At 47.4% G+C, this 211,386-nt stretch overlaps 5 protein-coding genes and 1 long non-coding RNA gene across 7 annotated transcripts; 3 read left to right on the top strand and 3 right to left on the bottom strand.

The window, feature by feature from the left end:
* Nucleotides 1–31,011: 31,011 nt before the first annotated feature.
* LOC144731254 (uncharacterized) lies at nucleotides 31,012–42,585 on the top strand. Its single transcript, XR_013587930.1, has 5 exons — nucleotides 31,012–31,185; nucleotides 34,725–34,821; nucleotides 37,205–37,284; nucleotides 40,070–40,267; nucleotides 41,717–42,585. It is a non-coding gene; the product is annotated as an uncharacterized LOC144731254 (long non-coding RNA).
* A 4,251-nt stretch (nucleotides 42,586–46,836) lies between these two features.
* On the bottom strand, nucleotides 46,837–81,441 carry LOC144731253 (sushi, von Willebrand factor type A, EGF and pentraxin domain-containing protein 1-like). Of its 2 annotated transcripts, none has more exons than XM_078612280.1 (29): nucleotides 81,320–81,441; nucleotides 79,960–80,078; nucleotides 79,816–79,878; nucleotides 78,051–78,137; nucleotides 75,574–75,759; nucleotides 74,806–74,982; nucleotides 73,285–73,464; nucleotides 71,369–71,587; nucleotides 70,615–70,708; nucleotides 70,338–70,420; nucleotides 69,661–69,754; nucleotides 68,982–69,058; nucleotides 67,641–67,734; nucleotides 64,882–64,961; nucleotides 64,083–64,179; nucleotides 63,650–63,726; nucleotides 62,891–63,064; nucleotides 62,095–62,265; nucleotides 60,812–61,024; nucleotides 59,656–59,752; nucleotides 58,645–58,724; nucleotides 57,777–57,956; nucleotides 56,826–56,996; nucleotides 56,468–56,680; nucleotides 55,698–55,868; nucleotides 54,904–55,116; nucleotides 53,391–53,487; nucleotides 51,402–51,523; nucleotides 46,837–49,966 (listed from the first exon to the last, which is right to left on the bottom strand). In XM_078612280.1, exons 2-29 carry the CDS (start codon nucleotides 80,069–80,071, stop codon nucleotides 49,920–49,922), a joined length of 3,669 nt encoding a protein of 1,222 aa, XP_078468406.1. In that variant the 5' UTR covers nucleotides 80,072–80,078; nucleotides 81,320–81,441; the 3' UTR covers nucleotides 46,837–49,919. The 2 variants fall into 2 exon arrangements, with proteins under 2 accessions (XP_078468406.1, XP_078468407.1); XM_078612281.1 differs by having other exon boundaries at nucleotides 78,051–78,110.
* A 3,714-nt stretch (nucleotides 81,442–85,155) lies between these two features.
* LOC144731252 (uncharacterized) lies at nucleotides 85,156–90,714 on the bottom strand. The gene is made up of 4 exons (XM_078612279.1): nucleotides 90,575–90,714; nucleotides 88,827–89,026; nucleotides 86,287–87,525; nucleotides 85,156–85,927 (listed from the first exon to the last, which is right to left on the bottom strand). Exons 2-4 carry the CDS (start codon nucleotides 89,019–89,021, stop codon nucleotides 85,883–85,885), a joined length of 1,479 nt encoding a protein of 492 aa, XP_078468405.1. The 5' UTR covers nucleotides 89,022–89,026; nucleotides 90,575–90,714; the 3' UTR covers nucleotides 85,156–85,882.
* Nucleotides 90,715–94,057: 3,343 nt separating this feature from the next.
* Nucleotides 94,058–111,121, top strand: LOC144731251 (thymus-specific serine protease-like). Its single transcript, XM_078612278.1, has 12 exons — nucleotides 94,058–94,299; nucleotides 98,770–98,960; nucleotides 99,124–99,223; nucleotides 100,029–100,158; nucleotides 100,747–100,870; nucleotides 101,175–101,252; nucleotides 102,894–102,941; nucleotides 103,163–103,432; nucleotides 104,575–104,716; nucleotides 106,714–106,896; nucleotides 108,405–108,550; nucleotides 109,849–111,121. The coding sequence occupies exons 1-12, from the start codon at nucleotides 94,215–94,217 to the stop codon at nucleotides 109,882–109,884; spliced, it is 1,533 nt and encodes a 510-aa protein (XP_078468404.1). The 5' UTR covers nucleotides 94,058–94,214; the 3' UTR covers nucleotides 109,885–111,121.
* A 4,530-nt stretch (nucleotides 111,122–115,651) lies between these two features.
* LOC144731250 (guanine nucleotide-binding protein G(i) subunit alpha-2-like) lies at nucleotides 115,652–161,507 on the top strand. Its single transcript, XM_078612277.1, has 10 exons — nucleotides 115,652–116,127; nucleotides 116,973–117,139; nucleotides 132,039–132,081; nucleotides 135,722–135,863; nucleotides 136,492–136,649; nucleotides 137,980–138,108; nucleotides 142,627–142,756; nucleotides 143,980–144,133; nucleotides 147,291–147,519; nucleotides 153,101–161,507. Exons 2-9 carry the CDS (start codon nucleotides 117,022–117,024, stop codon nucleotides 147,479–147,481), a joined length of 1,065 nt encoding a protein of 354 aa, XP_078468403.1. The 5' UTR covers nucleotides 115,652–116,127; nucleotides 116,973–117,021; the 3' UTR covers nucleotides 147,482–147,519; nucleotides 153,101–161,507.
* Nucleotides 161,508–172,881: 11,374 nt separating this feature from the next.
* Nucleotides 172,882–191,624, bottom strand: LOC144731249 (protein lev-9-like). Its single transcript, XM_078612276.1, has 10 exons — nucleotides 191,496–191,624; nucleotides 190,953–191,061; nucleotides 190,262–190,364; nucleotides 189,795–189,871; nucleotides 184,471–184,674; nucleotides 181,383–181,476; nucleotides 179,220–179,296; nucleotides 176,473–176,679; nucleotides 174,539–174,751; nucleotides 172,882–173,417 (listed from the first exon to the last, which is right to left on the bottom strand). Exons 2-10 carry the CDS (start codon nucleotides 191,053–191,055, stop codon nucleotides 173,413–173,415), a joined length of 1,083 nt encoding a protein of 360 aa, XP_078468402.1. The 5' UTR covers nucleotides 191,056–191,061; nucleotides 191,496–191,624; the 3' UTR covers nucleotides 172,882–173,412.
* Between the last annotated feature and the right edge of the window lie 19,762 nt (nucleotides 191,625–211,386).

Raw genomic sequence — 211,386 nt, 5'->3', positions numbered from 1 at the left:
ATAACGGATGCGGACGTCGGTGTGACCACCCGTGTGTGTGAGTGCAAACACCCCTGTGTTTCTCGTCCGCCTTTTCTCCCGTAATAACCCCTACATCACCCCCCCCCCCCTGTACAGCTCGCAGCCGTCCCGGCTGCAACAATCCCTCAACCCCCAAGAATAAAAATTAACCCCAGTCAACACGCGTGTGCCTCGTAACCGTAACAATAACAAGAACAAGTGTAACAACAACAACAACCGACGGTCCCCTATACGTACCCACTTCCCCAAAATGCAACATATATACAGAACGTGGTTCCCCATCCCCATGCACACAACAGGAAAAAAACAGGTGAGTGAGCCCACCAGCAGCGGAACGCGCGCAGAAAGCACTTTACAATAACCGGCGCGTCCTGGCGCGTGTCCGTGCAGCGGGCCCGTCACAAAGGCCCGACCCGGTAGGGTCGGCGGCAGGTGGTGAATGTACAGGTGCGCGGCGCACCGGCATCCTGGACGAGCCAGCGTCGACCTCCTCGGAGGAGGCTGGCGGCAGAGGGGGCATCAGTCCTCGGGCCCCTGAAGATGGAACAGTTAGCAGTGGATCAGAGGCAGACGGCGACCCCGCCCTCCCGGAGTCAGTGGACCCCCCACATCTTCGGCCATAGTCATGAGAGGAAGCATGTGGAGCAAAGAACGGCTTCAACCGTGAAGGGTGGACAAACCACCGACGTTTCCCCCATTTAATGCGAACACATTGCGGCCGCATAACCTGCACAATTTCCACGGGGCCCCTCCACGGTCTCAACAACTTAGACGAGGTGGCCAATGGCACCTGGGGGCAGTGCAGCCACGCTCTGTCACCCGGGTGCCATTCGTGCGTGTGTGACCGGCGCGATCGCAACTTTTCATTTTGCTTCTGGCGCGAGGCAGAGTTTTGCATGGCCGCCTCCTGTGCCTCAGCCAACCGGAGGACGTTAAACTTAACATGGTCCGCCAACTTAGATTTAGCGTGTGGCGCGGTACACGTCAGCTGAGTCGCGACAGGCGGGTCAACTTCGCGGCTATACATTAAAAAAAACGGCGAGAATCCGGTCGCCGCATGAGGAGCCATTCTGTATGCTGCTAGGACTCCAGGGATCTGAAGGTCCCAGTCGGTTTGGGACTCAGATACCTGGTGGGATAGCATGGATGTAAGAGTCCTATGCAGGCGTTCTACCATCCCATCCGTTTGTGGGTGGTAAGGCGAAGTACGAATTTTCTTCGTACCCAGAAGCTCACACACCTCATGTAAAAGGGCACTAGTGAAATTCTTCCCCTGATCGGTTAACAACCGTTCCGGAGCGCCCTTGTCAAGGACATAGCCGTGAACAAAAGCCTCCGCAATGGCCGCTGCTGACTGGTTGGCGAGGGGCCAAGCCATAGGCCATCGCGTGAAATACTCGACGCCAACCAGCAGGTACTTATTACCCCTCGGCGTGGAGGGAAACGGCCCCAAAATATCGAGGGCGACAAGCTCATTAACCCGGGTGACCGAAATAGACTGGAGCAGTGGGCAGGCTCCCCTCGCCGGCGGTTTGCGTTGAGCACACTGGGTACAAGATTGCAAGAGATCGTCCACATCCCTTGCCATGCCCGGCCAAAAGAAATTAAGCTGGAGCATGGCAAGGGTTTTGAGGGTGCCCAGGTGCAGGAGCCGCTCGTGAGCGGCCCATACAGCCCTACCCCTCAACGCGGAAGGCACCACCAGCCTGTGGCGGCGGATCGTACCGTCCCAATGCATGAGGAGGCCCTGGCACAACCCCCATGAGTCAACGCCCGACTTTCCCTGAGCGGATCCTTCCGCGCAACGCCGTAGCGCCAGGAGGGAAGCATCCTCCATTTGGAGGCGCCCCCACTCCGCACATGACAAGCCCAATAGGGAATCCTTCCCTCCCACCGCAATAGGGTCAACGTCCGAAGGGGCCTCAACGGCGGCCGCTAGGACCGGATTGTGGCCGTCGTTTGCCAATTTGCAATGCCCCGAGCCCAAGAAACAGGTGCAATCAGAAGCGACCGGCAGGCGTGACAGGGCATCGGCATTGGTGTGGCGAATCCCCTCACGGTAAGTTGTTTCGAAATCGAAATCCTGAATGATCTCCAGCCATCGGGACAACTGCCCCGATGGCTGGTGAATACGCAGGGCATACTGCAACGCCGCATGATCTGTACGGACGGTGAAACGCCGGCCGTACAGATATGGCCGGTACTGTTGGATAAAGAAAACAATAGCCAACAGTTCGCGGCGGGTGACGCAGTATCGCTGCTCGGCCGGAGACAATACTCTACTACCATAAGCCACAACGCGCTCCACGCCACCCACAATTTGTGACAGCACGCCTCCAATCCCGGTGTTGCTCGCGTCCGTGTCGAGCACGAAGGGTATAGAAAAATCGGGGTAGCTTAACGGCGGGGCCCCCATCAGGGCGTCCCGAAGAGAGTTAAAAGCGGCCTCCTCCTCCGGTCCCCAATGAAATTTGACCCCTTTGGCCGTTAAGGCATGTAATGGCTTAGCGATGGAAGCGAACTCCACGACAAACCGGCGGTAATATGAAGCAAATCCGATGAAGCTTCTAACCTCCCCCACTGAGGTGGGAGTTGGCCAGGAGCTGACACAACGCGTTTTGGCGGGATCGGTTGAGATGCCTGACCGGCCGACGATGTGACCCAAATATTTTACAGATTCGCGCAGCAAATGGCACTTTTGTGGCTTGAATTTCAAATTAGCTGCGCGCATTTTGAGAAAGACGGCCCGAAGCCTATCAAGATGTTCCTCGAACGTCTTACTGAATACGATAACGTCGTCCAGGTAAATCAAACACACCTCCCATTGCAAGCCAGCGAGAACCAATTCCATCAGGCGCTGGAACGTCGCGGGAGCGGAGTGGAGCCCCATGGGTAACCAATTGAATTGGAAGAGGCCGTGCGGCGTTCTGAAAGCTGTTTTGGGCTTAGATTCGTCGTCCAAGGGAAGTTGCCAAAATCCTGAGAGTAAATCCAAAGTGGAGAAGAATCGCGATCCGGCGAGGGCATCCAGCGATTCGTCCATTCGAGGAAGCGGGTAAGCATCGGCCACCGAAATCTTATTTAACCGCCGGAAATCAACGCAGAACCTTAGGGACCCGTCGTGCTTTTTAACCAACACTATGGGTGCACCCCAAGGGCTGGTCGAGGGAGAAATGATGTCAGAAGTCAACATGTCATCTACAGCCGATTTGACATGATCCTTTTCGGCGGGACTTAACCAAAAAGGATTTTGTCGGATAGGAGCGTTGTCACCGGTGTCAATATGGTGGCGCAGCAAATTGGTACATCCAATATCGTATTTATGTTTACTAAAGACGTCAGAAAATTCCCGCAAAAGGGTGCGCAATTTAGCACGTTGTGAGTCGGACAGGTCAGGTGACTCAGCACACAGCGCCTCGAGCCAACCCTTGTCAATGTCTGAGGGCAGCCGCGACTGAGAATCGGTGGCCACCTGGCCAATGATCGGCATCTCCGCAGGTACCGGAACTGCATGTGCGAACACGGTTCCCTGCGAAACCACCGCCGTCCGTGTTCCGACATTTAGGACCGCGATAAACGGGTCCGCATCCCCTTTAACAATAGTCTGGGCCGTCACCAAATCTGGCCCATTATCCCCGGCCCTAGACGGGCCCAGCATAATGCCCTGGTCTGAGACCCCTTTAGCGAATGGTCGACGCAACCGCAGGGGCACCAGCATCTGTGCCCCCGGGGGTACGCGCACCGTTCGAGCAACAAGCGCCTGTACCGTTGCACAGGCAGTATGCAAGGCAGGGGTGGAAGGCAGGAACGTTATACGTCGGCCCGATGGAAGCTCGATGCATCGCTGGTCAATCAAAATTTTGATGTGCAATTTGGCCAAAAAGTCTGTCCCCAACAGGCACGGAATTGCCAGCGAGGAGGAGACGAACACCGGGCCAGATAGTTTAATGTCCCCGATAGAAATTTGCGCTCGAATTTGGCCGATAATACCTAACGAGCCCCCGTTCGCAGCGTAAAATGGTATGTCGACAGGGAGCAACGGGCGACTCTGAACGGGCAGGATATTATAAATCAAATCCGAAATGATAGTCGCCGAAGCTCCCGTATCGATCAGTACCCGTACCTCCACCCCGTCAATATGCCCCGTGACAACGGACGACCCCGCCGACGCAGCTACAACCCGGTGAGCCAACTCGGACCATTGGCCCGGTTGGAGCGCCCTCCCCGACAAGCCGCGACCCAACGCACCAGCACCCAAACCCCGAGACTCGTGTGTCGGACCATGTGAGAGGGAAGTGGGTGTGCGTGCAGGCCGAACATGTGGGGTGCCACGACTTGCCCGAGGATGTTGCGAAGGCTTGTGAAGAGGACCGTCCGCAGCCCCAGGTCTCGCTCCGCGCTGTCGAGGAGCCCGGCATCCCGACGCCACGTGGCCCCGGAGGCCACAATTGTAGCACGCGACGAGCGCTCCCGAAGACTTGGGCTGCTCTCGGTGGCTCGGTACGTCCCGAGCCGGTCGCTCGCCAGATCGCCATCCCGCAGAACGGTCGGCAGCGAAGGCCCCCTCAGATTCGGAAGTGGTCACCGCCACGGTGTGTCTCGCAGCTGCCTTGTTAGCCTTCCTCCGCTGGGAAATGAGATTGGCATGAATGTGCCTTGCAGCCTGCAATGACGACATGTCCGCATCATCCTGTGCTAGGATGACGAAGTCCAAGTCATCGGCCAGCAGCAAAATTTTCTCGGCCACCATCGCATCGATCCCCTCTTCGTCCATACGCGGGAAGGCCTCCTTCGCCAATGACAGCAGGGCCGTGCGATACGCAAGTGGTGACTCCTTGTCGCCCTTCTGTCGCTCGTAGAAGAGCTTGCGACAATCGGAAGGCGGCCCATAAACCGTGGCCAGCAGCTGCAGCGCCGACTGAAGCGTGGAGCGTGCCGACTTGGGTGCAGCGGTGAGGGTGCCCAGGGCGTCGCCATCCAGCATCGCCGGGAGAGCACACAGCGCCTCGTTGTCTGTCCACCCAGCCATTTCTTGGTGGGCGAGGAACCGGCGCTGGAACCCACCCCAATCGCCGCCGCTTGCTACGAACACCTGCAGGGCCGGCAGGCATTGTTGAAATGTCGGCTCCGTCCCCGATCCTCTCGCAGCACTCGTACCGTGTCCATGGACAGTATGAGCAATGGCGGCCCCTACTGGAGGTCGCGCCGTCAGTGACACGCTGGTTTCAGCTTGGTCGGTGCAGGCGTCCGCTGGTGGTGACGTGGCAACCCCTGATAGGCAGCCACTGCGAACGCCCCCGCCGATGACGTGGCGCCCGCTGGTTGGGCCCCGCCACCCGCGTGACGAGCTGGGGCCCCTCCCTCGGCCCCTACTGTCCCCGTGGCGGGAATTTCAAGCCTCCTGCCCATCGCAAAGGCGGGAGTTTCTGGCGGGCGTTGTGCATCTTCCTGCCGCATCGCTCCTCCCGGCCCCAGGCGAGTTATCTGCTCCAGCATGGCGGCCGCTGCATATAGGAGCTCCGCCAGCCGCGAGTGGGCTAACGCCAACTCGTCAGCCGACGTCCCGAGCCTCTCCGACGATCCCGCAGGTGTTGGAGCCGGCAGCGGTTGTGCAGGCACGTCGGCGGCGACGTCTTGCACCACCTCTCCCTCGTCGTCATCCTCTCCTGGGTGTTGGGCACGAGCCGTCCGTCTCGTATCCATGCTTGGACCACTTCTGACGCCAGATGTAGTAAGTTCGAGGAGACGAGGTCGGAGTTCAGGCACACTCTGTTTATTAACTCAGTGACAGGCACAATCGTTGAAGGGGTAACGGCCCCTTCACCCGTACTATGGGAAACTCACCCTAGTACTAAGCCCTCTGTCCTGTTCCCCAGTCCTCCTCTAGTGGGCTACGGGAGGCTGACTGATCTGGCCCTGGCAAGCACAGATCTCGGCACCAGCTAAGCCGGCCTTGCCCTGACAAGGGCAGAGGTCCGGGAGCTCGTGGTCCGCGCTGCTGGCTTACCCAGCTCGGCCCTGACAAGGGCAGCGAGACAGGGGAGTCCCAGGGCCTAATCTCCGAGTCTTCGATCTTCACTGGTCAGCTTCGTGTCGAACTGGCCTCGAGCTCTCTGGCTCCCCGCCTTTTATAGGGATCCCCTCAGAGGGGCAGGGGCGTGGGGGATAACGGATGCGGACGTCGGTGTGACCACCCGTGTGTGTGAGTGCAGACACCCCTGTGTTTCTCGTCCGCCGTTTCTCCCGTAATAACCCCTACACATGTATCGATAGTTAAATTTTAATGTACAATTTTATTGAAGATCTGTGTTCTGGCGTGATCTGGGACTCTTTTTGCTGTTGTTTCACTGCCTTTTCCAAGCTTGGGAATTGGAGTACTTATGCAATTTGAATGTTCTACTTTTTTTTATTTAAGGGATGCCATCGGTGGTGTGTTATTTTCCTCGCCTGGTATGCAGGAGGTTGGGGGTTTGAATCTGACAGTGTGACATCTGTATATTTGGAGTTTACATGTTCTCCTCGTGATCGCATGGATTGTGTTGCTGGGTCCTCCGGTTTCCCTCTACATTCATAAACATGCGTTTAGATTATTTAGCCAGATGTTTGGAAAAACAAATCATCAGAGTCAGATTTGGCACGGTACATAAAATACAGACATTAATATCTGGATGTTGACTGTTATGTTAGACGACTATCTGTGTTGTATTGCATTATATTTCTAAGTTTACTAGGTTTGTTTTCTCTTTCATTTGTACCTAATGATGATTGCGAGAGACCGCTTGGTAGGGAAACAATCGCCTTTTCATACTTCTACCCGTCACATGTTTTCGTGTTACCTTTAACACAACTATTATCGCCATCTAGGCAAAATGGACAGCGTTAATGTGATCAGTTAAAGCTAAACGGCAAGAAAAATGCCCTTTTAAGGGCCAGAAAGCAATACTAATTTGGCATTTAGTTCCTGAACATTTCCAATGGGCAACATGTCCCCTTCGGAACTGGATTGGCTTGGTGAGGCTGCTGTGGGAATCCAGGTTAATTCCAGTTTGCCAGTTTGGTAACCGGACTGACTCGCTTCATAGCGATCACGGATAGAGGCATAAGAGACATGAAGAGATAGTCAGAGAGAAAGAACACTCAAGGAATGGCCATATAAAAGAGACACGTAGACAAAAGCACGGAGAATTTTTTTAAAATTCTATTGTGTGGTCATGTAGGCATTAAATGCCATCAATTTTATGACGTGTAGACAAAGTTTGCAAACTGTTGAAAGCCATAATCTTTCTGCTTTATTTACAGAGGTCAATTGTGGACGGCCAGAAATTACCAATGGTATATGCAGTGGTCAACACCCTTCTCATTTTGCTCATGATAAAAGCGTCTCATGCCAATGCAATACTGGGTGAGTTGTTTTCTTATTATAACATTCACTGCAATGTATGTCCATGAAGCTCAGATGGTGGAAAAATGCTTACTTTACATACGCCTTCATGCCATCCATCCAGACCATCTTATGGATTTAAACTTTTATTGCAACGTGGTTATGAGACCTGCGGAGTTAATCCATTGATATTTCAAGATTAATAATTATCATTCTGTGAGGCTGGTGAGCAGAATGGCAATAAGCACACAAATTGAAGCTGCACATCAAGTCAAAGTCTTTCCCTGCTGTCTGCATCAACATGCAATGGATTGGCGCGGTTTCAGTGATGGTATATGTTCGTAAATCTCATATTGGAGGACTGCCTCTCCTTAAGGGTGCCACGGTGGCGAGATGTTATCTTTTTCGCCATGTTTGCATGAGGTCGCGGGTTTGATCTGGACCCTGATGCCTGTATATATGGACTTTGCATTTTCTCCCCATAATGGTATGGATTTTTCTCCGGGTTGTCCAGTTTTTCCCTTCACATTTAGAAACATGTGTTTAAATTATTTGGCTGCTATAAATTTCCACATAATACGCCACTTCGTTGAGTTCATTTGTCGCTAGGTGGCTTTTGAAAAACAGGAAGAAAATAGTTTAGTTTAAGTCTTTCCGTGAAGTGGTATTCAATTAATCGACCCCAAAAGAAAATTGTGCCAGGTTAACCCTCAAAGTAAGATTTGAACTCGCAACCGTTTTATTGTTATTATGCTTATGTCCAGTCTAAAAGCACTGCCCATGCGTGTGTATTCTGTGAATTACGCCATCCGCAATCCGAAGGCATCTCTCCCTTCCCTGTGATGCAACTAGAAAAACTTAAAACTGATTTCATTGCTTCATCTCCACAGTGGTCATTCTCTCACATGTGTTCTCTCCATGGGCTGCCACTAACGTGTTACCATCATCCATTATAGCCCACGTCCACTTTTATTAACAGTCAATATGATGACAAGATTATATCACTGCCAGTCCCTAATACATAATTCCCCATTCAGGATCCAGCTCTGTGTTTAAATATTTCAACAAATCTTGTTTTAACAATGTTTTAACGTTCCTTTTGTTAATGCTGTGAAATTATACACTATATGTAAGTTATTACATTGTTTTTCTGACTTTTTTTCTTACAAAGGTATGAATTAACGACCTCCAATAATGCTATTCGTTGCCAAGAAAACGGGCGTTGGACTCCTTTTCATTGCAAAGGTAAATAGTTGCAGCTATGTAGAATAAAGTCGCGTAATCGCCTCACAGACTGAGTTTGTATAGAGGTGATGGTGAATTTCCAACAATTGCCCAGTTGTGTTTGTTGGGACTTAATCAAGTTTAGCATTTTCTGTGAAATAGACTTGTTGGACACTAAAATAATTGGCAAATATAAACCACAACGCTTCAGTCCGAGCCCAAATCTCGATTAGGAAATGTCACTGGCAAGTATTCATGCACCTGAAAATTTACCAGGTGAGAACACTGAGACAGCAGATATCTCTTACAAGGGTGACTTCAACAAATAACAAAACGAAAGGAAGAGATGCAAACAATGGGGGGTTTGTGAATTCCAGGACCGGCTGAGAATGAAGAACATCGAGTCATGAGGAAATCTCAGCCATTCTCACAGAGCACATCAAATTCCGATCTCACCAAAAATTCTCCGACCTCCATTTTTTTTTACAATGTTTGATTGAGGTACGCACACAAGTCCGGTACAACGTGTTGGGGGTTTCTGGGAAGGGGGGACAGAAAAACCGCGAGGGGAAGGAGAGACTTTGCCTTATGTTGCTGATCAACATCATGGATCCTTTTGAACGCAAATCTACTCCAAAATTGATTAATTTGCTGAATGACCCCTCCTATCCATGAAACATTCATGGATAATGGTAAGTTGTTCCGCAGTGCAGGATGGGAAAAACGACGGATAGTTACGATTCAAAAGAAAAATAGGGCCTCGGATAAGGGGAGTTTCTGCCGACCCTATGGCTGCCGATAGAGGTCACGGATGACAGGGTCACCGATAAGCGGAGTTACGTAGTACGATTGGCAAATGTTGTAATGTATGTTTAAGTATGTTTGTTTTGCAGCCGTAAAATGCGACACTCCCGAAGAAGTGGAAAACGGAAGAGTTTCCTTTCCATCTGAATTGGATTATGATTCGATTGTGACATACCACTGCAACCAAGGGTTCTCTCTCATCGGGAACACAATTAGACGATGCAATGAGAAGGGGGTCTGGAGCGACAGTGCTCCCGCTTGTAAAGGTGAGCTGTGAAGGGGCAGCCAAATGCTTAAGTTTAGTTTCATCAACACATTTGGTTTCCGAGTCTTTCCACAGGCTGGTATTGTCTGCCAGTAGGGGTCGATGATGTTAGGTGATTTTACCCATCTACATTTGCCCCTGTTCATCCATAAAATCCTCAATGGCAAATCTGTGCTATACTTCACTAATTCATTTAACGCGTTGTCAAACCCAATAAACTTTTGCCTTTGTATCACAACCTTGTTTCCCCCTTAACATCGTAAATATTCCTTCAAAACATTCTGAAGCAAATTAGTGCTGGACACAGCTGCATTTGCAAATGTAATTTGTATTTTTGATCCTGACCCATGTGTAGTAAGTTCGAGGAGACGAGGTCGGAGTTGAGGCACACTCTGTTTATTAACTCAGTGACAGGCACAATCGTTGAAGGGGTAACGGCCCCTTCACCCGTACTATGGGAAACTCACCCTAGTACTAAGCCCTCTGTCCTGTTCCCCAGTCCTCCTCTAGTGGGCTACGGGAGGCTGACTGATCTGGCCCTGGCAAGCACAGATCTCGGCACCAGCTAAGCCGGCCTTGCCCTGACAAGGGCAGAGGTCCGGGAGCTCGTGGTCCGCGCTGCTGGCTTACCCAGCTCGGCCCTGACAAGGGCAGCGAGACAGGGGAGTCCCAGGGCCTAATCTCCGAGTCTTCGATCTTCACTGGTCAGCTTCGTGTCGAACTGGCCTCGAGCTCTCTGGCTCCCCGCCTTTTATAGGGATCCCCTCAGAGGGGCGGGGGCGTGGGGGATAACGGATGCGGACGTCGGTGTGACCACCCGTGTGTGTGAGTGCAAACACCCCTGTGTTTCTCGTCCGCCTTTTCTCCCGTAATAACCCCTACATCACCCCCCCCCCCCTGTACAGCTCGCAGCCGTCCCGGCTGCAACAATCCCTCAACCCCCAAGAATAAAAATTAACCCCAGTCAACACGCGTGTGCCTCGTAACCGTAACAATAACAAGAACAAGTGTAACAACAACAACAACCGACGGTCCCCTATACGTACCCACTTCCCCAAAATGCAACATATATACAGAACGTGGTTCCCCATCCCCATGCACACAACAGGAAAAAAACAGGTGAGTGAGCCCACCAGCAGCGGAACGCGCGCAGAAAGCACTTTACAATAACCGGCGCGTCCTGGCGCGTGTCCGTGCAGCGGGCCCGTCACAAAGGCCCGACCCGGTAGGGTCGGCGGCAGGTGGTGAATGTACAGGTGCGCGGCGCACCGGCATCCTGGACGAGCCAGCGTCGACCTCCTCGGAGGAGGCTGGCGGCAGAGGGGGCATCAGTCCTCGGGCCCCTGAAGATGGAACAGTTAGCAGTGGATCAGAGGCAGACGGCGACCCCGCCCTCCCGGAGTCAGTGGACCCCCCACATCTTCGGCCATAGTCATGAGAGGAAGCATGTGGAGCAAAGAACGGCTTCAACCGTGAAGGGTGGACAAACCACCGACGTTTCCCCCATTTAATGCGAACACATTGCGGCCGCATAACCTGCACAATTTCCACGGGGCCCCTCCACGGTCTCAACAACTTAGACGAGGTGGCCAATGGCACCTGGGGGCAGTGCAGCCACGCTCTGTCACCCGGGTGCCATTCGTGCGTGTGTGACCGGCGCGATCGCAACTTTTCATTTTGCTTCTGGCGCGAGGCAGAGTTTTGCATGGCCGCCTCCTGTGCCTCAGCCAACCGGAGGACGTTAAACTTAACATGGTCCGCCAACTTAGATTTAGCGTGTGGCGCGGTACACGTCAGCTGAGTCGCGACAGGCGGGTCAACTTCGCGGCTATACATTAAAAAAAACGGCGAGAATCCGGTCGCCGCATGAGGAGCCATTCTGTATGCTGCTAGGACTCCAGGGATCTGAAGGTCCCAGTCGGTTTGGGACTCAGATACCTGGTGGGATAGCATGGATGTAAGAGTCCTATGCAGGCGTTCTACCATCCCATCCGTTTGTGGGTGGTAAGGCGAAGTACGAATTTTCTTCGTACCCAGAAGCTCACACACCTCATGTAAAAGGGCACTAGTGAAATTCTTCCCCTGATCGGTTAACAACCGTTCCGGAGCGCCCTTGTCAAGGACATAGCCGTGAACAAAAGCCTCCGCAATGGCCGCTGCTGACTGGTTGGCGAGGGGCCAAGCCATAGGCCATCGCGTGAAATACTCGACGCCAACCAGCAGGTACTTATTACCCCTCGGCGTGGAGGGAAACGGCCCCAAAATATCGAGGGCGACAAGCTCATTAACCCGGGTGACCGAAATAGACTGGAGCAGTGGGCAGGCTCCCCTCGCCGGCGGTTTGCGTTGAGCACACTGGGTACAAGATTGCAAGAGATCGTCCACATCCCTTGCCATGCCCGGCCAAAAGAAATTAAGCTGGAGCATGGCAAGGGTTTTGAGGGTGCCCAGGTGCAGGAGCCGCTCGTGAGCGGCCCATACAGCCCTACCCCTCAACGCGGAAGGCACCACCAGCCTGTGGCGGCGGATCGTATCGTCCCAATGCATGAGGAGGCCCTGGCACAACCCCCATGAGTCAACGCCCGACTTTCCCTGAGCGGATCCTTCCGCGCAACGCCGTAGCGCCAGGAGGGAAGCATCCTCCATTTGGAGGCGCCCCCACTCCGCACATGACAAGCCCAATAGGGAATCCTTCCCTCCCACCGCAATAGGGTCAACGTCCGAAGGGGCCTCAACGGCGGCCGCTAGGACCGGATTGTGGCCGTCGTTTGCCAATTTGCAATGCCCCGAGCCCAAGAAACAGGTGCAATCAGAAGCGACCGGCAGGCGTGACAGGGCATCGGCATTGGTGTGGCGAATCCCCTCACGGTAAGTTGTTTCGAAATCGAAATCCTGAATGATCTCCAGCCATCGGGACAACTGCCCCGATGGCTGGTGAATACGCAGGGCATACTGCAACGCCGCATGATCTGTACGGACGGTGAAACGCCGGCCGTACAGATATGGCCGGTACTGTTGGATAAAGAAAACAATAGCCAACAGTTCGCGGCGGGTGACGCAGTATCGCTGCTCGGCCGGAGACAATACTCTACTACCATAAGCCACAACGCGCTCCACGCCACCCACAATTTGTGACAGCACGCCTCCAATCCCGGTGTTGCTCGCGTCCGTGTCGAGCACGAAGGGTATAGAAAAATCGGGGTAGCTTAACGGCGGGGCCCCCATCAGGGCGTCCCGAAGAGAGTTAAAAGCGGCCTCCTCCTCCGGTCCCCAATGAAATTTGACCCCTTTGGCCGTTAAGGCATGTAATGGCTTAGCGATGGAAGCGAACTCCACGACAAACCGGCGGTAATATGAAGCAAATCCGATGAAGCTTCTAACCTCCCCCACTGAGGTGGGAGTTGGCCAGGAGCTGACACAACGCGTTTTGGCGGGATCGGTTGAGATGCCTGACCGGCCGACGATGTGACCCAAATATTTTACAGATTCGCGCAGCAAATGGCACTTTTGTGGCTTGAATTTCAAATTAGCTGCGCGCATTTTGAGAAAGACGGCCCGAAGCCTATCAAGATGTTCCTCGAACGTCTTACTGAATACGATAACGTCGTCCAGGTAAATCAAACACACCTCCCATTGCAAGCCAGCGAGAACCAATTCCATCAGGCGCTGGAACGTCGCGGGAGCGGAGTGGAGCCCCATGGGTAACCAATTGAATTGGAAGAGGCCGTGCGGCGTTCTGAAAGCTGTTTTGGGCTTAGATTCGTCGTCCAAGGGAAGTTGCCAAAATCCTGAGAGTAAATCCAAAGTGGAGAAGAATCGCGATCCGGCGAGGGCATCCAGCGATTCGTCCATTCGAGGAAGCGGGTAAGCATCGGCCACCGAAATCTTATTTAACCGCCGGAAATCAACGCAGAACCTTAGGGACCCGTCGTGCTTTTTAACCAACACTATGGGTGCACCCCAAGGGCTGGTCGAGGGAGAAATGATGTCAGAAGTCAACATGTCATCTACAGCCGATTTGACATGATCCTTTTCGGCGGGACTTAACCAAAAAGGATTTTGTCGGATAGGAGCGTTGTCACCGGTGTCAATATGGTGGCGCAGCAAATTGGTACATCCAATATCGTATTTATGTTTACTAAAGACGTCAGAAAATTCCCGCAAAAGGGTGCGCAATTTAGCACGTTGTGAGTCGGACAGGTCAGGTGACTCAGCACACAGCGCCTCGAGCCAACCCTTGTCAATGTCTGAGGGCAGCCGCGACTGAGAATCGGTGGCCACCTGGCCAATGATCGGCATCTCCGCAGGTACCGGAACTGCATGTGCGAACACGGTTCCCTGCGAAACCACCGCCGTCCGTGTTCCGACATTTAGGACCGCGATAAACGGGTCCGCATCCCCTTTAACAATAGTCTGGGCCGTCACCAAATCTGGCCCATTATCCCCGGCCCTAGACGGGCCCAGCATAATGCCCTGGTCTGAGACCCCTTTAGCGAATGGTCGACGCAACCGCAGGGGCACCAGCATCTGTGCCCCCGGGGGTACGCGCACCGTTCGAGCAACAAGCGCCTGTACCGTTGCACAGGCAGTATGCAAGGCAGGGGTGGAAGGCAGGAACGTTATACGTCGGCCCGATGGAAGCTCGATGCATCGCTGGTCAATCAAAATTTTGATGTGCAATTTGGCCAAAAAGTCTGTCCCCAACAGGCACGGAATTGCCAGCGAGGAGGAGACGAACACCGGGCCAGATAGTTTAATGTCCCCGATAGAAATTTGCGCTCGAATTTGGCCGATAATACCTAACGAGCCCCCGTTCGCAGCGTAAAATGGTATGTCGACAGGGAGCAACGGGCGACTCTGAACGGGCAGGATATTATAAATCAAATCCGAAATGATAGTCGCCGAAGCTCCCGTATCGATCAGTACCCGTACCTCCACCCCGTCAATATGCCCCGTGACAACGGACGACCCCGCCGACGCAGCTACAACCCGGTGAGCCAACTCGGACCATTGGCCCGGTTGGAGCGCCCTCCCCGACAAGCCGCGACCCAACGCACCAGCACCCAAACCCCGAGACTCGTGTGTCGGACCATGTGAGAGGGAAGTGGGTGTGCGTGCAGGCCGAACATGTGGGGTGCCACGACTTGCCCGAGGATGTTGCGAAGGCTTGTGAAGAGGACCGTCCGCAGCCCCAGGTCTCGCTCCGCGCTGTCGAGGAGCCCGGCATCCCGACGCCACGTGGCCCCGGAGGCCACAATTGTAGCACGCGACGAGCGCTCCCGAAGACTTGGGCTGCTCTCGGTGGCTCGGTACGTCCCGAGCCGGTCGCTCGCCAGATCGCCATCCCGCAGAACGGTCGGCAGCGAAGGCCCCCTCAGATTCGGAAGTGGTCACCGCCACGGTGTGTCTCGCAGCTGCCTTGTTAGCCTTCCTCCGCTGGGAAATGAGATTGGCATGAATGTGCCTTGCAGCCCGCAATGACGACATGTCCGCATCATCCTGTGCTAGGATGACGAAGTCCAAGTCATCGGCCAGCAGCAAAATTTTCTCGGCCACCATCGCATCGATCCCCTCTTCGTCCATACGCGGGAAGGCCTCCTTCGCCAATGACAGCAGGGCCGTGCGATACGCAAGTGGTGACTCCTTGTCGCCCTTCTGTCGCTCGTAGAAGAGCTTGCGACAATCGGAAGGCGGCCCATAAACCGTGGCCAGCAGCTGCAGCGCCGACTGAAGCGTGGAGCGTGCCGACTTGGGTGCAGCGGTGAGGGTGCCCAGGGCGTCGCCATCCAGCATCGCCGGGAGAGCACACAGCGCCTCGTTGTCTGTCCACCCAGCCATTTCTTGGTGGGCGAGGAACCGGCGCTGGAACCCACCCCAATCGCCGCCGCTTGCTACGAACACCTGCAGGGCCGGCAGGCATTGTTGAAATGTCGGCTCCGTCCCCGATCCTCTCGCAGCACTCGTACCGTGTCCATGGACAGTATGAGGAATGGCGGCCCCTACTGGAGGTCGCGCCGTCAGTGACACGCTGGTTTCAGCTTGGTCGGTGCAGGCGTCCGCTGGTGGTGACGTGGCAACCCCTGATAGGCAGCCACTGCGAACGCCCCCGCCGATGACGTGGCGCCCGCTGGTTGGGCCCCGCCACCCGCGCGACGAGCTGGGGCCCCTCCCTCGGCCCCTACTGTCCCCGTGGCGGGAATTTCAAGCCTCCTGCCCATCGCAAAGGCGGGAGTTTCTGGCGGGCGTTGTGCATCTTCCTGCCGCATCGCTCCTCCCGGCCCCAGGCGAGTTATCTGCTCCAGCATGGCGGCCGCTGCATATAGGAGCTCCGCCAGCCGCGAGTGGGCTAACGCCAACTCGTCAGCCGACGTCCCGAGCCTCTCCGACGATCCCGCAGGTGTTGGAGCCGGCAGCGGTTGTGCAGGCACTTCGGCGGCGACGTCTTGCACCACCTCTCCCTCGTCGTCATCCTCTCCTGGGTGTTGGGCACGAGCCGTCCGTCTCGTATCCATGCTTGGACCACTTCTGACGCCAGATGTAGTAAGTTCGAGGAGACGAGGTCGGAGTTGAGGCACACTCTGTTTATTAACTCAGTGACAGGCACAATCGTTGAAGGGGTAACGGCTCCTTCACCCGTACTATGGGAAACTCACCCTAGTACTAAGCCCTCTGTCCTGTTCCCCAGTCCTCTTCTAGTGGGCTACGGGAGGCTGACTGATCTGGCCCTGGCAAGCACAGATCTCGGCACCAGCTAAGCCGGCCTTGCCCTGACAAGGGCAGAGGTCCGGGAGCTCGTGGTCCGCGCTGCTGGCTTACCCAGCTCGGCCCTGACAAGGGCAGCGAGACAGGGGAGTCCCAGGGCCTAATCTCCGAGTCTTCGATCTTCACTGGTCAGCTTCGTGTCGAACTGGCCTCGAGCTCTCTGGCTCCCCGCCTTTTATAGGGATCCCCTCAGAGGGGCGGGGGCGTGGGGGATAACGGATGCGGACGTCGGTGTGACCACCCGTGTGTGTGAGTGCAGACACCCCTGTGTTTCTCGTCCGCCGTTTCTCCCGTAATAACCCCTACACATGTATCGATAGTTACATTTTAATGTACAATTTTATTGAAGATCTGTGTTCTGGCGTGATCTGGGACTCTTTTTGCTGTTGTTTCACTGACTTTTCCAAGCTTGGGAATTGGAGTACTTATGCAATTTGAATGTTCTACTTTTTTTATTTAAGGGATGCCATCGGTGGTGTGTTATTTTCCTCGCCTGGTATGCAGGAGGTTGGGGGTTTGAATCTGACAGTGTGACATCTGTATATTTGGAGTTTACATGTTCTCCTCGTGATCGCATGGATTGTGTTGCTGGGTCCTCCGGTTTCCCTCTACATTCATAAACATGCGTTTAGATTATTTAGCCAGATGTTTGGAAAAACAAATCATCAGAGTCAGATTTGGCACGGTACATAAAATACAGACATTAATATCTGGATGTTGACTGTTATGTTAGACGACTATCTGTGTTGTATTGCATTATATTTCTAAGTTTACTAGGTTTGTTTTCTCTTTCATTTGTACCTAATGATGATTGCTTGTGTTGCAATCGAAATGTTGTATGCTATTATTTAATTTATTGTTTTCTCTTTCTACGTGACTTCACCGAAAGAACTAAAGAGTACAAAAGATGTATTACAGAAGCTATCAACAGAAGGTATGTACCGGATTAATCGCACATGTGCCAAATTCTATGTTGGGCAAACAGGATGAATGATCAGCATTAGACTAAAAGAACACTAAATACATATTAAATATTCTCAGCAGTAGCAGAACACGCGTGCCAACAAGGACACTCAATTTATTTTGATAATATTGAAGTTCCGTGCAAAACTAGTTACTACTGGCCAAGACTAATTAGATAATCTATCGAAATTGAAAGAAATAAAAAATAACTTTTAACCGTTCAGACAGCTATCGACTTCGTGCTGTGTGGAAGCGAATGATCAAATAATACATTGTTTAAATGCACGCCTATACAGCCGAGAGAGAATCAAACATACATTATGCGCATTACCTCCGATTATCATGATAGGCTACGTACGGTGCAAAAGAAGTTCAACGTACATACATACATGTTGCATAGCTCATAAAACATACAATGTTTAACTGGAAGTGATTGAAATTCCCTCTATTCCTTTTTACCTCTCCTTTTCTTCTTACGTTTTCCTTTATGTGCAAGACTGCTTACTTTCTTTTCCGCAAAATATCTCGCATTTTCAACACTCTCCCATACGTGCTGCAGAAACAATAATTAATGCATTTGTAACTTCCAAGCTAAGACTACTGCAATTCTCTGTTATTTGGTGTTACTTTGGTCTCTAATCCAACGTGGTCCGATATATTCAATAAGCAGCTGCAAGAGTACTGATGTTCGTGTAGTGACTGACTTGGAGACTTAAGTTCTTGGAGACAGTTATTTAAATTAACACCGAGCACACTTTGCACAATCTTGATTTTAAGCTTTCGTGACTGCAGGAATCCATACTCTTTGGTTCTTTCGGTAAAGTCACATAGGTATAAAAAAAATAATCACGACGTTTCAGGCGTAACACAAGCGTCCGTCATCAAGTGGGAAAGCATGATCTGCTGCTGAGGCAGACTGTTTTAAAAGGTTTGAAATGGGTGTAGCCCAAGGGTCATAAAGAAGTGGGTGGGGCTAGTGATGTTAATGTAAGAAATTAGCATGTAAATGTAAGAACGAAGAGTGGTGAAATCCAAAGGCATCACTTTACCATACATAGCAGGGGTTACCAAATATATTTCAAAAATCTTAAACAAACACAAGATCCAGGTTCGTTTCAACACAGTACACAAAATCCGTTATTTAATTCCATCTGTAAAGGATGTGATTCCTGACATGCAATAACCTGGTGTCTACAAACTGAGTTGTGGTTGCGGAAGCAGTTACATTGGGGAAACTAAACGACATGTCTCGGACCGCGTTCGTGAACACAAGGCAGATCTGAAACACGGTAGGACCATCTTCTTGGTTCTTTCGGTAAAGTAACGTAGAATGGAAATTATAAAATAATAAACATAAAACATAATAAAATAATTCTCACGACGTTTCGGCCACAACGCAAGCAGCCGTCCTCAGGTGAAGAACAGGTCTGTCAGGAAGACAGCGTCTGAATGAACACCACCAGGCTTGGCAGCGTATATTTAAGCTGGGTTGGAAGGGGAAGAGCGCCTTGACAAAATAATTTGCATATCAAGAGGAATTTAGCATATTTATGGGAAATGCAGGTATAGGACCAATACCTCTGCCGTTGCTGATCATTGTTTTAACGCTGTGGGCTCACACTAAATTTATTTTTCTAAGACGGAGGTAATCTGCAAACATACTGGCTACGTTCATAGATTTTGTTCATGAAGCCATCCAGATATATAAACTCGGACACAACTTCAACCGAGAAGATGGGTACAAACTGAGCAATCATTGGAAGGACGTTATAAACCAAGTAAAGTCTTAACTGACTGTGATGTTTTCATCCTACCTGCTTATGTTAGCTGTTATTTCAGACTCTCTGTGTGTCTCTCTCTCCATACCTCTCTCTTAGATCTCTCATTCTCACATGTCCTTTGGATTGCACTCTCATGCTGACATGTCCTTTGGATTGCACTCTCATGCTGACATGTCCTTTGGATTGCACTCTCATGCCTTTGGATTGCACCACTCTTCAATCTTACATTAACATGCTAATCTCTCTCATTAACATAGCCACTTCCGTGTCCACGTCAAGCAGGCCCCTCTCCGTTCTTACACACATGCTAATTTTTCACATTAACATCACTAGCCCCACCCACTTTTTTATGACCCTTGGGCTACACCCATTTCAAACCTTTTAAAACAGTCTGCCTCAGCAGAAGATCATGCTTTCCCACCTGATCATGGACACCTGTGTTGCGCCTGAAACGTCGTGATTTATTTTATTTTATACCTACATGACTTTATCGAAAGAACCAAAGAGTACACTTTGTACACGTCATACAATACACACCTTACACTGTTACACACTCTCTGTCTCTCACTTATAGGCAACTCGACACTGGTTGCTTGCCTACACACAATGCTAGCCGTCTGACACTGACGGCACTGAGCTAAGGCAGCCAACCATATCTCGCAGCGACGAAGGCACGAAACGACAGCGATGATAGTGATGATCTTCAGCAGCAATGGCGGGATCCCACTACAAACGACAGTCCCAGTCCCCTCCCGCAGAGACAGCTTTCTTTCGAGCCCAGTCTCAAACGATGATAGACCAGAGGTCTATCGCCTTTTGGTGTCCTCTGATCTAACACCGTTTGAGACTAGGCTCAAAAGCATGATGTCTCTGGTGTGGACCAATCAGTTTCAAAGACAATGCATATATATATTATGAGAGTATGTTTTTGTTTAACAAAAAACATACTCTCATAAGCAGAAATGGGAAAACCTATTCTCATATTTTGGTACTGGCAAAGGAGGTCCCATGTTATACCATATCCCTCCTTCTAAATGGATGGAATTCACAGGCCCCGATTGGCTTATTCCCATTTTCATGCTCATATTCATTTACTTATGCCCATATTCATATGTTATAAAGTTCGACCGCATCTGAGGACCCGTGTTACAGTTCTATAGCTTTGGAGCTGTACTGGCAAATGCCCAATCGCCCCAGGAAATGAGACTTAACATCGGAGTACTTATGTAGTGGGTTTTACAGAGGCACACACTTGACTTTGGAGGCAAAACTTTATTACAACACCCCAACAGGGTTTCTAAATAAACGTACACAGTTACTAGACGCCAACAGGGGAACTACATAAACGGGTCATGTCAGCAACACACTGCCTGATCCACGTTGCCAACCGAAGACCGAAGAGATGCAGCACCGAGGGCTTCCGTTCCAACAGACAGCCGCTATTGCTCTCGGGATCTCCCTTTTATGCTCCCGAGAGTGGCCTCGCTCTGCCTTTGGCCACGCCCCATTATGGATCTCACTAGAAGGTTCTAGACCGAGCATCACGTGTCCCTCAAGCCACCCATTGGGCCCCCTCGCAACCCTGTCCTGGTCACGTGCCCTCTCGGGTTCACCCAGACTATCACATCCTTACTTGCCCTCTCTCTGACTGTCACCAAAACCATGTCCCCTAGGGCCCGCTTTCATGCCATACCTACTCTGGTGTCCGAGAGGCTCAAGACGCACCGTTCCATTCTTGTGAGAGTAGCTGGCGCTAAACGCCATAGTGATTCCATTTACGTCACTACACTTAGAAGGTGATCCGATGATCTCAGGGACCTCGTTGGAGTGTAAACACGGCTCAGTTCCTGCAAACCCATTGTGAGAGCCTTGTAGGTCAGCAGCGGGTCTTATAATCCACTCGATACTTGACTGGTAGCCAGTGCAAAGACAAGAGAGCAGGTGTGTGATGTGCTCGCGAAACCATGTGTGTCTAAAGACTTGCAGCTGCATTCTGAATGAGCTGGAGTCTACCCAACACCTTATCCAGAATCCAGAACAGTAATGTGTTGCAGTAATCAAGTTGGGAGAACACAAAAGCATAAATCATTCGGTGACGGGAATCAACTCAGCCGGGAAATATTTCTAAGTTGGAAAGGTTCTAACCACCAAAGATGCATGTGATTACACAAGGTGTACAATATGCATACACATGCACACAGTGGGTACGGATCAAGGATAATAATTATTACCGTTGCCTGATCACCGATCCTGCGATGCAGAAATCCTATTTTCACATGAACCTTAATTATACCCAGCACATATATCACTGTTTTAGCTGGCATGTTAAACATAACTGTTGTATGTGTCTGTCTGTGTATTTTTCAGAAAAAAAGTGCAAAAAGATAGCACTTTCAGAAAATCTGAAAATAGACGCTAACGTTGGCAGTCGAGTACATTTTTATTGTGATGAAGGGTAAGATTATATTACTGTTAGATCCATTGTCAAAAGGCATTCGTTGTTTTCATTTAAACTTACAAAGCAATGTTCATTTTCAGTGCCATTTTATATTCAAAGCATGAGTTGTATCAGCCTGCTGTTTGATGTGTATACGTTTTATATATGCACCTTAAATCATATTCACTAACATTTATAAGTGTGAACTACATATAAATTAAGTAATTAATGGAAAAGAGGAATTTACCTCGGATTAATATGATCCACACAAGCGTCACCTTTCAAAGGACAATATCACGTTCAATGTATGGAACATTGTTCTGGCAACTCCTGCAGCCAAACTGACGTCAAATGTATCGGTTCTCCATTCTTTGGATCACGCCAGGGAGGCCAAGAGGGGAGCCCTGTTGCCTGGGTAACACAGGGCCTCCATACACCTTTCACAGGCATTTTGTGTCCTGGAGAGGAAATTCCAGGTTCACTGTGCAGCGAAAATGAAGACCTCAGCATTACTTCTGGGATGTTGGAACGTCAGGACTATGATGACTGGAGTAACCGACAACCTATATCAATCTACATTATTAGACCTCCTTTGCCAGTACTAAAATATAATAAGTTTCCTCAGGGCACTAACCACTCCCTCGTGTGCTGTAGAGTCAAGCTACAGGCAAAAACATACATAGTCAAATATGAAAGAACCCTCCATTATGATAGCAGCTCACCCAACAAAAGCTGCAGCCTTCCTCTGTGCCCGAGAGGAATAACTTTTCCACATACCCCAATCTCACAATGCCCAGCAGAAAGGGGACAACCTATGGGACACCATCCACAGCACGGCCTTGACAGCTTTGAGTAAAAAGCTGACAAAGTCAAACGACTGGTTCGAAGCCAATTCAATGGAACTGAGATGAATCCTGGACGAAAAGTGCATTGCCCTCACCAATTACAAATGTACCCCAAATGTCAAGCCCCTGCATGCTCTCAGAACGGCGAGGAAAAAACTCCAGCAAGTCTCAAGATGCTGCACCAACGACTATTAGCTGCAGCTCTGCAAAGATATCCAAACATCAGCTGACACATGCCACATCAGAGGCATGTACGGCGGAATCAAAAAGGCACTCGGACCATCACGTCACACAACGGCTCTGCTAAAATCAACCACGGAGAAACTATTTCTGACAACTCAGAGCAACTGGACCACTGGGTAGAGCACTCTGAGCTATATGCCAGCAACAATGCTGTGTCTGATGCAGCACTTAGCCATCTTGAGCATCAACCCACAATGGAGGAGCTCAACAAAGAACCGACAACTGAGGAGCTCAGCAAGACAATCAACAGCCTAGCCAGTGAAAAAGCACCAGGCAGTAATGGGATCACATCTGAAGTCCTCAAGTGTGGGAAGTGTGCTCTTCTTCACCAACTACATGATCTCCTTTGTCTGTGCTGGAGGGATGGTACTGTCCCACAGGACATGAGAGATGCCAGTATTGTCACCCTGTACAAAAACAAGGGAGACAGGAGTGACTAACAACTACAGTGGCATATCCCTACTCAGCATCACTGGTAAGCTCTTTGCAAAAGTTTCACTGAATGGACTCCAGGTTCTTACAGAGAAGTTTTACCCAGTCACAGGCAGGGTTGAGAGCGGGAAGGTCAACCATGGACATTGTCTTCTCTCCGAGGCAAGTCCAGGAGAAGTGCAGAGAGCAGAGAAAACCACTCTACATGGCCTTCATTGACCTCACAAAACCTTTCGACCTTGTGAGCAGGAGTGGACTATTTAAGATGGTCGAACAGGTTGCCCCCCAACACTCATCAGCATTCTTCAGTCCTTCCTCAACAACATGCAATACACCATCCAGTTACTGCAGACCCTTTCAAAATCTATGGTGGAGTCTTGCAAGGGTGTGTACTGGCGCCCACCATGTTCGATATATTATTTTCCCTCCTCCTCTGGCAAGCCTTTGGGACATTCACTGAGGGAGTCTACGTACATAGAAGAACAGACGGGAAACCATTCAACCTTGCTCGGTTAAACGCAATAACAAAGGTGCAACCACTCCTCACTTGGAACATGGTGTTTTCAGATAATGCTGTAGTAGCGGCACACTCCCAGGAGCGCCTACAGACCCTCATGGACCAGTTTACCCAAGCATGCCAGGATTTAAGTCTGACCATCAGACTGAAGAAAACCAAAACAATGGGAGAGGGCACTAAATAAGACCTCTCCATCACCATCAACAACTACACAGTGGCAGCTGTCAGCACTTTCAATTACCTTGGGTCCACCATCACCAACAACCTGTCACTCGATGCCGAACTCAGCAGCCGCATTAGAAAAGCAGCCTCCACCTTTGGAAAATTGACATCTAGGGTATGGAATAACCAAGAACTCACAGTCCACACAACAAGGTACAGGTGTACAAAGCCTGTGTCACAAGCATACTCCTGTATGGCAGCAAAAACCTGGACACCATACTCACACCAAGAACGGAGGCTAAACAACTACCACCTACACTGCCTGAGGCGAATACGAGGCATCACCTGGAAGGATAAGATAATGCATTCAGCAATGCTGGAGAGAGCACAGATAGCCAGTATATACTCTTTCCTGAAGCAGTGACGTCTACGCTAGCTGGGCCACGTCCGTCAGATGGATGATGGACGAATCCCGAAGGAAATCCTCTACCCAGAATTGTCCTCCGGAAAGAGATCAACTGGCCACCCACAGCTTTGCAACAAAAATGTCTGCAAGAAAGACCTCAAGTTCTTCGCCATTTAACACTGACACCTGGGAAGATGCTGCTCAAGACCGTCTTCACTGCGACCTAAGACTAACATATATAAACGTGCTGAAGTGTAGATTTCTAAATAATGTGCTGTAGTTCACATTACGATCAACTATGTTCCAGCAACTGCTGGATGAAGACCTCCTCAAGCCGCCACCATCCCTTGTGATCCCGCGATTGTAATAAACCGCCTAGCACTGGCACACGAGCTAATTTCATGACTCCATCTCCTTGGTCGTTTTTCTCTTGTACATGTTCCATTCCTTGACTCTTTTAATGGTTTGAATCGTATCTGGAACTTATGTACGTTCTCCGATCCATATGCTCCTCTTTTTCTCCATAATTTAAAGCTTATGTCTTCATGCTTCTTGTGCAATTTATACTTTTTGAAAAAATAACATTTCCATAACAATGTTTCTGAAGTATATGTTATAGAAGGTAAACACTGATTAAAAACAGTTTTTTTAGACATTAATATGCTGCTTTATATGACCAAAGTCAGCTTTGTGAAAGCACTCCAAGCTGCTCTAACCACTTATTTTCTGCATCTCTTTAATTCTGGACCAACGTGTTGTGAAAGGGAACTTCACTGACTGTTTTATGCGTGTGTTTTTCAGCTATACGCTATTTGGCAGTAATGAAATTGAGTGCTTGCCCACGATAGAATGGTCCATTGAAAAAGCACCCATCTGTAAACGTAAGTATTTAACAGTGTTAAACAGTTAAACCTCTCTGAGCCCGGCTCTTTTTGCAGGAGAGCTTTTCCATTACGTATGGAATCTTCTTTCGTATGGATTATTAGCAGATAAAATATGTAATTTTAGATTTGTTGTCCACTCAATTGTTTGTTCAACAGCAGAGTGGTAAATGCTTTGGGATTTGTGGCCACACTCGCAGGCTGCCAAATCTTTGATGCACCATTTGTGCACACTGCTAATAATACATACATTTTACTCAAGTTAATTTAAGGGCATAAAATTGGCACCTAATTTAATAACTATGTTTACAATATAATTATGCATCAAAACCTCTACAGTACAGTTTCATCTGAGTCACCATCACCATGAAGCAGATGATGAAAGCTGAACACTAACATAGGTGGAAAATTGTAAAGATTTAATGATGGACTTACATTATTTATGTGTCAACTAAGTGTCTAAAAATGTGTAAATATCAGTACACTAACATAGCACATGGTTGACCAAGATGTTCAAGGGCATGAGGGTTCTCTGGATTAATTACATTCTAATTATTCTTTGGGTCTTTACCGAAAGTCCAAAAAAAGATGAATTCCTGCAGTCACGAAAGCTTTAAGTCTACATTCTAATTATAATGTTAATTTCTTCTTTCCCATGGAGATAAGTAGGGTTGACAAGGTAAGTAGGCCCAGGTGTACATGCAAGCTCGGCCGCGTTCTGGTGGTGTACTCTGTTCATTTAAATATTTTATCAGAGATTTCTTGCATCATGATATGTCACATAATGCATTTGACATGATTCAAATAAGCCCGCAATGCCATATTTTAGGGTAAAAAGTTTGCCGGTATACTTTAGTCAACAAAAAATATTCTACCCATAACGCTAATTATTTACAAATCCTCTTACTTCAGAAAATAAGAGGATGTGTGGTTTCTCTGACCTCTGTGATCATTTCTATTGTCCATGTTGTGTTATTTTTTCTCTTAACAGCGGTGGTGTGCGACCAACTTGATATTCAAAATGGAAGTTTAAACGTTTCTCTGCCAGTTCAATTCAACACTTTTATCGGATATAGTTGCAATGAAAATTATGTATTGGTGGGAAACCAAACGATAGAATGCTTACGTACAGGCAAATTGAGTAGCGAAAAACCCTACTGCAAAAGTACGTATTTAAGTAACCATGTTCATGCATTCTAGACCCTCCCACACTTTGCCTTCTAAGAGTTTCCTTTACAGCACTGTTAGTTAAAAAATAAATCATGAAAATCATTATCGAGATATGCAGGCTAATGTTCTCCCAAATAAATATTTATTCATAACAAAGTTCTACTCGCCAGTCAGCACCATTTTTTATGATCCTGGCAGATGCTGGGCCAAGTCAATGCTGACAGACATTTAAACTTGTAATTGTATAATGATTAGCCCACTGCTCTATTGATAGTAAACTCTTCCATTATTTACAATGATGAATGTCATGAATTAAAGGAATTTATTTTTTGCATAACAGCGTGGGACAGCTGCTAACTCTTAAATTATGCATGTGTTTATAAACAGTGGCGGCTACGTGTGTAGTGGGTTCCACAGAGGCGCACACTCGAACTTGGAGGCAACACGTGTATTTCTTAATGCAATGGAGTAACCGTATTATCACTCGACGGATAACGATCTAGGGTGGTAACCACCACGAGTAACTACATAACCACACGACGGGAAAACTATACAATCGGACCAGGTCAGCTAACACGCTGCCTGGTCCACGATGTCGTGCGTGAAGCCCGAAGACCGAGAACCGAAGACCGAGTAGACGTAGCATGGCGGGTTGATTCCAGAAGACAGCCGTGATTGCTCTCGAGCTATCCCTCTTATGCTACCGAGCGTGGGCCTGCTCCGCCTCCGGCCACGATCTTTCCAGAAGGATCTGGAGCCAGCATCACGTGTCCCTCAAGCTCCCTTTTGGGCCCCCTTGCTACCCCGTGCCGGTCACTTGTCCTCTCGGGTTCACGCAGACGTCACATCCTCACCCGACCTCTCTCCCACTGTCACCGGAACTATGCCCCCTCGGGACCCTTCCGTTCCGTACTCATTTCGGTGCTAGAGAGATGCTCCGCACATACAGTACCGCTCTTCTCTCAGTACTGGCGCTACACCACAGTGACTTTATACATTCCACTACATCACCCCCCCCCCCTTTGTAAAACACAGCCGTCCAGGCTGATAGCTCCCATAAGAAAAAAACAGGAGTGTGCCAGAAAAGAATAAAAGCTTTGCAACAGTTAAAACAGACAACAGCGCAATAAATAAATTATACACATGATGTACAATTCCCTAGACGAGAGAGGGCAAGGGAAGGGAGGAAAAGAAGAAAAGATTTAAAAAAATGTGAGCAATGTACAATGGCTGGTTTTACCCTCCCACTAACAGCACAATCCTACTCCCATGTGTGTGTCAGCATACGCGAGCACAAGAAGAGCCAGGATCAGCCAATGACCTATCTGACTTGCGCGTGTGACCACCAGCAGGTGGCGTAGAAAGAATAGCATGCTGTAGGAGAGTAACTTAAATCGGGCAGTCTTTAAATGAGTTATTGTTGCGGGGCCCCTAGGCAAGGTGGGCCTGAGCTCCCTGGAGGACCCGGGGAGAACTTGAAGATGGCCTAATGGGCGTGGCGCCTCCCGAGGATTCACAATGGTGGGCAGAGAACGGGTGGGCGATGGATGCCTTGCACCCTGAAATCTGTCTGGCGTCAGCATAACCGGAAACGTCGAGGATGTCAGGCACTTCGATCTTGCGGGCAGAATGACAGAACTCCCCTACGGCACGACCTCAGCGGATGCACGCTCCAGCTCATTGGACACACCCAATACCTGGCCCTTGGGTGTCAAAGCCCCCTTAGCCTTTCATTTGCCGACTGCCGCGAGGTCGAATTATGCCTGGAAGCCTTCCGTGCTTCTCACACCCGCTGGAGGGTAAGGCGCATGGGGCTAGGCATGTCAACCTTTTTCCTTGTAGGCTCCGGGTTCCCTCCCATGCATTAAAAAGAACGTCGAGAACCTGGTGGAAGCGTGAGGGGCCATCCTTAGGCTGCAAGAACCCCCAGTCAGACTGGGCTTCGTTGACCTGCTGACTCAATATAGAAGTCAGGGTCCTGTGCAGCTATTCCACCATTCCATCCGTCTGGGGGTGATAGGGCGACATATGCACTTTTCTTGTACCCAACAGGTCACACACTTCCTTCAACAATTTAGATCAAAATGTTTTGCCTTGGTCAGTAAGGAGGCGTTCCGGAACCCCCTTATCCAACACATAGCCATGGAGGGATGCCTCAGTAATAGCTGCAGCCGACTGCTTTGGAAGCGGCCAAGCCATGGGCCAGAGAGAAAAATATTCGACACCCACCAATAAATATTTATTACCTCGCGTGGTCGGAAATGTTATGAGGACGATGAGCGCAACAAGTTCATTTATCTGGGATACACCAATTGATTGCAACAGCGGATAGCACATTCTCGGCAGAGCTTTTTGGCGAGCGCATTGCACACACCCCTTCGGTATGTTGTACATATCACCCGACATTCCAGGCCAGAAGAAATCGAGTCTGAGGATTGCAAGTGTTTTCTGCACTCCCAGGTGCATTAGTCATTTGTGCACAGCCCAAATGACTCTAATCGTGACCTGCATGGGCATGATGGCCCTCTTTTTGCCCAGGTTTATGCCCAACTGAGCCTCCATGGGGGGGGGGTCTCTTTCCCTCCCATACATGAGGTAAAACTGGGAGAATCCTGTTGAGGCGTAAGGGGCAATCTTATATGCGGCCAGGACACCGGGAATGTGTAAGTCCCTGTCCGACTGCCCCTCATTAACCTGTTGGCACAACATAGACATAAGGGCTCCACCATTCCATCCGTCTGGGGATGGTAGGGCTATGTCCGGATTTATTTTGTTCCCAGGGAATTGCACACCTCCCTTAACAATTTTTAAGAAAAAATTCGCCCCTGGTCCGTAATAAGTTGTTCCGGAGCCCCCTTGTCCAGAACATACCAGTGCAAAAATGCATCCGGAATGGATGCGGCTGACTGGTCTAGCAGAGGCCACACCACCGGCCACCGGGACAGGTATTCCACCCGTGACAAGGAGGAATTTGTTACCCCTCTGAGTGGTGGGAAATGGCCTGAATGTCCAGAGCGACTACCTCTTTGATACGAGACACCATCATGGATTGTAACAGCGGATGGACCTGCCTCGGCAAGGTGCATTCATTTCTCGTGGACCACCCGTGTGAGTTTTCCCTTCAGAGCAGTTGGCACTGATCCGCCACACCCCCTTCCTGGAACCTACAGCGGGTTCCTGGTGGGCCCCTTCTGTGCCCTTTTCGCTAGATCCTGCTCTCGTGTATATCCTGTCCTGCTGACGTCAGGACTGCCGTATGCCACGGATTCCCTTTTCCACCAGCGCTATGCCACAATGGCCAGAGGCTCTCTCCTCATTACACAACAACGTTGTTTGGCCGATGACAGGAGCCAGCTGCCATATGCTATCACCACCGCCCTGCCCGACTGCACCTGGGATTGGATGGTTCCAATCCCTACTATGCTCGCATCTGTATCCAGTGTGAAGGGCAATGGAAAATCTGGATATGCCAATGGTGGCACCTCTGTAAGGAGTGTCCGCAGATATTTAAAATCCCTGTTCTCTTCTGTACCCCACTGGAATTTCTGCCCCTTAGCTGTAAGTGCGTGTAGGGGTTTCGCAATGGCTGCAAAATCCTGTACGAATCTGCAGTAATATGAAACAAAACCTATAAATCTTCTAACATCGGGCACGGATACAGTTGTGGGCCATTCTTTAACACACTGCATCTTTTCTGGATCAATATCTTCCCCCGTTGCACTAACTATGTGCCCGAAATATCTGAGTGAGGGCCGTGCGAGGTGGCATTTAGAAGGCTTGAGTTTTAAATGTGCTTCCTTAATGTGTCAGAAAACCGTCCTCCGGACACAATTACGTCGTCCAAATATATCAGGCAAATGTCCTACTGTAGACCTGTCAGTACCAGCTCCATGAGCCGTTGGAATGTGGCTGGGGCCATTTATAATCCCATTGGAAGACAGTTAAAATGAAATAACCCCTGCGGTGTCCTAAAGGCAGTTTTGTCTTTAGAATCCCCATCCAGCGGTAGCTGCCAAATCTCGATGATAGGTCCAAAGTAGAAAAGTATTTGGCTCCCGCTAAGGCATCCAAGGAATGTCAATCTGCGGTAGCGGATAAGCATCCACCATTGTGATCTCATTTAGTTGACAGAAGTCGACGTAAAACCACAATGAATCGTCTAGCTCATTCACTAGGACGATAGGGTCTTCCCATGAGCTCGTGGATGGCAAGATAATATCGGCTTTTAACATCTCATCGATCGCGTTTTGTACGTGAGCTTTCTCGACCGGCCCCATGCAATATGAATTTTGGAGGATAGGCGGTGCGTTTCCTGTCTCTATGTGATGTGACGTTAATTGTGCCACCTAAATCGTACGGTCCCTTTATAAAAATGTCCTCAAAGTCTTGTAACAATGCCCAATACCAATTGTGGGCAGAGGAGCAATGCTCACAACAATGAGCGGAGTGCTGGGAGGCTAAAATGCAGCAAGTTGGCACTTCACATTGCCTCAAAGTGCAATTTGCCTGGCACAGGCGCCGTGGTGGCATCACCGGCATTTATTGGCGAATGGCGGCTGTTGTTGTTGATGGCTGGTGAGGGAATGTCAAGCAAAAGGTGGTGTATAAGTTGGAAAGTGTGTCGTGATTGTTTTTAACATATTTCATTGTGAAATCCAAGCGGTTAGCTCTTTGACTAGACACTGCTCTTTAAATGTATTCTGTCTCCATTTCACAGCAATTACATGTGATTCACCCGCTGAAGGTCCACATCTTATAAGCAGTTTCCCATCTAGGCTGGAATTTGGCAGTGAGATTACATACACTTGTGAAAATGAAATGACACTAAATGGGCCCTCAACGCGAATCTGTCAAGCCAATGGAACCTGGTCAGGCAAGGACCCAGTGTGTGGTAAGGATGAGTTGTGAACTTTCACTTTTCCTTGCAGTCAAAATGCAAACAAAAAACAATTATCTGATAATTTATGCATTATCCTTAAAACTCATTGGTCCACACCAGAGACATATTTCATTAAAGCCTAGTCTCATATGGTGTTCGACAAGATGACGCCAAAAAGGTTAATGTAAACATGATTCCTTGCAAAAGGTGTCAGTTTTGTTACCAGAAAAAAGGGGGAAACCCCTATTAGTAATATTTTGGTACTGGCAAAGGATGCCTCATGATGTAGATGCTTACCCCGAGCTCTCATTACTCTGATAGTGCATTGTCTTTGAACTTTGCGCCTTTTTGGCGTCATCTGGTCGAGCACCATATGAGACTAGGCTCTAAGGAAAGCTGTCTCTGGTGTGGACCAATACGTTTCAAGAACAATGCATAAATGATCAGACTATTGTTTTCATTCATAATCAACGATTTTTGGGTTTAGATCGCGTTATTTATAAATGTGTCGTAACCCTCCACCACCCGACACGGCCAATCAGTAAAAAAAGTGTCACAAATGCTAACCAAATTAACAAATTTTCTAGACTTTACAATAAACAAATCCCTATTAAAAACGAACAATTTAAAAACAAAACCGTAATGAACTTGACTAACACTAATTTAACCACTGACATGATTTCTGTCCTTTCTAAAGGCCTTAACTTTGCCGTTACCCCACGCACAATTCCAGTGGATGAGATAATTGCTGAGGTAGAATCAGCAGTAAGACTCCTTCCACATAATGAGGCAGAGATGACTAGACACGAGGTTGCCAAAATAATTGAGAATAGTAAAATACCGAAAGTAAATATTAGCTCGAACGAGGCAAAAGCCTTAAGAGAGCTTCGTTTAAATAAAGATATTCAAATCCTAGCAGCTGATAAGGGCCGCACTACTGTAGTGATGTCACGAGCCGATTATGATAATAAAATTAAAGATTTATTAGAGGAAAGTACCTACATTAAAATTAAACGAGATCCAACAAATACTCTGGAACGTAAGACTACTGCAATCATTGCAAATTCATTAATCCCAAAAAATGAGCAATTCCTAATTAAGCCAAGGGCTTCAAAACCACCTAGACTGTATGGGCTACCAAAGATCCATAAAATCGGCATCCCTTTACGACCCATAGTCAGTACAATTGGCTCTGCCACATATAAATTAGCAAAATATGTAACTAAACAAATACAGCCCTACATCGGTAGGACATCATCATTCATAAGAAATTCAGAACATCTTGTGAATATGATCAAAGATATTAAACTTAACCCTAATGATATTTTGGTGAGTTTTGATGTGATTTCGCTATTCACTAAGGTTCCAGTGAGCGAGTCGCTTAAATTACTTGATACACTGGTAAAGAATACAGATTTACCAAAAGATATTCCGAAACTCGCTGACCATTGTTTAAATAACACTTACTTCTTATGGAGAGGTGAATTCTTTAAACAAAGGGAGGGAGCAGCAATGGGCTCTCCTTTATCTCCTGCTATAGCAAATTTGTACATGGAAAACTTTGAAACCAGAGCACTTGCCTCGAGCACATTAAAACCATCCTTTTGGTTTAGATATGTGGATGACACTTTGGTTGTCAGGCCACATGGTAAAGATACACTTAACGATTTTCTAAATCATCTCAATGCACAAAACCCGGCCATTCAGTTCACCATGGAAATGGAGGTGAATAACACACTCCCGTTCCTGGATATTTTACTTGGGCATGGCCTAAATGGTAAAATAACACACAGCGTTTACAGAAAGCAAACGCACACTGATGCCTATCTGAATGCGAAATCGCATCATCACACAGCTCAGAAATCCTCTCTAATCAAGACGCTCATACATCGGGCTAAAACAGTGTCAGATGATGAAAGTCTAGTGAGAGAGATTAAACATGTTAAAGAAGCACTAAGACAGAATGGCTACAATAATGCTCAAATTAACAGAGCACTAAATGCCAAATCACGATCGCAAAGCAACACTGCTGAAAGCGATCAGATTATTAAAACAATAAAAATACCATTTATCTCAGGAGTAACTGACAAATTAGCCCGTGTTTTGCAAAAGCAAAACATTACAGTAAGATTTGGTACAGTACACAAAATTCAACAACTAGTAACGTGCACTAAAGACGAATTGCCTAAATTATCAACAGAAGGTGTATATCGGATTAATTGTGTATGTGGCAGATGCTATATTGGACAGACAGGGCGTAACGTTAGTGTAAGACTAAAAGAACACCAGAGAAATATTAAACTATCGCAAACACAACTGTCGGCAGTGGCAGAACATGCTTGCCAACAGGGACACTCAATTGATTTTGACAACGTTGAAGTGTTGTGTAAAACTAGTTACTACTGGCAAAGACTAATTAGAGAATCCATTGAGATTGAGAGAAACAGAAATAACTTTAATCGCTCAGACAGCTACAGGCTTAGTGCGGCCTGGAAGCGTATTATTAAATAAGATGCATTACAATTCCTTATAAGGGAGACAAGCACTAACTGATTATTAATGTAGCATAATCACAATAGAACACATTCCAAATGATTACTAATCTACAACTCGCATCGTAACAATAGCCTTATTACTAATCAAGTATATAATTACAATAACCCCCCCCTCAAATCTTTGCACCTGATGAGTTAATGAGTTAATGATGACGTCACCCTGCTGCTGCTCTATATAAGAACGGGAGACACAGCAGAGCCTCACCATTCTGGCGAATTGCCCGATGATGCTGGATGCAATTACCAGCGAAACGTCGTACTCAAATTGTAAATGTTGTGGTTCCACGCTTCAACACACCGGTGGGCTAAAGCAGTGAACTATTTGTCTTTTGTCAACGTGACACTTTTTTTACTGATTGGCCGTGTCGGGTGGTGGAGGGTTACGACACATTTATAAATAACGCGATCTAAACCCAAAAATCGTTGATTATGAACAATATTGGTCGCGAAAGCCTACGTGTTAAACTATTGTTTTCATTGTTTGCATTTTGTCTGCAAGTATTGTGGTTAATGTAAACATGATTTCTTGCAAAAGGTGTCAGTTTTGTTGCCAGAAATAAGGGGAAACCCCTATTAGTAAATAGAGTTACATTTTTATCATGCAGTAGCCTTGCATGGATTTCGTTGTTAAGTACGACTCACGAGAACTTGGTTGGGTAAAAACGCACGTTATAAAATATTAAGAGTTGTGAAAACCTTGCCTTAAAATACCACAATAAATATTGGTGACAACTACGAATTGACAATTATTTAGAACAATGTAGGTTAACAATTTTGTCAAAATGACATTAATAAGAAAACATGTTTTTTTACAGTGCACAGTTTTAAACAAACTAAGTCACAACTTTTTTAAATGTTAATCAATTGTAATTGCAAGACTCATTCACAATACATTTACATGTATTGAATTGGATATTATATATGAGGATATTACATGACATAAATGGCTATTTTATGAGACTGTCATGTACCATTGTATTCTGCTATCCTCTGCAGTCTTTAATTGCCCACCTCCACCTGAACCATGGCAAGGATACTGGATTGGGAATGACTATTCCTTGGGGAGCTCCATCACATTAAAATGCAACAAAGGGTAATGTATATTATAATTTATAGTTTTGTACATTTGGTATTTGGGCCGTTGTTCGTGCAAAGATACCACAAAGTCACTATGTCACAGACACAGTTTTCAATAGTTTCACTTTAAGGGCCATGTTGCTCTATAGAATCCCAGTTTAGAAGTTAGTGGCTAATTTTTTTAATTTGGCAAATATAGACCATGAAGCCGGCACACAATGGCTACTTGTTTCATTTAATGTCAGGGAATGTTTAATGCACACTGAAGCAGATGGTGTGTGCTTTTGGTTCACACACCCGCAGTAATAACCAGGGCGACCTACTGGAATTGAACCACAAACCTCTGAAACAAATAGCAAACGTGCTACCACTCGGCCATGTGATCTCCTGAAACGATCGATTGCCATCTTGGTGCTTGGCACAATACACATTTGCAAGGGATTGTTTGACATTACAATAATTAGGTTTGCTATATGTCACGTAAATTACTTGTTCAAAAGGCATACCTTGTACATCATGAGGTCGGAGTACGCACCCAGAACCCTGCCACATGTGACCTCCCAATCGACTAACTGTGGCGAACCCTGTAAAGTTTACTGGATGGACAGAGGGATTTAATAAATTGCCCCATCATTTCAACTGATGCACCATGTGTGCTTAGACCAAGCTTTAAAAGAAATGTCACTTTAAATGGGGAAAACATGTTGGTGAAGGAATCAAACTGATGGCCCCTTATCAACGTGCATCAATGCGATGTATCGATTCACCAGAGGTCACATTTTATGGCCCTTACTCTTAAGTAAGAGAGTCCTGTTGAAGTGGTCTATGATACCAGCTCACTCTGAATGTGCCACATCTCATCAGATGTCAGAAGCTAAGCAGGTTGAGTTGGAATAGTGCTGAAAATACAGTGCCTCATAAAATAGTGATTTAGTGTCATGTCTTTAAAATCTGGCCTAAATATGTAGAATATCCGTTATTGGGGATTCCTGTTGCCGCATTACTTGTTCATTTTACAACCTCTCATCCATCACAGTGGCTGGCAGGTTACTGCCTTGATGTTTGGTAGGTGCTTTGTGAAGGTTAACAATTTACTCTTGGTCTTCGCCAGTTTATTGGTCCACTGCTGTTCTTGCACTACACTCTCCATCTTGGTGCCCTCATCTGGACGTAAGGCTTCTAGTATTATGCTGCTGATATTTTTCTTTAGTTCAGTGTCTCTGACATCTCGGTCTCCCTGCGACTGTTGTCTTGTCACCAACTAAAGCTCAACATGGATTGCCATAAAGTGATTGTATTTCTCACCTCCTCCACATCCACGCCTTGTGTTTTTACCTGTCACTCTTCCAACGGCATTGTTAAATCTCTTCCTTGGATCCTTTACCCTGATGTCTTCCTCAACTCTAACCTCTTATTTGCTCCTCGCATACACCACACTGTCATATCACTTCTACCCATTCTCCAGAACAATAACATGTAGCATTGTGTTACAAGCTTCACCGCTGTTGCACTCACATACGCCCTTATCAGCTCATGCATTGAATACTGCAGTCACCTGTCCAGCCTGCCACTATCCAACCTTTTGCTGCTTCAATCCATCTAGCACTCCGCATCCAGGATTGTTCCCCAATTCCCCCACTATTCGCTCAGATGCGCTTCCGTGGCCATCTGGTTAAGGAAGCCACTGGATCTATGCACTTTAAATATGGATTGAAAAACATTTTTTTACAACAGTTTTTTGCGTTTTAGTTTGTTCTTCCCCCCGCACCTCTGTGTTGCACTGTTGGCTAAGTACGATGCGAAAGAAGTTCAACATAAATACATGCATTCCATTCCTGTCAACCCATACGGTCTATCCGTATTATTGTACAGGGAAATTTAGTTTTCAGGTACATACAATTACTAATAGTAATTGTCTATTTGTTTGCGTTTCTCTCTTGTGATGGGACTTTGTAGGATGAACGTTGAGATTTATAAGGGCACGGGTGACCAATAAGGTCTGAATTGGTCTGTAATAAGGTAGGCACTGATAAGGAGTTGACAGGTATGGCATTCTTATCATCGCTACTCGACCCGTGGAAATCCCTACCCCCACCCTCTGCCTCTCCACCGCCCAGCATTTGAATCCCTCCGTGAAATTCAGGTCTTCCACCCCGCGTGGTCTTCCTTGCACCTCCTTAATTCATTTTGTTCCCACCGCCCCTAACCCTGCATTGTCTTCTCTCCGCACCAGACTTTCTCCTTCGCATTTGTATGTATGTACGTTGAACTTGTTTCCCACCGTACGCAGCCAAATGTGATAATCGTGTAATCTCTAAGGCAGTTGAACGTCCTGCATCCTGTCCTCTTGTGTATGTAAAGTATGATGCTGATGGCGAATCTTCTGCTTTTTCACCCAGTTACATGGTGGCAGGTTCTGATCAACAGACCTGTCAGGAAGATCAAACGTGGTACCCTTCACAGTCCCCTACATGTCAGCGTAAGTTACCACCCTTGTATCATGTAAAGATGAGTTTTACAAGGAGTTTAAGTGAAAATGGTTTACACTCTTGCCAAATGTCGATGTAGTCATAGGGCTTATATCATTATCTAAATATTTTGAGTTAAGATCCCAGTGTGGCTCTGACTTCCTGGATCTCGTCCGGCTGTCACTTGACGTAGTCTCCGTCCTCCCTGGCTCCTCCCCCCCTCTTACCCTATATACTCGCTTGTCACAAATAGCTCTCTCTACTCACTACAGTAATTTTGCTGTGGCAGTTCCACCTGATGACGGAAGCTTGTGTTGCCTCCGAAACGTCGTGATTTAATTTAGTTGTTTTTATTTTTGTTTTATTACATTTTTTACCTACGTGACTTTACCGAAAGAACCAAAGAATACCAATGATTAATGTTGCAGCTCACTGGGAAGCTGAAGAACAATTTTCATTAGATAGGACGTTTTGCTTGAGACATGTTAAGCATCCTCGGCACGCGATGGAGGCATCCAGGGAGTCAGAGTTGCACCATATACAGTGGAATCTCGGTATACGTCGTTAATTCGTTCCAGAAGGTAGGACTTATACCGAAAATTACGTATACCAAACGAATTTTTCCCATAAGAAATAAAGGGAAAGGAAATAATGCGTTCCAGTGGAAAATAAATGATATTTTATATGGCATATTGTACATTAATGGGGTTGTATAAAATAATTTAGACACTAATTACTAAAATGCATACAGAAGCCACGTGACCGCGCTGTTGCCAGCTGCGCTGGTCACGTGGCGTGCCTCAACCCCGCACGTTGTGCGCGCCGAGACCCGGGGCTCCACCCTCCATGGGGGCAGCCCCCGACGTCCCCCGCCCCTCTCCCCCAAGTCCCCCGCCCCTCTCCACCACGCCACCCCGCCCCTCTCCCACACGTCCCCCGCCCCTCTCCCCCCACGCCACCCAGCCCCTCTCGCTTTGTTTCAGTCGTGAACGGGGTATATGCGGGTTCTGTACGCGGTGACTCATCCAGACCCATACAAGTTCTAGCAAACGCGTCGGATCCCAAGACAGTTTTTCTCTCGACAAAACACGACGTATACCAAATTGGACGTATTCCAAAGCGGTCGTACACCGAGGTTCCACTGTATTTGCATGCCTAACCCACCCAACATGCGATTATGAATACTGATATCGGCTGCAAAAGTATAAATGTTTTTGAATATAGAAATTATTCTTAAATGGTGCCCCGAGTGCCACGAGAGCCATTTTGGAATTGACCCTGTGAGACCTAAAAGTCTATTGTAGGGCAAGGAGTCGTAGTGCTAATCACGTTATTTATAATGTGAATCACTACTCTCCAATATAATATGGGGTATGGTGTAGTTGCTCCAGACAAGCCAGACCCTATGTCACATTGTTATGGCATTACCCATTCACAGGTTGATCGTACAATATAAATAAATAAAAAAGTAAGTCTACTTTATAAGTATTGATGAACTATATTCTACATATTTAAAAGAGTCGATAAAGGTGCTTCAACTAAACGTTAGGCACATTGTGGGGTCCTATTTGCAGTGTATATGTGTAGGGGTGTTAGAGAGAGAGCCGTTATGCATGGCAGCTTATGGGAAACAAACACAGTGGGCGGGGCTACGTGTGTGCACGGGGGGGGGGGGTGCTCTCAACGACGTCCGCACCAGGCAGCCCGGGGCCCCACCCCTCAGCAGGGGTAGAGTATAAAGGGGGATGTGTCAGAGGGCTCGGGGCAGAATGTTTAAGTAAACTCTTGAAGACCGAAGACTGCCTAGCTAGAGCCCTGGACTCCCCTGGGACGCCGCCCTTGTCAGGGCCGCGCAGGACCGAGCCAGCGGCGTGGTCCCGTGAACCAGAGCCAGGACTCTGGGACTCCGGGTACCGTAGCCCGACTGACCAGTGTCGGGCCAGACAGCCTCCCCTAGCCCAGTAATTGGAGGATTAGGAGGCAGGCTAGGGGTAGCTAGCCGTGTGTTCCCAGCTATCCGGGTGAGGGGGCCGATACCCCCTCCAGTACTGTATGTCCCCAGTGACTGTTGTGAAATAAATACGTGTGCCTCTACTCCGGTGTGCACGCGTCCTCAACGGTACTACATATGTACTAATCATGACTTACGTGTATATACAGTGTACATATAATCATATAGATTTTGACAGACTTGGGAATTGTCCTGTCAACGAGCACTTGTGAAGGCGGCACGGCGCATGAGGGGGTGGGTGGCCAACAAACGCTACGCCTATTTATTGAAGACCTATTGTTCTGGTGAAAGTATCCACAGATACTCTTAACCATTGCAGGCCACCCAATCATATTTATCCAAGATACTAGACTTCTGGAGATCTGAATGGCTCAAATCTTGATCTTGTCCACGTTAAACCTGAGTGGCATGATAATTGCTCCCCCAAGTGATATCTCCAGATGTGTGCAATTTCACACGTAAGATACGTGTGTTGGGTATTGCGATGCATACAAATGCTAAAATTGGTGCATTCAGTGGAGATGTCTGCATGTGTGTGGGAATGATTTTGAAGCTGTGGGAATCGGTGGTGATGGGGGCCCATCGTGTCATGTAGCCAAGGAAGACAGTGAAGGCTGTTCATGGGGCACAGTATATATGTGTTGCTCACCTTTCAAGGAATTGTGCGGGCAACTGCTCCATGGGTGTCCGTGTCTTACAGAGCAAAATGTCACTAACATTCCTGTTAATTAATAAATTGTTTATCTTCCAATTTGATTTTTTTACAAATTTGCTTTCCTCAACAGGTACTTGTGATCAACCAATAGATCCCTTTGGACGTCTTTCAGACCAGCACAAAAGCAAAAATGTTTTCACACAGGGAGATATTGTGAGGGTCACATGCTCAAATCGACAGCCATATGAAGGCTACAATCTACAATGCTACGATGGACAATGGGCCCCACCCGGCTCCCTCGGGGCTTTTAGATGGAACACATGTGGTGGTAAATCATATACATTCAATTTCACACACTTTACGTTTGGGAGAGACAATTTAATTTGACTACACTGGCACTTCAAATATTTATTACGTGTGGCGCCTTACATGCAAAAATTAGTGAATGAGGTATACGCATTTTTCAGAAGCCATTGTAAAAACAAATTCGCAAGAAAATGAAAGTGAGGGCTACAAGGCATGTGCCATAATCCAGTTAACATGGTCACAGTATTATTCACCGAATGTTTTTTCATATAATGATGAACTCTCTGTGGAAAATTTGCCGCTTTCCACGCTAAGCAATTCATGAAGGGACCATTCCACAATTGAACCTTAGGGTGGGAAACAGGGGTCCCGAATAAACGGAAGTCCAAATCGTAATAAATACAAAAAAAATTTGGCGACTCCGTCCCACCACGCACATTAACGCCGCGACCCACCTGGCGCAGATAATTCTGTTGTCGTGTCGTCCAAGCACAGCAACGAGGACGAATGCGCAGAAGAAAAAAAACATTGATTCGCGCATCATGTAGAGCTCGTCGAGTGGAATAGATTGCCGTATCGTTCGCCTTCAACAGACATAAAATTACGTCGCAACGCAGTTTATGCGAGAGCCGGGGGCTTATGAGACCCCGGGGGCTTATGGGACCCCGGGGGCTTACGGGACCCCGGGGCTTACGGGACCCCGGGGGCTTACGGGACCCCGGGGGCTTACGGGACCCCGGGGGCTTACGGGACCCCGGGGGCTTACGGAACCCCGGGGGCTTATGGTAATGTTTAGAAAATTGGGCTGGAAACCTATTACCTGAGTTTGACTTCAGGCTATAACAAATATCAGTGGCTCTTAACCATTTCTAACACTATCTGGAAATGTAGAGCTTCGAATCTAGTTTAAAGTTCAGCAAGTGTAATGCTTGTGGCACATTGTAGCTCTTGTCCATGGACGCATCACGTGAACTAATAACAATTGAAAATAAAAATCCTCACGCCCAATACTGCAAGTTCGTTTTTGATACATTTTTGCTTAATTAGAATCGGAGTATAAATTGTACAATAACGCCAATTGTGTATGTGCATTTTACATTGTATATATACGTAGTTGTGCTTGATTTCCTGCTCAAATGAGTGTGGGGGTAGTGGAAGTTCCACATTACTATTGTGGGGCCCAGTTTCTCCAACGGACAACCACTGCTGCTATTCCACAAGTTGGTTACCTCAATTATCACCCAAAGAGGGATGATGGATGAGTGAAACGTTTCCCATTTCGCATGTGCAGTATTCTAGTATTCTAAGTGCGTAACATTAATGCCGAGTGAGCTGTCATTGCTAGAGACAAATGCTGTTTATTTGTGCAAAAGCAGCCGCTGGATTTTTCTCGTGCTTGGTATCTCCACGTGGCTGGGCATGAGTACTGAAAAAACAGCGAATTGACTAACGTGTGTTCTGCTCTCTGCAGGGTTCTGTTTGAGGCCTCCGTCACAAGTCAAAGCAACGCTATCGCCGAGATTCACCTATAAAAACATGTATAATGTGGACGATTACTTGTACTTTGATTGTGACAGTTCCCATTCCAGAAGACGTGGGTATTATCTTTACTGCAGACAGGACCATACGAAGCAAACTAATTGGGTGAATGACTGCGGTAGGGAACCATGTTGCTCATGATAGAAAATATCACGACAATTGGCTTCACCGATTTCCTAATGATAATGCACACGGCTATATTTCAGTTGGCCAGATTGACTTATTCTCATTACTTACATTCTATTATAACTGCAACATGTCGACCATAATATACAAATTTGATATAATTAAACAAGCGTTAACTTACAATGAACAATAGCCTCATTAATCACATAAATTCCTGATTTAAAAATAAATGATGTCATTTTAACTAATTGATTTTAGCTGTTGATTTATAGTACAATGATTTTATTGTCGTTCAACATCCGTTGACTGTAGTGTAATGGTTTTATTTTTCTAGTGTGCTATCTTGGATTACAATTTAATCAATAAAAAAGCTAAATTAATTTTGTGTCTACAGTGCAAAAGCAATGTCATGAAATTATGACACGTTGGGAATGTATTGCCTGCAAAAGAGAAGTGATATTTAAAAAAACGGCTTAAAATTATTTCCGCATTGAACAGTTGTAAAATTTGATGTGATTTTAATGGCACACGTTAAGAAATGAAATGCAGATCCAACTATACAGCTTTGATCGTGAAATTAATTCAATGTTAAACACCCATTATTGAAGGGCAGATCAAAAAAAATTAAACATAACATTGTTATATTAAATGGAGCTCAGAAGTCATAAACTAGAACACCGTGGGATCTCGAATTTTTCCTGACTGATGCGTTTTTTGTAAGCGCATGCACGCACTAATATAGTGACATAGATTCACTGCATATTTGATATCTGATACGAATGCAACATTTGACAAAAATAATGCTCAAAATACAGGTCAATGGACAGATACATTTTCATCATCATGATCATCAAGAATTGTTTATCCATTGCTAGCTGAAGGCTTCCAAATGTCATAATTCCGCCATGGTTCTGCGCTGTAACAGCCAAACTCCTGCACGTAGAACTGATGACAGGGCCCAGCGGAAGGGTATTCGCCACTTCTGCTAGAGGTTTGGGGTTGGAATCTTGCAAGCCCCTCTGGTTAATACTGCGGGTGGATGAATCATAAATACGTGCTCTCTGCTTCAAAGATCTGATATTGTTTAAAATGACTAAGCCATGTTCTGCCTGTATCATGATGAAAAGTTGCCAAATTTGCCAAATAGTAATCTTCGCCTACCTCTACTGGTTGACTGTCTACTTGCAGTCATATTGTGGTGCACAGACAGCTGTCACTGGGGAGGTGCCCTTCGAATATTTGAGATAAGACGTGATGCGAGGTACTCTTGAGTTGCCGAGGCATTTAAGCACCGTAAATATATAGCATTTTAACAGATTGTTAGCACCTTAGTTTAACACGCAGAAAATGTATATTAAAGCCGATATGGCACACGACAACATGCACAATAACAACTCTTGCACAAATATATGTTCCAAAGTCAAGCTCACAATATTTTAAAAGCAGTAAAGAAATAGCCTGACTGTATTTACTTAGACATAGACCGGATGACGTCACGGCAACGACGTTGAATGGGGGTTGCCATCAGAATATTTAGACTGGAGGAATCCGATGAGCTATGAAGCTCTTTTTCACAGATAGGAAAGGTAAACAAATCACTTAAAATATATACAAATACAACTAAACTGTGAGGTTTTTTTCTTACCAGGTAAAGCCCACTGAGATATTCACTTATTTTTTAGAAGCGACCTGGCCACAAATGGTAGCTCAACAAAGTGGCTCATCGTGTGGAAATTTCTAACAGCAAAATAATCTAAATCCTGGCCACGCATCGGGCCTTGAGCACACTTTACTAGCCGGCCGGGCCACATTACACGTGGTTGGTTCACTCGTTGGGGCTCGACATTCACCACGACGACCTCTTCCCTCTCGTCCACCTCATCACACCGCGCCTGCCACCCGCGTTTCCGTCGTTTTGACAAGACATGCTGGCCGACTGAGGCTGCTCCGGATTCACTCATCGGCGGGAATTACGCGCATCACACCCCCGACGTGCGCTTACGATGCCCACACGCACTCCCACACAGCGCTAGCCTCAGCACTACTACTCTCGCTTCACACAGACAACGGCGTGCTAACCACTGTACCAACAACAACCTCCATTCGCCACTAAGCGATGAGGTCTCCACGGCGCTTGTGCCAGGCTATGTGTACGTTGAGGCCACGTGAAGTGTCGAACGCCCGCTGGCAGGAGGCCACGGGGCAGTCCCAGCAGGTGCCACGGGTCGACTAACTGAGATGACTGGGCCGATGCACCATCTGTACCCCCTACTGTGCCAACTTGATATGTTTTAGCCGCCCGGCGCTCCGCTCGTTGTTGTGAACGTCGCTCGTCTGCCCTCCGTTGTTGTTGGAGGGCGACTGCTTCCAACTGCCCAGTAGCAGCGTCCTTCACGAGCCTCCTCCACAGAGGCTGATCTTGACACCGCTGGTACCAGTCATCGGCAAGTCCACTCAGCTTTACGCCCTCCTGTACCACATCACTCCACCTCTTCTCTAGCCTGTGCCGCGCCCATTTAGCCCCCTCGATCCGGCCGAACAAAAGCGGTTTAAGCATGCGGTGGCTGGGCATGCGGGCTACATGGCCCAGCCAACGCAGCCTTGCCTGCCGGAGGAGCTCACCTATGGGGCATTGTCCAGATCTTTCAAGGATTGTGAGCTCACACTCCAGGGTGGTTAAACCTACCACTGTTACCACCACTCCCCTTCACACACCCACGGACAAGCCGCCGGTTGCGCTCGCGGCCCTACAGCATCGAGACCCAAACACTTCTTCAAGACCATGGACAACCACAACCGTAGACCACAGTCTTGCTCAATACCTTTAGGCAGCAATAAATCCTTGCAAGTAAGCAGCCTAAGTCGGGTACGACCCGAGAGTGCAGAGCGAGAAAATTCTCGAACGCTGCCTAACCCCCCACCCATTTTCTTGGGTTTTTTCGGTAAAGTCACGTATGTAAAAAAATTCAATTAAAATTAATAATTTTTATTTTAAAATGTTTCCCCACCCATTGTCTGTGTTTTCCCGCACTTTATCACTCTGACCCGGTTAATCGTTTAGTGCCAAAATCCAATAATACCATGAAACCAAATTCGGGGGCGCTGCGATGTAAACTGCCCTGTTGGATCGAGCCAAACGCCTAGCGTCGGAAACAACTGTCGGATATTCTATGGGTCTTTCGGTAAAGTCACGTAGATAGTGATATTTTTTTCTATCTACGTGACTTTGCCGAAAGACCCAAAGAATATGAATTTCTGCGGTCACGAAAGCTTTAAGTCAAGATTTAACCATCGGATAGTTCCTCAAAGGAATCCTCGGGAGTAAATACCCGACTGTTAGACCTCGGAGATCCCAATCAGCACAATAACTACTACGACGCGTCTGTTGAGTGGATTCAGTCATGGGGGGAGGTGGGAGGCTGAGGTGGGGAGTGGGTGGAGGTGGGGGCCAGGGTGCTGTTGCAGGGGGTGGGGGTGGATGCGGGGAGCGGTGGTGTAGCGGTTAGCGCGCCGCGCGATGAACCTGGCCACCAGGGTTCGATTTCCGCTCATGGCCAACACCAGTGACGATTGTCTGAACCGGTCTTGGGCCTCCCCTAAGTCGACTTAATCTTAAATGAGTACCTGGTGCGGTGTGTAGTAAACATCCCCAATGGGAAGACAAAGGTGGTTGGGCGTGGTGCTGGCCACCAACCCCTTCGTGTGCTATGCCGGCCTTCATAGGTGTTCGCTAACAACACTTACCACAACAGTCTGTTAAGGCTACACGGGGGTGTCACATGGCACAAATAAGTGGTGGCACGGGAGAATACAATAGAGAGTGGGGTCCACCTGTAACAGGGAGAAGGGGTGATTGAAAATTAGAAATACCTGCAGCAAACAAGGTGTCAATCGCCTGCAATTAGTGTGGCCGACTTCCATTAAACAGGGATCTCCCCCCTCCCCCACCCTGCTCTATGGAAAGAGCGTTCTGTCATAGGCGCTGTCCATAAATGACGTCACGCACCTAGGGGGGGGGGTCAGACATTTGTGACGATGTGTGACGGGGGGGTGGGAGTCAAAATTCGTCCAAAATCGCGTGACGTCATTTATGGACGGCCTCATAGCGCTACAAGGCTGAGGTTAGCTCCTAAAGGACGCTACCCAGACGATGTCAGGTGTGCACCCGCTCAGCCAATTAACGCAATTTACGGTAATTTCATGTGGGCCTAAGACGTTTCCCTTCGTGTAATACAGCAATGTGAGGGCGCGTGTTCGATCCCAGCACCCGACGCCTGCTGTATATTTGGAGATTGTATGTCCTCCCCATGGTCGCGTGGATTTTTCCCTCGGTCCTCCAGTTTTTTCCATCCACATTTAGAAGCAAATGGGTTTAGAATATTTGGCTGCTATAAATTTCCACGCGGTAATCCACTTCGTTGAGCTATCATTTGTGGTCAGGTCACTTCTGAAAAAAGAGCTACATAGCTCCGTGGGCCTAACCTGGTAAAATAAAATAAAAAGTTAATTTTTAATATGAAAAGGCAGTGGTTTCCTCAGGTGTGATACCTGGAGCCATCCTCTATGTAATATGGTTCATTTCGTGGGGTATCTGAATTTATCTCGGAGATCAGTAGACATTTCCTCCACCAATTGTATTTCTATAATGTGTTTTAGTTCCATTTTGCTCTCTTTACGGATATTATATCAGTTTGAGGTCATTTTTTCATGATTTTACAGAGTTCTGTGTTATTTTACTTTTCGAACTTTTAGCCTTGTCACGTTCCATTATAACAATAATCACCTGTGCACCATCTACATACCCTTTAATTCACACATGTCGTGTTATGCCCACATTGAGAAGCTGGTTATTTTTTTCATACATTTCATATCAACTTCATTGATGACACAAACTAAAATGTAAATGACAATGCAAAAGCAGTTGAATATTTTCCAGACTTTAAATTTTATTGCCAAACCTTTATTCTTGGGAGATTAGGACTGCTAAATGAAATGTACTGTAATTCAGTAGCTTGTACTAACAGAAAAATTATACAAAAAAATTTAAATTGGTGTAATTTGTATAATACATTATACTTGTGCTCATCTTACATTCAAACTATTGTGAATAAAAAATGTGACGGGTGTGACAGTTTTGACAATGCAGTAACTTTGAGGCAGGCTTGGTCGTTCTTCAAGCGATGCACGTATTTTCAGCTCATCCGTAGTGCTAATAATCAGGAACATAAAATAAGATCAACAAGGGTGTAGGTTTGTCTGCGCTGTGGAATTTAATAATTTGTGCGTATTGCTACAGAAAAACAATGCATTAAGCTGGACCCAAAGAGTGACCAACGGAGACGAAAGAAAAAGGTTGCACATAGAAGACCTCTGATGCAGGTGGTGATGAGACAGAAACTGGCACTATTTGGTCACATGGAGAATGGACAACAGGAAAATTTAAAGTGTTCAGGGGAAAAATGGAAGGAACAGAAAAGAGAGGAAGACCTACCAGAGAATGTCTTGATGACATAAGAGATTGGTGCGAGAAAGATGTGCACGACTTGAGCATATTGGCACAAGACAGAGGAAAGTTAAAACAGACAAATTACGGAATGTGCAGTGGACACCTCCGGGCTATCTGCCCATGGATTGTGATGATGATGATTTTTATACGTGAGGTTTTGTTCTGCCTACCGGCAGGTGTTTTGCTCCACGGCAGGAGTGGGGGTGTGTGTATACAGGAATTTCCTGTTTTGAGGTTGAGTTTGGTCACGTGACCAGGAGGTTACGATTTGACAGTCTTTCAGCCACGAGGCTGGAGTCCGCCATTACACAGAGTTCAAGATGGTGGCACAAATCACATCCCAGTGAAGACAGCTGTAACTGTACATTGTGGGACTTTAATAATCATTGTCTGCAAGTTCGTTTATGTTCTTATAATATCGGGAATGCCGTTATAATGCTGTAAATGCCTTTATAATGCTGTTAAATTGTTATGATAAATACGAGGCCTAGTTAACAATGAAGCCTGAAACTTGCCTTATTGTGAATGTTACTTGTAATTGAATAAGTCGAGTCAAACCTGTACTCAAGTAACTATATTGAGATCTTGAGAGCAAGGATGACGAAATGTCTCATCCACAGCTCTGTTATATGTAGTGTTGTACATTTGGGGTGCAGTGTGATGATTGTACGATGTGCCTTTATTTAACACAGCTTGTTCTCTTGTATAGCTATGCAGTGCTAATGTAGGTGCCTGGTCCATCCAGGATCTATTGTTGAGAAACATGTTATCTAGGGTAATGTAATGATGCTGTAATGTTCATTCATTGTATTGATATTTCCAAGTATTGAAAGATGCTGTATTTGTGCTGTGGTTTCCCAGCAGTTTCACCTCGTTCAATTTACTAAATTACGTTTGGAGTCGGATGTTCACCCTGGCTCTGAAAGTTTATTGGATGCGAGGTTAACTACTTGGATAGCGGTGCAATGCAGCGCACAGCGAGGCCAAGACAGGTTTTCTTCGGAATTCTAGTTTCATCATCGTGTGAAGCATTCTCAGGTTGCATGTTTTACAGGCTTATAAGCTTCAATACAAGTGGAATTTGCCAGCCAAGACTTCAGTTTCAGCCCAACTTATTTAATCTGTGAGCTGCTCCTAACTGCATCAATGCAAATTCACGTCTGAGGCTGGAATTTCTAACTTGTGTTGAGCTTAAGAGTTTATTAAACGCATTTTTGGCCACAAAATACTCTCAAACATTTTATACGCAAATAAATTCACATGTATATTTTTTCCATTTGCCAAAGTAGAAAAAGAAAAGAAAATAGGGTGGCATGGTGGCGCAGTGGTAGTGCGTGTGCCTCACAACAATCAAATCATGGGTTTGATTCTTGACTTGGGTGTCTTTTCTACATTAACAGTGTATGTTTTGCGGGGGTTTTGTCACGTTTTTCTGGTTTCCTCCCAAAGCTAAAAACACACAATGTAACTGGTATTGGCCAAACATCCCAATGCTATAACAAATAATTGAAAATTGCTCAATCAGGATTACACACAGCAACAGGCGGCTGCAACTGAGAAGAAACACTTTACAGGACCCCCATGCAAAAGTCTTGATGTGGTGAGACTTTTATAGGTAAAAAAGGGTAATAATAAAAATAATATCATTTGAAATGAATTTCCACAACACCGTTATAGGTTTCACGTTGATCATGGTAGATTAATGCTGACATTTTACTGATGAGCCATCCAGACCGCAGTTTAAAAAAAATGATTGCATTGGCAATGGTGTATAAGCACAAACGAAAGAAAATCAATACCATTGTTATTAACACTGCCTGATAACATACATACATATATTAATCAAGATACACATTAGCATTACAGCCCAGGCGATGGTCCCTCTTCAAAAGAGCAACCATGTCCATTGCGTTTATGTTAGCTTATGACCATACAGTACATTATATATTCGACCATCACATATCCGCCCTGACCAATTGACCCGCCTGCACCCAGTGCAGTGTTGGTGTTGTGGTGGTGTAACTATCATTTTCTAAAGATGTTCACACATCTGCCCATGCCACACATGCACATGATGATATACATCAATTCCCAAAAAGTCGCATTTTAAATATTGTACTGAATATGGTTTTAAGTTAAGATAGGTGAATATCGCAATGACAACAAAAAGTGGTTGAGAAACAGTGTTGAGGAATTGTCCTGAAAATGCTAATGGTATTGCATCACTCATTTTACGATTAAACGCAAATTATATTTTTTCTTCGTTTTTTTATTCAGACCAAAGGAAATGAACAAACGTTTAGAGCAAGATTATCATGCAAGAGTCTTAAACACTTAGTGGAGCTTTCCTAAATTAACAAGTAAAGATGCTTTCAGAAAAGAGCTTGCAGTGTCAGCCACACCAGGAGATGCTGTTGTTTGAGCCACACCAGACACTGTCTGGGTAGCACCTCTTGCAACTGCGCCCACCTCCTCCTCGTTCCAGGAGCCAAGGAAACATCGCTTATGTGAGATGCTGCTGCTCCAACTGAAGACCTTTGGAGGGGTCCCCTATGGGCAGTGGTGTTTGGAGAGGGTAGAGGGAGTGGTGTGTTGAGAGTGGGATGTTAAAAGAGTGGCGCGTTCACAAATCATTGTGGTGGACAATAGGATCCATGAAGATAATCCCCATACCACCATGGATAAGAGTCAGGCCACTTAATTATCATTGTCACTATTACAAGAATGAATACCACTATAAAATACATTTTAGGACTAAGAAAAAATATATAACATCCCCCATGAACATAAAATATTAAATTTTCAAGTCTATCAGCCTATGAACTTTCCAGAGCAATGTTTTCCAGCAGCATTTGTTTAAGTGGGTACACTGTGGGCTGGTTTAAACTGTTTTGAGTCCCAACAGCTTTGTCAGGCCTGTTAAAACAAATGCTTCTTGGTTTGCCAGATGTTACAAGCAAGAAGGAGAAGAACCCCAGTATAATACATCGGGGTTCACGACCATTACGATCATGAGTTTCTTATGGGTTAGTGTAGGTATAGTGTAAATGTTTAACCATCCCCCTCCACCATCCGACAGCCAACAAAATCAAGTTGTCACATCAGCAAATGAGGCATTTGATTTGTTTTTTTGATTAAAAAAATTGTGGAATGCTGCAAAAAAAAGATTTTTAAAAATCAATTTTATACGACGGACATCCAGCAGCATCTGGTGTGAACACAAGCTCTGTTCTCGCATGAAAGACCTTCCTGATCCGAGTCCATAAGTAGGAAGTACACGTATTGCTTGCATTTGCTGAAAAAAACAATCAGTTGGCCTCTTTGCCCATGAGGTGTTGGGTGGTGGAGGGAGATAGTTGCATTTGATATTAATCCTACACGATGATGTAACCTGAAAATAACTATGAATCACTTTGTAAGTTTGTGTATTTGTCTTTGATACCACTACGATTATCTGTGTCCATCTCTCCTTCCACACAGTACAACTTTGCGCTCTCATTGAGCAAGCCGGAGTAAGCTTGCTCCTTTTATGATCCCAGAATATATTACAGAACAAGAAGGAGATGAAGAGCAGTACTGTCATTACATCAGCGCCCACATTCAATTATGTCTTTCATGAATGCAGCTGAAGGGAGTCAGATGGCCAGGCCTGGCTACTATCGCCATACCAATTGCCTATCCCTAAAGAGCCCTATTCTTAGCTACGGCTCGGCGCAGGTTTGGCTCTGGCCTAAGTGAGCCAGCTCAGAGCGGTGCTTAACCTGAGTCACCTCTGAGCATGGTCCCAGCTATGCTCAAATTATTTTATGAACCGAGCCTGAGCCAAGCTATGGCTGAGCAGCTCATGCATCTTTGCAAAGCAGCAGAGCGGTTCATGCCTGAACTGAGCCGTGTGAGAAAGCAAATCCAGAGCCGAGCCATGGCTAAGAATACGGCCCTAAGGCTGAGTCTTGGAAACAGTGGTGGGCGATGAAGCCGTGCTTGCCTGTGGTGGGCCCTGCATTGTGGTTCCCGGCCTGGTCCTCACGTTGACACACGGGGAGGGTGAACGACCACGTCCCGTCCGCCATGCACTCCCTGGTCGTGTGTCGCTCCGAGATGATGTACCTTGCAGGAGGGTTCGCGGGAAAGCAGAGCAAATCAAAGAAAAGCCAGTCGAGTGATTGTGGTCATCCAACCAATCTATGAACAATTAACTTCTGTAGCCTGCGCACCTTCAACAGAGGAATAGCACAACTGCATGAACACTCTCCTGAAGCCCTCTCTCGTAGCTCGAAGCATACCTCTACGTTGGCATTAGCTCCTGAAGGTATTTGCCAGAGGCAAGAAGAGAATAGTGTTACAAATGTGAATGTACAGCCCTGCAATTACTTCAAGCCACTGCTGGCGGAAGGAACTCCACTACAGAAAGCTACAGATATACCATCGAGAAGGGATTCCCTCGAGAGGGTATATTGCAGGGGCGGTTTCTTCATTAGGGCGATTGGGCGACGCACCACCAATGTCATTCAACCACAGAGTCACGCTAGCCGTCACTGTGCCTCTGGATATAGTCCAATCAGCGTCATGCTACGTTCTGTGGAGTACCGCCTCTTTTTGGGCAATTTCCCTCCAGCTGAGAATCGCCCCGAGTGGCCCCATAGACTTACATTCAAAGATGTTTTTTTTCGAACGGGGGCGCTGCAATGCATTCTCTATGGCTTCCGGGAGGGCTCGCCCTAACGTGCTTACGTCATCATACGTGCTTACGTCATCATACGTAAGCACGTTTCATCCAACAATATAATTTGTCGCCACCTAGTGGAATCTTTAATAAAAGAAACTTGAGTGGTTTGTTTTAATAGTGAGTATAGAAACAAACAAGATGTATTGTAAGAGTCACTTTATTTTTCATTAATATTAAAGAAGTGAAGTTGCCTTTACATGCTTAAGCTGTTAATTTATCCATTGCATGGGTGGACCTTATCCTTATCAATCATCCAGACATTTGCCCCCCCTGAGAGATTTTGCAGGAGCCGCCACTGGTATATTGGCCTACTTTTCTAGCCTGGCCAGACATCTCTGAAGACGTGGCAGCACCCACATTTACCATCCCCCGTCCCATCAATTGTGGACAGGCCAAACATTTTTGGAACTATACCAGTTCTTAAAAACAATGGGACAAATTACTTTTGTGTTTTAGATGAACTTGATGTATGTATTTACGTTGAACTTATTTCGCACCATATGTAGCCAACCGTGCTAATCGGAGTTGTGGGGGAAGGACAACAAACTAAACACAAAAAAACTGTTCTAAAAAAAAAAATTTCAATTTAGATTTAAAAGTGCATAGCTCCAGTGGCATCCTCATATCAGAAGGAAGAGAGTTCCAGACGGCCACAGAAGCACATCTGAAAGCGCACGATGCGATCTTTATTCGATGGCTTGCCAAACGCCGCTGTGAGGATGACCATAGTTTGCGTGATGGTTTATGCTCCTTGCCGAAATCAGCAAGGTATCGTGGTTCATTGTGGCAAGCACTTTGTGTGTAATGTGCACGGCCTTATAATGTATTCGTTCAGCAACTGGAAGCCAATGCAGCTCTGTGAAGACCAGACATGGCGATGTACAAGACATCCAACACCTTGGGGCTCTGTTTCAGTGTTCATTTTCTCGGCTCGACTCTCACACTCGCTGCCGAACACTTCTTTTTCCTTTTTTTTCCCTCTGTTATTCCCTGAGTCTCAAATGTATTTCTGTCATACACCTCTATTGTTTCCTTGATCACAACAAGGGGTGCCACCCACTATCACACGTGGTTAGGTCGTTCGGTCATCGTGTAACCTGGTTCTCTGTTTTCCATTGTTTTGCTGTGTTGAAGATACGAATACAATTAAATGACAAAAAAAGGGATAAATAGGTCTTTATTGAGTGCTACACAACGTTGAACGGTACCCTAGAGCAGATGTATTCATCTTGAAGCCACAAAACTCACCCTTTATTGCAGGAGTACTTTACTTTGCTTCCAAACGTGAAGTTGGACTCCGTGAAATAGCCGTTTTCTATTTCGCCGGGGTGTCTGCACTGCTTTGCTGAAAAATATCGACGATAATCGATCATCAGTCAATACACAACAGAGTTATTATACAGGGTTCTTTAAAAAAATGTTAACACTTATATGGAAAAAGAACGGATAATACATAGTAACGTGATAACAAATATATGTTCATAGCTTAAAAAAAATCAAAGAGTTTCCACTTGTTCGCCATCATTGTCAACACATGCCTGGAATTTTCTCCAGGTGGTCTCCAGAGCCCCGAGGCACATTTCTTGTGGTATTGTTGCAAATGTTCCTAAGTGTTAACATTTTTTAAAGCACCCTTTACAATAACTGGACTAATTGTATGTGCTTCTCAATAATTAAATTGACTCAAACATTCTGTAATCTACAGTAGGCACATGCCTTTCCTGGACCTGGTAACAGGACATGACCCTGGAACTGCAATGATCCACCAATCCCTTGCCTTCAAGGCGCTGCATCACATAAATCTGTGACGACCCCCCAGCTCAAAGCATTTCTCAAGCCACTAAAGACACCGTTGCAGAAACTGAAGGTGTGACTTTTCAGTCGTCGCCCAAATTTTGTTGAATATGAAAATATTACTCCCAAATTACTCAACTGGGGGGGGAGGAGGCAGAAGAAAACAAATCCACGTTGCAATCATCACCCATAACTATAAGACTCATTCCACCAGTATAAATACACATGTAAAGACAGTACAGGGGACTAGCAGTCACAGGGGGTAATGACAGGGGAATTAGCAAAGGATGAGACTAGGGGCCACAGAGGGTAATAACAAGTTAAGGGACAGACAAGGGAACGATCTGGGGTCTACGAGAAGGATCGAGAATAGGGGCTGTGGCCAAGCGACAGAAGGGGACAGGTGCGGATCAAGGATCGAGAGCCAGCGAGAGTGTTCGAGAGTATGGGCCTGGACAAGGGTCAAGTGATGGCCACGCTGGGGATAAAAGGGGTCGAGAGGAGAGGCTCAGGGCTGCTACTGAAGTCGGGGTCTTTGCTGTCAAATGAACGTGTCTTAATATAAATAATCATCAAAAGGCAGTGTCTCCTGGAGTCGATACACGTAGTCCGATTGCGATTTGCAGGCCGGCACTGCATTGACCTCGTCAGAGCTTCTAATGAAAAAAAATCATCACCTGGCATGAACCATCACAAAAAATAAAGCAAAATATATTCTTGAACAGGATGTACGTTCGTGCAAAAAACAATTATCAACACGAGAGTTTGCCAGTCAAGAAAGATGAAGACCACAGGTTTGGAATCGGGAAGCACTCCTTTCCTTGTAGGCACTTTGTATCTCACAGGGCAGCTCATAGCAGAGTCCCCCTTTGGTAAACTGCAGAAGCGCCTTGGGCTAAGTACCCTATGAATGCAAATCATAAATCCTCAAACGATGGCGAGGTGGTGGGGGGGGCTTGTGTCTCACGCGTGCAGGTGAGGCGGTGGTTGGTCCAGGAGGCCGAGTCCTGGCTCCCGACGCACGAGATGGTGTACGACGAGTCGGAGGATACGGTGTGGCCGGGAGAGCAGCGGTAGCGCAGCACCGTGCCCACCCTGTAGCGCAGCACCGAAAGGAGTCCCGGAGGCAGCTCGGCGTTGGGCACTTGAGGGGGAGTCCCGCACTCGCCACTGGGAGGCGCTGCACACAGACACGTGGGAATCGGCGAGTGTGAGCTCGGGTAAGGGGGCCGTCCATAAATTACGTCACGCGATTTTGGACGATTTTTGACCCCCCCCCCCGCACTCGTCACACGGCGGCACTAAAAGTCAGACCCCCTCTCAAATGACGTCACAAAGCTCTGCTCCCCCACCAAAAAAAAATGCTTCAAATCGCTTTAAACTATTGTCATTGTAGTGCGTATCTAATGTGCCGCTCTGATGTTGTCGGAGAAAACATTTATTAAGTCTATTTAATTAAGTAGAGCGTGTTGTCTATATTTATTTAAAGTTGCGCGTTTTGATGTGACGTCACATTTATCAAACCCCACCCCCCTCGTCACACATCGTCACAAATGTCTGACCCCCCCCTCCCCTAGGTGCTTGACGTCATTTATGGACGGCCCCTAATTGGTGAGTGTGAGCCCGTGGAATTGGTGAGTGTGAGCCCGTGGAATTGGTGAGTGTGAGCCCATGGAATTGGTGTGTGATAACTCATTGAATTGGTGAGTGTGAGCTCGTGGGATGAGTGCGAGCCCATGGAATTGGTGAGTTTGAGCTCACCTCTGCATTTTGGCTCCGTCCCGTTCCAAGTCCCCGCGTCTGTGCACATGCGCACGTTGGGCCCCTCCAGTACGAGCCCCTCGTGACAAACGTAGATGACGCGGTTCGGGTTCTCCCGGTCCGCCACCCACTCTCCGTGCTGCAGCTCAGGCGGTGCCTCGCACTTTATGCCTGTGAGTTGTTTGTGTATTCACAAACCCCTCAGTACCGACACTCGCCTTCACATGAATCGTTAACATTCCTACGAGATGTGCTTTTCGTTTTAAATCCGTGCTGTTTGACACGTGGTACAATCCGAGCACACATCGCGAAAAAAACCCACGTAGTCGCAATATATACGTTTCACATGGTCGTTTTAAAGAATCAAGTCATGTAATTATCCAGGAAACATCTGTGTTACTGTAATCACACCGCTCAGCCACATAGCTCAAGAAAGTAGTTTGCCATCGACCGCTCAGAGACCGCGTGAGAACGGTGCATATTCCACGCTGTTCCCTAACGACAGAACCACATGGCGAAACACGTGTAAACACGTGTTAACCGAGGACTTGCCATACTCATACTCGTGTGCGGGATGGGTGGACGTCGTTCAAGAGGTGGGAGTGATAACGATGATGACGACATCAGTGTGAGCAATGACGGTGACTTTTGACAGCCTAGATGGAGACGAGAAGTGACGATGCCGACGATGAAAGTGCCCACGCAGACGACGACAACGACGGCGATGACGGCGACGCATTCCCCACGAGTTTGCGCTGCTCTGGCCTCACCGGTGCAGGTGAAGCGATGGGCGCTCCACCCGGCCACGTCGTGGTTCACGGTGCACTTGATAGTGTGGAAGGCGCCCTGGGACATGACGTAGCCTGGCTTGCAGCGGTAGCGCAGCACGGTGTCCACCTCGTAGCTACTCCGCTCCGCGCCGTCCGCGGGCAGCTCCGCGTTATCCACGTGGGGGGGTGCCCCACACTCCTCGCGCAGGGCACCTGCAAGACACGGGGCACAGCGCACCAGCCACGCCGCAACCATTGGCCACTGGACCGTGGCAGCGTCGCGCAGTACGAATGGATACTCTGCAAGAAACGCAAACGATTACAGCCAACTCCCGCCGCCCCGCCCGCGCCCCCTTACGTCTGCACATCGGTTCGCTGCCGCTCCACGTCCCTGCGTTGGTGCACACGCGCACAGAAGGTCCCTCCAGCACGAGTCCCTTGTCGCAGACGTACTTTACCAGCGTGGGGTCGTCGGGGTCCAACAGCAACTTCCCGTTCACAATACCCGGGAGTTTCTCGCACACTCTCTCTGCGAAACGTGAAAGCGGTTTTACATTCGTTAATTCCCATCATCACACTTGTAAATAGAGATGTAATGGGCAAAATTGCACAAAATATGCACTTATGTATGATGAACTTCTTTTGCACCGTACATGTAGCCAACCGTGCTTATTGGAGGTACAGGGAAGGACAACAAGGACAACAAACTAAACACATAAAGCAGTTTGCATGCAGTGCATGTTCTCCCCGTGGTCATGTGGATTTTTATCCGGGTCCTCCAGTTTTTCCCTCCACATTTAGAATCAACGCGCATTTAGAGTATTTTGCTGCTCTACATTTCCACACGACGACGATCCACTTCGTTGAGCTGTCATTTATGGCCAGGTCGCTTCTGAAAAAAGATCTATACAGTGCTCAGTGGGCCTTACCTGTGTAAAATAAATGTATTTTTTTTCATATTCCTTGGATCTTTTGGTAAAGTCACTTCGATAGAAGATAAAAAATATATAGATAAAAAAATAAAAAATAAACTCACGATGTTTTGATCGCAACACAAGCAGTCATCAATCAGGCGGAAAGAAAAAAGGGGGGCAAGCCTCTAACTACAACTGCTTATAAAAGGTCTAAAATGGGCGCAAGAGCAGTGGAGCAGCATGAACGGACAAGCTAAAGTTGTGAGCGGGTGGGGCACAAGTTTTAGTTTAATTCCAACCACCAGGGGGGTACACTGACGCCACCCACCCTCTGCCACCGGCCGTCGCGGCGGAGACCCTGGCGCCGCCACCCCGCCCACCCCCCTGGTCCATACCTCTGCACCACGGCTCCTCGCCGCTCCACGTGCCGTCCGCCTGGCAGGTGCGCGTCGTCGACCCCACCAGCTGCAGCTTCTCCTCCTCACAGCTGTGCGAGATGACGCCGTTGTACTCGGCCCTGCTCGGCCGCTCTATCACCACGCCAGGCTTAGGTCGCGGCCACTCGCACGTGGCGGCTGTTCCACGTGCGCGGACAGAGAAAGACAAAGATTCCCCTGTATGAGCCCGAAGAGACTTTTGCTGGCAAGCGCTGTTAGCGAGTGGCACCTACGAAGGCCAACACGGTACACAAGGGGGGTTGGGTCGCCAGCGCCATGCCCGACCGCCTTTTTCTCCCCAGCCGACCCGGCAAAAAATCAATGCGACCATGGGTTGTACATGCAAACTCCAAATATACAGGCGTCAAGGTCGGGATGGAACCCACGACTTTCTGGAAACCAGGCAAGGTAGTTAACATCTTGCCACCATTTATGGAGTAGATACTTGTCATGTGTCACTCAAGGCCATGGTGTGGGGGAAGTAGAGGTGCTGTGACAGACAGTGGCAGGCTATGACGTGCGTATGTGCGGAATGGTGGTGCAGCGGTTAGCGCACTGCATTACTTACCTGGCTACCAGGCTACCTGACTTCGATTCCTGCTCATGGCCAATAACAGTGGCGAATATCTGAACTGGTACCGGGCCTGTGTGTAAACATCGCCACTCAGGAGACAAAGGCGGTCGGGCGTGGTGCTGGCTACCCCGTTGTGTGCCGTGGCGGCCTTCGTAGGTGCTTTTCCACCCCAACAGTCTGTTAAAGGCTATAAGGGGAACTTTATCTTTACTGTGGTGGGGCCTGCACTTTGGGTCCTGCCCTGGTCCTTACGTTGACAAATAGGGAGGGCGAACGACCACGTCCCGTCTGCCATGCACTCCCTGGTGGTGTGTCGCTCCGAGATGGTGTACCTTGCGGGAGGGTTCGCAGGAAAAGCAGAGCAAGTCAGAGAGGTGCACGAGCAGAGGCATCATCACAGACCCAACACGCACAGCCCTTTGGTCAACGCACTGCTGGACGAGGGCCTCTCTCGCGCCGTGCGGAGCATGGGGGCGAATTGACCAAGCTTCATCACGCCGGTCGGTGCCGATTGGTGAAGGCGGGCAGTATAGGCGTAACATTACTCGAAGTTTAGTACAGTGTGTATTTGCATTATTATTATAATGCAAGGCTATCACGAAGGCACTGTGTACGTACATATGTACAACTTCTTTCGCACCGTACGTAGCCAACCATGCTAATTGGAGGTGCGAAATGAAAGTGGGCCACGTGATAATGCAGGCCATTGCATGATGTTGGGTACCACTCAAACGTTACCATCTCGGGTAGTATCAAGAAGTAACTTATTTAGTCTGGGTGTGTCGACTATGTAAATTCCCTTGGTGTGGCCCGTCGAGCTATGGCCCACAGAGAAGCGGTTTTCCCGAGACGTAGGGGGTTGCAGATGAGTGAACTAAAGGAGAGATTAACAAGAGCTAGAGATGAGCGAGTTGTCAGACGAGACAGATAAGTGAGATGTGATACGAGAGATGTATGTATGCTGAACTTCTCTCGCACCCTACATGGCCAACTGTGATTATTGGAGGTGCGAGTGTTTCACAGTTGGGTATGCTCTGCCAGTATGGGGAAATATTTCAACGTGGTTTCATCCGACCGGGCAATAAAGTGTTGTGGCCGAAACGTCGAGAGAATTTTCTAATGTTTTATTTTTATTATTTTATTATTTCCCTTCTACGTGACTTTACCGAAAGATCCAAGAATATAAATCCCTGCAGTCACGATAGCTTTAAATCGAAAATTAAACATGCCTCGCTTGAGAGAGCTCTAAGTTCACCAACTCACCCTTTGTTGCAGTAGTACGTGACTTTGCTTCCAAATGTAAATATTGTTCCAGTCAAATATCCATTGTCAATTTCGCCAGGGTAACTGCAGACCTTTGCTGCAAACGTTTCAGTGGACAACAAGCCGGAAATTAGTATCGTGGTAAAAGGCAAAGATAACGATGCAGCCCTGCAATTTCTTGCTCACGCCATTGCTGGCGGAAGGGCCTCCAGTGCGGCGAGCTCTAGAGAACCCATTTCGAGGGTATGTGGGCCTACTCTTCCACGCTGGCCAGATTTCTGCCCCATACTGATGGGTGGCGACACGGCCCAGCATCAGTGCATTTGCCGCTTGTTGTGGTGGGTCGTTGTTCGAATCCGGCAGGCTGCCCCGGTTATTACTGCAGGTGCATTGCCCATAATACATGCACTGTCTGCTTCACGATCGACGTTAAAGATTCCGCGATGTAATTTTTGACACGAGTAGGCCATTGCGTGCTGGCGTCATGGTCCAAATTTTAAAAAAAGTACCTGAAAATTACTCATTTGCGATAAAGCATAGTCATCTTCCACCCCCCTGCTGGCAGATTACTGCCCACATTCAGGCTGTTGCTGAGCCACCTTGTGTCGCACAGAGACACCTGCCTCTTGGGGTGCTCTTAAAATGACTGATAAGAGATGTGATGGGAAGGGCTCCGGGCTGCAGAAATATTTATGCAGCATATCTATCCAAAGGTAATTATTATTATTAAAGCCACCTCGGTTTCACTGCCCAATATCACCACAGCTTCACTGCTTGTACATATGTATGTTGAACTTCTTTCGCACCGTACGTAGCCAACTGTGCTAATCCGAGGCGCGGGGGAAGGACAAATGACAACAAACTAAACACAATTAACTTCTAAAGGAATGAGTTCTCAATCTATATGTGAAAGTGCAGAGCTCCAGTGGCTTCTTATAATCGTAAAGAAGAGCGTTCCATGACGGCTCAAGAAGCGCACCATCGCGTCATTGTGGTGTCACCGTGTGCAGTGGTGCTCGCCACATTCGCCTCGTGCCGCACAGACAGCTGCCTCAAGGGGTGCCCTCAGCTAAATGGCAGCGGGGCATCGGGGACGGTCTATAAAACGCGAATCCTAAATCCCCCATGCGCAATTGGGATGGGCTTTGTGTCTCACGCAGGCAGGTGAGTCGTGGGGTACTCCAGGCGACACCGTGCTCCTGGACGGTGCAGGAGATGGTGTAGGAGGAGTCGGAGGTGACGGCGTGGCCGGTGGAACAGCGGTAGCGAAGCACCGTGCCCACTCTGAAGCTCGAGATGCTCGCCAGCTTCAGAGGCAGTTCGGCATTGGTGATTTGAGGAGGAGGCCCGCACTCATTGCTTGGTATTTCTGGTGGGGGTGAGTGGATGGGGAATTAAAATAATTTCACGATATTCTCTTGCTGTCATAGAGAGGTGCGAGGGACCACAGACAAGCAGGAAGGCAGCCATTCGATGAGCCGGCGCCAACAATTGCCCAAGCTCTGCGGTCCTCTATATATTAAGTTTTTATCGGCCAAATAAAGAGTGTTTCCACGTGGCTGGAAACTGCAGCACCCAGATAAATGCACGCTTGCGAGGGAAACACTCTATCCCATACAGATGGAACAAGGTGGCGTCTACATTTTATGCTCGAACGCTCTCCTCACCAGCCAGGCTATGGCCTTTCCTCGAGACTCACAGGAAGTTTTTGTAACATTTGTACAGTGATCCACCAACCCTCACTGCCTCCACAGTGCTGGATTACAGGCCATGTTGCATAGCCACCACTGCTCATATCACAGGGGCTTTTAAAAGAAAATATATCGATATGAATATAATTTAACATAACATAGTCAAACGTTCAATGAGGCGCCAATTATTATTGTTTAGAGTGAGCTGAAACAATAATAATTGTCATTTATTATAGACCAATCACATAATTTATTAACCCAGCTAACCATGCAAAGGAAGGTTGGGTGGAAAAACAACTGCCATGGTGTTTTATACATTATATCCCCCTGCGAATAGTGGCAAAAGATAAATGTTAAATCCACCTTCAGATCTTTTATTGACCATCTATCTCAGTGCTGTGATGTCTGGTATTGGTGAATGAGTTCGGAGAATTTGGGCATATGAACTCATGGAATTGGTGAGAATTAACTAATGGAATTGGAGAGTGTGAACTTGTGGAATTGGTGAGAATGAACTTGTGGAATTGGTGAGAATGAACTCGTGGAATTGGTGAGAATGAACTCGTGGAATTGGTGAGTGCGAGCCCATGGAATTGATGACTGTAAACTAATGGAATTGGTGAGTGTGAACTTGTGGAATTGGTGAGAATTAACTCGTGGCATTGGTGAGTGTGAGCTCGTGGAATTGGTGAGTGAGAACTCATTGAATTGCTGAGTGAGCTCATGGAATTGGTGAGTTTGAGCTCACCTCTGCACTTCGGCTCCGTCCCGCTCCACGTCCCCGCGTCTGTGCACATGCGCACGCTGGGCCCCTCCAGCACGAGCCCCTCGTGACAAACGTAGATGACGCGGTTCGGGTTAGCCCGGTCCACCACCACCTCTCCGTGCTGCAGCTCAAGCGGTGTCTCGCACTTTATCCCTGTGGGCTCGAAAAAAACAAATTCCCAATGGATTATCGTGGACATGTGTACACGTAAATGCATATCCCTTTTGATAAATCTAGTGCTGGGTGATGAAGGTATCCCCACTTTATTGGCTTTCGTCGTTTCTTCGCAGTATGCCCGACATCCCACATTACCAGAAAGGTTCTTCCCACAGATTTCCTTTGAGAGATCCTACTGTAATATAGGTCATCTTATATATAAATATAATATTTTCAAAAATCACCGTACTCCCTAAAAATAAATAAGCAACTTGTCTCCTTCACCTATCCATCTCTCCGCATGAAATATTAAAGTATTTCTTACACGATCCATCAGCCTTCTGGGAGTGTATAATTTCAGTAGCATTGATTTTGAATACTTATTTTTGTTACATATACGTGGAGAGACAGGTACGAGATTGAGACACATTGCCTGCTTATTCACGTTATTTATCGTTTGTCTTACCCCCCCCTCAGTCGGGCCTGCCTGGCAATGCTGCACGGCCTAAAACGACATCCCCGGTGAAAACGATCGGCGGCTCGTGTCCTCTCCAGCAACGGGATCCTAGCACAGAGTGTTTGCCACGTGTGCACCCCCCCCCCCCGCACGCTGCCCGCTTACGGTGGCATCGTGGGTTGCTGCCGCTCCACACGCCCGTGTCGAGGCACACGCGGACACGCTCCCCCACGAGCACGAAGCCGAGGTCGCAGTCGTACGCGGCCGCCGAGCCGAACGGCGTCACCGCGGTGACGTTCACCCGTCCGTGCTCCAGGGGGGCAGCACGGCACGTGACCACTGTCAGAAGAATCAAGATTCTTTGTTTGAGACTGGAGAAATCCCATGAGCTTTGAATCTTTTTTTCACAGATGCCCAGTATGGGCGGGACCACTGTGGAGAGAAGCGTAGATGCGAACGGCGCGGAATTAAACTAAACTAAAGACTATAAAAAATATATTGTATTTGACCAGGTAAGGCCCACGGAGCTATGTAGCTCTTTTTCAGAAGCGACCTGGACACAAATGATAGCTCAACAAAGTGGTTTATCATGTGGAAATGTATAGCAGCCAAATACTCAAAATGCATATTCATTAATGTGAAGAGAAAAACAGGAGGACTTGGATAAAAATGCACATGACCACGTAGAGAACATGCAAACTCCAAATATACAGCAGGCGTCAGGGTCACGATCGAATCCACAACCTCCTGTATACCAGGCGAGGCAGTTAACATCTCGCCACGGCGGCGCCCAGTAAATACATGTCAATCCACTGCTCGTTGAGGGCCTCCGCTTGCCTGTTTTGAATAAAGTTCAATAGAAACGAGCTGCACCGGAGTGGCTTGTCCGCCCATGGCATATGGATATGAATGCGCATTACTCACTCTGACAGGATGGGATAGCACTGGACCACGTCAGAGATGGCTGGCATTCAGTTGTGGGTTTACCTGCCAACTCGTAACTGAAACAGAAAACAGATCCAGTTAATACATGCTAAGGCAAACAGCCCCATGTCTCACTCATTTTCATGTCCAACACATGTCTTTCACTCCCAAATTTACTCCATCTCACTTCTCCCACCCTCTCGCTCCCCTTGCCCTATGTTGTAACGTTCTTACCCGCCCCCACTGGACATCTGTGAAAAAGAGCTTCATAGCTCATCGGATTCCTCCAATATACATATTCTGATGTCTCACCCCTTTCACCCTGTATCTCACTCCTCTCACCCTGCGTCTCACTCCTCCCAGCCTCTCGCTCCGCTCTCCCCGTGTCTCATTCCTCTTGCCCCCATGTTTCAGTCCCGTGTGTACGCCTCACCCTTTGTTACAGCCAAAGATGACCACAGTGCCCACGGTGACTTCGTCATTCTCAATGAACCCATCTCGTGGAGCCGACAGTGCAGGGCATGTTTTCGCTGCGAATAAAGAAACGTGGAAACAATGAAATGCGCAAATAGGTCCTTTAAAACCAGTTCCACGTTCACATTCTTAGAGCCGATCAGCTGCTCAATAAAATCGCCCTCAAAATCGTGCGCAACTTAACCACCTTCCCCTGCAATTGCTTTGTCCACATCTGATCGAGTAGTTACGCAATGGGGAAATCGCCCAAGCAGGCCTGTGTGTGGCCATTTCTGGGTTTCACTTTGCCCCTCGCCCCCGCAGCAACACCCCGATTTACATCTCCCCCCTTTAATGTCATTTTGCAAATTTATTTTATCAGCGCCGCCACCCGATTTGCGTCGCCTAAACCCCACAATTACGTTGCTGACAGCATCGTCTGTCCTTTCTCGTTATCCGTCGCCTCTCGGCCTTCGCCTCCACCACCTACCCCTGCAAATTGCTTTCATTTAGGTCGTTTCGATATCTGTCATGGTTCGTTTCAGGAACGCTTCCCCGACGAAAAACCGGGGCATTGCTGCCTGAAGTTTTCACGGTGGTAAGCTTGCGACGGAATGTGTGTACGTTTGTTGGACCTCTTTTGCACCGTACATAGCCAACCGTGCTCATCGGAACGCATCCTCGAAGTGAACCTGGGTATTGCCGTCCTAAAGTTTTCACGGGTGGTAAACTTGCGACAGAATGTGTTCACGGTAACGGTGGCGCGCACGTCTGCTTACGTGTGCACGTGGGAGGCCTGCCCAGCCATAGCCCGTTCGCTTGGCAGACAACAATCGACGTGGACTTCACCATCCGGTAGCTGCAGACAAATGCGCCTCCGATTAGAGCGGTTGGCTACGTGCGGTGCGAAATAAGTTATACATATGTACATACAAACGCAGTCGAGTGTCAAGTTAGTTTTCTTTAAATGAGTTGAGGACTGGAGAGACCAGGATGAGTCTCATTTGCAGCGGGTGACCCTGGGGTCACCCAAAAATGACAAAAGTAAGGCAAATAAAAGTGCAGCGATGAACAATAACACAACAGCATCGCGCGGTCAATGAAATATATGGCACAAATCATAAATAAATCTCAGACCGATCATGGTACAATTACAATAAAGTTACAGAAGCAACAGATATTGGGTGGCTTTTGTACTATCATTGAAAAGTGTTTAGTTGGTTATCATTCAACCGCACCTGTGATTAGCATTGTTGGCTATGTATGGTGCGAATGAAGTTCAACATACCCACATCTTATCTTAAAACTATTTTTATAGCACCTTATCCAAGGCACTTTACACAGAATTCACAATAGTACATGTGAATGTATTGGTGGAGATTAGGTGAATGAAATATATCAGAGGTAGCAATGGGCAAATCTGTTATGCGTAAATTCGGTGAGTTCGAAATTAATGATATTAAATGATGATGAATGGATTTAATGAATGGGGTTAATGAGTGATAGCCGCATAATGAGAATATGAAGACGGAAAAGTAATGGTGGTGGTTATGAGTGGGAGATTAAGGAGTCGTTGGGTGAGCTAGGGGAAGTAAGTGAGTTCTGAGTGCAGAGCGGAAACTAGTGAGCAAAGGTGACTGCTTAATGTGGCGGGGGAAGTTTGTTCCAATCAAGGGGGGCGAGAAGGAAGAGAGAACGCGTGGATTGAGTGCGAGGAGAAGAGAGAAACAGAGACAGAAAAGAATGAGAACGTAGAGGGCGAGAAGACACGTAGGAAGATACAAGTGTAGCTGTTCAGCAGCGGCAACTGCGGTGGACAGTTAGTGCACACGCTGTCGAGCATATAACACGGGTGTGGCGGCAGGGCGGAGGAACTGGGGCAAGGGTCTGTAACGCTATCAATAATAATGCGCGGGTGACGTCACTTAACAAGGAGCATCCCCCCCTCATTAATAATCATGAGCGGGTGACATCACTCAACATGGAGCACCCACCCTCAATAATAATATAATCATGAGCGGGTGACATCACTCAACATGGAGCACCCCCCACTCATCAATAATCATGAGCGGGTGACATCACTCAACATGGAGCACCCACCCTCAATAATAATATAATCATGAGCGGGTGACATCACTCAACATGGAGCACCCCCCACTCATCAATAATCATGAGCGGGTGACATCACTCAACATGGAGAACCCCCCACTCATTAATGATCATGAGCGGGTGACGTCACATATCATGGAACACCCCCTTCATTATTAATCATGAGCAGGTGACATTACTTAACATGGAGCACCCGTCAGTAATAATACTGTAATAATTTTTTTGTTCCTGGGTAATAACTGTTATTTCCTAATTGCTTATGCCTCAAAAGTACAGAAAATGCCTATTATTCCCCATAAACTTTGCTTTTGTGAACAGGCCAGGGATATTTTGACATTTACCTATTTTCCAAAACATTCCAGATAGATTCAGTGCTGAGTTAACTTGGAGTAACTTCTAGAACATTCTAGAACTTTCCAGTAATGTAAATAGTAGTATAGATACAGGAGCCTTAAGCCCACCAGTTCAGTTTAGTTCCAGCTGCCCAAGTGGATACATATCTGCATTTTTCTGAGATGGCATCAAGAGGCTGCAAGCATCCGGCAGACGCATTTTGCTATGTCTGCGGCCAATTTATCAAGACAAGAGCGAAAAAGTACTCTGTGGAAGCATCTGCTAAGATGTGTGAGGCATATTTCAACATGCCTGTCGGGGATCAAGACAAACCCTGGGCGGGTGACAAATCATGAGCGGGTGACGTCACATAACATGGAACACCCCCCCCCCCCTCATTAATAATCATGAGCAGGTGACGTCACTCCACATGGGGGTGGGGGGAGGCATCTCCTCCCTCCTCACCAAGACCTTAACCCTCAATAAAAAGCCAGAACCCTCATGTCATGTGAACTCCGTAAGGCTACTGAGACATACAAGGAAAAAGGCCATCATGATGAAAAAGAGATATAACAGTGTAATAATATAAGTCTGTGTTACCGGCCTTTCAAATTTCACACTAATGGCTGCAGTATGATGGCACTGTCTGCTTTCCGCTTGGATATTTCAGATTTACTGCAACACCCGTCCTTGGTCGAGCTATAGGCTAGTCATTATTTAGTTTGCATTTGTGTGGCGCTTGCTTGAGTAATGCCTCAGCGACTCGGCGTGCCACCCGTCACTTCTAATCCCAACCAATCAAAGCGGACCGCGCCACCGGCGGGTTGTTCCCTGTGTGTAAGTACATACAATGTTTTCTAATTTAGGCAATGAGATGGGGAAGTTGACCCGTGGTGGAAGCTGACTCATGCCCAATTACTGGCCAGTGCTGTCTGTTGTTCAACTTTATGCCGCAGAGGCACAAACTGCTATTACGGGGGATCTCTTTGGCTAACAAAACAAAAGTAAGCACAATGAGGCTCTTAAGACGCTTCGTTATGTGTCCAGGGTGCCACATGGCCGCAAAGTATTCTTTTTGTGTTTAGGAAGGGCTCACCCCTCGTTACAGCTGTAGGTGATGACCTGCCCGTAGGTGAGGTTCCCAGTCCAGCGTCCGTTCAGGATCGGTCGCGGGGACCCACAGCTCAGCACTGGAAAACGATCAACAGTCAAACCCTGGTCATATCGTCTTGATACAAGCACTCGCAAGCACCTGTGCATTCACTCGGCAAAGGCCTTCCTTATTTTCTTCTATTCCTTCTATTCTTTAGTTCACAGATGATAACTCACAAAATAGTTTTAAGAATGCCATGTCATACAAAGACACATGCTCAACAATTATAATGCAAAGTAGTCCATCTAATTAAGTCTCTTTTCGGTAAATTTAACACGTAGGTTGTCACTACCAATACGATTCGTAATTGAGTTTTGGGTAAGGTTGGTTAAGTAAAATGTGTCATATGCCCTCCTACACCCAACACAGGCAATTAATAAAGTGGTTAAGTAAACAAACGTGTAAATTAATTGCTGTTTCAGCACATCGCCAGTGTATTGGAGAGAATTGCCAATTCTGGAAACTGCCTGATGATGCTGGTTTAAACTACTAGTGAAACGTCATACCCATTTGTTAAATGCTGTGGATCGTTCCCCAACACATCAGTTCTGCTGAACCAGTAATAAACTGCCACGTTTGTTTACGTGATTTCATTGATTGGCTATTAGGGGAAGGAGGGTGAATGACACGCATTTTACTTAAGCGATCCGATCAAATAAAAATGTTTTTGTGATATTGGTCGAGAAAAATATTACTTTCACATGTATAGGAAAAAAAAGATACTAGACAGACACACATGTTAACCATCAGCACTTTACCCCTACATTTTTTTTACAATGCGAAGTGAATGTGGAGTACCATAGTAACAGTCCGGGAATGCAAATGGTAACAACGTTCCAGACTGTTAACACCTCACCACGGTGGTGAGATGTTAACTACCTCGCCTAGTATACAGGAGGTCGTGGGTTTTATCCCGACCCTGACGCCTGCTGCTGTATATTTGGAGTTTGCATGTCTCTCTCCCCGTGGCCGCGTGGATTTTTCTCCAGCTCCTCCAGTTTTCCCCTCCACATTTAGAATTAACGTGCGCTCAAAGCATTTGGCTGCAATCAATTTCCACATGGTAAGCCACTTCACTTCGTTCAGCTATCATTTGTGGCCAGTTCACTTCTGAAAAAAGCTATATAGCTCAGTGGGCCTTACCTGGAAAAAAAATAATTGAGTTTAATTGTTTTTAAATCAAGCAGTGGGAATAAAACTGAGATAAGAATATATATTTATACTGGAAGAATCGGATAAGCTTTGAAGCTCTATTTCACAGGTGTCTAGTAGTGAAACCCTCACAGGTGCACGGCGACGCCATTGTCCAGAGCCCATTCTCCTGGCAGAGCCTGTGGCCTGTGCGGCCGTGCCTGATGAACCTGCATGGAAGATCGCGGGCACAGCAAGTCACCTCCGATAAGCATGGTTGGCTACGTACAGTGCGAAATAAATTCAACATACATAGGGGAATGTCAGGGCGCTTAGAGGAAGATCTGACTCAAAACAGCGACGCCTATGTTATAGATACAGGCACAGGCTGTGTCCCAGGGCTGTCCAATACGAATCTCAACTTTCCACGACCTCACTCGTTCATCTGTCGTTTTCTGTCCCCAGCTGCTGCCGAGCACCCCGTCTTTGACTTCACCACGTTCTGACTCAACTGCTGCAGCCTTCTCCTCTACACGGTATCCCCTCCACATCCCTCGCCTCTTCCCAGATCCCTCATCCTCCAAACTTCATATGATCCAAAAAGGCCACTGCCATACTTTTGGCCCGTATTCATGAAGTGTGTTCGCAAATACTTCAATCCCTCCACTGGTTCCCAGGTGGCTCCGTGATATCTGTATGTAGTGGGTGACACTCGATCCCTGTACGGATGCAGATCAATCCATACGCACAGGGCGCTCAGGCACCTTGGACCACCGAGCTCTGAGGCGTCACCAAAGGGCACGAGGGGCACAGCGGGACACACGCCACTCACCCGACGTCGCAGCTGCAGTTGACCTGCGCATTGTAAGTGAACGCTGACCCCGTGCACGCGCCGTTCTCCATGACAGGCTCTCCGCAGTTGACGACTGTGAAGGGTACGAAGGAAACAAAATCCTTGCCAGCGCTCAGCAATCCACGCTTTCGTGTTTCTTTTTGGCACACACATTATCGTTCTCGTTGGATATGGAAGCGATGAGATTGGATTGTGTGCGGGCACTGCGCGGATTGTTGCATGGCAGGATCGTAATAGGTGCTTTTAGTGAATTTTGTGTTTAGTTTGTCATCCTTCCTTGGCTAGGTACGTATGTATGTTGAACTTTTTTTGCACTATACGTAACCAACCGTGCCAATCGGAGGTGCTGGGGAATGGTGAACTAAACACAAAATGCATAGCTCCAGTAGCTTCCTAATCTTGGAAGAGTGTTCCAGACGGCCGCAGAAGCGCATACGAAAGCGGTCTGGTAACCATCTTTGTTTGATGGCTAGCCAAAAGCCGCTGTTGATAGGATGACCAGAGTTTACGTGACGATTTATCCTCCTTGACGAGAAAATGCTATTTGACTCTTGGTAAGGAAATGCTTCCCCACCCGTGCTTTAAGAAGTCAGGTGTGAGCAGGTAAGGGTTGGGGGGGGGCTGCAGTAGTGCAGGTGTGTGGGCGGAGGGCTCACGCTCGCAGTCTTTCAGCGGGCGCGACCAGCGTCCGTCTGAGCCGCACGTGGTGTTAATGTGATCCTTCCCACCAATCTTGTACCTGGCATCATGACAGAGGGGTGGCGGGCGTGGGGGGGCAATGGTGAGTGGCGCCGATTACGATGTGCCATCCCCCAATCCACTGGAAAATCCCGATACGAGTTGGTGCAGGGTCCTCACACTACGGATGGTTTCCTCTGGATATTTTACAATGCCGGGCCGGATTCCATCCACGATTTGTTCAGAAAGCCTCACCCGATGTTGCACACGAACGTGGCAGAATCTCCCTCTGTGAACGAACTTCCCTCCAGCCGCCCATGCCTTGGGCTGCCCGGGTTCCCACAATCCTCTTGGGAGAGAAAACATCACACCGCATCTTGAACACCACTGAACACAGAACACCTGGACACACAGGAGAATTCTCATCGAGAGCCGTGGTTTCCAACGTCCATGGACCACTGGTGAGTTCGCAAGGCTATAAGCAATGGTTTGATAAATCGTTGTAGTTGCAATATATTTCACGAAACGCCATATTGTTGCTGCATGGTCAACCAAAATGTTCTGAGGCTTGTCAGTGACCTGCTTGTTGAGAAAGGATGAAATCCACAGCTCTATTATAGTAACAATAAATAGTTGAAGGTACAGCCCTGAAATTACTTGTGAATGCCACTGCTGGAAAGACATCTGATTGAGAGAGACATCCTATGGAGTATGTTGGTCTGTCCTTTCACATCCAGTTTTTTCCTTAACATTTATAAACATGCGTTTAGAGTATTTGGCTGCAGTACATTTCCACGTGATAAGCCACTTCGCTGAGCTTTAATTTGTGGCTAGGTCACTCCTGAGAAAGAGCTACATAGCTCAGTGGGCCTTACCTGGTTAAAGTGAAATAAAAACAATAAAGAGACCAGCCAAACATATTGGAATAGGGCGAGAGCTACCCTCACTTTACCCCACCATGCACGGACTTGCCAATACAAACCACGGTGCAAACCCATTTCCCACGCACGTGCGCAGAAGAGCGTCGCAGGGCTCCACCGCACTCCATCGCCCTGCGTGTTGCGCAGGCAGCGCAGGGTCTCGCTGGGCGGTGCCGACGCTGCCCCCGTGCGGCTTGCACGGCACTCGTAGCGCACGGAGCTGCCCTCCCAGTAGCGCCCGTCGTCGTTGGTGCCCCCCACCAACGTGGCTCCCGGGATGTCCGGCGGCGCCGGGCATAGACCTACGGCTGACATGGCGACCCCGCCTGCTCAATGTTTCGCAAGGAGTAGGAGGATCTGATGAGATCGGGTTAGTGGAGAAACGGCCAGTCCCCCCTCTCCGGGTTGAAAGTCAGAATCAGATTCTTTCTTTATACTGGAGGAATCCGATGTCCAGTAGGGGCAGGTAAGAAAGTTACGACAACAAAGTGTACAAAAACACCATAGGAGTCCATAGTATAGGAAAGGTAAGAAAATCATTTTTTTTTATACCAGGTAAGGCCCATTGAGCTATTAGCTTCTTTTTCAGAAGCTACCTTGCCGCAAATGATAGCTCAGTGAAGTGGCTTATCATTTGGAAATGTTTAGCAGCCAAATAATCTAAACGCATGTTGATTATAATTAGATGTGATGGGAAAAGCCGGACGACCCCGAAAAAAAAATCCACGTGACCACGGGGAGAAAATGCAAACTCCAAATAAACAGACATCAGGATCGGGATCGAACCCACAACCTCCTGTATACCAGGCGCACTACGGAGAGAGGGGGTGAAAATGGCTACGTATATTTGTGCTCACGCCTTCTCCCAGGTGGGGCAGCTCCAGGTATGCAATGGTTCCTCAATTTAAAATCGGTTCTTTCACTCACAATACATGCGTTGCATTCGTGAGTGTAATAAACGATTAGTTACAATTCGTGCAAATTATCTGGTGCAGACAGAACACTTAATCAATTAATAGAATTAATGAACAATTATAACTTGATGATGATGACGACGATAACGTTTGTGACGCATCGTGATCGCAGCGAGCACTGGCTTCCAATTGAGCTCTATGCTCTGTTGGCTACGTACATTGCGAAGGAAGTTCAAGGTACACACATGCATACACGGATTCAAATTACTGTGCTTAATTTACAGAGCACTCTTTCAGCAATCGCCTCAACATTTGACCAATAACTTTACAATTCTTCTCGGGGGTCTGGGGTCCTCACACACCGTGACCGTGCTCTTCTGTCAGGTGTGTGTTTTGGTCCTCGGTCCTCAAATTTGGAACGCTCTGCCTGAAGAACTGCACCTGACTGCTGAGATTCTCCCATTTGGAAAGAAAGAAAAAATACACTTCTTTCCCATGACATGTTAGATAAATTTTAGATTTTTTTTTTCCTTCTGCACGACGTTCTGAAGCTCTTTTTTGGATCTGCTGCACCACGGTGGCGAGATGTTAACTACCTTGCCTCGTATACAGGAGGTCGTGGGCTCAATCTCAACCCCGACGCCTGTATATTTGGAGTTTGCATTTTCTCCCCGTGGTCGTGTGTGTTTTTTCTCCGGGTCCTCTGGTTTTTCCCTCGACATTTATAATCAACATGCATATCTGGTATTTGGCTCCTATACATTTCCACATGATAGTCCACTTCGTTGAGCTATCATTTGCGATGGGCAGGTCTCTTTTAAAAAAGAGCTATACAGCACTCATTGGGCCTTACTTGGTAAAAAATTTAAATAGTATATATATATTCCACTATATTAACACTTTTGCAGATTCATTAACTTTTAGGAATCACTTCCTCCCACTTCCTCCTCCCTTGTGGGCTCACATTCATGACATTACAGCACCTATTTAAGGCCCAAGACTGGAGGACACTTTCACAATCCTAGTTTATAAAAAAACATCAAGTAATAATAATAATGATAAGGGGCGGTCATGGTTCCCGTGCGGCCTACCGATGCACGTGGGCGCCTTGGACCAGATCCCGGAATCGAGACACGTGACGTGGGTGTTGCCGGATATGGAGAAGCCATCGTGGCATTCGTACAAGACGGAGTCGCCCAGCGAGAACGCGTCCTGTGCCATCCGCACGACCTCGCCGTTGGAAACGTCTGGGGGCTGCGGGCAGCTCAAGGCTGGGGAACAAGAAGTCAGAATCGATACGAGCGCTGCGAGGCCGAGATCCTGGGGTCAGGATCACGGGCGGTCACCAGTGGTTGAACCGGGCTCTCCATTTAGTACGTACGCAAAAATCTGTCAAAACTTGACCCCTCCTCCCCTCCCTGTACACACGCGTACTTTTTACAACCCCCCCCCCCCCCACCTGCGTACGTACGCTTGACACCCCCCCCCCCCCCGTATCCCCCCCCCCCCGAATCCTATTAGAACGGCCGATATTTAATCCACGCAGAAACGATCAAGGATTAATAATATTAACGTGTTTAAGCAAACAGATAGTCCACCGCCGGACGATCTAACTCATTTGAAGGCCAATGTAGACAAATTATTATCGAGAATTCACCCCCCCACCCCGTTTCCAATGCGTAAGTACATTGTCAGTAGACCCCCATATGCAAGCGTACGCATTTAGGTTAACCAGCCCTCCACCCGCCATGCGTACGCACTAAATGGATGGCCCCTCGGTTGATTTTTCTCCGGGTCATCCGGTTTTTCTCTACACTTTTATAAACATGCGTTTAGATTGTTTGGCTGCTATACATTTCCACATGATAAGCCACTTCGTTGAACTATAATTTGTGGTCAGGTCGCTTCTAACAAAGAGCTACATAGCTCAGTGGGCCTTACCTGGTAAAATAAAAAGTGTATAGTTTTTATAGTTTAGTATATATATACCTCTACATTACATTTTTTGCAAATACATTAACTTTTAGGTATCACTTCCTCCCACTTCCTCCTCCCTTGTGGGAGCACATGGATGACATCACAGCACCTATTTAAGGCCCAAGACTGGAGGACATTTTCACTATCCTGGCCAACCGCCTGACGATGCTAGTTGTAGCTACCAGAAAAAAACATCGTGCACAATTGTTAAATGTTGCAGATTGCTCTCCGACACACCGACAGCGCTGCTGAAGCAGTAACAAATTGGCGCATTTGTTCACATGACAGCTTTATTAATTGGGTGTGTCGGGCGGAGGAGTGTGTACGACACACATTTTACTTGCGCAGCTACCTGACCCGTTTGGACGGTAGATGTGGCCCCAGCGGAAGCGCGTTCACCGATTGTTGCAGAGGTTCATGGTTCTAATCCAGCGGCCGCCCTGACTAATACTGCGCGTGTAATAACGAGTAGGCTGTTGCGTGTCGGCGTGATTGGCCAAATTTGGGAACTTTTTAAAAATAACACTGCAATTTGATAAATTGGGATTACACATTACATTAGTGGTCCCTCCCGGCCGACTATATCTGTTAGATATGGTGTGAATACTAACTGTGCTAAATAATTATTATCGCACCCTCGCAGACTGGGTCGATGTCACTCCAGATTCCATCCTGCGTGCAGCGTCGGAGCTGTGGCCCCACCAGAGAGTATCCGTCGGCACACATGTACGACACCACGCTGCCGTACACCGGCTCCGTCGCCACACTGATGAAGCCGTTCTCCGGCTCAACCGGGACTTTGCATGTCACCACTGTAGAACACACGTGCGGAAAATGGACGGTATGATCATCGTGGATTTTATATCATACGATGTATCGTAGTGTCGCTAATTGAGGGACACCCTCAGAGTTCAAGGCGCTCGTTTTGTCATGCAGCCACAACACACATTGTGAAATTTTTATCATATTACGAATAATATCGTGGCAACCCTACTTGTAAACCGTTATCACGTAGGATAGATGATGGGAGATCATTATTTTGTTCTGTTAGCTCTGTTCAAGTTGTGGTTTTTTAAATGCTCTATTTTTTAAAGTTCATCCTAGTTGTGCTATTTCTTTCACAAAATGTCTTACGGTTCAGCGGCAAAGTGAGCCGCAAATCCTGGCTGAGGGGTCAACTCAGCCCATCATCACTCTGGAGCATAGCTTTGTGGGGATTTCGACAGTGGTTGCTCTGTGAACACACTCAGCCCAAATAGAGAAATGCGAAATGTTCACAACTGTTTTTTTGTGAATCTCTGCATGGGAAAAATGATCGTCACAAAAGGCCTGGTGTTGTTGTTGTCGTTGGCAGCAGGTAAGATTGTGAGGCTCTTGTTTGGGTGCCCAGACCCGACACTCACACACGCAGGAGAATTTGTGCTTTGTCCAGCCGCCCTCGATACACCGGATGCTGTAGGAGGAGCCGCTCACGGTGTAGCCAATGTTACAGTGGTAGCTTGCGAGCTCCCGCAGGGAGAACCACTGCCTCCAGATGAACTGTGGGCTCAGGCTGGCGAAGGCCACTTTTTGTGGTCTCCCACATCCTTCTGTACGAAATGAAAAAAAAGGGTTTTTTGTTTCGTGACCTTTGTGGAGAAAACGACGCTCCGACCGAAAACTGTTTGGAGAGACGTTGCAAAGTACAGGTAGTCCCCGAGTTACGATGGTCCGACTTACGATATTTCGATCTTACGATGGCGATAGTGATACGACAAAATTGCCATCAACAACCTAACATCGTTCAAGTATGCAGACGACGGACAGAATGTTGGTGATTACAGTACAATATGATACGTTACGATACGTTAAATGCATTTATGATACGTAGCTTTAGCGATTTCATTTTAAGGTTACCACGATACGATACATTCAATGCATGTTAACAGTTTTTTTTTTTATAGCAGATAGGATTGTTTCCTGAAAAAACGTTATATTAAATTGCAGTTCATATAGGTAGGCTAAGAATTTACTTTGGTTTTTTTACTTTACATTTTACTGTGCAATACAGTATTGTAATTAATAAATACATACAGTATATAGTTTATACAGTACGGTACTTTAAATGTCTCTGTTTTGCTAAATTATCACCATTCTTTAAGACTCCTGGGTAGGCGAGACCATCTTGGACTTACGATATTTTCGACTTACGATGGGGTCGTCGGAACGCATCTCCATCGTAAGCAGAGGACTACCTGTACAACCCTATTACGGGAACTGTATTCAACTCCGTTGTCCAGCGCCGAGTTGGGTTCATAAGGAAGCATAAACTCCCAGCCCTAAAGTCCCCAGTGGCTGTCGAATTTGCAGTTATGCCAACTATTTAGTGGCATTCATTCTACTCGGGGCTTAATTGCTCACTCGATATTTTGCCGAACGCTACGAGGTAGGCTCAGAGTAGGCACTGTCAGCGTAAGGCGCGACCACTCGAGTGTAAAGGTATGCCTATCCATAATCATCTTATGCTATCGAAATTTGCCAAATTTAATAGACACCCTTAAAATTGCTACATTCAAACAAACAATTGTAACATCGCCCCCTACTGACAGACTAACGCCCAGTTAGTTTAACACGTAGGCTTTCGCGACCAATATTGTTCATAATCAACGATTTTTGGGTTTAGATCGCGTTATTTATAAATGTGTCGTAACCCTCCACCACCCGACACGGCCAATCAGTAAAAAAAGTGTCACGTTGACAAAAGACAAATAGTTCACTGCTTTAGCCCACCGGTGTGTTGAAGCGTGAAACCACAACATTTACAATTTGAGTACGACGTTTCGCTGGTAATTGCATCCAGCATCATCGGGCAATTCGCCAGAATGGTGAGGCTCTGCTGTGTCTCCCGTTCTTATATAGAGCAGCAGCAGGGTGACGTCATCATTAACTCATTAACTCATCAGGTGCAAAGATTTGAGGGGGGGGGTTATTGTAGTGTTGTGTAAAACTAGTTACTACTGGCAAAGACTAATTAGAGAATCCATTGAGATTGAGAGAAACAGAAATAACTTTAATCGCTCAGACAGCTACAGGCTTAGTGCGGCCTGGAAGCGTATTATTAAATAAGATGCATTACAATTCCTTATAAGGGAAACAAGCACTAACTGATTATTAATGTAGCATAATCACAATAGAACACATTCCAAATGATTACTAATCTACAACTCGCATCGTAACAATAGCCTTATTACTAATCAAGTATATAATTACAATAACCCCCCCCCTCAAATCTTTGCACCTGATGAGTTAATGAGTTAATGATGACGTCACCCTGCTGCTGCTCTATATAAGAACGGGAGACACAGCAGAGCCTCACCATTCTGGCGAATTGCCCGATGATGCTGGATGCAATTACCAGCGAAACGTCGTACTCAAATTGTAAATGTTGTGGTTTCACGCTTCAACACACCGGTGGGCTAAAGCAGTGAACTATTTGTCTTTTGTCAACGTGACACTTTTTTTACTGATTGGCCGTGTCGGGTGGTGGAGGGTTACGACACATTTATAAATAACGCGATCTAAACCCAAAAATCGTTGATTATGAATAACGCCCAGTTGCAGGTCCGTGCTGTGCCCATTTGTGCTGCACAGGGAGAGCTGTCATAAGGGGGTCCCCCCCTCGTCTAATAAAAGATAAAAACGGTTGGGAATTGGAATGATCGAGATGAGATGTAAATGGAAGGTGCTTTGAGATAGTGGGGCATTTAAGCACTCAATGCAAAATCCTAATTCCTTATTAATGAACATTAATTAAATTTGTGCTCGTATATCTGAATCAAACACACCAATTGATATCCAATTTGAACGGTCAAGCAAAAACATTCGCACAACATGAACTCACTTCTCTTGGTGTCGCCAGGCTCAAGTGTGATTTGCTCCTGTTCTCCTTTCGCGTCGAATTCTATAATCACACGAGTGAGGTTAGTTTCTGAGGATGAAAACAAACAAACCTTTGTCATGTTGAATTCAAGAGCAGACTCGTTCTGCCGCTCGAACGTAAGCGCCAAACACCCACGTGTCTGGGGTGGCGAAAATTCAGATTTGAGTTGTGGTAAACTGTGATAAATGACACTGTTGTAGCATATGCTGGGCGATGCTGTCGTGGTGTAATGGTTAGCACGATGGTCTTGCAATACAGAGGTCGCCAGTTGGATTTGAGCTATGGGGATATTGGGAAAGTTTCTTAACTGTACCCACCTCTGTCAACCCACCACAAAATGCACACAGAAAGGAAATTTTGGATTCGAGAACCAGCGAAAAATTAGAAACATTACGCAGTAGTTCAAACACCACACTATAAACCCGGTGATTCAAGTTCAATTCTTAACCGTGGCTGACATCAGTGACCAGTCATATCTGAACCTGGCATGCCTTTTTACCAAACCACACTTGCAGTCATAATTAACAAAAGTTAAACAATCCCCATGTTTTGCACGGTGTGGGGAGGCGTTTATCCTTAAGTCGATTTGAAAACGCTGTAAATTATATTTTTTATTGATATTTATTGAATAGAATAATATTATTCATTAAAATATTTTATCTGCATAATCCTTTCAGATGGAAAATTTTATTTGCAAGCATGTCCAGGGAGTCAGGCAACACAGACTTTTGGGGCAAGTAATGTTAGTGAGCACCTATGAAGGCTGGTACGGCAGAAGATGGGGTGGGTGGCCAGCACCACGCCCACCCGCTATTGTCTCCCCAGTGGCGATGTTTACACACCGCACCAGGACTGGTTCAGATAATCGTCACTGGTGTTGGTCGTGAGCAGGAATGGAACTTGTGCGACACATGCACAGTAATCTACACGTGCGTTTGTACAATATCAAATACATGTGTAGTGGTTCAACTCAGAAGCATTAATTCTTGGAGGCACTTCTTTTATTATACTCATAATTTCCCTTCACACACCCTACAGTCGCCTAGGCTACACACACCCTAGCCTATACACAACACGAGCCGTCTAACACCGATGGCGCTGACCGATACAGCCAACAACTGTATAACAGCGCAATATCAAGCGACGATGACTGCGGCGACTAAGAGAAGAATGGTGACGGCAACGACGGGCTTCAGCAGCACAACGGGGTTCCCACTCCATACAACAGCCCCGAGGTCCCCTACAGGGGCCCCTCTTATACTGTCAGCGTGGCCTAGCTCCGCCCCCGGCCACGCCCCCCCTTCCAGAAACCCACCAGTGGGTTCTTGGTGTGCCCCTTCTGTGACATTCCCCCTAGATCCCCCTCTGGTCTATCACGTGGCCTGCTGACGCCAGGGCTGCTGTAAGCCGCAGATCCCCTTTCCCGCCAGCAGCCAGCGCTATGCTGCTACATTACTTATTCTATGCCACTACACATGTATCCAAAGACAATAACAGCAACAAAAATTATTTTAATGAATGATTGATGAGAAAAAAACATTTCACACGATAATTAAAATAGACTTCATTGTAGCTGGTAAGTGTCATTGAGCTAAGTAGCTCCATGACAAGGACGACCACAGCCGGCAGTTGCAGGACTTTTCAGGAAAAGGAATGTGCAAACTAGCAAGAGAAAAAAACCCCCAACATATTTACACAGATTTTACACATCCGTCACCCTGTTCACCTGAAATTTGTGTAGATCCTCCACGTGTGTGAAATTCTTCATTCAAGTGACTGAGATCAGTGTCTGAGGATGAGAACAACAAATAAACTCTGGGTTGGGTTCAAAACCAGACCACCCTCTTCTGCCGCTTGGACACTAACGCACCTGGTAATGTGGCAGACGATGCGAGTGTTGCCAGCAGGCACAAGCCCAGGGCCTGCACGACACGGGCAGATGCTGCTGCATGTATCCAGCCTCCATCGCGGTGGTGACCCATTGATTATCTGCACAAGAAATCAAACACGCTTGCGCATATGCACGTACAAATGGCCCCATTCAGGTATAAATAACAAGCAAAAAAAAACTCGTTCATCAATAACACCGTGTAGCCTTAAAAAGGATACAAAATATATAATGTGCAATGTTTCGACCACTCGCCCTTCTTCATGGCACACATGGGGGAAATGTAGTAGGCAGTGTTTTTTTTCCAATACTCTATGACCATGGCAGCTTATATTCCATTCCTTGCAATGACGCATCAAACTATGACTTCTAGTATTTGTATCTCTCCATCTCCTGTCACTTATGCCCCTTTGCCATGTCAACTCTAGCAAGCTGAACTCGTGCACCCTTCGGGCTGTGTGATTTTTGCACACATGTATTTGCGTGCATGTGTGAGAGTGCATGCACGTAATTGTTGTGGTGTGTTATTTTGCATGGGAATGCCTTTATGTGCCTAAGACATTTGGTACTACGGGCGCCTGGTTCCTCCCCAGATGTCCGTAAATGTCCCTTCAGTCCTAGGCATGGCTCCACCACTATTGCCTTTGGATGCCCTGGCTCCCCAGGGGCTGTCCGCCACGGTAGCGAGATGTTAACGACCTCGCCTAGTATACAGGCGTGGTTGAGGTAGGGGGGTGTAGTAGTTCAGCAGCAGCCTATGAATCAGCCGAGCACTTGGGATGCATTCTGATGCATGCTGGTGGATCTCACCGGTAAGCCGTGACCAACAGCCACCCGGATTCACCCTGTGATGTACTCGAGACATGGAGTACTACTATTGATCGAAGTTAATGTTTTCAATGTTATTTGCCATCAGCTGTACCGAAAATTGTTAAACTACATTTATTTTGTTAGGTAAGGAACACCGAGCTACAAAGCTTTATTTTTAATAAGCGACCTGGCCAAAAATTATAGCTCAACGAAGTGGCTTAGTACTTGGAAATGTATAGCAGCCAAATATTTTAAACGCATGTTTCTAAATATGGAGGGAGAAAAAACGGAGGACCCGGAGAAAAATCCACGCCACCACGGGGAGAACACGCAAACTCCAAATATACGGCATGCGTCCGAGTCGGGATCGAACCCAGGCTCTCGTGTATACCAGGCGCAGTAGTTAATATCTCGCCACCGTGGCGCATCTTACATTAAGGGGCATTGCCCAAAACGTCGCCTATAATGTATATTGACTGGAACGTGTTGATATTTCGTGCGCTGTATCGCGAGGGGCCGCGTGGGATCTTACCAGCGTTATGTCGCGGATGTATGCCAGCCTCGTACGCCAGCAGTCACAACATGCACACGCCTTATAAGCCAGCTCCCCACACCACCACGACCACTCCCCTTCCGCCTGCTCCACACAGGGCGATGCACTACGTGTAAACAAGTAGACTAGATATACATCTCCTTTCTAGCGAATGATTTGGTTTGTTTTATCCATTTGCAGGATAGATACAAGGTAGAGTTGAATCCCAGCAACTGACAACGCTTGCTTACGCTAGTAGAGGGAGCTCGAGAGAACCTCTCTTGGAAGATATGTTGGCCTTCTGTGCCACGTTAGCCAGAAGGGCGAGTACCCACATTTTGCCCCACCCGCCGAGCCGACTGTGGCATACCAATTTGTCCAGCTGTGTGCATGGACAGACACACTGGCGGTGGGGGTGGAGATGTACCGATGTGTCGGGAGGTCGTTTGTAAGTCGTGTGACAACCGTGGTAGCTTCACGATATAAAGGGAAACCCCACTTAAGTAATCATAATAACAACTTGGAACCGTCTGAACAAAAATATATGTTGAATACAACAGGGTGTGTACGAGTGCAAAATACCGATACACAAAAATTGTGGAAATAAATTCGAGAGAATTCTCGCTTTGGGGATTTTTCAAGGAGACATTTGAAACGCTGCAGAACGCACGCGCCTGAAGATACGTTCTCGCATCAGGCTATGCCAAAGGTGGATCGTTGAAAAAAAAAAACCTCCCTGGGGGGCCATTGTCCCCATTACCCCCCTGCTGCCAAAAAAAATATGCCACAGGGTTCTGCTGATAAGGTATGAAGAGTTCGTGAAAACCATTTCCACTTCACCCCTACCATGAGCGAGAGCTCAAATTCCCAAAGGCCTCTTGCTTATTTTGAACGAATGCCGAGCATTATTTGAACATTCACATTCCATGCAGCTTGCCTTCTAAACAAACCCGCTCTGCACAAACACAAAACGCGCTGAGCACACAAATTGTGGATCGAGCAGTGGTCATTTCCCAGCACTCTCGGCTTACACGAATAGAACCTCAAAAAAGTTGCCTTCAGTAAAATAATCATTAACCCACCGTCAAACATGGCACGCTGCACCGAAAACCTGCAAACGAGAGCCAATCTCCTTTAAATGGCTGTTGTGCAGAGCAACAATAATTTAATATCGATGTGACGAGGCAGATCCTTGCATCAGAAGCAGCCGGCATATCACCATGACGCATCCCCCCTCGTATTTGTGAATCGGACATTGAATTCCATCGTACCGGTCCTGGGTAACCACACTGCCCGAGTTGATTTTCTATTTGTGCAACATCAAGTATCCATCTTGATTTGAAGCTTTCGTGACTGCAGGAATCCATACTCTTTGGTTCTTTCGGTAAAGTCACGTGGGTAGAAAAATAAAATAAATAATAGATCACGACGTTTCGATCGCAACAAGCGGTCGTCCTCAGGCAGAAAAAATAATCCAGCAGTGGAACTGCCGCTACCCGCGTGACTTTACCGAAAGAACCAAATATCCACGTATGGAATAGTTTGTGTAGATGCGCTTTAGGGTTGTCTGCAAATGGTGCTAGATAAAAGCCAGGTATCATCGATTCTAGATAATTGGAGGTGCTCAGCCAATGTGAGAGAGCAACTATGCATATTATATGGTTCTTTCGGTAAAGCCACGTAGAAAAAAGTTAATAAAAAATACGAAAAAATATCACGCTTCGATCGCAACACAAGCGGTCGTCTTCAGGAAAAGACGACCGCTTGTGTTGCGATCCCCTTTTACCGATGACGATTGCTTGTGTTGAGATCGAAACGTGATATTTTTTCTAATTTTTTTAGTCACTTTATTTTCATTTTCATTATTTAAGTGTTATTTTTTCTATCTACACGACTTTACCGAAAGAACCATATAATATGAATTCCTGCAGTCACGAAATTTAAGTCAAATTTGAGCAACTATGCATCTTTTTTGCACCGTACATAGCCAACCGTGCTAAATCAGAACTCCGTTCCGTCTCTCCACGTAAAAATGGAAACGGGTTTAGTCCAGCAGCCTATTTTAGCTTTTCCAAGCAAGGTTATGAAGCAGCAGTGTTGTTTGTAAGCAAACCGTACTGGTTTAAACCGACTGGGTCATCGGCAGTAGGGCGTACGGACGAAAAATGTTGCTTGATGTCCGTAATTAAAGCACCGTCTAACTTGCGTGTTCCTGTTCAATGCAAAGTAATAGATGGAATGTGGAGGCGATGAAGTTCTGCTTGTTTTTATTTGCGTTGACCCAATGCGGTCAGATCACGCAGAAGTGCCGTGTCAATCTTCCTTTGTGTGGGAGGGGAGATGGATTGCTGTGGTTCACGAAGCTTTCGTTCTCAGAATGCATAACGGACTAGAATATAATCTAAAATATTAATACCACAGATCCAGGCACGTTTGTGGCATGGGTTTTACAATTTTAAAATTAGGCAGTGTTGATGCGTCATAGCCCAACGGTTCCAAAAATGTAGATCATAACCTTTGATTCTGTCTTGGAAATGGTTACCACACACTGGACTTTAAACTAAACCATTTGATTTTTACCGGACAAGGACCATTGATCCATGTAGCTCTTTCATCAGCGACCTGGCCACAAATACCTCAACGCGATGCATCGTGTGTACATTAATAGCAAACTCTAAAAGCACATCGCTTTCAAAATGCGGCGGGGGGGAAAGACACCGGAGGACCCAGAGAAAAAGCCACACGACCACGGAGAAGAGCTATGCAAGCTCCAAATACACAGCAGGCGCCAGTCAAGATCAAACCCATGAGCTCCTGCATATCAGGCGAGGGAGATAACATCTCGACACGGCGAGGTCACCGTGCGATTTCCTGGTGCGAGTTGAACCAATTTGACACTTGGGCTTTTGCGACCAATGCCATGCCTGCGTTGTATGGGTTGGATCGTACAAGAATGCGTTGTTAAACCAGCCGACATACAACCAAGGTTCGTCACGTAAACAATTCTGGCAAATCGCCCAATAACAGCAAAACGTCGGACTAAAATTGTAAATGTGGATTCTCGCCAACACACCGGTGGCCTGAACTCGCAACCAATCGGCATGTTTTGGTCACGTGACAAACCTGATTGGCTGGTGGGTTGTGGCAGGTTGACACTGACGCACTCGACCCAAAAACCATTAGATTTGAAACAATGCTGTCCAAGTACCTCCCTCCCAACCACCATCCACCTCCAGCGAGGAGCACATGGTATACCCGCAGTGCTGCTGCCGCTCTTTGGACACCTGGCCAGCATCGGTGTTGGCCAAACACCCTCCAGATGTCCCGCTCGTTTGGTTTGAACATGCCATTACGGGGGTGCCAAAGTGGCGAGATGCACTACCTCGCACCCTGGTAAGGAGGATGCTCTGGGTTCTGCGTCAACACTGGACCGCCTGTATATTGAGTTTGCATGGCCCCTCTTGCCGTGGGCCGCATTGATTTTCTCCAGGTCCGCCAGGGTTTCCCCCCCCCCCTTCCACATTTTATAAGAATTGACATGCGTCGAGTATTTGGGCTGCTCTACATTTCCAAAAGTCTATTTTCGTTACCAACATTTGTTGCCAGGCTTCTATAAAGGAGCTACATAGCTCAGGGGGCCCCCTTACCTGTAACATTCAAAGTTTAAAAATATAGTTTCTGGACAACAGGATTCCTCCAGTCTAACTAAATATTCAGATTCTGAAACCGTTCGAGCCACAAAAATAATAAAGATTCCAGGGTCGAGGGAGGGGGGGGGTGAGCAAACATTACCACAAATGAAAGGCTGACAAAAACCGAAAATTGAAAGTCTGGCCTGTAATGCAACACACTTTATTTCAGGAGCCACGAAAGGTTATGCCAACACGAAAACGTGGGCACAGCTGACGGCATCAAGGTTCGGGACCGCAAACGGGACACCATGCATACACAACGTGCCATGTGCATGTACCAAATAAGGGGGGGGGGGGGGGAAACGGCAACTGCTTCAAATGTGAGTGATGCAAGTGTTGGACTGAAGTGGGTTTAGTTCAAGGAGATCTACTTGCAGCTGCTAGATGCCAGTCACTGTTTATTGAGAGGACCGGACCGCTTGACCAAAGGGCTGTTCAGTCAGTAGGTGTCCACTTTGCAGCGTTCAGCTTTTAACCAGGCAGATGTCCAAACTGGGATCATCTTTTGCAAGGTTGTCTGTAACCATTAGCCGCAAGTTGTAAGTTAAATGCAGGTTATGGGCATTTTTCGTCATTAAAGATTAAGACATTGGGCACACAATGGTCAACTTTAAGTTTAGTCTTTAAGTAACACAAATCATAATTACACACTTGTTAAATAAAACCGGCTCAATCGCAAATGCTGTCCATTAGGGTCACCGGCATGGATAAAGCTACAAGCCAGAAATTAATGAGAATCAGGCAGAGACCAAAAAAAACTGACTCGCAAGATCTGTAGTCAAGAATTAGGGGGAGGTGTGATGAAGTGATGTTGACAAGCACTCTGTTGGGACCACTGTGGGTCTGCAGTCCTCGATATCACCTTGCGACCTCACAAAGAGGTATCTGGGAATTGCCCAAACTCCGTTATGGCATCCTGCATACGTGCACACAAATAAATGCATCGAGTCCTTGAGCAATTGTTCCAAACATTAGTTCATGTTGGCAACACCTAGGGTGGAAAATGTTAACGAGACGTTGGTCAAACCCTCTCGCTCACAAATTTAGATAAAAATTGTACGGGGGTAAAGGTGTGAGTGGCGTTTTTGGCATAGTGTTACAAATTTACCAGAATTTGAGAAGCAAAAGCCTTTCAGTAGTTAAAAAAAACACTTCAACTGCCTTCCAAGGCCCGGCACATTTGCACCCCCCTCCCCTTTTCGATTCATTGCTGGAGGATTAGCGGCAAACAATTAGAGTGCGTTCACGGCGCACGATCGAGTCGGCACCGCTTACCTCCACAGGGCTGTCGTTGCTCCCATCATCCGCACATCCAGATGCCAGAGACTGCTCCATTGCATTCCCTTGAGGATCCATGTCGAGCGGAGGCTCCACACCCACGCAGGTGGACACCTCAGTCTCCAGGCTTGCACCTTCATCCAGCAACGCCATCACGGAATCGTCGTCATCATCATCATTTGTGAACAGCGTCATGCAGGGAGGGTTCATGTAGTCACCCGGGCATAGATCCACAAGAGGGGGTGGCTCGCGCTCCTGCTTAGCTTCGGCAGGGAGTGCCCCCGCATAAATCTCACTGCAGGGCTCGCCACACGTGTTCATCATGCGCACCACAAACACGTCCTGAGCGGGACACCCCCTAGACCTGGCGGCGGCACCCAGGACTTCGACTCCCTGCCCTGGACAAGAGCCACGCTCGTCCGCAGTCAGGTCGATTTCTTTTTCTAAACATCCCTCTGCCGTGGCTTCAATCTTCCCTTCGGGAGGAGCGCCTCTCTTCTCCACACCATGGGCCCCTCGAACCCCACGAGCCCCAGCCCTGCGCTGCTCCTTGGCCGTGCTGGGGTCCCACAGTCCCCCAAGGCCACCCTCTCCAAAAGGCCAATTGGACGCAGGTGCAGATGCAGCCTCGGCATCTCTGGACTCGGACATGCTGCCCGTCCAACCCAACGTGTGAAGGCTGCACGGGGCAATTTCGGTGGCCTCTTGTGCTTCAGGAACCTCAGCCGGAGCAGGGGATTCACAGGCAGGTTTCTCTGCAGCGGGAGCCTCAGGCACATCTTCCGACACGGGGGTCTCAACCACCTCGACGATCTTCTCCGGCATGTGCTTAAAGGTTCGATTCGGGGCACGGGACCCAATACCACTCTGTACGCTGTGGCTCCTATCAGTCTCCACGATCCTTTCCGGAATGCGGGGCCACCCGAACGATACCGGCGAGTACAGGGACAGCCCCCGCGATCGAGGCAGGCGGCCAGACACGCGGTTGAGCTTCGACGACGACGACGTCGACGACTGGAGGAGGAGAGCGGACCCGGCACTCTTGCCGCTGCAGTTGTTGCTGGCGTCGGCGACGTTGCGCGAGCGCTGCGTGGTGCCAGTTGCGGCAGCGGCGGGCGCTGCGATGGTGCGGGCACCCAGAGAGCACTGCACGGACACCTCGCGGCGAGGCGTCGCCTGCACTGCGGCGTCGCGAGTCCCGGCCTTGACGATGCGCGGTTTCAACGCCGGGTTCACCTGCACCCCCCCAAAACAAGACGGCCACATTTCGATTTAAAGCTTTCGTGACTGCAGGGATTCATCTTCTTGGTTATTTCGGTAAAGTCACGTAGAATGGAAATAATAAAAATAAAACATAATAAAATAATTCTCACGACGTTTCGGCCACAACGCAAGCAGCCGTCCTCAGGTGAAGACCAGGTCTTTCAGACGCTGTCTCCGACAGACCTGGTCTTCACCCGAGGACGGCTGCTTGTGTTGTGGCCGAAACGTCGTGAGAATTATTTTATTATGTTTTATTTTTATCATTTTGTTATTTCCATTCTACGTGACTTTACCGAAAGAACCAAGAAGACGGCCACACTTCAGCCTGGGCTTTTTTAGTTATTCTTCCCACAGGAGATGCCAGGGTCGGACCTGCCTCGGATGTCTAGTTGGGTCGGGTTCAACTGCCCAGGAAATGCCGAGTTCACCCACCCTTGGGAGATGCCCACCCATGTCTGCAGGAGGGTCTTACTAGTTATGGTCTGCCACATTGTGTATGCCTTGGATCACATTGCACAATTAGGTTTTTTTTTTGACTGAAGTCAAATTACATTTTTAGGCATAAACATCCATCACATTAGATATTTTAACCACGATGTCGTTTTGTAGCGATTCAAACATTGGACTAAATGCAATTAAAAAAACTAATTTGTTCCAATGCCTCGAGGATGCACTCAATTAGGGAGGGCAGTGGCGATGCGCAGTACCGCGCGATGGATTAATTTGCGAACCATTAGCACATTAGAGCCCTGCATGAGTTTCCAACGATTCGGCTCCACATTTGGGGGGGGGGGGTGGTGCAGCGTCCGCCCCCCCTGCCCCCTCCCGTCCCGCTGGGGCAGTCGCCCAGCTCGCCCACCCTTGACCAATGATCAAGAATTCCAGCAAAGTGGGTGAAACCACGCCACCTCCATAAAAGTTAACCTCCCCCCCCGCTCTGCGATGTCTCCACCTGGCTGGGGCAGCGGGCAACTTTTAACACCCCCCCCCCCCCCAATATTTCACCGACCCTCATCCAATATTTTTCTCCCGCCCAATCTTACCCCCCCATCTCACCCCTCCCGCCCCCACCTCTTAAAATGCTGCGGTCGTGTTGGGATCGCTTTTTCGCGAACTTTGATGCCCGGCTGAGTGAAGCCATGCATAGCAAATGCGCTGTAACCTGGCCTCGCGCTTTCTTACAACGCAGCAAAGACAAACCGAACCCTCCAGCAAAACTGAACGCGGAACGCGAGAGAGAGAGAGCGAGAGCGCGAGAGAGCGCGCGGCAGAACCTGTGCGATGAGCGCGCGGAAGTGCGCGCGTGTGAAGTTCTCGATGTAGTCGCCGGTGCGCTGCATGTCCACAGCCACGCAGCGCGCGTCCCAGTGCGGGGACGGCGGGAGCAGCTGCGGGGGTCTCGGAGGGATCCCCGCGTAGCGCACGGGGGTCCGGGGGAGCGCGTAGGGCGAGCGGAGTACCCCCTCCATGGCCTCTCGCCCATGCGCACAACGAAACAAAAAGGACACCAGAGGAGAGTAGAGCCGTCAACTGGTTAAGCACGATCGAGCAGATTTAACTTTGGACCCATTTACGGTCCTTTATACGCGCAAGCACTAACAGGCTCAAATCCTTGGTTGAGGGTCTACGCAGCCCATCGCCTCTCCAGGGGCGATAAAACGTGCGTTTAGAGTATTTGGCTGCGATAAATTTCCACGCAAGCCACTTCGTTGAACTATCATTTGTGGCTAGGTCGCTTCTGAAGAGCTATAGCGCAGTGGGCTTTACCTGGTAAAATAACGTTTAAAAGCAAGTGGTCTTCAAGGCAAGATTCGAACCCGTCATAGGTGTGTGGAATTTCCACCACTGGCTCAGGTGCTGTAAACAGGATACGCGCACAACATCCAAGCTAATGAGCAGCAAATCGCCTCGAGTTGCCCGCATTACCACGAGCAAAGATGTGCACTTTATGTCAAAAGGTGCACCATATAAAAGGTCCTCGGTTTAAACCTGGTGAAACTTAAAATGGGACGTTAGGGCTCAGTTCGCGCCGCACAAAGCGGTTCCGTATTCATCCAGCAGTGGCTAATACTTCACCGCACGAGCCAGTGTGAGTTGGTAAAGGTGGTATACGGAACAATGGATTAGGTTGCACTGCCCTCTACCGCCTTTGAAAGGCAAGGTTACCGTCCGAGCAACTTGTCAAATTTCAAACGGCCAAGCCTCACATTTCTGGCTATATCGGGTGCATTCCATGAGATTTCGCCCGATACAATTACCAAAGACTCATTTGTACCCGTGGTCGGACAGCCCGCGGCCAGTTTAAACGCAGAAATAGTTGTGCTGTACTCCTATGCTTGCTGCGAGCCACTTCCAACATTGTTTCGGTTGCATTTGCGCTTTTAAAAAAGGAACGTCACAAGACGATCCGAGGTGGTAGAGCGGTGGCGCAGCGGTTAGCACACTGCTCCTCGAACCCGCGAGTCAGATTCCCGGCCTCGCATCCCGTAGTCGGTCCTCAGATTGCTTTCGCTAAGTCGCACGGATCAGCGTGGCGAGGTACAGTCAAGAAATTCGCCCTCACCCCTCGCCCAACACGGCGTGCACGAAGTCCTAGTCCAGTAGTGGATTTACAGGGTTCAACTTTCACAACCTCGCAGAAACGCTAGAGTGGTGGTTGTGGACAAGTGCCTCCCCCAGTCAACATGCAACGAGGTTCTGCCTTGGGTGCTCTGGTTTAGTCCCATTTGTATGAAAAGGAAGTTTGCCGAAAACATTTGTTCTCTTGAAATGCAGAAACCTCCTGAAAAAATGGTTCGACGGCATGGAGAGTTGATGGATAAAAACGCGTATTAAATAAAATGGACGGAACCACGTGGGGTTGGCCCAACAACGGTCCACGTGCGCCGGGCCATTACTCCCACACCACTTTTTAGCCTTTAAAAAATATTTTTCGCGCACCACCGCTCACTTCTCCAGTCACAAACAGGCAAATTAAGTCTCTCGCTTGCTCTCAGATGGATGCCACACAGACGCGACTCACAAAAAAATCGATGCTACGTTGGCACCACGAGACTTGTTCCTCCTCCTCGATCTACGTCGTGCGCGCCTCTGTTCACGCGGCCGGACAGTGGCGGCCGACCCACACGTGCGTTGTGCATGGGTAATAGAGCGCGTTCCGTGTGCTGTGTGTGTATATATACTGCGGGGTGTGCTCGCGTGGTGGTGGGGTGGAGGTGGGTGGTCGGCCACTCACAAGCAACACCTGCCCATCACAATTACGGTTTATAACGGCACGTGAGCAATTATGGCTGAATGAATGAGAGTCAATGGACGTAATTACCGCAGCTTCGGACGAGATGGATGTTTTCTTATATAATCACGGCCACTGTGCACAAGATACAGAAGTGCCCCCCACCCCCCGATCCCATCCGAAGGCTCCAAACGTTCAGCAACAAGAGTCAATATTAAAGTTGTAATATATATATTACAGTTCATACGTTTTTTATTGATTATCTGAACCGGTCCTGGGCATCCGCTAGGTCGACTCAGCCTCAAATGAGTACCTGGTGTGATGTGTTAAACATCGCCACTGGGGAGACAAAGGCAGCCATGCGTGGTGGTGGCCACCCACCCCTTCGCGTGCCGTGCTGGCCTTCATAGGTGCTCGCTAAAAGCACTTGCCCCAAAAGTCTTTGTGTTTGCCTTTTGGTTGAACAACAGCGTCAGCTGAGACGAAACTGAATCCGGTGGACCCAGCCCTCGACTTGGGTCGAGGAATCAATGTTGCAAACCGTGGCAGTAAAATTAGTAACGTGACGTGTGTATCATACCCAGTTGGCCCAACGTCAACAGCCAACATTGGTTGGTTGAGCATTTGCTGGGTAGCGCAAATAGATTCATATGAGATGTTTTTTTTGTTTGGAGGGGGGGGGGGGTTAGATCGCGTAAGTTAAAATGTGTCGCTAAACCCGCCACCACCCGACAGCCAATTAGCAAGGTTTGTCACGTAAACAAAACATGCCAATAAGTTACTCATTCAGCACACCGGTATGCTGACAGACATTATTTGGCTGTGTCGGGTGGTGGCGGGATTAACTACACATTTATATTTACGCGATCTAACCTCCCCCACCCCCACCTCTATTATGGATAATATTGCTCGCGAAAGCCTTCGTTTCTAAACTGAGCGGCAATAAAGGTCGGTCATGCATTTGTCCGTCGAGGTGCACTCACCTCGCCCCGTGTAATTACATAATCACCAGTCCCGGCTCATTCATCGCAGCGGCAGTAGCAGCAGAAAATCACACACAGAGCTGCACGCGTGGAATTAATCACTCGAGTTTTATAATTTGCTCATTTGAATAAGAAAGGAGCTTTCAGAGGGAAATCCCTGCCAGGTCACGAGGCTTCAACAAAAGGAAATATTATAAATGCTGCAAATGCATTCGCCTGTGTTTCTCCTAACCCTTAATTATATTGTAATCGTGGCCGTTGTAGTCACGCGATGCCATGCGGAGATTCCCATTCGGATGTCTCGCGGAAAGCAACGTAAACATCGCCGCGGTGTTCGAGAGAACGCCCGTGGAAGGTGACATCATTGAACTAATTCTGAGGTCGCTTCAATTGATTTTCATGCCAGAAATTAGCCTGGGAAGGTGCACCACCTAGTGTGGATAAGCGGCAATTTACTGGTAGGAACCCACTGGTTCCACCAACCCACAGGGGATTATTGTTTCCGTCCGTCCGTCGTGCAGGGAGGGGCTGGGTGGGGAGGGAAGGGTGGGGCTGGGTGGGGAGGGGAGGGTGGGGCTGGGTGGGGAGGGGAGGGTGGGGCTGGGTGGGAAGGGGCTGGGTGGGGAGGGTGGGAAGGGGCTGGGTGGGAAGGGTGGGAAGGGGCTGGGTGGGGAGTGTGGGGAGGGGCTGGGTGGGGAGTGTGGGGAGGGGCTGGGTGGGGAGGGTGGGGAGGGGCTGGGTAGGGAGGGTGGGGAGGGGCTGGGTAGGGAGGGTGGAGAGGCTGGGTAGGGAGGGTGGGGAGGGGCTGGGTGGGGAGGGTGGGGCTGGGTGGGGGGGGGCTGGTCACCCCGTGGTGCCCTTATAAAACTCAACGTTGAACCTACTCACGCCGGCTTGTGCCCGCCCTCACAGTCGGGCATATTAGCGGAATATACCACGCCACCGTTGACCCTGGCCATTGACCGAGCAACTCAACGTTCCTACCAGCTCCCTCCGCAGGAATGTGTTTATTATATCCGAGAACACATTGTTGCCAAGCTCAAGAATAGAACCGGGAATGCCTATTTATCTACGTACTAAGTGGCGCAATCCTCCCACGCACCATTAGTATACAGATCAGAGACGTTCGCCACAGGGCGATCACCCCAATTTTGCTTTAATCCTCAGAGATAACTGGAATCACATGTAATAGTTTGTTTAACACGTAGGCTTGGGCGACCACTATTATCCACAATAGAGGTTTTTGGGTTAGATCTTAACAACAAAAAAACCTCTTATGCAATAGTTTGGTAGGTTCAATCATTGACGAACGGTCCAAAAATCATAATCGATGCATTTGTCCGCGAGAGAAAAACGGTTTATCGAAGCAGCACATCGAGCAATGTTGTTTGCGGTGATATTATTATTGGTATGCGGCAAGGGTGGGAGTTCGATCAGTCTGGGAGAAGAGACGTGCCCGGAATGCTTGACTTACTCCTCTTCTTGGTTCTTTCGGTAAAGTCACGTAGAAGGGAAATAATAAAATAAAAAACCAATAAAATACAATTCTTACTTTCACCACGGGAACAGCGCTGACAAGCAGCGATAGTTAAACATAAAAAAAAACATAAAAAACTGTACTATAGTTTAATCGAGAAGTCGGAAATATACCTCGGGACAAATTTGCATTAAACATGCCATACACCACAACGCTTATGCCAGTGTCGAACGCCCGCTGGCAGAAGGTCACGGGACAGACCCGGCAGGTGCCACAGGTCGACTGACTGAGATGACCCGGCTGATGCACCACCTGTGCCCCCTTCTGTACGATAAACAAAGACAAAGATCCCCCGTATAGCCTTAACAGTCTGTTGTGGCAAGTATTGTTAGTGAGCAGCTATGAAGGCCGGCACGGCACACGAGGGGGTGGGTGGCCAGCACCACGCCCGACCGCCTTTGTCTCCCCAGTGAAGATGTTTTACACACCGCACTAGGTACTCATTTGAGGCTGAGTCGACCTAGGGGAGGTCCGGGATAGGTTCAGATAATCGTCACCGGCGTTGGCCGTGAGCGGGAATCGAACTCGAGTCGCCGGGTTCGTAGCGCAGCGTCGCGCTGACCGCTACACCACCGCTCCCCACTATAAACAGCAAAGACAAAGGTTCCCCCCGTATAGCCTTAACACAGGCTGCCGGGGCAAGTGCTGTTAGCGAGCGGCACCTATGAACAGCGCACGGGCGCGCGCACACACGCACTTTGGGAAACCCCCTTTGGTTTTTTCGGTAAAGTCACGCGGGTATAAAATAAAATAAATCCCCTCTCGTCTGTAAGCGATATCGCACGTGCTTGGAGTCACGTGCACTCCTTGAAGTGACTTAGGTCACCCATAGAAATCCCTCCCCTTCGACTCTGGGCAGGTAAAGGGAGCGACAAGGGACGCGTCGAGTTGACGGAGGAGCAAGCGCGCCATGAAGCCATTGCTGCTGTTCTCCCTCGCCTCGATTGTCATCGCCTCCTCGTTGACGTCGTTCTGCGAAGGCTCGCTCAGCCAGGGTGAGGCGATCATCCACGGCGTCGTGTGTAGCCGCCACTCGCGTCGCGACCATCACAGTAGTCGGTGTGATCGCTTCCGCAACATCACAACCCACACGGTTTACCCCGTATTCTTGTACAGGGAAATTGAGGTTTCAGGTCCATACGGCGTACAGACGTTTTCATACTGGCAACATATTTGTTTGTCTATTTGTGTGTGTTTCTCCCTTGTGATGGGACTTTGTGGGATGAACGTTGAGATTTGTAAGAGGGCACGGGGTGGCCAATAAGGTGTGAATTGACCTGTAATAAGTGAGGGCACTGATAATGGGTTGACAGGTAATCACACAACACATCACAACCATCACGCAGTATTCAGTGGAATCACACCGCACACCACAACAGAGTTTTTGCTGTGGCTCTGTGGTTCATGTTTCAGTGACACATTTACGGCTGACAGACTATGGATAGAATCACGGCCAGAATTAAAATGTACGATAAATCAATGGTTAAGGCAAATAGCCAGTACTGCGTGATAGGGTTTGACTTGAAGTTGAGGCCACGCTTAACGTGAAGGGTTTGGGCTCTGGCTCCTGTTGTGGGATTCTGTTTGGCTTTGTTCCTGAGCACTGTTGAATTAAACGTCAGCTTCAATCGCTAACTTCGCGACTCCAATTTCCTCCAAATAGTTTTCACACACATATATATCTGCGCTCTGAGTCATTTGCTACGCTCTCTGGCGCGCTTTGAGAAGTCTAAGTTGTTGTTTTTGACGCATTCACAGCCATGCGGAGCCTGTGTCCGTATCTGAACGTCCCCCTGTCTCCCCCTGTGCCTCCAATCTTCTATGTTGCCAGCATAGCCCCACTGCATTATACATTCGTAGTTCAATTTACAAACGTACGTACACAGTGGCTATGAACCTAAGTGCTGTTGTACTGCGTTGCCTGTGTGCTTGTCGGTGTGAGTGGGGAGCGGTAGTGTCGCAGTTGGCGCGCTGCGCTACGAACCCGGCGACCCGAGTTCGATTCCAGTTCACGGCCAACACCAGTGATAGCGATTGTCTGAACCGGTCTGGGCCTCCACTAGGTCGACTCAGTCTTAAACGAGTACCTGGTGCGGTAAAAAAAACGTCGCCACTATGGAGACAAAGGCGGCCGGGCGTGGAGTTGGCCACCCGCCCTCCTGTGCTGTGCCGGCCTTCATAGGTGCTCGCTAACAGCACTTGCTCCAACAGTCTGTTCAGGCTATACGGGGGATCTCTATGTGTTTTTGTCTTTGTGTGGTTATTCACGAGCCCTATGGTTTCGGTTCCGCCTATCAGTTTGAATCGGGGACTTTCCATGCCTCGCCCATACAGCGTGATCCATTTATAGATACCTCAATATCTTGGGGGTGGTAAAAATCTCAAGAGAAACCCGACATTCTAACACAAAGCATTTACACGTCTCGCGCCAATCTCAATAAACTTCTTAAATCTTAAAGCAATATGTTGATATGATTTGTCTAACATAGCTGGTGTGGTTTGCTTGATTCAAGGGGGAGCTATGGGTTGTGTAAAATAAAACTTTTTATTTGTATAAAATATAACTTTTAATTTGTATGTGAAAATACGGTTATATGAAGGAGACATTAATTCTGTTATGATGGGTTTTGCTATTTTGTATTGTTGCATATATTCCCAACAACGACGCTCGTGATTATGGATACGTGATATATGATATAAAGTTTGCATTCACCTACGGGCCATATCTTGCCAATAACATCTCGTAATTTACCAGCATTGATTCAAGCAAGCCTGACTGTTGATGAGAAGCCGTATGTCGGATCCAGTGGAACGTTTGCTTGTCCTGACTCAATGCTGCTGAAATGATGCATTCCCAGAAGGCCGTGGCCCTCATGGGTTGTGTAAAAAAGTATAAAGGAGTCTGCTTATCCAATCATTAGAATTAAGTTGGAAATCTATAAATGGGTCTCTGTATTACAGGCACGTGAAGATTATCATGGGCAGCAGAGTTCAGTGTAGAAACATGCAAATCTTGGACCGTACTTCCATGCTGCTACTTTTGTGCTTCATACTGTCACCAACTCGCAATGACCAACGTGGTGATGTATGGTCAAATAACCACCACAGTTAACACGATGACAAAAAGGGCTCTCTGTATGTAAATGGTTCCCCATCCTTCCTCCCCTATTCCCCCACCACACCACAGCTTTATTAATCGTCATGATATGCGGGTCAAACGCAATTATCTTCTCGTTTTAAACGTTGTGTAATGCCTCGTTCGTGTTGTCTTATTCTGCCACGTTTGTTATTGTCCATCTGGTTTATTCTGACTGTCTTATTTGTACGATCTCTTCTTGTTTTGATTCAGCATCTATTTTGTAATCTCAATTTAGTTTTATTGTCTGCATGAAACTAAATTGTACTGTTTCTCCCATTTGTATTGTTTCTCCCATTTGTATTGTTTCTCCTATTTATATTGTTTCTTCCATTTGTATTGTTTCTCTCATTTCTATTGTTTCTCGCATTTGTATGATTTCTCCCATTTGTATTGTTTCTCCTATTTCTATTGTTTCTTCCATTTGTTTTATTTATCCTATTTCTATTGTTTCTTCCATTTGTATTGTTTCTCCCATTTGTGTTGTTTCTACCATTTGCATTGTCCACCTGTCGTATTCCCTGTTGCACATTGATGTCGTGCGTATTGTCTCTCTCCTGTGTCGGGTATCATTTGTATCGTCGACCACTTTCGCTGTGTCTTATTTGGACGACAGTAACACCCAGATATGCGTCTCCCCCCTTTCGCAAATACGTCGTCAGATTTGCGTCGTTATCCGTCGCCTTTCGGCCTTCACCTCCATCACCGTACCCTGTGAATCGCTTCGATTTACATCGTTTCAAAGTTCATCATCGCACATTTCAGGAACGCATCCCCAACTCAAGCCGGGTATTACTGTGTAATATTTTAATCAGTCCTTACAGGTATTGTGCAATGGATTGGTTCCCCTTTACATAACTCATTTATACGAATACACAACGCCAACTCTCATACATTGCCTCAGAGTCAACAGAATGCAGGACGTTATGGTGTCGCAACGTACAGCAGCCATGCATGATTATTGCAGGGTCCATTTGAATTAAGGGACGCTTCAATTCATATCAGGCCTCTAAGAGAGTCTCTAGGTTTGGGATATTAGAGGGAGCGGGCCCACGATTACGTGAAACTGAGAGCATCCATTTGTAGCAACGCTCGATTTCCTCTTTTGTTATGCCTATGACTGAGTGCATGTCCATTTTAGACTCTTCTGGGTGTGTGTGTGTGGTCGTGCCTATATGGTAACTTGGTTCTCCCTTACAGGACATACCTTTATATGTCCAGCCAATTGGTACATTTAGGGTTTAATAGTTTTCCTAATTTGACCCAATTTAATGTAACACTTTACAATTATGCATGTATGTACGCTGAACTGTTTTCACACCGTATGTGGCTAATTGTGCTAATCGGAGGTGCGACTGAGAACATATGTTATTCTACATGCTCGATCACTGTGACTAGTCTGTGAGTATACTGTAACTGAAGTTTTGTCTGCAATATTAGATGTAAATAATTGTTCCTGTACAGCATCTAGACATGCTTATAGTATTAAGAAGCTAGATGAATCCGAATGATTACATTCTAACTTAACAGGTAGGTTTTAGCGCCAATATTATAATTTGTAATTAATATTTGGGTTAGGCCACTCGTCATGATCTAGCCAAATTGAAGTTGTATTACCTCCACCACTTAACATAGCCAAACACAATTCAATTGTTAAATGTACAAGCATATACCACACACATTATTATTCTTTCAGTTCACCGGTAAGTTGAAGAACAATTATCGCAAACAAAAATAGCAATCAGAGAACAACATTTCGCTTGAAACTGCGCCAATCATCTTCAGGACAGAAGCCACGAAGTCAGAATAGATGTCAGTATCGTGTGAAATCATAAATCACGACTCATATCACAACCACAGTAACAACTATTCTGACTAAACTAGATCTCTACCATTACAAATCTATGTAATATTTCATTCTAATTTATCTGAGCCAATATAACTTTGAATAATTTGCCACGATAAATTAGAATAAAGTTGGTTTAACCCAAATATTAATTGGGCACCGTGGTGGCGAGATGTTAACGACTTTGCCTGGTATACAGGAGGTCGTGGGTTCGATCCCAACCCTGACGCCTGCTGCATATTTGGAATTTGCATGTTCTCCCCGTGGTCACGTGAATTATTTTCCAGATACCTCCACATTTATAATCAACGTGCGTTTAGATCATTTATCTGCTATAAATTTCCACATGGTAAGTCACTTCATTAAGCTATCATTTGTGGCCAAGTCGTTTCTGAAAAAGGGCTATATAGGGCAGTGGGCCTCAGCTGGTAAAACAAAAAATAGTTTAAAGTTTAATTCTAAATGAAATCGTGTGGCTGGCAGGGCTGGCCTACTGGCGCATCCGTCACCGCATGCACGAGCTGCGACGCAGGCAGCAGCATGCGGAGCTGTGGTGGTCCGACCCTTCCTTGCAGGGGCCGGCCAGCAGCAGATTCATGAGCTTCCTGAGGAACGTAGAGCTAAAGCAGCCGCTCGACCACCTCGACCCGGCCTGCAACAAAACCTTCAAACAGGTGCTGCCTCCGCGCTCATTGCACATAAAGCGCTCGCCACATATGAACCGCAATGCCTTGCGTGATCTCATCAAGGAGCATAAACCATCACGCGAACTCTGGTCATCGTCGGAGCGGCAGAGTTTGGTTGGCTAACCATGGTGGCGGTGTGTGTTGGCTGCAGCGTGTCTGGGTGAACTCGCTGTTTTGGAAGCGGCCTCATGGCCCCGTCTTCCTCTACATCGGTGGGGAATCGGGCCTCAACTCTAACGACGTGTTTGTGGGTAAGGCAGCTCCTTTCTGACTTAACGGCGCAATAAATCAATATTTGTACGTGTAAACAAATGATCTGGTGTTGATGCTGCTGCTGAGTTGGCAGTGGTGCACAAGCATGATTTACGACAACAAAAAATAAACACATTCGTCAATAACAACACTCAAACGGCGATGTATTAGGAGTGGCCTTTTTTCATGCCACATTTTCAATTGAAAAGGGCCATACCCAAAAAAAGCCGTTATCCGAAATGTAAAAAAAACATTTTTGCCAAAAGTGAATATTCTAATTGTTATTTATTTATTATGAATTGTGCCTTTAATGATAGGATCGCTTCAAAGTGCTTTACATAAAAATAAAATAAATAAAATAATGTATTTAGTTGCATCAGAAATCCCTGATAAACGGCACGGAGTACCGGCCTCACAAATGGCAAATTTGTGATGGCCTGGAGGAGATTATCGCTGTTGGGCCACGTCACTCAGATGGACCGTAAGAGATGGTGATGACTTGCGGAGACCTTCGGCCAGTGGTGAATAGATGAGGTCAATGATGATAAAATAAATGGGATGCATAAAATTTGCTGCACCGCCCTCTGCTGCCCACCACATAGCCTCTATCTTAACCCAGCCATAGATGAGTACCTGGTGTGGTGTTATGGGGGGAGACAAAGACGGCCAATAGTGTATCGTGCCGGCATTAATAGGCGATCGCTAACAGCGCTTGATTCCACGGTGTGTGAAGGCGAACAGGGATTTTTTTTTGTCTTGGCTGTTGTGTACACTTTTGCGCGTTCCCCCATACTCTGTGCGCAGGCCAGCACGTTCGGCTGGCGCAGAGCCATGGAGCTCTTCTGGTCGCCGCTGAGCACCGATTCTACGGCAAAAGCGTCAATGAAGAGGGGCTGTCGGACAAGAACCTGCGATACCTGACCATCAGCCAGGCGTGAGTCTCTCGCCAAGCACAGGAGTAGCACCATGAGTGCTTTGTACTTTGTCCCTGGTGCAAGGAATGAAATGAAGTTAACTCACTGTGGTCTTATCACTGTGTAGGAAGTTTGAATGCCGGTATCCCAGTATGTGGTGAATCTGAGTGTCCCCGGCATACTGGGGTTCCGTGAATCTGAATGCCAGTCACGCATGCGCATTTCGTGCGTGCGTGTTTCCAATGATGTGGGTCAAGGGGTGGGTTATTTTTTTGGGAAGGAGGGAATTTATTCACTGGATGAGCAGTCAACAATTTTATTCAAAGGAACATAGTACCCTATAGCAAGAGTGGCCATCACAGTACCCAGCATGCAGAGTACCCAGAAAGACAACCAGGGGCACAACACTCAAAATGTCCACGCGGCCGGGTGCGCAAACTCATGCGCTCAGATGCTATCCTGTGGCCACCCCACAGCACCAACCCAGTGGGTTTGAGAGTGTTTCACAAATCTACGTGATCCGCCAAACCTTGCCTCCAAAACAGTGGATTCAGGGGTGTTGTGCCGCCACCGCCACCGCGGCCGGCTGGCGCGTGTCCCCTGCGCAGGCTGGCGGATCTGGTGCGTGTGCACCGCTACGTGAGCGACGAGTTTGGCCTCAAGCAGGGCCACGCCTGGGTGTCGTTCGGAGGCTCCTACCCTGGCTCCCTCTCCGCCTGGTTCCGCCTCAAGGTGCGACACCGTACATCTTGTTTTATTATTTGTAATATTTATAAATGTATTTGTGTATGTTGAACTTCTTTCGCGTCGTACGGAGCCAACCACGCTCATCGGAGGTGCGGGGGGGAAGGAGGACAAAATGAGTACACTCGAAGCAGATTGTGGCTCGGCTCAGGTTCTGCAGTGGAAAAAAAAACTGCCCTGGCGACCCCCGGAGCCGCGCCGGCCTGGCTCGGTTGTGCAGTGGAAAAGAGGTACTCGAGGGCTACGTGGAGAAATCTTTGCTGAAGAGCGTTGTTGCCTTCTGTGTCTGCAGCATCCCGAGCTGATCCACACTGCCGTTGCCTCGTCGGCGCCAGTTCAAGCTCAGTTGGACTATGCGGGGTATGATGAGGTGAGGCTCGCAGGCTCCCATGGCAGACACGATCAACAGTACCGCGGGGTGAAGCTAAAGGTGCAGGCGGGCAATCGCTCGCTCCCGCGCACTGCTGGCGGAAAGGCCTCTGCTGGAGGGAGTCTCAAGAGAGCCCCTCTAGAGGGTACGTGGCCTCCTCTTCCACGCTGGCCAGACTTATTGGAGAAGGTTGGAAATACCAGCACGCTACCCGATCACACTTCAGCTGCTAATCGACTCAAGATGGTGAACCCATTTATATATGCCGAGTGGACAGAAGTGTGTGGATTTAGAAAACTTGCACCATTGTTTGAATGGTCGTTGCTGGGAGATGGAATTAAACTGGCAGGAAATGCAGTATGCTACTTCATCACTGCAGCACCCCTTCACTCACAGTGTTACTGTTGGCGTTGATGAACATTTATGAGAATGGACAATATGGCGATGGTGGTGCATGTGTAATGTAGTAACTCGGCGGGAGACGACTTCACGGGTAACACACTCTTTATTTTATCAAACTTGGTTACAGGTGACTAACACCTACTTTGTATCTCGGGTGACAAACACCCACTTAGCTACTTGGCGACTAACGCCCACTGAGCTACTCGGATGACCAACATCCACTTAGTACTCGGGTGACAAACACCCACTTAGCTACTTGGCGACTAACGCCCACTGAGCTACTCGGATGACCAACATCCACTTAGCCACTCGGCGACTAACGCCACTGGGCTACTCGGATGACCAACATCCACTTAGTACTCGGGTGACAAACACCCACTTAGCTACTTGGCGACTAACGCCCACTGAGCTACTCGGATGACCAACATCCACTTAGCTACTCGGCGACTAACGCCACTGAGCTACTCGGATGACTAACATCCACTTAGCTACTCGGCGACTAACGCCACTGAGCTACTCGGATGACTAACATCCACTTAGCTACTCGGCGACTAACGCCACTGAGCTACTCGGATGACCAACATCCACTTAGCGACTAAGTCTTCAGCTCCGTCTTCGGGTCTTCAACTGGGTAACTCTCCCCGAGTGCTCTCGCGCGTCCCCCTTTATACCCCACCTGCGGACGTCGCTGCGAGCACCCACTTATTCGACCAATCGCCGGGCGCTGGCTACGATCCTCTTTTCCCACATCTCATCGTGCCTCACCACTCACTCCGCGCCCCCCCGTCATCTGTCACTCCCGGCGCGCGCGTCCACACCACGCCCACAACGCGTGCCCAACCCCGCACCCCGCGCCGCCCCGTGATCCATCACTGTCACAGTCGGCGCACGTCAATACCACCACTACACATGCTTGTAATCCAGCACTGCGGGGGCGAGGGTTAATGGATTGGACACACGTTACGAAACTCTCTTCCCGTCGGCAACGAGGTGCCATACCCTGGCTCGCCAGGAGAGGGCAGTGTGTTTCCTCCTCGCTCAGGGTGCTCCTCTATAGAGGACCGCAGAGCTTGGGCAATTGTTGGTGCCGGCTCATCGCCTGGCCGCATTACAGCTTGTCTGATACCTGGCACCTCTTAATTTCTCGCTCTACGAGAGTGAACGAATACTGTGTGCAAAAAAATATTTTAAGTAATATCATGAATGCATTTTACTTTGTGGTTTTCCCCTCACCCTCAGGTTGTCGGGCAAAGTCTGCGGAATTCAATGGTCGGAGGATCTGACGAGGTAACACACACTCCTATCTTCTCCTGGGGGTGGTGGGGTGGGGGGGGTACTTGGTAATCTCAGGAACCTTGGGAACTGGTGCTGGTTTTCTGTTAACATTAGAGACCAGACCTGAGCCGTGCCACTATAGTATTAACCAGGGCGGTCATGATGCTTGAACCGCGAACCCCTGCAGCAAGTGAGAAACTGCGCTTCTTCTCGGCCGCGTCACTGCTCGACAGTGTGTGAGCAGCATGCGGGAGGGCTTTGAGCATCTGGATAAGCTCCTGGAGCAACGCAAATACGAGGAAGTTCAGAACGACTTCGAGGCCTGCGGGAGCCTCCAGAAGGCCCGGGACCGTGCGACGTTCGTGGGCACCCTGGCGAGCGTGGTGATGGTGGCCGTGCAGTATGACGAGCTGGAATCCAAGCACAACATCGCGGAAGTGTGCGACAAGATGACAGACCGGACCGTGGGCGAGCCGTACCAGCGCCTTGCCCACCTTGCCAAGGTGCCACGTCGCATGGAGTTCACGCATTGATTCCTCCACCCATGTTGAGGACTCGGGTCCACCAGACTGACTGTTTCGTCTCATCCGCACTGTTATTCAACCACCACCGTCACACTGCAGGTCACAACAAGACTCCCATCCACTCAACCACACACTCACCCACTCACTCACACATTCATCCACTCACCACACTGCAGGTCATAACAATACCCCCACTCACTCAACCACACACTCACTCACTCACTCACCTGTTCACTCATCTACTCACTCACCACACTGCAGGTCACAACAACACACCCGCTCGCTCAACCACCCACTCACTCACCCACTCACTCATCCACTCATTATCCACACTGCAGGTCACAACAACACACTTGCTCACTCATCCACTCACTCGCCACACTGCAGGTCACAAGTCTTCTCATCTGCTGCTTTCCTCGCACTGCACCACTTTGTAAGTTCCTTCCCATCAAATTGTCTGCGCTCATGGCTATGCGTGCATATAATCCGGCACTTTGGATGTGAGGGTTGGTGGATCAAACACATTGGCGTGTTTTGTTTAAGTGACAAACCTTACTAATTGGCTGTGTCGGGTGGTGGCGGGTTTAATGACACATTTATATTTACGTGATCTAACGCAAAAAAAACCTGTTTTATGGATAATATTGGTCGCGAATGCCTACTTCGTGTTAAACTGACATTCGTGAAATTCCACGCGCCCACCTGTATGTGTTGAGGTCACGATCTCTTGGCTTGCCAGTGTATGATGGCAGGATAGCAAGTGGGTTAATTTACATCTACTCAGGGATGACCAGTTGACTCCGTCGCACGCGTGTGTTTTCTCCGGGTACTCCGGTGTGTCCTCCCACGTGAATAAACACTCATTAACGGAGCTGACCAAACATCCCAAGTAGAGGACCGCAGAGCTCGGGCAATCGTCTGCACCGGCTTTTCGCTGCCGCCTCGCTTCGTAGTTTCCCGCACCTCTGAACCATTCCGTCTCTCCGAGAGTGGACGAAAAACTGCGCACGTTACAAATTCAACAATCATCCTAAAACGTATTATTACACGCGTGGCTGCGCACGGCGGTATATGCTCGTCATCGCTCTCATGTCCCCTCTGCTGTGCCGCCGACGCTTTAGACGCACCTTCTGGACGACACCAAGACGTGCGTGCAAAGCTCGTACGACGAGTATCTGTTCGCGCTGCAGAACGAGGCCGCTGATCCTGAGCTCTCCGAAATGCGTCAGTGGTTCTTCCAGAAGTGCAGCGAGATCGGAGTGTGTGAGTACCCGCGATTGGTCGCTCGCACCACTGCCAGTTGAAGGGCCTCCTCTAGAGGCACTCTACACAGCGCACATCGAGAGTACTTTAGTCTACTCTGCCACGCTGGTCAGACATCTTGGAAAGAGATGGGAGCACCTACGACTTACTCTTTGTTTTTTTTCGGTAAAGTCACGAAAGTGAAAACAAAATAAAATAAATATATATTTTGTTTTCACCTACGTGACTTTTCCGAAAAATCCCTTGCAGTCACGAAAACTTCAAATCTAGAATTCACCCATGAATTATCCCATAACACTTAATCTGACATTCGACTGAACTGCGGTGTATCCATTTACACTGCTGGATGGACAAAGGTTGGTAAGAATGTATGAAACTTGCACCATTGGTAATTATAGGTGCTCTCTAACCGCACTTGCCGCTACAGTCATAGTAAGGCTATCGGGCATCTGGACATCGTGCCGGTCATACGACCCCACATTATGCCATGCTGACCTTCCTAAACAGGTGACAAAATAAATGACCAACATTGCATATCTATCCCTTTACGTGAAGAAAATGTTTAATTTTTTGACGCATATCATCAATCAGAGGATATTGTCTGATTATGTATTTTGTTACTCATTCTTTACAACTATGCGAATGTATATCATGTAATAATCCTTAATAAGTGCTTTCTAACAGCACTTGCCTGTACAGTCGATAAGGCTATCTGGGGAATCTTTGTGTTTGTGTGGGGAGAGCGGAAGTGTAGCGGTTAGTGCACTGCGATCGGAAACCAGTAACAGCAGTGAAAATTTTAACCAGTCCTGGGCCATCCCTAGATCGACTCAGCCTCAAAATGAGTACCTGGTGTTGTGTGTAATTATATTACCAACACTGTGGAGAGAAAGGCAGCCAGACATGGTTTGCTAGCCACACCACCGCTTAGTGTGCCGTGCGCCGTGCCAGCGTCCATAGGTGGTTCGCTAACAGCACTTGCTCCAGCGTCGCGGTGGCAAGATGTTAACTACCTCGCCTGGTATACAGGAGGTCGTGGGTTCGATCCTGATCCTGACCTTGACTCCTGTATATTGCATGTTCTCCCCGTGGTCACGTGGATTTTTCTCCGGTTCCTCCAGTTATTACCTCCACATTGAGAATCAACGTGCATTTAGAGTATTTGGTTGCTATAAATTTCCACGTGATAAGTCACTTCGTTGAGCTGTCATTTATGGCCAAGTCGTTTCTGAAAAAGAGCTATATAAGTCAGTGGGCCTCACCTGGTAAAATCAAAATAGTTTATAGTTTAATTATGAATGAAATTGTGGAGCTGGCAGGGCTGTCCTACTGGCACATACATCACCGCGTGCACAAGCGATGACGCAAGCAGCATGCAGAGCTGTGGTGGTCCGAACCCCTCCCTGCAGTGATAAGCCACTTCAGTGGGCTATCATTTGTGGCCAGATCGCTTCTGAAAAAGAGCTATACAGTGCCCGATCAAATAAAAATAGTGTAGTGTAATCTTGATTTGAAGCTTTCGTGACTGCAGGAATCCTTACTCTTTGGTTCTTTCGGTAAAGTCACGTAGGTAGAAAAATAATTAGATCACAACACAAGCAATCGTCATCAGGTGGGACAACCACAGCAACTAAAAAACTGCTGAAGTAGGAGAGATCTGCCGTGGCACGAGGTTATATAGGTCTCGGCAGTAGGGGGGGGGGAGAGAGGGGGCGGGGCAGAAAGTGGACCTCGCGGAAGCATTTGAGAGAATTGGCTGCAGGGGGGGGAGAGAAGGGGGGGGGAGAGAAGGGGGGGAGGAGGTGGAGGAGGGTTCAGAAAGTGGACCCCGCAGCAGCACCCGGGTCACTGGAGTAAAGTGGACCACCGCGGCAGCACTAGAGAGATCGGCTGCAGTGGGGGAGAGATTGCCTGCAGGGGAGGAGAGTGTAGTGTAATGTGTAGCAGCCTGTTAAGACTATATGGCGGGGAACCTTTGTCTCTGTGTGCGCATCCAGTCCAGTCGTGCTACCCGGAGCGGGGCTGCCCGTTCTCGCGTCTGCTCACGCTGGAGGCCGACGTGGACGTGTGCGTGCGCGTCTTCGGCCTGTCGCTCCAGGACGTCTCCCGTGGCGTCGACAGCACGAACCGCGTGTACGGAGCCAACCGCCCCAACGGCACCAGAGTCATCTTCGTGAACGGTGACTCTCTCTCGGCTTTGTCGTAGCGCCGTTTCCACCGACGCCTCCGAGCCGAGCCGTCCCCGGAGGCCTTCGTAGGTTGCTGGTGTGTTTTTTTTCCCACACCGGATGTGCTTTGTGCTCCAAAGCCAATGCGGTCAAATTTGATTTTTTTTTTTCAGCCCAACTGTTTTTTGGAAGAGGATTAATCTCATGTTATCAAACAGGCTGGGGACTGACCTCTTTGAAGGAGTATGAACTCAGAACTGATTTTTGTATTCAGTTTGTTGGCCTTCCCCCGCACCTCTGATTACCACGGCTGGCTTTGTATGGTGCGGAAGAAGTTCAACATACATACAACGAACATATAAAGTAGTGCTGCGGAAACGTGCCAGACAGAGCAGCAAATAAATAGCCTTTGTGCGATCACCCTTCATCTCTCGGTTACGATGAATGGAATACTACATGTCGTCAAAACCTAAAAAAGATATATATTTAGCGTTCCCCAACATACTTATGCCTTCCTTCCACTGTACAATGAACCCGCACCGGGGCCATGCTGAGCCAGCCCCTGGCATGGCTCACATTTGTTTTTTCCACTGCAGAAGCCGAGCCACGCCGCTGATGCCATACGCAAATAAACCGCGTCAGTGTTGTCGATTAACGCCACATACAATGAACGCAGCATTAGCTCAACCGAAGGCCTTGCTTGACCCCGACTCTAATATATTCTGAGGCCCAGAGTTTCATGGCTTAGTTCTGGCTCGGCTCGGCAAATAGCTGGTGGAAAACCATCCTTTACGGTGAGAATTCCCATCCTGGCTTGGCTCGGATGTGCCAGTGGACAACGGGGTATTGACCTCCGCCACCACATATGGCAATGCCCCACACCCACCCCCCCTCATAGCATCATGACTATGGTTACATAGCAAAGTCTCGAATCACCAGGGTGCATTGTAGAAGTGATGCCGATTATGACGAAAATGGTGTCGGTGGTGGATGATGATGATGATGTTCGATTGTTTATGGGCAGTTAAAATGCCCCTAAATGAATTGTGTAATGACTTTAACTTTTATTTTCTGATTCCTAACAGTTGGCCCAACTTTTTTGACGTCCACGCAGATGCTCCTGGTGTGTCTGTTGTTGGCAATTTATGTTTGCTGGTGATTATAATGCGCACCTCAGGGTATATTAACACATGTTATTTGCAAGTTGAGCAGTATTCAATTTTTATTTTGTAAAAAAAAACGTTGGAGAACAGATGGTTTCCACTTGGGAATATAATTAAAGTCTGCTACTGACAGGAAGAGATGTTGACTCGGTGTAATGATTAACGCACTGGAGTTGTGGCGATGGTTAGAAATGATGATCGCGATGTTTGACAATGATGTTGGTGAAGTTGGTGATGGTGGTGATCATGATGGTTGTGTTTATGACGACGGTGGTGGCAATGGCGACGACGATGATGGTGGTGCTGACGATGGTTGTGACGATGCGGTGTTGACGACAACGACGATGCGGCCTCCAGGTGACATCGATCCGTGGCACAAGCTGAGCGTGCTCAAGTCGCTGTCTCCGTTGCTCCCCGCGATCGTCATCAACGGCACGTCCCACTGCGCCGACATGGAGACGCCCAAGATGAATGACATCTACGCGCTACGTCACGCCAGACAGGTGTGCATGCCACCCAGGTGTAGACGCAACACCCAGGTGTATGCATCACACAGTTGTGTACATCTCACAGTTGTGTACATCACACACAGGTATACACATATCACACAGTTGTATACATATAACACGGGTACACACGTAATACAGCTACACCACAGATATTCCCTACATCTCAAAATTATACTATCCTACACGTGAACTCTGTATGTCTGTTACGAGGTATTTAGGTAATCGAGCTATTCAGTACCCATGACAACGGACTCCCAGACTGGTTGCCATTGGGGTTTTTAGACCGTGGATTGTTGAGGAAGAGTCTTTTATTGAGGACTGCATACTATAGACTGACAGATTTGTCTCTGACAGTGGGGGTCTCTCTGGACCACTGGTTCTTAACCTTTACTGCAGCCTTGCACCCCTGTGGTTCTCAATCGGTTAAACCTGTATAATATTAATACATACATAGGTTTCATGAAAAAAAAGTAGTTGTACTTGCATGCCCGTGTTTTCAGTTTTTCAGTTTAATTTATTTGGTATAGCCCTGTGAGCCATTCGGCTCTTGAATTGGGTGCAACCGCAACAAACAAAAAACAAAAACATGAACAAGAAAACATCTTAAAGTGACTATGTGACTGAGTGCAAACAGAAAATTCAAGAAAAGACAGCAAAATATTGCAGAAAAAGCACCGTACACCAACGCTGTGTGTAAAAATCCCAGTGAGATGCAAGTCAAACAACAACAACCACAAGACAACTTAGATTAAGGCCATCAGTCTTACTCCGTACTCCAGCAAACAAACATGGCCAAACCAAAAAACTTTTCGAAGTCACCAAAATATAGCCATAAAAGCAATGTAACAGTGATCATAGGAACTGTGACCGAATTTTCACAATAAACGACATTAACAACATGTACCACCAAACCCTGCAGCCATAGCTGGCTGCATGAGTGTTTAATTTGTGTTTCTAATGATTTACGTTCGAAAAATATCTGCCCATGTCTACGCACCCCCAGATATGGCATCCCGCACAGCCAAAGGGTGCGTGCACCCCAGGTTAAGATCCAGTGCTCTAGATTTTCGACTAATAGACTGGCCTCTGGTGGCATATGTAGGCAGTAGATTGACAGACTAGTTTCTGGTGAGTAGGCAAGTATTTATTATGCCAGTTAGTTAATATTTAATGACCCTATTAAAAGATGACATGTCTCTGGTGTGTGTTCTGGATTGTCACTACGGTGCCATAATGACGTGCCTTGATCGTGTCCTCCCCCCCCCCCCCCCCCCGACTGTCCACGTGTGCAGGAGATCGAGAAGCAGATCGTCCAGTGGCTGCAGTGACGTCAGGGATGAGGGACTCCACTCGACAGCGTGGGAAATGGTGCATCGGCGAATAAACAACACACTCACCCGACACCCATCCCATTCAACACTCAACCCAACATCCATCCCATTCAACACTAAACCTGACCCTCATCCCACTCAACACTCAAACTGACCCTCATCCCACTCAACACTCAACCTGACACTAATCCCATTCAACACTCAACCTGACACCCATCCCATTCAACGCTCAACCTGACACTAATCCCATTCAACACTCAACCTGACACTTATTTCATTCAACAGTCAACCTGACACTAATCCCATTCAACACTCAACCTGACACCCATCCCATTCAACACTCAATCCGACACCTATCCCATTCAACACTCAACCTGACACTAATCCCATTCAACACTCAACCTGACACTTATTTCATTCAACAGTCAACCTGACACTCATCCCATTCAACACACAACCTGACACTCATCCCATTCAACACTCAACCTGACACTCATCCCATTCAACACTAAACCTGACACTAATCCCATTCAACACTCAACCTGGCACTCATCCCACTCAACTCTCAACCTGACACTCATCCCATTCAACACTCAACCTGACACTCATCCCATTCAACACTCAACACGACACCCATCCCATTTAACACTCAAACTGACCCTCATCCCACTCAACACTCAACCTGACACCCATCCCACTCAACACTCAACCTGACACTCATCCCATTCAACACTCAACCTGACCCTCATCCCATTCAACACTCAACCTGACCCTCATCCCATTCAACACTCAACCTGACCCTCATCCCATTCAACACTCAACCTGACCCTCATCCCATTCAACACTCAACCTGACCCTCATCCCATTCAACACTCAACCTGACCCTCATCCCATTCAACACTCAACCTGACACCCATCCCATTCAACACTCAAACTGACCCTCATCCCATTCAACACTCAACCCGACCCTCATCCCATTCAACACTCAAACTGACCCTCATCCCATTCAACACTCAACCTGACACCCATCCCATTCAACACTAAACTTGACACCCATCCCATTCAACACTCAACCTGGCACTCAACCCACTCAACACTCAACCTGACACTTATTTCATTCAACAGTTAACCCAACATCCATCCCATTCAACACTTAACCAAAAACGCATCCCATTCAACAATGAGCTCAACACCTATACAATTAAATACTCATCCCATTCAATATGCAATCCGACATGCATCCCGTTAACTCTCAATCCATTCAACTCTAAAACCATTCAAAACTCAACCCGTTCAATGCATGAAATATATCCTATACTGTCCTTCGCGTAAACACTTGCACTTTGAGGGGGAGAGAGCGGATTTAAATAAATGATTGTATTATTTTCTGTTAACTTTTGGTATTATAGATGTGGGGCGGGGTGGGGGGGGAGACTGTGTATGGTGGGGGTGGGGTGGGGGTCAGTCACCTCTTCAGTGACTCCACAAGCCAGTGGAGCAGTAGGCCCAGCTCAGGACGAGGTGATAGTGATGTCTGCTGTGCGTGCTCTTCACAGCTCTGTGTCTGGTTGCTGTCTTCTTTTGCACACTCTTTTTTTAACTCTTTAAAATCTTCTGCAACGCTTTTTTTCACGAAGCGCTTTGAGATGCCCTTGGTGCAGGAATGCAAAGCCTGCACGTGATTTATCTTTACATTTTTAACGCTCCTGATTTTAATGCGATAATTGTGATTCGTGCGTGGCCATTTTTGACAACTTTTGAACAATATTTTTCCATGTCAACGTTTTCATTCCATTAGTGGAACTCGTTGCTGTTTACCAGGGTAAATCTCAAAGTTTTTACGAGACAATCAACACCGTCATCAGCCATGATCAATCCACTGCTGGATGAAGGTCTCTCCGAGTTTATATCGCGCACTGATTTATAACGACTCCTCGTGTGCTGTACATGTCGTATCAATATTGTGTGAGAGAGATGGCTCCGCATGTTGAAAGGTGGAGCCTTTAACGTTTCAATGCATGTGTGAGGAATGGTAGGAGACGCGCAGAGGGTTTTAAATCAAATAAAAGTTTTATCTTTTTCATTCTCCCCAGTTTTCTTTGTGGGGGGTGATGGGGGGGTATCTATCAAAGGATCTCGCTGTGTAATATTGTTTTCGTTGTTGTGAATTGTACGTAATGTTTTGTGCCGTTGCGTGACTTATTTGCATCTACGTATATAGCCTCTATATATCGCCCCTCCCGATTAGCACGGTTGGCTACGTACGGCGTGAAAGAAGTTCAACATACACATTGCTATTCTTGGTTCTTTCGGTAAAGTTGCTTGTGTTGCAATCGAAACGTCGTGAGAATTTTATTGTTTTATTTTTATTATTTTATTATTTCCCTTCTACGTGACCTTACCGAAAGAACCAAGAATATTAATCCCTGCAGTCACGAAAGCTTTAAATCGAAATTTATACACATCGTTGTTTACTGTGCACGATAGTCAACAATGATACCGGGAGTGGCAGCCGAGGAATGGAACAGAATGAGAATGTATTTAATGTATGCCGGAGGTATCCGATGAGCCATGAAGCTCCTTGTCACAGATGTCCAGTAGGAACGCCCCCTGCGAGTACGTCCGTCGAGGAAATGGAGCGATGAAATCGACGTGCGAGTGCTGGGTGCATTATTTCATCGCAGGATGACGAGAGGTGGCAGCTCCTGATGACGATCGCTTGTGTTGTGATTGAAACGTAATTTTTTTTTGTTATTTTGTGTTATTTTCTTTCAACCTATTTACGTGACTTTACCGAAAGACCCAAGTAAAAAGAGAGAGTTCACTTTAGTGGAGGCGCTTTTGTCAGCAGCAACGTGAGCCTACAATTTCAGGGCTGCACCCAGTGCCGTATTAAGCAAGTGCAGGGCCTGTAGCGTATGTAATAACGGGGCCCTATATTAAAAAACACAAATATTTAAACACTAATTTTTTATTTGCATAGTAAAGTAATTATATTCTTTCATTTGCTACACAGCCAGATAATACGACAAATCGCGAACCTTAAACAAGTTGAAGGCAATATAGTGCTATAGGAATAGAGCAAGGGGCCGTCCATAAATGACGTCACGCACCTGGGGGGGGGTCAGACATTTGTGACGATGTGTGACGAGGGGGGTGGGGTTTGAGAAATGTGACGTCACATCAAAACGCGCAACTTTAAATAAATATAGACAACACGTTCTACTTAATTAAATAGACTTTTAATAAATGATTTCTCCTACAACATCAGAGTGTAGCGCCACATTAAATACGCACTAGAATGACAATAGTTTAAAGCGATTTGAAGCATGTTTTTTTTTGGGGGGGGGGCAGAGCTTTGTGACGTCATATTTGAGGGGGGGGTCTGACTTTTTGTGACGCCGTGTGACGAGGGGGGGGGGGTCAAAACTTGTCCAAAATCGCGTGACGTCATTTATGGACGGCCCCCAAGTGCAGAATCACTGAAACGGAATTGATAGCTTGAAAGCATTTAGCGCGGGGCCCTTGAAAGTGTGGGGCCCGTAGCATATGTAGCTACTTTTGCTACTACGATAATCCGGCACTGGCTGCAACTTTACCGCCCACAGTATTGTGCACCTTGTGTAGGCGCCGCGGTGGCGAGATGTTAACTCCCTCGCCTGGTATGCAGGTGGTCGTGGGTTCGCTCCAGACCCTGACGCCTGCTGCTGTATATTTGGAGTTTTCTTGTCTCTCCACGTGGTCGCGTGGATTTTTTCCCCTCCACATTAGAAAAAACGCGTTTAGAGTATCTGGCTGCTATGAATATCCACGTGATAAGCCACTTCGTTGAGCTATCATTTGTGGCCAGGTCGCTTCTGAAAAAGAGCTGTATAGTGGGACTTAGCATTTCCCATGAATATGCTAAATTCCTGTTGATATGCACATTATTTTTGTTAAGGCGCTCTTCTTCCACCTCCAACCCAGCTTATATATAAGCTCCTAGCTTGGCAGTGTCTCATTCTTCACCTGAAGACGGCTGCTTGCGTTGTAGCCGAAACGTCGTGAGAATTATTTTATTTTATTATGTTTTATTTTTATTATTTTATTACTTCCCTTCTACGTGACTTTACCGAAAGGACCAAGAAGATGAATCCCTGCAGTCACGAAAGCTTTAAATCGAAAAATAAAACATAGTTTAGTTTTCGTTCAATACTATCTGGTTCTTTCGGTAAAGTTACGTGACTTTTGTTTGATTGATTTGAAGCTAGTTTAATAAACAAAGTAGTTGTGACCCGGTGATATCACCAGAGGGCGCTATTGCACATAACTAAACGGCAGTGGTGACGCTTGTGCCTCACAACAAGAAGGACCTGGGTTCGATTCCTGACAAGGGGACTTTTCCGTGCGGAGTTTATATGTTCTCTCCCCCTGTTCCACATGAGCTTCCTCCGGGTTATGCAGACCATGCAGGTCTATTGATCAAGATTCCGGCTGCATCCATGCAACTGTTGGCCTTCTTGAGCACTGAGGGTGGACACTGGGCTCTTAGTACGTGTAAGATTTTCTGAGGCAAAGGTGATCATGGTAATTAGCAATGGAGCACCTGTGATTGAACTCCATGTCACGGTAGGAGGACAGAAGGTATAGGTGGTAGGCGAATGTGTGCTGAGCCATTGATGCCTCCTTTCCTCGTTGCAAGGCCCGCGCGGGCCACCGGCAGCCCATAGTGGCCTTTAGTGCGGCTCCTCGTGGCCTTTAGTGCGGCCCCTGACGTGCGCTCCAACAATACACAACATATGAAAACACCACCCCCAGTGTGCTGTCAAACCCCAACGGTTTCAAACGTGTAACAGCTCTCACACTGAAGTCACCCCCCACCTCCTCCTTCTGAAAATGAGTGAAGAACACTGCCCCACACAGCTGTCTATTTATTACGGTCAGGGTGGGGAGATCGTTGTGGTCTGTCACATTGTCCTCTGTCGCCTCAGCAATGAACACGGTGACCTGAGGGACACAACACGCATGACGGAGGGAGAGGGCCCCAAAGTGACCACGGGCCAAGGTCGGCACGACTCAAATGCTACGAGTGTCTGCCACAGGCAGTATCCACCGTGTGTATACATTTGAGTGTGTGTACACGGTACACATCTTGACGCGAAAGATTTTGCCTCGTCCTTGGCTAACAAATCCGTGAAGGTAGGTGGGAGGGGGTGACCCCTTCTCCTCCACACTTCCTCCTTTGAGACCCAGAAATGTGTAATTTTATTGATATTTTCCCAATAGGAAAATTAAGTAATGTTAATGAATTAATTAATGTATTGAGCCGTATTGAACAAATTAAAGAGATGAAAAACTTCTGGACACTGCCTCTCCGTCCGTCCCTTCCCTTGGGAAGTTTATCGATCCGCCCGTGTGGCCGATGGTCCAGAATAATAGCGGAGCGGCAGCCGAGGGATGGAACGCGCACGCTCCCGAAATCACGTCCCTCCCAGGAGACGGAGCGATGAAATCCGCGCGCGTTGCACCACTGCATCCATCGAGGTGGATTATTCCATCATCGCGGGTTGGCGAGCGGTGAGTGGTGGCGGCCGCTTGCGGGGAGGTAGGTTTTTAATCCAGCAGTGGATTGACCACACGGCTGATTTTGATGGTGGTGGTGAACAGGTGGTGGTGGTGGGTGGGCGTGATGCGGGATGAGAAGCAGCGAGGAAGCGTGGTGGCTCCGAGCAATGTTGACGTCACTCGCTTTAGCGGGGATCGGGGGGAGGGGTATGGGTTTGGGGTTAAGGGAGCGGTGGTGCCACCGTTGTGCAACGCGATTCGCACGCACGCGCGCGCGCCTGCGCGTCTCCCGGAGGAATCACGGAGCCTACGCCACAACCACAGTCTGAACCACCAACACCGACAGCTACAACCGCAACATCATCCATCATCAAATAATAAGTCCACGTGAGCCAGAGACGAACAGCAGCAGCAGCAACAGAGCGAGATGGAGACGTGAACAGCATCGGGCATCTCTCTCTCTCGCTCCCGACAACAGCGGCGCTTCAGTGTGGTGGGGACCGCGGCTCTCACCACCAAATCCCGGGATACGTTATCATCAACAACAATAACAACAACGTCGTCGTTGTTGTTGTCCTTCTGGTCGCCATCATAATCGTCGTCGTCATCATCGCGCTGTGTTGAGCAAACGGAGGCAGGTGGCGGTGCCTGGAGACGAGGTGAATACGGGAGGAGGACGAGGAGGAGATTTGAAAGGTGACCACAAGAAAGAGTTGGGGGGGGGGGGGGAGACGTTGACTGAGGAGGTGACCGGAGGCAAGGATGACGAGGTGTAATTGAAAGGTGGTGACGAGGAGAAAGAGTTGGGGGGAGACGTTGGCTGACGAGGAGACCACAGACAGAATGACGAGGGGAATTGAAAGGTGGTGACGAGGAGAAAGAGTTGGGGGGGGGGGGGGGGACGGTGATTGAGGAGGTGACCGGAGGCAAGAATGACGAGGGGAATTGATATGTGGTGACGAAGAGAAAGAGTTGGGGGGAGACGTTGGCTGAGGAGGTGACCGGAGGCAAGGATGACGAGGTGTAATTGAAAGGTGGTGGCCAGGGAGGAGGTGACCACGGGTGAGGAGTATGAGGAAGATATATTGCCAGAAAGAGGAGGAGGTAGAGGAGGTGATGGACGAGTGCTGGACAAGCAGGGGGATATTCGGCGATTTGGGGTTGGAGGGAGGTGATGTGGAAGACGCGAGCAGGGAGGAGAATGACGAGGTGACGATTAGGAAGCAGCTGAGAGAGGCGATGAGAGTGAGGAGGCACGCGATTGAGAGCAGAGAGGACGAAGTGATGACCAAGGGGAGTAGGTGAAGGTGACGCGATGTAAGCCACGAGAGCAAGGGAGGATGCTAAATCCCACCAGCTGAGTAGCTGTCGGAGTGAGAGAGTTGTGTGTGTGTGGGGGGGGAGGTGTGAAGGACGATTTGGGTTGAGTTCTTCAAGTTCTTTTTGTGAACCGGGGTGACAGCTCGCGAGACCAGAGTTGAGCCTCGTCTGCAAGAGTGACGTGTTGCTCGGCTCGGCTGATGTTGGTTGTGGTGCTCAAGGTGGTTGGCAGCGGCGGTGGTGGTGGTGGTGGAGGCCCTTGCCAGTGCCATGGGATGCTCGCTGAGCGCCGAGGAGCGAGCCGCGGCCCAGCGATCGCGTCTCATCGACCGCGGACTCAAGGACGCGCGACACCGCTCGGCACGGGAGGTCAAGCTGCTGCTCCTGGGTGAGAGTGCGCCACGGCGGAGTCGCGGTCCATTGTGGTCACCAAGCATGGACAGACCGATAGGGCTGTCTCAACCACAACCACGGCCAGAACGACAAGCCACACGCACGGACAGTCACGTGCACAGGCGAAGCGACAGCCACAAGCGCATTCAAAAATACAGCCACAAAGACAGACAGAACTCTAGCCACAAGCACAGGCAGAACTACAGAAACAACACAAAGCGACAGCCACAATCGCAGACAGAAATATAGCCACAAACACAGGCAGAAATACAGCCACAAAGACAGACAGAACTCTAGCCACAAGCACAGGCAAAACTACAAACACAAACAGAGCCTCAGCCACAAACACAAACAGAGCTACAGCCACAAACACAGACAAAGCTACAGTCAAAAGCACAGACAGAAATACAGCCACAAGCACAGACAGAAATACAGACACAAGCACAGACAGCACAAACGGTCACATGCACGGACATAACTACAAGCACAGACAGCTACAGCCACAAACACAGATAAGGCTATAGTCACATGCACATCCAGAGCTGGAACTACAAACTCAAACATAAATACAATGCACAATCTCAAATACAACCATAGCAACAGCCACAACCCAGAGCTTCGACCATAACTACATCCAAAAGCACAACAACCACCACTACCACCACAGCTATAACCACAGCAGAGAGCCTCCATCACAACCCCAGCCACAACCACAATCCACACCCTCAACTACAACCACAGAACAGTCACAGCCACAACTACAACCACAGTAAAAAAAAGCACAACCTTAACTACAACCTAGAGCCACCACCGCAGCTACAGACCAGAGCCTCAACCACAACTACAGAACTCAGCCTGAACCATAACCACAGGACACCCTCAACCACAACCACACGAGACGGCCTCACCCACAGCCACAGAACATAGCCTGAACCACAACCACAGCCACAGAACACAGTCTCAACCACAGCCACACGACACAGAACTACCGTCACAACCACAATCGTGTATTGTGGGGTTTCTATTTACACTCACCATACATTATCCTCCATGCATTTCTTTTGCTCTGATTCCTATTCACATCATTGTTGTACCCTAGATTTATTATTTGTTTCTTTTGTGTTTTTTGGTGACCCATGTTACTCTCGCAAATGCCACTCATCCTGGCCTCTTGAGTTATCCCCTGGCTCAAACTAAATTAACCTGAAACTGGAACCCAAACCACAGCCATGCATTAACGTCCGAACAAGCGTGCATTGATCTTGCAACCCAACGACACAACTGCACGTTAACAGCGGCCAATTGTTAAACCCAAGCACTTCATTTTATTTTCACGATTGGGCCTTTAACCGCACGCATTTGCTGCTTTAACTTGTTGTGCTTAAGGGTCAAAGTCCCAGGGAGCTCCAAAGTGTGCATGTGTTACTGTCACAGTGTTTGGCTGTGATTTTTCTACAGAGGGTGCCAATTAGCAAGCTGCATTGAAATGAACAAAACGCAGGCTCACGAGCCAATTATTTCCATGCCACCGTGAAACAAACTCTTGTGTCGCAGGATCCCTGCTGTGTGCCAGGTGTTGCCAAAACTCAGCGCCGCTGTGAGTCGGGGATTTATTTTTTAACCAAAATATATGGACCCAACATCTTTCAAATGGCCGAGAGCTACGAAACACCAAGCGGGTCACGGGGGGGGGGCTGGGGGCTGTAACATGGTAGGGGGGGGGGAACACGGACGGTACAAAATCTGCAAAAGCAGCAACAGCCCGGGGAGACACTCGCTTCTGTTGGCAGAGCCACATTACGAGCGCTCCCGTCTGCGCTCCCGCAGATTTTTTAATTCAAATCTGCACCGCCGACCGGCCCTGGAGACGTCTCGACTCTCCGCATCTCGGGGCCTGTTAAGCAAAGGTCATGATGCCCTTTGGCACAATGTCTCGTACGAGGAGCCGCTCACGCTCCAGAGTTGGGGCGCAGCGCACGAGGTGAGGGCGCGTGCGCGCGCTCCAGGGCTGGTCCACACGAGCTCTGCACGGGCATGAGACCTTGGGGAATTTAATTGATTCAATCACTCTTTTTGTACTCGGGCCAGGTGGCTTTGTTGACAAGGCAGTGAATCGGTTCTTTGTGTGCGTGAAGGATACCGTCAGTTCGGATCACAGGGGTTCATTGATAGGTCAATGACAATTTGTTCTCAACCAAAAAGCGATGTATGCATCGATTTAGCTTTGCCGAACAGCATGCTCGTTTTCTGTTATCTATGTTGCATGCAAATGTTATGGTAATCGCCTGTTAATGTAATGTTAACGCGTCAACCGACAAGGCACAGGGAGAAGAACATTGTGAATGAAAACAGAATGAGACGGGCATCTGAATGAAAGTTTAAACAGTACAGAATACAGACCAGACAGGACTGATGAGGAGACGGGACAAAACTATGAAGCTAAACGATTTTTTTCTATTTTGCCAGGTAAGGCCCACTGAGCTATATAGCTCTTGTTCAAAAACGACCTGGCCACAAATGATAGCGGAATGAAGTGGCTTATGATGTGGACATTTTTATAGCAGCCAAACACTCTAAACGCATGTTTCTAAATGTGGTGGGGAACAACTAGAAGACCTGGAGAAAAATCTACGTGACCACGGGGAGAGAGAACATGCAAACTCCAAATATACAGGTGTCAGGGTTAGGATCGAACCCACTACTTCCTTATACCAGGCGAGGTAGTTAACATTTCGCCACCGCGGCGTCCCCAAGAATGTGTTAGGAATGTGACGGTGCATAGGAGACAGCAGAGGAGACGGCAATAAAAGAGAGACAAAAATACAGCATGGAGAATGAAATTGGACAAAAAAAATACATTTAAAATTAAAGGTGGAGCCCCGCCATGACTTGCTGGCGCAGTTGCTGACAGAAGCGGAGGGTGTTTTAGCATTCCTGTTGCACGCTGACTCGACGTCTCGGAATAGGTAGGAGCATACTCTTAAGTTTTTTCGGTAAAGTCACGTAGGTAAAAAATAAAATAAATAAAATAATTATAGTAATAATATCAAGTGATACAGTAAATCTAGCTGTGACGGTCCCACCTGATGACGGAGACTTGTGTTGCCTCCGAAACGTCGTGATTTATTATTTTATTTTATTTCTATTATTACTTTTATTCAATTTATATTTCATTTTTTACCTACGTGACTTTACCGAAAAAACCTAAGAGTATGAATCCTTGCAGTCACGAAAGCTTCAATCTAGAATTAGGTAGGAGCACCCACAATTTTACCACACGCATGGCCTGCTCATTGACGTAACTGCGCGGCAACCAATTCATGCCGCTGGGTGGACTGAGGCGGTGGGACGGGTTTAAGAAACTTGCACCGTTGTTTTAACTGCCGCGCCGGGATGTCCTGGAAAGAACATTCTGCTTTGATAACATGAACGCACTCCCATTGGTTATTGTTGGGGGAGGGCAGAAAAACACTTGTATGCAGGAATAAAATCTCCACTATTTAGGGACGTGATACATCAAATCGCCCTGTGCCCAAATCAGCCTCAATAATGCACATTATCTCGTCAAATATCAGAAAAACACTTGTATGCAGGAATAAAATCTTCACTATTTAGGGACGTGATACATCAAATCGCACTGTGCCCAAATCACCCTCAATAATGCACATTATCTCGTCATTGCCTGGCGAGAGTCGGTTGGGCAACTGCCGTGCACAAACAGCCTGTCACGGGGTTGTGAAAATATATGGTGGGCAGCAGCAGAGAGCAGTGCAACAAAATGGGCTCATGTACTCCGCTCCTTCATCAACCGCGCATTCACTGGCGCGTTGAAGTTAGGCTCAAGTGACCTTCGTGACCCGCAGCAGGTTTTTCCGGCGAGGCCCTCACCCGGCAGTGGATTGAGTAAAGGAGCCCCCCCCCCCCCCCAGGTGCTTGATTGGGGGTGGCTACTCGCAGCATTGGGCCCCCGCGCTGGAGCCGCAGGATCACCCCCGTGGCCAGCGAGAGTTCTACTTTAACTTGTGTGGCCCACCACGGTCGGACGATAGATATTGTGATGATAATTCAAACGACATCCTGGGTAGGAATGGATCGGGTGCGTGATTCAGAAACCGCGTGGAAGAGATTTGTGTGGGTGGAGGTGAAAGCTGGGCTTGATGGAGGAAAAAATAAGAGTTGTTTAATTATGCAGTGTTAGGCGTGTTGGAATTTAATGGAATTTGATATACGGGGGCGTGTGAGGACGTTGAGGTTGAAACGTAGGTATATTGAGGTTAAAGTGAACAATGCCAAATCAAATAAACTTGACGTATTATGACAAGAATACAGCGCCGCCGCAAAGCACAACAACAACAACATTGAGATCAAGCATTGCACAGTACACAGTAGCGTTGTGGATCAGTTGGTGGAGATGCGGGGTTCTTTATTGTAAGAGAAATGAGTTTAAATCTTGGCCATAGCCGATTCATCACCTATCTTTTCATCTTCATCATCATTGCCAACCATGAACAATGATGTATGTCTTGACTTAAAGATTTCGTGACTGCAGGAATTCATATTCTTTGGGTCTTTCGCTAAATTCACATAGATAGGTTCAAAGAAAATAACAAAAAACTACGACCGCTTATGTTGCGATCGAAACGTCGTACTTTTTTGTTATTTTCTTTGAACCTATCTACGTGACTTTACCGAAAGACCCAAAGAATAGAAAAATGATTTATGTATGTTGAACTTATTTCGCACAGTAGGTAGCCATCCGTGCTAATCTGATGTACGGGGGAAGAACAACAAACTAAATACAAAAAAGCAGTTCTCAAAAAATTAGTTTTAAATCTAGATTTAAAAGTGCATAACTCCAGTGGCATCCTAATATCAGAAGGAGGAGCGTTCCAGACGGCCGCAGAAGCACATCTGTAAGCGTGCGATGCGGTGACCGTCTTTGTTCGATGTCTTACCAATTCCGCTATGAGGGTGGCCGGAGTTCGCGTGATGATTTACGCTCCTTGACCAGATCAGCAAGGTATTGTGATTCAATTGTGGCAAGCACTTTGTGTGTAATGAGCTCCTCAACGAGATCGATACAGATGGATGAAGGCCTCCAAAAGCCATCTCCATCTCTCGCGACCATTTATTAATGTAACAGCAAGCAAATTCAGAGTCGCACCCTTTACATGCCTTTTCCCCTCTACTGGCTTAAGAACACAAATCGAGATGAGTGCCACTTGAAGGCGGTTAGAGCACGGGAACAACGTAGCGTCCTGTCCCGGTGGAATACAGGGATGTGTGACCACTGTCTGAGGTGTGACACGAGGATGTTGAGAGTTACGAGGACAAATGAGAGCAAATAAGAGGGCTCTTTCAGTCGCTGTGTGGCACGAGCTCTTTTTCAGTTTGGTGTTGGTTTTTTTCTCCGTCAGTTCTTTGTTTATTCTGCGAGTGGTGTTTTGCTCGCTGTTTGCTGTTGACGCTCAGCTTTTTTTTCTTCCCTACGGCCGTTCAATCATCCAGAGTTAGCTGTTGGTTGTCATAGTCGGTTGACCCCGTTGTCTGTTGTGGGCTGTTGCCTGGCTGCTTTTGGCCATTGTGGGGCCATCCGCCAGCGTCGGCAGTGTTGGCGCCACTTCGAGGACCTGTGGAAAAGTTTCGTGTGGACTAAATGGTCCACAGAGGAGCGCATGCTTCTCTCCTTCTGTGCTTTGAAACAAAAAACAACAACACGGCTACAATTAGTACGTTTGTTTTCATAATAAACCACTCCACGGCATCCGGGGCGGCCTACTGAGCACGTGGAGTGAAACGTCGGACGTTGTGCCGAACGACACGCGGTCCGCAGAGCTGCACAGCGCTCGCATGAACTGTAGCGCGGATTCAACATTGTGCAGTTTGTGCTCCACTGCACAGCAATTTTCTGGGGAATTCATGGTTATGCAATTTCAAGAACAATGCAGGCCTATTGGGCACCTCGATAACATTGGCTCTCGTGTGTCGTACTAATCCGCAGCGTGAAAACATTGAGGAATTTTTAAAACCCAATCCACGGTCGCGTTACACGTTGTGCTTGTTGGGTTTTTTGTCCCAATCCGTCATTCTGTTTCTATGTGACGGACCACGTGCTATTGGTGTGGACATACAGTACGAAAAATATCTACATAGCATGAGATTAGTCGGCGAGCGAAGGACGCAAAGTTACGTTCGCTAACAAAACATCTAGAAGAACGTACGCGCGTTGTCAGTGACACGCTTTGCGTTTATCCAGCCACAGCCTTGACTCGTCCTTACGCTTGTCTGCATGCAAATGCGTAGAGCAGTGTTACGCAATGAACCTTGAACCATTCTCTAATATTCAGGCCAGCTTCTCCTCTTTCTTTCTTATTTTGGTGGCAGGGTGGCGCAGTTGTAACACTTTTCCCCCCCTCGCAGCGAGAAAGTCCTGGGTTCAAATCCCGACCCGGGCACCTTGCTGCGTGGAGTTTCTATGATCCTCCCCCTTAAATTTCGATTTAAAGCTTTCGTGACTGCAGAAATCCATCTTCTTGGTTCTTTCGGTAAAGTAAAGCATAATAAAAATAATAAAAATAAAATTCTCACATGTCAGAATTTTATTCTATTATGTTTTATTTGTATTATTTTATTATTTCCCTTCTACGTGACTTTACCGAAAGAATCAAGAAGATCCTCCCCCTTGTTCAGTATCGGTTTCCGTCAGGTTCTGTGGTTTCACTCTTTAACTAACAAAAACCCCACAAACAAATACAATGTAACTTGGTATTGGCCAGACATCCCAGTGCTGAAACATTACCTGATAATCACTCAATTGGGATGATATGCGGCAACATGACACCCTCCTGTCAAAACGTTGCTGGGTAAACAAATACAGCAGCAGCAATAATAATAATAAAATAATACTTCTTGCGCTTTTAGCAAAGGAGACCTTGACATTGGTTTGAATAGATGAAGTTTTTCTGTACCATTGTAGATGTAAACAGACTCATTCCTTCGATGAAAAACTCATTCTTTCTGAGTCCTCTACTGGTTGAAGGCTTCCCCTCGCTGTGTCTTTGAAGGTTTTTTTTTCAACCGATTAACCTCCGATTAGCGTGGTTGGCTACGTACGGTGCAAAAGAAGCTCAATATACATACGTAACCATACTTCACTACGCTGGTCAAAGTGGGTTGACCGTCACCGGTGTTAGATATTGCTCCCTGCTGATTATTATATTTTTACCAAAAAAAATGTCTCTTCTTGTTATTATGGTTTCCCGACCCCTGTCCTGGATGTTATTCCCTCATCCGCAAAGGTTCTCTCTCCGGGCCTTTCGTTTTTTTCTACATGCAAAATAGCTCTCGACTGTATTTTGCCTAAATATCGCAATACAGAACTCTCCCTAAAAACAGTGTTATGAAACTCCGCGAGGGCTTTCCTTTTGCTATGTATACATATTCCATTGCCGTGCTAATGATTATACTGCAGGCGAACACCTACTTCTGATATTGGCTATTACGGATAAAAAATGGCAGTAATTACTGCTGTACACTGAATATTTATTTCACTCCCAATTTTGAATGTATTGCATCTGCGCAGAGTCTTCTATTAGGGCCGATTGAGGCTGCTCAAAACACATGCAGCCCGTGATAATGACAGCTTCCTTTTTTAGGTTTTGACGGCATGTCGTGCTCCATTCGTCGTAACCGAGAGATGAAGGCTGATCTCACAAAGGCTGTTTATTTACTGCGCTGTCTGGCACGTTTCTGTGGCACTGTTTTATTTGTTCGTTGTATGTATGTCTATTGAACTTCTTTCACGCCATACGTAGGCAACCGCGATAAACGGTGACTGTCCGTCTTCTCTTTTCCTCCAATTATTTTCCTGTCCTTCTGTGTGGCTGTCTGCTTTCACGCGTGCATCCCCCTCTGTGCGTGTGCTATCTGCTTGCCCGCCTGTATTCTTCTCTGTCTGTATATCCCCGCTACATTTCTGCTTATATCTCTCAATGTGTGCTTCCCTATGTCCATCTCTCTTTGCATGGTTGCCGGGCTGCCTGTCTGCCTGGATGTTTCACCATTTTAGAGCCAGAGTGGGAAAGCTTTACCTTACCGAGAACTAAATCGGTGAAGAGCCAAATAACTCTGCATAAGTATGACTACTGTACGGAGCTGCGTTGGCTTCCAGGTTGCCAAACGAATACATTATGAGGTCGCACTCATTACACACAAAGTGCTTGCCACAATTGAATCACAATACCTTGCTGATCTGGTCAAGGAGCATAAACCATCACGCGAACTCTGGCCATCCTTGTAGCGGATTTTGGCTTGCCATCGAACAAAGATGGTCACCGCATCGCGCGCTTAAAGATGCGCTTCTGCGACCGTCTGGAACGCTCTTCCTTCCGATATTAGGAAGCCACTGGAGCTAGGTTGAAAACTCATTTGTTTAGAACACATTTTTGTGTTCAGTTTGTTATCCTTTCCCCGCACCTCCGATTAGCACGGTTGGTTACGTATGGTGCGAACGAAGTTGGGTATACATACAGGGGACAAATTTGGCTCAAGTTGAAGCACTGTTGTCAGAAATGGGTTGGATCACCCAGTTCCTCCTGCCTCGCTTCACCCCATAGAGATGTGAAGCCGTTGGTTTAATTGATGACCCAGCAATCACCGATTCACCCCCAGGCACTCGCCCGCAAAAGTCAGTCATCTCCTTATAACTCTTCTTTTGCTACTAACATGGTTACTGCTCCCGTGCACTCCCCGTCATTCCACCCAGGCAGACTCATCCGCACCGTGGGTGTTCAAACAATTGTTGTTGTCTGATTAGCACTGTTGGCTACGTGCGATACGAATGTAGGTCAACATACATACGTGCAACCACACTGAAGGTCACAGCAAGACACTCGCCCACAGACTCTCAGCTGCTGACTCACCCACCAAATCTCTCATTCCATTCACTCAGCCACTCGCCACACTGCGGGTTACAACACTTTCTGCTTCCTGCCCCATGCAGCTCCACTTTGGAATGTTATTTTTTTATAACCTTGCTCAAGTTAATAAATGCGTTAACTTTTTATCTATCACAACCTTGGCGGTGCTGTTTGTTGTCGCTCGCTCGATGTTTTGGGCCTTTGGGCACCGTGTTCAGCAAACTGTGTTTGAAAGAAATACAAATGAGAAAAAATAGGACATTCAAACGCATTTGACGCTCCGCACATTGTTGAGGACAAAGAGGGGGTGGGTGGCCAACACCACGCCCGGCTGCCTTTGTCGGCCTCGTGGCGATGTTTACACACCGCACCAGGTACTCATTTGAGGCTGAGTCGACCTAGGGGAGGAGTCCCAGGACCGGTTGAGATAATCGTCATTGGTGTTGGCCACGAGCAGAAATCGAACTCGGGTCACCGCGGTTTCTTAGCGCAGCACGCTAACCACTACACTACCGCTCCCCACATTATCAGACACACACAGACACATACCACAGTTACCACTATCTCCGCGAAATGCCATTTCAATGACAATAAGTGAATGATCACATTCAAATCAGAAACACAGGGACGTTTCCAGCCTCAAATTATTCTAGAATTGATACCCGATTAGTGCCGCTAATCTTCATACTGTCACGAGCCATATGAAGTGTGGGACCGTATAACAGGAAGTCTTTGGCTGCTCTGACACGTGGTTCCCATTCCTGGTCTGAAGGAACTTTGACAACCAAAACTTGAATGTTCTAAGTGTTTCCTTGTCGTTGCTTATCACACGAGGAAGAGTCTGACACGTGCTAGTGTCCTGTTCGGCTGTGCGAAGGTAAGCTCTGAGAGAATGTCAGCTGAACTCTGGGGACTGTGTTTAATGTTCATGATTTCATAGCTGCTTAAAGCCATTTTGTCTGCATTTGATCACATGTTCTGCTTTTTTTCCCCATTGCCTCTTACCTGCCTGATCTGGTAATCGTCCTTGAAATAAATTCCAACATACTTCTTGTGTCTTTAATAAAAAAAAAGGTTTATTGCAATTCGCTACATTTAGTTTGTGCGTTTAAAGGATGGCTCTCAATAAAACCATATGGTCCGGATTATTAAACACACTTTTTTTTTTAATGACCTCAAAAGTTTGGTGGGAATTTTGACTCTCCAGAGCAATTTAATAATGTGAAGAATACGGGACTGTATTTTGTATGCACTGTAATTTGGCTAACAATTTTGTCCTTTATAAATAACACAATTATTTTTCTAATTTCTTCCCCCTCATCTGTCTTGTACGGTGTCTAATTCGGTGTAATTTAATTTCAGACTGGCAACCTGAAAGGAAACGTTTGCATTAAGTTACTTGAATTTCAAGTAATCAACTCTTAGACACACGCACGGATGCATGTCCTGGGGCGTGCGTGCGTGGTAAGCTGCACGTGCTTATCCAGGGAGCCTGGGTCAATTTACAGTTGCATCATCACACAAATGTATCAGTTGTTTTATAAATTCAAATTCATATTTATAAGATGCTAATGTTATACGGCGTATAAAGCGTGACCACTTATCAAGATACGGTTAGCCTTGGGACTGTGCGTTTGTGTGAATTCATACGGGAAGAGGAACGATGCAGATTCTATGGGGGAGAGAGGGCCATTAAGGGGGGTGTACCACCACATGTTGGAGAAAGATAACTTCACAGAACTACTTCCCGAGTACTTTAAAAAGAGCCACATCTTTCACGCGGTGGTCAACATTTCCGCAATTTTTTTTATTCTATATTATTGTTATTCAGAAGCTGGGGACCGGGCTGAGACTGTGTACTCACTGCAAATGAGAATCTCAGATTAATAATGCGTGGCTGCATGCGTATGTATATGCATTTCTACCTGGGATGTGAGCTGGCTGTACCAGCCGAATGCTCTACCACTCGTGTTTTTGTTAATCGCCATCTGCCTGTTTTCGATGATGGATACAGCTGCAAAGGGGCCGTCCATAAATCACGTCACGCACCGGGGGGGGGGGGGGGTCAGACATGTGTGACGAGGGGGGTGTGTTTAAGAAATGTGACGTCACATCAAAATGCGTAACTTTAAATAAATATAGACAACACGTTCTACTTAATTAAATAGACTTTTTAATAAATGTTTTCCCCTACACCATCAGAGTGCAGCGCCACATTAAATACGCACTACAATGACAATAGTTTAAAGCGATTTGTACATCTCGCCGGTCATTACATCCGGCGTCATCGGGAGATTTTGCCGGCATAATATTGTTCGCGAAAGCCTACGTGTCCAAATTCTTTAATCTGTCCGCACAAACATGAGCACTCGTGCGTAAGCCACGAAGTGCGTTTCTCACAATAACGTTGCATATTCTGTGTCCAAGTCGGCATAATCAAACTCTGCCGTTGTCCTTTTCCAAAATTGGTGGGTTCGTGCTCGCAGGCTGAGCCTCATTGTTTTTTTATTCGGTGCACTCTCGTTTGCGCTATTTTAGATTTTTTAGTTTTACTGTTGTTTAAAAACGTTATTATAAATCCTTCTGCACGTTCAGTTGCGTGGGATATGTGTAAACGTGAGTCCCCTCCCCCGAGCTTTTCTAGACCCCGACGAAACGAGCAGCGAGATTTATTCACGGGAATGCACGTAAGTGTGCTAAACTTTGAGGCCTTGCTTTAATGTTTAGATGACTGATCTGTACGTATGTTGAACTTCTTTCGCACCGTACGTAGCCAACCGTGCTCATCGTAGGATGTGGGGGAAGGACAACAAAACCAAACACAAAAAGCAGTTCTGATTTGTGCCTGTCACCAAATCACCCGGAAATGCCCCCGATCTCATCAGATCTCAGAAGCTAAGCAGGGGGCTTATCCTGGATAGTGCTTGAATGGGTAGCCACAGTGGACAACCGGGTTGTCATCATGTTGCGAGGCTTCGCCATCGACGGCAGAAGACAGTGCAGAATAATAATTTGTTGTAATCTACTCCTACACTCCAGTGTCTATGCACCCAACCTTCGCCACCCACACCGACCAGCATGCAGAAGCATGGCCACGTAACACCCCCGCGGCCCCCTCAAGGCGTGGAGAAGCCCTCATCCAGCAGTGGATTGACACAAGTGCTGTACGTGTGAACGGATGGGCACTTTCAGCAGTTGTCTCTCAATTTGATTGGCAGACATCGGCTCTACCCATCTCTGTAAGTGTGTCAGTTAAAACCCCTTCCTGGGATTGCACTGTGAATATATGAATACAGACAAGGCAGAAATTCTCAGTCGATATGTTCCGGAATGCCTCTGAACTGGCTTCAAGTAGGGATTATCGGCACGAGGACAGACCGTCGTGCAACGTATAACGACGCAATGCCCGATCCATGAATACGAAGGAGACATTACAGCGATACGCTCCCCTGCTCCTGACGCAGTTATCTGGCTTGACCACCTGAATGTGAAATTGTAGTTGTTGCTCTGTATCTAGATCAGCCGTATGAAAGAAGGAGAAATAGAAGATTGGCATAAGGCGCTACCACTCATACGCCTACTTATAATAAAATGTTATTATTGTATCCTAAAACGGAATTCTGTCGTCATATGAACAGGTTTAGGACAAAATCGTCAAATGAGCAGGTTTAGGGCAAGGCGAGGTGCATGTGGTGTCCTGAAATAGTACCCAGTACAGTGTTCCACACTCTTTAAGGCTGAAATGAGCACTGAATACAGATTCTCAGACGTGGCTGAGTAGAGAAAGCCACCTGCGGCAAGTCCCCAGGAGAGAGTTGGCCGTGCAGCGTTTTGCAAAAATGTGATTCTGAGCAGAATGGGGGTAGGCAGGCGGCCGGCACGGGCAGGTTTCTCGGCGGTTGAGCGAGCGGCTCGCAATCAGAAGTGTTGTAAGTTTGACTCCTGGTTGTGGTGCGGTTGGCCGGGATAGGGGGGGTGACATAACCATCCCTCTCATCATCCCTTCCATCGGGGTCAATAAAATAGGTACCGCTTCGTGGGGAAGTCTACAGTGGTTGTCTTATGGAATAGACTCGCCCCTGTCATAGGAATGTGGAATTTCCACCACTGGCTCTTGCATGGCTCTAAACGGGATGAGCAATGCCTCGATGCTCGTTTTAGGAGCAGAGGACATCACTGGGACTTTCATTGTTGAGCGCACAGCATGAATATGTAATGGAGAATGAGGACACGGTAAAAAATTTCATTTGTGAAACCATTTGTTTTCACCGCAAAAACGTCCAAAACAACAACATGTTACATGTTCTTTAAAAAGCCAAAGTAGACAAGGGCTGAGGATTTTATGTTATAATACATTTTTTATCAAGTGCAGACCATAGGGGAGGAGTTTATCAATTTTAAATACCTACTATAATCACCCAGGACTGTCTGTCCTTAACGCTCATGACATCACTCCACATCGACCAGTCCACTTCATTAATACTCATGAGCAGGTGACGTCCTCCAAATGGACACCCCCCCACCCCCATTATTACCTACTATGAGCCAAGAATGTCTGTGTGCAACGTTCGTGCGTCACTCCACGTCGACCAGCCCCCCTCATTAATAATCATGAACAGGTTACATCCTCCACATGGAGCACCCTCCCCTCTCATTAATAATCATGAGCAGGTGATGTCACTCCACATCGACCAGCCCCCCTCATTAATAATCATAAGGTGACGTCCTCCAAATGGACACCCCCCCCCCTCCATTCATAATAATTAGCGGCTGACGTCACTCCACATGGGGGGGGGGGGCGAGGCGCCTCCTCCCCCCTCCTCAGCGTCAACTTACAACCCTCACTACAAAGGCAGAACCTTTGTAGTGAGGGTTGCTATTGAGACATAGAAGTTAAAAGGACGTCATGATGAACAAGGGATTATAACCTTAAAATGAAATAGGTCTGTGTCACCGCGCCCTTACAAATTGCACACACATTGATGCAATGAATATTACGTCGCGGTCTGCTTTTCGCTTGCAAGTTTCAGATTTACTGCAATACACCCGTCCTTGGACGGGCAAAAGGCTAGTCTAATAATATTTGTTTTCCCATGCCGATGAGTTGAGCTGATCTCATAGCTGCAGTTGGTTCACGTTCATTTTCATTTACACCGCGTGGCCGTCGGTAATAGTTTAGGCGAGCGTTGAGAGCAGTTGACATTTTTACTTGGCACACAATGGCAAGGTTTTGCACCGACCGTTCTCATTAATGTTGTTGGGTTCCAAATTGAAAAAATAAACATGACGTCAAAATATGTTAGGTTCCAAAGCTTGTAAAAGTAAATACACGTTTGGATAATTCATATTAGGACATGACTTTGCTGTCACTTATGAGCAAAAGGAAAATGTAGAGGTGCAGCCCTGCAACTTGTTTCTCACACCACTGATGCAGAAAGAGCCTGCATTAGATGGAGCTCTAGAGAGCCCATCTAGCGGGTATTTGGCCTACTCTTCCACCACACATACCAGACCTCTTGGCAAGCCCTGATAACCGCGTCAGGAGCAGAGGAGTAGTTTGTCGCTGCGATGTCTCTTTCATATTTGTGGATGGGGGCATTGCGTCATTCATTATATGTTGTATGGTCTCTGTTCTGGATGGCCACAAATCTCACACTACTGGAGTTTTTAATTTCACATTTGTGCATCAGGTATCCCCTTTCTGCCATGGTTTGTACGGATGTGGTTTAGGGTGGACGATGAGCTTCGTGAAGATCAAACCCAGGGGATCTTCTGCGTTGAGTCTTTCATCTGTGCTGGCTTGAAACAGTCAGGTGGGCCTGCCTACAATCCATCCTGGGTTTAACCAGGCTGAATTGTGTGAGCGGCTGAGAGATAGTTGACAGTATACCCAGGCGAGGTGGTGGTGTCTGGGTCGTGACCACTACCATCACCAGTGACTAACTCTGTGTGCGTGCATGTGTGCTGTGCCCACAGGTGCTGGTGAGTCTGGGAAGAGCACCATCGTCAAGCAGATGAAGTGAGTGCTACCCGTACCATCAATAACACCATCACACATATCGTCACCACTACCATCGTGGCCAACGATAGCCCCTTCGTGCGTGAGTAGCGTGTATGTGTGTGTGGGGAGCGGTAGTGTAACAGTTAGCGTGCTGCGCTACGAACCCAGCGACCCGAGTTCGATTCCCGCCACCACTAGTAACAATTATCTAAACTGGTCATGGGACTCCCCTAGGTTGACTCAACTTCAAATGAGTACCTGGTGCGGTGTGTAAACGCTACTAGTTAAACAAAGGCGGCCAGGCGTGGTGCTGGCCACCCATCCTCTCGTGTGTGTGCTGGGCTTCATAGGTGCTACTCGCTAACCGCACTTGTCCCAACAGTCTGTAAAGGCTATATGGGAGATCTTTGTCTTGTGTGTGCATTTGGGTGTGAAGGCCGTGTTTTGTTTCCACGGAATTTACATCTGGTTACACATACAATGAAGCTGCGGTGGCGTAAAGGTTAGTGGGCCTGATTCAAAATCTAGCTGGCTGAGTTTAATTCCCAGTCATGGCTTAAATCAGGGGTGAGCGATTAAATGATCCGCTCCCAGGACAAAAATCCTTCACCAACCGACACTAAGCAGCGTGGTGAAGTATGGTTAGAGAATCTCCACGACAGACACTGCATGGGGAGACCTTCACGCAGCCGTGCATTGACCATGGCTGATGATTATCATGATTATGAGCTTATTAATTAAACATTTTACCGCAAAATCAACTATGTTCCGCTGAAGCTTTGTCGTCTGAGTGTGGGCTATTGTGTGTGCCAAGGTCGCAGCTCCCTTCAATGTGTCCCTCGGTTTATTTAAATCCCGCAATTAAGATTTATTTTCTTAAGGCCTTTTCTCCTGATAAATATGGTTATGTGTTTGGGAGTGTGTGTGTGGGGGGGGGGATATTTGTATATGTGGTTAAATTATGAACCTGCGTGCTTATATTAGGTTTTAGAATTGCGTTTAGTTATTGACTTACTTTCCTTTAGCTATGTGCAGTGCCTTGGGACCTCTGGGTGAAACGTGGTTTATAGGTGTAAATTATTGTCATATTGGTTTGCACGCTCCATTGGCCATCCTACCATTGCCCTGCAGGCAGCAGCACCCTGCGGCGTGTGAGGATCTGAAAAAGCGAGCCCCCCAAAGCTAGACTTCAAAAGGCTGCTTTCCCACGAAATGCTTGCGCTCCCCAAATAACAGTAGCGCAATATCACCAGACTGGAGCACCGCACGAAGCCCAGAGTATTTGACGACGCTAAAACGAACCACGGTACCTTGCTGATCTTGTCAAGGAGCATAAAGCATCACGCGGACTCCGGTCATCCTCGCTGCGGCGGCTTTTGGCTGGCCATCGAACGAAGGCGGTGGTCACCACATCGCGCGCTTTCAGATGCGCCACTGCGGCCGTCTGGAACGCTCTTCCTTCCGATATTCGGAAACCACTGGAGCTGTGCACTTTTAAATCATCCAAATTGAAAACTAATTTCTTGAGAACTGCTTTGTGTGTTTAGTCTGGTGTCCTTTCCCCGCACCTACGATTAGCACGGTTAGCTACGTACGGTGCGGAAGAAGTTCAACGTATATACACACACACCCGGACTTGAACATTTCGGGCCCTCTCGCAGGGCTTGCTGGCTGCCTTTAGGAAGGTTCACTCCCCTTCAGTTGATCCAGCGACGGTTTGGTCATCTTACCCCAGTTGCATACACTCCTGCCATCACGCTCTCTCTCTCCCCTCTCTCTTCTCTCTACTCTCTCCCTCCCTCCCTCTTCTTTCTCCCACTCTCTATATCAGAGCGAGGGGTCTTTATTTGATCAATCGGTCTTTACCCGTTTCCGCGCTCGTTTTGTGTTGAAACGGGTCAATGAAATAAAAACCACGTGAACCGGCCGCAGGAATATATCTCCCGGCTCCATCGTGTTTCGTCTCACGTGGGGCTCCTTTTGGTGCCTGGTGGCTCCTTCGTGCCAGCAGAGGTGTTAACAGGGAATTTCAGGGCTGCACCTTTTTTTCTTTAGAGAATCGCTTAATTCGAACAGCGTTCGACTCCCGGCTGCACAAGTTCAACGTTAAACAAATATACACGGAGTATTTAAAAACAAGGGGGGGGGGGGGGTTGTTTCCGACTCACAGTTCAGAGAGTGAGTATTGGCAGGGTGTGTGGAAAATTTCACTCCACGATGATTGGTTTTGGGGTTTTATTCTTTTTTTCTCTTCTGAGAATACGGGATGCCTCCTCAGACGGGCATATAAATTGTCGTAATATTCCCCAGGCCATAGCCATACACAAAAAATAGCATTCTGTCGAGACCGTTTTGGTACGGGTGGGGCGGGGGGGTGAACGAGGTTGTGTGTGAGTCACACTGCTGAGAACGCAACTTGTGTTTTGGGTGGGATCATGTTTACAGGGAGTGGTGTAGCGGCGGTTAGTGCGCTGCGCTATGAACCCGGCAACCCGAGTTCGATTCCCGCTCACGGCCAACACCCAGTGACGATTATCTGAACCGGCCCTGGGCCTCCCCTAGGTCTACTCAGCCTCAAATGAGTACCTGGTGCGGTGTGTAAAACATCTCCACTGGGGAGACAAAGGCGGTCAGGCGTGGTGCTAGCCATCCACCCCCGCGTGTACCGTGCTGACCTTCAAATGGTACTCGCTAACAGCACTTGTCCCAACAGTCTGTTAAACTATACAGGGGATATTTGTCTTTATTTTTTTGCATACATGCACATGTGGCGAGCGGTGGCGCAGCGGTTAGCACACTACGCTCAGAACCCGCGAACCTGAGTTTGATTCCCACTCACGGCCAACCTTCAGTGGCGAATATCTAATCCGGTTCAGGCCTCCTCACCTAGGTCGACACAGCCCCAAATGAGCATCTGGTGCAGTGTGTTTAAAAACATCGCAGGAGGGGGAGACAAAGGCGGCCGAGCGTGGTTCTGACCACACCACCGCCCTTGCATGGCATGCCTGCCTTCATAGGTGCTCGCTAACAACTACACTGAACTATTTATTTTATTTTACCGGATAAAGCCCCACGGAGCTATTTTGCTCCTTTTCAGGAGTGACCTGGCCACAAGTCACGTGGACATTTCTAGCAGCCAAACACGATTCTAAATGTGGAGGGAACAACCGGAGGACCCGTAGAAAAATCCACGCGGCCACGGGGAGGGAGACACGCAAACTCAGAATATACACCAGGCGTCAGGGTCGGGATAGATCCCACGACCTCCTGTATACCAAATTTCGATTTAAAGCTTTCGTGACTGCAGGGATTCATCTTCTTGGTTCTTTCGGTAAAGTCACGTAGAAGGGAAATAATAAAATAATAAAAATAAAACATAATAAAATAAAATAATTCTCACGACGTTTCGGCCACAACGCAAGCAGCCGTCCTCGTCGTGAGAATTATTTTATTTTATAATGTTTTATTTTTATTATTTTATTATTTCCCTTCTACGTGACTTTACCGAAAGAACCAAGAAGACTACTGTATACCACGCGAGGTAGTTAACATCTCGCCACCATGGCGCCCCAGCACTTGCCCCCCCCTACCCCCCCAAACAACCTGTGAGAAAAGCTATGTGTTCCCGTTGTGCTTGCGCACCCCTTGTTGTGAGCAGGATCATCCACGAGGCTGGCTACTCGCCTGAGGAGTGCCGCCAGTACGCCGCCGTGGTGTTCAGCAACACCATCCAGTCCATCGTGGCCATCGTGCGAGCTATGGCCAGCCTCAAGGTGTCGTTCGCCGACCCAGCCTGCGCGGTGAGTTCACCCGGTCTCGCCATCGGACGCTGACGCTGATCGTTAAAATAACCATATATTGTCACTGGTATTGGCCAAACATCCAAATGCGAACAAGTGATGTGCAAATTTCTCAATTTGGGATGATGCATAGCAGCTTTTCCTCTTACTATACTGCGAAAACTTGGGAAAAGCCTTCTGAAAGAGTATTGGGACTCTTATTAATCATTATCTGTTACCAATCACACCAAAATAGTCTCATCAGACCAGGGTGAGTGGAAAAGTGCAGCCATCTAGTATGGATAAAGAGGTGACCAGAAATACATTTCGAAAGTAATTATATCTTCTTCAGTGGACCGTTCTCGCACAGCTCTGTGAGAGATTCGAATGGATTTTTCGTCCCTTGAGAGCACAATAGAAATAAAATTGTGGGAATCTTTTAAATATTGACATCGGTCAACAAATCAATGAGTTGTTGAAAGAGCCCGTGCTGTCCCAACATGTGACCACGTTGCTGTCTGTGCTGTTGCTGCTGCTGCTACTATTGCTGCTGCTACTTCTACTGCTGCTACTATTGCTGCTGCTACTTCTACTGCTTCTATTGCTGCTACTGCTGCCGCTAATGCTGCTGCTACTCTGTGGCCTGCAGGAGGACGCTAGGAGGCTGCTGGCGCTGGTGGACGCGCAGGAGGAGGGCGTCTTGTCGCCGGAGTTGGCGGCCGTGGTGCAGCGGCTGTGGGCGGACCCTGGCGTGCAGGCATGCTTCGGCCGCTCCCGCGAGTACCAGCTCAACGACTCCGCCGCTTAGTGAGCGCCGTCCCGCTCCACCTTGTCCCACCTCACTCCACCTTGCTCCACCTCGCTCCACCTTGCTCCACCTTGCTCCACCTCGCTCCACCTCACTCCACCTCGCTCCACCTTGCTCCACCTCACTCCACCTTGCTCCACCTCGCTCCACCTCGCTCCACCTTGCTCCACCTTGCTCCACCTCGCTCCACCTTGCTCCACCTCGCTCCACCTCGCTCCACCTCGCTCCACCTTGCTCCACCTCGCTCCACCTCGCTCCACCTTGCTCCACCTCGCTCCACCTTGCTCCACCTCGCTCCACCTCGCTCCACCTCACTCCACCTCGCTCCACCCTGATCCACCTCGCTCCACCTTGCTCCACCTTGCTCCACCTTGCTCCACCTCGCACCACCTTGCTCCACCTCACTCCACCTTGCTTCACCTTGCTCCACCTCGCTCCACCTTGCTCCACCTCGCTCCACCTTGCCCCACCTTGCACCACCTTGCTCCACCTTGCTCCACCTCACCTCACCTCGCTCCACCTCGCACAGGGATTCCCTCCGTGCCTCCCCGTGCCTCCCCGTGCCCTGTTCTCTTGTTAAATTCAGGAAGCTGGATTTTGGGGTAGTGACCGTTCGAAAGAGAGTATAAGCGTTGTGTGCCACAATTTGAAAAGTGCTCGCTAATTGGATAAAGCCACGTAAGCAACAGCACCCCCTGACTTTGAAACGACCTGATACCCCTTTACTCGTCCGTGAAACAGAGGCGCCTTTGTGATAGCCGTGTTCGTGGTGTGGATACCAACGGTGCAGATGGTTTTATTTCAGCCAGTGTTGTACCAGTGGCTCGCCACACCGGTGCGGCCACAGACACCTGGATTATTTGCCGACAAATTATCAGTCACGTGGGCACTGGTCCGCTGACCTTCGACAGCCGTTGACGAATAATTATCAAAACGGTGTACAATACAAAATATTAAATTTTTGGCAGGATGACAGCGATGGATGGGTTGTATCTGTGCCATTAGTGCATTGGTTAACGCAATGCGATTTTAACTCGACGACTCGAGTTTGTTTCCCGCTCATGGCCAACACCACTGACGATTATCTGAAACGGGTCCAAGGCCTTCCCTTGGTCGACTCAGTCTCTAATGAGTACCTGGTACAGTGTGTAAGCATCGCTACTGGGGAGACAAAGGCGGTCAGGCGTGGTGCTGGCCACCCGCCACCTCGTGTGCCGAGCCAGCCTTTATCGGTGCTCGCTAACAGCACCTTCCCTCAACAATCTACTAAGGCTATACGGGGGATCATTGTGTGCGTGAGTAAGCTGTGTATTGTGCTAACCGGTGCAGCTACCTGAACGACGTGGCTCGGATCTCGCGGGCCGACTACGTGCCCACTCAGCAGGACGTGCTGCGCACGCGCGTCAAGACCACGGGCATCGTGGAGACACACTTCATCTTCAAGAGCCTGCACTTCAAGTGGGTAGCAGTAAACAACATGGGCGAGTGTTATGCGCACAGTTCAAATAGTGAAAGAAATTAGACAAACATTCACCCCACTATCACCCGTCCTTGCCCCCCCCCCCCTCGCGCCTTTAACAGACTGTTTTCGGATGAGCTGTTATTGAGTATCTATGGAGGCCAATCAGGCCTCCAAAGTGGGGTTGTGTGGTCAGGACCACGCCCGGCCGTGTTTGTCTCCCCGAGTAGTGATGTTTGCACACGCCACACCCAGGTACTCATTTAAAAAGGGGCGAGTCGATCTAGGGGAGGCCCTGGACTGGTTCAGATATTCGTCACCGATGTTGGCTGTGAGTGGGAATTGAATTCAGGCTGCCAGGTTTTCATAGGGGGGCAGTCTGCTGACCACTGCTCAAGTGCATACAAAGGTAAAGACAAATATCCCCGACATAGCCTGAACAGACTGATGGGACAAGTGCTATTTGCAAACACCTACGAAGGCCGGCACAGCACACGGTGGGGGGGGGGGGGGCAAGCACCACATCTGGCCACCTTTGTCTCCCTAGTGGCAATGTTTACACACCGCACCAGGTACCCATTTGAGGCTGAGTCGTCCTAGGGGGAAGGCTCAGGACCTGTTCACATAATCATCACAGCGGGAATCGAACTCGGGTCGTCCGGTTCGTAGCGCACCACGCTAACCGCTACACTATTGCTCGCATTACCACACACGCACATGAATGGACACACACACGCTCATTCACAAGTGCGTAAAAACGAGCAAGTTAACCTCTGGATATTTCAGTTGTGTGAGTTCCCTTGGCTACGTCAATATTTGTAGAGTTGCAACTCCTGCTTGCAGACGGTGGCATCTGTTTTTTTTGTTTTTTTTGTTTTAATTATTAGCTCATGAAGGTGTGGCTGGTAGAACGTGGACGAGAACAAACATCTTATATTTGGTTTTCATTAACGCTGGGCACAGACGCGAGCCATAACTTGACACTGACTTCAGCCGGATTTGTGCCAGCAGCCCCAAGCAGCAAACCCAACCTCACCCCCCACCCCCCCAACCACCACTCTCCCCACTCCTGCCCGTGCCTGGGGGCCTCACACAAACACACGGAATTTTCCAATTATGGTGCTCTTGCAATCATGCCATCGGATGCATCCATTTTCCATTTGGGACACTTGCAGCTAGCGATGCGCCACCTCGCGTTACAGGGAACGGCTGCGCAAGTTAACGTCACAGAACTACTTCTCGAGTCACTTCAGTTTCGGGTAAACTAGAGGCGCACCTGTTTTTTAATGTGCCATTTCCAAAATAAATAAGCCCCCCTCTCATATTTTCCTCTCCGTATAATAACGGAATGTATCGTTTGCACAGCCCATTGAACCGCACGGCCCCTCTGCAAGTGCATCTCATTATCAGCAGCATTGGTTCAATGGAAGTAAAGTCCTGACCGATTTTGACAGCCAGTGTCTCACCAGCAGAGTTAGGCCTGCTTGAACCATTGCTGGTTAAGTGCCACATATATAGTAAATGACAGCTTCTGCAGGGATTCTTGCTGAAGGCCACGTAAAGAATGTTGAAAATCAGATGGAAACGTTTAATTAACAGTGCTGAATAACAGAAATTAAGCCAAATCAATCCGATGTTTTTTTATGAGCAAGCATTGTTGGAGGGTGAGCTGAGACCACCATAATCGACAGGTTTTGGACAGCAGGGGTTGCGCAGTGGAAACACTTGTGCCTCACAGCAAAAAGGTCCCGAGTTAAATTCCCCACTTGGGTGCCTCTTTCTCTATGGAGTTCATATGTCCTAGCCCTGTTCCGAATGGGGTTTCCCCCCTCCTGATTTCTAGAGTTTCCTCCCATAGCTAAAAAAAAAGTACAACATATCTGGTATTGGCCAAAAAATCCCCATTGCTCAACAAAAACATCTGCAAATTACTCAAACAGGGATTGCACATAGCACCGTCACCCCCCCCTCCCTCCCTTAACTTAGCAGGACCCTCCTGTAAATGTGTCTTGAGACTCTATAAAAACTATATACTTTTTTTATTTTATTAGGTAAGACCCACTGGACACTATAGCTCTTTTAAAGAACTGACCTGGCCACAAACGATAGCTCAACTAAGTGGCTTATGTGGAAATTGATCGCAGCCAAATACTGTAAACGTGTGATGTTGATTCTAAATGTAGAGTGAAAAACCGGAGGACCCGTAGAAAAATCCACGTGACCACGGGGAGAACATGCAAACTCCAAATATACAGGTATCAGGGTCGGAATAGTACCTCCGACCTCCTATATACCAGGCGAGGTAGTTAACATCTCGCCAATGATAATAATAACAGGTGGCTAAAACATATGTTGAAAAGCCCAGCATATGAGCCGTGCCGGCACTGTGCTCTAATAATTGTATTATTCTTCTGGGTCACCTGACCTCACCACCCACAGTAACCCTGGAGAATGCATGTGCGCCACATGCTACCACACATATCCATTGGCATATAAACCCACAGATATACGACGAGAGATGTTGTAATTTGATCTCTCGGGATGGATGAGACATTAACTGTCATCGGGCAGCTGTTAAGATTGGATCAGCACTTGAACTGATTATTTCGTTGGCACCATTCATTTTGCTTCCTTTGTGCTGCCTGCGATAACGTCGATGCAGCATTTTAAGTGCTCGCTTTGGTTTGTTTTGGTCTAGGAATGAACTGAGTCAGATAACTGGGAAATTTAATTTAGGTGATTAGGGGTTAATGGTGGAAATGGTGGCGCAGTGGTTTAGCGCGCTGCGCGATTGAACCTGGTGACCCGAGTTCGATTCCCGGCCACGGCAGACATCGGTGGTGGGTGATATCAGAACCGGTGGTGCCATTTTCCCCCTTAGCCAAACCACACTAAGCCAGCGTGGTGAAGTATGACCAAAATACCACCACGATTCATGTAACATTTCCTCCCTACGCATGTGCACGCACACAAGCACACAGATGCACGCACAAACACACACGTGTGCACAGCACAAGCACGTTGCAAGTGCACAAAAGCATACATATGTGACCACATGTGCATGCACATGCGTACACAAAGACAAAGATCTCCCATATAGCTTGAACAGACGGTTGGGACAAAGTGCCGTTAGCCAGCACCTATGAAGGGCGGCACGGCGCACGAGGGGGTGGATGGCCAACACCACGCCAGGCTGCCCTTTGTCTTCCAAGTGGCAATGTTCACACACCACACCAGGTACTCATTTGAGGCTGAGCCGACCCAGGGAAGGCCCAGGATCGGTTCAGATATTGCCACTTATTGGTCTTGAGCGGGGTATCCAACTCAAGTCTTTGGGTTTATAGCACAATGTTTAACCACTATAATGCCTGTCAACATGTACACACAAATACACACAGCCCACGCACCCCGGCCTACCATTCTCGCCGCGCGTAACAACTTTTGGTAGAAATGTGTACTCGCTTTTTTTTTCCCCCTCACAACTTTGGCACTTTTTTTTTCCTTACAATATATTCTCGAGACAATATTGACAGGTGGTTTTAATTGTGTGCGCCAAAACACAAGAGCATTGGCACCGTGTGACTTGTTTTGGCTCCGTGTGCCCATGTTTGGGGATGCATTGCAAACCGAGGGCCGATTCACTTTGGATCTGGAAGAGGATTTTTTTTTTTTTTGCTGAACAGTGTACGCATGCCGATCCATCGTTTGCCGTCCAAAAAAACAGGATCTTTCCTAAACGTACATGCAGCGTAATGTCCGCAACGAGAACTAAGCCCAAGCCTCATGTCATTACGCTGCGAACCTTTAGAAATATTCCAACCCTAAAAAACAAAGGATAATTGTCAAAGCTTTTTCGTGAATGTGGGTGTAAATGAGCTTGTGTTGTTGATTTATGAGTCAGGGTGGGGGGGGGGGAGTGGTAATAGTATGGATTTACAACAAGGCCGTAATTATAATATATGTTGGGGGAGACACAGCCTCCCCAATATTCAAATATGCTCAAAATGTCCCCCCCAATATATTGCTATAGAAGAGATTTCTGTTTATAGGATTGTGGTTATGGGTGTACTCTATTAATCCTTAATCTCTGCCATTACATACAATGAAACAAGAAAAGGTAAAAAAACAGAGCAATGTCATACAATACACTATTAGACATTGCAAAAAATAAATACAAAGTCCATCCTATGTGTCAGTGATTTTTTTAAATATTTTAGGCAGGAAATAGCAGAAAATTAGTTTTCAAATTTAGATTTTTTTTCTGCGGAGGGACCCCCACACCCACTGGAAGATTTGGTCCTCCCAATGTTGACTCCGTGGCTACGACCTTGATTTACAGAAAGACAAAGGCCGGTCAAGGCGCTAACACTCCGTGCCTTGTTGTGCTGTGTGTCAAGCCGTGTATTATTGAGTCGTATGTTACTGTACTCTTTTACTGTGCTGTGTCAAGCCGTGTGTCACTGTTCTATTATTGAACCGTGTTACTGAGCCGTGTGTCACTGTACTGTGCCGTGAAGGATGTTTGACGTCGGTGGCCAGCGGTCCGAGCGTAAGAAGTGGATCCACTGCTTCGAGGGCGTCACCGCCATCATCTTCTGCGTGGCTCTCAGCGCCTACGACTTGGTCCTGGCAGAGGACGAAGAGATGGTGGGTCCCCCTCCCTCCTCCTCCCCGACAGCACCACACAGAACTGGGCGTCACTTGAGACCGAAATGACAAAGGTGTCCGCGGAGCTGAGTAATAATTGAGCAATTGTAGAGTTTGGAATGCGTTCTTCGTTCACCCTCGGAGGGAATGGTTTGGGCGTGGGAAACCACAGACGAGCGGGGAAGGCGGCCAGAACAGGCGCCAACAATTGGCCAAGCTCTGTGATCCTATATTGGGATGTTTGGCCAACTCCCTTAGTGAGTGTATGTATTTGTCTGGCAGGAAAACTGAGTACTCTGTCTGTGTCACGTGGAACGCGTGTGCACGCACGCGCAATTAATATCTCAGTCTTAATTTGAATCGGCTCTATTAAGGCAGACAGCGTTCACACGGGACGTGTTTATAACAGTCATTGGGTGGGTGCGGTGTGGAAGGAGTTGCCTTGTATTGGAGTGTGGTGGTGGGTCGCAAGCACTGGAGTTTAGAAAATGAAAAACTTTCTTTACAGCAAACCTACGCAAGCCTAATACATTTTTTTTGTATATTGCCCCATACATTTTTTTAATCTCCCCCATGCCCCTCGCGTGTTTTATATATATAAAAAAAGGAAACGGCCAAAACCCTGTAGCGAAAGAATTAAAAACCGCACCAACAATGAGGCCCGCAAATAAGAACACGCGCCACCTGTAACGCCGGGCGGTGCGTTTACCATCGGGAGTACATCACTCATCGCAAACTGTATAAAAGTAAAATGTAAAACAGATAAAAGACATTGGCGTGTGAGAGAGGATAGTGTGTACTGCTTATTCTCATATTAACATAATCCATTGTAATTGATATGGTTACATTAACCCACCCCCCCCCCCCCTCTGGTCTTTGCACCTGATAGGCTCACAGTGATGACATCACCTTTTACTCTAAGACAGGTAACAGGGAGGCTTCTTTACAATTCTGGCAAATCGCCTGATGAAGCTCGTAGCAGTCACCGGCAAAACGTCGTATTCAAATTGTTAACACACGGGTGTGCTGAAGTAGTCGCTAATTGGCACGTTTTGTTTACAAACCTTTAGAATGAGCTGTGGGTCAGGTGGTGGTGCGTTAACGACACATTTTATATTTACGCGATCTAATCCAAAAAATAACTTTATTATGAATAATATTGGTCGTGAAATGCTGCGTGTTAAACAGTGTGCGTGTCGCTTGCGTGAACGATTCCCTCGTAGAACCGCATGCACGAGAGCATGAAGCTGTTCGACAGCATCTGCAACAACAAGTGGTTCACGGACACCTCCATCATCCTCTTCCTCAACAAGAAGGACCTGTTCAAGGAGAAGATCAAGAACAACCCCATCACCACTTGCTTCCCCGAGTACACGGGTACTGCGCAAGCACCCAAGCCGTCGATCGCGGCCGCTGAGCGAGTGCGACGCTTAGTCTCTTGCCAGGCTCGCCTTTAATCGGCGTCACCATTATATTTTTTTGTCAGCCAGGTCACTCGCGCGTATATTGTGGGTCGAGTCTAGCGAGAGCAAATCGAGGCCATTCACGGAGGCTATTCAACAGGGTAGGTTGGTCGGTCTAATTTTTAGACAAGCCACCCTGCCAATTTCTCACGCAGTAGCGCATCTCTAGCACACCAAGGGTGCACACTCACAATATGTTACATGATGACCCCTTTATCCCGATACTCACACCTAAGCCAACGCGTTCCCGAACACTCACACACCCGTAAATAAAAACACTTTTAGCCTTAGAGATGGCGTTTACCACCCGCTTTGGGCTGCATTCACAAGCAACCCGACTCCAGGTGAAGCTCGACTCCCCGCGCGTCATGGGCCACCACCGGCCTGACACCGTCGCCAGAGCAGAGGAAGTGAGCCAGGCGTCTGCTGGCTCCTTCCCACCATTGGGTGGCTCCTCTCCCCTCCCCCCCCTGCCGAATGTCCTTGCCCGTCACTGCTCCCCATCCCCACTGAAATTCACACAGGGACTGTCAACGCAGATCCTGGCGCACCACGAAAAATGTATTTATTTTAATATCAACGCTCTAACCGCACAGCCCATAGTCCTGCCGAGCTGCTACTTACAGGCTCAAGCTTGGCTGTTCCTATTCTTAGGTTGTTTCGGTAAAGTCATTTTTTTATCTAACCCCCTCCATCTCTCTGCCCCCGCCCCCTCTGCCTATTTAAGGCCACTCAACAGAGACGATCTCCCTCTCTGTACCTGTGTTACTCTCTATGTATCTTGGTGATATCTGTCTGCTTATATGTCTGTCTATAGTTTTTCTGGTTAGAATTTTTTGTTGCTATTGCATTTATACCTGATGATGATTGCTTGTGTTGCAATCGAAACGTCGTGATTTTTATTTTTATTTTATTTTACTTTTATTAATTTTAATTTTAATTTTTTACCTACGTGACTTTACCGAAACAACCTAAGAATATGAATCCTTGCAGTCACGAAAGCTTCAAATCTAGACTTGGCTGTTCCCTTGGACCGCTCTTCTCCACTGCTGGATAACGCTCCAGAGCAGGGATGCTTATGGCTCGAGCCTTCCTATATTCACCCTCCACCTCTATTGTGTGATGGGGGGGGGTCATATTTATAGGAAGCTGGCTGGGTTGGACTCGCTCAATTGTGATTGACACCTTGAGGGATTTGGTCTTTCACCTGTTCCAAACACAATAGCCCAGCTTGCTGCGCACCTTCATCATTTTCAATTACTCCGTGCACATGCTTCTATCTTTCCTCCCTGCCTCACGGAACATTCTTTTCCCCAACCCCCTTTCCCTGTACAGGCGGACCACACACCCTATTGTATTTTCCCTCGGGATTTATTTGTACCATGTGACAGCGAGCGAGCGCACGGTGCCCAAGGGCCCCAAAGAGCCGGGCGGCTGGCACCGCACAGCGCTGTTGTGAAGGTGTCATTGTTTTAAGGGTTGATGATGCGCTCATTTAACCCATTCCGATGACATACGCATACGTCATCAGTTTTTTTATGACGTACACGTATGAAAATTAAAATAAAGAGGTGAGCAGTGGGAGGGGAGAAGCATACATATATATGTGTAAACGCATACATAAAGAGGATGCCAACAGCAAAACATGAACATTCTTGCAAGCTGTGTGTGTCCAGATCACATCGCCACTGTTACACGCTCTGCACATAGCCCTGTGGTAGCTACCAGTTAAATAGAGCTGTGCTTATATTGATTACAAAAATTGTTTAGTTTTATATATCCTCTTCGTTCATGCTAATCTCAAAATCGGTGAGGAACCACGGGCAAAGCTGGAAGGCAGCAGCCCGGCAATGAGCCGGCATTACCAACTGTTGCCCAAGCTCTCCGATCCTCTACATTCCAAGATGTTTTCAACCAATTAATGAGTGTTTACATGTTGATGGCATTTAAGTCAATTTAGGTAACAGAAGGATGAGGTGGCATTTGTATACTGGTTTCATCAGTTCAGTGTACCCCTCATTGTCAGCTGCGGCTGCTATACGTGCCGGAGGCTCCTTGCCTCTTGAGTGAGAGTGAATTTGGAGCAGGCAACGCCCACTGTGCACACGTTCCTGCTATTGCTAATATCAATCAACATCACTTACGACATCAATGTCATCCACATTACTCCATACACATGATCGACTCCGCCAGTATCACAACGTCAGTATCATGCACACCAACAATAACAGCAGACGCCATTGGCCACTAAGTGGCGGTGATGTCACCACGGCGCTTGTGCCAGGCCAGGTGTGCACTGCAAAGCCACGTTAAGTGTCGAAGGCTTGCCTGACAGATCACGGGACAGACCCAGGTGCCATGGGTTGACTGAGTGAGATGACTTGCATATGCACCAACTGTGCTCCCTACTGTGCCAACTTGCTGCATTTTATCTTCACGGCACTCCGCTCGTTGTTGTGAGCGTTTCTCCTCCACCCTCCGTTGTTGTTGGACGGCGACTGCCTCCAACTGCCCAACAGCATCCTTCATGAGCCTCCTCCACAGAGGCTAATCTTGATGCTGCATGACCAACACCGCCACCAACACCACCACCAACACCGATTTCAGTTACATTGTCATTATTATTGCCAACATAATCATCACCGACATGAAGAGCCCTGGTGGTTGTGACTGCTTTCTATTGCCTGGTAACCAACAGCCCAGAGAGTTGTGGTTACGCTGTGGTTAAAAGTCCTTCCTTGGTGGTTGCATTTATTTTTTGGCCGCGAATGGCCATGAAACCTGTGGTTGTGTTTTGGTTGACGATTGTCCTGGTGGTGGTTGTACTTGTGGTTGACGCACAGTCACTTAGAGCTACATTGGTTGTTTGTTGTTGTCGTCCTGGTGGTTCTTGTCTTACAACTGTTGCCGATATCCCTGTTGATTGTGTGTGTGGTTGTGCCCCTGTTGCCGGTAACCCCGATGCTTTGTCACCTCGCCACCGTTACCAATATCCCTGTCCGCTGTGGCCGTGTTTGCGGCGCGCGCATCACTTATTTATTTCCCCCGGCGCCCACCGTTTTGCCGCGCAGGAGGGAACTCGTTCCACGAGACATCCTCCTACATCCAGGCGCAGTTCGAGAACCTGAACCGGCGGAGCGACAGCAAGGAGGTGTACACGCACCTGACGTGCGCTACCGACACGCAGAACGTGCAGTTCGTGTTCGACGCCGTCACCGACGTGATCATCAAGAACAACCTCAAGGACTGTGGCCTCGTGTGATGGTGCTACGGCTATCCCCCCCCCTCCCCCCGGGGCAGGTACGCTGATGATAGCCCCCTCTCCCACCCACAACCCCTCCCCCCTGCCCCCTCCCAGCCATGCCTCTTCCCAGCCACGCTCTCCCTCCGCGTCTCAACAGTCTGTTAAGGCCATATGGCTGATCTTGGTCTTTAAATCTCTCCATTGCTTTGACCCACCTCGTCTCGCCTTTCTCATCTCATTCTACGTCCCCTCCTCTCGTCGTCTTCATTCCCAATCCTCTCTCTGTCTCTCATTCTTCCTGTGCCCAGTCCCCCTTTCGGTCCTTCTCCCTTCTAGAACCCCTCCACTGGAATAATCTTCCCCCGAGCATTGAGCAGCACTGCCCATAGACTCAACACTGCACCGTAGACTCAACATTGCCCATAGACTCAACACTGCACCATAGACTTAGCACTGCCCATTGACTCAGCACTGCTCATAGACTCAACACTGCCCATAGACTCAACACTGTCTATAGACTCAACACTGCCCATAGACTCAACACTGCCCCATAGACTCAACACTGCCCATAGACTCAAAACTGCACCGTAGACTCAACATTGCCCATAGACTCAACACTGCACTGTAGACTCAGCACTGCCCATAGACTCAGCACTGCTCATAGACTCAACACTGCCCATAGACTCAACACTGTCTATAGACTCAACACTGCCCATAGACTTAACACTGCCCCATAGACTCAACACTGCCCATAGACTCAACACTGCACCGTAGACTCAACATTGCCCATAGACTCAACACTGCACCGTAGACTCAGCACTGCCCATAGACTCAGCACTGCTCATAGACTCAACACTGCCCATAGGCTCAACACTGCCCATAGACTCAACACTGTCTATAGACTCAACACTGTCTATAGACTCAACACTGCCCAAAGACTCAGCACGGCTCATAGACTCAACACTGCCCATAGACTCAGCATTCCTCATAGACTCAACACTTCGCATAGACTCAACACTGCCCCTGTACATTAAGGCAGTCCCCCTCCTTAACCTCCTTCCAGTCTTCTTTTAAAGCCTCATCTGTCCTCCATCACCCATTATTTTCCTCTTTATTCCCCTTGCCCCTCCACTCCTTCCCATCCCTCCCCTGCCCTTTCGTGATCCCTCAGCACCCTTCTATTGCTGCCACTCATTCCTCAATCCGTTGAGCACAGCCACTGCCAACGAAATCCTTCCATGTGCCTCGAGTGAAGACACTTTCTTTATAAATGTAAATTAGATTAGCTACTTTGTTATTTATGCAATTGAAATGGGCATGTTTTATTTTGGCCGATGGGAGACAGAACAAGACGTTTGTGATAGGCTATGCCAATGCGACGTCACAAATGATACAAATATCACTCTTTGAAATGGATTGTCAAGATTTGGGTTTGCAACTGGATTCAAGAAAAATTGTCCAGTTCCTCTCATTTTTAAATCCTTTATATTAAGTTCGCTTGCTTGCTTAGGACCGTGCAAATCTTTCGGTCGTTTTTTAACCCACTTCCCGTGATCCAATCGAGCTGACATTTTCCACACAGACTCGTTGTGCGTGACAATTAATGTTCGTGAAAAAAAATGTCAAAAATTTTACACTTTTTAGGACAAAAATATTATATTTAATTACCAATTGCTTAATGGTGCAATGCAATCATCTGACCCATAGGTGGCAGCCATCTCAAGCCAGAGGACGAGAGGACTCTAGCCGCCATGCATATAAAGGATTTATAGTGAGAAACTTTGTTTTTACGGGTTATACTTATTACCATCTCATTTTGTGATATTTCTCGGTTTTATTTTGCTGTCTGGTTTGTAAAATGCTGTTGGCCCCATTTCGTCAAAATATAACATCAGCATAAAATATTTATGGCATTTCCAAAAATTATAATCATCTCTTCTCTCGTGCACACACTAATCACCGTACAGGTCACATGGTCATAATCAATGTGAATCGGTTACTCCGTGTAACTCTACACGCCTGTTCACTGTAATCAACGAACCTCGTTGACTCACTGTCCAGAATCCCAAGCAGAGCCGATTTCATAAGTCTCTTGAGAGGCACTTAACCAGTCACGATTATTATTATTATTCCGCCAGAAAGAAACACCGCGGGGAAGTGTTGAGAGATCTGTCCAATTTTGGCTGGCGGTTTCAGCAGCAGCAGCAGCAGCGGCGGCAAGTTGTGGCTCGTCAGGATGTGGTGGTGCGGTCTGAGGCCAGGCCAACGTGAATGCTGAGCGCAGGTGTCAAGTATTTGGGAATTGTGAAAGCAGGTACAGTTTGGTTTAACACGTAGTAGGCTTTCACGGCCAGTGTTCTCCATAATAGAGGTTTTTTTTGGGTTAGATCGCGTAAATATAAACGTCGTTAAACCCGCCACAACTCGACACAGCCAATTAGTAAGGTTTGTCATGTAAACACAAACATGCCAATTGGTTACGAGATAAGCACACCAGTGTGTTGGAGAGTAAGCCCACAACATTTACAATTCGAGTACGACGTTTCGCCGGTAATTACAACCAGCACCATCAGGCGACAGCCAGAATTGGGGAGATATCCTTCTGTCTTAAGAGCTTGGAAAAGTGCAAGACATGGCAAGATTATTTTTTAGAAGGTAAATAATCGAAAAGACAAATTAAGCACGGGCACGTAAGTACAACCTACTTTGTTTCGTCAAACCCTATGTATTTATTAACATTGTACATTTTTTTTACTTTTGAGAACCAAGGGATGCGAGGCTGCAGTAAAGGTTAAGTACCACTGGTTTAGATAGTGCAAGGCTAGCACATAGGCACTGTGTTTCATGGGCAGAGTCTGCGGTGATTTAATAGTGCAGGACTATGATTCATACGTTTTCTCCCAATTGCTGAGTCATCTCCAGTAGGCGTTCGTAAGCCAGTTGTGGAAATTCAACATTCCTATGGCAGAGGGCCAACCTTTCCCTTGGGGCAACAACTATTGAGCACGAGGAGGTTGCTGGGTGGCACAGAGAGCAGAGCGCTGAGCTCGCAGCCACTGAGGTCATAGTTTAAAATTCAGGCAGCCACCTGTGATCGAACAGTAGTTCACAAGTGTAGCGAGTTTATGGTCTCAGCCAGTTTACCAATGACTGCACGAACGAAATCATTACGATGCATTTGTTTTTGCGCTTAATTTGGCGAAATTCCGGTGCTCCGTATGAAAAATGCCGTGTGATGAACGGTTACCCTGTGTGGCAGAGCGCGCAATCAGTGCTGTCCTCTACTGTGTGGGACAGCGGTCACTTGAAGGGATTTCAGAGGTGTGACATGCGCCCCTGTGGGCCGTTCTCCAACGTGTCGGGTGACATGACACCGATAGCACCCCACGGGACAAAAAAAAAGTCGTCGGAACCACTAAAAGCGGTGTTCTTGTTGTTCGGCAGACATGTAGCGACTCTTTATGCCTCCGGTGATGGACTCGGCAACTTTGGTTGTCATGTGGAGTCACTGCACCACAAACCACAGGTCACGGCCGAGTCGGAGCGGCCGATATAATTACCAGCTCGTGATGTGCATACCGCCCCCATGCAGAGGCCAGTAGCCAAGTGCATAAGACACCTACGTTGATATTCTATTCTATACAATACAATTCACATTCATACAGCGGCATTTTTTTTATTTGCACGTTCACCACAAGTACGCGTGGCTAATGCAGACAGGATTCCTTGACAAAGAGATTCTGTTTGGTGGTTTAACATCTTAACGCCTGGTGTTTATTGCCAGAAAGGGTAAAACCTCTTGTTGTAGCATCTAAATGCCACTGCATCTCCAGGCGCTTCACAGGGGAATTGTTTTTTGCAGTTCAATGCACGTGACAGGAAATGGGGTCCTCAGTCATGACTTGACCAAGGGCAGTAGCAGAGGTGGCAACCGGACGAAGTTGAAGGTCGACGAGAATCCCAGACATCAGGAGCAGAAGCCAGAGAAGTAATGACCTACAGCCCCTCCGATTAGCACGGTTGGCTACGTGCGGTGCGAAAGAAGTTCAACATATATACACACATACCCAGACTTGAACATTTCGGGCCCTCTCGCAGGGCTTGCTGGCTCCCTTTAGGAAGGTTCACTCCCCTTCAGTTGATACAGCGACGGTTTGTTCATCTTACCCCAGTTGCATACACTCCTGCCGTCTCTCTCTCCTCTCTCTCTTATCTCTCTTTTCTCTCTCTCTCCCCCTCTTCTTTTCCCCACTCTCGAGATCAGAGCGAGGAGTCTTTATTTGATAAATCGGTCTTTACCCGTTTCCATGCTTGTTCAACGTACGTGCATACAGACTGTGGGCAGCTTTGTAAAAAGGAGTGGAGACAACGTGCCGGAGAGTAGAGTAAGACGAGAGAGAGGAGGGGTAGGCAGGGGCAAGACCATGAAACGATCCTTTAAACGTTTATTTTTTGTAAACAAAAAAAAATTTCCGTCTATTTTGTGCGGTTGTGTTTACTCCAGTAGCCTTACACGCAAAAAGGAGTCTCGCACATGCAGGTTGAGTCTCGAAGAGGACTTCAGTACAAAGATGACGGCGTAGGGAGCTCAGCGCCACGGTGGCGAGATGTTAACTCCCCTGCCTGGTATGAAAGAGGTCGTGGGTGTGATCCCGACTCAAACGTCTGCTGCAAAGGCCATAGCCATGGAGTCAACATTGGAGGAGACCAAATCTTCCAGGGCGTCTAGGCCCCCCCCCCCCCCCCCAAGAAAAAAAATCTAAATTTGAAAACTAATTTCCTGCCTAAAAAAAAAAAATCACTAACACATGGGATGGACTTTTTATTTATTTTTTACAATAATGTCTAATAGTGTATTGTATTACATTTCTCTGCTTTTTCTTTTTTACCTTTTCTTGTTTCACTGGATGTAATGGCAGAGATTAGGGATTCATAAAGTACAGCCATAGCCACAATCATATAAACATAAATCTATGCATTTTTATATGAAGACAAGTCCAGATATTGTGGCCAAGGTTTAGCAAATTGTTGTTTTTATTTACATAGCATAGCAAATTTTTTTATATTGATTATAGCAATATATTGGGGGGGGACATTTTGAGCATATTTGAATATTGGGGGATGTGTCCCCCCCCCAATAAATATTATAATTACGGCCTTGGTCTGCTGTATATTTGCAGTGTGCATGTCTCTCTCCCTGTGGTGATCACGTGGATTTTGCTCTGGGTCCCTCCGGTTTTTCCCTCCACATTCAGAAACATGCGTTTAGAGTATTTGGCTGCTATACAATTCCACGTGTTAAGCCACTTCGTTGAGTTATCATCTGTGGCCAGCTGGCTTCTGAAAACAAGCTATAAAGCTCGGTGGGTTTTACCTGTTAAAACAAAATAATGCTGCACAGAAACACATGAGTGTGTGCACGAGATTAAACAGGCTGTAGGCGCGACACGGCAGTCATCGCTTTCGAAAGACTTTAAACTCGACTTCCCTTCTTCAGGGCGTGTATGCACAGCAGCCATATGGTACCGCTCCACCCTAAGGGTTGTAGATCACACCGTCCGCAGGTGAGCATTTGCGTGCCGTCATCCCCCTTTCTGGGAGTTGAGTCTCGTCGTGTCTCGTCATGTCTCTTGGCAGGGCGCGGAGCGTGGGTGCCGACGCTCAACCGCACACGACGGAGACGATGACGCCGATCGCAAACGCACACGTGTCACATCGTCGCCCCGCCAACGTTCCTGTCGCCTTCTGCCGCTGGACTCATCGCTCATGCTGTGGTTGGATTCCCAGGGAGTCGTGGCTTCCCGTCCCCCACCCCCCCCCCCCCCGATGGAAATGAAGTTGAAGATGCAACTCGAAATAAGATATTGCTCTCTCGTCTTGTGGATACTCAACCCAGGCTGTGGGTTCCAAGAGTGGCGTCAGGGTGATGTCGCGGGAGTGCCACATCGCCGCCCTTTACCGTGATCGTGAATCCTTTGTTTCCCTCCCTGCTCATTAACGAAGCTTCGAAGTTGTGTCGCGCAGCTTCGGGCACACGCAATCACGCGAGCGTCTGCTGCAACAGCCGCTTGTTCGTTGGGCAAAAGCAAATACGAGCAGAACTCCTCCATTCTGTGCCTCCACACGTGAATAAAATAATAAGCAGGCTCATCTGACTATTGGCTCTCTCGACCAAACATCATCAAGCATTATTCGCTTAAACAGGCAAACTGCACCGGCCTCGACCTTCTTGGTCTCATCAGCAGAGTCAGGCTTGTTGAACATATGCTGACTGATTACCAGATTTCCATTGGAAAATGAGCATTCCATATAAAATATGGGACCCCCCCCCCCCCCACATATTTCAATGCAAAAAGCAATGCAGTGCACTGCTAAGATGGTAGAGGCACCGATTTCATTTCTGCTTTGCATTTGTTTCTGCCCGTAATGTTTCCATAGCAAAGCATGATGAGGTGGCTTTCTTTGGGTGGCGTGTTCTTTCCGTGAGGCTATTTCTAACTGGTGTGTGTGTGTGGCGTGGAATTGTAATCGCATGAGTGTGGCCCGGGCGGGCGGGCAGGCGGGCGGGCGTCCCCCCACTCCCATCGTTCACGCTCTGGGGTCCACCCATTGAAGTGGCTCAAGCTGGCGCTGAGAGAGGCTCGCGAGAGAAATTACAAGTGACAAATTGCGCACGCACACACAAGGCGCCAGACTTCGGGCCACGCAACGTGTGGGTACAACCTAGAAAACGCATCGCAGAGCCGTACAGCGACACAGAATTGGCTATGCCTCTCCCAGTTGTCGGCACCGATCTGCCCTTGGCCTCGTAGAGATATCGCCTCTTGATTGCATTTTACGCGCCCCCGGCACAGTCGGCACGGGTAATTGTAGAATGCGTGCTGCTGCTGCTGCTGCTCTTGGCGATGTTCTCACGGTGAGAGATTCATCACAAGCCCCCCCCGCCCCAACCCCACCCCCCTTCGCAAATTATGGGGGACGGGAATTTCTGAAACCGCAGCCGTACCGGCGAAAGCGGGACTGCGGTTCGGTGACCCTAACGGAATAAGACGGAAACCTGACGCACGCGGCGTTGCGCCGCTTATCTCGCTGCACCATGCTGCCAACCCGGTGACCCGAGTTCCATTCCCGCACACGACCGGTAGCAGTGGCGAATGTTTGCACCAGTCCTGGGTGTGTGTCCCCCCCCCCCCCCCCGAGGTCAATTCGGCCTCGTATACTCTCTGTATGTTGAATTTTTTCACACCGTACGTGGCCAAGCGTGCGAATTGGTGGTTGCCAGGGGAATTACAACAAGTTAAACACCAGAGGCAGTTTCGAAAAGAAAAGAGTACCTGGTGTGGTGTGTATAATATTAGCACTGGGGAGACAAAGGCGACCGGGCGTGGTGTTGGCCACCCACCCCCTCGTGTGCTGGGGCCAGCCTTCATAGGTGCTCGCTAACAGCACTTGCCCCAACAGTCTGTTAAAGGCTACACTGGGATAAAACATATAAAATAGCACCCCCTCCTCCCCTCTCTTCTCAAGAGATGAGGCCAGAGCCCAATGGGTATTGTTTTAGACTGGTGTCCTGGATTCATAACCCACTCTGGAGTTTTTTTGTAATGTAACGTTTAAATCTCATGATTCTAACAAGTACAAAATAATTGAATGGTATTTGGTAACATAGTTGTAACACTTATAAAATAAATAACCAAATGTGTATTTTTTGACGTGCCAATATCGCCCTCAATAAAGTCTGCATCAGTGCACGTTAGCGGTGCTGGTGGGGTGGGGGGGGGTTACAGAGCAACAGGGATGAGAAAATAAACTCGTCACGACCTCGGCGTTGAACATCGACTGAGAGCAGAGTAAATTGTAACGAATCGCATGGTAAATTAAAAGTAAAGCGAGACTGTTTTTACTTAACAATTTTATTTTGTGGGAAGGCAAGTCTTAAAAGGTGTGTCTTGCACAGACCACGGAATTTATATACACATCAGTAATGACTGAATAACGTCGTGAACATTGCAGTCTGCGTCAGTGTTTATGTTCAACGACAAGGAATGTACTCGGGAAGCAGTACGGAGGAGGAGGAGATGGGAAGTGTGAGCCCGTGGTCGTTAAAGAGGTCGGATTTTTGGCTGGGTCCGTTGCTTCGGCTGCGGGGAAAAGATGAGACCTGCGGTCACCCCCAGTGTTGAGGTGTCCGAGTCCGGGGCCCCACGTTTAACGAGAGCATTCCTTAAGATTAATGACGTCGATGTCGCTATGGTGGCGAGATGTTAACTACCTCGCCTGGTATGCAGGAGGTTGTGAGTTCGATCCCGACCCTGACTCCTGTATATTTGGAGTTTGCGTGTTCTCCCCGTGGTCGTGTGGATTTTTATCCGGGGTCCTCTGGTTTTTCCCTCCACATTTAGACTCAACATGCGTTTAGAGTCGCTTCTCTAAATTCCACATGATAAGCCACTTCATTCAGCGATCACTTGTCGTTAGGTCGCTTCTGGAAAATAGCTGTATAGCTCAGTGGGCCTTACATGATAAAATAAAAAATAATTGTATTTTTAGTTCAACAGAGGAGGAATTTTAAAACTACACAAACATTCTAGATTTGAAGCTTTCGTGACTGCAAGGATTCATATTCTTAGGTTTTTTAGGTAAAGTCACGTAGCTGCAGCTAATCTGGCTGTGATGGTCCCACCTGATGACGGAGACTTGTGTTGCCTCCGAAACGTCGTGATTTTTATTTTATTTTATTTTCATTAATTTTGATGTTTTACCTACGTGACTTTACCGAAAAAACCTAAGAAAACTACACAAACACTCTCCTGAAGCCCTCTTTTTGCTATTAGCAGACCTCAACATTGGTATTTAGCTCCCGAAGCATATTGCCATCAGGCACGAGAATATAATTCATTAAAATGCAAGTTACATCTTTAAACATCGGATACCTGGTAAAAAATAATGAAAGCTAGGAGTAGAGCGGAATGGAGTGTGATAAACGCTGGCTAATGAACAGTTGCTAATTTTAAGATGGCAATTATACGATTGCTGCACCATTATTTATTTTTTTGTTTTTTTTTCCCGTAATTTTCCTCCAATCTGATCCCAACTGGGCTATTGGCATCACGAGAGACGAAAAATCCATTCGGATCTCTCGCAGTGCATTTCAGCCCTTCGTGGGGTGGAATGGCCCCGCAAAAGAGGGCATTGCGGTGCAACCTCAGAGATTCCCATCAAGTGACTACTGAACGCACAAATAGAGGGAGGGGGGAAGCATTGTCCCACTCGCTCTGCATACGAGTGAGGATCGTTGAATAACAGTGAAACCGATGTTGTAATTTTAGCTCGGAGCTCGGATTTAGTGGAATTGCTTCACCGTTATTAATGTCACAGCAAATGAAGTTGCATCACATTGCTTTATTTACTCAGTTTGTAGTTGTGTTTTTAACTACTGTAACCCTACGACTTTTTTATTACTCGAGGAGGACCAAATTAGGTAAGTTTTAAGAGAGCAATAGAGTAAATAGGTTTACACTATGAGACCTCCTTTACCAGTGGCAAAATATAGTAATAGGTTTTTACCCTTTCAACTGGTACAAAAACTGACACCTTTATACAAGGCATCATGTTTGCAATAACCACAACACAAGCAGTCAAAACTTCAAGGACAGTGCATATCATTATCATCATCAGAGTTGTTTATTTTTGTTTGCATTTTGACTGCTTGTGTTGGGTTATTGCAAACATGATGCCTTGTATAAGGGTGTCAGTTTTTGTACCAGTTGAAAGGGTAAAACCCTATTACTAGTAAGTAGGTTGTTGACATCTGCATTTTTGGAGTGTTGGGATTTTTTCCGGGTACTTCAGTCTCTTCCGACGCACAAGACAATTGACTAGCCAATCAAAGCAGGGCCCTCTCGAAAGAGTCCTGAGACTCGTTGAGGCTTTGCTTAGAAAATAATGGTTTTTATTAACCCCCACGTAAAAAAATAAAAGCACACTGAAGAGTCATCCGGAGAGCACTTGTCTTCATGAGTTCGTGGTGTCACGATTCGCACACTTGACTCGCAATCCAGAGGTCGCCGGTTCACTTTGAACTCCTGACGCCAAGTCAAAACAATGGGGCAGGTTTCTCAATTCCTACCTCCTGTCCCAACGTCCCCCCATCGTCACCTCTATCCATCCTTTTACACTATAAATGGTAGGACCACAGTTGGTCAATGGGCAGATCGCGAGTGGTGGGTATAAATTGTGGGGTTTTTCCCACCTCCGTGAAGGTGGAAGAGTGGACAAAATATCCTACACGGAGGGCCTCTCTAGCACAGGCCCATCCACCAGCAGTAACGTGAGCCAGCAATTGCAGGGCTACACCTTTACCTTGTAGACCAGGCGTGAGCTCCAGAGTGCTGGTGCTGGTTGCCAAGGCTGGCACTGTTTTCAGCATCAGCGGCTTTTTCCGCGGGATAACAGTGGGTGGCATTGTTTACTCGCGTATCAATTCACTGCTTAGTTTATAGTCGAGTCAAAGCTGCGTGTGACAGATTCAAATCTTGGGGAGAATGCTTAATGAGGCCACGAAGAAAATCTTTTGTCTCTCACCCTTCGTCTTTGAGATGGGAGGGTGGGAGAGAGACATCCCTACCCCGCTGCTGTGAGCACTGTGCGTGCAACGAGCTTCGTGCAGGTTGCTTTACCCGTCGCTGAGACGTGCGTTGTGCGAGTTCGCGCTGAGCGTAATTGAGCCGTCTCGTCCGTGTTGATGTATTAGGCCCTCCCTGTTCAGATTAGTTTTTCTCCGGCTGGTTGCAGACGTTAAACGCCTACAGTGATTTATTACCCTTTCGCGTCCTCGTCGTCATGTATGCATGCATGTACGTTGAACTTCTTTCGCACCGTACGTCGCCAACCGTGCTAATTGGAGGTGCGGGGGAAGGACAACAAACTAAACACAAAAAGCTATTCTAAAGATATGGGTTTTCAATCCAGATTTTAAAGTGTATAGTTCCAGTAGTTTCTAAATGTCGGAAGGAAGAGCGTTCCAGACGGCCGCAGAAGCATATCTGAAAGCGCACGATGCAGTAACCGTCTTTGTTTGATGGCTTGCCAAAATCCGCTGCGAGGATGACCGGAGTTCCCGTGATGGTTTATGCTCTTCCAGCCCTGATTAATTTACTGCTGGATGAAGGCCAACCCCACAAGCCCGCTGCCATCTCTCACGATCGTGCAGTTTTAACAATCCACCCAGCGCCTGCGCATGAGCTAATCTCGTCGTTTCGTCTCCACGGTGGACGTCCCCTGGGACGCGTTCCATTTCCTTGGCTGCCACCTCATCATGATTCTCGACCGTGTTGGCCCGTCATCCCTTCTGCCAAAATGTCTTGCCCCAAGCCCACTCATTCTTAACGTTTTGCGGGTGTAAATGGATAACCCATTCCAAATTGGATAACCGACGATAACCATTTGTTAACTTCGGCGGTGGACGCATTTACCCACCGGTCTCTGCACTGGGCGGTGCACAACGGTGCAGTGATGGCATTATTGGCTGGTTATCAAATAATAATAATACAGTAATAATAATGTCAACCTGTGATGTGCCGCACGACGTTCGCTAAGTCTCATAGAATGAGAGGACGACTCGGGAGGCGCAGGGAAACCACAGACACGCGGGAAAGCGGCCACGCGATGAGCCGGCACAAACGATTGCCAAAGCTCTGCGGTCCTCGATATTTTAAGGCGTTAACGGCTAATTCATGAGCGTTTACATGATGGAGGAAGCCGGAGAGTCCCTGGAGAAAAGCCACGCGTGCGAGGGGGAAACGCTCTATCCCATACAGACGAAAAAGGGGAGTTTCACCTTTTTTTTCAGTGCCGCGTTCTCCTTGCGAGCCAGGGTACGGCACCTCCTCGACGCCCAGGGGAAGGAAGTTTCACAACATTTGCGTGATCCACCAACCCTCGCCTCCACAAGCATGCACAGCCTCCACCGACCGGATAATATTTGTATTTAAATTATATTTCAACTTGCTTCACCAGTTATTGCGGAGTTGATCATTTGTGATTGTACCCCCCGAACTCGAGGAGTCAGTTTCCACCCAACCTGACCCCAAACTCCTCCGTGCTTCCTCTTTGTCGCCATTCCACGTTCATCAACCGTGCCTGTCCACGTGCCAATTATTACAAAAGTGCGTCGGTCTGCGTGTGCCTGCCAATGCAATGGATAAGACAAAAAAAAATCAGTATCTGAAAAAAATCCATCCCTTGTGTGGAATTTTAACTCCAGCAGAGGGTTGGATCTGCCCAATCCGAGCCGTGTCCACGCGCACCTGTAGAGGCAGACTGCATTAGGTTTGAGGCGTGCTGCCGATATGCGTTCTAAAGTGGCTCATTTAACTCTCATCAATTTTGTACACGGTTAACTTAGATTTGTTTTTCTACATTTGTTGCGTGTCTACAATTGCTGTTTATTTTAGGATACTATTACGGTCGTTTATTACGCCAGGGTGAATTTTCAATTAACATTCACATGCTGGTGTTTATTGTTGTTGTATGCGTTTGCTGTGTGGTGCCACAAAGTGTGCTGCAGCTATAACGTAGCAGGTATGATCCCGAGTAACGTATTGTACACTGATTATTTGGTGATGCCGCTACTGCTTGCGTTGGCAGCGGTGCACAAGCACAAGTTGACGATGCAAAACAAACCCAATACATTCATCAATAACACTGTGACCGTAAAAGAAACAAATATAATAGGGGACATTTAATGTATTTGTGTATATGTTTAACTTTTGTCGCACCGTACGTAGCCAATCATGCTAATCGGAGGTGCAGGGGAAAGACACAAATCTAAAAGCATGTGCTGTGTATGTATATTCTTTTAAGGCCATGGTGTTATTGACAAATGCGTGAAGATGTTTTTTTTGCGCGAGTCGTATACTGCGCAGGAAGCTTGGGGCAACGTTCCGATTTCATCGTTTGCATATCGGCCACGTGGACGTATCCCTCATCGGCGCCTTGCCAGTTAGAGCACTGTAAGGCTCTGCACAGGTTGCGTGTGTTTGGACGCGCCAGTGATGTAGACTGAGATGGTGGGTTATGATGCTGCTGCTGCTTGCATTTTTTATGTTTCTTAACAGTTTTAAGGCGATATTAAATAGACGAGGGAATGTGCAAGAGTTTGTTTTGTCGTTACCATAAAGTTAAGCAATACTTATTCAAGAGGTACTGTTGTAAAAGCTTGACGTAACATACTCCTTGGAAGTTGGTGTACATTTTTAGTATTATTGCTGTGTTTGATTGACTTGTTTCCCAGTGAGCTAATTGCAGTGCCAGTGGTGCATTTCTGCTCATTTGTATATGTGACATGCTTTGAGACTCCTCGTTACAAAATACTTTCAAACGCAATGCTGAGAATACATTGCTGCAAGAATGAAGATGATCTTGCAGACGGCTATAGCAGTCACTTCAAGCATATATATTCCTTTGAATAATTACATCACTCGAAGTTTACATTTTTTAAACCTTTTAAAGTAACAACTCTATAAGCATGTCTTAAATGTTTCATCGGCGTAGTGTTTCTGCACTTTTGCTCCATTTGCATTCCCTATATTTTGGGGGCTTTTTCTTCTTCTTCTTCTTCTTTCATCTTTGCATTTTGCCAGGTTCAGGGAGTCGTGTCAATCGGGTCTCGCCTGATTACATGTTTTTTTTTAGTTACTGAGACCAAACCCACTCCGCGGGCTTTATTACAAGTCCAATTCCACAATGATGTCTGCACGGAGTCTCAAACCCATGGTGGTCGTATTTTGCCAGATGCTGCCATAAGCCTTTATTTATTTATTTAGGCTCCCCCACTGCATTATGATTTGTTGCTGAAAATATCATCGAGTCGGGGGCATCTTCCATTTACATCCCTGAGCCCTTGGTGCAAACTCCCCTCTCCTGTGGCACGGACGAGTCTAACCGTAGGACAACTCCTGTTGACTTCCCCACAAAGTGGTACCTATTCTCTCGACCCCGAGGGGGGGGGTGGGGGGTGATGGGCCGAGTCAACCCCCCCCCCCCCCATAAAAAAACAGGATTTGAACCTCGCTCTACCGCCGGAGCCACCCGGCGCTGCTTTAACTGTGCCCGAGTGCGAGTGTCCGGCAAGTCGTGTCCACGAAACCGTTCGTCGTTCGTGGGGCCGTGTTTTTTCTCCCTCCGCTGATTCCCCCGTCGCGTCGTCCACGGTGCGGCCCCGCGTCATCGCCGTCGTGCCGTCGTGCCGCCGCCGCCACCTCGGTGGAGTTATATTTTTACACCCGTTTTTTTTTCTTTTGATGTGGCTCAATTTTTTTATTGGAACGGTAAACTAGTGTTTTGAGGTCCACGCTGGCCCGTCTCCGCTGACCCTCTCTCTCTGTGTGTGTGTGTGAACCCAGTGTGACCCGAAGCTGTGTGACTCACCGTGCCTTTGGTGTTTAGATGTCACCCAAACGACAAACGGCACTGACGCATAGTTACCGCTGTCGGCAATGCCCGCGTGTGTGTGGTTAGCGCGGAATTTGGTCGTGCAAGCGGTTAGTGCGCCGTGCTACGAACCCGGCGATCCGTGTTTTGATACTCGCTCACGGTCCAACAGCGGTGACCATTATCTGCATCGGTCCTGGGTCCTAGCCTAAGTCGACTCAGCCTTAAATGAATACCTGGTGCGGTGTGTAAACATCAGCCCTGGAAAGACAAAAGGCAGCCTACCGTTGGGCTTTCAGGAATACTGTGCCAGGCGTGTGAAGATACAGCTATCGTGCTGTGACGGTTCCACCTGAAGACGGAAGCTTGTGTTGCATCCGAAACGTCGTGATTTTTATTTTATTTTACTTTTATTAATTTTAATTTTTTACCTACGTGATTTTACCGAAAAAACCTAAGAATGTGCGAAGACCAGTCCTGGGAACACAAAGATGATCGAGTCCAGCGTTGGCCACACCACCTCCTCGTGTGCTGTGCTGGCTTTGAGGCGCTTGCTAACAGCACTTCCCCCCAATCGTCTGTAAGGCTACACAGGGGATCAATTGTTTTGTGTTTGTGGGTCTAAACTCAAGCTGTAAAGTGAGAATTGCAAGGTTTGTTTGTGACCATTAATTGGATTTGTTCAAATGTTTGCATAAATGACACTCACATTTATACATTTTTTGAGGAATTCCAAAGTCTGGCAAAATCTCTTGGGTTTTCCCCCCGTAATATTTATAAGTGTATTTGAAAAGGCATAAATCTGCATTATGAACTTAGACTGATCCCCTTTTCAAGGCTGCCTCAAGGATATTAAAACCATAAACAATCTTATATTTAAATCCCTAGCAAGATCTTGAATCTTTGCCGAGTTTCCTTAAGGAAAGAAACGGAAATATTCGACATCATAAAAAAAATTCCGTGCACTCTACATGAATCAAATACAGAAGATGCATCATCTCGGTGCAGCCACCAGTTCGTTGTGATCACACCACGGTCACTCGACTGCTGGATGAAGGCCTCTCCAGGCTGCCACCCACCCACCTCTCAGTCTTGCCACTGGTTGCACAGCCACAACCAGTGGCAGGCCAGGGGTTCCTGGAGGCCTGGGGCAAAATCCCACGGAGTCCAGCTCCCACAGGCCTGGTGTGGGCTGACTGCCCTCTTTGTGCGAGGCCGATTTACCCCCAAGCCCCCTCCCCCGGGGCCTCACAACAGAGGGCAGGCTCCTGGGCCACAGCTGAGGATGATGCAACAGGCTCATTCGCCGGAACTTCCTGCGCCAAGTGGAACTGGTGAAGCCACGTTCATTGGTAGATTGCACGTAATTACCACACGCAGATGAGTGTGTAGAAATTACACACCGCACCTCCCCCCCCCCCATCTTGCCTCGTCAATTGTCTGATTTGAGCCGTGCACAAACCCGACTGCGAGGTGAATAGATCATTCTGATGAGCAATAGTGCCTAATTTCAGCCGGAACGCTGCAGCAGTAATTATTTTGTCACACTTCATTAATTGATTATTATTTTTTTCTCATAGGAACGTAAGGTACAGCAATAAAAAAATGGACGGGCGTGCTTTGTTCCCTAATGGTAGTGTGTTAGCTGATAATCCTTACTCCAAGCCAGGCTCAGCAGTATTCCTGAAAATTGTGAAGAGAGCAATTTAAATCCCTGGTAATGGCTCACAAAATGTGTTCTGATTATAATAATCAAATCCACCTCCTTATCACGATCACCTGCACCATTCATCTTGAACGAAGGAACAAAATGTACAAGAGTCGGGATGACCAGAAAAACAAACATAGCTCTTGCACCTACCTCACTTAGGGTTGCTGTTCCATCGAGCTGCCCAACACGAGTTTGAATCGACAACAATAACAATGCATAACAACTTACATATGAACCTTATGGCGGGACCCCGGGGTCCCATAAGCCCCCGGCTCTCGCATAAACTGCGTTGCGACGTCATTTTATGTCTGTTGAAGGCGAACGACGCGGCAACCTATTCCTCTCGACGAGCTCTACACGATGCGCTAATCAAAGTGCCAAAGTTTTGTTTCTTCTGCGCATTCGTCCTCGCTGCTGCGCTTGGACGACACGACAACCGAACGATCCGCGCCAGGTGGGTCACGGCGTTTATGTGCGTGGTGGGACGGAGTCGCCAAAATAAATTAACTAATTACGATTTTGATTTCATTTATACTGCACGGGTTTTTGTTTACCCTCGGGCGGTGTTCTTTGTTGCAAAGTCCGCGGGCCACTGGCGGCCCCTTGGTGGCCTGTAGTGCCCCCCCCCCACCCCCGACAACACAAATTGTGAAAACACCCTACCCATCATCATCAGCGTGCTGCTGTCAAACCCCCAATGGTTTCAAATGTGTGGCGGCCCTTACACACTGATGATGTCTTATCGGCGAAAGTGCCCCCTCTGAAAAGGAGTGAACGACACTATCCAGTAGGTGAAGATGCCCGAGGTCACGCTGGCGGGACGGCTCGCTTGGGAACGCCTGGGAATTACTCAGGAAGAACTAGAGTCGGTATATTGTAGTGTAGAGTGTAGTTTTTAGTGTAGCGTATAGTAATGTATAGTAGTGTAGTGTACAGTGTAGTAGTGTGTAGTAGTGTATTGTGTAGTAGTGTATTATAGTAACGTATAGTAGTGTATAGTAATGTATTGTATAGTAGTGTTGTGTATTGTAGTGTAGTGGAACGTGTAGTAGTGTATAGTAGTGTATAGTGGAGTGTATAGTGTATTATAGTAATGTATAGTGTATAGTAATGTATTGTATCGTAGTGTAGTATATAGTAGTGTATAGTGTAGTGTAGTGGTGTATAGTAATGTATAGTGTAGTAGTGTATGGTATTGTAGTGTATAGTAGTGTTTCGTGTAGTGTATAGTAATGTATAGGGTAGTAGTGTATGGTATTGAAGTGTATTATAGTGTATAGTAGTGTATAGTGTAGTGTAGTAGTGTATAGTGTAGTAGTGTATGGTATTGTAGTGTATAATAGTGTATAGTGTAGTGTAGTAGTGTATAGTAATGTATAGTGTAGTAGTGTATGGTAGTATAGTGTAATATAGTGTAGTGTACAGGGGCGGTTTCTTCATTAGGCGATTGGGCGACGCACCACCAATGTCATTCAACCACAGAGTCACGCTAGCCGTCACTGTGCCTCTGGATATAGTCCAATCAGCGTCATGTCACGTTCTGTGGAGTACCGCCTCTTTTTGGGCGATTTCCCTCCAGCTGAGAATCGCCCCGAGTGTTCCCATAGACTTACATTCAAATATGTTTTTTTTCGAACGGGGGCGCTGCAATGCATTCTCTATGGCTTCCGGGAGGGCTCGCCCTAACGTGCTTACGTCATCATACGTGCTTACGTCATCATACGTAAGCACGTTTCATCCAACAATATAATTTGTCGCCACCTAGTGGAATCTTTAATAAAAGAAACTTGAGTGGTTTGTTTTAATAGTGAGTATAGAAACAAACAAGATGTATTGTAAGAGTCACTTTATTTTTCATTAATATTAAAGAAGTGAAGTTGCCTTTACATGCTTAAGCTGTTAATTTATCCATTGCATGGGTGGACCTTATCCTTATCAATCATCCAGACATTTGCCCCCCCTGAGAGATTTTGCAGGAGCCGCCACTGGTAGTGTGGTAGTGTATAGTAGGGTATAGTAGTGTATAGTGTAGTGTATAGTGTAGTGTATAGCAGTGTAGTGTATAGTTGTGTGTAGTGTATAGTGTAGTGTATAGTGTAGTGTATAGTGTAGTTTATAGTGTATAGTAATGTAGTGCTGGAGTCTGTCACCAGGGAAAGGGAGGTCTGGGACCGTCACTACTCAACACGCTGCCGCCGCGACCCCCACCAGGACAAGCGGACTGAGAAACGAACGAACGAACTAACTATCCCCAGGGATGCTCCTGATGGTAGCTGTACCCGTGCGACATGCCGTGAACAACAGAGCGCCAACCTACAAGGAGTTCATTAGTCTGTCTGCATGGGGGGGGAGGGGGGAAATTGGGTTTTTTTCCGATTAAGCATAGTAATTTGCGAGTAATGGTTCAGACCATGACGTCGGCACACACACACAGCCCACTTGAAAGTGAATTTCCTTAGCGCCTTAATGAGGGCACTGGCACGTGACTGGTGTGCTTATTTATAGAGAGTGCTTATTAAAGTCATTATGAAGTTGTTGATTTCATTCTATAACTGCTTCCTCACGCCACTGCTTGCAGGAGGGCTTCGCGTAGAGGGAGCACTGTTAGAGCCCATCTCAGGGGGTATGTTGCCCCAACCTTTCATGCTTGACCAGACGTTTTGGAAGAGGTAAGAGTCTCGTCAAGGAATATTAACCATCACGCGAACTCTGGTCTTCCTCGCAGAAGCTTTTAGCTAGCCCACGAACAAAGAAGGTCACTATCGCGCGCTTTCAGATGTGTTACTGCGGCCGTCTGGAACGCTCTTCGTCCTGATATTAGGAAGCCAGTGGAGCTATGCACGTTTAAATCTAGATTGAAAAGTATTTCTATAAAACTGCTTTTTTTTAGCCCACCGATGAGCTTGGTCGGCTATTTATGGTGCTAAAGTAGTTCTATATACATGCATACACGTTACCCACACTTCACTGCACCACACATGCATAGATTCATCTACAGTGAGTCGTTAGATTTGACAAGACGTTGCCACAAAAGAAACCCAAAAAGTGGTGGCACTAGCGGGATGTCTTTTCTGAGAACCCAAGGGGGTGAAGGCTGCAGTCAAGTTTAAGAACCACTGCTCTAAAACACATACCTGCAGAGGGAGCTGGTAGGAACGTTGGGTTGCTCGGTCAATGGCCAGGGTCAACGGTGGCGTGGTGTATTCCGCAAATATGCCCGACTGTGAGGGCGGCACAAGCCGGCGTGAGTAGGTTAAATGTTGAGATTTATAAGGGCACCACGGGGTGACCAGCCCCTCCCCACCCAGCCGCACCCCTCCCACCCAGCCCCCACCCAGCCCCTCCCCACCCTCCCCACCCAGCCCCTCCCCACCCTCCGCTCTCCACCCAGCTCCACCCCTCCCATTTTTGGATGCACGACGGACGGACACAATACACCAGCCCAACAAGGAACACGCCATGTATATGCGTGCTTGTTTTTCACTTGCTACACAGTAAGTGTTACCCTCGTCGCCACATTACAAGACGGACTTTTTTCCCCATTCTCTCCCCCCCTCCACCTCCCCCCTCATCGCCCCTCTGTTTTTGTTCATAATCCGGAGGTATGTGGGTTGCATCTACGTTTACGAAGTGAGTGTGACCTTTACTGACCTTTGCTGAGGCAGCCGTGGGTGCATTAATGACGGGAGAGGGGCGGAGGTTTGTACCGAGCACACAAACAATGTGTGTGTTGTTGAACTTGTTTCGCACCGTACGTAACCAACCGTGCCAATCTGAGATGTGGGGGAAAGACAATCAACTAAAGACAAAATCAGTCCTAAAAAAATGAGTTTGCGATCTAAATTTGTAAATGTATAGCTCCCAATGGCTTCCGAATATCCTATGGAAGGGCATTCCAGACGACCGCAAAAGTGCATCTGGAAGCGCGCGATGCAGTGACCGTCTTTGTTCGATGGCCAGCCAAAAGCGGCTTCTGCCAGAATGAACGGAGTTCGCGTGTGATAGTTTATGCTTCTTGACGAGATCAGAGCAATGTATTGTGGTCCATTTGTGGCAAGCACTTTTGTGTGCCATGAGTGCGACCGTATAACGTATTCGTGCGGCATCCCGAAGCCAATGCAGCTCAGCGTGCGCAATTTGACTGCAAATGTTATGATTTCAGGTAACAGGCAAGCCCCGAGATTGTCAACAGTGACAAGCTCAGAAGTAAACACAAAAGCATCATCTCAACGAGGAGCCGCGACCATTAGCGCCGCGGTGGGGAGAGATGTACTGTACTAACTAGAAATCAACCTTGCTTATCTCCTCGTATATAACAAGGTTGGATCAATGCAGGGCAACATTTGAAATTGGCGATTCGTTTACGTGGTCATTGGCAATCCAGTATGTAATCTATAGTAAATATCGTCAAGGTATTTAATCACGTGATTTGGTATTAAGATGGGTGTACCTTATTTATATTGGTATCCTGGCTGGATATCATTTTTATGCATTTCTTGAAAACGACGAGTGTTTCCTGCCATTCACAATAACGGGGTTTTTTGAGGGGTTAGAACGAGTAAATGTAAATGTGTCGTGCAGCCACCTCCACCCGACACGATCCTAACCCAACAAAATTGACCGTCAATAATATTTTACATTTATTTCCCTACCAGTCCAGGATTGGCCCAGTTTTGGCATTCATTAAATTGTATTTATTATTATTACTACCTAACAAGCTCCCCCACCCATCCCCGTAAATAACATTCGAAACGAAAGTTATTCGCAAATTCCCCGCTGTGTAGGATCCCGTACCGTTGCGAGAGTGTCCGCATTTAATTTTGAGAGCTCCTTGGCCACGGCCTCTGGGTGGCTTGCTCTTTGCGACGAACTTGCAACAACAACAAAAACCCCAAAACGCTCGACGGCACGTGGCACCGCCGAGCTTGTCCCATCTCTGGCTGAGCAAAATTAGCGGCGTCGACACCACGGCGGTGAATGATTCTCAACCCGGGTCTCATTATCCCGACTGCACCAGCCGCTTTTCACAAGCTACAATTAACCGGGGCGCAGCGCGCCACTGCTTATTTCACACGTTGATCAACAATCCCCTTTCACGCACGTTTCTCTTGACAAAGGGAGAGACAACCCGTTCCTGGTTGTAAATGATGTAATTGAGCAATCCAGTCGAAAATTCACGCACACCTCGAGCCATTGATGCCCCAGGTGTTTTAGTGAAGATTCCGCTCTCATTTATTCCTCTGCAGACATTTTTGGGAGGCCTTCATCCACTGCTGGATTAAGGCCTACCAAAAAGCTGACACCATCTCTCACGGCCGTGCGACGTAACAATCGACCTGTAGCACCTGCACACGAGCTGATTTTCTTTTTAAATCGATGGATATCTTTATACTGGGATCTGACCTTCACACTCCTACGTCCACTGCACTCACGTGGAGAATGCCTACACGCGTATCGAGAGGCGTGGCACTCCACGGTCTGCACGTATGGCTTTATGGAACCCACCTGCTGTAACAAAAACATTTCTAGCCACGGTTCAGTGGATTTAGTGTTGCACAAGTCAATATGTTTATCTGCACAACTCTCTCCTCCAAAATCTCTGGGATCACAGGTATGCGCCACCATGCCCCGGCTAATTTCATAACTCCCTACTACAGCCGCACCCCCACATCGGAAACAGCAAATAGACGCGTTCCCAACACAAAGAAGCGCATACAAAAACAAACTCGCGTTGCAAAGCGACGTGCTTGGCTCAAATGTAAAATACTTTAAAGGAAACAGTACCAACGTTTTGGGAAAACGGTATCCTCCGATAAGCACGGTGGGTTACGTACGGTGCGAAAGAAGTTAAACAAAAACATACATTCAGGCAGGCCTGCGTATGTGAAGTATGACGTTTGTGGGCTGTAAGGCAACTCCAAGGCCTTGACTCGTGCAGCTATTTTGGCCGTCACTCCGTCACTTTTTTTCGGCACGGAATTGCGAAAATTGTTATGATTTTGCAATTCGCGTACAAAATAAACAGAACCATCCAGTTACTGCCATCGCGGTGAAATTGTGCAATGGCCCAAAGTTCGGTTGGTTAAGTTGTGCATTTAAAAAAAGAAAGGCAAAAAAAACCTCATACAGCTACAATGTTGGTCACTCGACCGCTCGTGTGCTCACACATTGGGGGTGCATTTTTTAAAATGTGTTTTCATATTAGTAGTAACAGGTTTTTACCCTTTTATCTGGCACCAACACTGACACCTTTATACAAGGGATCATGTTTGCAATAACCACAACACAAGCAGTCAAAATGCAAACAAAGAGAGACAACTCTGATAATGATATGCACTGTCCTTGAAATTGATTGGTCCACACCCGAGACGGCTTTTCTTAGAGCCTAGTCTCCACTGGTGTTGGACCAGATGACGCCAAAAGGCGTATATTATTAAGATACACTCTATGTAATATTTCATACAGTCGAACATCGAGTGATGATGTTTCAACCCCACATACCTTCCCCGCCAGTGGCGTAGCTAGGATATTTTGCGCCCGGGGACGAACTATAAAATTGGCGCCCCCCCCCCGTTTAATCACATACAAAATGTAATTACATGACATGTAGGCTGTGTGTGGCAGGATATATAAACTTTTAGTTTGAGCTGTAGATTGTGCAGTAGTTTCAGGCTGCTGCGCCCGCCGCAATAAGTTATAGTGTAACGTTGTAAGCCTCATTTTGGCGCCCCTTTACCTTGGCGCCCGGGGACATATGTACCCCCCTGCCCCCCCTAGCTACGCCTCTGTCCCCCGCTTCCACCACCCCCAGCCCTTAAATGTTGTATTTGCACCTGCTGGCAAAATCGGGTTTTCACAAGGGTGAGGATGAGTTCCTTGCGGTAACACTTCCTCCGGTCGCCCTGGTTAACGCGATGGATTTTCTTCAGAGACCTCCGGTCAAGCCATCACCCACTGTCCTTGGCCTCTCCCGTTTGCCACCTGAGACACTCTTTCTCATATCACGTGTGAGCCTCTGTAATCAGCAGACTTGACATTTCTGACCTGCAAGGCTGTTTTATTTGCTTGTGGCCACATCACCGCTGTCCGGGGGCAGGGGGGGTTAGAGAAATACAGCTTCTTTGCTGCAATCTCACACCACGACATTTTACAATCCCACGTTGCTTTCATGCCGATGATGATTTCGAGAGCAGGGATTTTGTATGTATGTTGAACTTATTTTGCACCGTACGTAGCCAACCGTGCTAATCGGAGGTGAGGGGGGAGGTAAACAAAACTAAACACAAAAAGCAGTTTGAACGAAACGCGTTTTCAATCTAGAAAGTGCATTATTCCACTGGCTTCCTAATATCAGAGGAAAGAGCGTTCCAGACGCATCTGGAAGCCTTCAGAAGCACATCTGAAAGCACGTGATGCGGTGTTCGGTGGCTTAGCCAAAAGCCGCTGCGAGGATGACCAGAGTTCGCGTGATGGTATACGCTCGTTCACGATATCAGCAAGGTATTGATGAAAACCTTATTAGCCCTTCTTTATGTTCCGTGGGGTTCCGTGGTACAAAGATGTTATCTACCTCGCCTGGTACGCAGGAGGTCAAGGGTTCGATCCCGACCCTAACGATACCTGTTGTATATTTGGAGTTTGCGTCTTCTCGCTCTCACTCCGGGTTGCGCCTCCGGTTTTGCCTTCCACATTTGGAAACATGCATTTAGGTTTTCAGTCCGCTACTATAAATGTCCACGTGATAATATAAGCCACTCTGAAAAATAGCTTATAGATAAGAGGTAAAATAAAATAATTAATTTTAGTCTGGAGCACTGATTTGACGCGGATAGTGGCCTGAGGCTGCTACGCTCTCAGGGTGCATGTGTAGAAGTCTGAGCCAGGTCACACTTCCGAGATGCTTTCTTATTAAATAGTTTTATGAGTAAGAGGCAAGGTGGCTCCTGGAGCCAGAATGGTCTCGCCCTGCAACTCCACTGGCTTCCTGTTTATTGCCGCTGTCTTTTTCAAATACCTGTTGCTCGTCTTTAAATCTCGCCATGGCCTTGCCCCACCTCCTCTTCGTTCCCAATCTTCTCTCTCTGTCCCTTCTTTGTCCTTGCACCCCCCCCCCCCCCCCCCCACTGGAATCAACGTCCCTTGTACATTGAGCAGCACTGCCCATAGACTCAACACTGCCCATAGACGCAACACTGCCCATAGACTCAACACTGCCAACAGACGCAACACTGCCCATTGACTCAACACTGCATCTGTACATTAAGCCCTCCCCATCCTTAACCTCCTTCCGTTCCTGTCTTGAAGTCTCACCTCTCCTCCATCGCCCATTCTCTTCCTCTTCCCTCTCCTCGCCAGTCCACTCCTTCCCGGCCCTCCCCGACCCTTCCATGACCCCTTAAGCACCCCTCTATTGCTGTCACTCATTCTTCTTTCCTTGTACACCCGCCCCTGTCAACTACATCAAACCATTGTCACCGATTTGTAAGCTACGTCAATTGCCTCGAGTAAATATAAATAAGATTCGATTTTGTTTTTACAAAAATTAGTTTGGGATGAAAATTTAATTGTCAATATTTCCTTATTTATATTAATGGTGTCGCTTATTTAGCATCAACACATTGTGTAATAATTAGTTTTCAACTAAATATTTTCTAAATTGTATATGATCACAAATTCAATAGGTTAATATGTAGTTTGGCAAATATAAGAAAAAAAATAAGTATTTGCATTTTTTACTTGAATACATCACATATTTAGCATTGATGTGTGTAATGACAGGGTGACACCTGCCGGCCTGGAGGGGTAATTACGGTTATGGCTGCATTACATAATGCTTTATTATAAGGAGGGCGTATCTGGGGTAAAGGTGAAGGGCAGAGTCAGTCGAGAAGCTCCGGGAACCAGCCCGAATTTTCTGAAAAGGGGGCGTTGCCAGAGGTGGAGCTCGGCCGCGTCGGGCAGATGTAAGGGGGACCGAACCAGAGGTTCGGGGCTGTTAGCAGGTCCGGGGTCCTGGCTGCGTCGCTGCCCGTCGTCATCTCTTCATCTCCGACCACGTGGCTGTTCTTCTGCAAGACCCTCTCCGTCGCCGCCGCTACGCTAGTCGGACAGCTAGCGTATGCCGGAGATGGACTGTGTGTTAGGATTGCCTATGTGTAGCTGCGTTAAGAAGTGTATCGCCTCGTGTGCTCTTAATAAATAAGAAGCCTTCTACTCGACGTGTCTCGGAAGTCGCTCACTACACATGTGTAGTGACGCAGATCGGAGACAGTAATACTTGGAGGTACTTATTTTATTAAACAAGCACCATCGGGATAACACACAACACCCTACGTGGGTGCACACTATTATTATTATTAAGACCGTCTATTGTCGGCGGCACTACTTAGTTAGAACAGTTGGTAGGCTGTCTAACAGCACCCCGGGATGGTGAAGACGGAGACGATGATGAGGAGATGGTGACGACGACGAGATGGTGACGATGACGATCTTGAACAGAACGACGGGGATCCCATTTCCAGCAACGGGCCCGCAGGATGTACCCATTTTTTTAAAAATCAGATTCAGGTTACGAAATTAGCTAATCCCTAATTCCCTTATCCCAACGCAAAAATTAATGCATATACTTTTCAGTTACAGCATTTGCACGCAAATTTTTAACTGCTACATTTGAACACGGCCATGAATCAGTGTGACAGTTCAAAATGTTGGGGAGGCCAAGAGGCCACACGAATGGTGAGAACGCACTGACACGTTTGTGGAAGGGTCATATCACCCAGGACCAATGCTTCATTCATTTTCTTCTTCAGTCTGAAATATATCATTGATATTAACAGTGGTACAAATAATGGCTTCAATTACTTTTATTATGAGAACATTGATTAACTTGTGTCTGGAAACACGTTATACTTCACGGTTCTTCACACATGACACGCACAAATTGCCAAGTGAATACTGGAAAATATATTTTACAATATACCGAACGATAGGGTCGTAATAATGTATATTGCAAGGTGCATTTTGATGTTTTTTGTAAAATTGGGTACCCATAATAGTTTTTTTGGGTTAGATCGCGTAAATATAAATGTGTCGTTAAACCTGCCACCACCCGACACAGCCAATTAGTGAGGTTTGTCATGTAAACAAAACATGTAAATTCCTTACTAGTACAGCACACCGGAGTGTTGGAGAGTAAACCCACAACATTTACCATTTGAGTACGATGTTTCGCCAGTAATTACAACGAGCATTACCAGGCGACAGACAGATTTGTGTAGAAATCCTCCTGTTTTGTTCTTAAATAGAGGGATAAATGTGGTGACCACACTTCTGCGCTCTTGAGTCAATGTACTTATGCATGTACATTATGCGGGCCCATTGATCTTGTCCTTCCTGGCCATTTGTGTATTAAAATAGCCGTACCAACAGTAATCCCTATTGAAGTATGGTGGCCTGTATAGGCATGCATTTAAACAATGTATTATTTGATTATTCGCTTCCACGCAGCACTAAGTCGGTAGCTATCAGAACTGTTATTTATTTATTTCGATAGTAGCTAGTTTTGCACAGGACTTCAACATTATCAAAATCAATTGAGTGTCCTTGTTAGCACGCATGTTTTACTACTCCTGACAGTTGCATTTGGGAGCATGTAATATTTATTTGGTGTTCTTTTAGTCTCGTGCTGATCATTCGTCCTGTTTTGCTCAATATAGCATTTTCCACAAGTGCAGTTAATCCGATACACACCTGATAAACTAGCCAGATGTTTGAAAAAACAAAACATCCGAGTCAGATTTGGCACGGTACATAAAATACAGAAATTAATATCTGGTACAAAAGATGTATTACCAAAGCTATCAACAGGAGGTGTGCAGCTGACTGCTAACAAACAACCCTTGGAATTGTGTCCGTCACTCCAGCGTACTTACGATTGTAACACCCATCATCATTGACACTCATCCAGGAAACGAATCCATTGCTGTCTTGACAGCATTTTTTTTTAAATGCGGTTTCATTTCGTTTTGTTTTATAGTTGTTATTGCATTTGATTATTAAAGAATAACCGATGGTAAAGTGTAGTCCTTCTACCAAACCATCTATAACGTGTCCATTTTCAATTGAAACATTTTGTTCGCATTCAGCTGTAAGAATAATGGGAAAGAAAATATCAGCATCAACCGGTAAATGTGTAGTGGTGTTAACTACTCGCTGTTCGCAAACTGTGAAAGCGGATCGTAAACAAGGTTTTCCCGCTCAATCAAACGGTCAGGGTCAAAGGGGGTGAGGTAGGATCCAAACGCCAGATTGGGAAGGACCAATCGGAGGGTCCCACAAGGTGGCCGGGGATTGGACAACCCGGCAACGAACAGGTATAAAAGCCAGAGCGCTGAGAGCTCTTGGCCAGTTCTGCTACACGAAGACCCAAGTCGGCCGAAGACATCTAGGACCCTGGACCAAGCCCTCCAGCCCTTATCAGGGCTAGGGTTCAGTGTAACCAGTGGTCGGGGAGAGATTCCCTAGGTCCAGCCAGAGGACGCTGGGATAGCAGGGAGATTAGATAGCCTGCAAGGTCCAGAGGCTGTGTCTCCTCAGGGTAACGGGTGAGGGGACCATATACCCCTTTGTGTGATAGGGACTGTGTATTAAGATAATAAACAGTGTGTGCCATAAAGGAGTCCGTCCTTTACAACACTACAAATGTAAAAATGGGACACGTGTATAGCGAGCTAGCTGACGAACATGAGTGGTAAATTCAGTTCTTAACAAAAAATAAAGCCACCACGGCTAACGGGAAATTTAATTATAAACATTGGTGTTTAATTATAATAATTTAATTAGTAATGTAATAATTATAATCATTTACTATGAGCAAAGTTATTTAATAAATATACATTTAATTAGTGTAATTATTTCCATATTATTTTAATAGCATTAATTATATTCATGCCAGAAGCAGTTTTTCCCCATCCATCTGACACAATTGCCAGAGATGCAGGAACAACAAACATTTAAAATAAATACTTCCACATTTGATAGCACGTTCGGTCATGTTGATTAGAAACCTAACGGATGCAAGGAGAACATTCAACAACAAAAAAGTAATAAAAACGAGTCGCGAATATTTTTTATAAATATATAACTTAGTTTTGCATTTCCATTTGGTAAACTACACATAGTTTCTCAATAACGTTCCATTGTTCGCCTTTAACGTTCTTAAATAGTTTAGAGTTAAGTATTAATATACTGTATATATATGTGGTTACCCGATAAACATGGATCAATGTTGGTCCAACATGAACCAACATTGCATGTTTGCTGTAGGTAAAATCCTCCAGAGGATTCCCATATCGAGTAGTCTTATTTTGTCCAACGCAATTCACAACTGCCGTCTTTAAAGCGAAAGGAAGGCGACCACAGCAGTGATTTGAGGAGACGTGAAGGATGATCAATTTGGCTGTGACCCGAACTCGACTACAATTCAACTGAGGGAGATGGACGTAATAAGTATAACCCGTAAAAACAAAGTTTTTCACTATAAATCCTTTATATGCGTGGCGGCTAGAGTCCTCTCGTCCTCTGGATTGAGATGGCTGCCACCTATGGGTCAAATGATTGCATGGCACCATTAAGCAATTGGTAATTAAATATCATATTTTTGTCCTAAAAAGTGTAAAATTTTGGGAATTGTTTTTTCACGAACATTAATTGTCACGCACAACGAGTCTGTGTGCAAAATGTCAGCTCGATTGGATCACGGGAAGTGGGTTAAAAAACGACCGAAAGATTTGCACGGTCGTAAGCAAGTGAACTTAATATAAAGGATTTAAAAAGACGCAAGGCTGTGCTTGTGTACAAAACTCACCGTAAATGCAGGTGTTCTCTGGTAACCACTGGACCCCTCTGCTTATATCCTCCCGGCAGGACACGTTGAAGTCATACCCAGCATTAATTGCTCTGTATTTCGGAAGGCACTGGAATGTAATTGAAGAGCCAATGGCATACTTTTCCTTATGCTGATGATTTGTAGAAATCCTTGCATATTGTGGTTTTGGCTGACCAGCACAAAATGCTGCACAAGAAAAGCAAAGAAGGCATTTAGGCTTCTGCACCTGAGAACCGTAGCACCTTTGTCATATAACAATAATTACACATTTGTATAACTTTATCGTATTATTGCTAATTACTTCTGCACGTCACCATCCTCATCTTCGTGGACTACAGAGACAAACAACGAATTATTTATCAGTGGGAACGTAACACGATGGTAACTGTCACTGTAGCAAACCGCTTGCTGTAGAACAGGCGGCTTGTGAAGCAGCAGCAGCATCATCAGAAAACGTGCAATTGCACACACGCCAGTTTAAAAAACCTCTGGTTTCAGAAGTCTTGTCTTGATCTACACTTTTTGTTCACCATGACGTCCTTTTTACTTTGATGTCTCAATAGTGCTACGGAGATCGCGTGACGTGAGGGTTCTGCCTTTGTAGTGGAGTGACGTCATCTGCTAATTATTATTAATAAGGGGGGTCCATGTGGAGGACGACGCCTGTGCATGATTATTAATGAGGGGGCTGGTCGACATGGAGTGACGTCACGATCGTTGCACACAGACATTGTTGGCTTATGATAGTAGCTATTAATAATGGGGGGGGGGGGGGGGTGTCCATTTGGAGGATGTCACCTGCTCATTATTAGTAATGAAGGTGGCTGTTCGATGTGGAGTGACGTCACTTGCGCATGATTATTAATGAGGGGTGGAGGGAATGTGCATTTGAAGGACGTCACCTGCTCATGGATATTTGTGAGGGGGGCTGATGTGGAGTGACGTCACGAGCGTTAAGGACATTCCTGGGAGATTATAGTAGGTATTGCCTGGATTCAGCAGACTTGTCTGGTTTAAGAAGCTTTCTCTGTTTTCAGAGCCCTTGCATGATATGGGTCAGCCTTCTACAGGCCTAATGGGACTTGGCGATGATGGAGGGCGTGTATGGCCATAGGCTTCTGAAACCAGGCTGCTGCTGTTGCACAAGCTGCCTTGTTCTACAGCAAGCGGCTGGTACGGAATTGCAATCTGTGAGCATTGAAGCTGCACTTGCCGGGAACATTCACGATCGTGTTATACATTCCCACTAACCATTCGTTGTTTGCCTTTGTGGTCGACAGAGGCCGACTCGTAGGAGGGCAACTTAAGGACCAACATGATGGCGAATTCACACGTGTAGTCGCACCTGCATGAAGTTGAAACGTGAATTTTAATCAAGGATGCGAAACCTTCAAATCCAAAAGGATAACACAATTTGCAATGGACATACATGCCGCAAATTGAAGAGAAACGTGTTCAAACGCAACTTATAGGTACGGAGCCAGGCTCAGACCGAGTTAACATAGAATGTTGGGCCAACGCTGGCTCAGCGTTCTGTGTTAACTGGGGAGTCCACCCTTATGGTCGTCGAAACAGTCCATGCCTTCAAGCTGCTGCTTGAAACAATGATAGCGGATGCTTCCATCGCCGTCTGTCAGTTGAAACAGAGGGGCCAGTAAAAACTGACGTTTTATTCTGCTTGGCACTTCACAAATGCTGTAGAACAACTTAACATCGCTCCACGAAGTTCTTTCCATTAAAAAATATTAAGTCACCTCAGTGTACAAATGAAATCAATACAGTATTCCCTCGTTATTTGCGAGGGATACGTTCCAGAGATGCTCGTGCAGAGAACATTTCAGGGATGATATTGGCATTACGAAAACTTATCTATTTAATCAATTACCTTAAATAAATACATCCATAAGCTATACATGAAAATTATCATAATAAAGGGGACAAAATAATAATAAAGGAAATACAAATAAATATTAATGTATTAAATTATAGTTTATAAATCAACTTACCTTACATTATGATGCTACGCATCATCACTTTATCTGATCACTTTATCGCATCACATTCTCTCTCATTACTTTATTTCATTCATCACTTTCTCTCGATGCAGCCGTGTAGAGTTCCAAATGCGATTTGCGGATAGCCAAAATCATGGATAGCAAGTTCGTGAATAACCAGGGAATGGTGTGCAGGAGAGCCTTGCATATTGCGGGTTTATTGTTTGCTGTTTGTCACGGGTGGAGGCGGGTTTAATGGCACTTATATTTACGCGATCCAATCCAAAAAACTCTATTGTGAATACGGCATTTAGGTTAGGCACCTGCAAACATACAACGTTGGGGCAACATTGGAACATGGTTGGACCGTTGGACCTATGTTGGTCTAAAGTTAGATATTTACTGGGGCGCAGTTGTATATAGAGAAATGGAGACTAGATCTGATTAAACTTCGGGGATCTTTCAGCTGATTTATATCCAAGTTGTTTCAGATACATCAGTCAGAACCATTAATTAACCGAGACATTAAACTTAGGGACTTCGTACACTTTCCAATTATCAAGAACTATAATCTGGGGTGGCCATAAAGAAGGTCCTTCGAAGGGCTCCTTGGTGACTTAGGCCTTCAGATTTGACGTACTTCAATTTCTAAAATAACGTCATATTCCCTGTGCATCGGGAAAGGAAGTGAATAATGTGGCAGGTACTTGGTGAAAGTGCAGCATCACTCACGCTGGCAAGTAGGAGCATCTCCTGTCCATTTTCCACTTTGCAGACAGGTGAGTTCGTAACTTCCAACCAACAAAAAACTTGGGGGACACGACAGAGATGTCAACATTCACTTTGGTTCAACGTCAATGCTAGCACGTGCATACAGCTCTACCGCGTACCTTCACCGTCATTCATGCAGGGGGCGCGTAGGTTTGCAGCGCCCCCTGCATGAAAACGACGGAAAGTGCAGTGTTCATCACAGATAGATAAAGTTGTGCGCTTATATGGAGATATGTGGAGAGGCATGATTGGGAGGAATGCCCTCCCTCCCCTGATCTGAACCCGAACGGTGAGATGTTATTGGAATTCTGTGCTAGTCACGGAATGTTAATAACACCATGTTCAAACACAAGGATGCTTATAAGTTGTACAAACGAACTAAACTATTGTTATTTCACCAGGTCAGGCCCACTGAGCTGTATAGCTCGTTTTCTGAAGCGACCAGGGCACAAATGATAGCTTAACAAAGTGGCCTATCATGTGGAAATGTATAGCAACCAAATACTCTAAATGCATGTTTCAACATACAGAAAGAAAAAACGGAAGACCCGGAGAAAAATCCTTGTCACCACGGGGAGAACATGCAAACTCCAAATATACAGGCATCAGGGTTGGGATCGAACCCACGACCTCCTGCATACCAGGTAAGGTAGTTAACATCTGGCATGCTCCTTTACTTGCACATAGATTTTGCCACATCTACACAAATCAACTACGAAGTGATCTACGCAACATTGTAGTGTACCATATTGATCATAACATATTAAACACAAGGTACAGCCATTTTATTTGTATATAACAGTTTCATATTAAAATATACTTGGTTTGACCATCATTTTTATAAACCAGCAACACTGAAAAGTGCTTTAAAATAGATTGTTGGATTAGATCGCGTGTGTAAAATGTGTGCTGTAAACCCTCACCCACCCAGCCTAACCAATTAGTAAAGTTGTTATGTGAACAAACGCTCCAATGTATTATTGGGTTGGGTCACACATACGTAACGTATGTGTGACCCAACCCAACTCAATCCTTCCTCTCTTCCCACACCCTGCAAAAACAGAAACTGCTCTGTGAAGAAGCGTCCGAGGCCCCTTATGTAGCTACCACTTCCTCCTTACCTCTCCTGCACCCATTGGTCAATTTTTTCAGTTCCTTTTCCATCCTTTTCCTATTATTCCCCATTCTTGACTCTTCCCTTTCCCCACCCATCTTTCTTTTTGTATATGTAGTGGATTCAACTGAGTCGCAGACGTACTTCTTGGAGGCAACACATTAATTCGTACCAAAACATTAACTACCCCTTTACCAGATAACAGCCTATGGTGGTGGACCACCAGGCTAAACTACACTAACACACTGGGAGTTAGCTACAACAGACCGGACCTCGGCTTGGGTCCAGGTCCAGCGCCCTTGGCCACGACCACCTTCGAGAAACCTCTTGTCGTTTCTCGACCCTTCTCGTAGGATCTTTCCCCCGACACGTGACCACCCCCTAGCCCCCACCTGGGGGCCCCATGTTGACTTTACTGGTCACGTGTCCTTCGGGGTCAACCAGAGTGCCATGGCCCACAGTAACCTCGTTCCCGTGGCCTGCAATCTCACACCCTACCCTGTAGGGGTCAGCACTACACGCGGAGCGTGGTGTCACTTGGCGCTGTCACTCAGCGCTCACCGAGCCCCCTCCAGGGCTGGTGCTACACCCACATATACGGGGTGTCCGCGATGGCAATACATCACACGCCGTGCTTCACGAGAGCCGGCATTACCCAGTGACATCCACGATGTCACTCCATAAGTGATGTCCGCAATGTGAGTACATCGAACGCCATGCCTCTCTAGAGCCGGCACCACTCGGTAACATCCGAGATGTTACTACATCTATATTATATTTTTGGCTCTTCCTCTCCCTTTCCATAGTGTGCCACATATACAATTATTTTGTATAAGTATTGGTAGACTCAATAATAAGCGAGTAATGATATACAAAAACAAGGTGAGAGAGCTTAGAGGTACTTGCGTTTCACTGTCATGCCGCCACCATGTGGCTTCTCTGGAGTGACCTTCAAGTTTTACCCGCCTGGGCCCGATCTTAACAATACCATGTGTGTGTGTGTCTCTCACCGTTCATCACACTTGAATCTGACGGAGTCTCCGATTTTGTTGCTTCCTTCGAAAGAGCCATGCATTAATTCTTCAAACATCGTGCACAGAGTAGCTGGTGAGATAAATCAAATGGTGCAGCATCATCATTAACAAGTCCAATGAGCAGTTTGTGAACTCAAAGCCTAAATTGTGTATTCGTTTAACCAGGTCTTCCCGAATGGTCATGTGATGCTATCGGTACAGATAACAGAAGCTCAGCATATACCGTGCATGCTAATAACATGTAAAGTATCAACACCATTTAAACACGTAATACTTTATATACATATAAATCGTATTATTTAGTTGGGTAGAGCGGCGATATAGTGCTTTACGCACTGTGCCGCAAACGCGTGACCTTATTTTAATTCCCGGCCTCGGCTAACATCAGGGGCGAGTGATGTTTGAATCAGCCCTTTATGCTTTTTTTTAGCAGTGCGTTACCCTGTGTCTGAAGTCACTTCAATAGGACTGCTCAGTCAGAGCCATGGGGGCAGAGGGATCGACTGACATGACAACAACTTACATTTATAACGCGAGCAAATTGTGTACAATGGTCCCTAGGTTTACGAGACCATCGATTAACGATATTTCGATTAACGATCCGCCTTCCATAGGGCCCCATTGTTTCAATTAACGATACATTTTTCGATCAACGATCTGTTTACGATATCACACGGCCTGCCAATTTCGGCCAATAAGAGTGCTCCTAAGTGAACTCGGCAGCAGACAGCCAATCAGCAACGCCTTTTTATGAGCATTTGGAGAGCAACTGACTATATTAAGCCATCCATCCCTCTTTTAGCCTGAGGTGACAATTTTTTGTTATTGTATGCTCTATTTATGCACCTTTTTATACTATATTCATTATTTATACATGTTTATTAATAGTAATGCTTTAATATGTTCTTATAACGTTTATTTATAAAAGTTGTGGTGTTTAAATATTTCAGCTAGGTTTATTCGATTTACGATTATTTCACATTTTAGCAATGGTTTTCGTGGAACCAATTAGTATGGTTAACCGAGGGACCACTGTAATGATTGTTGCATCGGTCCCGAGGCCTGAGTACCAGAATCTGATTTTGTATTTATCCTGTAGAAATCCGATGAGCTATGAAGCACTTTTCCACAGATGTCCATGTCCAGTACCAAATGACTTGCACAATTCGACTCGTGCATATGCACCACTGCTCAAGTGAAATTGAGGACAGCCAGTTTCCTGTACAGTATTTGTTATTTACAACGTCCAAGTGTCGCTTGCTTGAGTGACACACTTGCAATTATTTATTGCAGCTTTCTACTTGGCAGGAGATGAGTGACAGACAGCGGCACCATTTCTTCTAATATGCTATCATTCTCTTCCATACTCGGAAATGGGGGGTGAGGTCACCTGTTACATGGTGGCAGCGGGCGAACTTGATTTTGTTAAGGCGTCCGCTCTTGTAAATCCAACTCATGGCCCTTTGCTTTATTTTCCCCCAAAGAAAGAACCTTATTGAAGACCCGATTAAGGAACACAGTCTGGTTTCTCTATGCCACGTACACAGTGGAGGGTGCTCGATAGTGGGGGGGCCACTCTCAATTGTGTCCCAACAACAACGCATGGAAGATGGTGTGGATATTTCCTCTATTAAATGGAAGATCAGGGACTTACCAGATAAGGACCACTGAGACATATAGCTTTTTCAGAAGTGACCTGGCCACAAATAATAGCTCAACGTAGTGGCTTATGTGGAAATTTATAGCAGCCAAATAATACTCTAAATGCATTTTGATTCCAAATGTGGAAGGAAAAACCAGAGGACCCGGAGAAACATCCATGTAATCATGGAGAGAACATGCAAACTCCAAATATACAGGCGTCAGGGTCGGAATTTAACCCACGACTTCCTGCATACTAGGCAAGGGAGTTAACATCTTGTCACCACGGCGATGACTGCCTAATACATGACAGGTTGAAGGTGCAGACCCCACTCAGCTACCACCCCATATGCCGTGGAATGGCTTAACATTTTCAATTGCAGCCCTGTTGGGGTGGGAGTGTGGAGATGATTAAATAACAACAGTGTTCTCTTGATGGTGAGAGGACATTCTAGCTAATTAACTCAGCTCCTGCAAAACAAAGGGGGTTGAGAAAAGGCAAGATGCTATGGCTGCATATTGCATCTACTGATGCGGTTGTTAATGATTCTGTTATGGCTGCTGCTGGTTATAATGATGTCAAGGATGATGATAATGTTCTGAGCCTGAGTTATAAACATGTAGTGGATTAACGCGCGCCAAGAGGGGGAATTGGAAACACGCGTGTGTTATGGACAGTGTGGTCACGTCAGGGCAAACAGGTGTTGCTGGGAGGATAACGGCTGGAGGGAGACGGTTCGTTAAGTGGTTATAAGATGCAGGCCAGTGATTGGTGGGTTGTTGTCAGGGGCAAGGTGGCGCCAGCAGGTCTGGAGATGGGGACGATAACGGCGGAAGCCACGGACGCGAGGCGTCGGTGGGGACGCCGTTTAATGAATTGGTAATTAATGAGGACGGGGATATATACGGGGGGCGTGAGAGAGGGGCCTGAGAGAGGGACGGGGAGTGGTTGCTGGGAGCTGGACGGAGACAGTCGGGGAGAAGCAGTGGAGCAGGAACGAGAGAAGATATGAGAGACAGAGAGAGCGACATTCGGAGTGAGACGGAGACGCCAAGAGAGAGCGAGACAGTCAAAGCAGAGACAGTCGAAGCAGAGAGGAGAGTCTGGGAGAGAGAGACGGAGAGAGAGACGGAGGGAGCGGAGCAAGCGAGGCAAACGGAACGCGGCGAGCGAGCAGAGACCGCTCTGAAGTCACGGTTGTGGAATGTAAAGAGTTTTGTAATAAAAAGTGACGACAGAAAAAGAAGTTGTTTACGTAAAGTTCAGCACTACAAATATAAAGTGCACAATGAGCCCTGCATTGGAATTCATCTGAAGACTCAAGAGAGCTCGTCTTGCGTATTCGTACACAAAAAGATTGATGTTGGTGTGTTGCCTTATACATATCACCCGCTTCGAACCAGGCATGGCCGTATGGCTTACCTGTACATGTGAGGTTGGATTCTTGCACCCAATGAGCGGAGCCATTTTTACTCCTCATGCAGGTCATGTAGAAGCCGTTGGATGGGGACACAAAGTCCTTGTTGCAGGTGAAGTGCGCGTACTGGTTGATATAGTACAGCTCCCTGCGGCTGTATTGCGGAGACACCTGTGCGTTCCCGTGTGGCAAAGGTTTCTCGCAGAACGCTGGACAGAACGGGAGGGTACCCCCAACAAGAACAGCTTATGTTTCCACGGAACCACACAGACTCCCCCCCACCCACCACCGCTGTTGACAAAACGCATTCACTTCACTCTCGAAATACCAGGAAGATAAAATTATTCATATTACCGCAATATAAACACTTTTATTTTAAACGTATCTATAAGGTAACCTTTTTCAGGGGGGGGGGGGGTCATTTAGATGTTAGGGTTAAGGTAGTTTAATCGGGGTAGTTTACCGAACGTTATGTTTTTTAAATTAAATATCACGAGTAAAATCATAATTAATGTCCGAAACAAAAGGAATAAACATTGTCATTGTCCGGATCACCCTGTGCATTTGCATGACAGCCCCCGCAGACCACAATCTGAATCTGAGAACCACTGCTTTAGAGTCTTGCAATCGAGGCAATGAGAAAAAAAAACCACCAACTATCCATAATATAGGGATTTTGGATGAGATGGCGTGAATATAAATGTGTCGTTAACCCCCCACCACCCAACGCAGCCAATTAGGTTTATCACCTAAACAGAACATGCCAATTCGTTACTAGTACAGCACACCGGTGTGTTGGAGAGCAAATCCACAACATTTACGATCTGAGTACGACGTTTCGCCAGTAATTACAACTAGCATCATCAGGCGGACAGCCAGATTTGTGGAGAAATCCTCTTGTTTCGTTCCTTAAATAGAGGGGGTAGCTGTGATGACGTCACATGCGAGCCCTTCACGTGCAAAATCCTACGTGTTAAACTGGCAAACTATCCAGTTTTGAGCGCTTGCTGATTCCGATGCACCGGAGATTCTGCTGTGGAACATCTTGGGGCCCTGCTGCAGGGATCGCTCCTGAATAATGGGGGAGATTTGGTCAATCAATTGAGCATTCTTTTTTTTACTTGCCAATATCGCCCTCAATAAAGTGGGCATCGGTGCACGTTACAATGGAACGGGAACGATACAGGGGGGCGTTCAGCAACAGGAATGAAAAACAGAAACCCGTGACTCTCTCAGTGGCTAACACGGATTGAGCAGAGTTGGAATTAGGTGCACACACACGCAGCTTGGAGGCAACACTATTTATTAAACGGTAAGTAATATAACACTGTACATGAGGTGGTGACCACCTTCCTCAACTCACTAACACTCTGGAACGCGACACAGACTGGACCAGGCAGGCAACGGCCTGCCTGGCCCAGGACGACGACTCGGGACTTGACGACTGATGATGTCTTCACTTCGGAGTACAGTACAACAGCCTCGCTCCGCGTTCACACCACGCTTATATCTGCTTTGGCGTGGTCGGCTCCGCCCAGGCGTGGCTGGCTCTGTCCAGGCCACGCCTCCCTTCCCAGGCCACGCCTCCCTTCCCCCACCTCTGGGAAGGTCCGGATCCCTCCACCACGTGACCCCCCAGGCACCCCCTTGGGGCCCCCAGCCCTCGTACGGGCCGACACAGTAGTGACCGTTCTATGTCACTACATATGCACTGTCCTTCAAATTGATTAGTCCACCCCCGAGACAGCTTTTCTTAGAGCCTAGTCTCACATGGTGTTGGACCAGATGACACCAAAAGTGCGCCTTTTGGTGTAATTTGGTCCAACAGCCTTTTGGTGTCATCTGGTCCAACACCATGTGAGACTAGGCTCTAAGAAAAGCTGTCTCGGGTATGGACCAATCAATTTCAAGGACAGTGCATACATTATCAGAGTTGTGTTTTTTGTTTGCATTCCGACCGCAGGTATTGTGGTCAATGAAAACATGACTCCTTGTAAAAAAAGGTGTCAGTTTTGTTGTCAGATAAAATGGTGAAAAAACAATTATCATATTTTGCTGCATGCAAAGGAGGTTCCAATGGTGTCAAATTCTAGTTGTATCTACAGATTGGTCCAGATGTCTAGTGACTCATAACATTTTTTTCCTTTGCATATTCATTTCTGTTTTTCATCAACGTTACTTAATATACTCTTTGGTTCTTTCGGTAAAGCCACGTAGGTATAAAATAAAATCCAATGTTATTTTATTTTGGTATGGATTCCTGCAGTCACGAAAGCTTCAAATCAAGTTACTTAATATGTTTTAGTTTTAGAGAATGAAACGGGAGTCACAAGAAATCTGACCACCCTGTACATCAGCCATACAAAAGAAGAAGCTAGGAGTTGGGGTAGTGATAGGTAGTGATAGGGGCTGGGGTAGTGATAGGGGTCGGGGTAGTGATTGGGCAGTGATCGGGTTAGTGATAGGGGTTGGGGTAGTGATAGGGGTTGGGGTAGTGATTGGGGTAGTGATAGTTGCTGGGGTAGGCCTGGTCGTAGCTGGGAGGCTGAGTAGCAAGATTGGGCTCGGGAGAAGTGTTGGGGTCTAAATGCGGAATGAAAGCTGCTTCGACGTGAGCAGTATTGCACATTCCCTCTTCTACCCCCCCCCCCCCTTTAAACCACCCTTATCTTTTTATTATTACACACATTTATTGAACTTGCCGTGTTGTCTTTCTTTGCTTTCAAATCTTTAACGCTAAATATCAACGGATCTACGAAGCCCACACGGACTCGTTTCGCGTGACAATTACATTTTTAATGGGAAAAAAACCCTATCCAGGCCCGGCCGAATTTGGGATGTTTAAAAAAAAATTGCTTAATTTGAATAATGAATACTCGTACATTTTACCCCCCGCCCCTTTTTTTTAATCACAAATGGTCGCGCCCAGCTACGAGAGCAAACGTCTCGCCCAATCAGAGCGGCTGTTGCTCGGCAGCCGCTGGCCAATGAAAGGCGCGCAAACATCCCCGCTCGTAATGGCGCCGGAGCGGACGCTGCGCTTCAATCTTAGCACGAGACCAAACAATCATAATGATAATTACTACTCATGCTTTTGTTAAAAGAATTACACAGTTTTCATCTTAAAAAGTAATATCATTTGCTTTGTCACGCACGTTCTAACGCGCTGAGCGCAACATCGTTATGGTTCAATTTGAGCGAGCAGGTGGGAGCCGTGGTCATGATTTCTACAATTACATGCCGTAATGCTATCCCTCTTCTGATTGCCACAACGTTGTCATTATGATTGTTGATATAAGTGCTTTAATTTAAAGTGTCAAATCTGTGCACTTTTAATACTGTGTCGCGCTATACCCTCTTGTGCATATGCGCGCATTGTGATAGCATTTCAAGATAAATGCGTCTTACAGTCTTTCATGCAGTACAGTACTTAATGATCGCAAATACGACAATTAAATGCGTAATAAATATCGTGTTGTTCTTAATGTAATGTAATTGCAATACTCTGCAATTGCTGTGATTGTTATTCTAATTGGAATAACCGTTCGTGCTGTGTGTCATCAAACTTTCTGTTGTATAGCAATGGGCATACTTTTAATTGTTTGTGGGATCAAGGGTTCACATAGGCAAGCCATCATTTCCATCTCTACAAAGTCATACAATAGGTACCACTTTGTGCGAAGTCGTTAAAGATGGTCCCTGCCATGGGAATGTGGAATTTCTACTGGTGGAGATGACCACCACACAATGTCCGTAGAAGCATAGAGACCTTTTGTCAATCCACTGATGTCTGAGGGCCTCCAGCACGCCCTGCTGATTGTGGAGGTCGTTTAACCATACTTCAGTACAACTGAATATAACCACAACCTGGACCTGCAGCCAGATGACAACCAGTTTGTGCATGGTGGGCACCCATCCAGGCACTTTCCAAGCTCATCTGCTTGGCTTTCGAGGTCCGACCAGATTGGTGCGTTCCAGGTCTGGGTGATTTGTTCAAAGGCATTGAGGGTTATAGTGATGCTGTTCTTAACAGTTAGCATCTTGCGGTGGCATGATGTTAACTACTTCGTATTGTATACAGGAGGTGGGTTCGATGCTGACCCTCACGCCTCTATATTTGGAGTTTGCAAGTTCTTCCCGTGGTCGCGTGGATTTTTCTCCGGGCCCTCCGGTTTTTCCCTCCACATTAACAAACATGTGCTTCATCTATTTGGCTGCTATACATTTCCACGTGATAAGCTACTTCATTGGCCTCTCATTTGTGACTAAGTCGCTTCTGAAAAATAACCATCTAGCTCCATTGGGCCTTACCTGGTAAAGTATAATAGGAGTAAAAATTATTTTCACGGCAACATTTTTATTATTATTAATTTCTGAGGTCAACATTTATTTTCTACTTTGGAGTGCGACCAAAAGTGTGGGCATTGAAAATGTTGCTTTTGAACCTCATTTTTATCACTCATTTAATTTCCTAGATTGAAGGTTCCCCGTCTCTAGCCTCCCCTCGCCAAATGGTATGGTCCACGGAGTCCCCTGCATGAACACGCCACTAAGTGTTTTAAAGTTGAAGATTTGTTCATTGACTTATTTTTTTCAGCTAAAGATTGATTGTTTTGGTTATACACGCAGACACAAACCGGGAGACAGACCCTAAGACAAACAGTGGACGCAGATTTTGTTCATCGAAACGTATCACATAGAGAGACAAACAGCCACATAGACAGGTAATATGTGAGGGTAATTTTAGTTTTAATGCTTTGAGCTCGAGCAGTGTTCAATTCAAGTAATACCACAATGGAAAGGTGGCTGACTTCAAATTCACTCAGTAGAGAGTACGCGCCTCTGGAAAACTCGTAAGTAGTACATTTCCTCCGATTAACACGCTTGGCTATGTATGGTGCGAGCGAAGTTCAACATATATACCGTACCTGCAGTGGTGAGAGGAAAGTGAACCAATATGTACCTCACTTTGTGATTTGCTATGAACTCCTTTTCAAACCATATGCACAAAACCACACCTCTCTAACGACATTCACACAAAGCATCCATCTTTCTTTCAAAGGCAAACCTTTTGGAAAAAAAAATCTCTGCCAGTTCCAAAAAGTAAAGCGATAACAACCAAACATGGTGCTAATACAAGGGCTTTGTTATATTTTAATAACCACGATTAATTATGTACATGTAGAAAAATGCAATGCATTTGTCAAGAACACTTACCATGAAACGAAAAATACATGTAATAGGCAACAGTTCAGGTAATGGTCCTGCTTCGTAAAACATGTGAATAAAATCGATTTTAACTTAAAGGACCATAGACATTTTTCCTTACCTTGACATTCTGGTTCACTGTCTGACCATTCCGCATTGGAAATGCATGTCAGCGTATTTTGGCCCATCAGAACAAATCTGCATATGAAAGGGTGAAGGGTTAACACGTTTCTTAAATACCCCGCCACCTCCGTACACCCAACGGTATGAATGAGTTCACCACAGTCGAACGGCAAAACGCTTGTGGGTGGGATAAGGTGTACAGGCTATGTCTTTGGAAAAAAATCTTTGCAGTGTGAAAAAGTTGCCCAAAAATACTCGAGATGGGCTCGCTAGAGCGCCCATCTAGCGGAGGCCCTTCTGTCACCAGTGGAGTGAGCGAGCATTTGCAGGGCTGCACCTTTGCGTTTGTGAATTTACCAACAGTGCATTGCCTAATGTATGGAATGTTCGACGTGGCTGTCATGGTGTGGAGAGAGAAAGAGACAAGTGGTGGGTTTACAGGTGTGACTTTGCACATGAACTCACCCAGGTTTGCATAAGTAGGTAACTTTGCTGCCAATCGCGACACTCCCACGGCTGCCATCAAAATGGGCATTCTCAATCTGAGGAGCAATGCAGCCCATGGGGTCTAGATTGCGCAGAGTACACAAAGAACGAGACCTGTTATTAAGAAACTATGTAACATCTCCAAAATCTGACGCTGCCAGGCTTCTTGTGTATGGTACGTAATTATCACAGTGGTCAAAATACACGCTTGCAATAGCATACATTTGAATATGGTTATTGTCAAAATAACAGATACAATAAAATGCAGGTTGCCTCATATAGATAGCACTCTTATTGCAAACATCTCATGCATGCTTAAAATAAAAAAGTGACAAAAACCATTGGCCGATCCAGCTGATCAGCTAATTCAAGTAAATACGTTTTGAAATTCGAACCTAAAGTTTTCACTGTACCCAGCTGTAACCCTGATGCGACTTGGGACGGCGTTCCAAATTCAAGGAAGCGCAACTAAAAATATATTTGCCTCTGATTTTAAACGACCTCCAGCAACCACCAAACCTTCAGTGTTCGCTAATCTAAAATCGCGACTGGAATCGTAAGGTACTAGCAGTTCCTATTAATGTAAAGAGATACAATAAATATTGTATTTAGTTTCAGTTTTGTGCAAAGCGCCCTTCTACAGGGAGGAGAATGTCGACGGATTACTCACCAGCACCGAGGCGAGGGATGAAAATGAGCACGCACAGGTACTTCATGAGGCGTGCAGGAAGCATCCCGCTCCCAAAGATCGTGCACCTTGTGCCAGTCCCCATCTCCTACTGCAACACAAAGACAAAGATCGCCTGTGTAGCCTTAACAGACCTTTGGGGAAAGCGCTGTTATCGAGAACCTATGAAGGCCGGCACGGCACACGAAAGGGTGGATGGTCTCCCTAGTGGCGATGCTTACACACCGCACCAGGTACTCATTTGAGGCTGAGTTAACCAAGTGGAGGCCTAGAACCGGTTCAGAAAAACGTCACTGGTGTTGTCCGTGAGCGGGAATCGACTCGAGTCGCCCAGTTCGTTGCACAGTGCTAACCACTGTGCCGCAGCTCTATGCAAAACGACAGACAATGAATACATATAACATGTCAAAATAGGGCGTGGTAATAGCATACACACACTGGAAGAATACATGTATGCGTATTTGTATGTAAAAAAAATAATGGCTATAATATAGCATCTTAATATTTTAAAATTAAAGGGTGTACCTGTGTGATGAGTGTTCCACGACGGACGCCGTTTAAAAGTTCCATTTGCAAATGCGCTGCAGCTTCTGACGATGTTTAACCGCATTCCATCTAACCATTAACAAAGGTGAGATGAGGTCACACTGCTGCTGATAACGACCATAATATCGATAGCGCAGCTCTTTCCACTAGGACAGCACTCGCTCACCCCCAACTCGTGGGCCAGTGTGTTTTATGGATCTATGCCCTCAAACATTGGGACACAAGTCAAAACCAAATAAACAGTCCCCTGGGAGGACTCAGTAGATGAGGCTTATGAGCGAAAACATCTGCGCTATGCTGATCTAGCTGCCGAAGCACGGCATCATGGCTGGAACACAAGTCCGACCAGTGGAGGTGGGCTGCAGAGGTTTTGTGGCAACATCTACAACCAGACTGCTTAGAGACCTGGGAATTAAGGGCCAGAGCCAACGTTCGGCAATCAGAGCTGTATCGGAGGCGGCAGAAGGCAGCAGTCAGTGGCTCTGGATGAAGAGGAAGGACCCCAGCTGGGCAAAGAAGTGAGAGGGCCAGGAGGTATGCGGTCAACAATGCTTGATTCAGGGAGGAGGACGCCCCTGCCATGCATAGTCCCATGGGATGTTGGCTATCAACAACAAGGCAACTCCTATGACTAATTGGGAATGGGACGCAAGCGTAGGATTGATCACCCTGTCGCTGGCCACCTTTGGGGAGGGTGTATAGTATGAAAGGCCGAAACACCCTAAGAACCAAAGGTACACTACTGACGATGCGCTCCCCAAATTTCACCAGGCTCACTGTTCATGAACTCTTGGAAGTGCTTGCACAAAGGATAGTAACATCTCATCCTGTGTTCTTGGAATCTGAATATGGATCTATGCCCTTCTCAAACATTGGGACACAAGTCGAAACCAAATAAACAATTTATTTGAGGAGTTACAACTACGCTTGTTCTACAAATTGGAAAATAAACGCCTCTTAACTATATCCCCGCTCCACAGAATTACAATGTGGGAAGTAACTGATGCAGAGTGTGGAGGGAGTTCACACGCAGTGGAGGATTTCACACCCAACGGTGCTCTTGGCAATGTCTCTTCATGGCGAATTCGCTCTTCTGGATGAGGCCCTCCCCACGCGATCGCCATTCCTCACCGTCCTGCGGTGCCACATCAACTTTATCTAATTGCCTTCTCCAGTAGTTAATTTCAGCTGGAACACTGCTCCGGAAATTATTTTGCGCACGCCACATCCATCTCACAGATAGGAGCCTAACTTGACTTGCGAGCCATGTGACAAGGCTTGGGTGGTTGCCTCACAGTGCGCTGGAGAATCCCCTACTTTAGAGCATTACATTCTACTGAGAAACTGGTCACACCAGACACAGATCTTGAGGCCAAAGATACGAAAAAACGATCCTTACCTCGGAGAAAGGAGTAGAAGTGGATGACCTGAGATTGCTGAACCAGGCACGGGGACTCGTGGCCAAGCAAACCTCAACTACCCTTAAATAATATAGAGCTAACACGGCAAGTGAGATTAAGGAGACTTAAAGTGAGTGTTGCAAACTAAATATTGAAGGAAAAAGAGAAAACATTTGTGCCGATTGGAGAAGAAAAGGCATTGCACCGAACTGCCGCTACAAGGTCACGTGCCTTGGATGACACGAGCTAAAGAAAAAGAGACTGTAAACCAACATGCCAGTGAATAATTATCACGGTAAAGACACGTCTATGGTCTTGAAGGATGATCGTAATTCCACACGTCAAGACCCGACCACACCTAACAAGTCACCAGCTGCATCAACCATTTGGCTGCTGCTGTGTCGTCATCCAGCATCAAGCTGCTGTCTGCGCCCTTTGAGAGAAAGTGCGCGTGACGATAGCGTGAAATACTGCCTGTTACAGACTGAATTGCCTTGTGACTCTTTAAATATTAAGTTTTGTACCGAATTAAAAAATTTAAGTTGCAGACCCCTGCCCTAGGCAAATCAAATATTAAATTAAATGATATATCTGCCAGAACAGCAGATGGCAAATAAAGTAGAGGGAGACCAAGAGTAAGATGGAAGAATGGAATAATTAGGTGTGAGTAAGGTGAAGCACATGGAGAAATTAAAAGGGGCAGCTAACCCCATCATATAATGGGATTGGTAGATGTGTAATGCGGGCGAAAGCGACCTTCCGGATGTGACGTCACGAGGAGGCGGAGCCAGGTGACGTGGGTGAAAGGTAGGGGGTCCTTAAGCGGGTAAACCGGAAGGAGAAGGCAGTCGGGGTGTGAATGGAAAGGTGTGGGGCCACGCGGGCGTACGAGCCGAGGGGGCACCGTCAGAAGCGGGAGCCAACCCTGGGAACAGTAGGGAGCTACTGGGAGGTGTAAAGCTGCAGACAGAGATAGGCAGTAAGGCTGTGTGTGAGGGGCAGCGAGGTGGCTGCCAAGAGTCGCAGGAGCAACGAGAAGGCGAGACAGCACGAGGCTGTCAGAGCTGCAGCAGGAACAGCCAAGGGAGCTGTGTGAGAGTACAGCAGCGGAGCTGCTGTGGGGCTGCAAGAGCGACAAGAACAGCAGCGGGGCTGCTGATGTGGACTGGAGTGACATCGGAACCAGCACAGAGAGAATAAGAGAGACAGCCGTGTGGGAACGCAGTACGGACCGAATAAAGGACACTGAGCCAGAGATCGTGGTCAAGTCTTTTATTACACTGGGGTCAGAAGTGAAACGGCATGTCTAAGCAAGTAAGGAAGAAAATTCCCCCGGCGCCAGCATCGGCTTCTTCGTCCGACGACGACGAATTCCCTCCGACCACGGATTCTGCTGGGGTGGTGGAGGAGAGCCTTGCTGAGGCGAGCACGGGGACGGGCGTGGAAGATGTCGGCGCGATGGCGGGTCCGTCAACAACATCGGACGCTGACCAAAGATGGCAACAGGTGGCAGAACAACTGGAGACACTCAAGGACGTCCTGGCGCATCTATGTCACCTCGTTACGCCAAGGACGACGATGGAACGAGAAGGTGCTCCACGGGCCGCCACGTTGCCTGCCCTGCCGCCGCCATTGGCCACGCGGCAAGAAGACGCCATCTTGCGCGCTCCGCGGCGCCAAACCGCCATCTTGGCCACGCCGCGGGCCGACGCCATTTTGAATTTGCCTCCAGAACAACCATCATTGGAAGACGGCGTAAAGAGGAGTCGGAGTCGCCACCTTACTACAGTTAAGGAATTCTCTATCGGGGGCGATTGGAGCGCTTTCGCCTGCCGATTTTTGGCGGCGGTTCGTTCAGCAAGATGGACCGATGCGGAGGACTTGGAAGTGTTGCCGACTCTACTGGACGACGAATCTGTTCGATTTTTCCGTTCCATAACGGCCGATAAGAAGAAGACTTTATGTGGAGTTTTTGAGGAAATGGCCGACGCCTATGAGCCACCTGACGACGCGCATCGGCGATTCGCTCAACGACAACGAGCACCCGAAGAATCGCCCGTGGCGTTCAGGGGTGCGGTGTTGGAGCTGGCCATGGCAGCATATCCTGACACGCCACAGGATCTGCTCGAGCCTCTCATATTGGGAAAAATGCTGGAGCTGTCTCGGGATCTGGGGATCCCCATGCCTGTGTGTGGGCATGAGAAGCTCACGTCCCGGGCGGCAGCAAAGTGTCTGGATGCGCAGTTTAATCTCCGTCGCTGGAAGCAAGTGGCGGCATGGACGGGTGGGCCCGTCAAGGAAGGAGGCGCGATGGGGTGGGACCCCACAAGGGCGATCTATGTGCCGGATGAGCGGGGTCCACAGGAGCTGACGGCTGCCTCCTCTCCATGGTCGGGACGCGGAAGGCCGGGGCCGCGCGCTACGCCATCGGGACGGGGCCGCCGGGATGCAAGACCTGCGCTTCGGCGCAACGAGGCCGATTGCTTCCGCTGCGGCCGTAGGGGCCATTACGCCAAAGATTGCTGGGCCCGCTTCCCGGGTCCGCCGCAGCAGGAGCCCACAACACCGGACAAGCCGACCAAGGAACCTCCGAAACAGGCATGTCGGCACGCACCAGACACTCGGCAAGGCTTTACACCTCACCCACCACCTGTGTTGCGCGATCCTATTGTTGTTGTTAAAGAAAGGCCATCGACGGGGCCTTGTCATTCAGTTACGCAGTGGCGCAAATTGGCACGGAGAGTTGTCGCGGCCGCTACGGGTTCGTCCACTGTTCCGGGGTCCATACAAGGTGTGGACGTGCGCATTTTGGTCGACTCGGGAGCGTCTGCGACTATTATATCGGATGTCATTTTCCATCTGTTGGGCATTCCGCCGGGGGCTGTGCGTCCGGTTTATGGGTCTTGCGTCGCTGCGAACGGGGGTAGTATGGGTATCGTGGGCCAGGTGGATGCTAAGATATCTATAGGGGATGTGTCGGCTTCGGGCGTTGTGTTAATATCGAGATCTTTGGCGGTTCCTTGCTTACTAGGCACGGATTTTTTGGCTAAGATGCCCATTTTGATTAAAATCAATGAGAATTGTATTGAATTGCCGGGGGGCCGTCGAATCTCGTTTCTGCCGTCGCCCTGGGGGCGACCTGCTTCGGCCGTACAGGTGCAGGCGCTGTCCGTCGCATCTGTGGACATCCCACCTGGTTCACAGATGCTTATACCCTTGCGGTATCGGAAGCCCCTGCCCAATCGGCTAGGAGCATTAGGGGTCTTGTTGTCACCATCCGCCACGATAACAACGGGATTGGCGTTAGTTGGGGCACAGACCATCGTCCGGCCGGATCAATTACCGGTTTTACAGGTGCTTAATGCGAGGGTGGAAAACATCCGTGTTCCGGCCGGTACGGTTGTGGCACATGCCACTACGGCGTTTGCGACGCACGATTGTCCGCATCGCCGGGGAGTGGTCGCTGGTGTTTCCGAGCCAAGGGGTTCGGATAATCGTTGGATCGCTACCTTATGTGACGAAAATTCTTCCCTGTCCGTGGGGCAACGTGATGCGCTGCGTAAATTGTTGCTGACGTATTCGGATGTGTTCAGCTCCGACGATTTGGATTTGGGACGCACATCGTTGCTTTCCCATCACATTGAGACGGGCGACGCTGCCCCTATTCGGTTAAATTCGCATCGGATGAGTCCAGCGGAGCGAGAACACGTTCGGGGGGCGGTGGAAGACATGTTGGCTGCGGACATTATATCGCCATCTAACAGCCCATGGGGCGCTCCTGTGGTCTTGGTTAAGAAAAAGGATGGCAACTTGCGATTTTGTGTCGATTTCCGGAAATTGAATAAGATATCGGTGGCAGATGCGTACCCCCTGCCGCGTATGGACGACTCCCTTGACGCATTGTCGGGGGCTAAGTTCTTTTCCACACTGGACCTCTCTTCGGGATTTTGGCAGCTTCCCCTTGACGAGTCCTCACGGGAGAAAACCGCATTCCGTACGCCGCAGGGGTTATTTCAATTCAACTGCCTCCCGATGGGATTGAATGCGGCCCCTGCTACATTTCAAAGATTGATGGAGCTCGTTTTGACGGGGTTGCAGTGGGAGACGTGTCTTATATATTTGGACGATATTATTGTGTTCAGCCGCACATTTGAGGAACATTTAACGCGGCTGGAGACAGTGTTCACGAGGATGCGCTCTGCCAATTTGAAATTCAAACCAAAGAAATGCCACCTACTGCAACGGTCCGTCCGTTATTTGGGGCACATTGTGAGTGCAGAGGGGGTGTCCACGGATCCGGAAAAGACGGCGTGTGTCCGGGATTGGCCGACTCCGGCCTCTGTGGGGGATGTTCGGCGGTTTTTGGGATTTGCCTCGTATTACCGAAGATTTGTGCCGGGGTTTGCGACGATTGCGAGGCCCTTGCATCTCCTTACGGGTAAAGGACGGAAATTTGTTTGGGGAGAGCCGGAAGAGGCGGCCTTTCGGAGTCTGCGTGATCTATTGGCTACGGCCCCGACATTGGATTATCCCGATTTTGATCGCCCTTTCATTCTTGATACGGACGCGAGTGACACAGGTATTGGGGCGGTATTATCACAGTCTAAAGGGGGCGTAGAGCGCGTCGTGGCGTATGGTAGCCGAGTCTTGTCGCCTGCGGAAACACGCTACTGTGTCACTCGTAGAGAACTTTTGGCGGTTGTTTTTTTCCTACGGCAATTTCGACCGTACCTTTACGGTCGTTCTTTTATTGTGCGTACGGATCATGCGGCCTTGCAATATGCACTTAAAATGGACCAGCCATCGGGACAGTGGGCACGTTGGTTGGACACGCTGCAGGAATTTTCCTTCCAAATTCAACATCGGAAGGGAGTGCGCCATGCGAACGCTGACGCACTTTCCAGATTACCAGGGCGCGCCCCTTGTAAATGTGCGTCGGGGACGCATAGGTGTTCGCCGATTCTGAACCCCCCTCAGCCGCTTACGTTGGCCGTCGGGAAGTCGGATACTCCGATGGAACCGGGACCGACTGATGGGGTTTTGAATCTGCCGCGGTCTGTCTGGATTCGGGAACAGATGATGGACGAGTCGTTGTTGTCCATGCGGAAGCGGTCTATGAGGGACAATGGGAGTCCGAGTTCGGCTGTGGGGCCGCGAACCGCTCTCCGAGATGGTCTGCTTATGTGGCAAGAAAGGTTCCAGGAAAGCTGGCGTGTGGTGGTACCAACGTCCTTGCGATTTGAGTTGATTAGAACTCTCCATTGTGACACACTATTGCATTTAGGGGTGCAGAAGACCTTGTTGACGTTACAACGTCATTATTTTTGGCACGGCATGGCGACAGATGTCGTAGGGCACGTGCGCGCGTGCCCTGAATGCGCCCGGCGTAAGCCGCCTAAACATCCTTACGTGCCGCCTCTCCAGTCGATTCAGGTGTCTCGAGTCAATGAATTGGTGGCACTGGACATATTGGGACCCTTCCCACCATCGGCGAGGGGAAATAAATATTTGCTGGTAGGGGTTGAGTATCTCTCCCGTTGGCCGATGGCCTGGCCGTTGCCCGATCAGTCGGCCGCGGCCATCACCGACGCCTTTTTGTTTGGGTACATTATGGACAAGGGGGCGCCGGAGAGACTCCTCACGGACCAGGGCCGAAATTTCTCTTCTAAATTATTGGCTGAAGTGTGCGCAGGCCTTGGGACTAAGAAGATACGGACATCTCCATACCATCCGCAGACGGATGGTATGGTTGAGCGGCTGAACAGGACATTGTCTGCCATGCTTTGCCATACTGTGGGTGAACAGCAATCGGATTGGGATCTGCACATCCCCGGAGTGCTTTCGGCGTACAGGATGACGCCCCATGCGGCTACAGGGTATTCGCCGTTTTACCTTATGTATGGTCGGGAAAACGTGCCTCCGGTGGATGTGCAATTGGGTACTGGGGTGAAGGGACCTCGTAAACCACTCCCTGAATACATTCAGGACACGGTTCGCCGGGTTACGGAGGCGCGGGAAAACGCCCGCGTGGCTACGGCCAAAGCCCAGGCCCGGAATGAGCGGTATGCTCGGCGGTCTGAGGGGGAGTGCCCCTGGAAGGTGGGAGACCTGGCCTGGCTCCATTGCCCGCAGGTGCGGCCGGGGACCTCTCCTAAATTGCACAAACCTTGGCATGGTCCTGTGCGCCTCATTGAGGTTCCCAATCCACAGTCGGCGCGCGTTCAGTTTGGTTCTCGCCGTTGGTTTGTTCATACGTCGCGGTTGAAACCATATGTTGCTCCCCTACGTGATGCGTCATCTCCCAATGTTGCCTTGCCGGGGTCTGTTGCTGCTGACTCTGACTCTTCCCCGCCTGCGTCCATTGATCTTGCTAGAGCGCCTGTCGTACCTGTTCCAGACAGGCCGACCGTGACACCGCGGGGGAGGAGTGGGCCTGTTCGGAGGGCGCCTGCCAGGGCTGCGGTACCTTCAAGCCCGGCGACCCTTCCGACCCCGCTGCAGGCGCATTCGCGGAATACGACCAAGACTGATTCGTCAGGGACACGAGACGTCGGTGGACTTCCAATCGCAGCAGGGGAATTACCCCCTGTCATTCCTCGTGTTCCATCGCGTCCCCGTTCTACAAGTGGGCCGCCGACCGTCCGGGACGGGCCGGCGACCCGCACTCGTTCCAAATCGCTTACGTTTCGTTGATTGTATGTTGTTATTGTTCTTGTTCTTGCCGTCGTATTTATCGCATGCTTTCGTACGTTCGTCGATGTTACTTGTGTGTTGTTCTTGTTGTTATATTGCATGCTTAGTGTCCTTTAAGGGGGAAGGTCGGTTCACCGCATTACGCTTTGGTGTTGTTCAGCCGAGGTCGGCTGGGTTTTTTCTATGGGGGAGGGTGGTGTAATGCGGGCGAAAGCGACCTTCCGGATGTGACGTCACGAGGAGGCGGAGCCAGGTGACGTGGGTGAAAGGTAGGGGGTCCTTAAGCGGGTAAACCGGAAGGAGAAGGCAGTCGGGGTGTGAATGGAAAGGTGTGGGGCCACGCGGGCGTACGAGCCGAGGGGGCACCGTCAGAAGCGGGAGCCAACCCTGGGAACAGTAGGGAGCTACTGGGAGGTGTAAAGCTGCAGACAGAGATAGGCAGTAAGGCTGTGTGTGAGGGGCAGCGAGGTGGCTGCCAAGAGTCGCAGGAGCAACGAGAAGGCGAGACAGCACGAGGCTGTCAGAGCTGCAGCAGGAACAGCCAAGGGAGCTGTGTGAGAGTACAGCAGCGGAGCTGCTGTGGGGCTGCAAGAGCGACAAGAACAGCAGCGGGGCTGCTGATGTGGACTGGAGTGACATCGGAACCAGCACAGAGAGAATAAGAGAGACAGCCGTGTGGGAACGCAGTACGGACCGAATAAAGGACACTGAGCCAGAGATCGTGGTCAAGTCTTTTATTACAGATGTATTATTGGTATTATTGTGAGAAGTAAACGTTAAATGTCTACCGAAGCAATACCATTCGCTGGTAATGTCAGTTTAAATGTTTTTCCCCAAGAGGAAATTGATAGCGAATGCTTTAGATGTCTTTTGTCCCATCAACAGGAGATTTCAAAATTTGTACATCTGCCATCATTAGTTGACTCCAATCATGTTGCGTCGGTGAAAGGCGACGTCTTGAATGAACACGAGCACAGGAGGAGCCTAGAGGTTAAATATTTTTTTACCGGAGCCTGAATATAACATTTATAATTGGAGACCCTGTTCTGTGGCAATGATCAATGTGCCAATATAAAAACAACTCGTGCATTGGGTAATCACGTAATCCGTACAGTACAAGGTTACCACCACGGCAGTATTTTCACAGACTCGTGTAGTCTGCCAGAAAGGGGTGATGTTGCTTTAGCCAGTTAAGTAAATTGCAGGTAGGTTAAAATTTGGACTTTAACATTGCCGCGTATGGCCTACTCTTTTTTAAATGATGTCAGGAAATATTTAACGTCCACTGGGAAGCAGACGACATCTTTTTGGTTGATATACCGGCAGGGTTAATCGGGGAGGCCGCTAGGCTCGAACCATGAATCTGCAACAAGCGGTGCACACGCTGCCACTCGGCCATTTCACGTTTAAAAGAAAAGTTCAAGAAGTGAGATACATGCATCGATCATATATGAAATAAATACAAATGTGCAGCCCTTTATCAATGCACTGCTAGACGAAGGCCTCCCCATGCAGTGTCAGCCATATATGTAATTTGTTTTAAATAAAGCATTCAGGCATTGCGTCGTGTGAATGCCGTGCTCTTAACTGCCTCATTGCCATCTTGTTTCTTCTCGCTGATTCAATGAATCGAGCGGCAAGTTTGAGGCGGTGGTTTGGATTGTTGGTTTTGTACTTCTGGATGAGCACTTCGCTCATTGGAGCCCGGCACAAGATAATTCGGTCTCCCAAATCCTCGTGCGATCATCTTGGCAGCCACTGTGGTGGGCCTGTGAAGCAGCTTTTGTGCGATGCCCATGATAATTGGACACCTGCTCAGTCGTTCCTGTTGTAGCCACATATACGGTGACCTTTGAAGTCTCCGATGTGAAGAGCAGAGCAGGGCAAGGCCATATGAAGCCTATGCCCTAACGCAGTGATTCTCAATCGGAGGAACGCAGACCCCTGGGAGAAAATTATATCATACATGAGAGTCATTGGTGAATAATCATGTTTGAATCTGCCAAAATAAATTAACTAGAATAAAATTTAAATCCATATGGTAACCTAGAATCATATAGAAAAAAACCTTTCTAAATTCATTGCTCTTATTGTGGCTTCCAAGAGTAACATAGCGAGCGGGAACAAATGATGGCATGCATGAAGAGCATCCTTTGCATTTTTAATTCGCTTGTAAGTTACGAGCTTGTTATGATACCACACAAAATGGACAATTGTTTAAAATATTGATGTTAATTATTCGTACATTTATTTCCTAGAACCATGTTGGGTCAGGAAAGGGGGGACTCGGCTGAAACAAACAACGGGCACGGTAGACAGCCGCTGCACTAACCCAGTCGATCTCAACATTATCGGGATGGCGGCTTCTAATCACCATTCCTGACGCCTCTTCACTCAACCTCCCCAAGTACCTAAATCTCTATTTGCGCGCACGAGTTGCTCGTAAACATGTCGATCATATTGCGGTCGGCATTGCCTCGGGTGAATCCGATCTCACGCTCTCCTAGCTGGAAATAAAATACCATAGCATTCTCGGACAGTCGCTTACATTTTTTTTAAAGGAGGAACCCCTTTGGTCAGTTATTGACGGGAGGCAGTTTTTGTCACGATTCGGTCATCCCGTGCGATTACTAAAAACGGTGGGAGCTGTGAATGATGTCACCTGCAGGAGCGGCACGGGTTATCTGCAGAGATGCATCGTAGCCAAGGGGGAGTGTGAGTGGCTGCATGGTTTTAGGAGTCTGGGTTCAAATCCCCCCTCTCACCTATGAACACAGCTGCCTGTTTGTTAAGTTCGGTGAAGAATGTAGGACAAGAATCATGGGCAAATGTTTCATACACTTTTTTTTTATGCAACAAATTGAAAACGACAATGACTTAATAGCCAGAATATTTCCACCCATCACCAAAACCTCCTGCTATAATGGATGGCACAGCTGCCTTTGAAGTGGTTTGCCTGGATTCGAATCCCATACTTAACCTTTTACCAAGTGACTTACACATTACATACCGACAGACGTAATTATGTTCCTTTCGCGTGATGCCGTCAACACAAGTGATAGTCACATTTATATTTTGTTAAAACATTATCACACGTGCCCGAGAAGTGCAGTCACGACACCATGTGGAGCGCTGTGACGTCACAAGCGCTCAGTGACGTAATGGGGAGGAACGCGGACTGCGAGTCATGGGGTACCGAGTTCAAATACAACTTTTTATTTGATAATTAATCATGAAAACAACATTTTACAGACGTATATGTATCTTTATTTTTACATTTTACGTAAAAAATACATCTGAAGCAGTGTTAAAAACGACGATATAATAACCGGAACATTGACTGAATCAAGTCAGCTCCCGTAGTGTAGTGGAATACGCAGTTGCCTTTGAAAAGTCGAGACCTGGGTTAGAATCCCCGAGGGGTGAGTGTGTTGCTTATTTACAAACTCTGCGATTATGTGGCTGAGAGTCGTTTGTGTGAGGACACGGTGGCTTAAAGGGTTGAGAGGCATCCCCGGAGGTTTGGAGGTGCAACGTTAAAATCCCGGCAGAGGCAAAAGCTGCCAAATATACCGGAGAAAGGAACAAGAGAGACGGTGGATGTGCGGAAAGGGCAAAGTGAACAAGATGTGGGTGATGTTGCTGAAGAGAACCCAGAATGTGATGGTGGTGGAGACCGGTGTCAAATGCAAAGGAGATGGAAACCAAGGTGCGATGTTGGGGTAGACCTGCTGTGAGTGTAAGGAAGAGACAAACTGTGCTGGAAATTGAGAGGAGGGGGAACTTTTTTTTTCCTGCTAAAATAGACCGTTAGGGGGCGCTGTTGTGACCACTAGGGGGCGCTGTTGGCCACTAGAGGGCGCTGTTGTCCAATTAAAATGTCGTTATCTGTCCATTAAATTCAGATAAACCGGCTTTTCAACACATTTCAGCTGTAAGACATGGGTTTATGTAAAACTGCAGTGAATTCTGCCACTTAAACTATGAAAGTTGCGTGGCAACGGTAAGATGGTAATTTTGAACAACCACAGAAAAACTAAAACATTTTCACAACAAAATACAACCAGAGCCGTCAAAAAAACCCACCGTGAAATATTACCAAGCCAATAGAATCGAACCTTTGACCCATTAAAACGCTTGAAACCAGTGAAGTATGGTCGAATAACCCCTGTGACTTCATCCAGTATTGGATTGGCAATCGGATTGCGAATGTACAAACCGGAACAAGTACAAGGGTTACACCGACGTTAAACGGTTCCAAACTGACTATTATCCAGAAATGTGCAACATTAAAAACATTTAAAAGTAACTGACAATGTGATCTTTACAGTAAAATAGGACTAAAAAGCACGATTAATCAGCAACAAAAATGGCCTCAAAAAGGCAACACGTAACTTTACACGTGGAAACCCATCATGAAAATCACAGCGAGAAAGCTTCAGACACCACCAGTCTCTTTTCTCTCACATCGCTTCCCTCTCATCCCCGTCCTGTCCACTCCCCCTCTCACTCCACTCTCCGTGTTCTCTCCTCACTCCCCTCTTCTTTGCTCCACTCCACTCTCACCTCACTCCACTCCACTGCCCGCGTTTCTCCTCTCTCTCCTCTCCCACATTGCTCCACTCCACTGCCCGTTGCTCTCCGCTCCAGCATCCTCTGTTTAAGCCTCAGTCAATCTCCACTGAATGTGAGATCGCTTCTCCTCTGCCACCCCCTCTGTCTGAAACTCCCTCTCCCGTCCACCCTGTAACGGCCCTTCCCGTGCTCGACTCCATACTCCCAACCCATCCTCGCCTCCTCTGTCCGTGCCTCTTCCCTCTCTCTCACTGATGGCTGCTCTGTGCTTCCAGTGTTCAGAGGCCTGCTTAAGGCGCGGCTCCGGCTGGAGCACGCGTACCACACACATGTCGGTAATGTGCACGCCTTCTTCAAACGCTGGGGAGCCGGAAAAGCCATCTGTACCAGTGTGGACGGCACCCTCGTGTTCACCTTCTGAAGCGCTCGCTCGTCACCGTGGCGTGCGCGATGAACACCACCACCAACCACGTGGCTTTTCTTTCGTGTTGTGCGCAGTGCATAGCGGTTTTATTTGTTTGCTGGTGACTTGTGTATTTCATATCGGAATCGCCTTCAGTGCTGTTGCTGCTGGCGGCAATAAAAGTTGTTTAAAAGTCAAAAGTCTCTGTCCGCCCTGTCTCCTCTTGCCCTCTCCTCGCGTGTTGCCACGGCACGAGCCACGCTTCCATGATGATGACGCCGCTCCGCGTCTTCTTCACAGAGACGCAGCCGCACTGAGAAGAAGCCCCACGAATCCACAACGCCCTGTGGCCGAGGGCTTCACTGCCGAGTGTCGCCCTCCAGCGGCGAGGGAGAAGCGAGCACCTTAGTTGAATGTGCGAGGCGAGGTCCGCACAGAGACGTGGAACTTCGTTCGCACCGTACGGAGCCAACCGTGTTAATCGGAAGTACGACGGATCACTGTGTAACAAAAATATATATTATTTGTTCCTGGGTAGTAAGTGTTATTTTCCAATTGCTCATGCCTCAAAAGTACAGAAAATGTCTAAATAATTCACCAACATGTTTTTACTTAAAACTTTCCTGACTGCAGGAATTCATATTCTTGGTTCTATCGGTAAAGTCACGTAGATTGAATTTCGATTTTAAGCTTTCGTGACTGCAGGGATTCATCTTCTTGGTTCTTTCGGTAAAGTCACGTAGAAAGAAATTAATAAAATAATAAAACAATAAAATAATTCTCACGACGTTTCGGCCACAACGCAAGCAGCCGTCTTCAGGTGAAGAACAGGTCTGTCAAGGAGACAGAGTCTGAATGGAACGCCCCAGGCTTGAAGCGACTTTATGTGGGGATGGAGGGGCGAAGAGCGTCTTGACAAAATAATTTGCATATCAAGAGGAATTTAGCATCTTTATGGGAAATGCAGAAATGCCATTAGTGCTACTTGTGAAATGCGTAGGGGATCACGTAGATTGGTGTGACCCAACGCAGAAGATCCCTGGCTTATGATCTTCCGTGAAGCTCATGGTCCACCCCGAACCGCATCCACACAAACCATGGCAGATGTGGATACCTGATGCGCCAATGGAAACATTAAAAACTCTCCAGTAGCAGTGTGTGACTTGCGGTCATCCAGAACAGACCGTACTAGGCATAGCGACGCCAATGCCCCGATCGACAAATCTACGAAGGAGACATCACGGCGATAACCACCACTCCACTGTCTCGCGGTAGTCTGCTGGCGTGACTGGGGCATTGGAGCTGTCGCTCAGCATCTGCATCAGCCGTACGGACGGACAAAGACGATGGCTGTGTGTCACGGCGAATGCCGTTTAAAAAGTTCCCATTTCCAAATGAGCTGCAGATATTTGGATGTTTAACCACATTCTATCTATAAACATGAAGAGAGGTGAGACGAGGTGACGATGATACAGTAGAACCCTCTCTTAACACCCCTGTGATGGGCCTCTATAGAGGCCAATATGTAGTGTATAGTAGTGTATAGTGTAGTGTATAGTAGTGGTGTCTACGAGTGTAGAGTAGAACCCCTGTAAAAACCAAACCTGTTAACGACTAATCGTTTCACAACGGGCCTCCATAGAGCCCAATGTGTTCGCTTACCGACCATTATTCTCCGTGATTTGAAGCTTTCGTGACTGCAGGAATCTATACTCTTTGGTTCGTTCGGTAAAGCCACGAAAGCTTTAAGTCAAGACTCAAGATTTAAATCTCATTGACATGCTAATTTTTTTACTCGACACCCCCCCCCCCCATCCCGTGCCTATATATGCACTATTCTCCTGTTAACGACGGGCTGTTGTCGGTACAATAAATATGAATGCATTGATCAACCTTATTTATTTTCACATGTGTTTATAAAGTATGTTTTTGGGTGATGCTATGAGATCGAATTAAGCCTTTAACGTCCACTTGCTATACTCGCTTAACAACAAAATTACTTCGCGGCCGGTTTTGTGGAACCAATTACCGTTGTTAAGAGGGGTCTATTGTATTAAAAGCAAAACTTTTTCAGATAAAACAGCACTCGCTCACGCTCAACTCTTGGGTCATATTGAATATTTGAAAAAACACAGCCACGATTGCAATTACGGTAGCCAGTGCGAAATATATCAGGTCTAACTTCGCCGTGTCTCCAGAATGTGAATGTAGCGCATTGTTTAAGTACAGCACCAGTAAAACTGTTTGTCGCCAGTAACTTGCGTAATTGGAACTTGCATGTCCAGGTGCCAGGTTTGAGGCTGCATCATCACCATCACGATCAATGGCGAGATAGCCAGGTGTCCACTGTCATTTGTCTCCACGTTCCTCTGCCTTGTGCCAATATGCTCAGGTAGTGTCACATTATTCTGGCACCTTCTTCCTCGTCGTGTCTCCTGCCCAACCCATATAGTATTTTCCCAATAATCTGCACAGGCCACTGCTTCTGGTGTTGGCATTGCCAAATCTTGAGGAGTGCATTGTGGTGCTGCAGGGCATCTCGGAAGATGATCCATGGTTTGTTTTTGACCAAGCACATTGTTCGGTTGCGCAGAAGTCCTGTGGTTTCATGAGAGAGTTGCATCTGCCGAAACCCAGTCTCAGTCTGTTTAGGCTCCGCCATGTGAGCCATTTGGAGTTGTTGCCAGATGCGAGTTCCTCACTGGGGGTGATTCCTCGACGTTTCCATTCAGCAGTTTTGTCGCTCGATTTTTTTAAATTCTTGTTTTGCCAGAGGGAATTTGTATTGCTTGTTGGTGTAACGTCCTTACCCGCCCCGACTGGACATCTGTGAAAAATTGCTTAATAGCTCATCGGATTCCTCCAGTATAAATACATAATCTAAAACTATTTAACGTCACCAACAGCAGAGGAACGTAGCCTTGGCGGCTGTCACCCATCCGAGTATTGGACTCGGGCTTATAAGATTGCACGAAACCTCGCTGACGGAGTGAACTGTGCAGTGTGTCCCCTCGACAATGTATGTAGTATGTAGTCGACACATATATTGCGACGTTGGTAGCACTTATAAAAAAAACATGATCAACCAAACGTTTAATAGTCTCCTTGTCACCATTTCCAACTTTTCAAACTTTGAATTGTGATGTTGATCACTGCGCTGGCAACCTCGAATTTAAACACGACTGGTTTACAGGAAACGAGGCACATTGGATGTTGAACCGTTCGCTACTGATACAATCAGTTTGTTTTATGGATCTAAGCCCTTGTCAAACATTGAGACACGAACCCAAACCAAATAAAAAAAATTAGTGGGCAGAACTGTGCTTTTACGAAAAAAAATGAAAAATAAAGACCTCCAATTTGCACGGTTGGGACTATGGCGCGAAAGAAGTTCAACGTACAGTACATAACTAAATCCCTGGCTCCACAGATTTACAACTGATGCAGAGTGTGGAGCCGAGTCACAACGCAGTGCAGGATTTCACACCCCATGGTGCTCTGGGCAATGTCTCTTCGTGGCCACTTTACTCTTCGGGATGAGGCTCTTCAAACGCAATCGCTCATCATTCACCATACTGCGATGCCACGGCAATCCATCTCACATATGCACATCAACTTTATCTAATTTCCCTCCGGAACGTCTCAACGTGAATTATTTTGCGCGCATCAGATCCCATCTCACCTTACTTTGCCCTAGTGACAATGCATCAAACGTTGTATATATTTACACTATATATCTATACATCTGTTCGTAGGATTCTATGAATATGGAGTACAATAATATAGCATCTTTATGGATGCACTATGAAATATGAACGTTGGGTCAACGTTTGAACAGTGGTTGAGAGTGCAACTTACATGCCAGCAATATGTAGAGGGTGTCCGAAAATGAATTTACCAAAAATAAAGTTGAACAGTTTTGACTTAAAGCTTTCGTGACTGCAGGAATTCATATTATTGGGTCTTTCGGTAAAGTCACATAGATAGGTTCAAAGAAAATGACAAAAAATTACAAAAAAACTACGACGCAACACAAGCGGTCGTCTTCAGGAAAAGGAGGGTTAGCTTCCAAGGGAAACTGTTTACAAGGGTTCGAAATGGGCGTAGCCCAAATGTCAGCAGCCAATGATAATGTAAGTGGTGAGCAGCCAACTCGACGGTAGTTGGGTTTCCACCAATCAGAGGGCTGGCTACACCAATTTCGAACCCTTTTATAAACAGTTTGCCTTGGAAGCTAACCCCCCATTTCCAGCAGACGACCGCTTGTGTTGCGATCGAAACATCGTAGTTTTTTTGTTATGTTTTGTTATTTTTTTAACCTATCTACGTGACTTTACCGAAAGACACCGGAATTTTAACAATTTTATTGGTATTCAAGATACTGACATAAATTTTATATACATATATGCATTAGACTTGTGCGTTTTATATTGATTAGTACTTTTTGTTTCAGGAGAAACCCAGTTTTATGATTTATAACAAAATCCGCCAGTTCACCCGAATTAACACAATTAGAGTTTTTATGTTTCTGAGTTAAAAATAAACAGATTAAAGTCTACACTAGTAAACTAAGGGACCTTGAAGAAATTAAACATCGTATCGTTGATGCTATGTTGTAAAAATATGTCCTCAGAGTATGCGCCTAATTATATTGATTATAGTGAATGATCAATTATAGTAAATGATCGATTATAGTGAATGAGTGATTATAATGAATTGAGTATAGTGAATGATTTATTATAGTGAATGATGGACATGTAGAAGTTTATTCATAAATCGAGAACATCTACTCTGGTTCTTTCGGTAAAGTTACGTAGAAAGAAAACCAATTAAATAATACAACACGACGTTTCGATTGCAACACAAACAATCGTCATCAGGTAGAAAACAAACCTAATGAACTTAGCTTCAAATCAAGGGAGAACATCTAATCAATACCATAACACATTTAATAAACTAAAACTTAACGTCTATTACACGTAGTCATATTAAATGTACGTCAGGATCTCGAATAACAATAATGGTCTTTTTGGTATATTCATTTTCAGACACCCTGATCAACAACATGCGTAGTACACACGCATATAAACACATGCGTACGTGCACTGTGCAGGATATACGTGCAAGGCTCGCTACGAATGACAAATTAAATTTTCGTGCAGTACTTTATCCTTGATGTACCGTTGAGATGTTTGCGAGCGAGTGACTAATTGGGGCTAATTGTCTTGGACTGGGTGGGTGGCGGAGGGAGGCGACCTGACATTTATAGTGACAATTTAATTACAGGTTTCCCTCGCTTTATGCGGTTGATGGCTTCCAAAAAAAACAACGGGCCGTACGAAGCAAGTAGCGCATAGAGCACACACACACAATGTTGTCTCTGTATGTACCTGTGTATGTATATCTCTGTGTATCTTTGTATATCTGTGTATCTCTGTTAGACGGCTGCCTACCGAGTAGCGCATACAGGACACACACACAATGTTGTTTCTCTGTATGTACTTGTGTATGTATTTATCTGTGTATCTTTGTATATCTGTGTATCTCTGTGAAACGGCTGCCTGCCGAGTAACGCATAGACTACTGCACACACACACACATTGCGTACCGTTGTGCCTCGTACGACCGCATCGCCGCTTATGGAGTGAATTCAACCCGCATAGAGCGAATTTTGGGTCGACATTGGTTAGCCGCATATACGCGAAATCGCACAAACCGGTCCCTCCAGCTGCTCCGCGGGGTTGCAATGCGAGCGGAGGTTGATCCTGAAATAATGGCAACGTTTTACGCCTTTAGTTTCGGACATTCATGCATATTTTCTTCGTGATATTTTATAGCAAATATAGAAGTTAGGTAAACCCGCTGATTGAGCGACCCTGACCCGTAAGATCTAAATGGCGAGCCTGGTCGTGGCTCCTTCCTTTCTCGAACCCCTACGGGAAGGAAAGCTTCACAACAACGGTGCGATCCACCAGCCGTCCCTCGCCTCCGCGGAACTGGATCGCTAGGCGTGCTGTGATCCTACGTAGTCTCCCGCAAGCCGCAGGAATGTTGATTTTCCACCTCCAGTTCAGGGAGGTAAAACAAAGTAAATAAACGTCGCCTTGTGCTGAACTCCACCAACGGTTGTGGGCGCAGTACAATGCCGAAAGTGGTCCATAAAGGTACATTCACCCATCTTCTTGGTTCTTTCGGTAAAGTCACGTAGAAGGGAAATAATTAAATAATAACATTTTTACATAATAAAATAAAATTCTCACAACGTTTCGGCCACAACACAAGCAGCCGTCCTCAGATTAAGAACAGAGCTGTCTGAAAAACAGCGTCGTAATGAACACTTCTAAGCTAAGCAGCGTATATTTAAGCTGGGTGGGAGGAGCAGAGTGCCTTGACAAAGGAGTTCACATATCAACAGAGGAATTTAGCATATTGACGCTAAAGAACTGTAACTACCCTACTTCCATACAATAAACCGATGTGAAAAAACTAAATATAAAATACATCAATATAATCAATGTACTCAATATACTCTCCAATAAGTTGAGCTATTAACATTCCAATAAGCTGAGCTATTACATTCACCCAGTCCAACTGTGGAACGTTGGGCTTAACATTGGCCCAACGTTGGGCATGTTAACTGGGCAGTGGCAGGCTGGTATGTTGTATACAAAAAGTGCATTTAAAAAATCTTCAACACCCCCCAACCCGCTTATTTTAGAATACAACAAACCAATAAACTATGCACAAGTAAAACAAAAGCGGTCGATTGAAGCCACTTTCTTATACAGTACATTAGAAT

The sequence above is a fragment of the Lampetra planeri genome, chromosome 38 (assembly GCF_965212315.1).
Source record: "Lampetra planeri chromosome 38, kcLamPlan1.2.h2, whole genome shotgun sequence".
Classification (NCBI taxonomy): domain Eukaryota; kingdom Metazoa; phylum Chordata; class Hyperoartia; order Petromyzontiformes; family Petromyzontidae; genus Lampetra; species Lampetra planeri.
The sequence above is the reverse complement of the archived record's forward strand: the minus strand, read 5'-3'. Positions and strand labels throughout refer to the sequence as shown.

What these genes read in the sequence shown, in the direction of transcription:
- LOC144731250 (XM_078612277.1), top strand. Translation starts at nt 117,022, where the DNA reads ATGGGATGCTCGCTGAGCGCCGAGGAGCGAGCCGCGGCCCAGCGATCG. An exon ending in TCGCCGACCCAGCCTGCGCG is followed by an intron (nt 135,864 to 136,491) that starts GTGAGTTCACCC and finishes TGTGGCCTGCAG; the next exon opens with GAGGACGCTAGGAGGCTGCT. An exon ending in TTGCTTCCCCGAGTACACGG is followed by an intron (nt 144,134 to 147,290) that starts GTACTGCGCAAG and finishes TTTGCCGCGCAG; the next exon opens with GAGGGAACTCGTTCCACGAG.
- LOC144731253 (XM_078612280.1), bottom strand. Translation starts at nt 80,071, where the DNA reads ATGGGTCACCACCGCGATGGAGGCTGGATACATGCAGCAGCATCTGCC. An exon ending in AGGATCTACACAAATTTCAG is followed by an intron (nt 78,138 to 79,815) that starts GTGAACAGGGTG and finishes TTTCATCCTCAG; the next exon opens with AAACTAACCTCACTCGTGTG. An exon ending in CCATCGCTTCACCTGCACCG is followed by an intron (nt 55,869 to 56,467) that starts GTGAGGCCAGAG and finishes AACAACTCACAG; the next exon opens with GCATAAAGTGCGAGGCACCG.
- LOC144731249 (XM_078612276.1), bottom strand. Translation starts at nt 191,055, where the DNA reads ATGGGGACTGGCACAAGGTGCACGATCTTTGGGAGCGGGATGCTTCCT. An exon ending in CATCCCTCGCCTCGGTGCTG is followed by an intron (nt 190,365 to 190,952) that starts GTGAGTAATCCG and finishes TGCGCAATCTAG; the next exon opens with ACCCCATGGGCTGCATTGCT. An exon ending in ACCTACTTATGCAAACCTGG is followed by an intron (nt 189,872 to 190,261) that starts GTGAGTTCATGT and finishes TTTCATATGCAG; the next exon opens with ATTTGTTCTGATGGGCCAAA.
- LOC144731251 (XM_078612278.1), top strand. Translation starts at nt 94,215, where the DNA reads ATGAAGCCATTGCTGCTGTTCTCCCTCGCCTCGATTGTCATCGCCTCC. An exon ending in GTGCAGCGAGATCGGAGTGT is followed by an intron (nt 104,717 to 106,713) that starts GTGAGTACCCGC and finishes GTGCGCATCCAG; the next exon opens with TCCAGTCGTGCTACCCGGAG. An exon ending in CGCTACGTCACGCCAGACAG is followed by an intron (nt 108,551 to 109,848) that starts GTGTGCATGCCA and finishes CCACGTGTGCAG; the next exon opens with GAGATCGAGAAGCAGATCGT.
- LOC144731252 (XM_078612279.1), bottom strand. Translation starts at nt 89,021, where the DNA reads ATGGAGGGGGTACTCCGCTCGCCCTACGCGCTCCCCCGGACCCCCGTG. An exon ending in TCCGCGCGCTCATCGCACAG is followed by an intron (nt 87,526 to 88,826) that starts GTTCTGCCGCGC and finishes GGGGGGGTGCAG; the next exon opens with GTGAACCCGGCGTTGAAACC. An exon ending in GCAACGACAGCCCTGTGGAG is followed by an intron (nt 85,928 to 86,286) that starts GTAAGCGGTGCC and finishes GCACGTATGCAG; the next exon opens with GATGCCATAACGGAGTTTGG.